This window comes from Mesocricetus auratus, unplaced genomic scaffold (genome assembly GCF_017639785.1).
Source record: "Mesocricetus auratus isolate SY011 unplaced genomic scaffold, BCM_Maur_2.0 Super-Scaffold_100023, whole genome shotgun sequence".
NCBI lineage: Eukaryota > Metazoa > Chordata > Mammalia > Rodentia > Cricetidae > Mesocricetus > Mesocricetus auratus.
This window is the reverse complement of record NW_024429204.1, coordinates 5,751,909-6,025,853: the sequence shown is the minus strand read 5'-3', so window position 1 is coordinate 6,025,853 and position 273,945 is coordinate 5,751,909. Positions and strand designations below refer to the sequence as shown.

General features: G+C 41.5%; 5 long non-coding RNA genes across 10 annotated transcripts in view; 2 read left to right on the top strand and 3 right to left on the bottom strand.

The window, feature by feature from the left end:
* Positions 1 to 76,679: 76,679 nt before the first annotated feature.
* LOC110341355 lies at positions 76,680 to 196,801 on the bottom strand. The gene is made up of 3 exons (XR_002383260.2): positions 196,417 to 196,801; positions 78,639 to 78,690; positions 76,680 to 76,984 (listed from the first exon to the last, which is right to left on the bottom strand). It is a non-coding gene; the product is annotated as an uncharacterized LOC110341355 (long non-coding RNA).
* LOC121133646 lies at positions 123,207 to 124,815 on the top strand. The gene is made up of 2 exons (XR_005870573.1): positions 123,207 to 123,325; positions 124,138 to 124,815. It is a non-coding gene; the product is annotated as an uncharacterized LOC121133646 (long non-coding RNA).
* Positions 196,802 to 219,128: 22,327 nt separating the features above from the next.
* LOC121133690 lies at positions 219,129 to 243,925 on the bottom strand. The gene is made up of 3 exons (XR_005870652.1): positions 243,883 to 243,925; positions 225,991 to 226,081; positions 219,129 to 223,550 (listed from the first exon to the last, which is right to left on the bottom strand). It is a non-coding gene; the product is annotated as an uncharacterized LOC121133690 (long non-coding RNA).
* A 13,127-nt stretch (positions 243,926 to 257,052) lies between these two features.
* Positions 257,053 to 262,060, top strand: LOC121133668. 6 transcript variants are annotated; one of them, XR_005870621.1, is made up of 5 exons: positions 257,053 to 257,174; positions 257,514 to 257,588; positions 257,807 to 257,986; positions 259,999 to 260,152; positions 260,499 to 260,762. It is a non-coding gene; the product is annotated as an uncharacterized LOC121133668 (long non-coding RNA). The 6 variants fall into 6 exon arrangements; XR_005870623.1 differs by having other exon boundaries at positions 257,053 to 257,230; XR_005870620.1 differs by lacking the exon at positions 257,807 to 257,986 and having other exon boundaries at positions 257,060 to 257,174.
* LOC110341339 overlaps positions 260,025 to 273,945 on the bottom strand; it is a 58,089-nt gene continuing 44,168 nt past the window's right edge. Inside the window, exon 4 of the long non-coding RNA XR_002383242.2 lies at positions 260,025 to 260,137. This is a non-coding gene — a long non-coding RNA (uncharacterized LOC110341339). The remainder of the gene's footprint in view (positions 260,138 to 273,945) is intronic.

Below are 273,945 nucleotides of genomic sequence, written 5' to 3'. Positions count from 1 at the left end.
ATATGAAGTTGTATATTTCTTGCAAAATTGCAAAAGGTTCTGTGATTGAAACTGTATAAATCTGCTGCAAGTGACTCAGGTCCTAGGAATGAATTTCCTCAGTTTACCAGAAGAACTGAGGATCTTTTCAATTATTACCCAGAGCATTGGTTCTATAGGTAATATTTACATTGGGTGATATGGGAATTTTTAACCCTGACTGAACAGTAGAAATATTAGTGGGTCTTTCAAAATAATTCATGCCCAAGCTCAATCCTAGACAAAACTCCAGAAAATGTTATGTATCCTATATGTTCCTACAAAATGCAACTGGGGATATGTGGGTCATGCAGAGATAGCTCAATTAGTTTAATTTATGGAGGTACAAAAGTATGTATATATGTACAGAGAGAATAGATAGATGATAGATGATAGGTAGGTAGAAAAATGAACAGATATATGATAGATGATATAGAAAATGGATAGATGATAGATTGATATAGACAGATAATAGATAGATAATAGATAGATGATAGACAGACAGATGATATAGGTAGATATAGATGGCTGCATAGTTGACAGATAGCTGATAGACAGAGACACAGACAGACAGACAGACATATAGACAGACATGAGATGGAGGAAGAAGAGGAAGAGATGAGTCTTGCGTGCTCTAGCTAATTCCTACGAAGACCTAGACCTGAGGACTGGTCTGTCTAAGCTTATTCATTGAAACCCTAATAAATGGAGTTGAAACCTGCTTAAGGTTCCAATCTCCTCAGGATTATGGAAGTCATTACTGTTATCCAGACTGTGGAGCTGGGACCATACCCGTGATCTACTAGATGCCCCAATATCCGATACACAGACACCTGGTACAGAAGACATCTGAAAACATTTTCTTTGTCTTAAAGGGTAGAGTGAACAGAAGCTATGAAGATAGAGGACTTTGTGCCCACCTGTAACCACAGCCATGTTCCCTGCCACATTCTGTCACCTAAATCTTAACAGTGTTTAAGCTTTCCAAAGGGTTTCCCAAAACCTGAGCTCCACATGCTATAGACACTGCATACCTTAGAAATCTTTTATTGCTTCCTGAAAACATGTCTTTTCAAAAGAGAACAGAGATAATAGAATTCTCAGTAACTGTAAGTGGATTTGTAATCTACCCGTGATTAAAATTATTTTAATCATGAAGTAGAATTCTCGTTAGTGTTGCAATTTTAATATTATCAACCCCAAAGTGCCTTGGTGATTGATAATATAGAGAGCGAAACCCTATATTATAGTAATTGAATTTAAAATGAATTCACCATCCTTTTACTTCTCAGTATGGTACCTGGTTATTAGAAAACAATTATTTTTGCATGTCTCCTAATGCCAAATACACTTGGCCCAGGTCATTCTGGGTCAAGTTGCTGTTGAGCCAGTGGCACAGATAGCTGCAAATCTTGATGACTGTTTCTCTATTAAAATATATGATTGCCACAAAAGTGAGCTATAGCCAAGGAAGGCCCAGGGCCTGAATTTTGGGAACATTTGGCTACAGTTTCCATGCTGAAAACTGTGCCCTAGTCCTTTGGATCTCCATGACTTCCTTGAGGAACCATCCAACAGCCCAAGAACAGCCATGTGACTTGGAGGATACGGTTTCTGTCTTCCCACCAGAGCCTGGATGCCCTATGTGGAACTTCCTTCACTGCATTGTAAGTCCTTTGAGGGGAGTGTGCCCCTTCCTAAATTCAACAAGTTGAGCCAGCCCCGCATGTCCAACTGGTGTCCTTTGTTATCCCTACTTAAGCTCTTACAGGGCCATGTATTGCACAACCATAGAAGGATTTTATTCTTCTCTTCAGCTCCCATTCCGTCCGCCCCCCCCCAAGTCCTCTTGTTGATAAGACCTCCCTTCCACGGGCCCCTCATCCCACACCCTCCCCACACACACTTTGGGAGGGAAAAAATATAGTACAAAAAAATTCTTCCATACTTGACTCATTTGCAGATTTCAGCACGCTTGCAAAGAGCACACCTGTTGTGCTGTCTGGATTTCCTTTTCTGATCATAGGCTTCTGGCAGAGTGGGGGGGGGGGGGGGGGGAAGAGATCCTTATCGGACACTCTTCACCGGACAATGCATTTTCTTCGCCATTTGAATGTATCTGTGGAATGCTTGAGTGATTCATTACAGGAGATTCTGAAGTATGACAATGGGCCACAGAAATGACTGATGCTATCTTCTTCCTGATTTCATTTCCCTGATCCTCTTCATCCCTTGGCCTGTGTACCTCGATTAATTAGAAACCAGGGATTTTCACTCATCAGCTGATGGGTTTCATGCTCCACTCTGTCACAAATCTTCTGCCTTCACTATCTCTCTTACAGCCGCTGGCTGCTTTCAAAACTTCCCCCCCTTCCCACCCACCCACCAACCCCCCTTTTTTATTCCTTTTTGAACACAGTGCTTTGTCACTACAGGTTTAGATCTTTCAGAGATGCAGACTTTTTTATATTATTATTAAAAATATGAGATTAAAATTAAAGTTAAAAAAGATTCAAAATCTCCGATGGAGTTAATCCCCATCCAAATGGCACTTGCCCCAAAATGAACTTGTGGAGGAGACAAAACATGAATGTTTCACAGCTCTCCACTTTCCAAGTTCTCTTGTCTTTTTTTTTTTCCAACCTATCGTCATTGAAGCAGTTAAGAAAGACTGGAAAAGTATCACAAATATGATCTGTGTGCCTGAATAGTTTTGCTTTGTTTTTTTTTCCCCCAACAATAGAAGATAAGGCATTAGGAACTTCTTACTACATCTCAGGTTTCTTTGCATTTTGGAAGCTAAGAATATGAAGGACAAAGAAGAGTCATTAACATTTGGGGATCCGTGTTCTTTTGCTGCCCTTGCCAAGAAAACTGTGCCCATGATTGCTAGGAGGCTTCAAGAGAGCCCTGGGGAGACCTGAGGGCAGCTTCCTGTATCAAGACCATTCTAAAGAAATCCAGTGTCCAAGTTACTGATTCTTTCTTTTTTGGTCAAAGGCACAACCGTCAGGAAAACTACTATGTACATGACCTAGAGGTACATGAAGTGACACACCCAACCACACTGTCAAGACCCCGTAGTGTCTTCATTTCCATGTACTACTGGCCACAACTCTGGTCAACAAACTGTCACAGACTTTCCAGAAAGTTATTTTTTTTCTTGTCATCAAGCTAATCTCCAAAAAAAAAAAAGAGTTAAAAAAGATTTAAAATTTAAATGGATTTCATATGCTCCAGATAAATTTCTTCTTTTTTTATATGTTTTAAAAAGCCTCAGTAAATACAGAACGTAGGATCAGGAAGAGGCCAGGAAAACACCACATCAGTTTCCATAGACATAAAGAGAAATCTGCGACTTCTTTGAAATCACTAAAAATTCTACACCAGGAGAACACAGCCCATGGAATCAACTAAGTGTATGGTGCACAGGCTCTCACAGAGACTGAAGTGGCGAGCGCTGGGCCCGTGAGGGTCTGCACCAGGTCCTCTGCATACCTGCTGTGGCTGAGGGAGCAGGGTCCTCCATGCATGTGCTAACAATGGGAGCCCAGCTGTCTCTCACCCTCTTGCCTGCTCTTGGGACTCTTTTCCACCTTCTGGGTTGCCTTATCCAGACCCAATATGAGAGCTTTTGCCTTGTGTTATTGTATCTTGTTTTCGTTGTTTGGGGCTGTTGTCTCTTGGAAGTCTGCTCTTTTCTGAAAGCGAATTTGGGGGAGAAGTAAGGTGTGGCAGGATCTGGGAGGAGTGGAGACAGGGAAAACGTTTGTCAGCATGTATTGTTATGAGAGAAGAACATATTTTCAATAATAAAAAAATATAAACTTCGCCGGGTGTTGGTGGTGCACGCCTTTAATCCCAGCACTTGGGAGGCAGAGGCAGGCGGATCTCTGTGAGTTCGAGGCCAGCCTGGTCTACAGAGCCAATTCCAGGACAGCCTCCAAAACAATACAGAGAAACCCTGTCTCGAAAAACCAAAACCAAAAACAAAACAAAAAAAATATAAACTTCTACTAAATCATACTTGGCATCAAGAGTGCTCGAGGGTGAACAATCCTACTCTATTTCAAGTAGCCTCCATTAGAAATGAGGAAATGGGGAAACAAAAATTATTGTATAGATTAATACCGTTAGTAGGTGGCCACCTGTGATTTCTACCTTTAAAATGGGTAAAACACTGCCATTCCATAACTGCATTTCTAGTGGACCCTCCAAAACACACTTTTCTTTAGCAGTGAAATGGTGGGAGAACAGTTGGAAAGTATTTTATTTAACAACAACACCGTGTGCTGATAATCTGGAATATCATGCCCATCTGTAAGTTTCCCTAATTTGTCACGTCTTTCCCTCACTGTATCAATATTGTGGTAGAGCCACATGCTCCAGAAATACCTCCTGGTGCCAGGCACAGGCACTGAGCTTCAGGATGAGGGAAGACAAGGTAGCCTCACATTCTCAATCTGGGGACCAGGGTGTTATTTCTAAGTTGGCCTTAATTTTGACATCTCACCAGTGTTTCCTTGTGACAATCCACGGGAATGTCCCTTTTAGATGATGCATGCTGGTCACCTGTTTGATTAGTAAGAATCTAGTTCATCATTATCCCAGGAAAGTTCTTCAAGACAATTTTCATCGTGTATAATTTGATGTCTAACTGGCCTGAGAACCTGGAAGGTGTTCCTTTCCTTTAATATAACAAGTTAGAGGTGAGGAAGCTGAAGCATTCCCAGAGTAATTACAAAGAGTGACTCCAACAATCTTTTTTTTTTTTTTTTGCCTAACAAGCAGATATAAATTGAAACAAGAGACTGCATCAAGTGATAATTTCTGGTGGAAATATGAGGACTTTGCTTTATTCTTTCCACACCTGTTAAAGTAACTGACTGGCAACACAAGGGACTTGGAACTTCCCTTTGCTAACAGAGCCTGCATTTTCAGCTTGAAATCTCAATCACTTTCTTAGGATGAGTAGTTAACATAGGAAGCAGGCTCGTTGCTAGTCCAACACCCCAACCTTAGTGTCTGAGACAAGAAACATGATGGTCGTTGTTTCTGTTTTGGTTTTTGTTTTAATTACGTACAGTAGGGGAAAGGTCTTAACACTCTTAAAGATGACAAAAGTAGCTCCCTAATTTATCCTATCATTAGATTGCCTCACAAATATTTTCATAATCTGTCATCCAGTTTCTGTCTCATGGAAACTTTACAGGGTTGAATAAACCACCTTATAGGACTCTGAAGTTCTTGAATTGGATTTCGAAGTTTCCTTAATTTGGATTCTCCATGCCTTTTAAGCCTTGTTTTTCATGGCAGGTGTGTCTTGAACATCTAAGTTGGGGTTCCTGTGTCTCTTTGTATACTAAGCGCTAAGCCCATCTGACCCATGCTTGCTGTGTTATGAAAACCAATCAACTGCATCCAAATCTCTTTGCTCTCTACCTCTGAGTCCTTGTGTGTTCATCTGGATCATGTGCTGGGTCTAGACTTCTCTGATGCTGCTGCTTGCTTACTCTTCCTTTCCAAGGCTTCCTCTGCGGCTTTTACTCATTCCCTAGTCCATGCTCTTTCTAACTCTTTCGTAACTGATTCTTCTAAGCGTGTATTTACTAAACATTTATCCAGGGCCACTCCAAGTCCCGTCAGACAAACTGTGAGTCTAAGACTTGAGAAGCTTGCTGACTGCACCCAATTCCTGGCTTCCATTACCTCGTATTATACTGGATACTACCTCTCATCATGCACTCAATTTCATTCCAAGGAGAGCACATGAAGCCGGAATTGAAGAAACAGGGCTTTCTTCTTATTTGTCATCTCTGGCATTTAGCTCACAACAGGATGCAGCAATGTCCACTGAGCTTGACTATCCAGTCTATCGGCTGCATTCTCTTCTCAATTCTAGGGACATATTTAGAAGTTTAGTGTGCTTCAAAAATAAATTCAAAAGTGGACACCGAAGGCGACCCTTCTATTAATTATCATATTCACCCCCATGTTTCTCTGCTGTGTGTTCACTGTATCTTGGAATGTGGGAATGCTGCCAGCATCTGGATTTTCCACCTTTGGTAACCCTAATTAATCTTTGTGATTATGGTCACCATTTACTAGAAGTTTCTGAAAGCACACCACAATTATCAGGAATATTAATTGGAAACCAGGTTTTGGGTACTGTGTACTTTCTATCCCTTTGTTTGTTGGAAAGCTTTTGTAGTAACAGGATTACTTTCTAGGGCCATTTCATTTTCTCAGAAAAGAACCAAAAAAATGAGGAGCAAATATATGTGTGTACTTAATCAAAGAGAAATGTTTATATTTACATTCTTTTAAAAAACTCTCTGTGCTTACATTCATAGCTTTGACAAAGCTCTGAGCCATAGGGAAGAAAAGATGAGAAATATGCAACCATTTAAATATGTGGTACCCATTCTTGAGGTTTCCTAAAGAGCATCATATGCTGACTCACACAACCCAAGGATGTAGAGATCTAAGAAGAGGGCGTGGCATGTAATAGTCAGCTGTGATGAAAGGACAGGAACACACGTTTTTTTCATTTCCTCAACCCCAGGCAGGGGCAAGACACTCTTGAGGCTTTTTCTTTACTTTCTCTTGGGCCTGGTGAGGACATTATGTCCTCAAGACCTTTCTGAAGGCTGTTCAAAGACAGAAAATACTAGTGAGTAGTGATAAGGATTATAATGACAAAATATTTACCTTTATTTTTTGTATTTCTCGGGAACGTTCTTGAGAGATATGAAAGAGAAGGAAAATACACACTTTCCCTCAGAATAGAACTGTGGACCACTGTTGTGTTTGTTTACATATTTCTGAAACTTCTACATTCTTGACCAAAACATGAGAGAAAATACATCCTTTAAAATTGTTTTTAAATGAAAGCATATGCTAAACTTGGCTCCGGGTTCCTGGTAGAGATGAGAGAAAACATCAGCTCTGGAAGTGTGAGCTGTCTGTGCATCTCTGCTTGTATGTAAGCCATCTCTAATGAGAGGCATGAAAAGGTCTTCGCTCTTGAGGTCATATTGCATCCCTCTGAACTGCCCCGGTCAGTTCTGAACGCTGAATGTTAGGAGTGAACCAGGAAAGGGTGATCTAGTGTAGCGCCGTCTTAAGGTCAATGTGGAGAGAGGCAGAATTAAATTAAGACATAGGAGAGTGGTTTCGTGAACTAAAGCTGAGTCTGGAAAGAAACACATAAGATGTAGGGCCAGCATGATATACTAAAGAGACTAAATTAAGGATGAACAGGCTGGACTCACAACCAGATATGAATGTAACTTTCATTGTAGTTCTTTAAGATGTATTTGAAATAAATAGATTTTTTTTTTGCATGAGAGAGGGGAAGATGTAAGAAGAACACCTAGTTACTCACTAACTATAGGACAATTTTCTTGGGAACAGGCTGGTTAGATGCATTGTCATAGTACCTGGTACACTCTGGATGTTCCATACATACTTAGTTGTAGTGGGTAAATAAGTAAGTAAATGAGTATATATCATTGCCTAGTTGGTAACAGGTGACCTAGGACTATGCATTAGCTGTCTTAGTGGAAAGTGGAGCGCTACTGTTGATTAAGGGATACACAAGAGAAGCTGGGTGTTGGTGGCACACGCCTTTAATCCCAGCACTCGGGAGGCAGAGGCAGGCAGATCTCTGTGAGTTCGAGGCCAGCCTGGTCTACAGAGCGAGTTCCAGGACAGCCTCCAAAACAATACAGAGAAACCCTGTCTCGAAAAACAAAAAGGATACACGGAAGTAGAAAGACCACGATAGGAAAATTAGTTGTCAGAGGGTCTAGGCACTGGGCAAGCAGCTCAAAGAAACCGGGAAGAGAAGAACAGGGTACATGCTTGGAGGATGCTGGGATGAATACAAGGGTATATAAATAAAATAATAACCAAAGAAGGTTTCAAGTGTTGTGCTTGTCAACAAGGGAAGGAGGCTGCTTCTGTAGGTAACATGGGCTCTCAGGACTCATGGACTGATGTCTGTCTATCCTCAGGTGACCATAATGATACTTACAACCCTAGCAAAGAATGAAACTCTACTGTGAGCTTCTATGCTATTTTATCTTCTTTATTTACTTGGAAATATCATGTTTTGTAGGCAAACTTTTCTGCCCCACCAGGCAGTTCTCCAATAGCCACGCAGAAGCTTATAATAAATTATAAACATTCTGCCAATAGCTTAGGCTTGTTCTTAGGTAGCTCTTATACCTTAAATCAACCCATTTCTGTTAAATTATGTGTTGCCTCAAGGCTCGTTTGACTCATCCATGAACTTCCCATGTTGCTTCTTCCAAATCTGGCTCGAGACTTTTGTGACCCCTTGACTTCATCTTTTTCTTCTTCTCCATGTTCTCTCTGTCCCCCAAAATCCTGCCTAGCTATTGGCCAACTGGCTTTTTATTAACAATGAGAGCAACACATCTTCACGGTGTACAGAAAGGTTATTCCACAGAACCTTTTACCTTTACAAAAGGATTAATGTGGCTTGAGCTCAGTGTGAAAGCTCTGGCTACTCTTCCAGGGGGCCTGGATTCAATTTCCACTGCCCACATGGTGTCTTATAGCCATCTGTAACTGCAGGTTCAGGGACATCATGGGCACTCTGCACACATGTGGTGTCAAAAAGTACACAAGCAAACATCAATGCATGCAAAATAAAATTTTAAAAAATGTTTTAAGGTTTAAATGGGGGGGGTCACCGTGGGTAAGTAAGATAGTTCTTCCAGAGGGAAGAGGGAAAAATGCTGAGCATTTTGAGAAACATCTCAAGTTGTAAATATTCAAGACCACTGATGCGATAGCCATCACATAGCACCTCTCTCTTTTCCCATGTAGCATCACTGGGAAAAATAAATTGACTCATCCAACAACTGGCATGATCACAGGAAACACAGCATCTCTCACCTGAGGGATGTGAAGTATGAAGACTATGTCCTAGCGCCTAATGCAGAATTTACGGAGATTAAGGTTATTATGCTTTCATCTAATTACTACTATTACTACTACTACTACAAGAATATACTTGTTTGTGATGCAATATTTAGACAGTGTAAAAATGAAAGTAAAAATGTGGTCTACCTTATTTGTCTAGTGAAATGTGCCTTATGTATTATTTTAGAAATAAACCACACATGTGATACATGACTGTTGATCGTTTGGACACGAGTAGAATCATGACGTAACGGATGTTTGAAAAATGTGCTTCCTATGGCTGGTATTCTTTAAACTTCACTGTGCAAAGACACAGAATGATGCATAATGTCCCCTAAGTTAGTTGTTGGGCGCTGTGTAACATTCCTTTTAACATGTTACCTGTATTTACGTATGCTATTGTGACTAAGGGTAAGATTCTAAAGAGACATAAAAGGATATAGAGACTGTTGAATGCTATAATAAATACATGATATTTGTTTATATTTAACTTTCCTATTTAAATTAGCAAAATATTTCCTTATGCAACATTTACTGATATGCTAATACCTTTCAATTATAAACTTAAAACATTAATCAGGCAGCAATGCCTAATTAAGGAACATGACCTCCTTACCAGATACCAACCAATAAAATATTTTGAACTCCATCTTACAACTGCAGAAAAGAACTCGGTGTGTGTGTGGGGGGGGACAAGACAACAAAAAATAATTAAATAAATTAATAAAAATAAAAAGCTACATCTTCTCTTGAGAATTCAAATTACTTGTACCTGAAAACCGTACTCAGCTTTGAAGGCTAATGCTTTTCCTAAGTTAAAGGAAAACAATGGCCTTCACCTACATCTTAGTCTTTCTCTTTCATTGTGTTTGGATACTGGGGCAAATCAAAGATACTGCATGATATGAGAGACGTCTTATTGCGAAATGGACAGGGAACAAAATGAGTCAAAGAGAGCTTGAGTTATGATCTCTGTTTCATTTGCCACGAGGAGGTGTAGAAACACCCAGGCTTAGCTTCTGCCAAATGAGACAAAGTGCCCCCTCTTGTGCCACAAAGAACCCTGCCATTCTGTGAGCCTTGCTTAATTCCCATTCCGTTTCTGACTGGAGGTGAGAGCAAGAGTTTGTTTGTACAGCAGCAGAGATCTTGGCTGTGAGGGCAATATCTTGAAGTAGCAATGACTTTAAACTAGGAGACACAAAGATTCCGTGCCTGGACATGTAGGTTTGTGGTTCTAGACTGGGCTCATGGCCATCAGGTCATAGTTTTGACAAGTGTATGAAGGAAGCAGGTAAGTTTCTATCCCTTGTCATGAACAAAGTGCTCCAAGAGACTGGCGGTAGATCTGTGGTAAAAAGGCAACCTAGAATTCTACTGCTCGGAATAGCAGAGACAGAGTTGGTTTGGTTGGTACTAGTTAGTTGTGCAGTTCATCTGCCTTACCAACTTCAGCGGATTTGGAACCCGAGAAACTACGTCTCTAGGCCTGCCAGACTGGATTAACTGAGGGGCAAAATTCACCCTGAATATGGATGTAACCGTCCTATGGGCTGAGAGCCTAGGTTGTAACAATGACAATAGAAAGAGGGGAAAAAAAGACAGCCAGGGGAGGGCCATCATTCCTCAATCCCTGCTTCCTGGTCTGCTAAGATGGTAGGAAGCGGATCGTGTTCTACCAACCATAGATATAAGCTGTTACTCTTCCCATCCTACCCCCAGCACACGTGGCCTGGGAGAGACTGCATCCTTGATCTGTAAGCCAACATGTCCTCCTCTAAGTTTCTTCTCATCAGATACTCAGTAACAGCAAGAATAAAAGTAATTGATGTTGAAATTAATACTGAGAAGTAAGATCACTACCATTAAAGGCGAACCTTGTTACCCTAGGCCTTCTGAGGTGGCTTGTGGGAGGAATATGAAATAATGTGACGTTTCTGGCTTAGAATCTTACTAGGCTGCTCTAGTGGGAGTGATGGAGAGCAGAGTTGGGGCAGACCCATGGACAGAGAAGGTCAACTCATGAGATTTCATCAGAATCAGGCTACAAGCCACTCATGTTTCCCGGGGAATCAGGCAATAATCTGCATGGAGTCTAAACACTTCAAAGAGTGAGACTGTGTTGAAATAATTTTATTTGTGCTTGAAGTTTCAAGACATTACAACATTCAGGCTTTTGTGGTTATTGATCTCCTCACTTACTCAAATTTACAGAGAGACAGAGAAGAAACTAGAGCAAAAATATATGAGTAAACATGGTTTGGTAAGTAAAGAAGTATTAACCATTAAAAGTTGCATACGTGAGTATGACATATGACAAGAAAATGAATATGAATTCTATTAAAGTTGAGGGCCCCAGGAAGCTGAAAACAAAATAGCAGTATTGACTAAAAAGATAGGTTCCTACAGGAGATGCTTGAGTTTCCACTCCATCCAGAAAAAAGAGGAAAAAATATAACAATACAAACTTCCGTGAGACTGGCTGAATTAGAATATATAATATTTTTATAAGGTTTCACTGTTGAGAGACTGCACTGTCCAGGTGGCCCTGGTGTTTCAGAGATGAACGATGATAGATGAGATCATGGAGTATGGTTCCATGGTTTCAGCTGAAGCTGGGCTTCCTGACCAGAAGACCCCTTACAGGTTACTATGGGATACTGTAAAAGTCAAGGTCTAAGTTGCTGCAAGGGAGACTCAAGGATGGCAGAGATGCCAGAACCTCCTCTGGGAAAATCTAGATGCAGAGCTGAGCCAATAGAAAAGCTATGTGTCCTGCACTCCTGCACACAGACCATTAGGACACCTGGTGATCCCATCTGTAGTCAAAGATGCCTGACATGGAATTGTAGGGTTTGGTATCTTCCCTGCTATGTTTTGGCCTTGCTTTGTCCTGGTCTTTCCTTAGTATGACCCTCTCACCCTCTGGAACAGGAAGTTTACTTTATGCCATTGGAGACATATATGGGATCACAATTAAACCATTGTCCTGTGTCTCCAAAGAAACTCTGGACATTTAAATAGTGTTGAAAATGTTAAAAACCATTGAAGACTTTTGAAGTTGAACTACATATATTTTACCTTATGAGTTGACCATGAGCTCACGGGCACAAGAGGTAGAGTGTATGACTTTAAAGATACATATGTAGGCGTTCATTGGATAGGAGGTGGAGCTCTGGGAGTTAAATCGATAGTTAACTTCACAATATATAAATTCACAAAGGGGACAAACCCCTAGGTATGTCTGTGAGGGGTTGTCTAATTAGATTACATCGGCCTCCACTAGTGTTTATAGGGGTTTGCCTTCATTAGGGTAACTGAGTCAAGGAGAACCACCCTAAATATGGGTGGCACCATCCCATGAGCTGCAGTCCCCAAATTAAAAGCAAATGAGAAAGATAGTTGACCACGAGTATTCATCATTTTGCTTTGCTCACTAGTTTCCTCAATCTCTAGCTGCCATGCCTTCCCCCAATGTGGTGGACCATTCCCTTGACCTGTGAGCCAGTAACAACTCTTTATCCTTTAAATTGCTTGTATGATATTATTTAATCACAGTGATAGGAAAAATAACTAAGATGCTCATGTTCCTGCGAGCAACCCCGGTAAAGTCATTGGTTCACCAAGCTAGACCCGGATGAACTTGCTTCTCTGGTCTATCATTGGTACCCTATCCGAGGTACCCTATCTGCAGATATATTTCTTCAAATCTCCCCTGGAAAAGTCACGCAAGACTAAAAACACAGGCTCTTGTGCATCTAACAAGATACTCTGCCAGTAAGCGCCACGGCCAGCCTTTGTATACCTGTTCTTAACTAAGGCAACACAATAACATTGGTCCTCATTTCTATCCCAGAAGCAGCATCCGGGTATAGGAGTTAAAACAGAATCTGTTTCAATGGTCAGAACCCTAGATACAGACAAATGTGTCACTGGAAACTGTATTCACCAATGAAGGACATTGTTGATGCTGTTGGAAGGGAAGGGCAACGAGGAGGTCAAAGTGACTGAGTATTACCCAAAGTAAAAGTCATCATTAAGAGACAACTTACCACCAGTGAAAACTATCAGGCTGGCTCAGACAACTGATTGATTAGTGATCATCTATTACATCCCTGTAGAAGGTTTGCACGAATGTGTGTGCCCACATGCATTCCCAGCAGTGTTTAGCTTTTCCTTGTGTCACCTGACTCCATTTCTCAGGGCTTAACTTTTATTTGTTTTATGGCTTTGAGAAGAAGCCAGAATCTTGATGAGACTACGGTCTCCTGCCCTTTTATACCCTAACCTACCCTTTCCATTCTGCCCTGAGTTTCCCAATCTGAGTAGATTCAGACAACCCTCTAATCAAGCAGTACCAAATTCAAATACAATTACGACAAATGCAGGGTCTGGAAACCCTGCCTGGTAATTGACATTGAAAGAGACTTCAAGCTCCTCACAGAATCAAGCCTATTGTAATGGGGGCATATATCGTAATACCAACTCCATAATTGTCCACTTCGGTTCAGAACTGAAAGGTGCATTGCCCACATTGCATTTGCTTTTGGTAAAAATGTGTCTTAACTCACTCTACAAAAACTTACATAAAACTAAGCTCTTCAGCTTGCCCAATATTGTGAAAAACATCCTATGTTACACTACAGAGTTTTTAACTTGTTGAGAAAAACTCATAACTTTCAGTTATGCAAAAAAGCCATACCCTTCCATGTACCAGTGTGATATTGTTCAAGTATTCTGTGCCCAAACAGAACTTATTGTTATTTTCTGCGAGCAAACAAAGCTCCTACATATTGGTTAAACTCTTAAAAGCATGGAAACTTGATCCCTATTTAAATACAAGCCCTCATTTTAATAGCATACCAAATCTAAAATGATAGAAATATCATTCCTAGTTATTCAAATGGTTCCTTTATTGTTAGTTTCTCTTTGCTCAGAAACTAATAAGCACTTTTATTGTATAGATAGTCTTTTAAATGTCCACATAATAATCCTTATTTTGACTCCCAAATTAGCCCCGTGTGGGACATTTTAAGAATCTCGGCAATCTCCTAAACTCTCTGCTGACCTTTTTATTTAAAGGATAGAGAGGAGATTGCTGGGGTGGGGAGGGGGGCTTGCGAAGATGGGACAAGGCTTAAAGACAAAGAAGTATCCCATATCTCATCAGATAGAGGAAGGGTATCAAATGCAGAAATGGGTTTTATACCTAACAAGATAATCAATTCCAACTTTTAGACTCTCAGTCTTCAGGGGCTTATTCGCAGGAAAGTAAACACCTCAAATCCTCGCCATAAAAGTATGTCCTGCTTGAAGATTGTCTTAGAAGGTATGCTGCCAACAGCAGATCAAGGATCTTGTTACACTGCAAGGGCTTTTGTAATACATCACCACACTGCTTCACTGGATGTGCAGACATCATACTGTTAGCAGTCTCCCTGCAGATGGGAGGCAGCTGCCGTTTCCTACGGCAACACACTAGAGAAGCCCGACATTTTCTTTGCTAGTACTGAGTAGAAACCATTAGCTTGTTTTCTTTAACTGTTACCCTACTTATTTCACAGTCAGTCTCGGGGAAAACAGACTGACTTCCTTACTACTCCCACATTATATACAAGCTGGTTTCCAAAGAGCAGAGAAAATTGACTAAGATCCACGAGTGGATGACAGATGGACTCTGTCCCATTGCCAGAGACATGAAATTGCAGGTGACACCTGATATACGATAATAAAGAGCACCCATCCAGTAATCAGCCCCTGGCCTTTATTTTTGTGATGTCATCAGCATGCAGGTGGCTTACCTGAGATTCTGAATCAAAGGCTGTGCATTGTCAAGGGGCTCACGTGGGGTGACTTTTATCTCCCCATCTGTGTGATCTCCAGGGTGATGAGTTTGGACTGCGGCCATTTCCAACTCAATTCTGGTTTACAAAAAGTTATCAGAAGGTTGTCTGTAGTCCATTTCTTTTTTTTTCCTGCTTTGTTCTTTGTCTTAAAAGAATAATATGAAGCCACTCAGATAGGTGCTTCATAGAACCGCGATACCAAAATTATAAGAATGAATTTATATTGCTTACAACAAAAGTCAACAAGAGAGGTGAGAAAATAAATGGCATCAGCCTGGAATTAGATTACATGTGATGTTGAGGTTATCGACTACTGACTCCACCCATAGTTTTAGACAAAACACACATTTCACCTGAAATATTTTCGTATTTTAAAATACCCGAGAAAGTGGCATTTTTGTAGCCATATTTGGGGAGGGTGTCAACCTATTATATGCTTCTACACAGTTCAAGTACCTCTCCTTAAAAGCTGTAAGAAATTCATTTAATTTGGAGACTTCACAGTAAAACTACTACCACCCAAATGGAAAACAGAAAGAATTAAGGAATAAAATTGACCTCAAGACATAGAATATGTTCTGAATTATAACCAGCTTGGCTGAACTGCTTGCTTTTCTTGTAAAATGACTATTATACTGGGAGCAGTTGAAGCACCAGGCTCAGATGCTATGGGACCAGAAGATGATGCATTATCTTAAGCTCCTGAGTCCTATCTGGGTGGTCTATTTCATTATTGTCACTTCAACAAAAAAGGAACATATCCCCAAAATGCTAAGTACTTAAGTTTAAACAACCATAAATAGGAGGAACAAAATTAAATTCAGGGCTCATGGATTTCAAACCTGTGTTCTTAAGAAATATTGTATACTGCCCATAGACAATAGCCAAGTAAAACAGGGCTGGTGTTTTTGTTGTTGTTGTTTTGTTTTTATTTTTGGTGGATTATAACTCATCTTTTATTTTTCTCTAGGTTTTTATTTAAATGAGAAACAATCTTATTTTATATATCAATCCCAGTTCCCTCTCCCTCACATCCTCCCATGTCCCCTACCATCCCCCCATCCCATCTCCCTTCTGCTCCCCAGGGAGGGTGAGGCCTTCCATGGGGGATCATCAAAGTCTGTTACATCATTTGGAGCAGGGCCTAGGCCCTCCCCCATGTGTCTGGGCTGAGAGAGCATTCCTCTATGGGGAATGAGCTCCCAAAGTCCATTTGTACTATACTGTTCCACTACCAGAGGCCTCACAGACTTCCCAGGCCTCCTAACTGACACTCACATTCAAGGGGCCTGGATAGCTCCTAGGATGGTTTCCCAGCTGTCAGTCTGGGGTCCATGAGCTCCCCCTTGTTCAGGTCAGCTGTTTCTGTGGGTTTCTCCAGCCTGGTCTTGTCTTGACCCCTTTGCTCATCACTCTACCCTCTCTATAGCTGGATTCCAGGAGTTCGGCTCAGTGTTTAGCTGTGGGTATCTGCTTCTGATTCCAGCTGTTACTGGATGAAGGCTCTAGGATGGTATTTAAGGTGGTCATCAATCTCATTATCAGAGAAGAGCATTTAAGGTAGCCTCTCCACTGTTGCTTAGATTGTTAGTTGGGGTCATCCTTGTAGCTCTCTGGATATTTCCCTAATGCCGGATTCTCTTTAAACCTATAATGGCTCCCTCTTTTAAGGTATCTTTTTTTACTCTCCTCTACTCTTCCCCCTACTCAATCTTCCTCCTCCCTCATGTCCTCCTCCACCCACCTCTTCTTTCCTTCTCTTTCTCCTAACTCCCTCTTCCCTCCCCCATGTTCCCAATTTGCTCAGGAGACCTTGCCCTTTTCCCTTCTCCAGGGGACCCTGCATGTCTCTCTTAGTGTCCTCCTTGTTTCCTAGCTTCTCTGAAGGTGTGGATTGTAGGCTGGTAATCCTTTGCTCTATGTCTAAAATCCACATATGAGAGAGTGCATAACATGTTTGTCTTTTTGTGACTGGGTTTCCTCACTCAGCATGGTTTCTTCTAGTTCCATCCATTTGCCTGCGAACTTCAAGATTCCATTGTTTTTTCTCCCACCGAGTAGTACTCCATTGTGTAAATGTACCCCATTTTCTCTATCCACTCTTCATAACTCATCTTCCTAACATAAGGCTGAATCTTCCAAGAGACTAGACAGTGATGACAATGTTGGCCACAGTCTTACAGTGTCATCAGTCTCCTGTCCCTGCACACCTGGGATCAGTAACTACCAATATATATTTTGGCTTGCCCTTTCGGAGGTTCAAGTCCAGGACTGGGTGATTTCACTCTTTTGGTATATGGTGAGATGGCGCATCATGCAGTGAGCACACGGTGAACTGTAAACATGCCTGGAAAACAAAACAGAAAGAGAATGGGCTAGAATCCTACAGCCCTACAGGGCACATCTTCAATAACTTAAAGACCCTCTCAGCCCTAATACCAACCTGGAGACAAAGCCTCGATCTAAGACTTGCACCTCGGAGGAGCATGCAGCATCTAAGCTGGCACGCTCCAATTTTTATCACTTGTGGCTTTTGTTTGCTTCCTCATGAAAACTCATAACCTGCGGTGATCTAGTCAGACCCTTTACTGGTGCTGATTGCCACTAAACAAAAAGATAGCTTGTGTGGAATTGTAAAGAACTCTCATTAATTAAATATGTTTATGCAGTACCAATTATACTGTTTGCTATTGTGTCTACTGTTTTACTCTCATTTGGGGGCATGTTACCAAACATACTTGTGAAACACTTGTACGAGTCACACACTATCAGCTGTGGCCTCTGAGAACTACTCGCTCACAATGTACAGGTTATAGCAGAAATTCCTGTGCCTGACAAGAAAAGAGTCAACTTCTATGCTAATATTTAACCAAAAAAAAAGATGTGGAATTTAAAAATTCTCACTGTCACAGCACTCCCGGGTCATATTGCTAAGCATCTTACACTTAAATGTATTATAATACATAGCACAATGCTAATGCTATGCAAAAATACTCATATACTATAGTGAGAATGTTTTTAATTACTGTTTACATGCATAAATATATTAGAATATTTAACATAGTATAAATGCTCTAGAAACAAATCTTATGTACAAATATGTTATAATATCAACTACAATTACACAAGGTCTGAAAAACTAATGACAAGAAAACGCACCGTTCATTTCAGACACAGTCCCCTCTTGGCAGTCCTCCATTAGCCTGCATATGTTTCTCCTGCTGTATACACCTACCCCCAATAACTCCCCCTTCCCCTTTTCATCTCTCATGCTCTGCTGGCCTTTCAACCTTCACGTCTTAAAGCCTCTTTTCCTCCCGTCTTATGAACCCCATGATTACTTTCTAGCATCTTCCTTCATTTATTCCTACTGAATTACAACGGAATCAAACTACAGCTCCTTTGAGATCCATCTCCCCTCTAGTCGAAAATGAGCACTGGCAACAAAGCAACGGACATAAATTCCTGGAGAGGAGGCAAAGAAATGGAATCTTCACACACCAATGATGGGAGTGTAAATTGGTGTAGCCACTGTGGAGATCACTGTGAGGGGCTTCTCAAAAATGTAAAATAGATTCTACTTACTATATGATACAGCTAAAGCACTCATGTTCTATTTCTAAAAGTCATTTTTTTTTTGTTTTTACGAGACAGGGTTTCTCTGTAAGACTAACCTAGTTTTGTTGTTGCCACTTTTGAAACAGGGTCTGACTATACAGTCTATACTTTCTTGAAATTCACTTGCTATGTAACCCAGACTGGCCTCGATCTAGCAATCTACCTTGGCTCCTAAGTACTGTGACTACATTACTAGCTGCCAGGCAAAACTTTAAACTAATAGTTTAAAATTACATGTTTTTCATGTGTGTGTTTGTGTGTGTGTGTGTGTGTGTGTGTGTGTGTGTGTGTGAGAGAGAGAGAGAGAGAGAGAGAGAGAGAGAGAGAGGGAGGGAGAGAGAGAGAGAGAGATGCATGTGCACTTACCCATTGTACATTCATAGAGGTAAGTTTGTGGGAACTGCTCCTCTCCTTCCAGTTCTTGGAGACTGAACTCAGATCATCAACTTGGCAGCCAGTGTATTTGGCTGTGGAGCTAACTCATTAGACCAAGATGATTTAACCATTATTTCATAACGTTATTAGAAGCAAGATGCCACTGTATTTTATTTTTATATTTGAGTTTTTTGTGTTTAATAAATCTTGCAAAACTTTAAGATATTGAATGTTTTGGAAATATTGTAGGATTCCAGTATTATCCTGTGATTAATTTTAGAATATATAATATATACATATATATATTATAGACTTACTGTGGTCATTACTGGAAATTAAATATTTTGAAGATTGATGAGGTTTTTGCCCTAGAGTCTACCTGAAGGCCATAAAATGAACATGTATAAATACAGAAATGATGCATAAAATGTCTTATGGTATATAATTCACAGGTGAACCACACTGCCTATTTTAAAGAAACCAAATTTATGAAAACCCAGTTAAATGACTAGCATTCCACTAGTAATTACTAGCAAAATTCTATTGTGCTGGTGTTTGTTTACTTGGGCAATGAAACTTTCAAGAATTTCGAAGATTTAAGAACATTAAGAAAGTCAAAATGTGAGAGTCTTGCATGTAGAAGTTTTTCCATCTACAAATACACAGGTAGTCTTTTCCAGCTCAGAGCAATGTGATAAATACTTCTGCAAATATGACAACTTCAATCTTATCAGAGACACAGAAAATACTCTATAATAATGCCTGTAAAAACGAGGCATGGAGTAATGTTAGCAAGCTTAAGATCTGACTTCCTATCTGTGTCACTTTCTTCCCAGGTGGATTCTTAAGAACTTCCTAATGAGTCTACTTATCAACTGGGTAAGTCACAGAATTGTCCCTAAATTAAAATTTTACAAGCTTCATGCATATTACCTTGGCTCTCACTTTGTACAGTCCACAATATGAGTAGAATAGGCTCGAGGGTGTGAGATTGTGTTGGTTTAAGTTTGAACATATCCCTTGCTCTAATTCCTATCACGTATATCTTGTAGGAAGTATCACTACCATTTCCTAAAGTGAATTTTCAGAACTGAAGATTTTTCCAATACCTTATGTCCTCAGACAGTATATATCAGCTCTATGTAACAAAGCTCTATCAATTTATTTGCAAGACAAAAATCCCTACTGTATATTAGAAACTGACAAAGCTATTGAGAGTACGAAACTTAGTGATGCACCCTGACTGCCCTTATAGTGATGATTTTAACGATGCTGAGGTACACTATGTAGCCAACTGTGTACAAACTTTCATTAGGTCAGTTAAAGTTACAAACATCCCTGACGGTTACTATCCAGCTTTATTTAGCACATTAAATATAGATCTGGTGACTATGCATCCACCACGGCTTCACACTACATATATTTTCATTCAAGGATTAAGATAAAAAAGAAGCTTCTGGGCTGGAAGTGGCATTTTTATATGAAAGGATACAAATATCTCCCAAGGTTTCTCTGTCATATATGTCACTGTAGGCAGCCCCCACTCAAACTGCATTAACCAAAGCAGGCATGCGGCCAACCTGGATGTCAGCAAAGCAAGGAGTTACAGTGGCCCCATAGCAATGGGCCGTAAGTTATTGAGCAATAGTAGAAAGAATTCTCTTGTAGGCTTAATTTTAAAAGTGAAAATGGGGACTGAGGAGATGATTCAGCTAATGACTCAAGCATTTGCCTTGCAAGCCCAAGAACAAGAGTTTGATCTCTAGAAACAACGTAAAAATGTCAAGCATGGATGTATGTGCTTGTAATCCCAATACCAGGTGATGGGGATGACATCTTTGGGGTTCCTGGCTGGCAAGATTGGCCCGACTGGCAATCCCAGTGCCAAGGAGAGACATTGTCTCAAAGGAGGTAGAGATTGTTCCTGAGGGTGAGCTCAAAGTTGTCCCCCAGAACCCACACCCACACATACACACCTGTGCATAAGACACATCAGCATGCATACACACACATGCACATGCTAGGCATAAAATTAGAAATAAAACCACAGTTTATAATTATGTAAAAAGGAAGCATAAGCATATATGGCATTTGTTCTGGAACACAGGAATGGGACGGTCTTATGACACTTGGCAGTAATAAGAAAACTGTGGAAAAAATGAGTAGTTGAACTGATCTTGCATGTTGGAATGAATATGTGCCAGTGTGATGAAATAGAAACTGCACTCCCATGTTCTAGACACAATGTAAAAATGCCCATTCCCATTTGACAAGAAATGAATGAAGACACCAATAAACAATCTAGAAATAAAAAACAAACAAAAAACAAAAACAGAGTGTTGAGGCTGGAGAAATGGCTCATTGGGTAAGAAACAGAGCATTATTCTACACAGACGTGTGAGAGTTGATTACAGCAATAATATTCTGAAGGTAAATTCCGCAAGGCATTGGTCACATGTTTCAAGAGGTGAGTACCCATTAAGGTCAATTCTTAGCAGAAACAAGCCCCAACATAACTAATAACTGATGTCTCACATTTTCAAAGTATAAAACTGAATTTGAGCCAAATCATGTGCCTGTTTTTCCCTAGACTGTAAGTTCTATGATTATATAGTCTTCAGTTAGTCAATTAAGATAAAGTTCATATGCAAACAAAACCTTCAAGATTTAATTTCAAGATTTGCATTTCCCATAATCTCAAATTTAAACAAACATGTTATCTTTTCCCAGTCAAAGGATCCATAATAATAATTCAACTATTTCTCTTGTAATCAACTCTAGAAAACAAGAAGTGAAATATTTCTAGAAAATACTAGAATAAGTTACAGCATTTTATTTTTCCTTAATTTTAAGTAAAATATAATAATTATTAAAAGTGTTTCCATGCTCTATTGTGTGGTTAGTAACTTAAAAGGAAAAATACATATTTTAAAATAATACTATTTTAAACTGCACAAATTTTAAAACAAAATGTATCAGAGAAAAATATTTATTCAGAAGTAGTTTTCTTAGACTGCTGATCCAAATTGTTCAGTGTTTTCTTTTTACATGATATAAATGTAAGTAGTGGCTATATTTACTATGTATTTTACTTATACAAAAGCAATATTAGCATAAAATTGAATATAGCAATGGAATTCAAAATTGACTAAGGTATACTGATGCAACAAATAATTCTCAAGTGTCAGTGGGTTACAATAGCAACAATTTGTCTTGAGTCACTGTTATGTCACAGTCTCCTCTGAAGTTGAAATACTCCATCCTGAAAGGAAGCTTCCTTAATCAGGAAGATAAACAACTTAAAACAGCTCAGGAAGTCCCTGAAACTGACCAGATTCACTAGATCCTCCCTATCAGGGTAAACAACAAAAGCTGAGAGTTTCACTTAGAAAAGACTCTCAGAAAAGAAAACTTGCTTAAGAAAAAAAAAGATTCTGAGACAAGGCCACCTTCTCCAAAGAAGCAAAAACTGGCGAAGCTGCATGGAAGAGTTTTAGGCAAACTGAGGAACCTGAAAAGGACACTCTCTGACCTGTTGAACCTCCAGCAGGTGGGCAGTGGTCTTCAGGATCCCAGCTTTATGAGCTGTCATCACCCTGGGGTGGACTTTGGCAATGCAGCTTTCTTTGAGTCTGCCTACTCCTACTTACAAGTCAGTACTTAAGTCCTATAAGTACCCCTCACCTGTATTCCTGTAAGTAAGTGTAAAACGCATTGGTTCACCAAGTTGGACTTTGATAGTATCTGTACTTCTATCTGGGATCCCTATCTGGAGTGAGTTGACATGTGTGCCACATCTTCCCAGAAAACAGTTTTGTCACGCAAAAGTCACCCAATCTGAACCTCAGGTATTTCTCCAGAATACACATGCCCAAGATTTGGTTCAGCATTTTCAGGGGCTTTAGCCTTATAAACCCTCTTATCTACACAAATTTTACTATCACCCATGCAAGATGAAGTATAAACTGGAGCCTGGATGATCAGGAATAAGTGATTTTACCCAGATGTGAGTAACACAGAGTAACTCAATGTACCTTTTGGTATGGCCATCTGGTAGACCATCTGATACACATCAGTCTTGTACTTTGTTACAGTACCTCCATTTTGCAAAAGCAAAGAAACAGGCAGCAAAATGTGGATAAGACATCTTAAACCCTCCACCAAAGGAGGAGCTTAACCTGTGCATCTTTATTATATAACCTGTGCTTTTTCTGAAGTCTCATGTTATATCTGAATGTTTTCATAAGCTTATAAATGCCATGTAATAACAATGATTATGCTTGACACTAAGGAAATCAAATGGAAACTCTTGTAGTTATAATTTGCTTTTTCCTGGAAAACAAAGTTTAGGAAAACATTTTATTAAACTAGTTAAATATCATGGGGTGTTTTACTCACATGCAACTGAGGAAATCTCTACACTTTGTTCTAACTTTTTTGAATGTCTGAATCTGCTCTTTCAGTAATTATAAACACCAGACTTACTGGCTAAAAATTCACTCCATTTCGTGTCTCTTCTATCAATGGTCATAGGAATTAAAAATGGAGCCCAGTTCAGCATAAAATGTGAATTTAGTTACATGAGCCTTTTTAAAAGCTCAGTGATAAGTAAAGAGCATTCATACCCATTGAATATCTTATCTCAGTGTTTCAATAAGGTAGAATGATGGTCTTGCAAGAGAGATTATTCAACATGCTCTATAGATTTTATTTTTAAGTTGAAAAAGTAACCTGCAATATGGCAAGGATAATGCTTTCTATATACCCTTGGAGCCAGTCAATAGTTCTATCAAAAAAGGTAGGGAATGCATTGCCCCTTTCTTGCCAAAATGACTATTATGATTTTTAAACCCTTGAATTGACAATAGATTTAGTTTGCATATTTTAATATTCACCCAAATTGTCTATTTTGGATATTAAAAGTAAGGATAGGATTTGTGCATAAGAAATAAGTTCTTTCTGTGTTGCAAGAACTCTTAAATAAGCTCCAAAGATGGTAACTGTCTTTCTTTGCATCAGAATATCTAAGAGATACAGAGCGGGAAAGATATGGAGCATGAAAATTTTCTTACAAATGAAAATAATATTTTTTAATTTTAAAATCATAGAAGACAGAATTACTAAAAATAAAAATTACTAATATTAAGGATTTTAATTGGTATTGTTTTATAAGCATTGATCTTGAATATTCTTGACAGATGTTTTGTAAGATAAAAGTATTCATATTAGTATATTAGTAGATAACCAAAGCAAAGAAAGTAAAACATAGTAAAGAAAATTTAACAAATGTTTGGAGTGATATTTAGAAAATTTTGGCAATTAATAGCAGATACATAGAAGTTTATCTAAACAAAATGTTTGATACAACATACAGGATACACACTGAGATAGACAATGAAATTTGTGATATTAAATTTCTTACCACAGGTTGATGGCTGATTTAATTAACTAACATGACACAACATGAAAACACTAAAACACCAAGTCTGATATTTTAATAAAAACATACTGAAAACGACTGCCATAGACCAAGAAATTCATTAACTGTCCTCTTTGAATTACTGAGCTGTCTGCACTCAATCATTTGCTGCATGTTAAACAGTCGTTAGCCATGATTTCTGATCTTTCTGACAATTTTGGAAGGTACCTTGTCCATCCTCAATCATGACTAGCATTAACGGAGGCTAAGAAATATGAACTACCTTTCCCAGCCAGGCTTCTGAGTGAGTCTAGTATCACTGAACTTTTGAAATATCATACTCTGTGGCAGATGATGTTATTCTAAGAGTCAGATCACTAGGATGAGTCATCTCAAGAATACTATGGAGTACATCTCATTCATTCCACTCCCCTCTGTAGAAATCTTAGGCATAAATCATACCCTTGCTTTTCTATCAGTTCTGTTTTTCAACCTAACTTAGACCCTCTCTCTATTTTTTCCTATTTTAATTTAATCAATACTCTGTTTTTATCAATATTCTCCACGTTACATGCTGAAAATTGAAAGACATTAAGATGGCTAAAATTACATTTCTTAAAAATTTGCTATGTCATAGGGGGATGCCCTATGCTTTTCTATCCTTTTTTATTAGTTCTTTGAGAATTTCTTACAAAGTATTTTGATCATAGAACCCTTCCAACCCCACCTCTTTAGACCCGCCCATTTTCCTACCCACACACATTTGTGTCCTCCTTTTTCTAAAAAGCCTATGAAGTTCTATTTGTACTTCCCATACACTCTTGGATATGTGGCTGTGTCTTCCAAGATATGTTCACTAGTGGAATAGTGGCACCAATACCATAGAAGTAAACAAGCACTCTCTGACTAGATTTAATTCTGCCCCCACCCCAAGATGAATCTCATACCTGGCACCGTTATTAGGTTGAGACCCTATCGCGAGACAAGCTATAGTTCTTTAGGGAGAACCTACTACTATCTATTACCCTGCTAAATGAATATAGTATTAAACCTCCTCCTAATGACTTATTGTTACAACCGCAAGTCAGTGCAGTGCGCCTCTTCTTCCTTGCCTGAGACGTTGCATACGTGGAGCAGATGGTGAATTAATACCGCGACCCACAAGTAGGTAAGGTGAAGAGTTAGCAGACTGGAGAATGTGTGGCTCATTAGGAAACACTTATTCCACATTCTTTCTCAAGGCTTAGAGATTGTTTTAGAAGAGGGGGCAGAACAAGCCTAAGAGCCTGAGGCGGTAGACGGCTGCAGGGAAACATTACTCTTCTGGAGTCAGCAAGGAAGCTGCACATGTAACTCACAGTGATTATAATATCATGTGCAAACCCTAGCCAGACTGAAACCCAGCGTGCAAAGAGGAGTTGAACCCAACTCCTGTCTGAATGTGTGGCACTGTTGGCAATAGTTTCACCGGGAGAGGGATGTGCAATGTAACTCTGAGTAAACAGACCATGTTACGGGGTAGAGCACACATCCAACAATATATGCATATTTACATATGCATTTGTATTTGTATAGATGCAAATATATGTGAACAAAGTGTGCTGAGTCTATTTGTGCATGTGTGAGTGTGTGTAACTTCATGGCTGATACTTTTTGTTGGATAAGTAATCAAGTGTGTGTGTGTGGGTGGCTTGTCTTTGGGAAAACTCTAAATTTGAGAGGGAGATGGGTAACCTGTGAGGAATTGGAGGAAGGGGACATGGAAGGGGTTAGAGAGAGGAAAGGGGAGTGGGAAATGATGTCATTGTGTTTTAATTTAAAACTGACATAAAGTTGGGTGGGAAGGAGAGGAGTTGCCAGAGATGGGAGGTGATCATCATCAAAACTCATTGCATGAAACTCAAAGAGCTAATGAAGAATTGAGTGGAATCTATGTCCTCTCTCCTTGACCTGAGACTCTCTAATGGTTGACCAACAGTCTATGGAAGAAATGAACACGATAGGGATTAAGAAACTTCCAGACCTTACTTTCCTTCTGATGTGACAAAGTTCAGGTCACTTGGAGAGGCCATGAAAGTCTTAGATGAGATTGAAAGTCAATAATTGGACACATTACTCAGAAAATCTCTGAAACGACTCCAGCACAAGGGTCCAGGCAAGAGCCACACAGCTGAACACAGGCAACTCCCAAAGTTTGTGGGATGCTAAGATGATGACTACTTTACAGATTGATGCTGCTCTGTTACAAAGGAATAGATCATGGAAGGAGGGACTAAAATTCAACAGTCTTGGCAACACTACTCAGCCTCAGGAGAAACTATGGGAGAAGCTTACTACTCAGATGGTGGGTGGGCACTGCAGGTGGGCGTGTTTCACGAGGAATCACGTTTTAAGCGTGCTGTTAGAGGTAGGATGGTCTGCATGATTTATTAGATTGGTTAGAGTAATCCAGAGGCCTCTGTTAATTTTTAGTTTTTGGAGAAACACAATAAAGGTCCCAGGTACACCTAGGGATGTATGTTAAATAAAGTTTCCTGAAGCAAGCTTGCTTCTAAATTAAATTAAAAAATTAAGTTTCCTTTTCTTTCTTTTCTATTTTTCTCTCTCCATCCCTCCCTCATTTCTTCCTTCCTTCCCTCCCCACCCCTCCCTTCCTCCTTCTCATTGCCTTCCCTTCTTTTCTTCCTTCCTCCCTCTTTCCCTCTCTTCCTCTCTCGCTTCCTCCCTCCCTCCCTCTCTCCCTGTCTTCCTCCCTCCTTTCTCCCTCCCTCCCTCCTTCCTTGGAGCTGAGGATGGACTTGGGACAGCGAACATGCCAAGCAGGTGCTCCAGTCGCTGCCAGCACACCCCTCCCTCTGGAACTCCCAGTTCAGAGAAGGCTTTAAAATGTCTCTTTTTCCCTAAGCATTTTAATTCCTTCTAAGCTAGTGATAAGATGGACTGAAGAAGGTGGAGAATTTGAGGAATGAAACCAGGTGCCGCAGAGGGAAAGGCCCACACCAGTGGAATTTCTTAAGGCTGAATTGTGTCTTGTCACCGCGTGTTTTCAAACTATCCCAATGCTGGTTTCAAAAGAACTGGGCTCAGAAAAGCATCTGATCATGTGAATATCGCAGTATTCTTTCCAGGAAAAAAAAAGGGGAGATGTGGACCACTGTAAAACATGAAGATGTATATCGTGTTGGTGCTGACTTAGATAAATCCTGAATGAAAAGTAGTGGTTTTGTTTCAGTCCAATTGTCCTGCATCGTATGACGACTTTGCTGACTGGGAAGAGAAAGGATGAGGAAGCAGAGGCCTTATAAACATCACAGCAACCAACCCAGTTCCAGCATGTCGGGTACCAAAGATGTGTTTTCTTCCTGAGAGCTAACACCTCGTAAATGATTGGTTATTATCGTTTCTGACGTAGTTCACTGCCTACGTACGTATATTTTGGGCATGGCGAGTGACGTAGTTCACCGCCTATGCACGTATACGTCTTTACATCCAGCCATATACGTCTTTAGTCATGCCTAAAGTGGGTGTGGTTAGCGGTGTGGTAAACTGCCCTTTTATTACCTCATCTGTATGTGCCTCTAGTAAGTCACATGTTTAATGGTGGCATACAGACTTCCTCCTACACGTTTCGAAAGAGAAAATGCCCAAATTACATTAAAAACCAAATATTTAGTCATAGACTAAATCAAACATGAATCTTGGAAACATAAACCAATTGGTAACTACAATTCATTTTGCATTTCAACTGCTCAGTTAAATCTACCCAGTTCCATACCAGATTCCAGTGTTTTGAAGAAAGACACACGGGCTGAAATAATAAACAGTGTAAAAACAAACTCAAAGTCAGAGTTTATGCAATTATATTGAATCAGAGGGGTCCTGTTGCTCTGTCCGCGGCTGGGGGAAAGACCCAACTTAGCCCTGAAATGAAGCATTATCAGTGTCTCACTGACTCATTCTTGGATCTGGTCTAGTGATTATGTCAACGTCGGCACCAGGGAAAACCATTTGACATCTGGCCTGGGAAATCAGACTGTAGACCACAGAGACTTTGATTAAAAAACTTGGTGTAATTTTCTCCAATCAGTAGGTTGGTCTGTTCTTTTATCAGAGTGAAGGTTGCTCTCATCACCTGCAAATTTATACCAAGGTTTTAAACAAACAAGCACAAAATTTCTACATGGAAACGCTACCCCCTGCCCCCCCCAAGGAGCACCTGCTGAGGAACTTGGTGATTAGCTGAGTTGATGACTTCATTTGTTCCCTGTGAAATAAGGCTGGGACCTTTGTGGAGACAAGCCTGCTGCCTCTTCTTTTTAAGGGCAATTTATATGATGAAATTTGATAATTAACTTATGTCCAACAAACTAAATCCAGTGTATCTATTTTTCAGGTCAGGGGCTGTGACTGTCATCTCCTGGAATAGGCTACCCCGTCTCCTAGTTCCTTGACAAGGACACCGTCCACGCTAATGCAATGTCACAGTAAATTTGCTTATCTCCTGAGAACAAAGAGGCATGCTATAAAATATGTATGGAGTATCAAAACATTCATAATAAAATCCCAATAAAATTAGCAAGTTAGAATAAAAGGAAGTCATTGTCTTCAATTGGTGTCTTGAAATTGCCTTCAATAATGGCTGATGCATTGTTTATATGAGCGCACACGTGTGTGTGTGTGTGTGTGTGTGTGTGTGTGTGTGTGTGTGTGTGTGTGTCCTCAGCTCATAAACACTTACTTCATTTCCCGGGTTCAGTTTTCAGGAAGAAGGTACTATGATGAAGTAAAAAAAAAGAAAAAAAAAAAAAGAACAAACAAAGACAAAAAATGCCTAACTCTTGTCCATTTTACAACTTTATCTTACATGGTTTATCAACTGTCATTGAACTGTTATAATCTACTCAATGACTAGATATCCCCCCCCAAAAAAGGCATTTTCTCTTTGATACTACCTGAAATAGCCAAGTTAAAAAAAAAAGAACCATACAAGGTGAAAAAAGGAAACACTTGGATCATTTTTCAAAATGTCAATGTTTTATTTAAACCTGCCTGGGGCTGATCTTTGCACTCAATCGTGCACTTGGTGTAATGCTGGAATTACTACTCTCAGACAGGAAGAAGGAAGTACAGAGCAGATTTTGCATCACAAGTTGTGACCATTTCTTGATACATACTTACAACAGTCATTTATTGGTCCACTGGCCTACGTCCTCATGAAATCAGATTGCATTTTTGGAAATCAAGCAGAGAAATAAAAAAAATAAATATAAAAGTCCAGCTCTGGGCGATGGGTATCTGTTGAGAAGCACTTTCATGATGTGATTGCCACCAGAAGAATTCTTCTGGAAAAATGTGATTTGTTCCATGAAAAAAATGTATCGTGAGGAAATTGATATTTAGTTACTCATATCAACCATGCTTATAAAAATGAGGTTATGCATTTTTATCATTTAAAAACATTATTTATTAGCCTTTTTTGATGTGCCCACTGTATGTTTAAACTGCTTTCACAAGGTTTTCTGTTAAGTACAAAATTTATTGCTGATAAATTATTTAACCCCTCCCCCTTTTCAATTTTACAATTTCGGGTTAACCCATTAACCTAGAGGTAGACAATCTATTTCTAAGGTGTCAAAACTTTATATAATTTTCTTAAAGTTATTACTTTTTAAATTACAGTTATGATTAGTTTATAAGAATATTAAAGTGTTTTATGACATTTTGGAGGAGCAGTTATGCTGTGTTTCCAGAGGTGAATAGCTATTGAAGCAATCTAGAAGTTTTAAAATGTCCTCATTCATGGGGCTTTGGTAAGCAACCAATGGATACATACCAGTGTCAGAAAAAGACAGTCTAAAATGAGAAGTGATCGTATTATATACTGTACTCTTGTCTGTATGGAAATGAAGCTGCTTATAAACATTTGCTAGCTTACAATGTGGGCCAATAGGAACCAACAAGACTTCCCATTTTACATCATATGCTTTTCATGATCTCTGCAAACAACCGCATAATTTACGAAGCTGTGGTGTGTAAATATACTGAAATCTATTCTTCCTCAAAATTGCTCAAACACCAAGGTATTTTTTAACAAACCAGTGGGAATATAACATGGTATATGTGCATGAAATAAATTCTATGAGATCTTTACTTTGTTCTCAAATGCATCCTAAGTCTTACAACAGAGTCTGTCCTTAAATCCGCTCAACGAGATAATGAATTATTAAAAAGACGACACAGCTACATAAAATCAGATGTCTGGAATGCTACTGACATGTCTTTCAATTGAAGGTGCCCATGTAATGTCTCCTGCAGAACAATCTTTAATTTAAGCTTGACTCCTTGGAGGCAAGGTAGCCCATGATTGCTCACTATTTATTTCTGAGGACTCCAGACTACACAAACAAACAACAAAACTTTTGAAAAGCCTAACAATTATGGAAATAACCAAATGCTACATTGTGGGAGAGACAGTGAGAGTTTAGAGAAAGGTAATTTCGATGCACCTGGAGACACCATGCACATAAGAGCTCATGAGTATCTAGGATCTGACAAGGATTGCATGATCTCTCTCTCTCTCTCTCTCTCTCTCTCACACACACACACACACACACGAGCGTGTGTGTGCGCACACAAATACATACACATACATGCACATGTATGCGTTACTCTAAGTTCAATCTTGCCCCAAATGCTGCCTGAAGAACCAAAGAAGACCTTGCTGAGAAGTTGACATTCAATATGAGCCAAACAGTCAGGGTAATTGGTAGGACATATCACCATCTTGGTGATTGGCCTCATGCTTGTTGCTTGGAAGGGATTATGTTGATGGTGTTACGTGATTTATAAACATCCACCTTAAGGGTGAGTAGCCCTGTTCTATTGGTAAGAGTCCTGGACTTCATAAAAAGAAAAAAAGCTAGAGATCAGCAAGTTAGGTTCAACTGTCTCTGTGCCCTGATGGATGAGGAGGGACTAGCTGCTTCAAGACCCTGATGCCTTGGCATCCCCAGCATAGACTGTACCTCGAACTGTGAGCTGAAATAAACATTGTGTCTGTTAACTTGCTTTTGCCAGAATATTTACCACAGCAATGGGAAGGAGATGGGTGGTGGCTAAAAGAGACTCTGGGATTAAACAAATCAGCAGCTCTTTGAACTAGGATCCGATATTTGGTGTATCAATAAGCCTCTGGGGGTAGTTTTAACTAAAGTTTGCAAGCTAAAGAATTATACTCTACTTCCTTCCTAACAGGGACATATCTAACGTTCATAAATGAGTCATATTCATAAACCGCCGTAACGATTTAACTAGTGGGTTGAGGGCTAAGGAAATTCAATACATAACATCAGTGGCTTACATCCCCGTGATATTGGAAGGCGAGAACCCATCAGAATCCAAATACAGCTTATCCTTTCATGTATCGTTTTATTCTCTTATTTCATAGGTCTCAAAGCGGTTTTCTAAGAGCAAACAAATTCGTCACCTGTAACATCTGGGAAAGCAAAGTGCACATTACCTGATTGATTCGCCTTTGCCGGTCAGGTCACAATGAAAACCTTAACACGAATGAGGAGTGTGCAGAAAATAACTTCTCAATTGGCTCGGCGGCTTAGATCCCTAAGATTTCACTAATTCTGTATGGCCGTAGATGGTAGGGAGGGACACAATAACTTAATGAGTTTTAACTATCAGAGAAACTGCCAAGATGGGGTGGGAGATGACTTCTTTGGGTGCAAAATTAAAATTCCAGTTTCCCCGTTGGGCATGCATGTTGCTGCCCATCAATCAAAGTCACAGTCTGGCAAGTGCACTGAACAGAACCTACAGGGCACGGAAAAGAGCCTATACTAACGTCGGGAATTTCATGCTGCAAAAAGTGGCTTCGGAGCAGCCCACCGTGGTGTTTCAGAAAATATGAGAGAGGAAGCAAGCATAGTTTCAGTGGGAACTTTGAACTGTCTATTAGGATTGTGCTTACTGGTGTGAAAGGCCTGGAAAATCTATGCGAGATATCACATTAAAACAGGAAACAGATGGTGCTGAACTGGGAACGCACGTGAGGACGGGACGGCGGCTTCCTCATTTGGCTGAGAGACGCTCCACGCCAACAGCAGCCACCAGCTCGTTATTTAGTCCAAGTCTGAGGAAACAGGTCAGGAGATTGCTGCCTGATAGGTACTAACTCACTTACGCCGGGTCTAGCATCCCAACACGATTGTAACCTGTGCAACCTGCCTGAGTTCGGTGACTGTGCTGTACACCTGTTGTTTTGGTTACTCCCGATTATAATTATTAAGACTCTTGTTTCTGGTGGTAATAAAGAGCACACTGGCCTTCAGAGCATGAAAGACAGGACACGTTTTAACCATTTTCAAGCCAGGCTAATGTGAGAACAAACTAAAATAATTTACAGAATGTACTAAGATTGCGTTGCAAGGAAATTTATGGAGGGTAAGTCACACAATGATAAGAAGGCAAAGATTAATTAACATAAAAATTCTAGCTGTCATATTTCTCTAAGTAGAAATAATTGTGGTGCAATTTTATTTCACTGACTGAACCTCCAACTAGTTCTAGAAGAAACTGAAAGGCTACGAAAGGCACCTGTAGTCTACCAGGAAGACAGGAAGCGGCAATACCAGATTTAGAATTAGAACCATTGAGTTACCTGTTACACAAGTGAACATTCGTGCACATGAACTTAGATCCATCCTTAATAACAATTTACGTTGTTTCAAGGAATCAAAAATTTGAAAGAAAAGTAAAGGCTAAAAGAAAACTCTATCCAAGCTACCTTTGGAAATTATCAAACAGACAATACCTGAGATTCATTTTTAAAAACTAAAAACAAAAACTTCATTCACTAATTCTCAAAATATCAAAGTGTTTGCGGTAAAACAAAAGTCTTTTTAGAAACTATAACTAAAAGGTTATAGTTATATCACTAAAACAAGATCAACCATTTGTAACATTTTCTATATCCCATATAAGGAAATCTACACTATTAGAAAACATTTGGATACTAAATTTTTTCCATTTTTAAAGTACAAGACTTAAGCCGGGTCTTGGTGGTGGCACACCTTTAATCCCAACACTCGGGAAGCAGAAGCAGGTATATCTCAGTGAGTTCAAGACCACCCTGGTCTACAGAGCAAGTGCCAAGGTAGGCTCCAAAGCTACAAAGATAAACCCTGTCTCAAAAAAAAACAAAACCAAAAACCAACAAACAAACAAAGTACAAGACTTGGTGGTACAGTGCAGACAGTGTTACCTTCCGGTTTTATCTTTCTGTCCTTGGAACATAATTTCTCCTGCATGACTTGTGCTCAGTCGGTGTTGTTGGAATGACGTGGGGGAGTTCTGTAGTGAGAACTGACTTGCCTGGTTGACTAAAGAACAGAATGTTTGGAAGAAAGAAAGAGACTGTCTTGGTAATATGGGCATTCCCTGAGGCTCCTAATGGTTCCAGCAGGAAGAGACATCCTTCCTTTTCCACTATCAATGCTGAAGCCCAGCTTTTCTAGATCGCTAACACGTGGAGAGAACAAAGACATTTTCTGCAGTTATGACTGTTGAAGGTCTGTGTGGCATGACGGTGCTGTGCTTGTGTCTTGGCTAACCTGACACAAGTGACCTCTGAGGTGACCTGAAAGAAATGACCCAGAATCTTAGGAATAAACAGCTGTTCTGTTTGACGGTTATGTCAGCCTTTAACATACCAGTCACCATTTTAGCAATGTACTGTTCTGCTAGTCATCACGTTACACATTTCTAAAAAATAGCATTGTATGCAATGCTCAATTTTGAGGAAATGCCATAAAAGAATAAAAAATGAAATTTGCTCTTGTAAAATAGCTGCAATAAACACACTTAATGATCACTAAAACGAATTAAAAAAATCAGCTTATATGTAGGTCAAATTTTATTTGGGCCACCAACGAGCTCCAAAATATAGACATGAGGACTTATTATTAATTGCGACTGCTCAGCCTTAGCTTGTAAGCTTGTCCCACTAGATCTTCTAACTTAATTTAACCTCTTCCTATTTGTCTATGTTTCTGCCTTGGGCTTTTTACCTTTCTTTCATTCTGTGTGCCCATTTCCCTGCTTCCTCTGTGTCTACTGACAAGTCCTTGGTCTCCCTGCCATCTCTTTTTCTTTCTTTCTTTTTGGGCCTAAATTTCTTCTCCCACTTACTTGCCCTGCCCCAAAGTTCCACCTCTAACTCCTCCCTCACTACTGGCCATTCAGCTTTTTATTAGACCACTAGGTGCCTTAAGTGGGCAAGGGAAAACAGCAACCCATCTTTATATAAGTAAGTGCAACATAGCTTTACATAGTTAAACAAATATTCTGCAACATAAACAAATGAAATACACCTTTACATAGTCAAACAAACTCAGCACTTCTTTTCAGCGTTAAATATTCTGCAACACTAATATTCTTATCCGAGATTGTAAGATGTATGCCTTAATACAATTGTTTTCTTATGGAGTACTAGTAAAAACTGTAACAATTAGTATTTAATGATATTTATTTATGATGATATTATATATACGAAGCTAGTCAAATACCAGCATCTTCCATAAAGTGTTAAAACATTTTGAAGATAAGACATTGAACTCTGAATTATCCAGGACATCTGAGAAAGAAAGTTCGATGTTACAACACTTCCTAGCCACACAAAAACAATGACTTTTTGAACTTTTGACTTTTTGGAGTCCTGAAATAAATCAATTTATTCTCCTGTTCTGTCTAAAGGAATTTTAAGATTGAGGGAGTCCTCTACCTCCTTAACAGAAAGTGGAGCTGCAGACAGCATGAGTCACAGGGGGAGGCTGAGGAGATCGCTCAGTGGGTAAGGGTGCATGAGACTTAGAGTCCTTGGAATCTCAGCACTGGAGGTGGAGAATGAGCTCTTTGGGGTTCACTGTCTAGCCAGCCTAGTCTAATCCAGGAACCCTGCGTAGGAGTCTCTGTTCCCAACAAAACACAGTAGATGACATGGTTCCTGAGGAATAACTCTTGGCGTTTACCTGCAGCCTCTAGTGCTGATTGCACACTCGTTCACGCACACACAAACCTAAGCCCCGCCCCCATGCACACACTGTACAAAAAAATTTGCAGTTAAGTTCCCTGGGTGTGGATCCAGAAATTGTAGGCTTTGTACCATTTTGCCCCAGGTGATTTGGGGATGTGATGGCAGGAGCATCTATTTTTAATCATGGACCATGAGTAGGAATAAGACATTGGAATTTAGTTCTCATTTATATTTTGCATAAAATTCTTTGGACAAACACCCAAATGAAACAATCTCTCATAAAAGAATTAACAATATCACTTGATTGTGCCATTTTCATGAACATGTTTTCTAGATGTAAGTCATGGATCTTGCCTCTCTCAGGGGAATATGTTTTTCTGATTTTTCTAGGTATTTTAGGATGAGATAGCCTCATAAACAACCCACTCATGTTAAGCTCTTGGTATTAATCATAGCCATCGTGTTATAAATGGCACTTGCAGAGCCAAACTGTGGCAGGGAGTCTAGAGACCCATGCTTCCAATCAGTCAGCCCTGAGCTGAACTAACTCCCTACTCCTTCCCACGAGAATGCAACATTCTTCTCATCTTCAACTCTTAACAATGTTCTTTGATGCTTAGCTGAGTCACACACATACTAAAAAGTCTTTCATGATCTCTATAGGTAAAATACGTCCACAGCCCTTCCTTTCCTTTGTAAAACACACTGCATACTACATACTGGATTTTATTGCTTCTCTCTACACTCTAAGCTTTAATGGCTCCAAGACCAGTGTACCCTTTTTTTTTTGTCAAAGGATCTGTCAACCAGCTGGTCAAAGATTAACATATGTGGTATTCTTAAACAACTGGTCCACATTTTCTACTCAGAATAAAAACAGGAGCATGACGATCACTGCGTGGTTTCTAAGATGTGTGAAACAAGGACGTGAAAAGTACATTTGTCTGTTCACTTGGGATGACCCTAAGACTCCTTAAGAAATGTAGCTGTATTAAATAGCACACTCGAAGTCACAAAGCTGACTTGTTCTTCAGTCCGGATGCCAGCATCAGGCTGTGACATTAAATAAATAACCTACTACCAGCACAGCTATGGCTCTTTTTTTTTTTTAAGAATTAGTACCTCATCTCCCTCCCGAATGATTCATAAGTTATCATTAAGGATGATCATCCATGCTTTTTAAAAAGCACTCCACAAACGCTTTGATCCACAAATGAATAAATTCAAGATTGCTTTCCATAGCTGACCCACTTTCGGTTTCCTGCCAGCTCTTGAATGGATCACAGAAGTACCTATTTCTAACATTAGAAAACCATGCAGAAATTAGACATTCGATAAGATACAACTGTTATATGAGTGTGATAATCAGACTTAGCAACGTGATATTTTGCATTTGCTACCACGTTTGCTTTCTTAGAAATCTTCCTTATGCTTTTTTTTTTACAAAATTTGATTGCAAAAAAAAGATGTACTGAAGAAATTCAATTAGACCATCTCTCAAATATACTAGGCTTGCATATTATATAATCTAATTAGCAGGGATTTCAATGTTTGAAAAGCACTGCTGAATGAATGAATGTTAATGTGCTACATTACAAATTTGTAAATAAATAAGTAGATTTAAGATATCCAAATAAATCTGCCTGGTTGTGGCATTCAAGCACAGTAAATTGCAGAAAACAACTGCACATTAAAATAATAACACAGATTCCACATTTGTTCACAAATATGCCACAAAATTAATATAAATACAAAATACTAGACCTAGCAAGTCCCTTTTGTCAAAACACACAGTATTTCGAAATCTAAGTACTCAGCAATGATGAATGCCATCCAGAGTCAGCCACGAGAATGACCCTCATGCCGATGCTTCAGAATCCTGCCACAGAATGTATTCTGCAAATTGTCATAGACAATCTATTTGGCTTCATTGTCGATGATAAACATTTCCCATCAGTTCTTTTGAGGCACACATTATCAACGCATTCCCAGGTAGTAAAATACAACCTAAAAGAACATCTCCTAACCTCTTCCTCAAGGTCTTCCTTCACAATAAAAACGTAACTTTTTAAATTCTTGTCGAACCATCACATCACTGGAAATTTTAATTCGGATAGAAGCTTCTGATTTAAAAAAAACAATATATATTAAGCAAATTCATTTTTTTCAAATATTTTCAGCATTTGCCATTCCATTCATTTTGTTCTGCAATGAAAATTCACTGAGCAAATTAGTAATTCCATCTAACAGCCAGTTCAAAAAGAGTACTTTATGAAGTGGCATTTTTTTTAATTATCTTAATTCTAAAAGATCATATTCCAACGCCACAAGTTGTTATCAGCAAACAACCAGTCTATGAATTCATAGAGCCTCAGCATCCAGCCTCCATCAGGCAATCAATTTACCTACTTTGTATTAACCACAAGCTTTGTGGCCAATGTTTACTATGTGAGAGTATTTACTGAATTAAACAAAGTTGTCAATGTGGTAACAACCTATGTCATCAATATTGACTTACCATACCTCCAAAATGTATTTTAATACATTATCTTTACTGAAAACAAAACATAATATAAAGTTAATGTAATATAAAATCAAGAAAAGCCCTCATTCTGTTCATTATAGGAAAACACCAGTGAGCTGAACAATAGAGCCATTCTGCTAGTATAAAAACCACCCTGTACTATGATAGAAAATTGGGGGATATTCAGGGAAAAAGGGAAGGCATGAATGTGCACAATTTTCTCTGCTGCGGAGGGCAGCTGTCAGCTGGACCTGTGGTTCCTTGCTCATCACTGAATGACAAGCAGAGAAACCTAACTCTTTAGTTACCATCATGTGCAGCAGGCTGACATTGTGACCATGGTTGTAAATGTGGATGTGGCCATTCCGTAGAGTCCTCAATGAGAAATGCAATTCCCCGGCTCAGTATGGAATAGAACAAACCGGCCCATGGGGAATGGAAACTCTTCTGTCGTCAGGGTTAGCAGTGAAATCAAGTTCTCTCTAGACCAACATCTGCATGAACCTCCGATAGGACTGTTGGAAGCTTTGCCTACTTTGGCCAAGCATGGTACCAACAAAACCTTGGGATTCCTGTTATGTGTATCTCCAGGTACGTTAAACTCAGAGAGTCTCATGTTCCCTGTTCCTCAAAGCGGTGACAGCCCAGTGGCTACGGCTATGCAGCTGGAGGCCCGGCAGATCTTTGTGAGTACGGGTGGAAAGGGTGGATGCGTGTATGTGCTAACACGCATGCGTCCGCATTGACATGCGTGTGGAGGTCAGATGTTGCCAGATGCATTATTCTAGCTATGTACACATTGTTTCCTGAAGCAGAGTTTCTATTGAACCCAGAGTTCGCCAAATTGCTAGCCTGGCGGGCCAAAAAGCTCCAGGGACCTCTCTGTCCCTGCCTCCCAAGTGCTAGGATTAAAAACCTGTTGACCTATGTTTTTAGTTAGCCAGAGAGTAGATCCTGATACGGTTGCAGGGCAAGCGCTTTATCAGAAGAGCCAACACTCGGCTCCCGGGAGATCTCTCTCTTTTTTTTTTAACTTTCTTTTTACGTATTCTTTGTGTCTTTTTCATCAGGCGTCTCCATCCTATTCATCTCCCATCCCTTCGTGTCCACCCTCTAACTTTGCAAGCTCCCCCTCCAAAATAAAATAAAATTTAAGACAAAGAAAAAAAGAGAAAAAAAATCTCATCCTGGAAGCTGTAGTGTGACAGTGAGTTGTGCAGTAAATCACTTTTTTTTTGTGAAAGAGTGCATTGCAAAGAGTCGCTGGTCTGTCTCGTTCGAGGCCTCTAGTTTCTGCTACACCATCAATGTTGGCCCTTCACCAGGACTCCTCTTGGGTATCCGGTTGTCGCCCTGTGCCATGGAGATCCAGCGGCTTTGAACCTGCAGGACCGGCCCCTTCAGGTGCTCCAGCAGATCACAGATGGGGTGGATGTTGGGGTGAGCTAACCCAGAACCCTGTTTTGGGGCCTGGGTATTTGCAGGGTTGGTCGCCCGCCAGCTCTACCCTGTCCTGGCCACCAGGGTGAGCTCTCCAGCACTGGCCTGGCTAGTTCACCCCTTGTGGAGATGAGCAATGGGCAGGGCCAGTTCCCCTGCGGACATCCTCAGGGTTAGCCCTCCCATACCCACACCGCCATATGACATACAAGTACTGGGGACAGCCTTCACACTCGCCCAGCTTTGGGGCTGACTCATCCACACCTCTGCCAACAGAGTTGGCTCTATTGTGCTGCCCAGGCAAGGTGGTGCAGGCCCTGGTTTCCTCAGTGCTGCAGCTGGTTGCGGCACGGGCAGTTTTCCCTGCTCTTATGACCTCAGAGCATGCTCTCCCAACCCAGGTGTTGAGGGGCAGAGGGAGGAGGGCATCTCTCCCCACCACGATGCCTTAAGGCAGATGAGGGGCGGGGCCAAGACTCCCTCGCATTCTTGTTTTCAGGGCCAGCTTACCTGTGCCCCCTCAACAGGATCAGCTCTGCTATGCTCCCTAGATGAGGGGTGAGGGGCCTGCTTTCTTGAGTGTTGCAGCTGGAGATGGTAGGGGCAAAGGGTGGGGGAGATCTTAATGTAGATACTAATTCCACTTGCTAGATAAGCAATCCGGAGCATTTTCCTAACATACTGGTACTTTGTTTCCACAATTGAAAACATGGGGGTAAGGTGACACCTGTGGAGAATCACTATAACTCTGATCTTGAAGCCTAGGAGCCCCTCAAGGTTTTATTACCATGTTGCAATTCAGCGTTCTATCAGCCTGTTTATTTGTGGTTTCCTTGCGTCCTAAGACGCAACCCAGAAGTCAGGGTGGCAGGTCGCTATCATGACCACTCAGCAGAGACTGAGATCATAGGGGTGAAAGACATATTCAACTTGTTCTAAACCTCCAGTTCCACTGAGAGGAACAGAAGCAAAATCAATTTCAGTACTAGGCGCTGGGGTTAAGCACTATGACCTGGAGTCACATATAGAGGGACCGGATAGATAACCCCAGGGGGCTCGGGGGTTAATGTGGATGGAATGGAAGGGTTACTAAGGAGGTGATATGAAGATAAGTAAGACCAGAAAAATGAGAAGATGACAGACAGATACACATTTGAGGTCCGGGCTGGGAGAGACAGCAAAAGACACATTGCTTAGGAGCGAGTATAGGAAGAGAAGAGTCAGTCTAGGGTTGTAACCTTAGGGATTCATTTTTTCATTAATTTTTGGATAAAGTATAATAAGTGCTGACTTTGGCTGAAGACTGTCTAGGTACCTACAACATCGAGCCAGTATTTATATTAAAACTAAATCCATGTCAATCTTTCAAAAATAATGAAAATGGCGCCTATGATAGTACTTTCATTAACTCAAAGGAAATGGATTTGTGATGTCACCTAACCCTTTTGGGCCACCGCTGTCAGGGTATAAGCAACCGTTCATGGTCACAGAACCTCCAAAGTATGAGTTTTAGTAATGAATCCCTTGGACAGAGTGGACAACCAGTAACCCAGTCAGGGTGATGCCTAAGCTTTTAAAACCAATTATGGCTGAATCCGGTGCACAGGTTCTCATTGATATGTCAAAATGCCTCTTTTGGGAATAAAATGCCAACACTTTCAAAACGACTTTGATAGATGACAACAACCTCATCATTAGCATATGGAGTATAGTTACTCTGTATCACAACACATTCAAGGGAACCAACAGAAAGAAAGGCAGAGTTTAACATTGGCTCCATTTTCATTTAAATATTACTCTTTAACCCTTTGTGTCACTCCCTCAGAATATATGACTGATGGAGGTGTCCTTCTGTGTATACCTTTCTCTTATTGGTTGGCGAATAAGACACCGATTGGTCAATATCCAGGCAGGAACTTAGGCTGGGCTACCAGACAAGGAGAATGCTGGGTAGATGAAGGCAGAGGGGGTCTCAAAGAGATGCCATGCTGTTGAAGGAGTAACATGCCGGGCTACAGGTAAGCCACAGCCTCGTGGCAATGCATAGATGAATAGAAATGGGTCAATAATTAAGACAGAGCTAACAAACAAGAAGCCCTAGGCATCAGCCAACAGTTTATAAATCAATATTAGTCTTTGTGTGTTTATTTGGGGCAAAGAGGCTGTGGGACTAGGCGGGACAGAAACCTCCGTCTACATGTCCCCGTGAACAAAGCTACAGGAATCATCTACTCTTAGCCACAGTTGATAGCCTGCAACATTTCTGTGAAAGATGCCCCACTTTGGTTGGTAGGGGAAGGTTCCTCCAAATTTATTTCTCTCGGATCCCCACTACACTGTAGTTTTTCTTATGAATATTTGTTTCTGTGAATAGTAATGGACCCCTTTTTTCATATAAGTTATCTCCCCGCTCCTATCTATGAGCCTTATTTGATTTGAAGCAGTTGGAGGTAAGGTTCATCTTCCTCCTAGAAAAAAAAAATAAAGAAACTATTTTTACTATACTTTATATTCACTTTTATTTTTCCTAGGAATGAGAAGGGAGCCCTTGAGCTGTCATGGCAACACTCCCAGCCTTTATTACCAGCCTTCAATCACCCATGTACCTCAGCGTTCTCAACCCTATATCCAGATACTGCAGACTCTTGACTGCCCTTCAGAGAGTTGAAAATAAAGATGCTGTCATTCTGTAGAAAGCCGTGGGGTTTTTTTTTCCCCACATCTGTGGCCTGTGCCTTCATGGAGGTAACGATAAACTCAAAAGCAATACCCAATCAAATTATTGGTGAGCCCGAATAAACTCTGCATCAATAGACTGTGTCTAACTGTGTCAATTAGACATTTCTAATATGCTAATAGCCTGGGTAACCATCCACACAAAAATACAACAAGTACATTCTGTAGGGTTTCTGCAAGAGAAGGAAGACATGTTTTAACACTTACTTCTGATGTTTGAATAAAACTCACTGGAAAGGAACTGTGACACAAATATGGTAGATTTGCTTATCAATCAAGAAATAACAACCCAAGACTTGTGCACAGAACAAAAGCTCCAGGACCCACTGCTCAAAACCTGCAAGCAAGTAAATCCACTGAGAAAGAAAGGCAAAACTATCAGAGGGAAGCTGGCAATATCTCCCAGGCATCTACAAGGTGTCTAGAAGTGAATGTCATTTTCTCACCAATAATCTGCACTTTAATCTTACATGAAACAATTTTTCACAAAAAAAAGTCTCTGTTCTCTTGCATTTGATAGAGAAAGAGAATTAGAAATGGGCCCAATTTCTTTAGAAAAGTAGGTTGTTTCAGCTTTCATTTGGCCTTTCTCATAACCCCCCATACAAGAAGACAGATAATAAATATAATGATTTATACAGGGGAAAAAAAAGAGCACCGAGGATAATGGCCCAAACAGTGCTGCCTTTTATTATGTTACCATAGTAAATAATAGCAGTACCATTCACACCGTCACACTTAAGGTGGTAGCAGTGACTCCATTATAATTCCTGTTTTTCAGAAGTTTATAACTTGGTCTCGACAATATACTCCAGGCTGCAACTAGCTTTTTATTTTTATTTGTTTATTTTTCGTGAAAGCCTGGCTCTCCCTGATTGCCACACTATTAGTAGATAATCAAACAGGGGTTAAAGAGCATTTCAACTCTATTTTTCTGTCTGTACTTTGCATATGAATTTTTACATAGGCACACACATGCATGCACACACATGGTTTGCATACAAATTCAGTTAGTATTTAAAAACACTGGAGACTATTCAGTTCATTTGGTGCTGATTGATTGGAGGACCATCTAAATGGCAAGGAAACTTATATTGATAAGGTTTTGGAGTCATTTCTTTTAGTTCTGTGCTAGATATTTACTTGATTAAGGTACTATCTCACATGAAAATATTTATTGATAAAGGTACCATCTCATTTGAAAATCGAAACAAGAGTCAGTGGAAGGTAGGCCAATCAAAGTCAAGAAAATACATTATGGAGCATACTATTAAATATCTTGGTATGGCAGGAAAGGAAGCCAGCAGTTTCCTAGGTGTGTTTCTTTGTACCTTAATATGAAAAATGGAATTTTCTCTAGAATCCAGTTAACTTGTCTTATTTTTTTACTGTCTGTGTAATCTACCTAGTGTACTCTTTTGCTTCAGAAAGAAGTCTTCTACTCAATAATAAAAGAAAAATAACTGAAGATTGCAATTAAAAGTTACAAACAGCAAATAGTCTGTTTCAGTATACTATGACAGCCACTAGTACTGTGAAATTAATCCATAGCGAGGAAACTTCCAGGACAGTACCAAATTGATTTCTCCATTTCCTGTGACGCAAGTGTCTGGTGTCTTTGGCAACAGGGTTTTATCAAGTTCTGGTGAGCAACCAAGAGCATTGGTAATAGCCTGTTTTGTTGTGATTGGCCCCACTGGCATCTTGAAGGGAGGTATCCCACATCTGGCTCTGAGGTTTTTGTTTGATGATCTAAGGGTCATAAGCCGGGTTGTGTTCTTTATAGTCTAGCTTTGATTTTCATGTTCTAAATTAATTGCCTATGGGTATTTTGCCTATGTGTATGTCTGTGCACTGTGTGTGTGTGTGTGTGTGTGTGTGTGTGTGTGTGTGTGTGTTGACTGTGAGGGCCAGAAGAGGGCACCAGATCCCAGAGATGGGGTTTCAAATGGTTTCAGCTGTTGCATGGGTGTTGGGAATTAAACCTAGATCCTCTGGGAAAGCAGCCACTGCTCTTAACTACTGAACCATCTCTGCAGCCTATCTCTTGATTTTGTTAAGCAGGGCAAAGAAAAAGAAGACAGCCAGACTGTCTTTTATATACAAGTGCAGGTTATTAAAATATGACAGTGAAATGACACTGCATTATTAAATAATAATATATGCATCCTTCTGACTTAACTGGTATATTTTGTATTTCACAAAGGTACCTTTTCCTTTGTAACTGGAAATTTCCAGGGTGACCAGTACCTTGGTGAATCATCATTTCTTTGCCTGCCTTCGTGGCACCTACATCAAATCCTGGTGAGGCTCCTGGATAAATGAGTGGGCATGATGGCAACGCCCAGCCTCATTCCAGGTGAGGCTTCAAATTCACGGGTAGCGATGGGGCTAAGCAAACAGAGTGGCAAAGGCCCAGATAGACAGTGGTCAGAGAGAGACAGACAGACAGACAGTGGTCAGAGAGAGACAGACAGACAGTGGTCAGAGACAGACAGACAGTGGTCAGAGAGAGACAGACAGTGGTCAGAGACAGACAGACAGTGGTCAGAGAGAGACAGACAGTGGTCAGAGAGAGACAGACAATGGTCAGAGAGAGACAGACAGACAGTGGTCAGAGAGAGAGAGACAATGGTCAGAGACAGACAATGGTCAGAGAGAGACAGACAGTGGTCAGAGAGAGAGAGACAATGGTCAGATAGACAATGGTCAGAGAGAGACAGGTCTTTAAAACCATCAAAGAGCAATGTCTCACGAGTGAGGTGGGATGGAGTAGCATTTCAGCAGGAAGGGCAGCTTCAGGGCAGAAGGAGAATTCACTTTACATCTTGCCACCCCCCTGTCTCAGTTTCAAATGGGGAAACCTGCAGAGATAGCTGACCCCAGCCTGTGGGAGCTCAAGGACTCTGGAGTCACAGCTGGGGAGCCTGAATGGGACCGACTTAGGTCCTCTACATGTGGGAGACAGTTGTTTTGTGGCTTAGTCTGTTTGTGGGATCCCTTGGCAGTAGGACCAGGGTCTATCCCAGGTACCAGAGGATGGCTTTTTGGAGCACATTCCCTATGGTGGGATGCCTTGCTTAGCCTTGATGCAGGAGGGAGGGGCTTGGTCCTGCCTCAATCTGGTATGCCAGAGTTTGTTGACTCACCATGGGAGGCCTTACCCTGTCTGAGGAGTGGATGAGGGGTTTCTGCAGGGGTGGGGGAGGGAGGTGGGGAAAGGGGCTGGAGGAGGGGCAGGAGGGGGAACTGTGGTTGGTATGTAAAATGAATAAATAAAAATTTAGCCCCCTCAAAAAAATTAGGGTGTTCACCAACAACTTTGTCAAAAGCATTCACCATTTGTACTATTTTTGGGTTACGTAGATCAAAATAATGATCAAGAATTGTTTTGGGGATCCTTCCGGATCACTACGGCAAAATATCACAGATCAGGAAGTTTATGAACAACAAAGACAACAACAAAGATGTTTTTAGTTTCTTCTGAAGTTTAGAAGATTCGAGATGAAGGTGCAGGCAGATCCCGCGCTTCTGAGAACCTTCCTCCCCACAGACAGCCTTTGTTCCAGTGAGCTCTCAAGCGGGAAGAGCCAGGCGGTCCTGATGAACTCTGAGTTACTAATTTCATCCACAAGGGCTTTGCTCACAGGCCTCTGCTTTCTCAAAGCCCCGCTGCTCAAGGCCTTCACATTCAAGGTTAGAAATTCAGCTGACACATTTTAATGGCGTCCAAACATGCAGACCATCCAAGGAGAGAAAGGCTTTTGCTTAAAACTGTACAACTGAAAGAGCAGAGGAGGCATGGAGAGCTTGCAGCTCCAACAGACCAAAGACCAGCATCTTCCTGCTCCTCTATGCCGTCTCTTTCATTTTTTTCCCTTTCTATCATAAGACCCCAGGATAAACAGAACTGATCCTTGAACTTCAATGTATTCAAAGGGTTGGGGATAAAAGGAGAAAAAATGCCATAAGGCGAGATATCCTAGGACCTAGAGGCCCAAAAAGATCAAACATGAGGTCATTCTGAAAGCCAGGCCTGTGGGAATCAGGGCTCAGCGGTAGGCAATTGCTGGCAATAAAGAAGCAAAAACTGCCCATTACAGAAAAAAAAGCAAAAACAAAACATAAACTCACTAAATAACCTATCTCTTAAAACAGGTGATTATTCCTGACTTTGTGGCTGTAAGATTTTTACCTTCATTAGTCACAGAATACTAGTAAACACCTTTCCCCTAATATTTTAGGCAGAATACTTTATGATTTGATTAGAAAATACATTCCTCCAGAATGACCAAGGGTGGTTATGAATTATTTCTGCCACTGTTTTGATTGTGTCGTGTGGTATTATGATTCTTTGGGCATTACTACAAAAATGCACTGTGTTTTCAAGATGATCATTAAGATGGCATAATTACCACCAATTGTTCAAAGAAATGAACTATTTATTATATGACATGCAGGCACATGAATGTACTTTTTTTGGTTCAATTTGTGTTGATTAAGTCCGTATTATATGGCTAGGAGACTTTTGCAAATGCCTTCAAAACAGAGAGAGAATTCCTGTTTTTAACTCTTTTACTACGACGAATTTCAATAAGAAATATTTTGCCAGTGCTCTGTGAACACCGGTCATATAACATGAACGGTGGAAATTTTCCAGGCTGTGTTGACATATTTTATGAGCACCATGTGATGCCAGATCGGAGGTGTTCATCTGCGGGGGTTGGCCAGTCATCCTTGCGCCGTCTGTATATCTGTATGCTTAAATGAGTTAGCCGACATAAAAGAGCATAAACAAGTTTAATGCCGTAGAATTTCCTTCATAGCCTACAGAACATTCAAACCTGAGGGAAGAGGCAGAGACTTAGGCACAACTGCTAATTCCTTGGGATAGAGGGATGTGTAGAACGGAAGAGGCTGAGCATCGGAATGCTCAAGCTTGGCGCCTGGCTGTTCTAACTTCTCATCGCTTTGTGATGTATTGGAACGGTGTGCAAGGCTCTTTTACAGGACCAGAGAAAGCACCCCAGTGTCTGAAGGTCTCTCAGTGACTCTTCAACCACTAGCTCTTTGAGGGAGAACCGAGCCAAAAGGATTCACTCCTCAACTCTAGATTCTCATCTCTGAGTTGTTTTTGTATAGCAAACACTGCAATCACTTGTCAAAAGAACCTCCCTCCCCCTCTGGTTGCTCATCTAACAAAAGAATGTTAACAATGTAACATTCTTGTCCTAGCCTTGACATCCACGTGCCTCCATCCATAGCATTTCAAGTCAACAGCCTTAATAGTGATGTCTCCTCTAGACAACATTTGCATTACATTTAATTCCTTTATGCTTCTACTTACTGGGTAAATCTTAAAAGGTTTTCTGAGGTATTCATTGACTTTAACTTTCACTACTCTTTTTTCTTAATTCTTAAATATTATTTTTCTTGATGCATTATTTCTGTCTGGATTCATCTGCTAACGTGTGTCTATGAGTTTAGGGTGTGTGTGTGTGTGTGTGTGTGTGTGTGTGTGTGTGTGTGTGTGTGTGTGCATGTGTGACCATCTATAAGAATGAGTAAAAGACCTCTAGAGAGAAACTACAAATACGATATACAGTACATATAATTAGTGTTAATTTCAATGGTGGGATTTTCAAGTTGGACAAGAAACAATAAAACTTTTATTTTTAGCTAACAGTTTGTGAGCTAATTTAGTCCTTGATTTCCTTCCAGGCATGATAGTTTAAATTTGCCCCAGATGGACTTTCTCTTCTGTTCAAATTGCTGGACAGCAACATAACAGCCATTCGTAACAAAGTCGGCCCAAGTGGGCTGGCGCTCCTACCCCTCCCGAATACATTGGTTTGTTTGTAAGGAGCATGCCCCCATAAATCACCACGAAATTAAAGAGGTATACACCCGTCCCTATCCGAACATCAGGAAGAAACCACCGCCCAGTAGATAAGAGCACAAACAAATGCAGAGCATCGCCTGGGTTTTTCTAGAAGACCCTTATTTTTGGAATGCAACCGGCGCTGTTTCACATGCTGTACTCTCTCTAATCTGACTGACTCACCGCCTTGTGATGGCGAGATAAGCTAGGCAGGCAAATTTTTATAGAGTTGCAATTACTGAAATTGTCATTACGCTGCTCACTGTAAAATAAATATAGATAGAAGTGAAATTATGCACAGGCTAGAAGTAGAAAGTGTTTTGCTTCTGTTTGCTAAATTAATCTCTTCCTAAATGGCTGCAGGCCAGGTAGGTTAGCATTTGTGGTTTCAAAGGTTTTCAGCGCTTGCAATGAGCCATGAAATTACTGCATGCTGCCGAGAATGGCAGCTGATGAAAGAGAAGAGAGTGAATCCCAAAGGCAGAAAAGACAGGAGGAAGCGAAATTACAGGCAGAAAGTCTGATTTTTGATGTTGCTCATTGTGAAATGTACACCCAAACTTTTAATAAAACATAAAACATTAATAAACCTGCTAACAATTCCTTACAATTGCTTTTGAAGTCTGAGTGTAATTTCTGAATACTTATTAATACGGGCAGCGAGCGGTTCAGAGGGCGCTGAGCGGGCTCCTGTCTACGGGACGGGCTCTGTGGGAAGGCACTGCCTAGGACTTTTGAAATACGGTTTTCTTTTTTTATTAACGATTTTAATTGAATCACACAAAGGATTGATTTTCAGTTAAGGAAAGTAACTAGGTCCCTTTAGTTTCCATTAGGATTAGCTACTCTCGGTTTTGATCCAGTCCCTGGCATACACACAGGCAAAGCTACTATCTTGTTTTGAAACATTTGAACATCCACAGAATAAGGTGATAACTATGTACATCTTCATTCACGGTTTAGAACGCTCTCTAGGCCCGAGGGCTGTGTCCTAGGGGCCCTTAGCTTTTTCTCAGGAAGAACGTGAACCTGTTTGAGTTTGAAAAACCACAAACAGCACACCTTGCCACAGACAGGCAGGCTATTCATCTCAAAAGAAAGCACTCTCTGGCTCCCTAGGCTTTGCCTCTTGAGGATCCATTTCAAATTGAAGGTTGTAACAGTTCTTAAATATATTTATAAAGGTGTTTCCCGTCTTGTAATGAAAACCAGTCTTCAAAGCCTTTGGACACTTCATAGCCAAGAGAGATTCCTGAGAAATTCAGGGGATCGTCTTTAGAATTCCATAGTTCTGGATATTAGACAAACTGTGTGTGCAGCTGGGGTTCATTCACACTAAAATAATCTTGCTACCACTAAGGAATGCAAATAAAAAGACACACCTTCTTAGATATTCTAAGCACTCACGGTTGCATACCTTTATAGATTAATTACTAGGAAGGCAGCATTGTAGAGATTTTTGGATTAAATTCAGTTATAGGAGGCATAAATAATCTAATGATTACTATGCATGCCTGGTCAAATAGTTACTGTCACTAAGTTATTAGAGAGCTGTTTTCACTTCTAGCGAGGAAATGATCTGAACTGAAAAGTCAGTGCAGCTGTCCATAAAGAATTCTTCAATCTGAGCCAGGCATGAACTCTGCAATAATGAGGGGCCAGCAAAGCTGGGTAATTACTCACAGTTAAAAACAAAACCTTATGCAGGAGACACTTAGTGAAGTACTTCAATCCTTCCAGAGTTCATTTGTCACCACCCATAAGAGGTTCTATTTTTGTTTTTTTTTTAGTGTACTCATGATTTTTCCTCTTTTAAAAAAGCAGTCAAATTGTGATTTCAGGTTAATGTGGTTTACTGGAAAATGCATTTGATTTGGAATTGGGTAAATGCAACTTTGCCTCCCTGCCATTAGTCACGTGGTAGAGAGTCCTGCTCCACCAGGTCTCAATGGTTTTGAGTTGGCTTTGCTCCGCCCACCCCGTGTGTGTGTGTGTGTGTGTGTGTGTCTGTCTGTCTGTCTGTGTGTCTGTCTGTCTGTCTGTGTGTCGTTTCTTTGTGTGTCTGTGTGTTCCAAATAATGAAAGAGACACTGAAGTCCTGGTTTAAGGTAAGTGCACGCACACAGACAAATGTCTGATACTGTAAACTAGAAACTTGACGTAATTGTGAGAGATATCATTCGTTTTCAAGTAATGCTGTGGGAGGCAACCAGGAAACCTATAAAATTAAAAGAGCCGAGGACACAGACGAAAGTGGCCAAGTGTAGCAAGGCTTTGTGCAAAGAAAGTCAACTACTTCGTCTCAGACCTGAACTGGTTTCTGCTTTCTAGGAGAAATTGTTCTCTTCTCTTGTGCATTCCTATTTCCACTGTAGCAAACTGTGAACTGAGCTGTAGTTTTCGAGTAATTCAGATCAAGTTGCTGGAATTGCCGATTTGCTCTGATCTATGCTGATACCAAAGCTTCGGTAAAAGGAAGATGGTGAGGGGATAAATAAAATATTAAAACCAAGTAAAATAAAATCATACCTTTTGCTCCTTGCTGAAGCCACCACAAAATCACATTTCTCCATAATCACTCACATATGGATCAGGAAGGATGTTGATTTGAGAAAAATTTATAGGTTTTACCGTCTGGTTTAACTTGTTCACATAAATTTATACCCATTTTCAAATTTGACCTAAAGTCAAACTGTAAATTCAAGACCTTTGGAGCTAAAGGATGCTAACTCTACTCATGATGGTGGGATTGTCTGAAAGCATAAATGTTTTTTGTGCATTGTCCCATGGGTTCCACAAGAACAAGAATTCAACTAAAAATTTTAAAAATGCATCCAAAGAATCTTTGATCTCTGCATATCATAAAAATTGAAATTCCTTAATAATTTCAAACCTAAGAAAATGCTCAAAGGAAAAGGGTGTCCACAGATACTTTATTAAAATGGTGTTGTGAACATGATGGTCATTTGCATCTGTCTTGAAAAGAATTCTTGAAAAGAATTCTGTCTAAATTTATTGTTTTTCTATCCATTAACAACTCAATATTCATTGAGTACCTATAATGTTCCAATCGATGACATTGCTCACCAAATTCATAATCCAATATGTTTGACCATATGACAAAGACTGCAAATTGATATCTTTTTGGTTACTGCTGTCTATCAGTTAAAGAAGAATGAAAGAACTAGAGAAAAAGAGCCATGAGAGTTGTGTATACATTCAAGAGTAGAGACCACTATGGTTATTAGTATGGGCTGGAGAGATGGCTCGGCCGTGAAGGGCTAGGCTCACAGCCAAAATGGTTGATTAGTGATGTCTGCTATAGAGCAAAACAGAGAAGTACTGAAATGCATGCCACACTTTTGCTTCTCCTCATTTTAAAGAAATCACCATAGGTTTATGGCCATTAGATTCAGAATTATTGTCTTTGGAAAATATCAAGGCTAATTACATATAGTACCATCACCTACTTTGGGGGCATCCTTTGCAAGTTGAAATAGAGGAAAAAAAGCTTTCTACTTATTTCAGATAAATAATTTTAAAAAACAAAACAACAACAACAAAGAAATAAAATTTGAAGCTGATAGTGCATTTATAGGTAATTGTCAATTAATAGCAAATACACAGGACAGAAGCATATCCTAAAACAGACATTGGTGACTCAACCAGTAAGACCCAGCCTGTGGGATACTAGCAAACCAATCAGCTGATTCCTTCTACAAATAGATTGAGATACTAGGAGAGAGGAGAATTCCCAAGTCAGAGAAATACTGAGAACACAGAAGTTCCGTTGACATGTTTGGACTTTATGTGGACTCTCCTTTTAACAAACTGTTAAGAAAGAATAAGAAAAACCTATGAGACAATCAGGAAACTGAATGCTGACCAGGAGGAATTTCATAGTAGTCACCAAGAGTCTTTTTTTGTTTTAGTTTTTTCCAGACAGGGTTTCTCTGTATTGTTTTGGAGGCTATCCTGGAACTCGCTCTGTAGACCAGGCTGGCCTAGAACTCACAGAGATCCGCCTACCTCTGCCTCCCGAGTGCTGGGATTAAAGGTGTGTGCCACCAATGCCTGGCTTTACTATGAGTCTTAGTTGATCACAACATTAGCCATAATGTGGAAGTATTTTTCAAAGGGCTGTTTCTATTTAGGAGTGCAGAATAATATCATTGTGTATAGTGTTATATGATAGCTAGAGTTTACTTAAAGTAATTCGGGGATGAAGAGCATAACAAAGGTACAAATGAAATGAAACAGGATTTCAGTTGGCAGTTGTTCAACTGAGAATGGGAAAACACTGGGGTTTGTGGTTTTGTTCCACAGGATCCTGAAAGGTTTGCATCGTTCACTCCACAAAACATCATAATAGTGATGTAAAGAATTTGAATGATATAACTGACACAGTCATATGTAAATATTCCCGAATTTTGTTCCTTAAGAAAGAATTATTTATTGAATCTGTGAAACATTTACAAAATTTCATCATTTCAAGACCACAAAAGAACCTTAATAAATTCAAAGTGAGGAACCATTTAATTAACAATATTCATGGGAAATATTATAAGAAATTAACAGCATTGGGAAGAATGCCAAGTTTCTTAAGTAATTTGCATATTTGATGAGTCAGTGTGATTGTGACTGAAAGCAGCCTTTGGAAAATTCCTCTATATTTCATATTGAATTCAAATCCAAAATAATAACTAAAGCGATTGTGAAAATGGAAAGAAACAGAAGATTGCCTCCAACAAAAATGTAACAGAAATAAGAATTAATTAAAATGTGTAATAAGAATTAGCAGATCAATGGATCCCAGTATATAACCTCAAAATGGGCCTTACTGAATACTATAATTTAATATTTTACAAAAGATTCTTTAAAAAACAGTTGGGAAATATATTCATTTAAGATATTGAGGAAGTTAAGTATTTATAAATAAAAGCAAATCTAATCTGATATAAAGCTTGATATGTTTCATGCACATGCATATTTGTGCAGGTATGTGGGTGTGTGCATGTGCACAGGTGAGTATACATGCTTGTGTCTTGCTGTGTAGAGTCCCAGAGGTCAACCTCTTGCGCAACAGTCAAGCTGCTACCCACCTTGTGTTTTGAGACAATGTCTCTCATGGGCCTAGAACTCCCCAAGTATGTTAGGATGGCTAGCCAATGAAATCCAAAGGTCTTCATCCTACTGCATCGGCACTGTGATTACAAGAACATCTGATCCCTTCAGCTTTGTACATGGGTTCTAGAAACTGGACTGAAGTCCTCATGCTTTCAAGGCCATCACTTTATGACTAAGCTATTGTTAGCCCTAGACATGTTGATGGTGTCTGTACACCCGCAATGTAGCTTCATGTATAAAGAGATATGCTATCCTGAGTTCTATGTGACCACAGTCCCTCAATCAAGTACACACTTTAGAAGACACATGTTCTCCTGTAGCCTAGAATGCATCATTACATTTCAAAGACATGAACTTAACTACCAGATCATGTTCTCAGACCTAGGGCACTGAAAAACTGAATGGTTCTAGCAATTAGAAGCCAAGGCATAAGGGATTATTAGCAAGATACAATCCAGTATTTCTATCATACAAAAGTATCAGGGACTGATTAATCTCTAAAAATTTTCTTCAGGTTTAATAAATAAAAGTTAAACCTCTACTAAATGCTAGGGAAAAATGATAAATACATCATAGAAAGCAATACAATTTATATCTGCCTTGAAAAAATGATTAAAATTTTCTAACAAGTATAAAAATACAGACAAAACAGTTACTAGTCTTGCTATCAATTTGTAATATATATTACATATTTATTATATATATGTATATATACTATAACATTACCTTTGGATGCTATCATGGTTGAAGTGAGGCAGGTTCCTGATTTTTCCACCACTAATGTGAATATAAATTACTAAAAGTAACCAATGCACTCATTTTCCGGAGAGTAATTTGGACAAAATCTGTTAAAACCTTATAATGGCAGATTTCATTTCTCGGTTTATAGTCTAGAGAAATAAAACCATATACCAAGCTTCCTGCACGAAGCAATTTTCTGAATCCCCCTTTTGATTTGTGAGATCTGGGAAACAGAGAATGTTAAAATAGTTATGTTTGCAGTAAAAGAAAAATGTCAGTCACTACAATGCGAGGGTAGGGACTGTGTCTAAATTCTTTCTGTGCATCCTGGTTTGACATCACAGGAACACAGAACGTGGGTTCTATTAAATCTTCTGAGTCATGAACAAGGAATGAGAGACAGCTACTACGTTGCTGAGCTGGAACAGGAAGTGGGCACCCTGCTCCCTCCCACAAATAGCAACTTTCCCTACTGCACTACGACAGCATTTGCTGAGTCTTTAAATACTCCAAAGGCAGTGCTAACATTTTCCCACTGCACTGTTTAACGCAAAGGGGGAACGTCTGCCTTATAGAACATCAGAAAGCCAGAGAACGTGGGCAGTCATTCAACATGCTTACAGGTCCAACAGAGACAAAATTTCCAAAGTCATGCAGTATACATGAAAATTGTTAAGTGTGGGGTTGTTGGCAAGATGGCTCAGTGGGTAGAGACACTTGCCCGCAGAACTGATGACCTGCGTTCTACCCCTGGATCCCACAAGATGGCAGAAGAGAACCAACACCCAAGTTTTGTCCTCTGACCTCCACGTGTGTGCTGTGGCATGTGTGCACCCGAATTTACACACACACACACATACACATACACGTGCTTGCACGCGCACACACGAAATGGAGTATTTTCAATTGTTAATTTCACTACTAAACTGGATGGTTTAGAGGAAATTAATTCTGTTCGCAAGGCAGTAAAAGCACTTCAAAGACCTTTTTTTTTTTCTTTTTGGTTTTACGAGACAGGGTTTCTCTGTATTGTTTTGACGGCTGTCAGTCCAGCCTGGCCTCAAACTCACAGAGATCTGCCTGCCTCTGCCTCCTGAGTGCTGGGATTAAAGGCATCCGCCACCACCGCCCGGGGCACTTCAAAGATCTTGAAGTTTGATAATCTCTCTCAAAACGATGAATGTACAGGGCTGTCAATGAGCAAACCCAATTTTAGGATTTGATGGTATGGATTTGACCTAGTCTGAGTTATCAAAAATATGTGCACAACTGACATCAACTTGGGTACTGATTATATGCAAGTCAGAGGAAATATTCAAATATGCACGAGCAGGAGATGAATAAACCATGATATTGGAATACGACTCACACCGTATAGCTGCAAACGTGAATGCAGACGGTGGCAGTGGGCTAGCTGATGGTGGCAGTGGGCTAACCGAGAGTAAAACCTACCTTGTTCTAACAAAAAAGGGAAGTAAATACATTCACATGCGCATACTTGCTAATGTGTGTATGAAAACACTCCCTACCATATGTGTCTTCTACACATAACCATTTCATATGTGCTATAATTTTACACAAGCACTCATGCTCCACACATAATGGGTACTGAGGTGACAAAGGAGAGGTAGAAAGAGGTGACATCATTACCGTTTACTCAGCGCTGTTTCCAAAAGCCAAGAGAAAATGGACAGGAAGGCTTTTTTTTTTTGCCTTTTTACTGATTTATTTGAATTCTCTAAATTCATCTTATAAAATGGTGTTTTAATCTTATATGAAAACAAAAACTTGAGATGTTACCTGGAGAGTGTCTACCCAGTTTTTCAAAACAAAATAAAAATACATGAAATAGAAAAAAAATGATGCAGGTAAAAGAAAAACATGCTAAAATGTCTATCCTTCCTTGTGTGTCCAAGCCTTTAAGGGGGGCTCCTTGGATCAGAAAAACATGCATTTAAACCTGAGGTGAGGAGCAAGTAGCACATGCCATTCTATAATTAACCTAAATCCTACTTTGGTGAAATCCAGACCCTAGAATCCATCCATTCAGGAAGCAAGCATGGCAACAGATACAACTGACTTGTGGTTTTACAGCCCTTAGCCATCTGCTTCCAACCTGTGTTATTCTAAGGGAAATAGAATGTAAAACTCTTCATTGTGGTTAATATAGATATTATCAAAGAGTTCACACTGCATTTCTTTCACAACTGACGAGGAAAGAAATTTGGAATAGGTATCATTATACTGGATATCATTGGGCTTCTGAAAAAATGCTTTGGGTCCCAGGACGCTCACTTTGAGCAACAGTGCTGAGTACAAGTCAATAATCTATATAAACTTTGAGCTGGTCTGTTTCCCTAATTGATTTGTTGGTTTGTTCAGTCTATACACCTTTGAGTCTTCTTTATCCGTTGATTACCACCATGTGTAATGTGTGAGCACGGGCAAGCATGTGAGCATGCGCATGGGGAGAGGTGGGAGGACTCATCTGTGGAGTCCATCCTCTCTTTCTGCCTTTACTGGGGGCTGGGGAAACGGACAAAGGCGTCAAACTCAAGCCTTACTGAGTCATTACGTTGGCAACAAGTCTGTTCTTTTGTTGCTGAAATTCTTTTCTGAAATGGGTATCAAGCAGGAAACGAAACTTAAGATGTCTCCTGGGAAGGGGGGCGAGGTGAGGTGACACAGAAGTTAAGGGTGCCTGTCACCAAGCCTCACCCCTAAGTTCAACCCCCAGGACTCTCAAAATGGAATAAGAGATCCAACGCTCAGACACTGTCTTCTGACCTCCTTATGCATGCTCTGTAAAGTCAGTGTGAGTGTGTGTGTGTGTGTGTACATGAGTGTGTGTATTAGTGTAAATGAGAGTATGTGCATGAGTGTGTGACAGTGTGCATGTGTGTGCATGAGTGTAAGTATGTGTATGAGTGTGAGTGTGTGTAAGCACAAAGGACATAAATTAAAATTTCTTAGAGCCAAAATGGAGCCACCCCTTTACTCCCCTCCACTTCCATCCTCGTCTTTTTATTTCTTTTCTTCAATTCATTTTACATCACTGTTTTGAACCAGGGATGTTGCAACGCAGAGGAAAAGATGATGGAAATAAGAGCAACTATGGTGAGGGCAACATCAACATTAGTCAAAAACCCTCTTCTGGTGAACTGTCCTCATCGCTTTCTTTGTGAGAATCGTATTTTGAAATGTAGGTACAGCTTCAGTAGGATTCCACTGTTAAGAGAAGCTTTTTCCTTGAGAAGGAGCCGTTCCGCCCGCCTGGTTCCAGATCCACATCAGTCCCAAATAAACACACAGGAGGCTATATTCATTATGAAGCTGTTGGCCTTGTTTGTTTCTTACTGGCTAGCTCTGACTTAAGTAATTACCCCATAATTGTTAATCTAAGTATGCTTCTTACCGGAGAAAATTCCGGGCCTCCTACCCGATGGCGTTACATCTCAAACTCTCTGTGTTTCTCCTTCCCAGAATCCTCCTGGACTCCTAGCCCCACCTATCTAGATTCCTATTGGCCAGCAGTAATTTATTAACATATACACAGGACTTCCCCAACATTCCACTATTTAGGTGTCGCCACTTTAGTGACTCTTTAAACACTGAATATCCATCAGTTTTAAAAGAAAACCTGCAACATGGTTGAATGTCTTTGATTTTGATTATCTTACAACACGTGTAAGTACAATGGACTTCCTTTCTTGGCTTGGCATATACTATGGCATTTCCTTTCGAAAATAAACATATTTAAACAAAGTCACTTATGTAACTCATAGAAAGGGGGAACTGTTCTCTCGCAAAGAATGCGGAAGCTGTAGTGTGACTATCCTCCATCAGAGGGCATCAAGTATAAGCCATGAAAAGCTTTAGCATTGTGGAGCACATGCTCCCTGTGCTAGCTCCTCACTGAAGCCAGGAGGCCACACAAGACTGGTTTGAATGAGACGACTTAATAATTAGGTCAGCTGTATCATTCTTACATATGATAGAAGTATCCTCATAAACTCAATGGCGGAGGGATTTTGAGTTTGAATTAGTCTTCCAAGATTCCCCATCTTCCTACTGCTGTGTAAGTTTCCTGTTACTCTGGAACATTCCAGATTATAGGTAAACTCCTTAACTAAGAAGGTAAGCAACTCAAAATAGAAGATGTCTATGTTTCCATTCAGGTAGAACTCAGACACTGGTAGTTTCCTTAACTAAAATTTAGTTTCCTCCTCACAGCAAAGCTTTTCTAGTATGTAGGCCCAGAAGGTGCTATCCCTATTTCCCTACAAATAATAACCCACTCCATCACTTTATGGAAATTTGGTTTTTGTTCTAATGACTTGTAGGTATCTAAGCCAAATGATCATCGAGCTCCTGTCTTTAATTGCCTTAAGACAATGTTTGGATACACTCAGCCCTTCTTCATGAGCTTTTCTTCCATGGCTTCTGTTGTTATTTGATACAATCAGTCTGTCTTCATCATCTTCCTAAGCTTTTCTTCCATGGTTTCTGTCGTTTCTGGTTTTCTTTGGGTTCCACTAGCCATCCCTCTATATTCTTAGTTGACATCGTTTCTCTCCACCCGTCCAAAATAATTCAGGTGCTCATATTCTAACCTCACAGCCTCGTTTACGTATACTTCAGTTAAGTAACTCATTGATTAGTATGAAGGCATAGGATAGCATCCAGATCTAATAGGACTTTCATCCTTTTCAGAAGAGACAACAAAGAGGACCTATGAATGACCTACTGAGAAGGACTCTGCATGGAAGCCAGAAGCTGAAACTACTCTGTCCTTATCCTTGGACTTTCCATACTTCTAAACAAAGAGAAAAATGAATATTTCTTAATCCACCCAATCGTGGTATTTTTTTAATATACAACCTGAGTGACAATTACATCCTCCCCCAAAAAAGTCTCTCTTGATTTCTTTTTCCACCAATTATCTCTCTCCTGGGCTTCCCTTCTCAATTGATTACTACATTATCTACTCTTGATCAAGATGCAATTCTTAATTTTCTACTGTCACTTACATTTTACTTTCGAAATGTCACATCTTGTTGATTCTACACTCAATGACATTTTGGATTTGTGTGGGCATACCCTCTGAGCATTCACCATTTAGCCCATCATTTTCTCTCACTGAGTAACTGTACAAACTTTCCAGAAGCTTACCTGCCTTCACTCCAGGCATCTGATATACTATTCTACATAGAGAATCCAGAGACTTTTCCATACGATATGAGCCAACTGATGCCATGTCCTTGCTTAGATGAGCATCCCACTAATAATAAGCGCTGGTGATTGAGACTGGTTTAAGAGTCACTGTGTAAGATCTCATCCCTGTTTTTCATTTCTAGCTCAGCCAGTGCCATCTTTCCTCATTCCCTTGTCATCCAGTGCACAGTGGATTTCTTTGTTCCCTACACACTCACGCTGTCATGAATTTAATACCAGCACGGCAGCAGCACCACTTCAGAATCGTCAGCTAAATCTTTAGTTCCCCAGTGTCTAGATCATTCACTGCTCCACTTGTCCATCCGTCCCTCTGCTCCGTGTCTAGCTGTCATGCTCACAGCACAGTTCTGTCTCTATGCACATTACGCTTCACTGGTATGTCTCATTTGCTTTATTCACTTGATGATTTTGGTGGACCTTTCTAGAATATCAGCCCCAAGGGAGAAGGAATTTGTCTACCATCTTACCTTCTATATCTTAATCCCTTTTCCTCCATCCATTGAAATGCTAAGGTTGATCTAATATAATAGGTCTTAGAAAATTTTTATGACAATTTTATCAATATATCATCTAGATAAGGTATATTTTCAAAAGGATGTAATGTTTCTTTCACTTACAGGAAATTATCTCTCAATGGAGTAACTCTAGGAAATAAATAACAGTTGAGAGGGTATGTAATTTTAGAGGCAGTGATATGATATGCTGTCATAATGTATGAACTTTACCACTAACAATGATAGTTACCTTGAAAAGACTGTACTGCAGACTATTCGTCAGACTCTTTCCCAGTTTGATTTCTTGACTAAAGTATTTCATTGCAAATTACGAACAGACATCATGGAAAGAAGGAATAACCAATGAAGCTTCTAAAAATACAAAAGAAAAACTGACTTCTATGTTTCTATAAACTTACGAAGTTGGCTCACCAACTTATCGTAAAATTCACTTGCAGATACTCAGTGTTCAGCTGTGAAGAACCATCCTGCAAGCTAACTTTGTTTTCATTGAACACTTGTGATGTGCAGGTGTTAATATAAGTATGTACTGAGCTGGTGATAGGTTTCTTCAGCTCTGTGTTTTAAGTATTTTATTGGCAGAGAAAGGAAATCGTTTTATGCCATATTCAATGTTCTAATGTATGGAGTGTCTGATTCAAATTGTGTCTGCGAGAACAACAGTGGCAGGATCTTACCTTGTAACCTACATTGACCTTAAGCTGTCTATGCAGTGTGTGCTGGTCTGAGCTCAGGGCCTTTCTACCTCAACATGATAAGCGCTGAGATTGCTGGCATGCAACATCACACCTTGACTGAATTATGCTCTTGATGCCAGTGACCAAATCCAATCAGTAAATATTTTCTTCAGGTTTTTTCCTTGAACATATATAAAATATCTTGTGTGATAAAATACTAAAATAGTAACTTTTCTTCAATAGCTATCATTATAAATTTTACACTTGTCTCTAAATTATATCCTATAGAGAACGCAAAGAAAAGAAAAAAATTGACTCAGCGTTGTGCTAACAGGTCAAATCTAAGTTACAGTCAAAATATCAGCCACTCGTTTAAGTAGTAAAAGGTAAAAGGGAAATGGTTAGGATCATAATGCCCAAATAATTATTTTGTACCCATAATGAATAGGAACAATTGCGTTTGTACTTTATTATTTATTAGAAGCTTAATAACTCTTAGGTATGATGATTGCTTCATCTTTCAAAGATAAAGAAACGAGAGATAAGTCAGGAATGTGATAACATGAAGCCAATAAATGGATTCGACATTCATATCTCACTGGTCACATTTTTAGGATTCCCAAGGCATGAGAATATAGTTCAGTGGGAGAACATTTGCCTAGCATACATACGGCCCTGGGTGAAGCACCCACCATGGTAAAACAGAAACTCTGCCCCAATCTGCCTTCTAAACTGACTGTGTTCTCAGGTCGCGCCCATCACGCCATCACAGTCGCAAACTTACTTAAATTCCCCCAATCAAAAATTTTACATCACAGCCACACAAAGCTGAATGTCTGTGTTCACTGAACTGTGGGAGGGGATTCTACAAAAGATTAAACACCAACCATGGTTTAGAGACCAACAAGTGCGGTGTGTATTCTCGCCTTAGAATTCAAAGGTGAGTGTACAATTGTACAAGTTAAATAAACATATTGATATTAACGAACTTGAGTTTTGATGAGAAAATATCCATGACTGCTCCTTCAAAAAAGTCAGAGCACTGAGACAAATTTGAAAACTGAGAGGAGAAAAACTGAACAGCAGTATCTGTCTCTAGGAGCAAGCTCTGTGGTGATCAGTCTGAAAAAATTCAATACATTCAAGCAGACTATGAAGATGTTTTGTGAAAATGGCATGCGCGCGCGCGCGCGCGCACACACACACACACACACACCTTCTGACGAGCAGACAAGAAGCCCAACTTGGAATTTCAAATGGACTTTTTGTATGATGCATTATTTAATAAATGTTAGCATTAATTTTTAAAAGGCTTAATTAGCATACCATTACTGGGCCAAATGGTTGATGAGGATCACAATTAAAGGAGATGCAACATTCATTTACTAAGAAGGAAAAATCCAACACAGTCAAATCTTCATCATTAAGCCCATAACTGCCCAAAAGGTAGAACTTTCTGACAGATGCAATTTAACTCATGATTATTTAAATCAACTTCCTTTATGTATGACCCTAAGCAAAAGCTCAGTGTCTTCTCAAGGATTAGGTTGTTTCTTTTTTCTTAATGCTTTGGACTTTAGCATGGGAAAAAGAATTAAGAAAGGAAATCAAACAGGCGATTTGGGGTTAGAGATATAAACATAATTTGGGAGAATTTCTTGTCTCTTAATGCTACATTGTTTACATGGTGCATTCTTGCAAAATGGAGGACACTTCTCTTATACATTAACTAGCATTGGTTCTAACATGACTCAAGCTGTGCTCATTTCAAAGAAGTTACACATATGAGAGGAAGAGGCGGGGTAGCCCATGAAGCCCCTTGTCAGGGAGGTCACCATCTGCTATATTGCATCATGTAAGTTCTGATTTGAATTTTTGCAGTATTTTTTATTTTATACTTTTTTGTGAGAAGACAGAGGATGTAAATAGAGAGGGTGTGTGTTTGTGTGTGTGTGTGTGTGTGTGTGAGAGAGAGAGAGAGAGAGAGAGAGAGAGAGAGAGAGAGAGAGAGAGAGAGAGAGAGAGAGAGAGAGGTACATAGAAGTCAGAGGATGATTTTCTGCATCAGGTATCTCCTTCTATCCCCAAATAAATGTTAGTCCACTTTCAGTGTCCATTATAGTCCACTGTATTATTCTTAAGCAAAATAAATAAATAAAAGCAATGTTGTGATTTTGTAATCTGAATGAAATCAAAGTTTTTTCAATAACAGTATATTCAGAAAATGTGTATGTTTTGAACTCACTTTTGTACTTGAAAGATACAGGCTAAAGTATCCATTTAAATTGAAGAGCTGAATCTTATCTACTGGCAATCAATTTTCCAACAGTGGGTAAGTAGATACATGGTTGTAAAAAATGAAATAATGTTTGGGGCACTTTGCATCGTACACATAAAGATGTTATTCTTCAAAAGGAAATTGTTTTCCACAAGAACTATGTCCCTCATGTGGACTAATAAAAGGACAACATTCCCATGTCTACAAGAGCAGCATCCCTCCCAATGACTCTCAGAACAAGTCACCCATGTAACAAATGACCCATGTAACAAGTAACTGACAGGCAAGCAAATTTTGAAACTATTCTTTCCAACTTGCTGGTAGGGAACTCTCTAGCTAGTTGGGGTTTAAAATTGTCCCCATCAAATTAAAGTAGCACAGCAGTGTATTTGTATGGAAACTCCTATGCAAGCCAAATGGCTGGCCCTATAGTTGGCAGAGCACTGAATATGAAACCAACACCACCAACAAGGAAAGTAGAACCGTCACCAGCTTTATTTATCTCCATCAAGTCATTCTCCACCCTTTCTTAAACTTCCTGGATTGCTATTATGGCAGCAACGTCATGATCAGAGCAACTAACACATTGCAGCACGTTTTATAGCTGGAATGGGACTATTTTAGATTTAATCTGGTGTCACTCAATAGGTTACTTTTATAGACGCTATCTGTTGGAAGAAGGCTCTCGCTATATCATTCAAACTGGTGTGGAATTGTGTAGCCAATCCTGGCTTCCATCATATGATTAGCATCCTACCTCAGCATCCTCCTGAGTGCTGGGAACACACATGGGCCATTAATTCTTGTTAGATGAGTGACTTCAGAGGTATCTAATATCACAGAGGATATGTGTGTGTATGGGGGGTGTATACATACATCTATGGCAAATACTAAGTAAATTACTTTTATCTTACTAAAGGGGTCGGCACAAGACAGTTCTTTTCTTTAAAAAATAAAAACAAAAATGCATGTATAGCAAAATGGAAAAGTTTATGCATCCTGAAGTAGTAAAGCTATTGTCCCATAAAGTGAGGAGAAATATGCATTCAACCAAAAGAGTGATTCTATGTTTTCTTTATAATTCTATAATAACTTGATAATAATCTGAATATATATATAATAACTTTTAAAGTAAAGTAATAGAACCTCAAAAGAAGAAACAGAGAAAAAGAATAACACTCATTTTGGTATCTAGGACCTATGTGACTTTGATAAATTTCACAGCTCTGAATTTTTCTTTATCTATATAACTAAACTTTAATCTGAGATTCCTTCTTGCTTTAATACGTTATGATTTTAACAGATCGTATACACATTCCAGAAAGGAAACATAAATGGTGACTTCTGTGATCCATGAATGATAGAGTTCATGAATATTTATGTGGAACTCAAATATCACAAACTATCCTTATTTCTGAAAATTATCTATAATATTAGCTGTTTCAACAATAATACAATGAGGGCAACTGTGCTGGCGGACAGCTCGTAGCTAGTAGAACTTGGCACTCGCACGAGAAAAACATGAAGGTATTTTGGCTGCATAAATGAAGGTGTGAAGGGTTTCACTTCAAGTCTCTGGGGGAGGGAAGAGCAGAAGCAGGTCTCGAACCTGTGCATCTCAGAGTCAAACCTTAATACGACAGCCAGTCTGGTGAGATGTTCCCAGCACTCACATCTTATTCAACCGGACTTCGTACAAAATGTATCAGGGTTCTGAAAGTCACTTTACATTCTGCTGTTAAATATTCTAGGAAAAATATTTAAAGGAAAACTAAGTTTTGAAGGTGTCACGTGGGCGAAGTAAACTATGCCAGTTTTACAGTATTAGAATACGGGGCAGTGTTTTAATTGAAAATGACTTCACAAGCAGTAGCCGCTATCGGCACACAGTACAGCTCAACTTAAATATCTGACTACACGGCATCTCCACACACAACCAGCGCTGAGATGCCAACTTGAGCACTGAGCATCTGTGGGATATTGAATGAGCCATGTGTCCTCTGGTGCTTGATTTCTGTTCGCATAAAATGCAGACTTTAGACGTGTAATTCAAGGAGGATTTTGAGGACATTTGAAAGCCTTCTGCAGAAGTTAGAACTCTTCCACGTGTTGCTAATGGAGAGAAACACCATATAGAATTTGTGGTCCTCTTGACATTTCATTACAGAAGCTTCTGACAGAGAAGTGAATAGGTTAAATATTAAAAATGTTGATAAAACCAGAATTAATGTGAGAAAATTAGCGTCCTCCTAGGCTGTGACTGGGATATTAATTGATATAAAAATTTGGCAATGTCTTTTGAAATTGTGAGCTGTGTCTAGCCTTTGATCTATCACTTCTCCTGTAGAAATCTTCCCTGAGGGAGTATTTACAAAGTTTTCAAAGGACAGAAGCTGGTTCATTTTTAAATAGCAAAGTATAAAGGAAACAGAAAAATCGCATATTAAAAACTACAAAACATCCACATAATAGAAAACTACGTCACGTACAAAAGGGGTATTTAATAGATGCCGCAACATGAAAATTGCCCAAGGACTGTTGTGTATTGTTTAAATGAACAGGGTAGTCGCAAACTCGTTTGCACACCATAAAGCAGTTTCTGACAATTGAGCATGCACCGTGGAAGGGTTAGAAGAATGTGACCACGAAGCCAGACGTTAATGGTGACTAGCTTCGGCCAGACACTAATGGTGACTAGCTTTGGTCAGATGCTAATGGTGACTAGCTTCGGTCAGATGCTAATGGTGACTAGCTTCAAGAATGCAATTTGTGGTGCCGAACAGGACGATGTTGGAAGAACGGTTGCTTTTCTTGTGTGTTCTGTTTTTACTTATTTATCTCTAATTAGGTGCACATAATGCAGGAATATTAAGCTACACACAAAAAAATGGATGTCCTAGGATATCTTATTGAGGGAGAAACTACTTACATGAGAAGCCAAGAAAGCCCAGGGTCAAAGATCCCCACGCTGCTCTCCAGGACACAACCGGAACCCAAAGACAGAGTGTCTCTTTCCTCCCAGCTCTATTATCCCCCATAAGTTTTACGTACCTGTGACCACGCTTATTTGGGCATGGTCAGCACTATGGGTACATAAGATCTCTCCCTACCAGCATATATTTTTTTTAGAAATACAGTATTATTAAGAATTAATGTTAATTAAGTGCACACACAAACAACAAATAAAAATTAATGCTGGGGTAAAAGCAATAATCCATTTATATTGTAGAGCAAGTCACATTTTCTTTTCTTAACATTCTATTTTTAAGATTTATTTACAATCGTGTGTATGCGAGTGTTTTTGTGACTTTATGCCATGTGTATGGGAGTTTCTATGGAGACCAGAAGATCAGCTAAAGCTGCAGTTACAGGGTCATTGTGCACCTCCTAACCTGGGTGATGGGAACAGAGCTTGGGTCCTCTAGAAGAATAATACATGCTCTTAACCAGTAAGCCATCTCTCAAGGCCCACATGTCACACTTTCTATATGCTCAGAGGTAAAGTAGTGCAAGTTAATATTCATAAAGTAAATATCAGAGGACATCTGAAATCACCTAGGATGCTTTTTGAGGTGTGTGTCTTTTAAACGAAGGGATAAATTTCCTACTATCATACCGACACTTTTCTAAACTGTGCTTAGGGTTCAAAGGTGAACTATGATAGAGGCATCATTTTATTTCTTAGTGATCTTTATCCTCTTGTTTTCAATCCCAGGCATTCACACAGCAGTTCCTACAAGTCATCATGCATCCAGAAACCCGTCACCATGCCAATCACCAGGTCTATGCTAACGTAGAGGTTTTTGTTGTTGTTGATGGAAATTACTATCTCATTAATTCCATTCAGTCACCACTAAAGCAAAATTATTTGCTGACCAATTCTATTTACTGAGTAGTCAGGTACACATACCTTAATAAGTATTTTGTATCTTCCAGCAGCTCAAAATTTCTCAAACTATTGAGTCATATTAGAAACCATTAACCCCTTTATCACTTCCTTGTTAACTTTTTTGTGTGTTATACTTGCTCTTGGCCGTAATCACAGCAAAAACTTAAAAAGCACACATTGAAATGAATGCATCGATCAAAGGAATATTGAAGCCAGCAATATCTTTTTTGTTGTTGTTGTTGTTTTACAAGACAGGGTTTCTCTGTATTGTTTTGGAGGCTGTCGGTCCAGCCCGGCCTCAAACTCACAGAGATCCGCCTGCCTCTGCCTCCCGAGTGCTGGGATTAAAGGTGTGCGCCACCACTGCCCGGCAACAATATCTTTATATTAGTTGCTCATTCTAGTCCCAACAGTAGTCATGTTTGCTTGTCCTGAACACTTCTGTCACTGTAATCCCCAGCACATAGGATGGTTCCTTGGTGCACTGTCTTAGATCATCAGTCTAATAGAATAGTTGATTAGACAAAGCATGGACTACATACAGTCCATGCAATGAGTCTGATGATAGGGATGAATCCCAACCGACCTGACAGATGAAAAGTTTCTATTGCTGGTTTTGAGTGCTTGTAAAGAGTCAGAAAGAATCCAATGAGACTGATTCTGCACTTGAAAGACAAGTTCTAGGAAAGAAACGGATGTGTCTTCTTCAGCGATCTGTGTCTCTAGGGTCTGGCATGCTGCCCAGCATAGAGTGGACAGTAAGTGAACATGCATTAGCGTAGAAATTGGGATTCACATCTGAGGATGACAGCGTTCAAAGTGACATGTATGCATGCTGTATCTATCACTTCTATTACTTCAGATGATAGCTTATTTTATGGTGTAAACGTAAGAATCAATGTATGTAGATGGATTTTTTATTTGGGCTCCCAGCTCACCAAAAATGGTGCAGAGATTTATTATTATGAAAGCTTGGCCTATAGCTTAGGCTTGTCCCGCTAGCTCTTGTGACTTAACCCAATTATATGAATCTAGGTTTTGCCTCATGGCTCTTTACCTCTCTTCCATCCTGCACCCCTTTTTATTCTCTCCATGTCCTCTGGCGTCTCTTCCCCGCCTAGGCTCATCTCCCCTTCTTCTTCTCTTTCTGCCCCACCTAATCTTTTTCTCCCTAGATACTGGCCATCCAGCTCTGCATTAAACCAATCAGAAAGCTCCTTGGCAAAGACACATCTTCACAGTGGACAAAAAGATTATTCCACAACCAACTCATTACAAGCACATGTTGAGTAAGAAGTAACAGATATGACAACAATAATCATGGACCATAAGAAATGGCAATATTTGAAGGAAACTGATACATTTAACATCCATACTCTAAGTGTAAACAAGAAAAAGCAATCAGAAAAGAGCGTACTTGGTGACATACTATCAGAGTTAGAATGAAATCGGGGGCCGTCTAGACAAACTCAGATGACAGGAAAAGAGAGGAAATAGAAGCAAATACAAGGAGAGAAAGAATACCATTCATCGCGATCGAATAAACCTTCCATCTGCTAAATGATCCAATGGGAAGACAGACGTTTCAATTTGGTCTTTTACAAACATGGCAGGGTATGGTTGTGTATGCAAAATTCTCTTGAACACCTCTGTATCTTTCAAGGAAAATGAAGTTTGTCTTAAGAACCTTTCCAACTGAAACAGAATTCAGGCCTGAGTATCTCTATTCCTCCAGCAATAAAATAAATAAATAAATAAATAAAAATAAATCCGTCATGAAGCAAGTGCTCTGCTGTCAAAACCAAGGCCATTACAAGAAGGAGCTTTAGACCAACTTATGTTATCAACAATAGGATTCAGCAAGCCATAAAGAGACTATGCATAATAAAGCGCAAAAGAATATCCATCACAGTCATGGGCAGGGTGGTACAGTAGGAGAAGTTGTCACCCTTGGTGACTTTACACTTAAAAACTGTGAATTTCATACCAACATTGGCCGTCATTTAGAAAGATAAACTTGTCATTTTTTAGTTTACAGCTTTGTTTTCTGGTGTGACAGCATTGACCAGCATCTAGCTCTAGAATTGCATAAGCAGCTAAGCAGCAGTGGAATTAGAAAGAACTTGGATTTTTCCTGGTTTCACTACACACACACACACACACACACACACACACACACACACACACACATCCATTGCTTCATATTAAATAAAAGAAAGCAAGGCTATTAGTTTGAAATGAAATGTCTTTACTGTATATAACATTTAAAAATGTGTGCATATGTGTGTGCACATACCCCTTGGGAGGCAGAGTCAGGTGGATCTCCGTGAGTTCGAGGCCAGCCTGGTCTACAGAGCTGTTCCAGAACAGGCTCCAAAACAATACAGAGAAACCCTGTCTCAAAAAACAAACTAACAAAAACAAACAAAAAACAACAACAACAAAACAAACAAACCAAAAACATTCCTCTGTACTTAACATTCCTACCCCATGCATTTTGTGTTTGCTGACACCTACCTACATGATCATGTAGATATTTTTATTTTATTCTTTGGACATATCGAATTATACCAATAGATTTGTAATGCTAAACCCTCCATGCAAGACTAATACGAATTAAGCTTGTTTATGTATTATTTGTAGGTTGCGAGTTTTTGTTTTGACTTTCAGAAGTGAGAGTGTTCTCTTGTTTTGCCTTTGCTATATCTTTATAGCATTCACTTCTTGATGTTATAGTCAGATTAGGGCTGGAGAAATGGCTCAGCTGTTTAAGGCTAGGCTCACAACCAAAAATGTAAGGAATTATAGTTAGCTTATAAATGACTCTAAGATTTCCTTCCTAGTGTGTGCATGAAAGCTTTGGGTATTTCTTGTGTACCTGGCTTTGAAAGCCATGTCATGCATCTTCTTCTGCATACTTGACAGCTTTCTCTAGTTCTTCTAGATTACTGAGTTAATTTTGCTCATCTGTATTATCTATAAAGAATACTTTGATTTTCCTAAGATGTTCTGCTTTATAAAATTTGAATTAAGCATATTTGAACATTATAGTTGAATTTTAAATATACTGTGCATTATTTGTTATATTGCTTCTGTTTTCTCATTTATATAAAATTAATCTTTTGTGATTGCCTCCATTTTATTGGCTTTTCCCTATCAGAGGCATCTATTAGGCTTATTTCTCAATTGCATGTTTTCTGTAGTTTATCCTTGTATTTTAGATTATCTCACTGTTCTTTTTTATGGCTTTTGGTTCTTAGTTCTTAACCTTGGTACATTTGGATTTATTTTTTATTATATGGAAAGACATTTAAAAATTATGACCACCTCCCAGACAGCTTTGTCTGCCTTCCACATGTTTTAAAAGTTGTCTGTGTGTTTATTACAGTTTTTGTTTCTTTAAGAACTGATTTTGCATTATGTCTCAGACAGTGAGAAGCTAGAAAAGGTTTTGACCAGGGAAATGATACAATCAGATCTATATGGAAATACCTGACAGCATTGTAGAGAATGAATTGCAATAAAGTGACACTTTGGATGCGGTTTAAGTCTGTCACAAGTGTGTACGTAAGTGGTGATGGCCCTGATAGGAACGGAAGTCACACAGCTGAACACCAAGGAGCTCCAGAAAAGGGAGAGGAGGAAGCAACAGTGTCTGCTCATAAACACAGGCAGATGTGAGGCCAGAGTTATCTGAGATGATAGCTTCAGACAAAGAAACGATAATCCAGAGGGGTGGAAGTCTTCAAACGGGGCACAAGAGACAGCTTTGCAGGTCTCCAGGCATCAGGAGCTCGTAGCCACAGCGCTTTACAGAAGACACATTAGGGTTCGGCTAGTGCCGAACCAGCCAGAATGGGGATCTTAAATCCCACTGTGTGGCAGGTTCTACAGAGAAAGGGAGAGGTTGAACCTGGATGAGCTATCTATGGTTAGCCCTGGCATGCTAGCGATGGGGAAGGAAAGGGTGTGAGAGACCATTCTTCTTAGAATCAGATAACCAGATCCTATCACCAGTTCCTCAAGTCTGGACCTTCCCCAGAAGTAGCCTCTTCCTTTTTAGACTTTTGTATATTGTCATCTACACCTCGCATTTCCTTTGGTGAATTGCCCCTATCATTCTCTTTTTCCGGAAGTGTTCAGCCCTGCCCTCTGAGGCTCCTGGCCTACGGATAACCCTCCTGCATCTTGCAACCTTGTCTCCCCTACAATATTCTTTTTTGGACACATTTTCAATTAAAGACTACCTACTCTCCAGGCCCGAGGCTGTGAATTAATCATGCCATACAGACCAGTAAGGAAAGCTGGCTAACATGATTTAAATATTGGCTTGAAAATGAGATAAATGAAGGCTGTCTGTTCTTGAGGGTCTTGAATCCCAGAGGGAAAGAAAGCCAATTGAGATAAGCCATTATCCCACCGAAAGCATTTGATGACTCCCAGCCGGGAGAAGCCAAAGAGATAGTGGTCTCCGAGGGACGGGGTGTACTAAGAGCATATTGAGAATCTCCATGGGGTTTTAGAGGACCAAAAAATTAAAACTCAGCATGTGGCTTGAGATGCCAACATTCCAAAAGGAAAGTGCACTGAGGTGGTTTTCCTTTCAGAGATCTGTCCATTTGTGAGTTCTGTGGAGCCGTACAAGTGCTAAAAAGGTTGAGCGCACGGGCGCCATGACTGAAGACCGGGAAGCCATTCACACATCTCCGGTGTCTCCTGATGCCCATGAAGGAGTCAAGACACCGACTCACATTCCTGGACTCATGATGATGTACAAATAAGAGCATCCAGGCCACTGCTCCTGGAGGTTCTAAAACCCACATCCCGATCAGATCAATTCAAGACTGGGTTCAGCTCTTTCTTCAGTTTAATTTAAGAAACAAATGGTGTCACTCCTGGGACAAAGTCATATACCCATATGCATTTCCCAGGATTCAATAGAAAATTATGGAGCACACTTGGCAACCTGTTAGAGAAAATGAAAAGGTAAGAAGTACACGGTAGAATTAAATCCACTTGTTCTGTAGCTGCCAAGCAATGTTATGCTTAGCACATTCTAGAAAAATGACATCAAAAGAAGCATTTGCCAGGAAAACAATACCTATGGTAAAATCATATCAATAAGAATCAAACAAAAATTCAAAATTCAAAGGGTTGGCACTTAAATGAAGAAAGAAAGCAAACATTCAAAAGGGTAAGAGTTTAACAGTAGATTTGGAAACACTGAAGTGACTTGGAAGATCATCCTATCGGATAATAGAAGTTATCTAGCCTGAGTCAGGAAAGTGGTGATGTCTGGGAAAACATAGGGAAGAACAAAGATACTTAGAACATGGAAAGAAAATCATCTTAACGGACACATAGTTGCAGTCCAGGAGAATTAAGGAAACAATAATTTAGGAAACAATGCAGTGGAGTTTTCAAAACTAATTGAAGAATCCGAGCCAAAGATTTAAGAAAGGCTATAAAACCCAGAGTAAATGAATTAATATGAATAGCAATAGACAAACCAACAAAAGATTAATTTATACACAGTTTACAACAACACTGCTGAAACCAAAGATGTTCTCAAAATATTCTCAAAACTCACCTGGCCAAATGACACATCGCCTGCAAGGAATAGTTGACTTTTCAACAAAAAAGCACCATAGACATAAAACAACAAGAACTCATCTATTGGTCATGAGAGACTTCCTGCTTTCAGCAAGAACATTTAAAAATAAAGCAGCAGTAGAGATCTTTTCAGATAAAACATAAATCACAAATAGATTACTACAAGAAAAATAACAAAAGTTGTACTTTATGACCAGGGGAAAAGTGTTTACACCAGATTAATTCTTCCCCTAACCATTGCTACCAATGTTCCCTCAAGTTTAAGGTGACTTTTCACTGTAGGCTTCTGTCGCTTGGTTAAACTCTGTTACGATCATCCTCATCACCATTACCAACTGAGTATTTTCTCTTAGATTTCCTTTTGAAAAAAAAAATCCTCTGGAGTTGTTATCTCAATTCTAGGTTTCACCTCCCCCCCCTTCCCCCGCGATCTAGGTCCCCGCCTCTTCTACATGCTTTCACCATGATCAGCCAAACTCTGTGCGTAGGAAATATGACCATTACGTATTTGGGTTCTCCATCAGCTGTACTCTGACCATGCAGAATCCTGTACTACCTTCTGCTCTGGCTGAACGCTGTTGAGCACGTCACTCTTTGGCAACCATGCAAGATCGACAGCTGTCTAGACTAACTCTCCACTCTGCTGCATCTGCACCTGTGCCCGAGCCTGTGCCGCCAGGGCCAGCTATCCAGCACTTCCCTGGGGGCTACCTCACCCAAAGTGACAGCGCCATACCTCGGGTGGGTGCGGAGCCATGTCACAACCATCAAGGGGTGGGATCGGCTCTCCTCCAACAGGGTTCCCACTCCACCAGGCTGAGCTCTACTGGGCTGCCCAGGTGAGGTGCGGACCAGCTCAACAACTCTCGGGCATTCGGGCCAGTTCTACCACACTGCACCTAGCACAGGGGGTGAAGCCAGCACAAGGAGGAGTACTTTTAAAAGACCTACATTTAGTCACGTGATGGGGGTGTTCTTCCGTACATATGTTTCTCTTATTGGTTAACGAATAAAACATTGATTGTCCAGTAGTCAGGCAGGAAGTATACGCGGGCTGTCAGACTAGGAGAATTCTGGGACGAGGAAGACCTAGAGGAGCCCTGGAGAGGGATGCCATGTAGCAGATAAAGGAATAAAAGGTTCAGGCATTCTTTGATAAGCCAAGACTACATGGAGATACATGGGTTTGATAGAAATGGGTTAACAAATAGGAGAGCTAGTCAATAAGAAGTCTGAGCCATTGGTCAAAGAGTTTACAATTAATATAAGTCTCTGTGTGTTTATTTGGGGCTAAAGGGCTGCAGGACCAGGACGAACAAGAAGCAATGGGCCAACACGTCATGGACTAAAACAACCAATACAGTGACCAAAAATAAACCTCCTTTCATAAATTATTTTTCCCGGATCTTTCATTCTAAGAATGGAGAGATGTCTACTATACAACTGAATTTTTATTGAGGACCATTTTGTTCATTTAATCAATTTCCATAACATTTTGCCTGTTAATTGAATCAAGCACTTAAAAAAACTACATCAATGAATTTTCAATGTGCAGATTGGCAGGATGGACTTTATTGCTCCTTGATATGTTTTTATATTATTAATATAAATGTGTCATATTATGTTTTAATTAGTTTGGTGCAATATGCATTCTGTGGTTAAAATGAAAATTTATTGTATGAATAGAAAGACTCATGCACAACTATTATTACACAGTAAAGAATATTTTAACACGCTAACTCATTCTAGTTTATATACATAAAAATAAACCAAGTCATCTAAAACATCTATTACACTGCAACAATCTTGAAAACTCTATGGGGCGTGTCCTTCCCAAGTTCCCCTCTGCTTTGAAAAGGGGCTCTCTCTTTGTTCACTTACTGCATGTGTGTTTTCTCACTGCTAATTAAAAACACCTCTTTCCTGACTGGAAAAAAATACATTTATTATACTTATTAACACTATTGTTCTTACCTTTTACTCCTAAGTGACACTAAATTAAATATGAATGCATTAAATTAGGTTCAGATTAGATAGTATTTCAAATCCATGCTTAACACTGCTGTCACCCTTGGTAGCTTTTTGGGAGAGCTGGTTTCCTCAGAGACAACTAGAGAGAAAAACCTACACTTGTTTTTTGTTTTTCTTGTTTGTATTTTTCTTTTCACCTAGGAACTGATTATTTTAAATCTCAACACCATCATCCAGCGAAATGTACTTGGCAAATTAAAAGAGTAACAACAGTGACTTCCCATGAGAATGAGAGCGTTGCTTCTACCATGGCCAGAGGCAGTATTCCCGAGTAACACATAGCTTGGAGGCTTCCCTCAGCTGTTGCTATGGTTACGAATGCATGAGCACTTGCTGGCAGGACCTCCTTACCCTCTAAGGTTCCTATACAAACTGATGTGAGCCATCATCACGAAGTTCTTTCTCAGAAATGGTGTTACTGGTATTACTGCCAGAATGTTTGCCAAAGTCACAGAGACAGACAATAAAAACGTATTTCTGTCTCCCCCTCCCTTATTTCCTATTTAAATGATTCTCCAGACCTCTCCTAAATACATTGCCTCTATGGACCTAATCTTATTATTCTCATTCCTATCGAAGTAGAAACCTTGGGCAAACAATGAACGCAGAAGTCTGAAAACACAAACTTCCTATAGCTTGGTTTCGTCCTGTTCTCTTTTTTATCATTGTTGTATGATTTGGTGTAACTGACTGTTAAGTCTTGGAAAGCAGTGTCTTTTACAGTCAGGTTGCTTAGGAAGAAAACAGTGAAGAATACAAGAAAATCTCTCTTCTCTCTCTCTCTCCTTCCCTCTCTCTCTCTCTCTCTCTCTCTCTCTCTCTCTGTGTGTGTGTGTGTGTGTGTGTGTGTGTTTAAAATAACACAACAAACCATCAGGAATCTCCTGAAATCTCTTCTGTGTCCACATTATTTCTCATGCTCTGTAATTATCTTTATTGGTATCCTCCCGCTTTTTGCAAAACAAACACTGGTGGAGCTATATGTCAGGTTGTGAGTTTATGTAACTGTGGAGGAAAAAATCCCTTCTAACATAAAGTAGTAGCAGAGAGCTGTAGGAACATGGAATTAGAAGTATTCTGTTTAGTGGGATGGGTTCAGAGGGTGCTAGGTTAAGCCGGGGGTTCATGCCAGTGGCTGGATGGAAAAATATTCTTGTGAGAACAAACAATATGAAATATCCCAGAGACAGAATCCAAGGTAGCTGTAGAATCCAATCATACTACAGTGCTTCAAAATGAAGTATGTGTGGAAAATGGCTACATTTCTCAAATGACTTCAGTGACTTGTCAGAAGAAAAGGACAAGTTGTTGGATTACGGTGTTTCCTCCAGGGCCATATAAAGAGTTGGCTCCTTGAAATATAGACTCAATACATATTTTGGATATTTAATTTTCCAGAACCCAAGATGACTGAGAGTCTACCTCAAGATAGGTATCAGATAAAATACCTACATGTCATTGTCCAGGTATTTATTCAGTCATGAGTGGCTGACTGATAAGATGGCTTTATGCTCAGAACTGAGTACTGGCTCTGAACCTAAGAGGCGTTGGATGGCCAGCTGTGAAATCTGAGAAACCTTTAATTCAACTGTGGACACAGACAATTGAGGGCTGAGTGTCTAAGACATCAGAAGCTTCCTAGAAGATGCCAGTCCTCTGAAGTCCTCTGCCTTCCTGTGACATTAAAAAAAATTCTTTCTAGAACTTGGCATCTCTACATTCCCCGTTCAGCCACTTACAGCCTATGAGTTGGATGGCAATCAAATCCCAGCCCACCATACTTAACATGGCAGTATGCAGTTGGGCTGAAGATGCTAGATATGACTTTCACATGCAGTTGTAAATTTTGTCACAACTATTCGTCTCAACATGTAAGCATCAAAGATTAAATTACATTCACATGTGTCTGCCACCTGGACATGATTATGCCTAACACATAGCGGGATGCGTAGATATCTAGTTATAATTTGATTCCATAAAGTTACTGTCTTTTCTCTCATGTGCTTCCTGCTATTTTGCTAAGGATAAATATGCTTCATTTTGTTGCTTTCCTTTTTATGAGAGAGATTCATGTAGACGGGTAGGCTGGCTTCAAACTTGCAATGCTGTAAATGCTGGTCCTGAGTCCCTGGTCCTCCTGCCCTTAGCACCTGAGGGATTGAATTATGAGTTTCTGTCTTCACACATCATCACTTTCAGTGCTGCAAACGATTCCATGAAATGGCTCTTAAATTATTAATTAACGAACATCCATTGAACTATAACTGGTAAGTTTTCACCATCAAGAATTTTGATATGTGTAAAACTTTTATTTTAGAAAAATTATTTGCAATTCCACAAGCAATGTGAAGGTGACATCTACCTATTTCCCTACCAAAACTAGTTTTTAAGTGCCAATCCATAGATATGAAGTCTCTATTGTTGACACTGTATTTTCTTGATATTCTTTATTATAGAGTATCAGTCATGTTTCTGTCAAATAGAGACAAGATTTTATTTGTATGACTGGTTCTTGGTGGGGTTTTGAGAGTTTTTTTTTGAGGGGAGAGTTTCAGGGGTAGAGGGCAGATAAGGAGGGATGGGGAGATGAATGGGATTGGGGTACATGATGTGAAATTCACAAAGAATCGATTACAAACTTTAAAAAGTTCCTCCTCTATGAAAACTACCTGCACAAACCTCAGGGGCATCGAAGACAGAAACACGAAGACGCACAGTTTTGAGTGACAATTTTATTCCTACGATAATCTGGAAAAGTGGAGCCATCTGAAGAAAGCAAGAATTAGGGAGGAGAGAGAGAAAAACAGTAGAGAGAAATCAACTTACTAACACCTTGTGCGGGGGGGGGGGGGAAGCAGATTAAGATAAAGACAAGGAGCTCCAGCCAAGCAAAGCTGCAATCAACTGCGAAATGTCAACAGGAAAAGGTCCCAGATAAAAAATGTGCTGCTGCGAAAGCCAGGAGTAAGTCCTCAGAAGAAAGTATCGGCGAAGAAGACATCATGGAGCTCACTGCTCTGTGCTGCCAGGGAGAGGGAAGTCATCAGTAGTCTTGCCCAGCCGGCCTGGAGTGGCACAAATGTTATGTGACCGAGCACTTTCTGACTGAACATAAAGCCTACTCTACTGATTGGAACTCATGCCTCATACTGTTAACGGGCCCCAAACCCTATGGCTTGTTAGGTCAAAGGCCCTAGGAAGACCCTAATCCTATTTTCCGCTGACTGGATTAAATTCCCCCCCCCACTTCATAGCCATAGATGAACTCATCTCCCACCCCTTGTCAGAATAACTTCTTTTGCAGTAGACGATGAGCAAGACAGATATAGATACCCACGATGGGTCAACAAGCTGAGAATAAGACAGTATGAAATCCGCAGTTGTAAACGAGGCATCTGTACCACACCCCTCTCCACAAAGGCGTGGTGCCATCACAGAAGAGGGGACAGACAGATTCTGAGAGCCGGAGGGAGTGGACAGCTACAGTGAAACAGTATTGGCTGGAGTTGATACGGCTATGGCACGTCTGTGGCTGCGTAAATCAGACCAGCGCCAAGGTTAGGCCGACCAAAATTCACAGCAAGACTGGGAAGGGGCTCACAGAGTCCTGCCTCCAGCTGACGAACCACTGGATGCTGGGAACGGAGAGTCAGTCGTCTTCAAGGAAGTGGTCCCTGATAGGGCTATGCCTGCTCTCAGTGACGTCCCTCCCACCCACGCACATAAAGGCAACACTAGGTGGACTCAGTGGACTGGGAAAAAAATAATACTTGAAGTTATGAAATAATAGAGAGACAGAAGAGGAACCAGAAAGTCTAAAGGGGAGAGTAATTAAGCTGAAAACATGTGATATGCATGCAGGACATTTTTTCAAACAGTTAAAAAGAACAATTGACTCCTCATTTTTGGAAACTGGTGTGTTAACATCACTTAGTCACTTTAACAGCATCCATATATTAAAACCCTGTGGGCCAGGCATTGGTGGCTCACGCCTTTAATCCCAGCACTCGGGAGGCAGAGGCAGGAGGATCTCTGTGAGTTCGAGACCAGCCTGGTCTCCAAGAGCAAGTTCTGGGACAGCCTTCAATGCAATACAGAGAAACCCTGTCTCGAAAAACAAAACAAAACCCCTGTGGAGTGATACTTGAGCAAATTCTTGTCTGTGGTGTTACTGAAGGTTTTTTGTCCTGCCTGGTTCCACTGCCCTTCTCAGCCCCAAATAATACACAGATGCTATAGTAATCATTAAATTGTTGGCCAATGACTAGGGCTTCTTAGTGGCTAGCTCTGTCCTAATTATTAACCCATTTCTATTAATCTAAGTATTTCCACATGGTCTTATCATACTGGAGAGGGGTCCGGACCTCTTACTCCTTTGTGGTCTACATGGTCCCAGAATTCTCCTTGTCTCCCAGTCAGCCTGTCTTCCTGCCTCATTGCCCAGCAGTGTTTTATTCATCAACCAACAAGAGAAGCATATATACAAAAGGACATCCCCTATAACTGTAGTGTCAGCTCTTCTCTGAAATACAAAATATTCTCGGTATTCAGAAGTCACCTATGTGCACTGTCGCACTGCCCCTGTGTTCCCAGAATAAGTCAGAGCTTACACTGCATCTCACATGCCTAAATCACCGTGTTTACTGCATCCCCGGAGAAAATAATACACTGCTCACCTAGGAAGAACACATCCTCTTGATATAGGAGATGAATGCAAGCCGTGCAGCCCTATAAGAAACAAAAAGGCATCTCTGTTCTAACTGGGAAATTGTACCTGAAGCCAAATATAAGAAATCAGTTTTTCAGTGTGTTTTTTTTCCTCTCAAAAGAATTTTCCAAAATAATATTTCATTATACCTTATTACTTCTGGAAATCTTATATAAATTAAATCTCAGGTTATAAGTGAAATATCAATTAACATAAGAATCAATTTAATGGTAATTTAAATAGCTAACTGTTATAATTTTTGCATAATGATGTGGCCTCTGGGCTTGAAGCCCTAATCATGTCTAATTAATTTAAAGGATGTTACTTTTTATTATCATTGAAATTTCTGACAGGTGATAAAACATTTAGGGTTGCCATCACAAACTTTTTACATCAGCTATACTGTAAGTTGACAAGCCATTGATCATCCCTTTGAAAATGGACATTTAGCAGGGGAAGGGGAAAAGAAGAAAAACCTTAAGTACATTTTTAAAGTATTACATAGAACTGCCATTTCACCACCAAAATGAAAGTCATTCCATTCACTAAAATAATAAAAGAGTTGATGCTTTTCAACCTTCACAGGGAATAATCGATTTCAATTTCGGGAAAATAATCTTTACAAACTCTCAAGTTTCTATAGTATCTATACTGCCAGAAACATTACCACACTTCCCACTGCTGATATTTGAAAAAGCTTGATCTTTGGGGTGCAGATAGCAAATAAATCTAACTGCAAGAGGATTAACTGGAGGGCCTGCCATTTCTTTAAAATAGAACATTAAAGCATCTACTATTTAAAGCATTTGCAGAAATGTAAAATAATATGAGGGAAATTATTCTTTGGCGATTATAGATTCCATGCCTGTACGGAAACCACACTGACGGCACGGGAAGTTAAAAGAGATAAAGAGAGAGCAGACGCAGGGTAACATGCAATCCTAGCGAGGACGGGAGAGTGGAAGACTCCAGCCGGCATGACCCCGGGATCTGCACCAGAGTTCTGTTCTTTTAAAGGGAAAGAAAAGAATTATTTTTACAAATCCCCGGGAGGGATTTTATGTAAGATAAGTACAGTCGGGAAACAGAGTGAGCAAGGCGTAGCTATAATCTGAAGGTCAGCCTGCCAGGCAGCGTTCTAAGGATGAGAATACAACCCGGAAGGGAGGAGAGATGAAGGCAGCTTTACAAAGAGGCTGCGCCATGAAAGTAGTTAGGAGTCTGGGTTGCGCTCTGGCTGCGGGGCTTCGGGCGTGTTCTTCAACCTCGTTTTATTCCAGCTACCAGCTCTGCAAGACGTGAATGGTAGCAACACCTACCCGGGCGGCCTGGGAGAATTAAATGACTTGTTATTCATGAAGTACTTCAGTACTGCACTGGGTACATGATAAGATGTAAATATTTAATAACATAATGATGTTTTAACAGTAGTGTAATACAAAAGACTTTCTGTATTTATGTGTCAGGCTAGTTCATTTAGTATAGCCCCAAAACTTCTTGAGTTTTCATTTGAAATCTGTAGTAAAGCGATCCTTGAACATCCATCCAGAACATTCTTATCCAAACTCCTGGTTAAACAAGATCTATGTGGAGTGCGGGGGTTAAGTCTGTTGCGATGCTTGAAAGAAGCAGAAAACTAATTTACAGTGGTGACAAATCAAAAATCCTCAACAGATAGCAGAAGTCCATAGGACTTCTACCTCTAATGATTGCAAATTCTGAATTTTCAGAGACACCAAAACACACACACACACACACACACACACACACACACACACACACACACACACACACATACTCCCTCCCTCCCTGCCTTCAGGGAGAGTCAAGCAAACTTGTAATAACACATTCATCACTTCCAGCTGTATGCTTTGGGACAAGCTACTTCACCTGTCAACATTTAGTTTCTCCATTTATCAAACAGGGATGATGTCCTAGTCCATTTGTGATATTATAAGGAAATATCACAGAGTGAGTAATATATAAAGAGCAGCAATTGATTTCCCCTCAGCGCTGGGGGCTTTAAAATCATAATCAAAGTTGTAGTACCTTTGATTGCGGGTGATTGCTGGGTCTCTCCTGAAATGTTAGTGCCCCCACTATGGTGTCTTTGTGTGGTAAAGGAAATGGAAATGTGCAAGGGTTTGACCCCTGAACTTTCACAAGGTGTTAACTCGTTCAAGAGCAGGACCGCTCATGAGTAAATGCCTCATCTCTTCATTCCATCACACTGGGAGTAAGTTTTGATGCATGAATTGTGGGGGCATTCAGATGATAGTCATGATACCACCGAATTCATGTAGCTTTCATTTACTTTGTGAAGATCAGGGTCAATGAATGTCTGTCTAGGGTTTTTACCATTGAGATATATAGCCTTCATATGACTTTTATAAACAAGTGAATGAAAATATTAATCACAAAAAATTCCAAACTTATCCATCATGGCACAATGATTCCACGCCTTTTATATGTTCTGAACCTCAATATTGCTTTGCACAAAATGGAAACATTAAAACCCAATTGTTATTTGTACTGATTATTTTTCTAATTTGTTCATCGACTTTGTCAGACTTTAATTATAACCATTATGCATTTAACTCGCATTGTAATTTTGAAGCAACACAAACCAGAGGCTAAGCGTGACCATCCTAGGGTTAGAAAGTTCCAGAAAACTACCTTGAATTAGTTTTCACATTTTTGTGACAAAATCCTAGCAAACATAGCGTAAAGAAGGAATAATGTAATTCACCTCACTGTGTGATGATATGATCCATAATAGTTGGAAGCACAGAAATGTGAGGCTGAGAATCACATCATTACTACAACCACAAAGAGGAAAATATCAAATGCGGGTGCTCAACTCCTTTCTTCCCATAATTTACCATCAGGTCCTGTCCCAAGGACTGGTTACACTCAGGGTGGTCTTCTCGCCTCAATTTAATCTCTCTGGAAATGCCCTCCCAGACATACCCAGAATGTGCCACCTACCTTATTCTAAACTGATGGGGATGTCTTTCTGTATGTAGTTAATATATGTTTCTCTTATTGGTTGATGAATAAAACACTGACTGGCCAGTAGCCACGCAGGAAGTATAGGCAGGGCCACCTGACTAGGAGAATTCTGGGAAGAGGGAGGCAGAGAGGGGCTGCCACAGAGACATCAAGTAGCTGCCAAAGGAGTAACAGGTCAGGGCATTTTCCGGTAAGCCAAGAGCATATGGAAATACCTAGATTAGTAGAAATGGGTTAACTAATTAAGAGAGAGCTAGCCAATAAGAAGCCTGAGCCATTGGCCAAACAGTTTATAATTAATATAAGCCTCTACATGTTTATTTGGGACTAAATGGCTGTGGGACCAGGCAGAACAGAAACTCCTTCTACACTAAATCATGTTGAAGTTGGCAATCAACATTACCTATTCCAAGTACACCCCTTGTCAACTTGACAAGCAAACACATCCCTTTAAGTCAGGAAATTTACATGCCCAGTTCTCAAAGGCTCGTGGCGGTTTCATAATGTTAAGAAAATGCATCTTGTTCAATCTTTTTAAAGTCGGCAGAATCTAGCATCTCCAAAACTGATCAGCACTGTGAGTGCTGTATTCTCTGATGCTCAAGCCATCTCCTCCGAGCTGTGAGCACTGTAAAGCCAGGGCAGTTATGGGGATGGAGGAGTAGCATCTTCTGCTCTTATGGAATATGTGGCTTCAATTCCCAGCACCCAGTGATGGTTCAAAAATGCCTATAACTGCAGTTCCAGAAAATCTGAATCCAGGGACTCCAGGATCTGATGCCTCCCTGGATACTAAGCATACATACAGTAAACAGATGGACATGCAAGAAAAACACTCACAGACACAATATTTCATTTCAAAAATAAAAATTAATAATATAAGCTATGAATTTCCAATATACAGTATCACAGGGTCAACATTTCTATTCCAAAATGGAGCAGTTGGGGCACAGTATGGAAATATTGGGCCAAAACAAGGGAAGAGGAAACACCAAGTTCCACAATTCCACGTACAGAATCTGGGGTGATGACAGAATCCTGGTCCACTGCCCTTTCCCTCATCATTGCTCCCTGCAACTAACATAGCCTCTCTTATAAGTCCAGCTCTACTCTATGACTGCAACTTTCCTCAGCAAATGCCTCACAGTCCTGACATCTCCATCATCATGAGGTCTTTGCTGTAATTTGGGGTCCCCTCCTCAGCTACATGCAATGGCCCACATATTGCCTGGCCTCAGCGACTTTTCTAGAACTTTAGTTCAACTCATCATGACCAACACTCTTGAATCTGTTGAGCTGCTCAAGCAGTATAACTTGAATGGCTCTGCTGCCAGATTGAAATATTAACTGCCCCACCTAAGCCCTATGATTGGATCACATTTATGTCACATTATGATCTTTGAGGCCAACACTGGGGAGCTATTTCTTTAGGTGGCTAATTTGGAGTATGACCGTCTGTGTTGGCATCTTCCATCTAAGCCCTCTCTTTTCCATTTTTTTACAAGTTGCAGCCTTCCTGATACGGCTTTATTGTCGGGGCGCCTTGCCTATTATCCCAGAGAAGAGCACAAGATTATTCTTTGGTAATGTTTATCTTTTTTAAAAATGACAGCTTTGCCTGCATCCTTCTTGGTAACCACCTTAAAGGCATATACGCTGTTTCCTGTGGTGATATATTGTCTATGATTTATTAAAGCCACTGGAGATGAAAATAGCAAAGCAGCCATACTAGCCAGACATAGAACCCAGGAGGTGGTGGTGCACACCTTTAGTCCCAGGATTCAGGATTAAGAGGTAGGTGAATCTCTGTGAGTTCAAGGCCACACTGACTACATAAACTTGACCCAGGTCTGAAAGAAACAGCTTGAACCCCAATATCTGTCTTCAGGTCTGATTTATCGTGCTACAGTTTCCCTCATCACACTAGAAGTTCTTCATATTGCTACCCACTTGCTGTTCTCTCTCACTGTAGACACGGATAAGAACAGTTCCACAGACCCTACTGTACCCTATCTTGAAATTTGCTCCCCACTCTCCCCTCCCCCGCCAAAAATTTGTCCATCACTTTTGAATTCAGCCCCATTTAAATTATCAGAATATAGGTGAATAAAGCCAAATCTTTACCAGAACAGAACACAAAAGGCTTCAACTCCAGCTCCTGCTAGTCTTCGGTTCCTTCCAAAACCCCATGAGCAAGGCCTCCAGTATTTGCATTCACCTCAGCATTCTGAGCTTCCACACCCCAACTAGGATTAAGCACACTCAGCCCATCACATTCTAAGGACTTCACAGTCCGTAGCTCCAAGCTCTCCAATGCTCTTCCTAATACCTAGCTCCAAGCGCCTACTCATCATATAGGCAAGTTGCTCACATCGCCACCCCACTCCTGGTACTGCTTTCCTAGATATGTCCTTCCTAGGTGATGTGACAGAATACCTGATAAAAGCAGCTTAAGGTAGGAAGAGTTTACCATGGCTCACAGTTGAGGTTATCATCCATCATGGCAGGTGTTGGAAGAAACCAGGTCACACTGTGTCCCTTCACGGACCTTTGCTGTGACTCTAGCACATCTCCATTAAACCTCTCTGTAGATCACCTCGCCTGAAGATTTGTCACCTAGATGACTCAAAATCCCACCAAACTGGCAGTCATGGTAAACCGTCAAATACCTCCAATGAAAGACAGTTGCAATCACGAAGGAAAACAATAGGCAATGCTTCTTCTTGGAAGAATGAAAGCCTTTATCAGTCTCTCAGATACAACAGGACAGGCAACCGAGGAAGAGCAGCACATCAAGGAACACTTACGGAGCATGCCCACTGCAATTACTATAAAATGAGGATCAGTATACAGCAAGTTAAAGAGTAATTAGGTGCAGGATGATGAGGCCTATGAGGTCAAGAGATGGGCCATCCTGGAGTCTGCCTGGCATTGTCAGAGATCCTGATTGTGCCTAGCCAATCATGCAATGTTTCTGGATCAGAAAGGATCAGGAGGATATATGAGGTTCTCCCCATTGCTAAACACACGAATCTGCTGTTTTTACTTCCATCTGACTCCTGGTTTCTGTATCACTCATGCCATGCCTTATCACCCCCTTCCTGGGGAAGCTATGAGGACCCAACAACAATTAGGGAAGGATAAAAAATTGTTTGGAAACCTGTTTTTTTGTAAGCTTATTAAAAATTATAATGAGAAAAGAAAAATTTGAAATACAGCACCACATATGGATGGATAATGTTGTTCCTCAAATCATGGGTTAATAAATGAAAAGTCCAGTGCTGTGTGTGGGGTATGTCCTTGTGAGTTGTTAGTCAGAGAGGCCGTAGAGTCCCCCAAAATAACTCAGGCCATTGTCATTCCTTTTGATTGTCACTGGATTGGATGACAAGTTCCTACTGCTGAAGATATGACACACTTGAGTTGAGGTTATGGAAAAGTAAGTTGAAACTCAGCAGTATTTTCTCCCTACTGGCTGATATCTGTAGTGCTAGAGGGGACCCCGTAAGTTGTTGGAGAAGAAAGTTGCAAATGGTCTTATCGAGCTGTGAAGCCTTTAGGTTAATAACAACCTTCTAGGCAAGATGTGGCCTCTGGTGAAACAGGTATGACCGTTTTCGGGTAACCAGCTCCAACTGTGTTCTGGTTGGACTGGAGGCATGTGCCACTGAAAATCATACCTAGAACTGTAAGACTCATAGAAAGCTAATGTTTGGGGAAGTCATGGGCCCTTGTGAGGAACATTAGATGATGTTTTCTAAATGGGCAAGCTATGAAACTGATTTCTAAATATTTGTGTTTTTGCCTGTAGGTTAGTGTAGTGGTCAGCCATGGTTGGGGAAGCTTGTTCTAGCAGTGGGCAATACCAATGCCAGAACTCACAACTCTCTCTCTCTCTCTCTCTCTCTCTCTCTCTCTCTCTCTGTGTGTGTGTGTGTGTGTGTGTGTGTGTGTGTGTGTAGGTAGGTAGGCGTTTTTGGACAAACATATGATTTTAGTTATGCACAGGCTAACAAAATGCATAGAAACTCAAGGGATGACATATCTCACATGTGGATGATGCAGAGACTGGTGCCATATAAATCCATTCATTAGCTCTGGTTTTAACATGGGTATTCAATAATCATTTATGAATTAGTATAAAATATAAAGAAAACATGGATTAGAATAAGAAAACTAAAATGCATATCTTTTTGGTTTGATGTGCATATTTAAAATATTTTAAAGAAAAGTGCACACACATAGAAACACATATGACAGAATTCTCTTTAAGAAAGACATAGGCTGGATCAAAAAGATGCTATGACGGTGTTTCAGAGTATTAATTTATTTTCATGTATGGATGATTCATTTCAGAATGCCAAGTAACTTGAAGATGGATAATGTAACTCAGTATACCAGATTTTATATGCTATTACTGGATTGCTCTGCGAGTAATGAGCATGACTTATATGTTGTGAAAATCTTTCTCCAAGTTCACCGAGACTCTTAACTACAGAAACCTTAACAGAGTAAGTGACTATTGAGTGTTTATCCTTAAATGGGACATCCATATTAGTCCCTTCGACTCTCAAGGAAGACGGGGTGGACAGCATGTGAGAGCCTGAGGTTGGAGAAGAAGACTGTGAAGCTGAGTCTTCTGTATACACCATGGTTACTGCAAACTCAAAAGAAACAGTGGTTAGTTGCGTAAGACATGTTCAAGACTGGGTCTGTCACTGTTCCATCATGGGGAAGGGACTGATAAAAAGCCACCTCTCCCTGAGTTTCCATAGGCTGTTAATGGCTGCTGGGGGATAAGTGGCCACATTCCTGCGTGTTATAGCTACTGCTGTGCTGTCCTTGCTTATTAACCCCCGGCATATAAGCAACCCTAATTGCATGGCTCACACACATACAAAGATATGAATGTAGGAGGGTATTGGAAGGCTTACTTGTGAAGTAGAAGGAGTTCACTAGGGGTGAGGAGTCATGAAAGGGAATGAGGGAAAATATTATAATGTAAAACATATTTGTGTGTGTGCTTATAATTATGAAATAATAAATAAATTTAGAAGAGTAATAAAAAGCCAAAAGAAAAAATCACAATACTACTATACTAGAAATGTGCCTTTGGGCGGTGTGAGATGGTCGAGTTAAAGAATAGCTACCTTGAATTGGAGTTAAAGTAGGACCAGTTGCAGATAAGCAATGACTAGACTGAGCATATTTCACTCAGGATAGTGAATGCTTGACCAGAGAGTTCCTATAACCCTCTTCAGGGACTTTGGCAGGAAGTTTAATGAGCCTTGTTTCAAAATAATTCTAAGTATAGCCTCCCTGATGACCACTATAATTCAACTACTTGTCAACCTAACAGGGTACAACCAGACCTGAAGGAAATGGAGGTAGACATCGGTAAGACTGAGACAACCCTCCAGGGAAGCACCCCACCCCCACTGCAGCTTCACTGGAATCTCTACCTCTACCACAACATCTGGATCACACCTTACGACTGCTTGACGGAGAGGGAAAACTGATTTAAAACCAACCCCAGGCCTATGGTATATGGCAACTATGAACAATGCAGAGAAAAACGGAACCCACTTTCCAATTGTCCCAGATATGACATCAATGGACAGCATAACTGGTCTGGAAATAACTTAGGACTTCAAATATGTGTGTTACAATAATCTCCAAAATTGGTTTTCAAAGGTTGATGCTTATAAAATTTATACTGCAAACTTATAAACACTCCGATGCTTGCATTGTACCTTAGACGGTTCAAATGTTGAATGAGGAATCCTAGCATCTGGTTTTTCTTCTGATCTTCAGGTGACTTTTACATGCATACAAGTTTCTCATGAGTCCTAAGTGGTTCCTTGCTTCTGATTTAGCTTCCCCATGATCTGTGTTCCTCTGTGCCCAAAAAGATAGCTCATTTTCCAAATATTCTGCAGAAGGCCACGTCAATCCCATGCACTGAAGATTCTAGAACCCACAAAACAGGAAGTTGATGGGGGAAGTCTTCTGTACATATGCCTCTCTTATTGGTTGATGGATAAAACACTGTTGGCCAATAGGGAAGCAAGATAGGTGGGACTAGGAGACAAGGAGGATTCTGAGAAGTATAGTAAGAGAAGTTGCCATGTGATTCCTGGAGAGGACGCATGAGTCTGTGGCTGTCAGTAAGATAAGACCATGTAGAGATACATGTATTAGTAGTTATGGGTTAATACGTAAGACAGAGCTAGCCTGTAAGAAATCCTAGTCACCAGCCAAGAGCTTATAATTAATATAGTGTCTCATGTGTTACTTGGGGGCTCTGAGGAGGCTGCAGAACCAGGTGGGAATCCTGTAATCGGAAGTGGTGTTGGAAGCCTCATATTCTTAAGTGATATCAATGAGTCTTAACTTTGAGAAATGCTGATGTCCAAGATAAAATTCAAATACCTTTGTAGAGCTTAGCAGCTAAAATCTGCAAAGGTGGGGAAGAGTCAGTTTTCTTTGGGAGATGGTTCTTGGTAGGTTCTGATGACACAGTTAATGACCATACATCCAAGCCTACACAAACAACCTTGACTGGATTCAGTGGGCTATGGAAAGAGCATATGACCACATGGGAGGGTCTGGGTTGAGCTGTATGGGAATAGGGGGGTTGACATCATCAAAATGCATTGTACATATGAAAGACATACTCAAAGAATAAAATGTTTGTGTGTTCTGTTGCTACCCATCCTATCTCATCTGATATATTTTTGCTGCATCTCCTATACTTGGCTCTCTTTCTAGAACCCAATGGTCCACCAATTCTAAATTTACTGGTTCATGGGTTGCCCCCTCCACCCAGAGTATCTTTAGGCAACTCACTGAACTTCTCTCCATCTTTTCTCCTCCTCTGTAAAATGGGGATATAATATGCACCCCCAAGATTGTTTCACAATTAATTGAAGTCATACATCAGCTAAGGTCTAGCTCTGGGTTTGTCCAAGGGAAACATGCATTCATTAATTGTATATCCTGAAAAGGTACAGAAGCTGGGCAGAGCTAGCTATCCAAAACTAAATAAATACTGATGGCAGAGCCACTGCCTGAAGCCAGGAATGACAATCCTATGACACTAGAGTGAGCATATTTGCAATATGAAAAAATGTGTTGGGGGCGGGAAATTGCCATACTCTTAGGATTTCACAGGCCACCCATCAAATGCACTAAAGAAAAAAAAATAATCCTTCCAAAAAATAGGATGCCTGATCTCCTTAGCTCCAAGGCAGCTTATTCAAGAGTGAAGTTTTAAGACTGAATAAATAAATTCCCATATTAAACACTAGGTTAAATACAATCTCTGGCCTAAAGGTCCTTGCAATCTAAAGGAAACAGCATACACAGATGGACACTGGGGAAAGGAGGAATTTATAAGGCTATTTTTAAAGCTTTTTTATTTCCTCACTGTGTCCAATATTAGTCACTGATAAACGGGGGAAAACGGCCAGGGGAAGTTTGTTTTCATCCCCAAGGATCTCAAATGTGTATTTAATTTCACCAGACACTTACTATCACTAACTTGTTACCGTGTCTACTATTTATCTTAATAAATCAGGGCTCCTTGTTAATAAGAGTGGTGGTGATACTGATGCTGCTGATGGTGGTGGTGTGATGATGATGATGATGATGGTGATGGAGATGACGATGATAATGGATGGGTGCTCGTAGAGAACTGACAACTTTTGAACACATAGTAAGCGCTCTATATGACTATGCTAGCTAATACCCCAAGGCTCAGTTGGGAATGTACATTAGCTTTGATTTCTCAGATGAGAAATGGAAAACAAAGGTAGCTTGCCTATTTCCTTCTGTTGTTCTTGAGGGCCTGCCTCCTGAGTACTGTTTTCGGGTGCGTGGCTAGGTAGCCTCTAGTGATTAAGGCTTCCCCACACATTGCTTTGGGAAAAGGCAGCTTCTAATCACCAGAGGAAAGCTCTTCACTGAAACATGGAGAACTGATATTAGCCAAAAGCACATGTCTGTCCACTCGCCTAATGTGGCCTAGTTCCCTCCGTAGTCCAGATAGACTTCTCTTCCCAGTGCCTTCCAGTGCTCCTAACACAGTCTGTGCGGAACAAAGGCCGATCCGTGGCTCCTTGGGATATAATTTTAAGTTGGACTGAGGTGTAGTTTTGAAGCTGATCAAGAGAAGGAGTAAGTTAAAACCAGTAATAACACATCTTTCCTCTTAATAACTGACAAAGAATGACGTGCAAAAGTGTAGCAATTCCGTGGAGTTATTATAAGAAAACTGTGATGTCTTGCTTGCTTGTTTTGTCATGGGTTTTATGCTGCTCTTGTCTGAGAAATCTGCCATTGTGAAAATAGCCATAAAAATAGGATAATTTTTTCAAATGAATTAACTGCAAGAGTAGTTTGTTCATATTCTTCATTCAAGATACTGTGCAGGTGACCACAATGTTTCATATAAGTAGCATATAACTTGGTAAAGGAATATGCTATAGCCAATCTGGTAACTTCTTCTATCATGGTTAGGACAATGACCATAACATACATGGAGGAGAATATTTTTAAGTAGAAAAGAATCTTTCAGGTTATTAATAACAACATAGGATCATTTATAGAAGAGAAGATGTCTTATCTGTAAAATATCAGCATGACTGTGTCCTACAAACTAGGAAAAATACATTGTAGGGGCAGCAGGGAAAAAACATTTCATTTGTTTTGAAGATTCAAAGCACAAAACTGAAAACAATGGACATGTGCTGTAAGGCAACAAGAAATCGAAAAGAATTGGCAACACAACTTACTAATATTCTGGCAGATGTTAATATCTTAACAATTGTTAGGAATTCAATAGAGAAAACAAACATGGACAGTACTTAGATTGTAATACAAATTTATATGAGCAAACCTGTCCTTTATCCAAAGGATATGTGGAATCATGGCCACTGTGGGGATGCCCATTTTATAACTTCAGAACACAGTGTTCCATAGCGAACTCTCTGCTTCCTGTTTTGTGAAGATAGCATAATGCCAACTTTCCTTTATTATCTGGAAGCTGGTATCATTTAGAAGAATCTCCATGGCTTCTAACAGTATTCATGGCTGATCATCATAATGAGGTCTGCATCTTCTCAACAAGAGAAAGGATCTTAAAGCCACAGTTTACGATCTGGCTGACACTGGGGGATCCTTACAGGAAAGGAGTCTTAGCCAGCATCTCTTCCAGCCTCTACTAGGACAATGGCTTGTGACTCCAGGGTTGTAATTAGGATTGTGTGTTCATCTAGAAGCCCTATAAAACTGCACACCTATAAGGTCTACCAGTTATTCTTGTCTATCATTTATTGGCTTTACTCTTAGTCTTGTGCTTATTTCTGTCTGTTTATCCAAACAGGAATGATTACACAGACATGAAAACTTGCCCATCTATAAACCTGTTAATATGCTCCAAGTCAACAAGGGTAAAGCATGCTGTTATATTTATCTCAGTGTGAACTATAACTCTTTGATTCTTGGACCTGTGATTCCAGACATTTGTTCACTTCATCTCTCTCTTTTATGAGTGACATTAGATCCAGGATTTCTCCCTGATACAAAGCATTTTGACCAGCCATAATAATCTTTATACTTACATATAATACGTTCTGATCTGCTGTCATTTAACTACTATGTACATGCACAGATTAGCAACAATTTAGCCCTGGCACAGCATTTAAAATCTATTCTTGCTGTTGTCCCATCTACTCCTTCATTGACCCCTCCATTTTGTTGTTGTCTAAAGGGACAAAGGGAACAAGAAGAAATGAATTGGAGAAATGATGAGAGAGAAGTACAAAGTGATGGGTTGCAGGGCAGATAAACTCTTTTCACAGAGAAGCTAAGTCTGCGTGTGTGAAGTAAGGAGGGGATGGGAGATGATGAAATAAGCCTACTGAAGTTTAGAAAACACAGGACTTGGAGACACAGTATGTTCCACGAAGGTATATACTAGTTGAAAACTTGCAATTAAAGCAAGTAGATCCTGGATACTTACTCCACTCAAAAGAGTAGGGTCACGAAACACCGCGTAGAGGAGATAGATGGGTGGAGATTGGCCCCTTTGTGGCTGAAGGAGTTTGTGTGGAAATACCAGAGCTGAGGAACTTACCAGGAAAAGAAAGTAGCTAGGCAAGCACTTACATGCTAACGTGCAGGAACACTAGCCTCCTTGCTTTTTTGTCCTGCATCCACAACCACAGTAAATTGGGCCTGGGCGAGAGTTTTAAGATGAAAGGCTGCGGCGAGCACTTTTCTCAACCAGCATGGACATATGAACAAAGTGCATGCAGAGGGAACGAACCACACCGTGAAACTTCAGAGCAGTGAGGCTAGAAAGAACTGGCAAAGCTTATAACAGGAACAAAACTAACATTAGTTTCCTACACAAAAATCGTTAAGAACTAGATTGGAGGGCTGGAGAGATAGTTGAGTGGTGAAGAGCTTCAGGGGTTAAGAAGTCAGTTCCCTGCCGGGCGTTGGTGGCACACGCCTTCAATCCCAGCACTGGGGAGGCAGAGGCAGATGGATCTCTGTGAGTTCGAAGCCAGCCTGGTCTACAGAGCGAGTTCTAGGACAGCCTCCAAAACAATACAGAGAAACCCTGTCTCGAAAAACCAAAAAACAAACAAACAAACAAACAAACAAGTCAGTTCCCAGCACCAAAGCATCCATATCGGGCAGTTCACAACTTCCTAGAACTCCAGGTCCAAGGAATCCGACACCCTTTTTTGGCCTCCAGTGGCACCCACACATATGCAGCAGATGTTTGCACAGACACATATGTACACATAGGCAGAAATACAATTTTAAAAGAATTATAATGTAGTCCTACATTTATCAACATGGGAAACAGGAAGACATTGAAAGATGCTTTCCCGCCTGCAGTGGTTAAGAGCACTTGTTCTCGAAGACCTGGGTTCAGTTCCCACATGTAACTCCAATTCCTGGTGATCTGACACCCTCTTCTGACCTCTGTGTGTACCAGGTGTACATGTAGTACACACACACACAGGAAAAAAATACTCATACACATTAAGTAAATATTTAAAAGAAAATTAAAAATACATAATTGTAAGATAAAATGTTTTTATTTCAGAATTCTTTTCCCAGCCACATTCACAATCAAATGTAAGAGTAGAAATAAGCGTATTTTACAAAAATATAAAACACAAACTATTTTTCATAGCATTCATTCAAAAAATACCAGTAGAGCACATGCCCCAGAGAACGCAAGGGCAAAAGGACCCAGAGCGGCCATGAGGAAGGAAATGCACACCATGCCATGTGCTGTGATTTAATTGTGAAATCTGTCTGTGTGTCTCTCTCAATGCATCGTATGAGAGGCACACTTAGTATGATAATGACCAAAAATCTGATGTAAACATTATAAGAAAGCAGGTAAAATATGAATGAAGTAGCTTGTAAGAACCAAAGCCAAATATGAACCTTCCTACCAAGATGTGTAAAAATCATGCTTAAGTCTAAAAGAAATAGGCATTATTCAAGATTACAAGATGAATTCTAAAAGGAAGGGTACAACATTGTAACGGATATGCTTCAAAATAAGAGTCAATGTTGAGAAGGATGGCATATCTTTTTTTTATTAATAGTCCTGAAGGAAAAGAATTCACTACTTACCGCGAGCCACAGCCACAAGTAATCTCATTCAATAGTGAGATCATAGGGCAAAAAAATGCCCTTAATCTCATGTGGCATTTTTAATTAAGATATTTTAATATTTGATATACGATTATTGTTATCAAGGTCAAGAAACTATGCTGTCTATTTTGTTTTTCCTTAAGACTGTCTTCAAGTTTTTAGTGAGTCCAATGAAGAAGAAGATTGCAAAGACTGATGAAAATCATAATCTTTGACTGCTTTTTTTAGATGACAGTTCTATCTAGTGTGGAAATTCTTCACAAACTAATTAATTTGGTAAATAAGGTAGATAATCAAAATTTATGGATTAAATGCCAGGACATGGAACATTTACTCTATCTCAGGGCTTAAAGGCTTGCGACTTCTTCTGCCGGGCTGGAACGTCTCTCGAGATACCTAGATTAACTGTTTTCATCACCATAGCAGAGTTGACCCTGTAGACAGGGGCATGGGTGAGCCAGCCCTGAGGGCATGAGAAAGGTACCTCACCACTCACCTGCAGTTTGCTGGTGGGCACGAAGGACAGATACCCTCCCCCCGTTGCCTCTAGGGCATCCAACTGGCAAAGCAGCTGACCCTCCCCCTTTCCCTGAACCTGGTCTGGGAAACTCAGCAAAGCTCACCCTGTTGATGGGGGTGGGGGGGGAGGGTGGGGCCAGAGATGAGCCAGCCCCAAGAATTTGGGAGATCTGGTCCTCCTGCCATATGACTGGCATGGGTGGGAGAGAGATGCCCTCCCCTCCCCATCCCTCTACGCCTCAGGTAGGTGGGAGGGTTGTCCTTGTGGTCATTAGAAAGAGAAAACTGTCCCTGAGCCCCACCACCAGCTGCAACACTGGCGAGAGGAGACCCCGCACCTTGCCTGGGCAAAAACGAAGGAGCCAACCCCGATGGAGGAGATGAGGGTGAGCCAGCCCCAAAGCTGTGACCATGGGAGAGTGTCCCCACTACTTGTCTGTTGCGGGGTGATGGACAGGGGAGAGATGAGCGCCCTTAGCCCTCACACCTCTCCACCTCTGCTGGATGAGGAAGCTGACTCTCTCCCATAGCAACTGTAGCACTCGGGAAAGAGGGCCCCGCTCCTCACCTGGGCAGCTCAGTAGACCTATTGACAGGGGTACGGGTGAAGCGCCCCAGCAGTGTGGGCATGGAAGATCTAGCTCCACTCCACTCCTCATCTTTCATGCGGCGGTGTGGGTAGGGAGAGATGCCCCCTGCCACCCGGTACTCGAAGCCCATGGTGAGTGGGAGAGCTGGCCCGGGGTCATAAGCGCAGGAACGCTCTCCCTGCCAGTCACCGGCTACGCACTCGGGAGAGTGGTCCCTACACCTCACCTGGGCAGCACAACAGAGCTGGCCCTAAAGGTATAGATGTCGGAGAGCCCACCCTGAGGGTGTAAAAGCAGGAGAACCGGCTCTCCGACAAACTAATATTACCAGTCAAACTAGAGGGTGTGCAGCCAGACATATTGGATGAACAACCGAAGTGCTTACCATGCTAGTTATCAAGAAAACTTAGTATTAAAAACAAGCCATTGTTCCAACATGTTCCACTGACACACATCTTTAATTGTAGCAGCATTTATATGTTAATAAGGTTGTACGAAAAGAGGGACCCATGAGCTTACGAGAGAGAATAATACAGTGTGCCCTGTTTGGAGAACACATTGGCTTCTCTAATAAGGATAAATGTATAGCGTACGTCAATCTATTTATCTATCTATCTATCTATCTATCTATCTATCTATCCATCCATCCATCCATCCATCCATCCATCCATCCATCCATCCATCCATCCATCTACCTACCTACCTACCTACCTGTCCTACCATCTGTCTATATACCTGCTGCTAAAATTATGCACTCATACACAGAAATGTTTGAGTTAATAGGCATAAGAGGATTTGTCCTTTCATCTATTTGTGATAAAACAATTCCTGTAATACTCTTGTGTTAAATATTATTTTAATGCTAAAATAAGTGGCATTAATCAAGAGACTCCAAAAAACCCTGATGCTGATATTTTAGAAAGAACAGTCATATACGATGACACACACTCACAATCCCAATGGAGGCCTGAGCTCCGTAGCACAGGGAGACTGTATCTGAAAGTGTAACGCAAACAGCAGTGTTATCATGGCCGGGCGTTGGTGGTGCACGCCTTTAATCCCAGTACTCGGGAGGCAGAGGCACACAGATCACTGTGAGTTCGAGGCCAGCCTGGTCTACCGAGCGAGTTCCAGGACAGCTTCCAAAACAATACAGAGAAACCCTGTCTCGAAAAACCAAACAAACAAACAAAAAAAAACAAAAAATAAAAAACAAAGAAACAAAAAACAAAACAAAACAAAACAAAAAACCCAGCAGTTATCTAGCTTCAAAATTGGTACCAACCATACCCAAAGCATAGACGTTGACATCAGGAAGAAACATGGCAAAGAAGATAAAATCCAGAGGAGATCCCCAGTAAGCGACCAGTACCTAAGACCTACCTGAGACAATGGCTGCTGCGTCTATAACTCCCTTGACATTTGCATGGTTGCGTCACCTGTCTATCAATCTTGATTCGCCATGGCATGGAAACACGTTTGTGAATGGTTCGTTTTTCAGGACACGACCCTGAAGTTCTGGACACAGAACAGACTACGGCAATCAAATGCAATTATAAACTCTGAGTATTTTTAACTTTTATTTGTATTTATTATTCTGTGTATGTGTGTGCGAAAGAGAATGTGTGTGTGTGTGTGTGTGTGTGTGTGTGTGTGTGTGATTGTCTGGTAGAGGACAACTTTTGGAGTTGGTCCTCTCCTTCACACAGGTTCTCAGTATTTAGCTCGGGTCACCAAGGCAGGCACATCCACCTGCTAGGCCGTCACGCCAGCCTGCAAATGTAGACCCGAGAGGTTAGAAGTACGAGTTTTGCAGTCTTAGAATCCCCAGGATGTATCCAGCTCTTCATGGTTGAGCAAGCTTGAGATGACTTTCGCCCTTCCAAAGATTCTTTTCATCGTGTAGTAACGCTGGCATAATATTGTTGTTGTAGGGGATAATAACATATCCATCTTACAGTAGTGTGCAGTTTAATTTTGGCTATGCTTTAAGGCTTATCCCATGGTGCCTTGCCCGACGCTGACAATCCCACGGTGGCTCTTGTTATTTTACCACAGTTCCTGGAAGCATTGCCCTTACCTTTGCTATCATGGTTATGTTTGGTTTCCACGTAAGGTGAAACGCTGAGCAGGAAGTTTCTAGAAACTTTTTTTAAATGTTTGCTTTCACATACACTGTTTATTTGAGTTTATTCACTTGTGCATGTGCATGAGTGGTGGTTTAGATGGCCTAAAGAGACCTAGAAATGAGTTCTAGTCGTGTGGTCTCAAAATCAAAACTGTGTGGTCAATTTGCAAGATTGGAAGCAAAGGAGCTGCCGTATAACAATGAGGTGACACCACTGTGTCTACGGATGGATGGCAAATTAAAAGCAGAATAAATCAGAGGACAGGGGAAGCAAAGAATGAGGCGGGCACTCAGGAAACACAGAGATGTGCCAACCTGGCTGAACTTTGTGTTTCTGAGCTCAATTCATTCCTCGCTTCAGCTCCGTTCTTATATTTGAGTTTTTTGTCATTCCCTAAGTTCCCTGCATTAATTCATGTTTGCTTACACTATTTTAAGCTGCATTTCCATTCCATATCACCTAAAGAATTCTGGTTAATATAAAGTGGATGCAGTAAAGACAGTTGCGGAGCTACGCTCCCATTTGCCCATGGCTTACAAGTAATAAAGAGACTCGGCTTACTGCTCAGGAAACTAGATTGGATGATTAAAAATCATATAATTCATTTGCAAAGATATATTATATGCACATCTTATGAGTCGGAAAGTAATCGCCACACATCTCATTAAGTGGGAGCTTTAAGAGAAGAATCAGAAAACAACCAAGTGAGTGGACTCTTTGATTGGGTTCATCACCCCCTCCCCCTGCTTATTTATTTGGACAACATAAAAACACTTATAAAATAAGACAGAGTTCTCTAGATCGAAGGAAAAAATGTAACATAAAAATGACATGACTTGGCCTAAATACAGTTAAATAATACAGGGAGACAGAATGCAAATGAATATATTTTGTGTGAGGAATAGATACGCTGCTAATTGCGTTCACTTATTATCATAGAAATGACATGTTTTCAGCTTAGTTATATGCCGCCACAGTTAATAATTGAAGCACAAACACATGAAACAGTAATTTAGTGGCAGACTTCGTAATTACAAAAGTATAGTAAGGGTTTGTTTTGTAAACATATGTGGAACTCCTTTGTACAGGGTGTAATTAGCATGAATGTAAAAATGTAAGAGAAGCCTACAGAAGGAATTCTGCCATGTTCTTAGCAAAGCACTGTTTATGATCCTTGGTGTCTTTATTTATAAAGCAAAATGGGCAGCTAGAAGGATTCATTTGGACAAGGCAAAAGCCCCTTTGGGGGGTATGGGTTTACTTTGGTCTCCATAAATACATTAAGTACTCAGTAAACTATGGTAATTACAACACATAGATTTTTCTTCCAGTAACCTATATTTCTCGACTAGACAGGTTATTTTTGCATAACTAATTTGTAAAGTTGCAATGCATGCTACATCCAAATAGGGCTGATTTTTCCTGTCCCTATAAACCTAAACGGTCAGGGGCATATGCCATTAAGTTTCCCTAATTAGGCTCTGTGTCAAGTTCTTCATCAGCTTGAATGTTGCTGAATTTTCATAACAATGCAGAGCATGTTTTATTTTCCTATCTTTTACACAGGAAGCGGGTAAGATTTGGGAAGACTAGATGACAAGTCAAACGCAGTAACTGTTCTAACTCGAATTTGAAACCAAGTAATCACAAACCCAAACCATTATCCATTTCAGTGTACTTCGTGGAGGGCATGTCCACCTGCTCGATCACTGAGAACCAGGTTTATTTTCACATAAAATGTTATCATCTGGGATAGTGATATTTGATCAGAAAAATAACAAAATGGAGGTGAAGGAAAGGAGAAGGCAGCTTTACACAATTTCGTATATGTGACTACCTGCATGCAGCGTCTATGACCCAAACACTGTCTAGTCTACCCTCAAGCCCAGTCCCTTAGTCCTATGGTGTTGCCTCTTTGCAGCTACGAATGTAGCGGACAGGGGAGAAGTCAGGCCAGTGACTCCTGGGTCTTCCCTTGATACAGAATAGTCAAAGCGGTACTCTTTGCTGACCCTGGTTTGCCCCATGACCCCCTAAACACAAGCCTGATAAACAGCAGGAATGTCAAAGTCCCAGCTGCCCCTGACCCATAGTGTAGGCTATCTCAGTAGGAGAGTAGAGAGAAAGGAAAACCATCGGGGGAAGCAGATGAATGTTCAGCTAATCCAAGCAAAGCACATTATTATTTTTTTGACAGAGATGAATATTAGCAAAGGAATATTTGGGGGAACTCGAAAACTCTTCATTTTCTTTGGTGGGCACATGCCCTCATCTGAATGCAAAGAGCACAGAAATCCCTATCTCCCAGCTCCCTGCTGCTGAACACGCTCAACAAAAGACGCAGTCAGATGAAACATCAGTTAGCATTCTCTTTCACTGGGAATGCGCTTCTGAACTGTTGTTCAAATAGTTTGTAGACATAACAGTCCTGGGAGTGAACGTGGCTTTGTATTTACAAGGTAGTCATTTGTTGTTATTTATAGTTTCTTTTAATTTTCACCTTTTTGCATTTAAATTTCCTTCCACGGTTATGATTGGAATAGGCACTACTTAAGAGAGGGGAAAACTCCCTTTAATGTGCATTTTGTTCCACAAAGGTTTTCAAGCTTCAGAACAAACCCAGGGGCGTTCAATTTGCTCCTTTGTCAATCCTATGAACACCTGCAATTTGTTTCCAAAATGGGGGAAAAAATCATGGTATCTTTTTGTAAAACTCAGACAGGAACCTCTTTTAGCAAGAGGCCATCATTTTAACTATACGTGGAGATGGTGTTCCTTTCATCTGATGACTAGATTCTCAAAATAAGAGAAGAAAGGGAAATCAACATTTATTGAAAGTGTTCACAGCACAGGACTCTCCTCTGTTCATTTTCTTATGCTGGTCTTACACTAGCGATGTCAGAATTATCAATTACTATGAACTACTGCATAACACAGGGGTTAACATCTAAACTACCAATTATCAGCTGCATAATCCTAAATACATTACTTAAATTCATTGTGCTTCCATTTCCTGATTTTTCAATATAAAGCATTTTTTAAGATTTTATATAACATTGAATGAAGTGTCTACTTGTTCATAGTTAGCGCTTTTCCTTTCTCCCCAGAAACTCAAGCCCCAAATCCACCACTACCCTGAAACACCTCTGACTGGCAACATTATATTTTACACCAGGGACTTTTAATAATAATTTTATAAAAGACTCTTCACACTATAGAGCAATAGCATAGTCGTGATCAATTGGTGAAACAGGATGAAGAATAAGACACAGGAGTGCGTGTGCATGCGTGTGCACGCACACACATACTTGCGCGCACACACACACACTCACCAGCAAATTCTATTACTCAACCAAGTTTTCATTTGAGACCTTCAAAAGATTTGTGATTTTAAAAATGTCTTTTCATCCCCAGTGTTGGTAGACAATCGAGGGGGTTGTTCTGAGTAGACCTATGGTAGAGACACAATTACCATGACAACTGAAGAGACTCATCAAGTTGTTGTTACCAATAATAATAGCTTACTCCAATAATTGTGCTCCCCAACGTTCTGGAGTGTGGGTTAACAGGACCCGAATCAGTTCTGGGGGTATTTTCTGTCCTTTCCTGTGCCCCCCCAACACGCATCCCATTCTATTTTACCAAATCAGGATAAGTCAAGGAAAGATCTGGCAGCTGTCAATGCTCTGGTAATTTACCACCGTGCCAAAAGGGAACTGACACCATCGATGTCAGAAATATTTTCATAGCATCTGCTCCTGCTCCTTTCGTCTTGATTTGGATGCCCCCCCAAAAAATCACGTATTGATTTAAAACAAAAAGCGCCTCAGACAGGTCATTGAGAATTAACAGTAATTTAAGGAAAGTATGATGTTGCTTACTTATTCTCTAAATTTTTTGAGAAATTACACATGGTTTTAGCAAACAATTTGATGAAAATATAAATCACTCGGCTATCTTTCAAGATAAGAACCCATGCTTGCCATCTTTACCTTCAAAGTTCATTGCAAGGCCATGCGCCCCAACGGCACCTTCTCCTGCTTAGCGTTCTTGAAGCTACAAATCATGTTGGCTTCAAACGAAAACATCAAGGAAACATAATGCACTTAAGTGTTAGATGTAAGTGTTTATAACAAACAGGGTGAAGCAAAGTCGCAGTATCAACAGTCTCTGCCGAAAAGGGGGTTTGTCCAAGAGTAGTTGAGGTAGCCAAACTCTAGGAGGTCTCCAAGGATCCTCCTGTTAGTCTTTCCTCATTCTCCTCCCACATAACACCTGTGCCCATCAGGGATCAACCAAGCAGTGTGGAACTCAGGAGCTTCTGTCAGAACAGATAATGCGGCTGCCATCTTCTAAGAGGACAACCGCATGACCCACCACATGCCCACAGAAACAAGGGGTTTCTGTCTCAGCATTTGAGCTGAGGAAAGCCGGGTGGGAAGCAACACTACCAAAAAGTCCAAAGATGGTGGACCCAGATTGATCTCTTGACCTCCGCACTGCCCTACTCGGGTTCAGACCTGGCCCTGCCTCATAGACTCTTAACTCTTAGAAATAAGGACTGATGTTTTAAATTATTAAGTTTTAGAACAATGTATCACACAACAACAGATCACTAATACAAGAAAGGGAGAGAAAACCACGACAACAGAGGAAAGAGTCACTGACTTGTCTTTTCCTTCTCTTGAAAGTTTCTGACGTCGAGTCCCACCCAATACATATTCTGGCCTCCTCCATCGTATTTGCCCCGGTGGTTTTCTGACACAGCGTTTGGTTACACTTGGCTAACAACTGTCAAGAATGATGTTATGCCTCTTCCTTAGTAAGCAGAAGAGGAAATTCAAGAAATGTCTGTTTCCATATGTATGTGTATAATATAATATATATAATACACTTATACAAACATGTCCTTTCTCAGCTCTAGAAATGGATTTCTCAAAGCAACACGATTACTGGTTGTTTGTCAATTCCTTTGCAAAACTCCAGCTGATGTGACTTTAGGTCAATTAGAAATCTTCATTTGGGGCACACGTTTTTATCTCAGGAATGTAAATTCCTTGAAAGATATTAATAAAGAAAAAATAAGAGATGGTACCAAGGAAGCGTGAGTACAGATATAGACAGTAAAGAAGAAAGTCATCAGTCATCACACTTCAGTGAGAAGGATAAGGAGGCCCAACGATCTAGGCTCAAGCATCCAAAGTTCAGGGTAGCAGATACATTACTATCACCGCAGACTTGAGTCTAGAAAGGTCTTCACAATTTAAGCGTGAAAGTTAAATAAAATGATGGTAAAGTGCTCCTTCTCTGTGCCTTTGTATGAAGGAAGGAAGCAAGGTCACAATGTAGAGAATTAACAGCCAAAAAAATAAATAGATATCCCTCAGTAGCTGAGATGAAATTTATTATCTATTAAGGAAAGAAATGTATCCCCATCTTTAATGGGTTTTGTTTGGTATAAGGGAAAAAAAGGCCATTACTCTTTTCATCTCATTATGCTAATTAGTTTAGCTAGCTTTTCTCTGAGCTCAGCCACACAGGGTCCTACAGGGGTAAGTTAAGAAGGGGGACTCTAGTTCCTCATACTCCAGGAAGTCTTGATTTCACTGGGAAGCTACATCCCCAAGAAGCAGAGACTATTAGCATGCCTTCATACAACACAAAAGGAGGCCATGGTTGGAAAGGATCAGGGGTGTGGCACCATAGGCGCCTCATTACAGGTGAAGGAGAGACAAGGACAGCACATCTAACACCCTGCAAACCAAGGGCAAGTGAATGGGGTAGCCTTGCATAATTGGGATTTCCTCGAAAAATGAAACATTTTTTTTCACTATTAAACACTATCTTTAAAATCCCAGGGCAATGTTCCATGGACTTTGATCCACCCAGAAATGATTTGCTTCCCCGAATGTTTCAATTTCTGGATTTAGCAACTCTGAGCTGTGGTGCAGAGAAAAAATAATATATTTTGAAAAAAAAATAAAAATCCTCGAAGCTAAGGACTCAGAGGAGCCAGCTAGCAATTGCTGCGTATTTCTCTTCATTTTTGTGTTCTGGCGTGAGGATTGCTGTATGGCCGGATATCCAAATAGAAACAGGGCAGATGATAACCTCACGCAAATTCGATATCAGGTTTCAACCTTTTCCATCTATATAGCGTTCAGCAGTAGATGACGGTGCTAGCATTGGATCATGATGAACCCTGGAAGGAGCTATAGGGTGGGCATTGTTCCTTTCACCACGGCCTGTGCAAGGTAGGACTCGGCACATGTCACTTGCACGTTAAATGTTGGACATTTCTTTTTACTACTAAGATAAAAATATACTTTTACTATCTTTTTGCAGCAAAGAAGAAACCACGTGGATTCTGACAAATAATGAGGGATGCTTCTCCTCACTTGTGGGTCAGCTCTCAATTCTGTAGCTTGACAGTGACTGGACCTCACTCACTGGTTCACCTTTCTCTCCATCGCCTCCAGTCTGTTACCATTATGAAGTTGCCTTGACCAGTAACGAATCAGTTTTTCTGTTGTCTTCGGTTTTGCTCTGTTTCATTTGCAAAGCGTCAAAAGCGTGTAATGTTTGCAATATCCAATCTGTGGCTCAGTCATAGGGCACGGGTATTAGAAAGCGGCCCTTGTCGGGAAGTAGCAGTGCACACCATTCATCCCAAGCACTCGGGAGGCAGAGGAAGATGGATCTATAAGCCTGAGGCCAACCTGGTCTACAGAGCGAGTTCTGGGACTGGCTCCATAGCCACTGAGAAACCCTGTCTTGGAAACCCAAAACAAAAAAGGAAAATAAAAAGCAACTCTGTGAACATCCCTCCTGGTTCACTCATAGCCTGACCCCTGATAATCAGCATCTAATTAGAATGGGTGGTATATCAGTCACGCTTTAATTCACTTCCCAGTCAACCCTCTTCTTCCTGCTTCCCGGACACTAGTTCAACTCTAACAATTGCTGTGCCTGCCGGGCTGGTCCAGTCTCTGTCCTGACCAGTGCAGACAAGCATTGCTACCAACCATTTTCCAAAGGGTTGACTAAATGTCAGTCCCTTGCTAGAAATCTGCCAATCGGTCTTCTAAAACATATTCCTTGATGAACCCATTATTTCATGGCGCCTTACTGCACGTTTAGATTTGGGTCTCAATCTATATCTTTTTTTTGTTACTTTGAAGAAATGGCCCCAGGCAGTTTACTGTTAAGTGGTTTTGTTTGCTCAGTACAGGGAAGCTGCCTCACGATCCACCCCCTCCCCCTTTGCACCCTTAAATGTATGCTATGTTAGTTTCAACTCTAGCTTTCTCTCTCCAGCTTTCCCAGATCATTCCCATGAAAACCCCACTACTCTTTTATAATTGCTCTCTTCTCTCATCTCATTTACGATTACAGTGTCGACTTCACGTTGGTAATCATTTCAATTACGTGGAGAAGAGCAGACCACACTGCAATGCCCCGAAATGGGAGCACTAGCACACATCCCTTCTACAGCAGTCGGTACGTAAATTCTTGCTTGTGTGCTAGCTTGGCTCCTTGGTTTTTTGTTTTTGTTTTTTGTTTTTTGTTTTTTTACGAGACAGGGTTTCTCTGTATTGTTCCGGAGGCTGTCGGTCCAGCCCGGCCTCGAACTCACAGAGATCCGCCTGCCTCTGCCTCCCGAGTGCTGGGATTAAAGGCGTGCGCCACCACCGCCCGGCTAGCTTGGCTCCTTTTGTCTGTTTGTTTTCTGACACAGGAGTCTCTCTTTAGCATCTACACTGACCTTAAACCCACAACTGTCTTCCTCTGGCTTCGCAAGGGCTAGAATTCCAGGCATTCCACTAAGCCTGCTTTCATAAATGGAAATAACCTTGTGTCATTGTAAGGGAAAGTCACAGTAAAAAGGTCATCAATGCAGAATTCCCAAAAGATGTTTAATACAACCTGCTTGTCATCTTCATTACCTCTAGTCCTAGAAGCAAGTACATCATCTGCCAAATAAAAAGCACCAAGTACTAGAATGAGTAGTTCAGTGAATGAATAAGTCAAATTTAAACAAAGTAAGATGTTACGATGAGTCCCAGGGTAATTTTGAAATACTAAGCTGTCCCAGTTTTAAATTTTATGACCTGTCTAAACCAGAAAGTTCTAGTTAGGAAAATAATGCTAAGTGGAGTATTCAGATGAGTTTTTGTTGTCCAAAACTTTATTTGCTCCACTAGGAAATCCCAAGCATCTATTGGTGGTTCAACAAAGCAGGTCTATTTTGGGACTTTCTAGGTAGTAGAAACTGGGGTCTCTCAGGAAACAAAGGCATGCATCAGGGGCCCAGTTTCAAAAACCAACACTTGGCATCACTTTGCCTAAGAAAGAGGCAGCCTGTCCAGCTGCTCTCGTGAGAAAGAAGACCTCTGAGAATAAGTCGGGAGCAAGAATAGAGTGTGCAGCCGTATCAAAGAACCGTGTACACACCTTCTGGCAAGCTTCCCCAACGCACCTAGCATAGTGCTCCGCACGGGGAGAGATAAAAATGCTGTTGATTATTTGCCTAGTCCCGTTCTATGAGTCCAAGAAAGGTGGGCAGCCATTGGCCAGGATTCAGAACTGTCTTTCACTGCCTGAAACTATAGGGTTTGCTCCCTGGAGGATCGCAGATATCCTCTCTCCACAACTGCCCAAATTGTACTATGGAGAAGGCACGACTCGTTTCCTACATTCCTTTCATTTTCTTTCTTCCCGTTTCCCGAAGCCATTTCAGTTTGAATAAATGTTGATGATGCAGAAGATTAGTGGCTATTTCAAAAAGCCCCTCCCTCGGTGAACAGGGTGGCATTCACTTTGGACACAGCTTTGACGTGAACATTTGAACACAGAGAAACGTTAAGAAAAGAGTCACAAAATGATACCAGGATGGAGTAGATGAAAAGGTAAAGACTGAATGACGGTTAAGAAGCAGAGGCATCACTTAGACTTTTGCACACGTATTTCCAATACAAGACAAAACTAGCTCTGAAAGTCAACGTTTTATATCCTCTTCTTCAACTTTTTAAAACTATTCCAGGCACAAACTGGCAATGATTCCAAGATCAACAAAAGGTCTTTTTCTAAATCTTCTTCATACTCTGCTCCAAACAAAGGAGCTGTTTTCATTTACTCAAAAAGTGGAGTGTATTTTGCTGCCCCCCACTTTTCCTTGTGCCCTTGGCACAGACCTGAGGATGCAGTCGGAGCACGACCACAACATTCCTGATGAGCAGGGTTCGACATTCCTGATGAGCAGGGTTCGTGCGGTCAGGCCACGGCAGCATATCCTCACCCTCAGTGTTTACTGGGAGAGCAATGGATGGTGCACAGAACCCATGAGCTGGGCTGTACCTCATCTCCCCACGCATTAGCCCTGTGGCAGACTCTGAGAATGGCTACCTCCACTCCTCTCCATGGTGCTTACCTAGTTAGGTTTCTCTTTTCCTTCTTTCAGAAAACAAATACTGAACAGGCCAGGAAATATCTTAATTGCAATCTGCCCGATTTTTAGACCAGAAGAGACCTCAAACTCAGAACAAGAAAGCTCTTAACCTCTGCAAATGAGACGTTAGTGTAAATTGCATCACCTGGGATTTTCATTTTTATGCGCTAATATTATGCATTCCTGCAAAGCCCGGGCACTTAATGTCGTGTGAGTGTTAACGCAGGTTAAATTATCACTTTTGTCAAAAGCAATCTCCATGCACACCAAGTAATGAAGGTGTTCGGGAGCCCTGGAAAGGAAAGGACACAGTAGCTAGCGTGGGGAGGTTCCGTAGGTGTCTTCCCGATGAAAGTGATCGGAGACTTCAATAAAGAACACTTGATATTTGATGAGACCGCTTGCTGCCAACACCCAGCATGGATTGAGCAGACTACAAATCAGAACCAAAAATAAGCCATGCGTCTAAGCAGAGCCCTAGAAAATACTATACAACTGGGACTTCGCAAAAATACCCATAGAGGCATATCTATCTGATAATGCCACTGATAGTTTTGATACGACATATCTGTAAGGTATTTTCTAGCTGCCTATGCTGTTTTGGGGAGAAGCAGGGACAGGCCCCCTAGTAGTTCAGATACTATGTAATACCAATGCATAAGACAGCTTGATTCATAATACAAGATAGAAGACTATTAAGAAGCCAAATGCGAGCTGCAGGCTAGAGACAAGGAAGGATGTAATGTACTGTCCGCCTTAGAACCCTCTGTGACTGCTCCATATCACACAACAACCCTTTGTACAGTACAGAGATGGGTGACAATTGCAAGATGGGAGACCAAGACAACGGGCATATCTGGGCGTGTCCAAAAATAACCAAAATGGTGACTCTGGTGACAAGGCCATAGCATCACACAAGAAAGGTCAATGTGGTCCAGGGCAATCTGAGAAAACCTCACGTTACATGAAGTGGGGGAGATCTGGGCTGTATCTGAAGGACAAATAAAATTGTAAAAGCAAGATCCAGCAACTCGAGGGAGACTACGGGGAGCTGGGCTTCCAAGTGTGGCTGTAGCTGGAGAGAGACAGCAGGACCCCAGACTGACCAGGCAGCAGCAGCACGAATATCAATTATCTGTGCTGGAGACAGTCAAATGAGGTATACCTTGTATGTCAACTCAACTCATTTCAAATTACTGCTAAGAGCCAATATCTGTTGTCAACAAACACTTGGCAATGTTGGTCATGGGCATCGGAGAGGAATACAGCAACACGTCACCGCCATTTAAAGCAGATGTTATCTTTTATTTAGGTACAATTTTGGGTAGTGTCAGGCTTTATTATAAAACCTTGGTAAGGATGACCTAAAAATTCTTAAACTTTATTTCCTGGCACCTAATTGTTGGCTTTTCTCTGGTTTTTAAGAGCAACATTCAGTCACAGGCATACTTTAGTGGTTAGGAAGGGAACTATTATAAAAAGTCCATTCAAAATGACGCCTATTACATCAGAAAAGTTTAACTCAATACTAGAACTTTCTTAAGGAGACAAAAAGTTGTTGGGAGAAAGGGCACAGGCTGGCATATGATGTTAAAATATTAATACTGGTAAACATTCATTTGTTTAGATTTAATATAAAGCATAGAAAATAGATTGTAGAAACAGGCAGGAAACTGTGCCCCTAAGGTAAAATGCAGTTTTACAGTTATGAAAATTTAATTTGACTGCTTTCTCAATAATTGCTCATATTTGTAGCAGCAGCATGCTGGCAAGATAACGGTCAATCAAACGGACATCACCCTGTAAATGCTCTTAAGAATCCTGCGCTCGTTCTCCTGGTGGGAGAAATGGCATTGCTTCCAATTGTCAAAAGATGCCCAACTGAAAAGCAGAATAAGAAACTTGACAGTAGGACATCTTTATAGGCTGCCATTTGCCTCCCTTTCTCAAATTAAATTCCTGTTGGGAGCCGGAACTATTTCCTTCCCCCCTCGTGAAAATGGAAAATCTGTCACATCGTAAACCCAACTGAAAACGGAATTATGAGAGATTCTCTTTTGAAAATTCTGTTTGTGGCCAGGAAAAATTAGGGTATGCTGTGACTGCGGGCTTGGCAAACACTTCTTCCACAGGTGAGGGAAGGACAGAAATAGGTCCCTCAACGTGTGACAAATCTCCCATCTCCTAAGTGAAGGAGAGCATCAAAAGTTCCTCTCTCGGTCTCTGTCTTGCTCTGAGCCTACTGCAATTCCTCTCTTTCCCTTTTGCTCCTCATCTCCCACCCTCTTCATGACCGTTGAGGAAAATGCCATTAATAATGGGTACAAAGAATAGTGCTCGCTGTGTGGAGATAAACCAGGAATGACAAAATATCAACTTCCTGCTGCTCAATTGAAAAACCCTATCTGTGTAACTAGTAATTACTTTTCATTTAATTAGCACTCGTGGTATTGTTTCTATCTCATAGATTACATTATAACATGTAATGTGTTAAAAACAACAAGACAAATTGAGGCCGGAAAAAGCAGAAAATATTACCTTTTTTCTATAAATAATACCACACTTCAACTCTTCCAAAAGCCCTACCCGTAGCTTTCCTATGGGATGATTATGATTTTCCATACCCCTATAGCCAGAGTAAGCAGGAATCTTACACAATCTAATGAAAAACTACATCTCATAGACTTTTTTTAAAGAGTGTAGTTTAACTCTACACTTCTTCTCTTTCCCTCTCTCAAGCAGAACAAATAAATGATTTTTGCCTTTGCACACTAAAACAAACCCCATATAACTAGAAAGAACAATTGTAAGAGCCACAGAGAGAATATGACCCTGATGCTTGACTGTGAAAGTATAAAAGTGGCTAGCACAGGCAGCACTTTAGGCAGAAAAACCCACAGTGCTCTGTGAAACAAGGCAAATCCTATGTAAGATATTTGCTGACTCAAGGGGGATATGGGTGATCTATCCCTTTGTGAAAGACTTAATTTGTAGGAGACATTTAATTTGAGTTTCCATGTGAAATTCACAAATGCATTGTGAACTAAATAAATTATATAGTGTAGGAAGAACTGAATGCAAGGTCCTTGAGGATTTATCTTCAAACACAGGTAAGTTATAGAAGAGATAGTAGAACCAGGGAGAGAGAGAGCAAAAGCGCATGCACGACAGAGAGAGAGAGACAGAGAAAGAGAGAGAGACAGAGACAGAGTCAGACAGAGAGACAGAAAGAGAGAGATTCATGAGTTCAAAGTTCCCAACTGAGCTTAAAATTGCTGTCCACATATAAAGTTGGAATAAATGCCAGGTTAAATAACCAGAAATAAGAGGTAATCTTTTACTCTAGTAAGTTAGAATGGTGAATTTGTACAGATTAACAAAATTTATTCTGAAAAGTTTATAGGCAAAAGTAAGATCACATTGAAAAAAAAATTCCTTTTCTTAGATAGAAACTCCATGATCACAGGTCAATTTCTTTTATCTTCTGGAGCCCATTCCACATAGAGGGATACTCTCTCAGCCTAGATACAAGGATGGTCTAGGCCCCACCTCAAATGATGTGACAGACTTTGAAGATCCCTCCTGGAAAGCCTCATCCTCCCTGGGGAGTGGATGGGGGATGGGATGGGGGGGTTTGTGGGGGGCATGGGAGGATGGGAGGGAGAGGGAACTGGGATTGATATGTAAAATAAGATTGTTTCTAATTTAAATAAAATTTATAAAAAAAAGAACATAGATATTTTTTAAACCATCGATCCTGATTAGTTTCTCTCCTTCAGTTCCTTCCCAAGTCCTTTTCGTCCACATCCACACTCTTTCTGTCTCTCATTAGAAAACGGAACAATAATAAAATAAAATGAGATAAATTTAAAAACAAATCAGAAGTAACAAAACAACCAAACAAAAAAAAAAGGAACAACAAAAAAAAAAAGCATAAGAAACACAGACTGATGCAGAGACACACACAGACATCCCACTGGAAATACACACACACACACACACATATACACACACACACACACACACACACACAGACTGATGCAGAGACACACACACATTCACACACAGACAATCCACAAAAACGCCAAACTGGAAATACACACACACAGACACACACACACACACACACAGGACCAGGAAGGTAGAAACAAAGATCCTCCAAAGACGCCACTGGGTTCACTTTCCCATCTACTGCTGGGCACACGGCTACTCTTAAGAGTGGTCTATTTCCCCAGCGGCACTCCTTTGGAGAAAACCACGTTTCCATTTGCAAGTCGCTATAAGTTGGAGATGGGTTAGGGATGGGGGCTCGTGTCCACTTCTCCCTACAGTCCTGGGATCCCATGTGGTGCAGACGGCACAGGCCCTGTGCATACTTCCATCGTCTTTGGGAGTCCGTGTGTGTGTGTGTGTGTGCGTGCGTGCGTGTGTGTGTGTGTGTGTGTGTGTGTGTGTGTCAGTCCCATTTCTTGGTTTCCTCCAACTCCTTTGACCCTTACACTCTTCCCACCTTCTCGTCTTCAGAGTTCCCTGAGACATCCCTTTTAGGACTGAATATTTCATGGCTTTTTCACTCCCTGCATGCTGTCTGACTGTGGGTTTCCGTATTTGTTCCCATCTGTAGCAGGAGGAAGTTTCTCTGATGATGGATGAGAAGGACACAAATAAGTCATTAGGAGTCATGTCATTGATACATTCCTTCAGCAGAAAGGTAGTATTTGTTTATCCCCTAGGTCCCTGGCCTATAAAGTCTCAAGTTCTTGGCCTTAACTCAAATCAGATATTGGCTTGTTCTTACACAAGCTTTGTGCCAACATAGGACCAGCATATCTTCCAAGCAGGCCGTTCCTGTAAATGTGAGCATTTGTAGCTAGGTTTGTGTTTCTCCTCTGGCAGCCTGCAGAGCACCTTCCTGTACCAAAGACATCGAATGTAGTAGGGAAGGTACTATGTCACTTCCACCTTGACTTCCCTATGTTCAATGGGTTGTATGGCGTTGCCTTCAGCCATATAGTCTTGCCATCAGTGTGTGGAAAGCCACCAACAACCTTGGCAACAACCTGGGTTGTTTGGGGGTTCCCACAGAACCCACCCATTTGTCCAAAAACTCAATTAGTTACAACCCAATCTTGATACTGTAGCATCCATTTGAGACTGTTTCCCCCATTATTTGGCGATTTCATTTAGATAGCCTTCATATATATTTTAGGATGTTTCTACTTTATTAGGCTCCCATACTAGCCCTCAAATGGCCCTCAAGTTTAGCCCTCTCTCCGTGAATTCCCTCCTTCATTCCACTCTTCCTTCCCTATCCCCAGCTGATCCTCCAGTTTCAGACCACCCCCTCCCCCAGGCAACCATAACTATCTCCTCTCTATCCCTTTCCTAGGGAAATCAATGTCTTTACCCTAGTCCTTTGTTTTATACCTAGCCTCTGTGATTTTACAGATTGTAGCTTGGTTACCATTGACTTAGCAGCTAATATCTACATAAAAACAGATACATACCATGTTTATCTTTCTGGGTCTGGGTTACCTCACTCAGGATTTCTTTTCCTTGTTCCATCCATTTACCTATGCATTTCATGATATTTTGATAGCTATGTAATACTCCATTGTGTAAATGCACTGCCTTTTCTTCATACTTTCATCTGTTGAAGGACATCTAGGTTATTTACAATTTCTGGCTATTATGAAGAAAGCAGTAATGAACATGCTTGAGCAAGTGTCTCTGTGGTGGAGTAAAGTACCCTTTTGGTACATGCACAACAGTAGAATAGCGAGGAAGATGGACTCCCATCTTTCAGAGGAACTGACACACTGATTTTCATAGTGGCTCTATAAGTTTTCACTCCCACCAGCAATGGATGAGTGTTCCCCTTACTCCACATCCTCTCCTGTAAGAGCTGTCATTTGTTTTATTGGTGTTGGTCATTCTAATTGAGATCACAAGTAATTTTAGCATTCAAAGACCTTAAATATCATCCTGTAAAATGGCCTCATTTTTATCCACAATTAAAACCAAAATCTGACAAAAAAGAAATTAGAATATATAAATCTGCAAGACAGAGGAAAAGCCAAATCACTGGTATCCTCTTTAACTTCAGGGTAATTTTCCCTATATAGCATAGCTACTATCCATAACACTAACAGGAATTCCAACAAGAGAACTCTCAAGACTTAGTAAAACCTTCATAAAATTAAATAATATCTAGTTTTGATTTTATATTTTGAGGGATAAGGAGTTGGAGATTTTAAAAACCATTTTAAGTTACCTGGATGCCCCAGTTGATCACCATAATTTCTCTGTTTCTAGAATAATGAATGCCTCTTTGGCAAACTCATACCATCAGTCTGGTACAGCAAGGACAGCTGTTGCCCTATTTGAAGCCTAAGAAATCAGCACTGCAAGCCAGTCCCTGCAAGACGGAAGACTTCTGGCAGAAACGCCAATGTTCTCTTACAAAAATAGCAAGCCATCATCTGTGTGAAGCGAGGAAGGCTGAGACTGGTGCCAATGCGAGATTTTACAGTGCCAATGGAGAGTCAACACTAAACGGGACAGAAATCTCAATAAGGGATAATTTAGATTTAGGAAAGATGTAGAACATGCTGGATTCTAAATATTTAAAACAATTGCTTAGGCAAGCTGTGATACTTCCTTCAGAAACATCCAAACATTTTTTTTGTTAAATATACAACTGCAAAATGTTGTATGTTAAAATAAAATCCTATTTTATAACAAGGCTATGTGACTACGTACATTCTTTTGGGTAGCTGCATTTTTTTTTTTACCAAGAATTAAAACTGAAGAGGAACCAACGCTGGGCAGGAATAGTAAGAGTAAAGGTAGATCACATTTATTTTCAACAATATAACATGGTGATTTTAAAGCCCTACTGATCTGGAGCTTAAAAAATAAATTACATATTCTTCTTGAGAAAACATTCAGGCTGTAAAGGTAAATAAATAAGGAGGGAAATACGATTATCAATTTTAAAAGTTGGTGTCATAACTAAGAAAAAAGAACTTCCAAGAATGTTATTCTAATAAAATCCCACAACACTTTATGAAACAAACAAGAAAACGTTGAAATATGCCCAAATTTCTTCATGCAACTGTGTGTACAAGTCAAACCAAGTATAAAAATGAAAGTATCATTATATTTCTTATTACTGCTTGAGAATTCTGGGAGGTTTTCACTTCCCAGGTATTCAGCAAAGGAAATAAGATCCCCCCACTGAGAAATCAAGTGACATAGGACTTCAATAAAGCAAAGAAGAGACCTACAAATTCACCCAGCAGAGAAAATATGACTCCCCAAGTCAACAAGGCTGGACTGCCATAGTTGAATAAACAAACATATCTGAGAAAGAAAATATCAGCTAATAGAGAGTCAGTCTACAAGGAAAGCATACAAAAGAAGATTCGTAGTGACAAACATTGGCAGAGCCTGCTCAAGCACTGTCCAAGAGAAGAGAAGATTTTGGACGTTAGTCTATACCCTCCAGATGGAACAGAAAGCCATCTCTTCCATGGGGATGAATGTGAGGAATGAAAAAAATTGAAGAATCTGGCAACATCACTGGTCCATCACCAGTTACAGCCCATATCCTAAAATGGATACCACTAGATTCTTATCTTGATGTATTTAAATTTCAGATTCTATGACTTATTCTGCTTTGTCATCACATAACCTTACGACACACATTAAATGTCTGTTAAGGGATAGGATATATGATATACTGAGTCGAGTTTCCTCCTGAATAACTATAATTTTATCCAATTTACCCTTGTTATTTAATGGATCTGAATTCTCTATAAAGGTGAGCACTGTGGGATAACAGTGTCTATAGTGTAAAACTATGGAAGCCAGTGAAGGTTTGAGGGTGGTCAAAATTGTGCCAATAGGTGTACCCAAACTTTTCAGTACACTTTCATGACAATTTGCTACTCAAGAAGCTATCAGCATTCTCTATTATCCAATATAGCTTAAACTCAAGAGTGCTAAAAGACATTTGTAGTCATCTAGTGTGACTTGGTCTCTCCATGAAGAAAGAAACAGATACTTCTGATGAGTTCTACTCAGACTAGACCACTTAGATTTGTCCAGGGCCCTTTCCCAAACTAATGCATCTGTTTTCAAAGTACACGTGCTAGAGAAGGCACACACAAAACACTGTTTTATAGACATAGTTAAAAATAAGCCAGAATTTTCACAGAGCTATAGAAAAATTATGAAGTAGGCTACTGGAAACCCTGGTGGGTCAGAACTCTCTCATCGTTCCCAAAAGACTTGTTCACTACCTTGAAATCTTTCCTAAAGCTAATAAAATACTTCCTGAAAAGCCTAGGATGAGACCACGAGTGGACCTGTTGAGCCGTATAGGCAGGGGACCTCAGTGTTGTGAGTAAGAGCCTCTCTAGAGGGTGACTTCCCTTGTCACGGTGTCTTTACAGAATGAGGACAAAAGCAGTCAGCAAATCAGTGTCTTGCCTAGGTCAAACGCTTGGGTTATATGGGAAAGTTTCACAGCGGAGAATTCATCGAGAGAGAGATGCACTGAAATTCGAGAGGGCAGATGGGACATCGAGATTGCCTTGGCTCCAGTTTGCGACTCAGTGGCTCCAATGACCAGGACAGATTCTAGTCCTGCTGTGGAAAATGTCAAATTCAGTTTCTAGGTCTGTGGCAACTGCTCTGCTACAATGTTTACAAAGAAAGGCACCTTAAGCACCTTTGGAAGCCCAGATGAACACAGGACCAAGGTAGGTGCCGGACAAATTACAGGGTGATCAGTTTGTTGGAAGCTCCTCATACTCAACTGCAGGAGTTAAGGATGTTCTAAAGACAGTGATGGGGTTGATCTTGTACGTAACTATGTCTACTTTCTATTCATGCACTTACATCTAATACGACGACTGGTTTGAAAAATTAAGTCCTTGCTACTGCTCATGACTTTTCTAATGGCTCTGCTGGCCTGCACTTTGGTTAGCTGATCACACTTGAGTCCTCAGACAGCTGACAGAGACTAGCTGGAGATGGACAGTCACAATGATGACATTTTTCGTGTTGCCAAGATGCTGGTGAGAGCAGTGAAAGTTACTGGCTCCCAGGACTTTGATCATCTAAAAGGTTTACTCAAAGCCTCTTTATTTCTTTCTGGGGCGCTGAGCTAGGCTCCGAGAGTACCAGCAGAAGCACTGAGACCTCCATTCAATAATGGCACACTGGGGTCCCTCCATCATTCTACTGCCCAAAGCCACCAGCGCGGTTCAGATTTGAGCCAAGGGAACAAAACTGCATTGAGGAGGGCATGGTTTACAGAAGAGGGCAGAACTGTGCAACCATTTGGCAGTCTGCCACATTCGGCACAGCAGACTCGCTTGATAAAAGGATGGACGCGTGGAGTCTGGGGCATTAAGTGGGGCCAGGTGGGATGAAGAGCATCCCCACTGTCAGCTCGGAAATTCGTCTTTCCCTTTGGAAGCTGGTCTCAGCTGTGGATAAGAGACAGGGGTGCTGCTGTGAAAACCTCCTTAGGGTGTGAGTGACCGGCAGCCGGTTCGGCAGTCTAGTCCCCTGCAGGCGCTTTTCAATCGCGGCATCTATATGCAGTTTCTTCTCTGTACGCTGGGGGAGAAGCTTAGTACCTTCCTCACGAGGCTCCTGTGAGTGGTGGAGTTCAAAACAGAATGGGAGCTTGAAAACGGGTCACCAGTTTCCAGTGGCTGATTCTGGTGATTTACTATCATTTGTTTCATGACAGTTATTTATCATTTGCCTTTGTGCATCTAAATGGTACGTGACTGAATGTGATGACAACACTGAAATGTCCAGGGATAGTTAGACCTGCATATTCTCTCTCTCTCTCTCTCTCTCTCTCTCTCTCTCTCTCTCTCTCTCTCTCTCTCTCTCTCTCTCTCTCTCTCTCTCTCTCTCTGTGTGTGTGTGTGTGTAATAAATTTATCAATGTACTACTTCTCTTCTTTCTCCCTCTAATCCTCCTCCTCCTCTTCTTCCTCTTCCTTCCCACCTTCCTCCTCCTCCTCCTCCTCCTCCTCCTCCTCCTCCTCCGAGATCCTTACCCATGTAGCTTTCTATCGCCATTCTTGGTCTTATCCCATTGAATATCAGAAATTGTATAATTAGGCTCAAGAAAGTTGGCTCAGGGTAAACAAATAGCATCTGTAGCACCCAGAAGGAAGCACACGGTTGAGGAATAGCCTACTGACCAACCCTCCTCAGCTCCTTGGCAGCTCTGTCTAATTTTTCTCTGCATGTGTATAAAACAACACTTTCTGTATGTCTTATCTTCAGCAACAGTTCGCAGATGAAATTAACCAGTGTCATCTGCCTTTATGAAGAACATACTTTTCCCTAGAGAATAGTTCCTAATATTTGTTTCCTTTGTAATATGAAAGCGAACAAACAAAAACCCAATTCCATATGGTCAACTATGAAAAAAAACCCTACAATATCTTAGAGTTTTTGACAATGATAGTTTCTATTCTCACTTATATGTGGAATTTTTAAAGTCCAAGTCAGATTAGGTGGAGTTCAGGAATCCTTCGGAGCAGGACGAGAAAGGAGTGTAGGAAGCAGAGGGTGATTGGGGACCGATAGGAAGCTTCACATAGTCGACTAACCTGGGCTCATAGAGGCTTGCAGAGACTGAACAGGCAACAGGGAGCCTGTATAAGACGGATTAGGTACTCTGCATATGTTACACTTGTGTGGTTTGGTCCTCTTCTGGGACCCTTAACAGTGGGAACAGGGGCTGTCTCTGACTCTTTTACTGGCTTTTGGGACCCCATGCCTCATACTGGGTATGCTTGCCCAGTCTTAATGCATGGGGAGATGCTTAGTCTTACCACAACTTCATATGCCTTGCTTTATTGATACTCATGGGAAGCATGCCCCTTCCTGAATGGAGATGGAAGAGGAGGGGGCAGGGGAGTAGGAATGGGAAATGGGGGAGAGGGACTGGAAGGGGAGGATGGGGGGAGAGGTTGTGGCCAGGATGTAAAATAAATAGATTTATAGTTTTAAAAATGTCCAAGGCTTAGAAACAGAGAGTGCATAGGTTACTTGGAGCTGTGGGAGAGGCAAAGGGGGGTATTAAATAAGGTTCTCTGGAGACACAGACTGGAATGAGTAGACAGATACATGGGATTTGTATGACTGATGAGATGGCTCAGCAGAAAAAAATCACTTGCTGCCAAGCCTGACGATCTGAGTTCAGTCCCTGGACAAACACGACGGACAAACCAAGTCCTGTGAGTTATCCTCTGACCTCCTCCGCATGTGCATCTTAAAATTCTGGCATTTGCAAACCTCTCTCCTCACACACATACAATAAATAAAAACGTAATCAGCATCGTAAAGCACTTTCTTATGTAGCAGGGGTTGACGCTTCAGCAATGGGTGTCTGCATATTGGAGAGGCTGGAACCCAGGAGCTGCTCAGTCTGGATTCCGAAGTCAGTGTGTGTAGCACAAATAATAAAAACCCAGAGACAGATGTTGGTGTTAAACCTGAAGATCAGAAAAGCAAAGCAGTCAGGCACTAGAGACTTCTCACCTCTACCAATTCTCAGACCCATGGGACAATGATCACGGAACCTCAGACTCACTGAGACTGCAATGTCTCCTCCTGTCTCATATTCCTCTCTTTGTCCGGCCATATGTCTCCTGTCTCCACCTCCCTGTTGCTGGGATCAAAGGCGTGAGCTCTGTTTCTCTTTTAGACTGATTTACTCTAATGTATCCCTTGGTGGCCTTGAACTCACAAAGATCCCTCTGCCTCTGTCTCCTGAGTGCTGGGATTAAAAGAGTGGCCACCACTGCCTGTCCTCTATGGCTAAAGAGTGGCCTAGCTTTCAACTAGGTGTGTTGTTAGCTAGTGGCTTAGCTCTGAGTTCTGACCCTCAGGCAAGCTTTGTTTGTTAGATTACAAACAATGTCTGATCTGGAGAAGAAAGCCTGAAGCTCCCTGGAGTGTCAGCAGTAGGGATACATGTATTGGAGACTGAAGAAGCTTGAGTCATGGCAGCAGGGGCGATGGGCGCAATCCCTCACTCAGAAGAAGTGGAACAGGCCCCTGCCACTGGTCTTACCTTGAGCTCTTTCAACAGGGCAAGCCTGTTGGTAGGCATGCCTTCCTCCTTTAGTTAATTATATCTGAAAGGCCCCACAGACTATCCCAACAACTCACCTGCCCAGCTTGCTTCTTTTGAGTGTGGGGTGTGTGTGTGTGTGTGTGTGTGTGCGTGTGTGTGTGTGTGTGTACAAAAGCCAGACTTTTATGCTGGTGTCTTCTGTCACCTAAGACCTTTTCTAAGACAAGAGCTCATTGCATCATGGCTCTGCTTCCAGCTGGACTGACTGGCCACGGAGCCACTGAAGCCAGCCTGATCCAACTACTCCTACCCCAGGGTTGTAGGTGTCTACTGGTGTTACAGACCTTCCCTGTCATGTTCTACTTTTATGAAAATAATGGACTTCAAACTCAGGTCCAATGCTTGTGAGCCAAGGACTTTACCCATTATGTCATCTTCCCAACCCTTGCCTGAGCGGGTCCACATCCTGTGAATACTGGCAATCAAGAAAAATCATTACACACAGAGGGGAGCAGATTTCAGTAAAAAGATCCAAAAAGAACACTCAAATTCACAGGCAAATGGATGGAACGGGAAACAACCATTCTAAGGGAGGTCAACCAGACCCAGAAATAAAGAAAGGTTCCACACTAGCTTGGGATATTTGGGTGTGCTGTCAAATCAGAGTGTCTATATAAGTGGAGGATCCCATAAGAGATTAGAGAGGGGATCTGGAGGAGGGAATAAAGGTGGTATGGAGGAGGAAAGGGGAAATAATAGAACAGGAAGCGTTAAGTGGTGTGGAAGATGGAAATGTGAGGATGGAGAACTAACTGTAGAGACCTTTAAAAGACCACATGGAACCGGGCGTTGGTGGCACATGCCTTTAATCCCAGCACGCAGCAGTCAGAGGCAGGCAGATCTCTGTGAGTTCGAGACCAGCCTGGTCTACAAGAGCAAGTTCCAGGACAGCCTCCAAAGCAATACAGAGAAACCCTGTCTTCAAAAAAAAAAAAAAAAAACCAAAACAAAACATATGGAAAGTTGCTACTGTAGAAGCTTCCTGATATATATATATATATGTATATATATGTATACACACACACACACACACACACACACACACACACACAAGGGTATTAAGTGGAATTACTCTCTGATGAAGGTACATTCATCTACTAAACACCAGTCTAGCAAATAAAAATCCCAGTGTTAGCTATGTGTTTACCTCTTTTGAGATGTTGCCCATTGATCTCCCCACCAATGTCACTGGTTGTTGCTAATGCTCTGTTTTTGGTTACCCTCCAGAACTATAAAAGTAAAACTTTATTAGTGAAGACGCAATATACTTGAGTCACAAGACATGAAGAAACGAAGCCAGTGCCAACCCGGAAGTGAGCCATCACAGCGCTGGAAAGTTCATGCTCTCGAATCAATAGTAAACTTAGCCAGCTGTGAGCTCTGAGAACTACAATAAAACCTGTCCTGGCAAGATATACTCTCGGATGCAACCATGGCATGAAGGTTACAGGAATAACCAACCAATTTTATTGGCTTTAAAGCCTGTTCTACAAGAGGAAACTGATGTTTTGTACTGTTAACTGAGCCCTAACTCATCTGCTGGATAGGTCACAGGCCCAAGAGGGGAACCTAATAGTCTGCTAAATTGACATAACATTGAATTGTCCCTAAGTTCTTTTCTTCATACTCGTAGATCAGTGTATCTCTCGGCTTTGCAGCAGATGGTGACTAATACAGGATTCTACAACTAGCCAAACACACACAGAATAAGAGGCTGTGGTCCAGGCAATTCCAGATGTTAATGCCTGTGCCCTTCCCCTCAAGGCTCGGGTGTCATTACAGAAGAGGGAATTAGAAATACGGCAAGAGCTAGACCAGAGGCAGTGCATGTCTGCAGTACTCGTCAGGCATAACGTGCCTGTTGCACAAACTCACAGTATCTGTGACTGCTAGCCCAAGGTCCAGCAGGGATGGAGAGGGACTCAAGTCCCATCCTTGGCAGAAGAGCTATTGATGGTTGATGGCTACTGGGGGAGGCAGAGTCAGTTTTCTTCAAAGACAAGCCCACGGAGAGGCTGCCCGTGCTTCAGCTGATGATAGTACACCCTTGCGTGTATACGCAGCACTCGGTTGTCTTAAAGAAGACAGAACACATGGAGTGGGGAGGGAAAATCAGAGGAGATAAAACCGGAGACAACAAGATGGGAGTGGATTTGATCAAGACACATCATAAGAATGTATAAGATTCTCAAACAGAGTTTTTACCTTAAAAAGTTTGTTTTTAATGTTTGGTTAGAAAGAAATAATAAGCGAGAGATCTACTGTACAACAACGTGAGTATAGTTAAGAATAATGAACACTTGGAAATTACTCTGCAAATGGATCTTCAGAGCATTCACAAAAATAAGATAATGTGAAGTGGTGCCTATATTAATTTCTTGATTCCACTGTTCCATCGTGTATATTATACATACAATTTTTGTTATCACAAAACATCGCATGTAGTTCATATGCAATTTTATTTAGCAACTATAAAATAAATATCTCAGAATGATTTGATAGTTTGTTTTTAAGGGTAAATACAGTCAAATGAAGGAAGGACCTCCAAGTCGTTTGCTAAACAACACATTTTTCTTGTATTGTTTCACTTTAAAGATGACCAGGACATTATTCCTGCCCTTCTGAAATTCGTAATCTACCAGTATAGGGGGATTAAAAAGAACCATAAAATTAAATATTTTGTAGCGCAATCAAGCAGTCTGTCCAGTGAACTAGGAATGATGAGGGCTATTGTATGGAGTAGTTACCAACAATGGGAAGAAATTGCATATTTGAAAAAAAAAAGAAGCCATGTCCCTGCTGTTTTCCCTGCTTTCCCATACCTTGGCAGAGATGTTAGAGTAGGTTTAAATGTGTCTGTGTTGCTCACTTACCAGGAGAATATAACCAAGAAATAGGTGTGTTCCCAAGCATACCTCAGAAAGTTAACTTGGAACCTTCCCTAAATGAGTTTTCTTTCTTTGCTTATGTTAGCTTTTGCTAGTCATGGACTAGTCATGAAATTAGAAGTGCAATTCCTTGTCACATTTCTCTGGAACAGGTCTCTGAAATAAGGACACGTACTTCTTGGATAATTCTACAACCTCACACTTCTATAAGTACGTTTGAAAAAGTTAATTAGGAACAATATATACAGTTTGGCAGGTAGTTACTGAAATAGCTCTATAGTTTTATGAAATATATTAGATTTTGGTACACAAATAATGTAATCATTTAATGGGTCAATTTCAATTATGCTTTTCTATTTGGCACCTTGAAAATCATTTTCTCTAACATGGAGACATTAGTCTTTTTCATATTCATATATGTATTTCAGGTTCAGGAGGAGAACTGAAACTAAATTTAATAAATCTTTTCTTCATTCTCAGCCAAATGTCCTCTACTTGATATTAATGGCAAAACAATGTGTTGCTATCACAAATATTAAAAATGGAACAAAATAGTTTGTATCATGATCACAATATTTAGAAAGGATTTTCTGTTCCTTCAGAATGCAGTCTGGGACAGAGACAGTTGCCATTTCGTTGTTGTTACTATTATTAAAGAATCTGAGATAACATATCTGGAAGGTAAAGTCAAATAAGACCTCAGTCGTATCTTAATATCAACTTCTAAAGTGAGATCCATGAGAGTCAGAGCTGATAAACCTCACCCTAATCCAAGGTTCATGCATCGGTGTGGATGTTCCATAGCACTCACGATGGGTGAGTTTATCAGGAAATCGTGTCTGATGTAATACAGAGCAATGACAGCTATGAAGAGAGAGTGGGGTCTTGTTTGTCCCATTTAATTTTCATCTTTTAAACATCAATTCTAACCTTTCCTGCATGCTGTGGTGTATCTTAAAGACAGGGGTGCCGATGAGTGTAGACTACTTCCGGCTCTGAGCACGGACACAGAGTGTGAGTTCTGTGTGAGGACTCTACTGCCCGTTTGTCTTTTTCAGGGCACCTGCAGTCCACAAGGTTCCAAACACAACAGAAGAAAAGGGATAAAGGCATTTCCTCCCGCCTTCCCCACTCTGTGTGTGTGTGTGTGTGTGTGTGTGTGTGTGTGTGTGTGAAGCCACTTTGGGAGTGATTACTGCTTGGCACCAAAGCAGTGTTTGACATACTTGCCTCGTTCTACTGAGAGATGCAAGAGTCAAACACGGCTCTCACGGAACTCCAAAGTAGGCTTTCCTTATCTACATACTTTTCCATGGTGACGTACATCCGAGGTGATAGTCCAGGAGGCATAAATGGAGCTGTCGTGGCTTACCAAGGTAGGGCATGTTAATTTAATGGTAACTCTTGAAGTAGTTGGTTTATTGCCAACAGCAAGGGAATGCCTGGCTTCTCTGAAGGGACCTAAGGACAAATTTGGAAGTAAGAAAAGCAACATGTATCAGTATGTGGTGTATATCTATGTGTGCGTGTAAGAGAGAGACAGACAGACAGACAGACAGATCCTTCATTTCTCCCACAAATACATTTCCTAATGTGAGCCTTTGCACATTTAGACAAGTATTTTTCCGCCCAACTTTCTGGTCGTGAGTTTAGCCCTGGGGAACAGAATCAAGGTGAGGTCAGAGCAAGGAATGGGAAGAGGAACCCTGACATAAAACAGACAAAAGGAGCATACTCAAACGGCAAGACGAATGAGGAAGTCAGTGGGGACTGTACAGAAGTCTGTCGAACCGGAAGGGAGGGGCATGTTGAGAAGAGAGCCAGGGAAGGTTACACGTATTTTTCAAGTAGAAGCAACACTCCAAGGAAATACCAAGGCTGTGTGTGTCAACACGAAGTCAGACGCTGAAGCCGAGACGCCAAAGTATTCAAAATCCATTGTATTTTAACTGGAACAAGAGTCTTTTGCTTTATATTTACTAGGGATATATTTATATTTCGCTGCCGAAAACCATAAGCAATGTGCAGAGAGGGGAGATATGCGCACGCGCAGGCTCACACTGTGCCTGGGAGGAAATCCTCACATCCCTGAGGTTTCCTCCTTAGCCTCCGCAGCCCCACCCCCTTCCCACCCCCATCCAGACAGGAGCTTTTTCCCTTTTCCTGTCCTCTGGAAGATGGTGTCTGAGCAACCTAGCCGGTGAGCAAGCATTAATGGGTTAAGAGGGTTGGAAACTCATTTGATTTCATAGTTGACTGTTTGCATGACTACAGGTTAAGCTGTGATTAGATTTCCATTTACGGCTCCCTCATTTTCAGGCATTTAAAAATAACTCAGCCCTAAAAGTTCTTTCTAAATTGATTGAACTGGAGCTTGCCATTGAGTCACAGATAACCCTCAACCTCAGAATACACAAACAAAAAAGAAAAAAAAACAATATCAAAGTTGGGGGAGGGCAGCCCACTGGTAAATTTTTTTTTATTATATACAGCTTTTTTATTCTGGGGGAAAAAAAAGGAAGAAAAGAAAACCTAGTCCTTTGGGGAATGCAAGCCCACAAATTCATGTCTGCTGTGTTTAATCATTTTTAAATCATTCTGCAAAGGCCTAAAATAAGCTAAAACAATTCAACTTCTACACTGGCAAGCATGCACATATACACACACATCACACATTCCTCTGCTTATAAACAGATAAGAATTCAATGGCCTTATGGGTGTTATATGAGACATTTTCAAAGCGGGGGGACCACAGGTGTTTTATGACGATCTCATCTCTGAGAAAAATCCAAATGACTTTAGGAGACTTGATAAAATATCCTTATTCCAGCCTTAGATTCAAGACTATTCAGGCTTCTCCCCAATTTGCCAATTCACTGCTATACAGTCACCTACACCTGCAAGGTTTCCGGCAGCATTCAGCCGGTAGCCTAAGAGTTCAGCAGGGATTCCCTGGTGGAGGCATCTCATTAGACCTCCTGCACAATGCTGGTATTTTTTCTTCCTGCCCAGGCTCCTCAGAAGAGGAACTGTTCTCTTGACCCATCCTGTGACTCCAAGATTCCAATTTCCTAAAGCACTACAGCCTTTTATTATTGCATGGGGAAGATTTAAAGTATTGCTTGTCCTTGTGCTCAGAAACACAATGATGCCTCCAATGAAGTTGAGATCAATGTGCACCATTACTGCTACAGGCACACCCTTTCATGTGTCTGTATTCTGTCATTTGGAAGGCTCCGGCGATTTTCCATTGGAACAGAGGTGTGAATACTCACCAAAATCACAACTAGTGAATTGGGGCAGAAGGCAAAAGCAAAGACAGGAAGTCGGCAGAGTCAAACTTTACGCATTCGAGTTCCGCTAGTAAAGACCGGAAGTCGGCAACAGAGTCTGCTTTCTGTTCTTTCCACCTCAACAAAATACCGTCTCCGTCATCCCTGCACATCTTGCCTTCCTAATGTAAGGACGACAGATTGGCCTTGCCAACCATTCTTCTCTGTCATCTCTGCGCTGTCCAAGATCCATTTTTGTAATTGCTGAATTGTTAATGCTTCTAATTGATCTTTCTGTCTTGTGGTATTAATTTTTTATTTATGTCATGGTTTATGAGTAAGTTCTCAGAAGCCCAAAATGCTGAAGATCGAAAGGTTGCAATAAATGCATATTCTTACTCAAAATGATAAATTCCAACTAACTGAAGTCTGGATTCTTGCTCTGACTTAATCCTTCAAAGGGGTTGTCATTGCCTTCTGTGTTCAGTGCTTCTTTCATTTAGTGTGTGCACACATATGAGCACGTGCAAACCCACATGCTATGTGCTGGACTCGATGAAGGCCTTTACAAACACAGTCCACTTAATCTTTATAAAAAGGAACTGTGGCTGGCCTCTTTTGAAGGTGAGAAAACTCAGACTCAAAAGAGAACGGGTTTGTCCAACCTTACTCTGATGCCAGTGCTGGAATCTACATGGACACACCCAACACTCAGAGTCAAGCTATGCCTTACCCGAGGCACATAAGTGTGGTCTGGCAATTTATTGACATCCTCTTTTCAGTGATCTATGGGACCTAGCACTTCATGCTGATAGTAATGGCATTGTTACTGTCAGGTTCGAGTGCTATGCTTACCTCTCCTGTGGGATATGTGCACTGTGTAAATTGTGCTCTGATTGGTTTCATAAAGAAAGCTGACTGACCAACAGCCAGGCAGGATAAGGTTAAGTGGAAAAACCAACTAAAGAGGGTAATAAGAAGAGAAGCAGGAGAGACGCCAGGAGGATAGGTAAGACATGAGCCACGTGGCAATACATTGATTAACAGAGATGAGCTAATTTAAATGTAAGAGCTAACTGGTAGTAAATCTGAGCTATTGGCCAAGCATTTACAATTAATAGAAGCCTCAGAGTAGTTATTTGGGAACTGGAGGGTTTACATACCTCCAGTGTAGTGTTTTCAAGGAATTAGGAGGTACACTGAAGAGGGTCTTGCTTGTGCGTGGTCTTGCCTTTTTCGTGGTATTCTAAATAAAGGGACAGGGAAGCTCCCTACCACCAGCATCATCACATTTTTCTGACTTTTGCTGTCCCCCACTGAGCCTATGAAAATTTAGGCTTCAAGCAACTTTACTAGGCAGACACTTTGCCTAATTCATCTTTTTATTTCTAGTGCTTAGGATAGCTCTTGACTCATACTGGAAGCTCAATAAATATTGATTTGAAATTTTGAATAAAATTAGGTCATGATCAAATAAAGGTTTATCATCCTTAAGCGTACTCTTCCAGTTTTTCATGAGAAATAAATTAATAGGTCTCATCTGTTCACCAGTTTTGATTAAATTCTGGAATGTATCATGTCTTGCCAAACCCCTATACCATTTTTCCCTGTCTTTGTAATTTTCCTGGTTATTTCTGACATTTTACATATTATGACATCCCCATCCAAGAAGACAGAGGAGACGATCTGTTGCTAATAGCTTTTGAAGTGAATTCAATGTATTGTTATAGTAACCAAAATTTACAAAACAGATCAATTAGGGAAAGATTTAAATTCAAGCTCAGAAGAGAATGTTTCTAGAGGGGGGGGATAAATTATTCTACGTTTCAGAAAACTGACAAAAGAGATTCTTTCTGTATCACATGAATTTCACAGTGTAAAAAAAAAATGCAGCCTTCCCAGATCCCAAACGATATACAAGAGCAAAAGACAGGGTAATGGCATCTACACACCTGATTCCCTGTGCTGTCCCTAGTCTGTAGGACTACTTCTTCATCTACAGAATCCTTCCAATTCCAGAAACTTCCTCCTAGGCTGAGAAGAGCCCCACGTCAAGGCACACATGGCATTGGGCATGGCTGTTCTTCATAATGACTGTTGATATATAATAATAGTCTGCTTGTTTCTCCATCAATGCAGAGGCCAGATCTGATATAAATCCTTACATATACTCAGGGATCATCACATCATAGCTAGCATCTGCTCTGGAAACACACCCTTTACTCAAAATGTTTTTGTTGGAAATATGGCAGGCAGTATCTTCAGTTACATTACGTGTTTTGACCATTTGTCATTTCTTTTCATGTGTCTTTTACAAGAAAGAAGCACTGAAGGGAACATATTGGAACGTGGTATACATTAGAATGTATGTCAATGGACGCGATTTTTATGGCAAACTCAAATACTACAGTCCAATTGTGTGGTGTCAGGACTACAAAGATTCATCACAAGATAGAATTCAGGTTACTACAAGTAGTCTTGCTCGAGTGTTACGGCTTTTTTAGCAAAAGCCGATGACTTCTTTACACTGTTAAAAAGCAGCCAGAGTAGGCCAGGTATTGCAGTGCAGCACCCGGGGGGTGCGGGGAGGCAGAGGAAGGAATGTTCGAGGCCTTCGTCCCTTACGATGTTAAAGGCATCCTTGGCTGAGACACTATCTGGACGCATCTCCAACCCTCCACCAGCCTGCACCAAACTGTGAACATGGTCAGTGATTACCAGTTTCTCCCGACCTTCCTTTCCAACTTGAGAAAAGCGATTTGCGACGAATTTGGAGCGCAAATAATTTTTATCATAAAAGACCCCTGGGATCTGATCTAATTCACAAGAAGCCGAGAGTGCTGTGTAGAAACCAAGCACTCAGATAGCACAGTGCCATCAATGATGGCGCACAAGCGTGTCCGGATGATTTAGTGAGAATGGCATCCCCAAGGTGGGGTCCCAGAGCGCTCACACAAGAGGTCTGTTTTTTTTTTTTCCAAAAAGGATCTCGAAATCTGTTTTCATTCCTCACATGTTTAAAAACCAAATCGTGGCTAAATGTCTTCTTCTGGCAGAGGGTCACTTCCTTAGAAGGGCTGAATAATCAAGGCAGCGGAACCATGTTCAGAAGAGTCAGGTCTGTGACGGCCCTCTCGTCCAGCCCAGAAACGAAGTGAAGTTGCCCTTACGATGGTCTCACCCATTCTTGCATCCTACTCTGCTGACACTGAAAGTTCATGATGGGGTCCATCAGCAGTGTGGGCCACTTGCCCACACTCGTCAGTGGAAGGTAAGCGGGTCCGACATACAGCCCCACCAAGGACACGCAGCAAAGACAACGACGACACTTCCAGCTGGAGTCTAACTGATTGGGAATGCTGCTGGTCCTCACTGGAAAGTGTAAACCCAGGCTCTGGCCAAAGCACAACAGAACTGTGCTGTATCATTGGCCCATCACTAAGGCCTTTTATGGAAGCAGAATCTCAGATAGTCCAGACCGGCTTCAAATTTGCTATGCCAATAAGGAGGATCTAACTTCTGACTCCTTCTGGTTGCTGGGATGACAGGCATGTACCACCAGGACCCCCGCTTTCAAGAGGTGCTGGCGGTCAAACTCGGGCTCCATGCATCCTAGACAAACTCTCTACCAACTGAGCTACATCTCATCCCCTACACCTGCTTCTTTCTTCTGTCTTACTTCTGTCTTTATTCCTATATTCTGTATTCTGTCTTTATTCCTGTAGGCTATCACAGCTCCTTAGGTGCTGGAAAAATTTCATTGCATTTTTCTCTGCCTATCCATTTCCTTCTACCTTCCTTCCCATGGAATATATTCCTTAGAATCATGACCTGGAACTCCCTCTAGGATCCTGGGTATTTACACACCCCCTCAGTCAAGGAGATCCCGGAACCAACTGCAGTGAGATGTCAAATCTCACTGCATGTCCTTACCTCTCCTTGAGACAATGGTACCTAACAGCTAGTGACTTACAACCTCAACATTTTACAAAGTAGGCCCTGTCTAAAAAGAGCTTCCTTCATCATTTCTTGTGACTTAATAAAAATATTGGAAGATAACCGCACTAAGGACAATCTGGAGATGTTATGGTAGGATTTCTAAGTCATCATCCATTTTACCCCTAAACGCTCACAAACCGGACATTGGATAACCAATCTGCTATTTCCCAAGGCTTTGGATCAAGCGTTCTCCATGCAAATATTTCTCTTTTAAGATATAGAATCTAGTTTCCTACCTGTTAGAAACTTAAAACATCTTCTACCACTTTTTCCATGTCTTTCCATTATTCTCCTGGGTTCAAGCACAGTATTTCTCGAACCTCTTAGAATAAAAGTTACTATTCCTGGAGACTTGTATTTTGTAGCCTCTTGGCTCATTTTTATCATCTTGTTAATCTTCTCTACTCCAGGATTCCTCTATTACTTTTAAGAATATTTCCATGGACAGAAAAACGTATGGCAGCCCATTCTCTCTGTCAAATCAGGAATAAGACAGACTGTCCTGCGTGGGAAACTGGCTCCCTTTCACTATTTTTTGTCTGAGCATACAGCAGAAACTCCATACTGTCACCCAGCTAAGATGGTGGCAGACGGCAGGTGTATATTTTCCATTGAACTGTCCCCACACATGCTGCTTCTTGTTCTAGAAAGAAAGGCTTTTCTCGGGTTGAGGGTTCCATTTGGTGTGGTGCACACTGTCTTGTGTACTGCACAGCTGCGTCTCTCTTCCTCAGGGGCAAGACAAGGACAAGGTGACCTTGCTTTTATCACCCCCGCCCCCCATACCTTTGTTTTATAGTGTGGCACTGACAGAAGAATGGAGCTTGCCAGTTAAGCCACAGGAAAATTCTACAATCCTTAAGGCCAACCAGGGCAACCAGAGACCCTATCTCAAGAAACGAAAAGAAAAGAAAAAGAAGCCAACAAATGATGGAGGATGTATTCTGTATGTACGGTTCTCTTGTTGATTGATGAATTAAGACACTGAGAGAGAGAGAAAGAGAGAGAGAGAGAGAGAGGGAGGGAGGGAGGGAGGGAGAACGCAGCACCATAACATACACACACACACACACACACACACACACACACACACACACACACTAAAGTAGTCAACAAAATAAAGATTTCTGATTCTTAGCTGTTTCCATAAGACTCAACATTTTAAATTTTTGTTCTAAAATAGAATAGAATATTCACAGGGATGTTCTACCGTGATGTTTCTGGTTTAAACACAGAGGGTTTCCTTGAAGTGCCTTTGCATTGTGTCATACAATTTACACTATGAGGTAATTTAACCCTTCAACTATACCCCGATTAATTGCCAGCTGACAATACACAAGGCCCTTGGACTCACTCCTGTGGGCAGCTTCCTTTCTGGTATTACTTAGATTATGGGACTGCTTAGCTCTCTTTTGGTTTGGTTTTGTAATTTTCCATCCTTAAAATTATACACTTCTGCCCATTCTCTTCATGCTTTTTTTCTAACCATTTTGGTAAAGAATCTTTTGGTCTCTTACAATTCTAACTGGCTAAGACCAAAAAAAAAAAAAAAAGGTTTGTGTGTCTGTCTGTACGCCCCCCTTCTTGCCCTCTGTGTGTGTGTGTGTGTGTGTGTGTGTGTGTGTGTGTGTGTGCAGCCAATACTCCAGAAGGAAAATTCTCAATGGGGATTTGAACCAGGTTTCTGCAGTGCCTTTGGTCTCTGGCTCCGCCTCCCTGAAGCACCTCAGCTCTGACCTCAGACCCTTAGGACAGCTTTGCCCCTGACACTGCCTTCCTCCTGCACCTGACCTGGTAAGCTCCCCTGAGGCAAGCTAAGTCCCATGGTTCACCCTGGTTTGTTTATGCCTCCCTATACTGAATATCGGACATGGCCTCTTGACAGTCCAATTTTGAAGGTATGAATGAGTTCTTGTCATAAGCCGTGTCCTAGACTGAGTGCGCCGTGGGTATCTCCTAAAAATGCATAGCTAAATTAGGACTGCAACAGTGAGGGCTTTCACAGTCCCATTTTTTCAACGGCTTTGAATTAAACTGATTCTTTCCATAAGCCTCCAACCTGTAGGCTGACAGGACTTTCTGAATTCTTGACGCACCTCTTGCCCCTCTAGTTTGCACGGTGAAACATCCGCCAGACATCTGTGTGGGAAGTGGACCTTTGTACCCATGTCTGCTACAATTCCTGGGTGTCCTGGCCCACGGTAAACAACCTAGCACTTGCCAAGGCTGCTGGTCTCGGCCACCACCATTCACTCCTGCTGTACCCTAATAGACACCCACCCTAGCTGCTGATTCAAAAGCTCACACTCATTCTCCATCTGAGACAATTCATGCCACTGAGCCTTGTCGTACTGCCCCAGCTAAGGAAACATCGACCGTCCCCATTCAAGGTACTCCTAACATCTCCTTAGGAAACCGTAATTCCCTTGACAGGTGTGTTCCTTAGATAAATATGAACAAAGATGCTAGCACTCTTTCCAAAATTACTGGCTTATCCTTTTATTTCATTAGCCTGTGTTTAAAAAAAAACTGTTCCTCAAAATTAGGGCAAAGGGAAACTGGACCATTCTGGCCCTTACTCCTTAAGCTCATGGCTGGCTTTGTGTATTGTGTCCATCTGCCTCCTACGTGTCCTCCATTTTCTGGGTCAGCACAAAATGTGATGTGGTCTTTGCTCCCATTTATTTCTCGTTGTATGTTCTCTCTGCCCTTACCAGAGGGGGCAATATTAAGTACATCCAGTCAATTAGCTTGCAAGAAAAACTTTGTGAATCGATCTCTTTGCTCAGTAGGTCCAACAGCAGTAATGGGCTTCTCTCATCTAACCAGGCAGCAGAACTTTGACTGGCAGACTGTCTGACAGGTGTTATTTTTTTTTCCTCCCAGTCTAGGAGCTGTTACAAGCTATCATAAGTTTCATTCTAACCCTCTGATGATGTACAGATGTCCCACAATATTGAGACACAGACAAGAAAAGAATCTTGCCTGTCCTATTATAATATTCTATCAAAAATATCAAATCTTTAGCATAATCTTTGTCACAAGACAATGGTGACTAAAGCCATTAAAAAAATCTATCGTGTATACCTTTAAGTCAAGCCATGTTGTGTGTGAAGCTAGTGCCTAACAGCACTGAATGGATTTTAAACAATAAACACCTAATTATTTAAAACAATAATCAAAGACTCAGTTGTTGACTTTTAAAGTTTTCTTTACAATTCTGTAGAGACCATCGAGAGTAGGGAGTGATCTGGTCAACCAAGGCCAGTGAGAATTTTCTAACCATGTGTCCAAGACACCTACTCTCTAGAAATGAGCTGACTGGTCTGTGCAAGCTCGGGTTCAGTCAGGTGTTCCACTGGCTGCAACAAAAAATAAGAGGAAAAATTCGTGTTGCTTAGGTTGACAAAGGAGGCGGGATACTTTCAGACATCATCTGAGACGTAACTAATGCCCTGCCTCCCTTCCCATTATTCTAGAAGAGTTCTCTGAGGAGCTTCTTGGTACTACTCTGGAACTCAGAGCATGGGCTGAGGTTGGAAGGAATTCAAAGAAAGGATAGAACTTCTAAGTTCAATGGAAAGTTAGCAATTTCAGTTCAGCTTTATTTAATGCAGAAGGGACATCTGGTCTCCCTGTTCTTCATTATAACATCAGCTCAACTTATGTGTTCTCTAGCATGTTCTTATTTTTCAACACACAGAAATTCTTTGAGATGAACACAAGTGACTGCAGTAATACAGTGTACTCGAAGCTTCTATTAAAGTTTTGGCTAGCACCTTTTGGAAAGAAAGAGGCTCTGGGAGCTGCTGTGAAGATTTAAGTCCTCCAAGATAAGATGACCTCCTTCGTTAGCTCATTCCTTCCATCTCCTAGCTTTAGAAAAGTATGAATAGTCTTTAGCCTCACTCTAAAATCCAGTCAAAATTACCTTGCATACAGTAAGGCAACTAAATTTGAAGTTTAAAATAAGACAATCCTTGCAGGGAAAATCAGCCACTTATCAGTAGTGTTCCATGCAGCTCATTGGAAATTCAGAATTTGGAACACAAATTTAGAGTATTGAACATGGCATTATTCATTGCCTGGCACCGAGTCACACAAGGCAGTTAGCCAAACAAGCTATCTCTCTACTTACAGGTGAAACAACGGCTTGGAGAATCTTAAAAATTTGAAAACATTCATAAATCAAAATAGGAGGCTTTCTAAGGGGGGGGGATGGAACCCTCTGCCAAGTTAAACAAACTAAAGAAGAAAACAAGCCCGCTGTTAAAATGGTTTTCATGACAGACACTTACACTTCTTCAAACAGTATCAATTAGTGTCTTTAGAACAGACTTCCCAGAGATGATATTTCAATCAGCATATTTCCTGGATGGAAAGAGCTTCCGTTCGTTGTTTCCGGCTGCAGAAAATAAGACAATGGCTCTCAGTAGCTTTGCAGACTGGCAGAGCCCATCCCTTAGATGCGAACTATTTAAACGCATGAAAACTAGAGTGCCCCTGCCGCCCTTCAAGGGAAAATGTCCCCACCTGTCAAGGCAGGACTTGTAGTACATGGATGTTCAGATTTGTGCACTTTGTCTTCATTCAAAGAAGTTGTGGCTTCTTCAGAATAGCCACTGTTGTCCTTGTCTTCTAAGGGATATTATTTCTTGTCATCTGGCTAAGAGGCCATATCACAAAGATTCATAAAGAGCTAAGGAATCCCAAAGGAAACAAAAAGCAGAAGCCAGACTCCCCCCTTCCCCCTTGAGTCAGCTTTCAGGCTTTGCTCTATTACCAAAAGCCTATCTGGGAAAGTTAGCCAAGACAACATGGTTAACCTTCAACACAAGAAGTTTTGAAGACCAAAGAAGGCTCCTAGGCTTTGGGAAGAAATTTAAATTGGATTTATGGGAAGTTCTAGAGCTGCTGGTTAGAAGTTACAGTTGAGATGTGTGATGGCGTGTGTAGGGTCAGATTCTGAGTCAATCCCACAGCTACCCCAAAGTTGTGAATAAAAAATAAATTAGTCTGTGAGTCAGCTGTTTTCTTGAATATTCCATTATGTAAAGTCTGAGTTACGTACAGTCCTGGGTTTCATTCAGGTTTATGTCTACACTAGGAAATTAAATCATCCATGTCCAAAAGCAAAGTTCTAACTCTGGGTCCTCAACAAACTGTCTGTGAAATGAAATCACTAGGGCCCCTCTTAACTCATTCAAGTTGAGAAAGAAAGTGAACCTTCTGTAAATCTTCAGGTCAGCACTCCACATGTTCCCGGCAACAACAAAGCAAATCACGCCTAGGAAAAGAGCCACTGACCGTGAACATAATGCTTTTTTACATTCAAGAAATGACAGATTAACCCCTAGCTCAGCTTGTCCTAGTCACGGCCTCTGTGGGAGACCCTTCTCTTTCCAATGTGAATCCCATTTGCTCTTCGGCCATGATGGCTACAAAATGGCTTCCTTGCAATGCTTTACCTGCCCTGCTGGCTGGTTGACCTTGAACCATCTCCAGCTTGATGCAGCTTAAAATCCTTGGGGACATCTGCAGTACTGGCTACATGACTTCCTTTGCTTCCTTTGTCTTTCTGAAGTGCTTCCAAAGAGCAATGCCAAGAACTAGGTTCTTAGTTCAACACTTCCCTTGGCTGGGCTTTCTCACGGTGGAGGATTGACAGCTTTGGTGGAGGATGACTTTCTAGAGTGAGAGTCCTTAATCCCTGGGATTTGGAAGGTGTCATCTCATTGTCATGGATCTTGTGGGTTGATGACTAAAAGACGGAAGTCATTTCTACACCTCCTCATGTCTCACTTTGTAACCATATGATCTACTCATTTGTGTATTTCTCTCCAGCATCTTCTTAGGATTCTTCCCTGTCATGTTTTCTCTTGAGTGGCTCCTTTGCTTGGAGAAAAACTCCTTGTTCTCTTGTCTGAAAAAGAGCTGCTGCTTGTACTGTGGGAGGTGAATTTGGAGAAAGGGGTCGGAAGTTTCTTTTGCAGCCTGAAGCCCTCACTTAATCCCCTGTGTTTATGTGACACCTACCCTCCCTCTACTCTGCCTAATGGCACAGATTCTACATCCTCTGGGGCATCATTCCCAGAAACTAAATCTCTAGTCTTAAGCTTGGATGAAGGAGGAAATAGAAAGAATGTTATCATTTGATTTAAAGCTGTAGGCAAGCCAGCACTGAACTCATCATGTCTCTAGTCTTACCTTCAAAAATGTAGACGACCTTCCATGCCTGACTCCAAGAAAGACATAAAGTGACTTACACATTGTCTGCCCCTTGTTGGCTTCTTCTATACCTCTTCTACAAAAAAAATTAATTGTCCACCTTTTCAACTCAGTCTGGTCTAGCCTCTTGCCATTGACTTGGCTTCTTCGCGATTCTTTCTGGACATGCCTTACCTTCTGCTGGCTCCTCTCACAGTCTCTTGTGTTCTGCATTGTCATCCATCCTGCCATTTACTGAAGTTCATACAGAAAGTAGAAATAAACACAGGTGGCCAACTTGCCAATTTAAACGAGAAATTTGGGGTTGTTTGTCAATAAGTCTAACAAGGTCCCAACCACAGAGTTAAGAGTTTCATCTCTCATCATGCTCCCGTGAGACCACCCAGTATATATGAGAATTCCGTTGTGCCTAGGTTCCTGTATCCAGCCCCACTAGTTGCTGACAATATTGTTACTGCAATTGATAACTGCTTTTGTGAGTGCGGAAGACATGCCAACAAGACCATGCTTGTGCAGATGCTGCATTAACTACAATGCTTGTTAAATATTATGGCCATATCACCCTCAAAGGGTAAACTAAACTTATATCTGCTCTCTGGAAATTCTAAATGGAGACTTGCCCTGGATTTTCCATCAGGCATCACACCACCCCGTAGCTGATATAATAGCATTAAGTTGCTCAAGAAAAGAAATGATAAACTACAGGTTGTCACAATGTGTATCCAAGATACCTAAATGCAGTAATGTACTAGATGCGGTCACTTATTTCCATAATCCAGCACTGAGACGAGGGCTGAGGCAGGAGGATCTATACTAGCTATACCCTGCTTTTCACTGTGAGGTCTAGTTCAGTCTGGTCTAACAGAGACCCTAAATCAACATAAAATCATACAACACGAAGTCAATGTCATCATGCTTTCCTTTACTGTCCATCATGCCTTCAACAATGTGCTTCTTTCTTTCAGAACCCTCTTGTTGTCTCTCTTTATTTTGCTTGATTAACTCATTACCTGTTACTTTGTCCCAACCTATTAATAATCAGGATCAGGACACTCACAATAACTGTTTACTGAGTGCCTACAGCAACCGTGTGGATTATGCCTTTACATATCCTATCATGTGTCACTCAAGCTTTATTCCATGATGTGTGCTATGCTGTGCATGATGCGTGATCTCATGTACTATTTAAAACCCTATAATGAAGAAACCCCAATTTCCTTCACTCTACAGATGAAAAAATGCTGAGGAATACTTTATATAACACCCTGTCATGGAGCTTCCCAATATCTCGGGTCTACTTGAGTCGCCTCTCGGATAACACAGGGTAAGAATATACCCAGTGCCAAAGGGCTTTGAATTCTTTCAGGGAAGAGCCCACAACGACAGCAGTTATCACACAGGATTCCTGAGAGTATCAACTAAGTTAGTATCCTTGAAGTGTTTTGATAGAACAGGCATGCATTAACTGTATAAGCTATATAAATATATGTTATTTTTATTATGTTATTATTATGATCGCAGAATGGCTGGCTAACTTCTTGTATGAACAGGACCATCAATCTGAATCTGAGTGGTGTGTGCTTTTCAAAATACATTGGCTTTGTAGGATAAACACACACACACACACACACACACACACACACACACACATGCACACCACCTCCACCACCACAACCATATCACCACCATCATCATCATCATCATTCCTAATGTTCAAAAACTTTGAAACAAACTACTTAAGACTTGAAATGAGGGATGGAGAGATGACTCAGAGGTTAAGAACACTGGCTGTTCTTCCAGAGGTCCCGAGTTCAATTCCCAGCACCCACATGGTGGCTCACAACCATCTGTAATGAGATCTGGCGCCCTCTCTTGGCCTGCTGGGATACATGCAGATAGAACAATATATATATAATAGACAAATAAATCTTTTTTTAAAAAAAGAGCTGAAATGACAGTAATACAGTTTCTAGGTCTTGTCCATCGTCACGAAGTCCTTGTTGGAGACTTCCTTTGCAATAGGTGTAAGTGAAATGACTGCTGCTGTCCTACCTCATAAATGCAGAATCTGGATTTTCGTTTTCCGAACCCCGCCTCCTCCCTTCCGTGGGACGGTGAGCCCAAAGGGGACAAGGATCATGGCTGTCCTGCTTAGGCTTGTGCCCTGCCGCTGAAGAGCGGTGCCTAGAGTATGAAATGTGCTTCACAAATGTTTAATAAAGATGTGAGCCACTGGATGAAGCCTTGCAGTCACTGAACTACTGTGCCACGAGTTTCGTCCCATGCAGGAAACGGGTGCTGGAGGAATGGTCACTTAGCTCGGGGCAGGATCATAATCACAGTTTACAGTAAAGACAAATACAATGGGCTAACTCAGCGCGGCTGACTGCAAGACGGTGTCCATGATTTTTCTGACCCTAGACGAGCTGATAAATTCCTAAGTAAGTTCCATCATCCAATAGATTAGTAAGAAGGCCAAGTGAGATCATGGGCATGCAAAAACCACTCTGGAAGCTAGAAGCTGCTCCCTGTGGGGGCTACCAGGAAAGCGCTCTCTCAGGCCATATCACTCTGAAAGTACAGTTGAGGCATTAGTTTAATAAACCTGTCATTCTCCGGGGTGTTTCATGAACGGCTGCCATCCCCACAATCCTAAGTGACTGCTAGATTCCTTGAGGATGACGAATAAATGCAGATTGCGTGAGTCATGAAGCAGAGGGGGAGGGAGAGGGAAACTGTCCCCAGGTCCCTAGAAGACAAAGAGAAGTGGAATGGTCAGAGAAGTTTCAGAACTTCCCAACGCACACACGTCAGCATCATAAACTAATGAAGCAAAGAGATCCCTCTGTCTGTCCAGCATGGGACAAAGGGACAATTTCAAGTCACTTAATGAGACAGGAAAAGAAAGACAAGTTTTATCCTATCTAGAGACAAGTGACCACTTCCTCTACCAACGAGTTTGGATGGCTTATTAATTCATCTGTTTGTTTGTTCAACAAATAGAGACGATGCATACACTCTTCCATGTGCCAGACTCTTGGTACTTGGCAGAAAGAAGTGCAATGGACCCACTCTGAGCTTGTGGTGGAAGAGAATAATCAGTGGGCACTTTGTGCCTTTGGTTCCAGGTTGGACCAGTCTGACTTTCTTAACCCATTATCCTTTCTTTCATTAAAGAAACTATGGTAGCCAACAAAGGAGCAGTGTGTGTGTGTGTGTGTGTGTGTGTGTGTGTGTGTGTGTGTGCTCTAGTGCATGCCACACACACACACACACACACACACACACACATGCTTACATCACAACACATACGTGGAAACCAGACAACAGCTTCCATCAGTTGGGTTCCAAGGACTGAACTCTAGTTTCCAGGTTTGGCAGTAAGCATTTTTACCCACCGAGCTACCTCACTTGTTAACTTACAAGACACAATATTTTCTAGCCCCTCTGTTGTCTGGCTGGTTTCCACAGTGGATGGAATGGAAACAATGGGGGGGCTGGGAGGGGTCTCCGCATAAAGATGCAGGAAGGGCCTCCCAAACTTCCCTTTCTTCCTGCCGACCAGGATACCTAAACGATTTTCTACCTATAAAGAAAACAGAAACTTTTATCCTGCTGGCATTTTGAAATGCATTTGTTAAGGCCACTAACGCTCCAGTCATATTAAAAGTATTCTAGGTAAAAGAGTAGAAAATAAGGAAACCCAGAGAAGCATGGCAGGCGCAAGGAGAGTGAATAATCCCTGTTCTTCGGAGCATGGGGTGGGAGCGAAGGACATCAGCCGGAAAGGTAATTTGGAACTATGAATGAATGACAGGCACAAGTTTTAACTCTCGAGTTAAACAGAGCTCTAGAGGAAAATCAGATGTGGGATATACATCTCATTTAAAGGCAACAGAATTCTTGTACTTCTCATATGATCAGTGGTCAGGAAACATTGTGGGTCGTGGATAACAAGTTGTTCATGACTATTAAACAATAAAAAAAACCCTCACATTCAAATGCACTTGGAACATCTGGCCATCCATATTCATATGTATGCGCACACGCACACACAGATGTACATGTGTGTGCACATTCACACAAACAGCCACAAAGAACGGACTGCAGATGTATAGGCACACCACACACACAGAAGCACATCTGTATGTACACATGAAACACTGGTGTGCACATGTGTGAAGTTGGATGCATAAATGCATGCTATACATTGAGCTTGGCATTAAGCAGTATCAGAGACTGTGGTCTTCTTTATAGACAATTACATGGTTATGTATTCATTTCTCAAACTGAGTCTGCTTTGATCCTGACTTACATGTGCCATTAGGAGACGGAGAGAGGTGGATCCTTTAAACTATAGCACTGTGTTTTAATGCCATTGTGACTCTAACTCCTCTTGTTTCCTTTGAGAAGAGAATGAGTAGTAGAAAGGGAAATCAGAAAGGAGTTTTTTTTAATTTCCTTTTCCTTTCATCATGCTCTAAAAACATGTTCCCCAACAGTGTCCACAAAGCCTCCTCAGGTAGGTTCAGAAGGTCCCCAGAGCTGCCAGCAGATCTCCTCCAGCAAAAAAACTTATGCGAAAGGCCGGCTGCTACCCAGAGGGGGGCGACAGATGGCAGGGTCACTGTGCCGAGCTCAGATGGCTCACCCAGGTGGAGCAGTATCAGGGAGCTGGAAGCAGAACTCTGGAAATTATTCCTGGCCCACTTCACCTTCGCACACTGACAATTCCACACCCTTCTGATCTGTGAATTTTGGAGGCTGGAGAGACTACATGCATGTTATGATTTCTCCTAGAAAGAGAAACTTGGTTGGAGCTCCTGAGGTACCGTTTCAAAGAGGGACATGACAGCCACACTACCATACATCGTTTGCTAGTAACCACTGATGCGTACCTTGGTTTAATTTTCTTACCTTAGAGTGATGCTGACTTTCAAATGGTTACTCAGAGCCATCTCTAATTGGCATAGGAAAGCCAACATCAGTACCACATAGTGAAAGCCCATATGCAACTGGCCTGGAGGAGGAGTCGCAAGGGATGATGGGATTCAATCCAACTTTAGCTGGAGATAATCAGCATCTCCCCTACAAAATAATCTACTTGTGGTACTTCTCTCCTCCTAAGAGCCACAAGAGAATGAGAAAGGTAATCAGGGCAACTCAGACTGGGAAAGTCTTCCTGGGCACACCTATACCTGTCCTTCGTCTTCAAAAGACAGAAAGAGTAGCAAATCCCAAAGCACTAGCTTCACGCTTACTTAGGTTAATGTTGGTAAACATTCATGTTACAACACTGAAGATGTTTACTGCCAGAAAGGAAATAATTCTGTTTATTCCTTTTTTTTCCCCTAGTGACAGACTGTCTTGTGTCCCACGGTGGTATCTTGTCTCAGAAGTCATAGCGTCATTAAAAATAAATAAGTAACCAATTTCCAGGGTTCTAACATGAAGAATGCTTGCAATAAATTGGCATTTGAAGAAGCTACTCAGTGGCCTTGTCATGGATTTTCTTTCTCAAAGTTGAGTTGAACTTGAACCTGAGCAATGTTCAGTAGACAAGGATGAGGCAAAGTTGGCAATGCTTGTCTAACAGACTTGGTATGACTGGAACCAAATTCTTGGACTTGGAAAACTTTGTGACTACTTTTATAATCGCTTATATTTTTATGCTCAGTTCAATAGCCTTCAAACAAATCAAACACACAACTTTGCCATCATTGTGACCATATTTCAGGCCAAGTGTTTCAAATTCCATGCACAGGGAAGCATAAGAAGTCACAATATGCAAACATCAGAGTCCCACTGCCTAGGATCTGCAAATATGAAGTGGTCTCATAAGTCTCAGTTTCAACAAACCTCTTCGGTAACTCTTGAAACCCAACCAGAAACCAGTAAGTGAGCCAAAAGCTAATTTTAATGTCAATGTTTGAAATTTCCTTTTAGGTTATAGTCAGGATTGTTCTAGGACTGTATTTGGCTGAAGGTAAATATTATTTGTCATGATGAGAAACGGAACAAAGGATGACTAAAAGGACATTATTTAAATGGAAAGACTAAGTACAGTATGCCAAACTCCCTAGGGACAGATGTGCAGAAGGAAATACCCATGCAAGTGAATTTTGAAGAAGTCATTTCATGGGAGAGGGAGAGAGAGAGATGGAGAAGGAAAGACAAGGAGCTAGACAGTCACATGATCTCTACACTCCAGCAGATTCAGCCTCAGTCCAGAGAGGGTTTTATATAAGATGAACCACTGTGTGTTGCTGGCTCCACTTTGAGGCCAAGGGCAAGGTTTTTGTATCTCACATGAGTCAGTCATTTGGTTATAGGCTACCTCTGAAAGTTCAGGCTTATGCTCTCAGACAGCTGTTCCAGAGGGTTTCCTTCAGCTGAGAACAGTTGTACAGAAGCATCAGCAATTGTCAACTTGCAGAATCAATACTCCCAGCAAGTATGGGAAGGCTGGAATCGTTCAAACAATGTCATTTGGAAGACCACCTCCTACAACATCAGCTATGGGGGGGGGCTGCAGTAGGGGAGAAGTCAATAAACACTTCCCAGCAAAGAGGGACAGAAACAATTAATGTTCTGCTCTCTGCTGTCCTGATTAACAACATGGAGCAGCACTGAATGCCGGTGGCTTGCTCCCTGTGGTATATACTTCTGACACATCCCACACGGCTGAATTCTTGGACATCTACAACGTTAACAGGAGAACCTGATCTGCTCCCTTCACAACAGTGTGCTCATGAGAACCAAGGGGGTAAGGCACAAAGAAAGACAATATGGGCACAGCAGACCCTAGATCCAAGATTGAGCAGCTGAGGGTTCATCTCTACCTAGGGCAAAGATCAAGACACTATGGTGCTATCTGTAGTTCCAGAGAACATAAATGTTCCTGTTTCTTAAACTTAAATGAAGTACCAGACTACTGTGAATTAAAAAAAATTTAAACCATTAGTGTGGGATAAAAGCATGTCTTGGAAAAATTAATGCAACTTGAATTCTCGATCTTAGGCAAGATTACTTCAATGATTCTGTCCAGTAAATCTCTTCTGAAAGCAAAAGATATAGTTCAATTTCAGTATTCTTGCCATCACTTCGGTGGCCGCCCTTGGGAGAGGAATGAGTTACAAGCAATAATGAGTCAGAGTTGGCTCACTGTCCTTACATTGGCACTCATAAACCCCATGGTCATTGTTCCCTAAAAGCCAATGGCCATTTGACAATATTTTTACTAAACAGTACAAGTTTAGGCGTCCTACCGTTTCCCCGTCTGAAAAATCAGGTCAAATACCTGTCTGCATTTTGTAAGCCTCTCATCATGGCAATTTCCAAAGAAATCCTAGCACTGTGACACTCTGGTCTTCCAGGTCTTTCTATGGAATACCTTTGAGTCTTTACTGCAATAAAAACTAATGGACTTCTTTTCTTTATGCTTGGTTAGCTCGCCTAACTTGGGGCTCTAAACCATCCTTGTTATAAGCCATGTCTGTCTTGGAGATATTCATCCTTGCTGTTAAATATGCTGTGAAAAATTTTATGTGAAGTATTTTGTTGTTAGGTATGGATATGTATCTATGGAAGCATTTGTGGATCCAGTTACATGGCTTTTCTTCCTGCTTTCCAGAGAGCTCTGAGCGCTTGGGATTTGCACCACTGTTCTGAAATGTACATTGCGCTCAGTCATTCTAGAACTTTTCCACATACTCTGTGAGCCCAGGCTTTACCCCTGTTCGTTTCTATAGATGCCCGACATCTAGATGCCTCCGCTAGAGCGATTATCTGTGGTTGAACTGTTAAGAGCAAATACTATCCTTTCTGCGTCTCTAGCGTGCTCATTTGTGATTAAATTGTCAGGATCTCTACTTTTCAAATATTTTCTGTTGAGCCGCATGAACTTTCGCCTTTGCTCACCATGGAATGTGACTTGCCCTTGCTGTAAACTCCAGGCAATCTATTTCCTAAAGCCTCAGATAGCATGCTGCATGTCTCCTACAATCTCTCTCTCTCTCTCTCTCTCTCTCTCTCTCTCTCTCTCTCTCTCTCTCTCTCTCTCTCTCTCTCTCTCCCTTCCGCCCTCCCGCCCTCCCTCCCTCCCTGATTAATACTAATAATTTGGCTGATTAATACAAAGCTTCCTATTGTATCCATTTCACAAAACAGCTCTTTCATAATTTGGTCCAGGACATTGTTCTCTATATTATTTTCTTTCCTTGCCTTTTCATCTTCTGAGTTGTCAGCAAGTCTAAAATCTATCAGATGCCCTGTGTGCGTGCCTCGTTTCCTTTCTCTCTTTCTTTCCTTCCTTTCTTCCTTCTTTCTTTCTTTCATGCAATAAAACAACCACAGACATTACAACGGGTACATTTTCCCCTTTCTTCAAGGCCACTTTTGTAATCTGCCTTTATCCACACCCTCTGTCTGGTGTGCTGGTCTGCAGACTACCTTAAGAATATCACTTCTAATTCTCTTTATCTTATCCTCTCTGGGAGGAGAATTTGCAAGGTTCATTCTTTGTGCAGAAGCAAAAACTCTCCAAGTGCAGCTGGCACCTGGGTTTCCAAAGATTCGTGTGCCCGGAGAGTTTGAATGCTCTGAAGGAAAGGAGCTCGATGGCCAACAAAAAACAAAATCAAAAACAAAAAAATGCATCCTCTGACAAAGAACCAGAAGGATCACATCGTTTTCTCTAGAAACTTCCCTGTACCCAGTGATACCCTGTCTGCTCATGGCTGAATGAAAACACACGCTTATCTAATGAAAACAGAATTATATGAAGAATTCTGCAGTGAAACAGAGGGTTATTAAGACCAACTAATAACAGGGTTCTGACAGCCAAGCCGATATGACATTGTCTCAGCTCCAAGGCTTACTAGCTGTGGGCTTTGTAAGTCCTCCAGGGACAGACATTTGTACCTGTGAAATGGGATCATCACTAGTACCTAGCTTATAGTAATTGTGAAAACATTTTCCAGAAGTTATGATACCTGTATTTTTTTTTTTTTTTTGGTTTTTACGAGACAGGGTTTCTCTGTATTGTTTTGGAGGCTGTCGGTCCTGCCTGGCCTCGAACTCACAGAGATCCGCCTGCCTCTGCCTCCCGAGTGCTGGGATTAAAGGCATGCGCCACCAACACCCGGCAGCACTGAGGTTTTGTTGTTGTTGATACCTGTATTTTAATGAATTAATTCACTTAATAACAAGTGCTTAATAACTGTTTACCCCATCCTGAGAAACATTCTAGGCATTTTCAATGCAACGGTGAGAAAAAAAAATATAATAAAATCGTTCCTTTCTACAGAAGGGCATCAGATGCAAACTATAATGTCATGCATGCATAAAACATGTACAAGCCTAGACACAACATTTTAAACCCGGGGACCAAGGCGCTGACTGTGCACATGGGAGGTAGCAACGTGAGTCTAGACGGTAAGAAAAAGCTTCTCCAAAGGGTCAGACTCTTACTTGAGTCAGAACGCTGTGGCGGCACCAGCAATCCAAACTGTGGTAGGAGTGCTGGAGGCCAGTGTAAGGAAGATTACATTAGTAGTAAATGACTTCTCAATGCTAACGTTTCCTATGGGGAGGCTCTGGTCAAGTGTTTGATCTGTGACTCTATCTTCTATTTGGGCCTTATTGATTTTCATTTAAAAAACAAAAGATTGCACTTGATCACGCCCCCCTCCACCCCCGCAACGCCATCCAATCAACCGTGGGTTCTTACAAGCTTTCTCAAAGTGCAAGCTGATGTTTTCCACATCCGTGTTTTATCGCCGGGCATCTGGGGCTGAATGCCATGCGGATGAATTTGACTCTGCAAAGCAAGCCCCTTCAATTATCTGTCTGATGCCTCTTTACACCCAACCTGCTGACAAAAAAAAAAAAAAAAAGAACGAGAAAGCAAGTAGATGAGAGTTGCTGCAGCGAGGACACAGGAAGCCGGGAGAGAGAGGAGCATCTAATTGGAGGATCATGGGAGAGTTGTTTAAAGTAAGTTTCAGAGCCGCGATAAGGAAGAAGATGATGCTATCTCTTGGATAGAAGAAGCTATTAAAATGCACGAGTGTCTTCAATCACTTAATCAGAAAGCCCTTTTCCTGAGAACTGTCTTCTGTCTTCGTGCCATGAACAAACATAAATATTTTGAACTTCCTGTATCCTTCACCCTGATAATGGGCCGTGAACTATAAGCTCTCCCCACCTCAAAGAAAGCTAAAAACAATGATAAACATGAAAGACAGACACCAAGTCCTTCCCAGATGAATGATTGCATCCCGCAAATAGATTTTAGTGCTACTCCTTTTTTCTAGGCTCTTCATTTTTTTAAAAAGAGGTATTTTTTACATTGTGCACCCGTAACTAAAAACATGAGCATGTAAGAGTTGAACTCAGCTAAAAACAACCCTTCCAAAGAGATTTCTTTCAATGTGCCACAAAATTCTTACCATCTTTCCACATGTGAAGTTTTATTTCATATTTACTATTTTTAAAAGTCTTGAAAAGGCAATTCTGTAAGATGCTGCAAAGTGTTTAAATTTTGACTTGCCTTTCTGAAAGGCAATAAAGGCAACTGTGTGCAGACAATTTTTAAGAAAATAATTTATGTCAAAAAGAAAATGTTTAAAATGTCTATGTTAGCAGCTCTTTTCAAAGAAAGGCAAAAGGCTATAAAGTCTTAAAGATTACAGTTAAAACAATAACGATTAAAACATAAGCTTGTCTTACTGTTATAAGAATAAAGTTTCACAAAATGTTTGCACCTTTATATGATTTTAAATAACATTTTCTGAATCCAAACACAGATGTGTCAATCATTTGAATCACAATAAGCCAGACATTCTCTTTTGTGTTAAATAAATAAACTGAAGAAAAATTCTTCTTGGGCAAAGGTGAAATGAAGTTTAAGTGACCATATTCATGAATAAAATTACTAGGAAACACAATTAAATGCATTTTTTGCCATACTATAATGACAATTTTTCCATTATACCTATATTTTAATTTATAATTGGAAATTGAAATCCTGGCACTCAGATTGATCCCATCCGGAGACTTCCTTTGAAGTTTGACCTCAGAATTTGTGCAATAATATCAAGTAGATGATAAAATTACAGAGGAAATTGTGTAATAATAACACTGCTATGGAGATCTTGACTGGCATGGCCATGATTCTTGTATCTCAATCTGTCCTTGCTTTACATAAGAAAATAATACTCCTATCTGTGTGAACCTCGTGCGATCAGAGTGCTCAAATACAGATCTTGCTTAATTAAATGGCAAGACCCAACAGGAAAGCTCCAATCGACACACCACACACACTAAAAAAATACTCTTGTTTCTCTTTCCCAAATCACATGGACTGCAAGTAACTTAGGTTCAGCCCCAGAAAGCCGGTGAATAATGGATGTCTTGTGAGATGCTAACTCAGGGGTTTAGAAGGACTTGACTGCCGTTCACATCTGAGGGAAATGGCTGCTCTTGCTCTTCCTGGCCTAATGTGTACTGAGATGCATCATTGCTTTTAATAACATGAGAAATGGGTTTACCTGGATAAAACCTTGTCACATTAGAAAGGTGGCCATCTACAGAGCCCCCTGACTAAGGGCATTGCCTCTCATCAACTGTGCTCCTACACAACTACAACAGGATTGGGCACAACATCTCAAGACAGTGGTGCTCCACTAAGACTTGGTTTATTCCAGGCCTTGGTTTCACCGTCCTCATTGATCCCTGCAAAACAAAAATGGCTGTGCCTGCTACAGAATTTGGAATAATTGAATCTGGGGTGTTTGCGTTTTATTTCACTTGTGTAGAAGTTGGGGGGGTGGTTAAGTGGAGAGAAGAAGACAGCAGGCAAAGGGAGACATGTCCTTTGAACAAGCAGCCTTTACAAGAAAATCTCTGGTTTCAAAAAAAAAAAAAAAGAAAGAAAGAAAGAAAAAAAAGGCAAAATAACTGCTGCCTCCAGTGTTTGTCTGAAATAAAGAAACAAACAAATTCTGCATCGGGTGAATCACATCAAAATCTCAAGACAATTCCAAGGCGAACCAACTGGGAGAGAAAATGACCTCTTCATCCGGGTGATAAAGTTCCACCAAAATATTCTCTGGGCCCGAGACGTGATTCATTAGAAATATGTGCATGGTGTGACGCTCCCCTCTCTATCTGGCAGAGTCCAGTCTGCGCACTGATAAGAAGCAAATGCAAATGTCCTGATAAGAACTGAATGCAAATATTTATGATATGATATTCCCTGGGAATTATGTGCAGATAAAACAAAGTGTATTATTTTCCTGCTTCTCTTTCAGGTTTGCCAAAATGCCCTTTTTCGCTTTTGGAATTTGCATTTCTTCAAAATTGATTCGGCTTGCGTATTATGTTAAGCTATTTGTTTGCTAAGGATGGTAATTAGTTACTGTAATTACAGCAATGACAGTTGCTAAATTGTTTTTAAAGCATTACAGTGAGCCTGTGCCAGAAGATTGCAGTATTTTTTTGGATTTAAGCAGAGGCTGGAAAAACTCCCACTCTAGGGCCAGCATGGGATTTTCAACTACAAAGCTGCTTTTCCTGATTGAAATTTTTTTAAAAAGAAATCATTAATTTGCATTGATTGCTGGTGCTAACTTTACGTTTAGGTTTAGTCACATGTCACAGAAATATTAGTGATAGCGGACCCGTGTATAAAGCAGACACCAGGGGACACACATCGTAAATAAAACTGAAGGCTGATAGCACAGGAAAAATGGTGTAACTATTACTTGGAGCCTGTTAATTAAACTTTTTAGCTTGTTTTTAGATAAATTAAAAACAATTAAAAATGTTTCTCTGAAAGTCATTCCCAAACTTTTCTTAGCACTCCTAGCTGGAATGAGCAATCTAAAGAGGAATGCTTCTGCCATACTCTATTTTTGACACACAGACAAAAGTAATGAGAGAGAAGGAGACAGATTGTTTACCCAATACTTTGCTCAGATTTAATTTAAAAGAAAATAATGAATGATAGATGGGGGGGTAATAGGATGTGTCTGAGATGGTTCATATGGTTTATGTTTTATCAATTGTACCTCGGATGCTAAAGGTGGGTGGGTACACAGTTCTCTGTATCATCATTGGTCCTAAAAATGTCTTCTATTCATACTTTCTAAAGTCAATGGGGATCTGAGTGAGCTCAAGTTTGTCCCTGATCATTTAAAATAAGAAATAATCCCAAGCGCGGATGCATACTTTAAGGTTACAGACTTTTATATTCATATATTCACATTTGTAAATGCCTCATAAATAAATTTGAAAACAAAAAAAAAAATGTTCCCCTCTTTTAAATGTTGACCTTCATCTGCTGGGAGAAAGCTTACTACTCTAGCAGAAATCAAGCCCAGAGTAGATAACACTGAGGCCTTCCTAAATTCCAGGCTCACTATGTTAAGTGTGTGGCATGCATACATTAAGCAACTCTCTAGGCATTATTGTTGTCTCTGTCTCAGAGGAGGAAATACTGAGACTCAGATATACTAGAACACTACCCAACCCCAACTGCTAAGAGGGTGAGTACAGACATTTAAATATAAGTTCCTTTGATTTGACCCACCGTTCACTGTCTAAAGCAAGTCAAGTGCCAAGCCTCATACAAAATGATGAGAAGTGGCTAGAGAAGCAAACATTTTTTGGGCAAATAATGCTAACTACCATATTTACTACTGAAACATATAAGATATAACCAAGTACCATCTCTCCTATGCAAAAGCATCTGAAATGCTGAATTTAAAAAGAGAACAAAATCACCTCAATATCAAGATCCCAGAAAGCACTTCATAATTTCCATTGATGTTTTTAGTCAGATAAACTCAAAGGATATGCATTTTCTTTGCCGCTTCACACAAGAGGCTATAGTTTGACATTTTTCTCTTATGTATGTCTGGAGAAGTACTAACTCACTTTTCGCATACTTGGAGGCCATTACTCAATTGCTACTCTGTTTCCTGTTTCCGGCCAACACTTCTCACATCTTCCCTCCTACGTTTAGCTTGTCAAATTGTATCCAACTTTGTGGCTTTTCCTTGAGTCTCTTCCCCAAAGCCTGTAAAGACAATAGCTGTATTGGAATTGCTTCTTACCATCAATCAATCAAAACAGGCAAGGAAAACGTATTTCCTCAGAGGACAAACACTGGCAAGTCTCCAGAGGAAGAGAAACACATGGGTTCACACCCCGCCCGCACGTTTCTCTAACCCCCACTCCAATCTGCAAACATATCAGAGTCAATTTAACTAAACTGTTTGAGATGAAAGAAGAGCTCTGCAGAGTGTGAAGTCAGGCTTCAAATATCAGCTAAGCACAGTTTGGTTACAGAAAGAAAAGCATGCCTCCTGGAGTGAGACATCTTTCTTGTCCAGACATTCAAAGAGTGTTATTCATTCCTAAGTTTACGGTACCCACACTGGGAGCACAGTTCACGACTTCAGAATGTCTGCCCAGTTTAAAGGGAAGTTCTCCAGTCGGTACTTTTTCACAACAGGTTTGGTCTTGGTGAATATAAATTGGCTCCATAGCCAATCTGGAGTTAGGGCTGGTTACAGGATGACTGTGAACTCTTACCGTGCACCCTCCCCCCCCCCCCCCCCCCGATACTTTGGAAATTCTCACTTAAGTTTCACCATTAGGAAGACGATCTATTTTCAGCTCTACTGTAAAACTCATTCACAATTAGTTTATTTGTCTTGCCTGTTTAACCAAATTCCAGAGGCAGAGAAAGCCCCCGGTATATTAATATCAAAGCATGCAAGAAAGATCCAACATGGGAAGGTAGTTTGGTATAATGCAAAGTGATGTGAGAAGAAACAAAAAGATACCCAACACCTTCACATGTATTAATAACTCTTGTGCCAACGTTCCGGATCACAAACTGGGGGGTCCAGCAACATGGCTCAGCCAGCACAGACACCTATCATCAGCCTGAAGATCTGAGCTCAGTCCTTTGAGAGCCACACAATGGAAGGAGAGACCTCCACATACATGCCATGGTGCGCACACACACATATGCACACTCATACACAAACACACATACACACACACACAGCTAAGTGTAGAAATATATAAATAAATAGAACTTTAATTTAAAAATGGGAATAAGCTGATATAAAGTTCTGTTCATCCTACCATGGATCAATGGACGGGCACTGAAGACAGGTTTGGCACAAGCCAGAATTCCCAAGAAAGCTTTGAAACTGATTATTTTGCACTGTTACACTCTTTGACTTACTCTCAGAAGCACATCAAGAAGTAAAGAGAAGCAAGGTGTATCGTGGAACCCTTTGACAGGCCAGAAATGCAGGAGGCAGACACAGAAAGGAAAAGGAAACAGATGTAATCAAATGAAAGTTTCGTCTCTCTTAAACCTAAAAGTAACTAGCATAAATAACAGACATGCAAATGTGCCAGATGCTATAAATATAAAAGAGATTGAGTTCTGATCAAGTAAAAAATTTTAACATATTTCATGTTCTGTCACCTTGCAGTCACTGGAGTAGAAACAAGAGAAATTCATTCATCTAGTAAGATACAAACCAGCAGTCTGTGAATAAAAATGATTTTTGAATCATACTGTTTTATGAGGCTACTTAAACCAAACCATTGTGCACCTTCCTAACTCAAATGAAATGTCTCTTGCTTCAGATTACAGCCTATGAAGCACTTCCCTGAATCTGGGAATCTCAGACTGATCTATGCTGACTCTCACTAACATTAATGAAAATATCCAAGGTAGCGTTAAGGCCAATGAAAGCATATTTATATTTCTAAGTCAAGGCCAAACACAAGTTCCTTGTGACTGAAAGTGAGATGTTCATTAGAAGAGACAGAATCCTTAGCTTCTCACGAGGGCAACTTCCTAGACCACCAAGGCATCTCACTTCTCGGTGATAACCACCCTGGAAAACTGACCCGGCAGCCTCCAGCAAGCATGGCACATTTATTTACAAAATAAACTTGGATTTCTAGAGAAAAAAATATATATTTCTGGCCACTTAATTAAACAGATACCTGCATGTTGGGATTTTAATACTCAAGTTCAAAGCGCCATGCCCCAGTAGGATTGCATTCAAATCCTAACACATGTTCCTTCCAGATCTGCCTAGAGCTGCTTCTCCATCACTGCATACTCTGCTCCACAACACTCGGCCGCCGTGGGGCTTTCTGTACCTGTAAGGAGGCCACAGTCACCAAAGTACGTGTGATGACTTGTGTCTCTGGAGAGAGTGCCCTGCCCCTCTAGCACGCTGCTCAGGGGCTACTCACTCAATCCAGTAACAAAAACACTCTAGAGCTGTGGAGGCAGGCGGGTTGGTAATGAAGTCACTGGACCGGAGATAAACGATAAATGGGTGTTTGTTGGGGAACAGCCTACACAGATAATAATAAAGAACCACCGCAGCGTTTCTCTGCCCTTCAGATCGGGTATGTGACCAGAGAGACAGACAGAGACAGACAGACAGACAGACACAGACCATGTCTTACACTAGCTCTTTGTGCTTCTGCCCACACCTGAAGCCACGCCCAAAGGGGGGGTGTGACCACTGTTCCAGGTTCACAGACAAAATGCCACTATAGAGTTATATTCAAGTCATCTGATTTCCTATCATGGTTTTCAGATTTCTTTTTCTATTTTATCTCTACATATGCACATGGGTGTGTGTGTGTGTGTGTGTGTGTGTGTGTGTGTGTGTGTGTGTGTATTCAACAAAAAAAAATTACTGATGGGCTCCACGATTGGGATAGTTTTAGACTCTGGCAATCTGGAAGTGAATCCCAAATCATGTTTGTTGATCGGGGATGGAGCATCATGGCTGGGTACGTGCCTAACAGGAGTGAGGCCCTATGTTCTACCCCTAGAGCTGTAAAAACGGTTTTTAAAAAAGGTACTTTTGTTTCTGAGACTGTACATTCTAAGGAAAGAGCTAGGTGGCAACATTTCTATTCTGAGCTCTGACAGAGCTTATGGAGAAAGAGATGAATGCCTAGAACAGCAGCCAAAAACATGTCTAGCAAACACAGTCAGAGCAGAACTCAGGAGATGGAGGCTGGACCATCATGGGTTTGAGTCTAGCCTGGGGGTACATTTGAAGGGAACTGTTTGAAAAGAGAAGGCATGCAAAGTGACGTATCGATTCTGTCCTGAGACTGCAAGAGTAACTGCACCATAAGGAGGAATCAGGAGGGGAGTACACTCGAGGCAGTGGGGGATAATACATAACAAATACACGGGAGAACCTCATCTACCTTGACTACCCTCAAAGGAAATGGGTTCAGATTCAGTGCAGGGTGCTAAGCAGGTGAGTGGCACAGCAATGACCACACTGGGAATCAGCTATGGCAGCTGCTGTGTTCACGGTGAGTGAAGGGAGCAAAAGCAGACAGTAGGCAGTTGGGAGGCTCTCACAGGGATGCAGAAGGAGGGGGGAAAAGTCAGTAGAACAGACCTAGGAAAGAATAACGGGGTGGGTGTGAACGGGGTGGGTGTAAACGGGGTGGGTGTGAACGGGGTGGGTGTGAACGGGGTGGGTGTGAACGGGGTGGGTGTGAACGGGGTGGGTGTGAACGGGGTAGGTGTGAACGGGGTAGGTGTGAACTCTAATTTTGCTACTTCAGTTCTCCAAGTCTGTGTTATTTTCAAATGGAAATAAAGGCTTTAGGACAGTAGGGGAAACAAGAAATGGAGACCATCAAGGAAAGACAAAAAAGAAAACGTGATGACGTACTGTTCATTTCAGCTCCCATGTGCTAGAGTTTGGAAGCTGTCATTTTATGAAAAGATGTTGACTCCTGGTTTTAGAAGTTTCAGTTGTTTCTGTAACATTTCACAAAGCCACACATGATGGCAGAGCATGAAGCAAAGCAAACTTTCTACCTATTTGCCAGAAAAGAGAGAGAAAGAAGAAAGAACCAACGTCCCTCAAAATGTCAATACTTAAAGCTATGTTCCCCCATCTCTCTCTCTCCAATTTCCCTCTCGGTTACATCAACAGATAGAAAAAAATGGAGTAGCTTGCTATCACATGGGGTTGGGTTCATCTTGAGGTTGTGACCTTTCACAAGGTCATGGTTTTTGGAAAGAGGAAAAGTACCAGTTGGACATGTGGATGATGCTAATGTTTGGAATTTGTTCTCAGCCCACATCTTACAGTCTGGGAACAACGTGTTCTTGGCAATGGACTCGTTGCCTCTGATGAAGAGGGGGAGCTCAGCAGCTCAGCTGCCAAGCTGACAAGGATGATCTTGATCAAAAGCAGAGGAGGAAAGTCCTCCCATTACACACGAAAATTAGCATCACGCAGATCAAGACTTTGTTACAGGAACTACAATTTTAGAAGTCCCACAAATTCATTTTTGAAGGGATGATGCAGAGGATGAAATCAATATTTCTATCTCATATATCGCATAGCAACTTTACAAATAATGAGGTATGCTACAGGCTTAATACATTTTTAAAAAACCATAGCAAGCATGTTCTCTGACCACAGTAGTGTTAAATAGCAATCAACATCAGAGGAAAATTTGGCAATGCATAAATATTCAGAAATTAAACAACAGATTTTGAACTAACCCATGGGTCAAAGAAGAAGCTAAATGAGAAATTAGAAAGTATTTTGATTTCTCTGGAAATAAATTTACACAGAACAAATAGTAAAGCAAACTTGAAATATTTACAAATTAGCATCGCAAACAATAGCTAACACGTTTGGAGTGTTTACTGTGTGCCTAGTGTTCTGCACATACTCTCTTCTTGGGCACTCGTTGCATATTTAAAGATTAGGCCATCAATTTGTACCAGTGGAAATTTATAAACAATGGAACACAGGCCACACCCCAAGGAAGTGATGGAGAAAGGCTTCGGGACAGGTTGCCTGACACCAAACTCTTATTTTCAGTCAATAAAACATGCTGCCAAGGTAGAACACTTAGGCTTATGACTTAATTTTGCTCAATACCCAGTAAACAACTGAAAACATACCACCAAAATAGGAGTGGGACTTGGTTTCAAGAGGGTACCCTTTAATTTTTTAATTTCATTTTCCTAACACACAGAAACACAGACACATAAACACATACTCACGCCCACACCCACACACAGAGACACAGATACACACATGCTCACACCCTCATTCACATACATATAAATACACAGGTACACACACTACAAATTGTTCAGTTTAAGGGAAAACATTTTTCTGAGATTGATTTCAAAATACCTTAGAAAAGTATTTATTGGAAGGCCACCATCTAACACATAGAGATAAATAAGATACCCTGTGCCCTCAGGAAAAACCTACTAGGATAGGATGGCAAACACAGAATTACAAGCTTAGAACAGATTTTGAACAACAGATTGTTTTTGGGCAGGATAGTTTGATGTCAACTTGACCCAAGCTAAATTCATCTGAGAGGAGGAAGCCTCTATTAAGAAAATACTTTGAGAATATCAGGCTGAAGGCAAGCTGTAGGGAAATTTCTTAATTAGTGATTGATATGGAGTGCCCAGTCCATTGTGGGTGGTTCCATCCCTGGTCTGGTGGTCCTGGGTTCTATAGGAAAGCAGGCTGGGCAAGCCGTGAGGAGCAAGCCAATCAGCAGCTCCCCTCCATGGTCTCTGCATCAGCTCCTGCCTCCAGGTTCCTGCCCTGTTTCAGTTGCTGTCCTGACTTCCTTTGATGGTGAACTGTGGTGTGAAAGTGTAAGATGAATAAACCGTTTCCTCCCCAAGTTGCTTTTGGGTCATCATGTTTCACAGAAGCAATACAAGCCCTAAGACAATTTAGTATAGAAAGTTTTGGAGAAAGAGCCACTAGGAGGACTGCATCCAAGAGAATAAAGGACTTTCTCAGTCCTGATGAGAAAGTTTTTTACAGAGAAACCTTAGGCTCAAAAATATCACAGAAAGAAATATCTGCTTCTACATGATAAAAGACAGTAAACCAATGTCGGAAGTTGACTTTGGACATAAGCGAGAAGGACGTGATCCCATTCGTGAAAGGTTACCATGACACCCATAACAAATTGTCTACAGGCCACGATATGCTAAAGATGCTTTAATCCAATCTACTTTTCCATCTTTGGAGCTCTTCTGCATGAAGAGTATTCTTAGAGAAGAAGTTTTTATAAAGCTCATTTTCAACAGCATTGACAAAGGAAATGAATTTGTTATGACAAACATGGGCTGTGGAAGGAACGAAGGCAGTGACAGGTCTATAAATTCAGTCTTCAATTGAATTTTCATAAAATTTACATTACAATTTGAGATTGGATTTATGCAACAGTAAATGAAAAGAAAATCCTCAAATCGTACATGATATTTCAACTTCTTTGCTGACGGATGCAGGTCGACCAGTTGTCTCTTCTCAGCATCTTCCCTGAGTTTCAGATTTGTGTGTCAGGCTGTCTATCACCGATTCCAGTCTGATGCTCCATAAGCATCCATGCATGGCTCAATGAGTTCAGTGGGGTAGTTATAATACCTTCACAAGCAAGCATGCTTTTCTTCTAGGTTTCCCATGTCTACCAACAATGCTGCCATATGCTGAGCCCAAAGTGCTTCTCACCTCTACAGGTTGAATCTGTTATGTCTTATTCTCTTGGTCATCACTGATATTGTGTGGTTTACAGCATTATGCTCCTATTTTTTGGTCACACTGTATTTCTTCAGGAGTCATAATGTTACCTAGATAGAGGCAGTTGAGGTCTTTCCCATACACATGTAGAATTAAGACTGAATTTTTGAACTGTAGCATCTGATCTGTTGTAGGACAGCACTGCTTTTGACCACAGACAAGAGAGGAGGGAAGAGGAGGAAAGAAAAGAGATAATGGAGAGAAGAGGAGAGGAGAGGAGAGGAGAGGGAGAGAGCAAGATGCCTTAGTATTACAGCTTTCATTTTCATTTCAGTTAATGCCTGTACTTTTCAACGACCCTAGCATCTCTATATCTATTGCATCTCTACCTTTTGTTTACTTCTGCTACTGCAACCAAAAGACGACCAATGGGGAAACATTTGATTAGATTATGTTTCTAGATACCCACTGTTGAATCGAATGGCACACCCTTCTCTTCCACAGGCTTCACATGGAAAACATACAGACAAGGACACCAAAGCCCTTGGAATCATGTCTGAATCTCAATCTCCATCCCTTACCTACTGGGACAGCAGTATCACCAACACCAGGCAAGGATCCTAGTGAGACCAGGTACATAAAGGAACTCTCGTGAAGTGTGATGCTATTCTCCATCCATTAAGATGAAATGTTGGCAATCTGGACTTTGGTCGTTTTTCTAATCTCCAGGGTCATAGTACTTCAGCCTGAATTTCATCTCCTCAACCTGGTCTGATTATAGCATGTGTTTATTCCCAAGTCAGCTGGCTCCAGGTTGTGAAAACACTTCACTGTAAATCCAAGTTATCCCTCAGATGAGGGGCAAGATCAAAGCAACATTCAGAAGATGCCAAGTCATCCGTTTCAACAGCAGCCCCGCTTGGGTCTTTCTCTCTGGTTTTGCGCAAGGCTTTCTTTTCCCTGGATGTCTCCACAGGCTGAGATTTTTCTCACTCAGTTGCTTTTACTTCCTGCCTGATTAACACATCTGTGCCACACATGTCTGTGTGTCTATGTGTGTGTTTAGCTTACTGTGGCATGTATATATATGTTTATCTTTAGACCGATATGCTCCTGTCATCAGTAATACAGCAGATAACACTTCCCTAATTCTTAGATTCTCCCCCATATTTGGATCCAGCCGGGAATAAGATTGTTGCACAATTGTTCTTAGCACCTTAGAAATTTGGCCCCTCAGACACTAATATCTTCCCTAACTTTTTTTCCTTGCTGTTTCATGGCCAGTGGGTCTTGTGTTTTCTCCTTGTTGTTGATTTTGCTTTTGTTTTGATACGTGTTATAGCACCATTAATTCATCAGTACAAAATTCCCTTATGTAATCAGTGAAAAGAAGTCTTGGGGTCTATGTATGGTAGCAATCTACAATTAAGAATAGTCAAGGTTGTGATCTACTTTCATAATTTCATTACATTCTTGGCTTAGAAAGAATCCAAGTGCTCCCTGAGTCACGTTATTTAAGATGTTTTTGGAGATGACCGACTAATAGCATTGTATGTGTCTACAAATCTGAAAAATATAACTGACCCATACTTGTACAATATCATCGCCAATATATTCTCTATCCCACAAGTCAGCTTTCCTATTATCATTCTATAAATTGGTGTCAATCCAAAAGCTAATCATGTGTTTACTAAGCAATCAGGCAATACACTAACTTAATAGACTCATTCTTCCCTAAGAAGGTGATTGGGTTTTTTTTTTTTTTGGTTTTTTTTTGTTTGCTTTTCTTTCAAGTCTTACGACTTTTATCTATGGGATATGTTTTATCCACAGCATTCACACAAAGAAAAATATTGGCGACTCATACAGATTTCAGATTACAAATCAAAACACATAATTCATCACTAAGTACAAACTTAGCTTGTCTTCTTAATGTGCAGCTTACTTAGAACAAGAGCAATCACGGTATACATTAACTCCAAAGGGTTTCTGCAGCACTAGAGCAGAGTGGCTGTACACAATTTATTAATAGTAGGTTGCTGGTTCCCAAATGGTGTGTTACTGATTGTAAAACAATTTGACTGCAATCATGCTGCTGCAGTACTTAAAGCTACACACATTAAGAAGATGATGGAATTTTCCAGTATGGTTAAGCAGTACAAAGGTAAACATTGGGAAGGTCCCTGGTCTGAGACAAGCAAGTATCACACGGATTCTCTATAGGAAATGGTGATGTGCAGGGAAACCCTAAGGGCCACCACGTAACATTTAAGCTTGGTTTCTGGAGTGCATATCCAAAGGCAAAGGAAGGTATGCTGTGAAATTCTGTTTCCCCTCCGAGACCTCACGGGAGTCGTGTGATGGTTCAGAGAGATCTTTGAAATCAAGGGAGCTGCAAGCTGCTCCCAAATGAAAATCACTGTCCATTTTCCATTTATATGAATTTTTGTTCTCCAGAAGCCTGGGTTACTATACTTGGGTTGCGGTTATGCAACTCGGAAGTTTGCCTCCAGTCAGAGCTGCCTTCTCCCCATGCGGCTCCTACTGAATTGCAATAGCAGCCAGTCTGTCCTTAGAGCAGTGGCAGCTGCCTACCAAAGGACAGCTCAAGAACGACCGGCAAGATGACAGCTTGCTCACGCAGGAGTCTGCTTCTACCTCCACAACCATACATTGTAGGGACTTGCAGGTGGTGGCTTTTGTTTTGTGAAATAATTTCTGTTTTGTGTTATTTTATAAGAATGAATCTTCTGACATCCAGGTTTGGAAGTCAGTGCTCTAAATTGATCCGGGAAGTTTTCCTGCATCTATGTTTCTCTTATTGGCTGATGAATAAAACACTGTTGGCCAATGAGGCAGGAAGACAGGCAGGACTAGGAGACAAGGAAAATTCTGGGAGAGGTAGGCACAGGGAGCCCGCCAGAACAGTTGCCATGAAGACCACAAAGGAGTGGCAGGTCAGACCCTTCTCCAGTAAGATAAGACCATGTGGAAATACCTAGATTAATAGAAACGGGTTAATAATTAAGACAGGGCTAGCCAATAAGAAGCCCAAGTCAACGGCCAACAGCTTTGTGACTAATATAGCGTCCATGTGTTTATTTGGTGCTGAGAAGGGTGGCGGGACCAGGCTGGAAAAGAGAACAACCACAACCCTAAATAGAACACCTGATTGGTCCAAAATATCCATATGACCCCCATTTGTACAAGACCCCTGGGGAGGCAGTGAGGAAAGAAAGCTCTGTTAGCTTCAAGCCACATGCCACCACATCATCTATCGATTCATCTCTGCAATTTCAGCTCCACATCTGTAGTGCTTTGATCTTGTTAAATACATCACTTTTACAATGTCTTAGAGACTAGAGCCATATTTTCATATGTGGCGAACATAGCGAAAGGCATTTTAATATAGCATTTCCCACTTTATACTAATATCTTCTTTCAGAACTACTCTACAGCAGAACAGAATCAAAACTTCAGCAAGGAGCTTACAAATTTCAAACCCCCTGAAAACATAAAACAGGAGGTGATAAAAGATGTCTATGAAAACTGTAAGGAACCCATGGGGATTGCTTGATTATGAAGCAAGTGATTCATACTGGGTATGAATGAGTGGTTTCCTAAGTTGTACTTTTTTCCGTGAAAATTAGAAACCAAGTTGCGTGATTTGAGGCAATATCTAAGCTATGTTAAAAAAAAAAAAAGGAAAAGAAGCTTAAGGGAAAGCAGGCAGCTACTTCAACCATCCAGGCTATGAAGTTCCACATTTTAATTATGAGTTTTAGATCACTTCTTGTAGCACAGAGTTTACTGTGGTTCTTTCTTTTCTGACTGAACTGACTCTGTCTCACTGTTTTGCCCTGGTATACAAAGCTACCCCTCCCCAACCTGTTCAAAGTACTGTCTTCTCAGAGCGGGTCATATTTGACGTGAGCCTCATCTTGTGGACAAGCATGATGCTTCTGGGAAAGGAAACTAAGGATGCTGGCAGGAGACTGAGGATACACTGTCCTCAATATTCTCCTGTGAGAAGATGGGCACCCATTGGTCCTGGTTAACTAGCCCTGCCAAGATGCATACACATAGACTTAAGCTCCCAATTTTCTTGCCTCCATGCCCAAGGCTCTGTCCATGGTAAGACACAACCAAGACTTCAACTGCCCTCACCTGGAGGCTATTCTCACTGCACTTTTCTGGAGAGACCAAAATTATATGAGAACTCTTGGTAGACACCAGCATTTTCCTTGGCATCCAATTGCAAGGCAGTAGTCAAATGCCCTAGATATTTAGAATGCTTTCTGTCCTGGGGAGAGGCTGCCTGTATTTCTTGCCTTCTTTTCAAGTGTATAATCATACCAGTTCTGCTAAACGTCTCTCTGTGGAACTCCATAAAGCATGTAAAACAGAGATTTCTGTCCTACCAAAACCCCATCCACAGAGTTGGAGTGTCTGTAATGATTTCTACCTGTCACAAAGGGAAGGACGTTCATCACTGGGCAAAGGGTGAGCCTCCACCTTCCGCTCATTCGGTCGCTCCACACTTTCTTTTCTTTCTCTGCTCTTCCTAAACTCAGGGTCTAATGGTTTGGTGCTCAGGGAGGAAGAGGATAAACGATGTAAATGATTATAACTATTCTATCCTCACACTTTCTTAGACTCTGTCTCACCTTTAACTCTATTGTTTTGCATATTTGTCTGGACTCCCCCAGAGACACAGGGCTGTGCTTATATGATGACACTCCAAGGGTCTGGCTCACACAGTTATGGGTTTAAGGTAAGCGTACAAAGTCTTGTGGAAAAGAGGAAAACTGTAGGGACTTAAGGAAACGCTGGTCATTGAATCTGGAGGATGCCTGTTGCAAAAGCAAAAGGAGTTGACGTTTCAGAAGTCTAAAAGCACGCTGCTGAAGAATCCCCTCCTGCCCCACGAAGGCCTCAATGATCAGCCAGCCCTATGGTATGAATAATGAAAACCCAGAGACAGACATTGGGGTTCAAACTGAAGATCAGAAAAAGCAAAGGACCACTAGAGAGTTCTCATCTCTACCAAAGCTGGAGCGATCCTGACCCTCAGTGTGGCAGGAGACTGGATGCTGCATGGGACCCTGAGTTCCTGTCTTAAATACCCCTCTAGTGCTGGGATTAAAGGTGTGCACCACCACTGCCCAGCCTCTATAGCTAACTAATGTGGTTGCTGGGATTAAAGGTGTGTACCACCACTACCTAGCCTCGAAGGCTGCATTCTGATCTTCAGGAAAGTTTTATTAGAATATAAACAATATATCACCACACAGCCCATCCCCATAATAGGCTGTAACCCACTTTACCCAGCTCTACCAGCCTAACTAAAGAAAATCTCATTAAAAAACAATAAAAACTTAACAGAAAGATCCAGAATATTCGACCAAATGGCCATGCACTACAGCCCAGATAAACCAACACTTAAAATTAGCCATCTCATCTTTGAACTAAGAACAAACAACGATTTATCCTTTTTCAAGTTTCAAGTCTAATAGCTGTCTCCTGGGACTAATAATAAAACCTGTATCTCAAAGAAGAATAAAGTCAAAGTCATGATCAGAGATGGGGAAAGAGGGAATAGCTTCATTAGTGCTCACTGAGCAGGTAGTTCCTGCCTACTCTATGCCACGTCTCATTCTAGGCACTGTTTTAAGTGATTCTTCTGCCACATCAGTAGATGTGAAAAAAAAATTCTTCTTAAATTGTACTGCCTTCAAATCTAGAATTAACTCAAAGACAAATTTTTAACCTAGCATTTACCATCTCTCAATATATTTGTAGAATGAATCCATTCACAATCTATATGTTGAGACCATTATATACCCAGTATTTGTTTAACTTTACTCCAAATTGTAATTTCCAGCTACACAGTATTTTTAGCAGTTCAAAATTCTGCCCTAATGTAATTGGAAAAATTAAAAAGATGGCAGACTCTCTAGACCTGAAGTGATTCAACTGGAGAAGTAAATCCCAGGACATAATCCTGATTCCTGTTTTGCTTTGTCACAAACATTTGCAGTCTGTGCTAATTTCCCCCAGGAAACATTGCTCGTCTTTAGCCTCAACTGCTTGCACAGAAAATAGTCCCCAAATATCTGGAGAGTCATAGTAGAGATCCCTCTTGCTCACTTTCCAAGCAACTTCTTGAAATTGCCATCTTTACGGGAGAGAGAATGTTCTCCATCCAGGACAGATTTCACTTATAGGTCTCCAAAGCACATCTCACACTTTGGAAAAGTTTTAGCCCTCTCTTCCATCAATAAGGAGACATTGTCTTTTCAGGGCTGATGGAAGAACGTAATTGTTTTCTATTTCCTGGAAAGCCACTCAGACAGGATGAAGTAGCACAATCCAATGGCTGTAACAGAGAGAGATGGGAACATCAGAGACGATGGATAAACTGGCTTATTGCTTGGAGAGACCATGGCTATCACAGGTGATAGAGAATGCTTGCCTAGTCTCAAAAGAGAACTAAAGAAACCTGACCATCCCCTAAATCAAGAAAGCTTCAGGGCACTTGCTGTTAGGCAGGTGTGCCAAGACAATGTTCGACTAGAATTCCTCAAAATCTTTCAGTGGTAAGGCTTAGATCCACTCACAAAATTCAAATAACTGTTTCAATGATTTGGACGGATTATCAATTTTCAAACACTTCCATTCATGACTTGTAAAAGCTCACTAATAATGCCATTAAATGTAAATCGTAAACTATCCAAATTGTGTTTCGGAGAAATGGGAGAGTTTTCAGCATTCATTGCTGACTTATTGTACTACCAGATTTTGCTCACCACTATGACCAAATACCCAACTAAAGCAATTTAAGGGGAGAAGGATTTATTTGTGCTCAAAGTTCAAAGTAGAAAGTCCACCCTGGTGGCAAAGGCATGGCAGTGTGAGGAGCATACAGTCAAAACAGTTGGGAAACACACAGCTCATTATACGCAGCAACAGACCTTAAAGCCTGAGAGCTGGTCAGGCAGAAACAGAGGAACAGAGGTGGGCGGGGTCCTCAGAGGCTCAACCCTAGCAGCCCACATCCCAAAGGTTCCACTGACTTTCCAAAACAGTGCCTCTAGCGGGGAAGCAAAGGTTTGACTACTAAGGATAACACTCCTGATTCCACACGTTCCATCCACCTGTTCTAATGGCTATCCCATAATGGCTTTGGGATTATCCACTAAATTATTCTAAAACCCCTCCCCCAACTTTTCTGTTTCTGCCATGTTAATGGCTGTCGTTCATTGACAATTTAACTCCTTAATTTTTTTTTATTCCTTCACAGCTCAAAGTCAAGAGGTTTCATTCAAGTTCTTGGAGTTCCAGGCAGTCAGACTATGACCCACATGGTTAGAGACACCTTCTCAAGAGGGGACATGCAGCAGCCTCCTTAAGTGTGGCTTTGGGGTGCTCTGTCATCTGCAGGCAAGGATAAGCAAAAACTAGGCACCAAATGCCTCATACTCAGGTCATGAAATACATTGACGTTATGCTTCTTTTTTTTTTTTTATTTGGTTTTTACGAGACAGGGTTTCTCTGTATTGTTTCAGAGGCTATCAGTCCAGCCCGGCCTCGAACTCACAGAGATCCGCCTGCCTCTGCCTCCTGAGTGCTGGGATTAAAAGCGTGCGCCACCACCGCCTGGCGATGTTATGCTTCTTTTAAAGCAGCTTTCTTGGAATAAATTTAAACAACATGACAAAAGAATTTCTCAGTTCTTTTGAAGGAACTTGACTTTAGAAGTTGGATGAGTCATTTAAATAACACAATCTAACAAAAGCTCTGACTTCTTCCTCCAAGAAGCAGAGAACATTTCCATGGGTAATGTTTCTGTCTTCAAGGGTATCTTTAAATGAATAAAATCTACTTGTTTAGAAAATTAGCTATGAATGCAAAGCATAAAGTGAGTTGTTAAGCATTTAGGAGTGCTGTATAACACTGAGAAACATTTAAATAACAAATTTATAAAATGTTTTAAATTGATGCTCTCAGTATTGACCTGACGGCTGGAATAATTCACACTGAACTACCTCAATGTGATTATTAAGGAGATAGATAGACAGGCAGACAGACAGACAGATATTCATAAATATAGATGATACATAGATGATAGACAGATGATAGATAGAGAGATAGACACAAAGATAGTTTATTGATAGATAGATGACTGATAGGCAGATGACAGATAGATGATACATAGATTGATGACAGACAGATGATAGACAGATGTGTGTTTGTGTGTGTGTGTGTGTGTCTGTGTTTAGTAGGTGCTCCTCCAGCTCTCGTGTCCTAAATAAAACCATGCCTCTGCCCTCAGTAATTCAGCTTTCTAGAGTAGAAGAAACAGGAAGAGATAATCACATGACTAACCCCAAGATATGATTGCATCTGATGTACAAAACAGAGATCTAATGAAGTGTTGCTACTGCTAAAACGAAGAGCTGGAAAGTTTTAAAGGAGAAACAAAATTTGAAAAGGTTTCTTGGATTAAAAGATAGTCAAGCTGCATTCTGACAAGACAGTGTCTAGCATTTAACAGAAGCTTAACTCTGATAATTAATTAATTAGTTAATTAATTAAGCATAGGATTCTGATGGCAGAAAGACAGGGATGAGTACTTCCAGGTAAAGAGAACAAGACTAGCAAGGGCTAGGAGTCAGGAAATGACAAAATACATCAAACCTATAGAAGACACTGAACAGGTACCATGGTGAATGTGTAGGAGAGCATATAGATAATGCATAGGATAGCCCATATAAATCCAAAATGGTTTGTTTGTGGGAGCAGTATACTATAGTGATCATAGCAACCTCTTGAGTGGATTTTACTTAATTTGAGGAGTCATAAATATAAGAATATGAAAATGGAAAGGCTCAAATGGCACTTCTAGATTTGGTAATGTTTTATTTCTAAATGGCAATACATGTCAGTAAATATGATGGAGTAGAAACTGAGCATTCATAGATTACAGTGCCATAAGTTATCTGTGTTTCCCAGACAAGAAGTCTCATTGTTCCCCTAAAATACTTGTTCATGTGTTGAAATCCATGTCAGAAATCTTCAGTGCAGGAGTTAATATTTTATAATTGATCAAATAGCTTGGGAGAGAGATTCCAAATATGTTGCTTCATGGAAACAATTTAAAGACTTATGCTCAATTTAACACACTTGGCTAAACTCATGGGATTTCACAAATAGATAAGAAAGCAAGAGTCAATGTAGGTTAAAGCTTGGTTATCTCCTGGTTAACTTACATAGCTTAGTGATCAAAGAGAATGAAAGAGGAAGTTTTAATAAAAAACCAAGCTGCTTTTTAAAATCCATAAAATGCTTGCATTTCTGTGAAAGGATAGAGTAACGTGGGAATAGACAACTTCTAAACAGACATTTCCCTTTGCCTTCATTTCTCATTGACAGCCAAGAAACAAAATTTTAAGCTCTTGCTATTCAATGATGCTAGTAAAAAAGAACCAAGAGTAGAAGGTCTTTATCATCACACAAATGAAAACTCAGAGTAGAAGGTCTTTATCATCTCATGATTGAAAATCTAGAGTAGAAGGTCTTTATCATCACATAAATGAAAACTCAGAGTAGAAGGTCTTTATCATCACATGAATGAAAACTCAGAGTAGAAGGTCTTTATCATCTCATGATTGAAAATCTAGAGTAGAAGGTCTTTATCATCACATAAATGAAAACTCAGAGTAGAAGGTCTTTATCATCTCATGATTGAAAATCTAGAGTAGAAGGTCTTTATCATCACATAAATGAAAACTCAGAGTAGAAGGTCTTTATCATCTCATGAATGAAAACTCAGAGCCTCTCTTTTCCCCCATTCCTTCCTCTTCATCACAGTATGAGCAAGTCAGGGAAATCAAGCCAATGAGCAATGTTCCTTCATGGCCTCTGTTTCAGTTTCTGCCTCTAGATTTCTGCCCTGACCGAGTTCCTGTCCTGACTGCAGAGAGGCACTGTGATGTGGAAGTGTAAGCTGAGATAAGTCCTGTCTTCCACAAGTGACTTTCAACCATAGTGTTCTATCACAGCCATAGAAACCCTGACTAAGACATAATGTCATGGATGAATGGAAACGTGGGGTTGGGATGAGGGGAAATGATGAAGTCATAACTGTTGACTATTTATATGCTGATATATTAGTTATGATTTGTTAAAGCTTACCCAAGCGTACAGAAAGCAAAGCTAGCCATAAGCCATAACATCCACGCAGTGGTGACACACACCTTTAATCTTAGGGCTGAAGAGACGAGCAGATGGTTCACTGTTATTTCAAGACCACGCTGAACTATGCAAAATTGATCCGGTCCTATAGAGAAACAGCTCACACAAAGGTGATCTCAGCACTTGGGATCACATACCTTCATATACTTGACAGGTATTAAAAAAAAGAAGCAAAATCAGTCATAGAAAATTAGTCTCTAGTCACACTGAGGAGAGAATAGGAGTCTGAGTGAATCTGAGTAGCAGTAAAACTAGGAGCAGTCTGAGGATTGACCCTGTTTTTGTCTGAGCATAGGCAGAGGTAAGGGCTAGTGGCCAGTTGCTTGAAGCTTGAACACTAATAGCAGTCTCTGGGTTTTTATTATTCATGCTACATATTTAAGCAGCAATTTTTTGAATTGGGAAGAAAACAATGATGGTCAAGAACAACAAATATGGATCTGAGAGGAATGTCCTGCAGAGTTCCACCTCAGTTCACAGAAACAGAAATCACAACGGTGGCTGCCTTCAGTAGGAGGGGGTAGCATAGGGAAGACTACACAGGAGTTCAAAGTAACCGTCTGGAATGTGGAGTAGAGAGGGCAGACACAAATATATTTCCAATACCCTCCAGCCTGTACGTTTTTAAAGTGTACATTTTATTATATGTAAATTATTCCATAATAATGCTGACATAATTTTTAAATGTTTGGCAAAAATAAAACAATTATTACATACGGACACCTTTGAGTTAGGTTAGCCCTCGATGATCTTTCTCCCCACTTACCACTATTACTGCATAAGAAAGTACCGTGAACTCAATGGTTTAAAGCAGAACGTACATAGTATCCCATAGTCCCTTTGGGCCGGGGTGTGGGCACAGGGGAGCTGCTTCCTTCATTCGGCATCTCACAATTCTGAGATGGTGGTGTTGCCAGGCTGTGTTTGCATCTGAAGGCTGACTGAGGTTGCCAAGATCCATTCAATCCTATCTACAGTACTCAGGGCCCAACTTCTCATTGGCCATGTGCTCCAGACCCTACAGTCTGCCTACAACCTGCTACCTGCTCTTCTCTCTATGGGTAGCTTACAAAATAGCACTTTGGAAGTGTTACGAGAGCCTCTCTGTCTCCCGTACAGAAATATAGCAATGCGTATGAAGGACTCAACTGGGGAAAGCATGATACCATATTCAATAGATAATAGCAAAGTGGGTCCCCACCCATGCTCCAGGAACTACCATACACAGGTATAACTTGCAGGAATTATCTGCAGAGTGTATCTGCCTCAGTATACCTGTGGCTATTTCTTTTCTTCCAAATGTGAACGTGTTTTAGAACGCAAGGCTTTGGTGGTAGTAAATGAGGCCATTTCCACAGTATGGTTTGAAAAATAAAATCCTTGTACTGTGCAAAGTGAGCTATAGGCTGTTGATTCGGCTGCTTCTGTGTCTCCAAGTGATGAATGCCCTCTCGTTCTTAATTGATCTAATTCCTTCTGCAGGCTGACAATATTTTCACTGCCAATTTTCAATTAAACGGTTTCTCCCGGGGCCTCCCTGGCCTTTGGGTGCTCAGCTCTGAGGAGTCATCTGGGAGCCCTCATCCAAGTCACGATGATGTCTGTCCTCGTGTAGCATGCACAGGCAAAGCAAGCCAGGCTGGGCCAGTATATTCAAAAATGTAAAGTCGGCCACCCTGCTCTCAGGTTATCTCCCTACAGTGAGGAAAACAATCTTGAGACGGGGTTCTCAAGGTGTCGAGACACCAACAGCTCATAAAATCCTGATGACACAGACTGAAGAGACGTGGGGATCGAAGATTCCACCTTCTGCTAAAGTGCTACTTATATTCTGCCATCCAGGAATTTCAAAATAAATCAGAAAGGGACGAGTTAAATTAAAATGCCCAAACTCACGCCTACGTCATGTCCCACCTGGTGGAGAGACGGTAGTAAGATGAATTTCCCTTTTGTGACTATTTTCTCTGTCATCATCAGCACCTTGTTCAACAGAGAACACAATATTCCACCATCCACTCTTGGTCAACTACAGCAAAACATTAGCTAAGGAATAGCCTTTTTATTTGCTATCTAGATACATAAAGACTTAAATTTAGACATGATAAATATTGGCCTAACTACATATTTTGGTTACCACTGATATATAACAAATTAATCACACCTTGCATTTCATAATCATATTTTAAATGTACTCATTTTGACCATGTTCATTACAAGGCAGATCTCTACAGAAGCTCCTTTTCCATTATTGAAACTCCCATGGTACTCTGCTTCAAGGATCTCAGTCTGGTGACATGCTCTTAAGGCTTAGTTCTGGATTGAGCCATGAAAAGTAAAGGCACAAAGTTTAACACTATGATGATACAAACTCCATCTGATGACTCTGGAGCATTATGTATGTGAGGCCATGTTTTCCTTTGGCTCTTATTTTCTCAGTATTTACTAACTTGCTGGATGGCTGCTATCTGCCAACATGTACTGAACACCTGAACTTAGAACCCAACAAGAACTTGAGTGAGACGTGCGTGATTATTGTTCTGCAATAATTCCATTTTAAATACTGGGAAACTGAGACTCGGAAATTGAGACGTTGGTGAAAAGTCACACAAGGGACAAAATGAGGACCCAGACTTCATTCATGTTGTCTTACTCTTGGCCTCTGCAGCCTATTGTATCACCGTGTCTGTGTCGAGATTCACTGTTAAGAATCAAGCACATACCCATCATAGGAAACCCTATGCATCTCCAATACCCGTGTGCTGCTAACTTTCTATGCTCCATGAATAGCCACCACAATATTTTCATGTTTCATGCCACAAGCATGGCAACTTTTTTTAAAACAATGTACCAGACTAAAGAAATTATAGCTTCAACAGCTGTCCATGAAATATGACCTTGTTTTTACATGTTAATGGAACATATGTATCTCTATTTGGGTATCAGCATCATTGTCAGTATCTTTTTAAATTACACTTTTTAAAATGGACCAATGGATGCTACATAGTAACAGTACAATGTTCTTTGCTAAAGTTGCTGTGACAAAATGTCACTGCCTGGGTGGCTTAAGAAGTAGACATTTCTTTTCTCAAAATTCTAGAGAACTGAAATCCAACCTCAAGGTAGCAGTGATTTCCTTTCTCCTGAGGCCAGCACACTCACTGGCAACTCAGTGATCATCTTTACTTTCTATCTTCACATGTCTTTCTATGTCTGCTTCTACCCTCTACTCTCATTATAAAGCACCAGTGCTTATGGACCAAGGACCACACACGTTACCTCAATCACCTAATGACCTCCCTAATGATCCTTTCTCCAAAAACAGTCTCATTCTGGGGCACTAGGAATTAGGAATTTAGTGTGTAAACGATGGACACACAACTCAGCCCACAACAGAGTCACAGCTCCCAAGGCTATCCTTCAAGTAATAAAAAGACTCCACTGATTTGGCACCAAGTAATCCATGCCATTGCTTGGGGGTAACTTCTTAAACACAAAAGTCAGTAAGTTGTGATAGAAAACTAAACAGTGAAAGTGTTCACAGAGGAAAAAAATAGCCTTTTAACCTCACAGAAGAAAATCAATCAAATAACAGTTAACAGTTGATACTGGACAAAAGAAAGGGTACTTTAAAAATGAAAATAATTCTGCTAAATTTAAGTACTATAATGTCCAAGTTAGCTATAGAGTGAACAAGCTTTTTTTTCTATTGATACCATAATGAAGTAGAGACCATCTCTTGAGCATTAAGGCCAACTTCACTAACTTTTATCTTCTGAAAGATTCCAGGATGAGTCATCACTTAAACTGTTGCATTTGGATCAGCCCCAACTACCAAACCTTCAGATAAGCAAGTGATAAGTAGCTGTGACCCCCACCCTCATGCCAACAGGGCTACTGACATATTTATTTTTTCAGTTAGTGTGTAATATACTAATTTTCTTCCTGAAATGTGTGTTTGCTGCTCCGTGAACCTAATAATTTGTTTCTCACTTTTAGTAGAATATGGCAAAGAGCTGGCATTAATTCAAGATCATGGCACTTGACAGAAAAAGGTGATGATGAAAAAGATGGTATAGTGAGTATCAGTGAATTCCCAAACCCCAGGTTGTTGATTATTTTTTTTTATACATGGGCCTCTTTGAGGAATCTCTGAATGTTACATAATTTCATTTCCCCCAAACTTCACACAGTTTCACACCATGTTTCAAAGGGTTTTAGAATGTCTCGAAAGCCCATGAACACCAGTTTAGAACTGTTTGTTAAAGAGAAACTGAGGCAGAGACGGAAGTGGAGGGTGGCATCAGCTTCAGCTTAGAAACATTAGCGATCTAGAGGGAGACCAATTTCCTCATTATATTAATACGAACCACTACATGTAATGACCAGCACACCATAAAGAATATTTGAACGCATAAAAAAGTATTCATCTTAGTCTTTACTACTACATATGACAACTGGTTTCTACCAGAAAAGGAAAGAGCTAAAACATAGGGGTGAAACTCACAATCGTCTGCACCAGATTACACATGAGAAAGATACTAGAATGGCCCGAAAGGTCATTAACAATGACTATGATTACTGCGTTTAAAACATATTATTAAAGGTGAGCAACATGCAGAGTCAGATGGATAGCTTCAGCGGGGTGATAAAGCGCAGGGAAGGAATCTACTGGAAGAATAAGCAACACGGAGCAACAGCAAAGTTGGAGAACGTCTCCAAAAAGCTGGTATACTGACTCAACAGAGCCAAGGAAACAACATGTAAGCTAGATCTAGAGACAGAACTTAAACACTTAAACTGGACATTAGAGAAGAAACAAATGGCAGGGAGGATGGGTGGGGAGGAAGGATGCATCATCTAGATCCAAAAGTATTTATGCCTTCTACCAAGCCTGATGAAGTGCCTTCAATCTCTGCCACCTGTAACTACTCCGGCCAATGTCCTCCTGACCGCCACATATAATACTCTGTGGCATTAAGGTATGTATACATACACACACACACACTGAAATTTTAAAGGTGTACTGAAGAGCTGTTTTCTAAGTGTTCCATGTCTTCTGCATTTCAATTGAAGACATGTTTTAACTAGATATTTTCTCTTTTATACATGATCTATGAAGAATTACATGCTTTGAATATATCTATTTATTCTTTGGGGTGTGTGTGTGTGTGTGTGTGTGTGTGTGTGTGTGTGTGTGTGTGTGTGTGTGTGTGTGTGCCTACACATGTGCATATGCACACATAGATTCCGTGGTGCACATGTGGACATCAGGGAAAAACAAGCCCGATTGGGTCCTTCCTTGCATACTCAGGGTTAGCGGCCAGTGCCTCCATCTACTCTACCATCTCATCAACCCACTTTGATTTCCAACCCTTTGGATATTTTCAAACAACTGCACGAGCCGTCCAGTTTAGTTCAAGTAGATCTAAGAACATACGCCTATGGGTTTCCTGTTTTCAGTGTAAGAGTACCCGTGGCATGGAATATCCTCTACCTTGTTGAACTGTCCATGTGCACAGGAGACTGATCATTCTCCTGCTTTTGGATGAGTGTTCTAGAAATGAATAAGTACAGACACAAGTTGACAGTGATGTGTAAGCCACCTGTAGTTCTCCTTACTTTCTCATTTCTCAGTTACTGAGAAGTTCGCTGGGATGGCGAGCTGTGATTGTCAACTTGACGCAATCCAGAATCACCTGAGAGACGGGTTTCTGGTCCCACCTGGACAGGATTATCTTGATTGATGGAGGAAGAACTATCTCAACCACAGGTGGCATTATGCACTGGACAGGGGGCGCTGGACTTTATAAAAGGAGAATGTGGGCTAAGAACTAGCAGGAACACATTCATTCCTCTGCAGACTGCACACACAATGGGACCAGCTGCTTCAAGCTCCTGGTGCCTTGACATCTTTAGACTATCTAATGGCCCCCAGCACTTACTAACACAGGGAAACTAAACTCATCACTATTTCCCAAGAAGAGTATCAATTTTAAAAACGTTTATACCATTGCTACAGCATTTTTTTTCTAGTGGGGTATCCTTTTGCTGTCCATTCACAGAAATCCAGCCTTTTAAAAAGTTGAGATTATAATATAACCATATTACTTCCCTCACTCCTATGGCCCTTTCAAACTCTCGCATTATCCACCCGACTCGCTCATTCAAAGGCTTGTCTTTCGTTTCTTTAATTATTTGTGTGTGTGTGTGTTTCCTAAAAACATAAATACAACCTGCTCAGTGTATATAATGGCAGAAAGTTTTGATACTGGATAACCAATTAGTGTGAAGGAGACTATTCCCCTGACCCCTACTCTCAGCATCCTTAGCTGCCTGTGGTTCCTTGTCTAGGGGTTGAGCTTCCCCTTATTCTGCAGTAGAATGTCTGTTGGCATCATTCTTACTTATATCAAGTTTAGGTGAGACTTCTCGGGCATAATTTCAGCTTTCCTAAGAGACACAACCTCACAGTAAACACCCTGAGAAACCCAGCCTTTTAAGCAAACATTCCATATTAATATTCTATTTTCCATAAAGATTTGCTTGATTCCTAGGAGACAAGATGTAAACTTTTCTTTCATCCAAACTGTTACACCATTTATATGAACCTTTTTCATAAATTCCATTGCATTGTAAGATATTTAAACATTAAGTTCCTTTCTCTTACAATATTGTATGAAGAATGAGATGGAGATTATGTGACTCATTTTTATTCTTTAATGTTCTTATGGCCTATAGCTATAAGAAAAACTGTTTTTCAGATGAATAAATCAAGGAATATCAATATATGTATGAGGAAATGTCGACTGAATTGTCATAGAAGTGGTAAAGTTTCAACTAAAATTCTATTTTAAAGAACAGGTTGTTTCATATATTCATTGCCACACTGTTCAAAATGGATACATTATAGGCTCACCCATCAACTTGCACATTGACAAAATTAAAACTAGTGTAAAAACATCTTTGCATAAGATAAATTATACAGCACAGAGGAACACTGGGAAATTTAATTCTGATAATTGTGACCTCAGTTAAAAATAGGCTTCTGAACCCAACAATACACATAAACCTACACTCTAATCCTTCAAATGATATTCTTCGTGGGGCTGGACAGATGGCTAACTGTTTAAGGGCACTTAGTGCTCTTCCAGAGGACCAAGGTTCTCATCCCATCACTCACGCGACATCTCACAGACTAACTCCAGTTCCAGGGGACCTGACTCCCTCTTCTGGTCTCCTCGGGTACCAGGTACACTGGTGGTGTACAGACAAGATAAATTTTAAAAACCTATCCACATTAAGAATTTTAAAACTTAAACATCACAGTAAACGTTCTAAACCTAAACAAAGAAAATGTGAACTGATTTTTTTCATTTAAAAATACATCTTTCTCATTGCCAGTTTACTGCTGTGAGATATTACACATACTTACAGAAAATTACCAGAAATCTTTTCACTTAAATAGACAGATCTTGCCTAAAGTCATTCAAAGAAAATTTTAAGCTACTCTTGCTGCATCTGCCACTCTATTCTTGGAACATATTGATGAGTCTGGCCAAACTGACCCTATTCATATGGTAGCTAACATTAAGAAGCTAGGACAGGAAGAATATAATAAAATATATTGCATAAAATGCTCAAAAAATAAAAATATACAACTAAGCCAGTTGTTATTAAAATATAAAATTTAAAAAAGAATCTAATGTAGGCATTTATCTCAGAATTATTAAGTTTGGCTTTTAAAATATTCAGTTAGCATATCCATGCCTGCCTCTTTCATTTTTGCTTACACAAAACACAAAATTAGAATTTAGAAAACATACTGAATATGGTATATATAGTTACATATTCTAAAGACAGAAAAATTCTTATTCTAAAATTGTTATGTGGCATTATTTCAGTATCCCCTTTTCCATAACTTTGGACACACAGCAAGAACATACCCCTGTCCCTGAATTATAATCCTTTGCCTATGTTGCCCGGACTTTTATTTATTTTTTATTTATTAATTTTTTTTTTAGTTAGCTCATCACTTTCTGCCCTTGAAGATCTTACTAGATGGCCATGCTCCCTAGTTCCTTCCCTTACCCTTACTTCCTCTCAAATTGCTAGCATCTTTTTCTTTATTGTTGTTAGATAGATAGATAGATAGATAGATAGATAGATAGATAGATAGATAGATGCATAAATCCATAAGTCCTTTCAGTGTGGCTTAGGTGCATATGACCTCAGGGCTCACTAATGCTTCTCCCTCTCTCAACAGTCAATTGCTGTTAGTAGTTCTTTAGCTAGTGATGGGACTCCATGAGACGGCCCCTCTCCATGTCAAGATGTCTATTGGCACTGTCTTTGTTTGGGGTTTGTTTAGACAGCCATATTTCTGAGGCATCGTGGGTACAGTTTTCCTGTCATTTCTCAGAGATACAAACTCACAGCAGACTTCCTGATCCTCTTGCCCTTACCATCTTTCAACTCCCTCTTCCACTTTCCTGAGCCACAGGTTCAGTTGTTGTAGACACAGCTGTTAGGGATGGACCTCCATCCACACTGTGGGTCTCTGTATAATGAATCGCCTATGGCGATTTTCTGTGATGGTCTCTATTTGCTGTAAAGAGACACTTCTTTGGTTAATTATTTCTTTGGTTAAGAGGTAAAAGCTACACTTATTTTTGGGCATAAGCGCATGCTTCAGAATACATCTAGAAATTATGCTGGTCTAGCAAAGTCAAGGTAGCATGTTCTGTTCTAAGATCCCTCATCTTCTAGCCAGGCAGAGTTGGCTGGGTTTCTACTAACAGGTGTGATTTCCCCACTGAGTGGGTATTGTATGATATCGATCCTTTTAGCCAATGGCTTTTGGGGGTTATGAGTCCTCGTGGTGGTCTTGTCTGTGTATATGACCACTTAAAAGCCGAGGGGAGGGCTCTCTCCCCCTTGCTGTGGTCAGAGAGCAAGCAGCCGAGAGGTGGCGCAGTTGGTGATTTGACCCCTGGGCAAGAACATCTGGATGAAGGCAGCTGGAATAGCTGAAGTGTTTGCTTCACTCTATGTCTGTGAGTTCTCATGTCAAGTGGGTCTTAAGTTCAATTAGACAGTTGTAAATTATGCCAAGATATGGGTACCGCGATTGAACTTTTAGGGATAGCTAGCTGTGCTGCTCATGGTTTTTGATCATAGAACCATTGATTGCATCCTGCCCTCGACAGCTTAACAGTACTTTAAATAGACCATCGCAATGAGGCTTTCAGGATAGATCCAGCTCAAAGCTTCCAAGTCAACATCCAAAGGATGTGGCGTTTTCAGCAATGGAAACCCATCTTCAGTCTCTGTGCACCAACCAAGGGCAACAGCAACAGCCAAAAATATTTTGGGAGTCACTTGGCCACCATGACCAACTACTCAAATGGGGGTTTCTCAAGCCTAGCACTGAGGTTTTGTTGTTGTTGAATAATCTGTGCCTCTTGTGGGGAACATTGTTCTTCCAAGTGGTGTAACTTCACTTAATGCACACACACATACATATACGCACAATATACACTGATATTTATTGTGTATAATTTTAGAAAAATATAAAATGATAAGATCTATTGCAACTTAATCAAGCATCCTTGATGTAATTTGTCTATCCTCCTCCTGTGTTTTTCTGTATTTACTTCCTTTCCTCTCCTCAATTAGACTTCCCCTCCCCATTTTCCCCATTTCCATCTTCATGTCACCTGCCATTCCCCTCTCCAGCCCCACTCCATGGTTCCTTCTTATTCCTGGGTTCTGTGGTCACTGCATGCTATATGCTCACATCTGAATATTTAGAGCTAGAAACACACATGAGAGAGAAAATGCATTGTTTTCCTTCAGCCTAGTCCTTTAAATAAATATCTGTCTTGCATCTTTCCCCAAACTCATTTCTACATTAAATCACTGAATTCTATATGCATATCCTCAAAGGGATACAATGTATTTTACTGATAAACCTGAAAATAACCATGTTCACAGTAGTTTTGGATTAATTTACATTAAATGCATAATAATCTTGAAGACCTGATTTTTAAAACTGCTTAGTCTTCAGTTTATGAAAAACTAGATTTTTTTTAAGGGAAGAGTTTTAAAGGAAGTCTTCAGTGAATCCTCTTGCCAAGTAAGTAATCACATGTTAACTTATCTATTTTGTAAGTTGGGAAACAAGATTCTGGTTTCTGTGTCTCTGGCAGAAGAGATGAGCGTGAGGTCAAAGGGCATCTCTTGATGGCCCAAGAGGAAAGGGCGAGATGAGCTGTGAGAGCGAGCAGCCCACATTCTTTCCTGGAAAGTTAAATGTCAGCAGGGTTAGGCCTTGCCAATATAAATACAATCACAATGATGGTATAAAGAGACATGTATTTTCACCTCTATTGACTTTTCACGTTCATGGGATAATTATTGTAACATTTTCTTAAAGGGCAAAAAGCTTTTGATGATGAATACATCTCATTACATGGAATTTTACGTGTAATCCGTACACGAATCTCATTGTAATTCAATGGATGAATTACGTGTTAATGCTAGCATAACAAGCCTTTAACCTATTTGACTTAATTACAGGCATATCATCAGATTTACTGGGGAAAGGCATCTTTCCTTGCTCTAAAAACTCTTCCCATTTTTTAACCCTTTGGTTAAACCCTTGAAAGGCACGGTCAAATCCCAGTACAATCTCCTACTACCAAACTTCACCCACCAGGGATAGACAAGGACACCATTTGGGGGTTTGATAATCCTAGGTCAAGGGTTCCAATATCCTGGGATCTCTTATGGGCAGGGCATTTTAAAAATGAAATATTTGGAGAAATAGAATTTTGCCTCTGGGACAGGAAACTGTAAAGTTCTGCTACTCATTAAAGGATAAGTTTAGAAAAGTTCGTCAACACACAGGAGCCCTGGCTTTCTTTTCTGTTAACGGGAGAGACCTGCCTGTACGCAGGTTATGCGCTCAGAACAGAGTGTGCGCACAGTACAAAGATTCTGATCACGTAAACGTTAAAGTACAAGACAACTAGAGGTGCCGATGATGATGGAGTAGTGGGCATATTAGTGGTGGAGAGGAAAAGGGCATGAAAGGGACAGGAGGGTTCGGGGAAGAAACGGAGGAGCAAAACAAGGAGAGGAGAAAGAGCGCATGCGGGAGGCTTCTCTCTGGAAGAGTGTGGGAAGGAGCTCTGCGCGGGCTGGTGCGAGCAGTCCCCATAAAAGGCTTCTCCAGAGCCCCCCTCCCCGAAAGTGCCAACATTACAGACAGACTGTGTCCTCCCCCCACCGAAGATTCGTGTCGGAGTCCTGATTGTTAACAATCACAGCGGACCTCCCCAGGAACTAGCATCACTAATACAGGTTTGTAAGGCCATACTGAGTAGATTAAGCCCCTAATCTGATATGAGTGGTAGGTAGGGCGGAGAGTGAGAGACTGGGATGGAGAAAGGTCACGTGAGGGAAGAGAAAACTACAGTTCAAATATTCATGTGGTACTCTGGGAGCCAATGAGGAGCCAGCTGGCTCTAGCACCATCTCTAGAGTTTGTTGGTGAGACTCATCGAACTGACCAGCTTGGGCTCAACGCTTTATGCCAAAGCTAGGGAGAACTGTCTGCGGGCACCGTGTCTCTGTGACCCTGCGATGTATATGCTGTTGAGATTTTATACTTGGACAAAGTAGCCAGGCTCTTGGTGAGCGGGGTAATGCCAGGAAAGGCTTTTTGAGTTCCTACTCCTTAAAGGAACCCATCTAGAGACCCAAGAAAGTCCGGCGCGGGTTGCGCTAAAAATGGAGGGAGCAGGAGTTTGGGTTTGCTGCTGCGCTAAACACAGATCACTTTATGGCAGGTGCTCCAGCAGGATTAAACTGTTTGCTCTCCAATCAGCAGGCTAGTTAATCCTCTACAACCTTTGCCAGGAATATGCACCCAGTAAACAATCTGTTCCGTAACCACGGACCCAACTAAAACCAGAGACGGCGTCTGCCCCCCTTGTAGATCTGAACCTCTCTTGGAGTACTGTTTCCCTATAATCTCTAGAGGTGATAACGGGTCTCCAACAAAATCACGCTGCGTTTCACAGGCCTTATAACCCCTCCCCTTTTATTACTCAAGTGCGAGTATATGTTCTATGTACGTTTGGCTGAGGGAGGCCATTCCACTCGGGAGAGTTGTTTAAGGTCACCCTGAATGAGTGGTACAGTGTGAATTAGAAAAGCCTGTGGCCTGTCTCCCACCTCCCCTTTCTTCCCTAACCGAGAACAAGTTGCCATATGAGCAAGGCACAGAAAGCACTAACCTCTGATAAGTCACACTTATTTCCTTGTGCTCTTGACATTTATTTTGGTTGTTTCAATTTGTGTGGCTCGGGATATAGGGTTCTGCATGGTGTCCTCTGGTTTCTGGATTTTTTTTTATTTCTGCTGGAATTTTCCTTTTTCTTTAGTTAAACGTATTGTTTTCTGTTACAAGTGGAGCTGTCTCAAAATCTGTCCATTTGGGTTGCCACTGACATGTGGAATATAGCAATAGTGAGCCAGCCGGTCATCTCCTCAATCTTAGTGTTTCTGGGTCAACTAATTTGAATGTGTCCTAGGAGAATACAATTATTTTAACAATGATTTCACAAATTCTCTCCGGCCATTTTTCACTCTAATGAAGCCTCCAGTCTTTAGGACTGCTCTAACATTTTCTAACCATCACAGTGTCGTCTACGTCTAAACCCCTGATGTGTCTAATGTTTATGAATGTCCCCGAATACTTTTCTTTAAAATCACAACTGTTGACTTCATTGTGGCAATACCATAAGCTGGACAGGGTGGCTCTGGAGCCATAAGGGAGCCACTTTCTGAAAACAACAGACTCAACCCTCGGAAAACAAAGGGCTTTACATGATACAATCTTAGCAGCCCATACATCTCGGCTTTGCACTGACTGCCAAGCGTATGTGTTGAGATTCACAGCTGGCCCCGATTACAAACCAACATAAAAATGAGCTCCGTGCCCTTTGCCACAAAAGGCTGAAACTCACTTGAAAAAAAAATATGAACACTTCCCTGTTTCTAAAGGTTGCTACATTAATGATCACGCATCCAGCTAGGCAAGATGAGCAACAGCATAGCAGCTTCTAATAACGTGGATTTTTCACGTAGCAACCGAGCTTCTCAATTGGCAAGCCACCAAGACACGTGACTGTGATGGCATGGCCACTACTGTGCATCCTGGTGGTCCACATGGAAGGACACGCTGGCCTGTTATGTTTGAAGAGTCGGAGAAGCACTGCGTGTGAAATGACATCTCAGTAGTCAGGGATATACACCTTAAGACAACACTTTAAAAATAAGCATTATGGAAAGATTCACAGTAAACAAAACGTCAAACGGTCGACTGGAGTGGACTGGTCTTAAAGACATTGTCAATCATCAGGCAGAGAGGGACGGGGATTCTACTTGAAATGTAGAGTATGAGATAACATTTTATATGTTTCAATTAACTATGAACACACAGAAACAAGTCTATACTTACTCAATGTTATATTCAACCTCTTTAGGTCTAAGAGACCTAGAAATGGTTAAAAAAATGAAATCTATGGGAAAAGGGCAGGGTAGGGGGGAAGACGCAAAGGCTACTAAAGGCTGCCTCAGTCCTGTTGTAGGGCACTGGCCTGGGGACCCTACCAGGAGGAGCACACAGCATTCTCTGGTCCAATCCTGCTATACCACAGGTCCTGTTCTTCCATCATTCAGCCTCCTGCCCCGGGAACTATTTGCCTGTTCATGACCCAACTCATCAAGAGCCTAGTGGCCCAGATCAAGCAGACTTGGGATATACAATAACACAGGTGATACCCAGAATGCCTGTCATAGTTGTTCTGTAAACACTCTCTTAGGTAACACTGGGCATTATGCCTGCAGTTAGAGACAGCGGAGGCAGGAATGTTGGCTATGAAAGGACAGAACATTACAAAGAGTGTTATGAACTAGCCAAATGCACACACAGTCCTTAGAATGGCGAAGGTACACACACTGAATCACTACTTGAACACCTTGAGTCCCAGAGCAGAGGACAAGCTTGCGTACTCATACGACAAGATGAGCCCTCTACCTGTGTAACAGCTGGTGCATTATTATTTCATGGCTAGGAACTCCACAACTTTTCCTTATTAGTGTGTTACCTCAATTTGTGCACTTGGGCTTCTCAAGTATTTGGCATATTTTTTTAAATTAAGTATTGTATCATCAAACACTGATAAGAATGTGTTTGTGGAGGTGGGGGGGATTGATTGGGGATGTCCTTCTATATATATGTTTCTCTTACTGATTGATGAATAATACACTGTTTGGCCAATGAGGCAGGAAGATAGGTAGGACTAGGAGACAAGGAGAATTCTGGGGAAGGTAGGCAGAGAGAGACCGAAAAGAGATGCCATACAGAGGAGGAAGGAGTAACAGGATTAGTAGAAATGGGCTAATAATTAAGACAGAACTAGCCAGTGAGAAGCACTAGTCATCGGCCAACAGTTTTATAATTAATAGAGTGTCTGTGTGTTCATTTGGGGCTGAAGCAGTGGGAGCTGGCAGAAGAGTAACTCCAGTAACAGAGGATTCTGAGGTTACTACACAAACCTGAAAGACTGTCATGAGCTAGAGGGAAAACACATCTTTGAGAAAGGGAGTCCCTGAATCAAAATGTTAAACCAGAAGACACAGTCCACAGTAAATTACTATGACTGCTCTTGTGCCTAGCTACACAGGCTCAGTAGTGACTGAAAGTCATCAGGTCATTCAGTCATTCACTCAACCAACATTTCTAAAGAGTCTGCTGTACACCAAGAACTGAACTGGAACAAAACAGACTCAGTCCCTGTCTCTTGGGTGTATAGTCCAGTAAAAAACACACCACTGAAGAGAAGCATACCCTAAGTAGATGTGGGAGCAGACCTCCAGAATTCAAGGGAGAATACTCTGGGACAGTGAGCTGTACTGTCACCCCCTGATGACCATGTGACAGCCAACTCCATGAGAGGATGTAAGAAAACCTACACCCATCGTCATAAAGAATAGCACTGTTGCAGAGGCTCTTTTCCCCAGCTGATCCCACCATCCTTCTCAGTCCCAAAAGAACACAAAAAACACACAGACACCATATTAGATATAAAGCTGTTAGCCGATGACTAGGGATTCTCATTGGCTAGCTCTGTCTTAATTATTAACCCATTTCTATTAATCTAGGTATTTCCACATGATCTTATCTTACCAGAGAAGGGTCCAGACCTGTTTCTCCTTTGGTGGCCTACATGGCAACTGTTTTGGCAGGCCTTCTCCTGCCTAATTTTCCCAGAATTCTCCTCATCCTAGTCCCACCAATCTTCCTACCTCATTGGCCAGACAGTGTTTTATTCATCAACCAGTAAGAGAAACATATATACAGAAGGGCATATACCCCCATCTTAGTACATTTCAACATAATGAGTCAGATAGCTAACAGGCAAAATATGTAGATATGGTCTCATATAGAAAGTAGAGCTAACAGGGAAGGAAGACAGGCTGGGGAAGAAAATCCTAGAAGGATGTAAGAGGGACATGTAAATTCCTCATGGCTTAAGTCTTAAGCCCTGCAGTGTGAATGGTGCAAGGGGGTTGCAGGAAGGTTGCAGAGCTCTCCTTAGGCACAAAGAAAGGGTTTCCAGAAATGTCTGTGAAGATGCTGTGTGTGACAAAGCCGCACGTCAGAATCCCACAGCCTCCGATGAACAGCATATTCCACTTCATTCTTGGATTTCAAATCTCTCATCCGTCCCCCTTCTTAATACTCTCTCATCCAGACCTTTGAAGGCAATGGGCACTTGGGAATTCTTGTCTCCAGCCTGAGCAGAGGAGTGAGCTAGGAAATTTGGAGTGGGAGCTGCATATTTACAGTTTGTCATCTGCCATTGGATGCAAGTTTTAATCTTCAAAGAAATATGGGGGCCATTCTACAGAAGAGCATCGTTAGACATCTACAGAAGACACCATTAGATGTCTACAGAAGACACCGTTAGACGTCTACAGAAGACACTGTTAGATGTCTACAGACGACACCGTTAGATGTCTACAGAAGAGCATCATTAGACATCTACAGAAGACATTATTAGATGTCTACAGAAGACACCGTTAGACATTTACAGAAGACACCATTAGACGTCTACAGAAGACACTGTTAGACATCTACAAAAGACACCGTTAGACGTCTACAGAAGACACTGTTAGACGTCTACAGAAGACACCGTTAGATGTCTACAGAAGAGCATCATTAGACATCTACAGAAGAGCATCATTAGACATCTACATCTAACATTTTACTCTGGCTACGTGGCGCAGATGAAGAGCAGCCACTCGGGCTGAGAGCTACTGATAATTAGGACAAGGGGCTGAGAAAGTAGGACAACAATATGTAAGTGGTAGGAAAGGCTAAGAGAGGAAAGCACGCAAGCTAGATTCGGAGACAGCCGGGATGGCAGGGAGGGCAGGCTAACTTCTCTTACTCCTCCTCTAATGCTGACCAACTACTGCCATCACTCAGCATTACATTACTTTCTCAAATGGAGCATGCTAAGAGGGAGTTAAAGGGACATAGGTAGGATAGGAAAGCAGTCTCCCTGGGCTGGCGACTTTTTATTCTCAGGAGACACGGAATGGAGAGGCATAAGGAAAGCTCAGGGTGGTTATCTAAAAAGGACAAGGAGAGGGGAGGGGAAGAAGGATCCAGGAGCCCTATCCAACAGTCAACCCAGAACCCATTTTGTAGACCCCCAGCTTCATGACCACTAGCCCCCAAAAGATAGAGCAGTTCCTCTCATTTTCCACATGGCTTGACTGTCTTCCCAGACATTCAATTCTTTGTCCATCTCAAGGAGGGGCCCCAAAAGTTTCACCAGCATGCTTATTAAAATAATGAGTATTTCAGATTTCTTGAAATCCATTTCTTGGTATGAAAATGTGTTTGTCATTTGAACCCTGGGGAGCAGAGTGCAAAGATTCTTACTCACTGGCTGTCTCAAGGGCAGCAGAATCCCACACTCAGCTGAGAAAAGGCAGGTGCAACTTCTCTAGAGCTACGTCTGAATCAGTCATCAAAGGATCGAGTGTAGAGGTGGCTAAGAGGGGCACTGAAAGGGGACTTGTAGGTGACGAGAAGGAAGTCCATCTCTGTGTGGATGGAGATACTGCAGGCACTAAAGCCAGCCCTCCTCACCATTCTCCACCATCTGTCCCGAGAGCTCGGGGGCCAACAGAAGCTGCCTCACTTGGAAGGGGCACCGAGATAAGATATGTGCTTGTACTTGATAGCGTTTGTTTAAGAAGACTGGCTCTCAGGCATCCAGCCATACGGCTATTGTAAACGTGAAACTCTGATACTGCTTATTCTGAGTTAATTCTGTGGCAAGCGTTCCAATTTATTGGACATATAAAATTATTCAGAAGCTCCTTTCTTCCAGAAATATTGGACTTGAGGTTCTGTGAGTTGTGCACAAGATGCTGAGGCTTGCAGGCAGAGTGGCCTGTTTCAGCCTAGGGTAGGTTTAGAGAGGAGAAAGCTAGGCTCATTGGTAGATGGTGAAATCAGAAAATAGGAAGCTAGATTTTTGCTGGTTTAAGCATGAAAAAGGATTTTTTAAGGAATGAAAGAAGAGATTCCCATCATTGAGAAGAAATGGTACCCTCAGGGAAGTGTCTTAGGGAAAAAGAAAGGTTCTGCCTTGAATCTTTCCCAATTCTGTACCCTCTGGTATGATGCCAGACCATGAAACCCCATAGAGCTAGGATAAGCAACATCTTGCTTTGACCCTGTCTACCCCAAATGACTTCAAATCTCATCATCGGTGAGGCCTCCTCTTGAGGAATTTCCTTTTATTTTAAACATTTTCTGTTCATTCATCTTGTGTTCCTGTGTGTATGTGGGGGGGGGCACAGTGAGCATGTGCAACTGTAGACAACAACTTGGAGTCAGCTCTCTCCTTCTGCCCCATGTGAGTCCAAGTACTGAAGTCAGGGCTTCTGGCTGGGTGGCAAGTGCCTCTATGTACCCATCTATCTTGCCAGACCAGGGCCGGTGAGGGCAGGCAGGGTGAGGGGGCTTTACTTTTAGTTATATGAAAAAAAAAAGTAAGTCAGGAATAGCATGTGTTTTCAAGAAACTTTTATTGTAAGACCTGTAATGGTGTCTTTTTTTTTAAGCATCGTATAGGCATGTCATAGGAGATTCCTGTCACTCATATAAAAGTCTACATAATCATCACTGCAGGAGAATTATAAAGCCATTATTTCAGTTTTAGAATAAACATTTAATGACACACACTTACAGTGATTGATTCTCCACCACTGTTATTCAGATCCACTCTACTCTTCTCTATAGTTCTTTAATATATGGCTCTCAGCCAACGAAGCATGGCGCATTCAGTGAAATGACTTTCAAGTATTAAAATAACGGTGTATTTTGAAATTTTAATTTATTTTCTTTACTGAAAGCAAATTCTCAAATGTTGAGATGTGTTATGCAAATTCAGAAGGACTGATACTGAAGTCCTCAGAGAAAGGGCAGAATCTCAAATGGCAGTTTTAGTTCATGAATGACGCAAAGCCAATTTGGAGGGACCTGTTTGTATCCTGACTAAGATCATTTCTTTTACTTTAAAGCTATAGAATGGAAACAAAGAACACAATGCCCAAAATATAGCATGGATGTGAACCTCACCAGGGTATTTGGATAAGAGACACTGCAAATTTGACTCGTGGCTGGTTTACAATTTTACCTACTCAAATTACTTTGTTTCAATGAATCTGCTATAAACTATTGGCACAAAATAGTATCCATGACATAGAATGGTAATGTTTTAACACATCAAAGTGGTCTGAGAATGTAAACTTCCCATACACTTCTTAACAAGACTATTGTTAAAAAAAAGGACATCGCCTCCCCCTGCTTGTCTATGGTTGTACCTTACAGAAAATAGCAGGATGGTAACAAACTCAGACATTTTTGCACAGATTAAATGAGATAAAGCCTGAAGAGCACTCAACACAATGCCTAACATAAAGGGAGTGCTCTGTAAAGAATTATTCTTGCATCTAACCTTCCTACCAAACAGAGAAACTCCATTAACTGGAACATAACCATGATTTTTTCTACTGGGGCTTGAGATGATTTCAATAATTTATCCCTTGTCATCTTCATCTGATGACTATAAAAGGGAGTCAACTCCAGATCATCTAGTCATACTCTGTGGGTGAGTTTCAGGGGGACAGAAGTCACACACATGTCTCAAAGCTGAAGAGATTTAATACAATGCCTCCAGGTCTTACAACTTCAAATAAGTTCTTAGAAGTCCAGTGTGATCTGTGCTCTCTGCGTGAGTTGCGCTTTAAATCAAAAGACACCATGCCTAGTTTTAATTTACATAGCAATTCATTTGGGACCATGGGAACGACCAGCAGACTCACAGATGCAGATATGAGTTAATCTTTAAAAATCAGGACAGGAATAAGCAGCCCTGAAGAAAATCCCACAGAGGGCTGTGGGGTTCAAAGTCCAAGAGTACCACCCACTTCTCTCCTCTTCGCTTCCGTAGCTTTATTTATTTACTGATTATTGAGACAGGATCTCCCTGAACAACTCAGGCTTGGTTCAAACATTCAGTCCTCCTGCCTTGGCCTCTCAAATGCTGCAATATTACAGTTGTGCATCATGGCAATGTAGCATGTCCCAGGAGTCGCCACAACTGAGCAGCCAAAATAAGCAATACTTATGTCTATCAATAACAAAGACAAACTAAAATGTCAACCCAAGTATGAAATACAATGAAAGGGTATGTGTGTGATACGAAAAATCAGACAACAGTGGGGAGCAGATAAGGGTTTTGATATTTTTTAAATGAGTTTCAACAGTTGTACCTTGAATAGGCGAACCATACAGTTCCAATAAGACAAGAAATATTAAATGAAGATCTCAGTGCCAGGCATAAGGTGGCGCTTTATGAGTTATTGAGGAAAAAAGACATCAGTAGTCTTTCCTAACTCTGGACCCTATATTCTGTGATGGGAGAAGTAATTCTGTAAATCTGTCTCTTATTGGTTGTTGAATAAAGCACTGTTGGCCAATAGGGAAGCAAGATTGGTGAGACTAGGAGTCGAGGAGGATTCTGGGAAAGAGAAACACAGGGAGTCACAATGCAGCCTCCAAAGGAGTAAAAGGTCCAGACCCTTTCTCCGGTAAGATAAATACTTAGATTAACAATTATAGCCAGTAAAAAACAAGCAAGGCCAACAACTTCATAATTAATATAGCATCCTGTGTGTTCATTTGGGATTGATGCGGCTCTGGAACCAAGCTGGCGGGAAGACTTCACTCTACAATTCTGCAATGCTGACCCACAAACAAGATGCTTTCACTCTTTGCAGGGGGGATGAGGGTTGGGACAGGGTTTCTCTGTGTAGCTTTGGAGTCTGTCCTGGAACTCCCTCTCTGTAGACCAGGCTGGCCTCGAAGTCACAGAGATCCGCCTGCCTCTGCCTCCCAAGTGCTGGGATTAAAGGTGTTCGCCACCACTGCCTAGCTAAAACTTCTTTATTAATACATTCAACAATAAAATCTAAAGGGCGCCAATAACAGCGGTATACTTAGGTATGCTTAATTATTTCTTTTATTCTTGAGGGGAGGAGTCCACTTAACTGCAGGTATAAGGACAAGTGTTTAGAATGTATTTAGTAACTGTGCTGGTTTAATGATGTGGTAGTTGTATGTTCCCCTTCATGATCCCTGATATCCCTAGTCCCGGGTAGTTAGTTGGCCAGGTTTCCAGTACCAGCCATAATTTGGACTTAAGACCTACTCAACGAGGTCTGTGTGTCACTAATGCATTATTTGTACCATGCTGGTCTTTCTTGTGGTTCATAGGTGTCATGGCTGCATTGTCTCTTTCCTTTGGAAGCATTCATGGTCCTTTATGGTACCATGAATATTAGTCCACTGGTCGGAGGCTTTCAGATCAGTACCTGCTCAGGGACCTCTGAGTCCTGTATCTGAAGTAAGTGGTGTCTTCAGCAATAAGGGCTTAACCTCCACCTCTGGGAACAACCAAGGGCATCAGAAATAGCCTGTAATGTTTTGGGAGTCTTTTCGACAACCCTGACCAACAACTCATAAGCAGATTCCTCATTCCTAATGTCCTGGTTCTGTTAGGTGGTCTTTGGAAAGTATGTTGCCCCATGTGAGGACCAAACTCTTCTCAGCCTCCATATTGTGAAACTGAGGCACTCCCACTGAGCTAATGAGGAAACTTATACCTTTGAGTAAACTAACACCATACTTAATGACATTTTGGAGTACCTCAGACATTACCACGTAATATCAAAAATACCAGTGATATTGACAAGGAAGTATGGGTAATTCTGGTACCACAGAACTAGGTTGCCAGGACTGAGGATATGGCATTGTCAAATATAGGAAGCCTTCCCAAACTTACCGCCCTTCTGCCTAAAACAGACTTATACTCAGTTTATCCTCAGACCTTTAACTTTTCAGGGAAACTAACTTTTGGGGAGCCTGGGTAGCTGACAGATACAGTTCAGCAGTATTTTATTTGTGGTTTGTTTGTTTTTTAGCCATCAAATATACAAAAATGATGTAGCCATAACTGTGCCTTGGTAACTACCATCATTACTGGCTCAAGCATATCTGCTTGCTTTAAGGAACTAAGTAATTTAAATGTAATAATGAATATTCACAATTCTGCCAGCACATACAATACAATCCTTGTCTTCAGGTAATCACACATTGGTTGTTCTTTTATACAAGCATGCATGTGTCTATGGGCATTCTCTCTCTCTCTCTCTCTCAATCACAACATAAAATAATAAAATAGATATTCATAGATTGCTTTGCTTAGTTTTGAACTTGGTCATGAGGGTAGATGCTCTCCCACAGCTTATTTGTTTTACCCAGTATCCTATTGCTGAGATGGCTTATATTGTTAAATATACCGGCCAATCAACCTTTTTTCGGGGGGAGCCCCACAAAGACCAACTCTGTGATGTTTCTAGGCAATGGCTTGAACTCCAGTCTTCTATGTAAAAGTCCAGCCCCTGACCTCCCACCCGGTTACAGTCTCTCTTTCCCTCCATACAGGCATCCGTTTATCCTCTGGGTATCATTTTGTTAAGAAAGAAACTCTTCCCCTGAGCACTGAATGACAACCAGGCGTGGCTGCCAAGCAAGTCTCATACAAGGCTGGCCCATAATTCTGAAGCATGTAAATAAATTGGCACTGAACACCTCTGGCCATGGGCAAAGGAAAGAAAGATCAAGTGTACAGAGGGACGTTCGGGCTGTGGAGACGGTCCACCTGGGGAAGACGGGGAGCTCGCAGTCACAGCCGACTGGGCAGTGGGAGGCAGAAGGTGAGAACAACTCCCACGCGACTTTGCCAGGACCAAAAGCCAAGCATTGTGGAGACCTTGGTAGGCAGAACTCATTGCCCTGTTGCTATGGCAATTCCTTCCTCCAGCTCGGAGGCTTCCTTTCTCTCCAACAAAGCTCACTTTCCAAAACCAGAGGGGTGAGAGAGGTGCAGGAAAAGTTAGAGCTGCTGAAGCCCAGTCCAAAAGAATTCTACTGAGAGAAGACCCCCTTCTGGTGTGTGTGTGTGTGTGTGTGTGTGTGTGTGTGTGTGTGTGTGTGTTCATTCACTTTGGGGAAGGAGGAATAAAGTACATTTTCTCTACTCTGTGCTACAACAAGACTATAGCTTTAACTAATTCCCTCTAAACTTCCACTTCTGACCAGATAATATTGATTCAGGGGTCTCTCAATTGAAGAAATCTCATTTGCAGTGGAATGTGAACATGCTTAATGTGAGTACCCCCCTCTGCACTCATGCAAACACACACACACACACACACACACACACACACACACACACACACACCCCTTCTGTTATATTCTCTAAACAAACAACAGATTGCATTGCTGCTGTTCCGAATTTTATGCCAGAAAAAGCAGGGATAAATGAAAAAACCTTCATCAAGATTCTAACCAAATGCATGCTTCTACAACGTTGTGTACTGCACATTTATGAACAATTCATGAGCTTCCCATTGAAGATGACGCCTGCGAAGATTCAGGAAAATTCGTGGCTCAGCCCAACTTTCCGGGGAAGGGCCAGATTTACCATCTGCAAGGCGCATCCCTAAATGCCCGGCCAGCATTCTCTCCGAAGTTACTCATGGTCCCCATCCTAAAGATGGACAGCTAGAGAGAAGAAAAGAGGTGATACAATGCTCCTCCCACTGCTCTTTACAGGACCCACAGGAGAAGCAGTAAGCTCCCTCATCATTCATTGCAAACGACCTTTCAAAGAAAATCAGCAGATCCAGGCACAGCAGCACTCACCTGCTACCCCAGCATTAGGCTGGCATCACTTGGAAAGGAGATGGGGTCTTGGAGTGAATCACTTAAATTAGCACTCGGGAGGCAGAGGCAGGAGGTTCGCCACAAAGTTTCAGGTCAGCCTGTGGTATGTAGAACATTCCAGACCAGCAAGGCTATAAGGGAATAAATACCCATCTCAAGCAGTTGAACAACAAACAAACAAATGAGCCCGTTAACCTCTGCAAGGTCACAGAAACAGAATTCAAGATATGAGAAGTTTATACCAGAGAGTCTGCAGCTTCCGTGACCACCGCCAGATCCAGAATCACGGCATACTTCCCTTCCCTTCCTTGAGCAAGTCAACTTGAAATGTATGATGTCAGACACTTAAACATCACCCTCTTAACCAGCAGCCATTCTAAGCATAGGACTGACAGGAGCTAAGTCTCTGCTGCATCATAGCATCATCTTGATGATCTATTGAAAGTAAAATGAGATGAAGGTGCTCAAAGTCCATTTTTTTTCTCAAAATGAAAAAGTACAGCCATCCCATAGAATTAAAAATGAAAGCCTGCCCATTCATCAGCTCTAACGGCATTACTGGAACGTGTAATTATTCTATACGTGACCCCAGGCAAGTGATGTTAATCTACTTATGCCTCATTTTTCTCATCTTTAAAATGGGGGTGTAATTAGTAGTGTCTCAATCCAAGTGATTCCGATGACTGATTCCCTTGGCCCAGCACCAAGACCTCAGTTAATATTACACATTCTCGTCCCATGCCAAACTCAGATACCCTCTCTCCAAGGCAGTGTGAGGAGATCTCTGCTTCACGCATGGAATCACACGCAGACGCTCTCAAAATACTGGCGCTTGATAAATGCACCCTCGTAATACTGCTAAGCATCCATTTTTCATAATTTACATGAAAATAGCTCCACTGTAAAATGTCTAAAATAATGACAATGCACTGTGCCCAGAGGTGACTGTGCTGTGGTGGCTGGGTGAACTGAACTGGAGAAACCATATGCAGGGAAGAGTCTAGGTTGCACTAGGGCATAGATTCTAACACTGGGGCATAGATTGGGCAGCTGGGCAGGTGGCATCAGCCTGGCAGCAGCTATGCCTGAAGCAGGACCCCTGAATAAAGATTTCTAGCTGATTGCACATGTAAGCGGCAGGGTCATGAATGGCCTCGGGGTGTGAGAGGTAAGAATGTGTCTAAAATCTAAGAGGAGCCTTGCTCCAGAAATGAAGAGGAATGAGGCACGCCCCGCCTGTCCCCAGATACACAGACACAGATTCTAGCGAAGATCATCTCCCCCTCCGAAGCCGTCATCTTTGAAGAACAGAGGATGGTTGCTCATTATAAAGAATTTCATAATTCAATTAATGTATTCATTGGCAAGGCTCATGGCATAACATGATTTCGCCCTGTAATTATTCCCAAGAGGGAAAAAAAATCAAAATTCATCTCCATGAGCAACTGACGAATATGATGTAATCAAATCACCTCTGACAAGTGTCATCATGAAGTTCTAGGGGAAAAAAGAATCAGAAGAAAACTGAGATATCATCTAATCCGCCATTCCATTGTACGAAGACAATAAGATCAAGGGAGATTTGTTCACTGGTCCAACAGTGTCACAACTTGTCCCACTATCTAGGAATGTAACAACTTAGTACTGTTGTATAATTACATTGCAAAGCTACATGCCACCACTTTTAGGCTCATAATCCAAGGATTCTCTCAAGGCTGGACCCATGGGGCAGTGGTTAGGAGCACTGGTTCTCTTCTGGGAGACCTAGGTTTAGTTCCCAGCACCCACATAGTGGCTCCCTACTGTCTATAACTGTAGTTAAAAGGGATTCAAATGTTCTCTCCTGGCCTCCTTGGCTGCTACATACACACAGTGCACAGGCACATATACAGACAAAACACATATGTATACAAAATGAAGTATTTTACCAGTAAACATCAATAACATCAATAATCTTGATCCCACTGTTCATAAGCCATCAGATGCCTTTTTCTATCTATACATCTTCTCAAACTTTCACTCTTCTCTACGGAAACCAAACAAAGACGGCCACATATGCCAAAGGCTCCCCACCCACCTTCTAAAAATTTCATGCCAACACAATACACCCTTTTAGCCTATGAAATCCACCCACCTTTCAAATCTTTGACTCCCTGTACAAGCAAAAGTAACAGTAGTTGGTCTCCTTGCTATATGAAGAATACGCATAAACAACCTTTGGTGGGATGTAAATATGAATGTGCTATTTAAAACTCTTATTCACTGAACAGCATTTTAAAAAATAGATTTTAGGGGCTAGCAACTACAAAACAACTTGACAGCTATCTCTATGTGAGCTGTTTGAGCTGAAGCAGTACAGAGGTCATACATGATTCAAACTCTACCTTCCTGTTATGGCTACCAGCAATATTCAAAATACCGGGAACTCTCTCTCGTCCTGTGTCCTAGAGACACACCCTGTACAGAAATCCATACTAACCCATTTCATGCATAGATAATGAATGAGGTATAAACGTGTGTGCCAGCGCTGGAAATCTGGAGGGAGCTGTTAATACAGCTCTGTGCCTTTTGATGTCCTGACCAATGCTCCTAATGCTAGCACTTGCTCTCAGTAAGCACACAGAGATATTGCCAATGTAAATTCTCTGGAAGCAGTTGATTTAACACTTGATTTTTTTTTTCCAATATAAGTTTCACTAACTTGGGGTGTTTTATCTCATTGCTGGAGACTAAAGTAGGCACAGAGACATACACACAGATAATTGTTGATTAAAAAAATCCCATGTTAAATGCTATGATAGAAAGAGAATGGAAAGCTCACAGAGCACAGAGTGGGGCTGGATTAACTCTGCTTAGGGGATGTAAGAGGACTCAGGGAGGGTGTATCACTAAATCTATGCCCCCAAGAACTTCTGCCATGGGTAGAGACAAGAAGCCAGGAAGAGAGAAAAACACGAACAAAGGCCTACTCGGAAGTCCTGTTGGATTACAGAGCTAAAGTAATAATTAGAGAAGAGTCTACAATAGTGCCATGTGGTTTGCCACCTGATAAAATCAAGCGATCATTTTCTACCTACTAAACTTTCCCGCCGAAAATCTGCATGAGAAAGATCACAGTGGATGTCAGTAGATATTAAAGTATTCTGAAGCTATTGGATCCTAAAAGTCTGTATTTTTAAAGTATTTCTTAGTGAGCACATGTTAAGAGAAGCTTTTTCTTGCCAGCCGCTTTGGTTTGTCCCCCACCAGCCGCCTGGGCTCTGCCGCATTGTAGTCCCCAAATAAACACACAAGACGCTGTATTAATTATGAAGCTGTTGGCCTTGCTTGTTTCTTACTGGCTAGCTCTGACTTAAGTAATTACCCCATAATTGTTAATCTAAGTATGTCTCTTACCGGAGAGGTTTCCGGGCTTCCTACCCCAATGGCGTTACATCTCGACTCTCTTGTGTTTCTCCTTCCCAGAATCCTCCTCGACTCCTAGTCCCTCCTATCTAGGTTTCCTATTGGCTCAACAGTACTTTATTGACAAATGCACAAGACTTCCCCCAACAAGCACATATTTATATAACAGCTCCTTATTCAAGCCCTACTAAGACAAAACCAAAATTAGTGAAGGCTACCTACTTACATATCTGCTGTAGCAAAGATACATCTCTTGTCTGTCAATTACATTTTGTGAATACCACCACTCCTACACTGTTTTATTGCAGCTCTTCCCAAGGGCTCCAACCAAGAGACATCCTCTCTTAATATAGTAAGCCATGAGCTGGGCACTGGCTTGATGGGGAATTGTCCTTCTGTATATACGTATCTCTTAATGGTTGATGAGTAAAACACTGTTTGAGAGACAGGAAGATAGACAGGATGAGGAGATGAGAATTTGGGGAAAGGTGGGCAGAGAAAGAACACGAAGAGACACCATGTAGCTGCAAAAGGAATAACAGGTCCGGGCATTCTCCAGTAAGCCAAGGCCACATGGAAATACATAGCTTAATAGAAACGGGTTAATAATTAAGATAGAACTAGCCAATAAGAAGCCCTAGATATCGACCAACAGTTTTATAATTAATACATAGCGTCTGTGTGTTCACTTGGGGCTGACGCTGTGGAACACGGTGGAACAGGAACTTCCATCTACACTGGCCTGTGAAGATTTTGTTTTGGCGACATTTTGAAGAGCCAGCATTCAACAATGGCCACCTCTTAGTCTCCTCAGTCAGTTGAGTCAACCACTACCTGTAACCTGATCACTAACCCAAAGTGACTCCTATTTGTTCTTTTTATTCTGTATCAGTTTTTTAAAGGGACCAATTTCCAAATTAGTCATATAAACTTACTTGATTTTTGTTACATTTCAGCGTGTGTGTGTGTGTGTGTGTGTGTGTGTTTGTGTGTGTTTCCACAACAAGAGTGGAAGTCAGAAGACAACTTGTCAAAGTCCTCTACTTCTTCTGGATGGGTTTCAAGGATCAAGCTTAAGTTGTCTGGGTTGGCTGTAAGTCCCCTTACCTGTTGACTCTTGACAAACTAATTTTACTACGGTAGTGAATAACTCTAGAACCTCAGCAATTTAACAGTAAAAGTACCCTTCCTTTTGAAGCAACACACCCAATGTGATTTGAAATAGGGAAACACATTAGTTACTCACGAACAGTGACTGACAGGTGTATCACCATCTGGGATGTTGTAATAGTCCAAAACATACTGGAGAGAACCCCAGGATGGTTCATGAGATTATCACAGTCTAGCTTAGTACAACAGGCATGGTGTTCTTTGGTCTACCGGGCTTCATGTGGACCAGGGAACATCAGATGAGAATTGCTGCCCCTTGACCCAACAAGCTTGTGTAAGAATTGAAGAATCAGAGTACTAGAGATATGGTCAGCAAGGGCTTTCAAATTTGATGAAGAAAAATTCTACAATAGCATAAGGAACACGACAGTTAACTTCAGATAGACTGAGTCTAACTCCTCAGGCTGTGAACCAAGCTATGAAAGTAAGAATCCAAGTCATTTGGGGTGTGTACTAGCCATTGTTTCATTAGCTGGCCTAGAGATCCCTTAATCAGGTTTGAACTTGGAAGATATGAAAAGTTTACACATCTGCTGGTTTAAGTGTGGTGGTTTTTACATGTGTAATCCCAGCACTGGGCCAGTAGAAGCAGGAGGGGAGTGGATTTAAGACTTGGGTTATATAGTCTCAAAACACTAAGAACTGGGAATATAGCTTGGTGACAGCACCCTTGTCTAACATGTGCTAAACCCTGCTGGGTTGGAGCCCCATCACTGATAATTAATCAATCAAATAATTAACCAACTTCAGGAAACCAATGGAGTTCAAGAAAATGATGCGACCAAATTTTGCTTAGCTCAGAATTAACGGGAATAAAGAGCCCAGGAAAACCATAAACTCATCCCAGACGCTGGTGCAAACACTTTTAGATTTGTATCGGTGTCCTGCTCAGTTGACTCCTGGAGGCCGTTTGTCTTGGTCTGGGTTTCTATTGCTGCAACAAAACCCCATGGCCAGGGACAACTCGGAGAGGAAAGGGTTTGTCTCGTTTGCACTTCCTCATCACTGTTCATCACTGAAGGAAGTCGGGACAGGATCTCACACAGGGAAGGATCCTAGAATCAGGAGCTGCTGCAGAGGCCATGGAGGGTGCTGTTTACTAGCTTGCTCCCCATGGCTTGCACAGCCTGTTTTCTTTATAGAGCACAGGACCAACAGCCCAGGGATGGCCCCACCCACAATGGGCTGGGCACACCCCATCAACCACTAATTAAGAAGATGCCGGATCTCATGGAGGCATTTCGTCAGCTGAGGCTCCTTCCTTTGATTGACTCTAGTTCATGTCAAATTGACACCCAGAACCAGCGAGTACAATGTGGTTTGCTTGATTTCAAGAAATAGACTTTTCTGTGGAGTTCTACCCATGGGTAGAGTGCTTTATATGTCTACCACCATTCATTTAGATGGTGAGGTACCTGACGGAATTACCGTAATCCTCAGACTTTGGGTGTCAAAGCCTCAATAAAATGAGACAGAACCACCCGAAAAAGCAACAGAGTGGCAGCCCTCCTCTAGGAAGTGCTTTCTGAGTGACAGTGATGCTGTGGCGACCCCAGTAGGCTCTCCCAATCATGTCTGTTGCAAAAACTAATAACAGACACAAGCAAAAGGCAAAAGGAAAGCACCAGAACCTAAACATCTTCCTCTCTGCCAGGAGGACAGACTGCAGATTTGCAGGCACTTGGGGGAAATCAAGGAGCACCTCTCCAGACAGGGTCAGACCTCGAACAGCAATCACGTTTGCACTTCCGAAGAATAAACATTTAAAGTGCGGGATTTTCCCCACCCTGCTGACTTTGGAATCCCCTTTATCTTCTTGGCTCCATCTCCTGGAAGGAAAGCCATGCCAGCAGGTCTCACGACCACTTCAACCACCTAAAAAGTCAAAAATGTGTGCAATGTCCTTTAACTAAACCATACAGATGAAGTCAGGCAGAGGCACACTGTTTTTGGAAACTCCCCTTATATCACACAAGATGACCCTGAAGGTGAATGACAACACTCCAGTTAAAAAAAAATTACTGAAACAGCGCAAGGCAAGGGTAAAAGAATCCAAAATCCACATCCTAAAATAATCCAGTTTTAGAAGCGAGTCATTTGCTCCATCGTTAATTTTGTAAATAAGGGAATTGAGACTCACGGTGGAGATGGGCATGGTGCAAAGCTAAAGACAAAGAGATCCTGGAGGGGCTGCTTTGCCAGGGGGTAAATTCCCATAAAATTTCCTTTTCAAAAATTAAAAATTGAAAGAGCATGTTGTTTGTATCACAGCCGACGTCCCCTGCAAGTGGACTCTCTGACAAGCATTTGGGAGTCCGGGAAGATGCTGACAGCCGAAAAATAAGCGTGTAGGAGGCGCCGAGCAACACCAACAAAACCAATTCAAACATGTTTTTCGTTTGGATTATCCACCACTCAGCTAGGTTTCTGTCCACTTTAAAGCGTGGATAAGCAGTGAGTAGAGAACTCGCAACCCTCTGGTCGGTTGTTTCCCACCGTTTTTTGTAGGAGCAATGAGGCAACATGAACAAACGCTCCCCCAGTAGCCCAGGCTTGCCCTCGTTCGCCTTTGCTGACTCCACGCTGGATATGAACATAAAGCACTTTACAGCCCAAAAGTACCTCCTACTTATGAATTTGTTATCATGCTGTCCAAAACTAATTTACGTTGATGTGGATTTTTGGTTTGTTGCGGGTCTAAAACAAAGACAGACTAGAAGAAAAACAGGAAGCGTGTTGGACGAGAACACACATAGCAAGTGTGTCGGACCTCAGTGTAGTAGATGTTCCTACCTAATGCCCCAGGGGTACCAGACAGACACAAAGGAAAAGACGGAAAAGACGGAGGACCCCGCGCTCACCTTCGCGAGGACCAAGGACATGAAACACACAGGGGCCAACTCACCGGACAAGTCCCCGGAGAGGGGGCGCAGGAACGTGCTGTGAGCGTGAAGAGGAGTCCAAAAGGGTGCAGATAGTGAAAGCCAAATTGCACCAATGTAGGATCCCACGATGCACTGCCAGCAACAAAAGGTAAGGATCAGGGCCCAAACACAAAGCAGCTGTGGCGATGGAAAAAAATTCTACCCTGATTCAAGCGGGCTGAGACCCATGCCAGCACGAGATCCCCAAGTCCCATGTCTAGAGACCAGATGTTGCGGGTGCTCTGCTCGGACACCCCTTGGGGTAGGCGGTGAGAAGATGTAGCACCAACGACTCAGGCACCGAGAGTCAGTGAGCAGCAGAGCAGGCTGCAGACTCGTTTATTAAGGAAGTTAGACCTGACTTTATACCCCCTCCCTGGGTCCCATTGGCTCAGGCGCTGACTCTGCTATATGTCCTTTCCTCATTGGTGTTTCTGGTCAGGTGTCTCTGTGTCAGCATCTCTGGGCATAGAGGCAGGCTTGGCTCAGGGAGGAAGTGCCTGCTGCACATGCGCATGCGGGCTGACCTGGGCACAACTGTAGCTTGGGTAGGTTGGCCGCAGTTTCTCTTACAAGGGTTCACTTCAAAATCAGATACAGATGCATTCCAAATGTCTGAATATGATAGTGTTGTAAATTAATGAGTCATAATAAGGATGAACTGAAACCTATAGCACAGGTCTCAGAACTGGAAAGTAGGAAAAAATCTTCCGTGGTTTTTGTTAACATATCAAGGAGATCTACAAGAGCGTTATCACATCATTCTTACAAATGAGGAAGCATATGTGCCCGAGAAAGAAATCTGTGTCTCAAATAAAGCCCCATACATTCTATAGATATTAGCTTGAAAATGCTGCTTCAGAAGTTGATTTCTAGAGAAGCCAAATTTGAAGTCATTTTAAACTACGAATCTCTGACAAGAACTTGGAGTGCAACCTATCACCCCAGAAAGAAAAAAAAAGAAAAAAAGAAATAAATAAAGTAAGTGCGGATTTTAAAAGGACTTGGATTTCTTTAAAGCCCTGAAAAACGTTACCATTTAGTAATGACATTCTCCATCCATCTGACCTCAGCCTGACACACTGAATTGCTCTCAACAGCTGAGGCCAGACACATGCGTTCTACATCTTAACTCTCGCTTCTCTAATTTGTTTTTTAAAAAATGCACATTCAAAGAATGCCAAAGATGGAGCCAGAAATAACAACAACAATAGAAAAAAAAGCAGAGCCGTAAGTAATTATAAAATCCACACCTACCAGGCAAAGCAGTTGCCAACACTTGGTCACAAGCTTTGATGACATTCCTGGTGGAGATATCTCAGTCATAGGCATATGCCACTCTCCTTAGCTGACTCCATGACTGGTACCTGACCTGCTCTCAAACTCTAAATTCTAATGACTATATTTTTATTTATTCTGTTATTTTGCATGTATGGCTGTTCTGCCTGCGTGTATGTCCATGTACTGAATGTGTACAGTGTCCGTGGAGACCAGAAGAGGACATCAGACCCTAACTGGAATTACAAAGGGTTGTGAGCACATGAGGGTGTCTGGAATCAGACCTGGGTCCCTCTGGAAGAGGGTCCAGTGCTTTTAAACATCAAGCCGGCTCTCGACAGGCCCCTCCAGCTAGTTTCTTATGAGAACAGAATATTCCTACTTTGGAGACTCTCCTACTCTTGGGCGTTACTGTCCTCAGTATTCCTTAATAAACCTATCCTACCTCTGCTTTTAAAAATTAAGGGCAGGAAGGGGTACTTTGACATTGTCCGCCTACTAACTACATTGTAATATGATTAATTATAAGAAATACAAGGTATAGAGAAGAGGTGTTATTTTAAGGAGGCTAAGAAAGTTTATTTTAAGGAGGCTAAGAAAGCCTAGATATAACTAATTTTCATGCGTGTGTTATCATTGACACTATACTTTGACACTTGGGTGACTCAGCTCCACAAAAGTGGAAGACTTTGCAATCACACAGTTTTTAGTGATTCTTTCTGGTTTTCAACCTTAGCCACGTATTAGAATTACCTGGGGAGCTATTAGAAAAAACAGTCCCAAGACCTCACCTGGCAGCTCTGAGAGTAAACCACAAAATGACATGATTTTAGTATCCCTCCAGAGGTAAGAATTAGCACATGTTTTTCTTAGGAGAGAAACAATAGGGTACTGTTAGTAGAAATGATTTACCATTAGTGATAGAAATAGAAGCACTATTAGTAACTTCCTGATAAGCCATGTTCTGAATAAGCATTTTATTGTGCCAGTAGATAATATACTGACTTAAACATTAATCAACAAGCAATCATTGGGTACCTACTATGTGCCAAACATGATGATTAGTATTATGTGTGTAAAAATTAATAAGGCATAGTCATTTTGACCCCATGTGCCAGAGGGAAGAAATACATTTGTTTAATTGGATAATTAGTAGGGACTGCCATAAATATTTTAAGAGGTTAAGATGCAGATGAAACACAAATGGGAAGTCAGAGGAACTTCACAGGGAAAGTAAAAAATCAATTAGAAATTGAAGCTTAGTTTGTGAAAACCATGTAAAGAGGAACTATTATAATTTTTTAAAACAAAGTCTTCTATGAGCAAAGGAATTGAAGAGACTCATCCCTAAAGAGGATATACAAAAGACTAGTAGCTCCACAGAAGTATTTCCAACATTATTACTAATTGGGAAAAGGCAAATCCAAACTATAATGAATTATCACTTTGAAACCTTGGTAGTGGTTTCTATAAAAACTAAATCAATAGAATGACCATTGTTGAAGGGAATGTAGTGCATTCATGAACATGTGCAATCGGAATGGTACATGTAGCCACTATGGAAAACAGTCCAGTGATTTCTCAATCAATTAAAAAGAGAACCACCATAAGATCCAGTACATGTGCACTTCCAATTTGTCTATTTACCCCAAAGTTAACGTGAATGGACAAATTATTCTCATGAAAATAAAGTGATAATAAAGAAATGGGAGATCCAAAGTCACTGTGATCCAGTAATATGCCACAAACCACACAATGAGGGATAAGAAGTAATTAGGTAATTTCTTTGCATTGCAAAAGAATGCTCAGTTGTTTGTTTTCATTTAGTGTCTCATAGCAAAATTCAAACTTCTGAAGCTCAAAACTCTTGAAGATTGGGCATAGTGACACAAACCTGAGTCCTAGCAATCAAGCTGAGGTGGGAGACCTCAAGTTCAAACCCCGAACCTGTGTTTCATAAGGAGACAGTCTCAAAAGCAAAAATATACCCCAAGAAAGCAACAGTCAGGAAATTAGAATATTTGCAGATAAGTGTGTGTGTGTGTTACCAGTGTGTACTGTGTGTGTGTATTATCACAGTGTGTACTCTGTGTGTGTGTGTGTGTTACCACAGTGTGTACTTTGGTATCAGTAAAACTAGTGCTTTTGTGAAAAAAAGAGTAGGTTGGAGTAATAAAGTGAATTTCCACTGAATTCTCTAAGACTTTCTAGTCTTTTTGATGATAGTTCTAGAGCACATGTATTTGGTTGGAAAACGCACTCAGCAGACTGCTATACATTAGAGAAGTAAACAAAACTACGCTATATTTCAGAAACCTTCTGACCTTAGCTCTTCAACGGGACAGGATGACATTCAGGGGGTGGAGGGTGCCGACTCAAGACTCAGGAGGCCTGGGTTGTGGTTATCCCACAGCAGGTCCCGGATGTGAGTCAAGAGCAGAATCCTAAAAAAGCTACAAACTGAGAAGGAAGCATGACTGAAGGAGGCTCAAGGGCAAATGGGAGGCGTTGGTTAAAAAGTAACAAAATCGGAAAGCAGTGGGTGGAAGGTAACGAAAAGACACTCCTTAAAGAGCCCAGGAAAGATGGCGCCTAGCACCAAGTCCTAAACAATTAGTAACTAAGAGGTGCTGGGAAGTTAATGAAGGGCTTCCCTAGAGCATAAAAACGTAAACAGATTATTGGGGAGATGTGAGGTGTGGGGAGCTGACTAGGAAAACCCCATATAATAAACCTTTTGAAGAAGTTTGGTGCGAAAAGAATAGGGCAATGTTTCTGAAGTAAAACTGTTGACTTTCAAGAGCAAAGCCATAAACTGAGAGTGACCTGTATCTAGGCATGCATCTCTTTGTTGCAGTGACACTTAATGACACTTAATCCTGGATAGGCCGTTTTTATTTTTTAGCAGATTGTTTCAAATTTCTTAGATTCCAAACCCCTTACTCATTTCCCAGTGTGTGTGAGTCTTCTTGGCTCTTTCTTCACAATCCCCAGGACCTTAATGTCTATTAGACTTTTGTAAGGATGATCAAATTATCTCGTCCCCTGTCCCAGTTATCCAATGTGACATTTTTCAACATCTACTAATCGTCAGTACCTTCATTTCAACGTCTTTTGGGTTTGTCTCACTAGGTAATCCTTGGGAGTGTGACCCTGGCCAAGAAACTCTTCTGTCTGCCACACCCTTCCACAAACAGCCTTTTGAGTTATGTTTATATGGCATCTGCCTTGCAGGATGAAATGTCTTAAGGATATAGGAAGAAATTTAATTAACAGAGGCAAATTTCTTACAAACAAAACCGCTAAGTGCTATAAAAGCTCCATGCTTCTTGTATATGAATTTTCATTTTATTCTGAAACCAGAGAGAAAAGATTTGGGGAATGGGTTGTATGGTGGTCTTTCCTGTCGCCCACATCCATTCTAAACCAAGTCTTCTGGACGATCGACTTCATGTCCACAGACAAACTCTTGTCGCAGCTACAACACAGAACTTACAGAGGAATCTATTAGCACATTTGTACAGAGAGCTAACTATCTGCTCTCAACAGGGATAGGGTTTGGTGACTCAGTCACCTGTTTAAAACAACACACACAATCTATTGGACTTCCCGTTCTAGAATGAGAAATGAGCATGCTTCCAAAAGTTTCTTATCCAGTTTTCTCCCACTGAGGACTGGCAAGTATATGATCTAGCAAGGACCCCCCCCAAACACTCCCCTCATCAGTAACATTGCTAAGTCATTCATGGAGAGTCTGGACTCAAATCTTCAGAGATGTATACATTCCCAGTGGTACCTACCCCCAAGCATAGAATGTTTATTTTTTAAAGGTGACATATAAACTATATAAATATACTGACAAAACCTTAAAGTCTAGACACTGTGATTATATGAAACGTCATTCTGGGTAACCAGTTAAGCGCATGAGAAGCCCATAAAAGTATTTCATTTTTTAATATTAAGTGTGTGTTTTGCCTACACACACACACACACACACACACACACGTACATATGTATCACATGTATGCAGTGTCTGAGGAGGCTGGAACAGGGCATTGACTAGCTGGGAAATGAGATGACAGTCATTGTGAGTTGCCATAGAGGAAGTTTAGTGGTCCTTACTGGAAAGTACTGTTAACTGCTGAGCTGTCTCTCTAGACCTCCACACATAGCTCTCAATGACATATATAGAATTGTAGGTTGACCCACCCATGACAGAAAGTAGGCCAAGAAACTGCCTAGGCAATCCAAGGCAACACTCCTCTCTGAATGTGCTCCCAATACATGAGTCTATATCTCTGGTCTTTTTCCCCATTATTGGGAGAGCATCCTAAAAGCTGAGCTACATTGGGATTTCTGGATTTTTCAGCATATACCCTCCTTACCACTGCCTACCCCCATCCATATAACCGTACTTCACAGTCCTGCTTTAGATAACATCACGGAAAGCCATTCACATCCATGCCCACCTAGCAAATGGATTTTGAAGCATAAAAGTTCCTCCACCAACATACTACCCAACTGAAACATAATTGCCCACCAGCTCTTCCCAGAGTATGTTTCTGTTGGCACCTACCTACCCCCAGACTGAATTCCATTTTTTTTAATCAACAAAGCTCATCTAATAGAAGTTTCCAGGCACTGATTACCCCAACTCAGCTCATGGAGTGGTGTGCAGGTGTCCTGACATCAGACACTGGGAGAGCAAAACTGAGTCTTCAGAGGATGCTGCTATGAGGAAGTCTCAGTGGGCTCCCGCTAAGAAGCTGAGCATGACTTACTGGGGGCTGTCCCTTTAGATGACCAGTTTATCCTCACAAGAGAACTTTACAATACCCTTGGAAGCTGTGCTGGTCGGGACTTCCTCTAGACCCGTCTCCCACGTTGGCCTTCCTATTCCTCGTCTCTCACTTCCTTCTGTTGCTGGCTTAGCTCGCTAACACTCTCTCCTCTATGACATTCGCTCTCTGTATGTGCTCCCTCTATTTGGGTGATTAGCTTTTCTCTTGTTTCTTTTTGCGCTCTGATGTCTTTTGGGACATCCAGCTCTCCATCCTCCTGTCTCCTGCTCGGGCTGCAGGTTCCCTACCAGAGAGAAGAGAAGACAAGCAGGGCCACGCCCCATGACTCCAAGCGTAAGAGATGCACCAAGGAAAACATCCCTCTACTTCTCCCCAGGACTAATCAATCATCTCTGATACCCTGCGCTTTAGGAGGTAACTGTCACCCCCCCACCACACTCCTCACCCCACCAGGTGATCAAACTGAAAAGTAGACCAGCCACAAACAACACTCCTAAATTTCTTGGTTTTCCCACTTACTGACTTTATGAAACCTTGTGCCCTTCCTGCCATCAATCACTCCAACAAAATGGACAACGATAATCTTTGTGTCTGATGCACACGCCATTGAGAAGATTAAATACTCAAAAATTCACCCAGATAGCAATTGTTGAATAAACCATTAGCTTTGTTACTATTTCAGACCATAGACTCTTCTGCCCAAATAGGAAATAAAAGCCAGGATTTTAATGACTGCATCTCATAATTACTGGAAGAATTAACATAATTTAAGAAAACACAAAGCAAGAAACAATTGGATTCTTCTGCAACTAGCCCATCAATCTCATTGTGTTTCCCCAAAATAAGCCATTTCATTCCTAGGGCAACTGTTCCAAGTTTTTATCTATTTGTATTGTTTCATGGGGTATTAAACTCTCTGGCTTCCCACATCTTGCCCAACCTCTGCCCCTCTTTCTGGAATGTTGTATGTTTCTAATGACCCCAGAGACATCCCATTAAGTTAATAATTTGGAGTCCCACATGTCTTTTCATCATCTTTGCTTTCCAGCAGTTTGACAAAGTGCCTTATATAAGTTGGCTTGTCCCTAAGGTACTGGGTGTCAGATGTCTTTTCTGAGCAAGAAAATGGCACACGTGGTACTTTTTCCTCCACTATACATAAATTGCAGAGACTACCATGGGAGAATTATGAAATAAAAATGAATGCCTCTAAAAGCATTTATGGAGACTGGGGAATAAATGATAGAATTTTCTTATATTTCTTGTATATGCAGATAACAGATACATTTAATGCAAGAAGGAAATAGAATTTTAATAGAATTTTTAACTAAAGATCTTGAAACAAAACTAGACATACATTTTAATTGAATTTCTGGCTCAAATTACAGCAAACCATTATAAATCATTAGGAATCAGTTTTAAAACTGCTTTCACTTTTCTCCGTATTACAAACACAGAGGTAAGCTTTTACAGTGTCAGATAAGTGCTAATAAATTACCCGAATTTCAAAATTAATGGCTGCCCGGCTGCTTTGGGGAGATATCATTGTGTTTCATGAATATTTTGATTTTGTGATTAGATCAAAATGCACTGAATTCCTAAACAGTCATAACCAAGGTCCGCTGATCATAAACTGCTCTTTTTTAATAAATTATATTCCTCACAAATCTGCTGATATGGAATAATTAGAAATCGGTTGCCCGCATTTACTGTAATATTTGCATGACTTTAGATCTCCACCTACTGATCTGGAGGCTGGCAGGAAATGTACATTTTGTACATTTCTAAATATACCTTGCCTGCAGAGATAATGGTTTATATTGTGATGGTAAGGAGGTTTTTATTTGCAAAAAAACCAAAGAGGTGTCACTTGCCAGTTCTGGAAGACATTGATTAGGCAGTTTGTGTCATTTCTATTCAGAACTTATTATTTGAGGTTTCCTTCTTCCCTTTCCTTTGTAAGAGATAATGATCTGCATCTTGTAAACTGCTTAGAGACCGTCTATTTTGTCTTCCTAGAGATGTTGGAAATACAGTTTATAGAACCCAAGCATTTTAAAAGCAAACATAAACCGAGTAAAATACAGTCGCTCATCTGTTATCGTGTCTCCAAGTATAATTTTTAAATTAGTGATGAAGTAGTTTGTAGTCGGTTACTCTGAACAAGCAAAACCATCAGTCCCCGGTATAACCCACCCTTTACCACACAGAACACTCGAACCTGCCGTCCTGTGTTATGTAATTTGACAATTAAGTATAGCTGGAAGGAAGAGACCATGGACTACAGACTTAGGATTATTTGCTTCATTCTTCCAAACTAATTATCTCTTACACACTAAGTGTGAGGGCTACAACTCCGTGTTTCAAGGTATGGTAATATATTGATGGACACGGCTACAGAGCTTTAAGGGAAATTCTTCAACAAAGGGGAAATACTTCTTGACAAAATAGATTGATTCACTTAAAGGGCACTTGCTACTCTACCAGAGGACCTGGGTTCGGTTCCCAGCACCCACCGTAGATAGCTGACAACTGCATATAACTACAGCTCTGGGTCCTCCAATACCCTTCCTCTTTTCTTCCATGCACAGGCACACTCACACACTCATGCACACACACACACACACACACACACACATACCCATGTATAATAATATAAATCCTTTTAAGAGAGTATTAGTATTGTCCCTCACTATTTGATGTCTCATATTGAAGAAGGAGACGCTGGAGACACTCCGTCCCCACAATGTTGAGTCCAGACCTCCCTACACTACACAGTGTGCCTTCCAAGCCGAGAGTGGACTCAGATGGTTGTTCTTGTAGTAGTTCACAGCAAATGACTCTTCCTCCGACTTAGAGGGTTGGCCGATCACAATTGCTCACTTTCCAGAATCCTTGCACTTCACGTCCCCACTAACCACCAAAAAAAAAAAAAAAAAAAAAAAAAGCTTCAGTACTGATGGCAAGATTTTCAATAAATAACATCTAACCTTACCAAAGTCGCGCCAGTCTGTCATGGTGAATACACAAATGTTCACTTGTTTACCGGAGAAACGGAAAGTGAAGAGCATTTGTATCTGGGCTTACTCTTGCTTAGCGTGTTAGCAAATAAAACTAAGAATCACAACCAAATCTTAATTAGAGGCTAAGAATGTGGGTAAGGAGCTCAGAGAATTAACCATGAAAATACCTTCTACAGCTGTTACGCGAATTAAATGAGACAAATCAGGTGAGATGCTACAGAGCTTAGAATACGGTAAACAATAAACGTTACACGGAAACACATCAAACAGAAGCCATGAGAGAAGCTTGCAGCGTAGGTTTGGGGTGTTGTTTTCGTATGACATCTTCTCCATGTACAGTTTTATGAATGCTTATATTTGCATTGAAAGCATCCAGGTGAGGCTGACTGTAGGCTCTGTTTGGAAAGAGGGCATCTGCATTCATCATACGTGTCAGCATTTGCATACACAAACGGCATCTCTGGGAGTGGGGAGGGGGATGTTACCCCACACTCCTTATAACATGGTAGAATTTGCAAACCAGAACTCTCTTCCCCAAAAATCAACTATGTAATTAGGAAGCTCTATCCACTTAGAGAAAAAAAACAATTAGAGATTCCACTCCAAGGTCCTGTATGCCTTTTGCGCTTGTCCTGGGGCAAGGCATTATGGGGGAGAACATGGTGGAGCAGACTACTGACCTCATTACTGGGAGGCCAAAGAGACGAAGAGGAAAAGCCCGGAGTCCTGGTGCTTCCCACTAGGCCTCGTCTTTTAAGTCTCCGCGACCTACCAAATGTTTCAAGCTGAGGACCACCCTTCAGCATATGCATATTTGTAGTCATTTAAACCCCATGATGTAGCAATTATTCACAGTCACACATACCTGTGCATACATATTCTACACACATGTGCCCACGTGCATGTGAACACATTCACACGTACAACACACACACGCGCGCGTGCACACACACACACACACACACACACTCAAGACAAATTGTCCAGTGAAGGGAACATTACATCATTTGTAATACACAAATTACGCAAAGGCATCCTTTTCTTATAGAAGTACAAAACATTGCGACTTTCGAAAGACATTGTTACTTTGTGGCTTCTTACTAAATGCTCTACCTGCTCTGGTCCCCTTGCTACATCATCTGGCGCTCCTCCTCCATCACAAATTCAAGTAGATTTATCACAGTGGCATAAAGCAAGGAAAGTTGTAGAAGTTGTTGTCTCCCTCCATCGTGAGGGTCCTGGGGATCAAACTCGGGCTGGAGTCCTCGGTGCCATGCAACTTTGCCCACAGGTCTTTTCCATTTGTGCCTCTAAGCAAATCGTTTTCTGCCAGGATCCTGATCTTTGCCAGTAGGAGTGTCACCACGGCAAACTGCACTTGCCAGGAGGCTAAGAACCTCCAGTTTCGCTTCTCTGGAGCTACGAGACAATATCGCCGCTGAATTTATGGCATTATTTTCATATTTACTCCCGTCTAAGGCAAGCAATTTTGGCATTTATTCTAAATGATCACATTTTTATTTAAATTTTGTTTTACTTTAAGCATGCATGCATGCATACATGTATGTATGTATGTATGTATGTATGTATGTGTACCACATGCATCCCTCATGCCTTCTGGGGTCAGAGAGGATGTCCGATCCCCTGAGACTGGAATTATAGATGCTTGTGAGCTGCCACGTGGTGCTAGAAAGTAAATCTGAGTCCTCAACAACACCCATAAGTGCTCGAAACCCCCGAGCCACCTCTCCAGGCCCCCAAGCTGACCTTACTAATGCCAGTGTTTTACAGCACGGTGTGTACTGCTCATTTAGCAGCGTGTGTTCTGAAATGGGATTGCACCGCTCTGAGTCCTGGTTCTCAGCTTAGCTAACGTCTCACCTCGGGCAAGTTACTTAGGCTGTATGTATGACGTTCTGTTCCTTATAAAAAATGGGGATAGAAAAAGTCACGCATTTTAGGATGATGAAATAAATAAATGCTAAAAGTACCTGACATTTTGTTGACTCCCTGTGGGAGGCCTCACCCTCACTGAGGAGCGGATCGGGGGGGGAGGGTTGGGGAAAGGTGGGGAGAGAAGGAGAAGGGGAGGTAACTGGTATGTAAAATTAAAAAAAAAAGATTGTTTTAATTTTTAAAAAAACATTTATCATATGCCTAAACACACAAATAAGTACCTAATAATGTGTACCTAGTGACTGAGAAGTTAAAGTTCCCATGTATCTGCAGTTATAAACCTGGTTCAGACCCAGGTTTCTTCTTTCTGGTGCAATATATTCTGATGTTAGCATGGTGTTAGGTGGTGGCATAATACTCTGAAGAGTGTCAAGTGACCAAGGAGACTTGGTCTAGAGCCCTGGAGAGTTTACCTCCTACTTACATATTGCTGGTCTACTAGAGTTGTACTTAAAGTTACTATAAACACAACTTTTAGAAATCCCTCCCTTACTGCCTGTTGCATATGTTAATTTTCTGCCTTTCATAACTCCTCATAGCAAATAACAGTTTTCCCTTCTTAGAAACGGCTGGTCTCAGGTGACCGTCGAATCAGAAGAAGACAGTGTTGGGATGTCCCCCAGGAGGTTTCATGATGTTATAAACTTAGTAGATTATTCCAACTGAGATGTGTTCATTGTTGCTGGATGCGATGAAATTTTTAAAAGAAAGCTGCTCATAGCCAGGGTGCCATGACTTTAATTTATCAAATGGCATACCCAGAAGCAGGAAACATTAAGGTTTATTTAGCATTTTTGAACACCTCAAAATAAAACAACAAGGTAAATACATTTGAAACAGAAAGACAAAACTTCTCTCTGAGGCGTATTTCCCAAAGGGGACAATACATGTTGGACAATATTGATATACTTATAGGTAAATATCTCATAAATTATCTTTTCCCAGTGGGAATCAAATAGTTATGCTTACAAGAACTAAGTGAATATCCACTACCTGCAGACACACATGAACACAAGGGGAAGTTATTAGAGGAACAAAACAGATCTTTGTAATTGCACAGTTTTCCCGTCGCCTCAACAGAAGAGAACAAATTTAAACAACATACTTGCCAAATTAAATAACTGAAGCCAAAGGGAAAAAATCTACTCAATGTTATTTTCCAGGAAGGAAATGTTAGAAAAGTAACCTAGCTGCCCTACCTGGAGCCGAAGGCTGAAGTTATTAGCATTTGTGCAGAGTGAAAAGGATTGAGTGAATGACAATCCTGTCCGTAGCAGCAGGCATGCAGAGACTAGTATGTTGGGACTCAACTCAAAAAAATGCCTTTATCAAAAAATATGGATATTTTAGGATTTATTGTAAGGTCGCCATCAAAGGGTAGAAACTTCAGATTCGGTTTTCAGATTGGGGACCCACACACACACCTACCATCAGGAAGATTGAAAATATAACAAACCATAATATTATTTTTGGCCTCTGTGATTGTTAGCATCTGAGAAGAAAACAAGGCAGCAAAACTCAGGCCTTGGCTTTGCGGCCACACTTGAGTGAATCTAGGAAAATAGGGCTCCGATGGCCATGATACGATATAATGCATTTCATCCCACTCTGTTGATAAAGCTCTCCTCTTTTACATTTTCAAAAGTTATCGTCCACTCTTTACAGAAGGGACCAAGAGCTCACAATGGCTCCATTTCCCTGTCATTTAACAGGAAATCGGGGACATTTCCTGAATCATAAGAAGTTAGGCTAATATTTTATTAAGATAAATTTAAACTTCATTCTAAACTTGGGAAGCTGACTTTTGACATCTCATGTATACTTTTAATATTTTTAATCTCAGCCTTTAACTTTCACATTAGCTTCCACTGGACTGTACACTTGAAGATAGTAATCCTGCCTTATATTTTAAAATAATGCGGTATTAACAAGCAGCTAGGTGACATGTTATCTTTGAGAAGGAAGGTTAATACCACAATATTACATTATTTCTCTTATGAAAAAGATCAAATTACAACTGGACAATATACATAAATTCTTCAGCCATTAACAGAGTCTCTATGTATGAAAAACATGAAGTAGCCTGATTGGTTTGATATCAGGGTATTGGCTGCCAGCTGTGTCCACAGGTTGAAGGCTTAGCACTCAGTTTTAGCCTCATGGTGCTGATTCAAATTCATTTGATCAGCGAGTCATTTGTATTTTGCTCAAAGTACATATTCAAAATTAAAGTTCACTTTAGAAACACACATACAAAGGGAGAGAGAGAGGGAGAGAGAGAGAACTAAATGATTTATGTTGGGAGGTCACTTACTATTGGAGAGAACATTATTGTTATTAAACTAATAAAGGTGCTAAGAAATGATGTATGTACCAATAAGCCAGCATGTTTCTTACGTTTTTCTCTTCCTTTCTTCCCTGCCTATGGTTCCTCTTCTCAACCTAGTCCATAAGCATCTAACTGAGCTAACGTGCAAGCTCATTTTTCTGCATTATCTAACTTCATTCTCCATCAGGGAATTGATGCCATGAGTAAAGCTCGCATTTGACCTTCTCTTCTCCTTACTTCCCACCAGTCCTGCTCCTCCTGGACCATGGAAGCTTTATTTGAAAGGTGAGGGTTAATGATTAACACAGATGCTACGTTGCTACACAAAACATCCGCAGTAACTTTTTTCATTTACTTCTTCACAAATATTTTCCACCTAATTGCATACAATAGAAAACCCAGAAGTGTGTGTGTGTGTGTGTGTGTGTGTGTGTGTGTGTGTGTGCCCCAAAGCTCAACTAATAGACACTGGCAGACTGACAGCTTAGGTGACCAGAATTTACTCAGCATCAGCCACTTTCATGACCAAGTGTTACTCTGATTAAGGAAGCTTGCTACCCGAAAGCACATTACTTTTTTAAATCTGCATGTTTCGCCGCCATCCAACCTTTTATTCAAGCTAAGTCACTCTTCATTCATGCTCCTCTCTCCCTAATCTCTAACGTCACTTAGCATCAGCGAACAGAAGGTGGGGTGCTACCAACACTAGCCACTAAGTGGGCACTTGTTTTCCTCCTTTTAACTCTCGTCCCCAGCAGAGTTAATATCTCCAACCTATTGCCTTTGGCTGTGGTGTTTTCGCCCTCAAAACAACAGTTCTATCTGATAAAACACAAGGCTGGCAGTGTCCGTTCTTGGCTAAAATGTATCTGTGATTTGTAGCATCAGTCAGGCACATTTGAAAGTTTTAGGTGGGCAGGGCAGTTCCTCCATCTGCTGCTTCCTGAACTCATAGGACATGCAACTCCTAGTGGTTTTTACCAAGCTCCCTTTTTAGCCAACCCACAAACGTTCTAGCTGTGGAACCTAGAAAGGGTATCTTTAGCAGCTCCCAGCTCCTGTCCAGACCCCAGATCCTTAAATTACGGGTTGTAACCAAGAGAGGGAGCTGCAAGGTGGGATTCAGGGAACATGAAAATTCTGTCAATGGTGTGCATACACATCCACAACTCTAGCCCTACAGAAAGTGCTGGAAGGAAAACTCCAACCCAAGGAAGTTAACCACACGCACAAAAACAGGTAATAGCTAACCCCACGTTACCTAAAGCCAAAAAGAAAAGGAGGGAGGGGGATGTACATGAAATCTTCCTGAATGAGCAACAACTAATAATTAACTCAAAACTCAGACAAATAATTGGTCTGGGATGCTTCTACCAGCATTGTCAACAGTCAGCAGCTTCCCTGTCGCCCTGGTCCTGACACACGTCACAAGCGTTTTCCAACGCGTCCCCATCACATCACACAACGTCAAACACACTGTCTGAACAGCCTTGCCTCACACTCCAGGCTGTTGTAAGGAGAGCTTCCTGCTCTGTGGAAACATAATGGTTACTTTCGTTACAACAAAGCAGACTTTTACACCATAACTCCTCAGTATGCAAGTACTGGACTAATACATCTTTGTTGTTTGATTTTATAAATTGCCGGTGTAAGTTTGTTGTTTGTTTTAATGTTAAGTGGATTTTGTCTTAATGCAGAATTTCCAAGAATTTCTGAACCAGCCGCTTCATACTGTGTATTTATGCAGAGTAGCCTTCCCAGTATTGATAATTTAAAAATCAAGATATTGATAAACCTTGAAAAACACTGAGGATGCTCTATGCCCTGGGATATCAAATATTTATCCAGTATTAACTTTATGTAAAATAAGTAAGTATATCTATCCAATTAATATGCAAATTTGTTTCTTCTTTAATAAATGGTGGAATCCTATGCACACCAAATAGTTTTCTTATAGTAAATTCATTTATAATATATATAATATAATATATAATATATTGATTAGTCTACCTATTTTATACACAAAGAGACCTTGGGTCATGTGAAAGAAAGTCTTTGGTGGAAATGGGGTGTGAGCTGGAGAAGTTCCGGAATCTATAATCTTATTCTTCTTCATCCTTGAAGATTTAACATAGTTAGCACTATCCTCCAAAAATACGATTCATGCTTAGCTCTCACATAAGGCTGGATTATAGATACCTGCGTCTGCTCCAATATTTGTTTGATCTTATTATTTTATTGACTATTTCCCCTAGACCATGAGACACTATGTGTCTATGAATGCTTTTGATTTTTGTTTTAGGAGGGGAAGGGAGGAAAGGGAAGAAGAGGGAGGGAGGGAGGAAGAGAATGGGAAAAGGAAAGAAGGAAGGAAGGGAGGGAGGGAGGAAGAGAATGGGAAAAGAAGGAAGGAGTGAGGGAAGGAAGGAAGGAAGGAAGGAAGGGAGGGAGGGAGGAAGGGAAAGAGGATTTAAGTAGAATTTAGGATATCATTTTTTAACCCATAAATGTATAATAGAAGGGAATTAGAAGGAAAAAGGACCTCCATGAGCAAAGTCATGAAATGCAGAACTCAAGGAAATGAACAGAGTAAAATAGAAGAAGAGGAATCAGAACAAAGTTGGTCAAGTTGTCAAGGACCAGAATACCAAATTAAAGGGCTTTAAAGTCACTCATAAAGTGGACTTTGTAAATGTTGATAGTGGTGATTGTATGGCCATTATAAAGCAGCATTAATAATAATCTGCCTTGGTGCCATGGCATACACCTGTAGTCCTAGCTACTTTAAAGGTTGATGATCTCTTGAGTCCAGGAACATAAAGCCAAGCTGGGCTGCATATACAGATCCTATCTCTAAAAAAAGGAAAAACAGAATCTATAGATAAGATATATTAGGCTAGCCGGGCGTTGGTGGCGCACGCCTTTAATCCCAGCACTTGGGAGGCAGAGGCAGGCGGATCTCTGTGAGTTCGAGGCCAGCCTGGTCTACAGAGCGAGTTCCAGGACAGCCTCCAAAGCCACAGAGAAACCCTGTCTCAAAAAACCAAAAAAAAAAAAAAGATATATTAGGCTAGAGAAAAGTCTAGGGAAAGCAGACAGAAATTCAGTACATTATATAGCATAAGGCACGATGAGGAATTGGATTGGGAAAATTGATTTGGCAATGTAAAAAAGAAATAGTTCTCAGAGAAATTTCTGGAGAAAGAATTGCCAGGAATTTATAATGAGTTAGTAATAGGGATCTTGGATGACATTAAGACGGTGGCTGTGCTAATGGCCAGTGAAACTCGCAGGTGGGGCAGGCATAAGCACACTGGGGATGAATATAAATCGAGGTGTGTTCAGCTTGAAGGTTCATGAGGAGATGTGCTTGAGGACAACCCAGAGTTGTAACTCTGGAGAGTGACTCTGACTTCAGAAACAGGATAGAGCTCATTTGTATGGCCAAGGGAATTGAGAAACAACTGTGGTTAACTGTCTGGAGAAGCAATGAGTTCATATTTTATCCTGCACTGTATTTTATCGCAGTATCTGAACCGTGCTCGCACAAAGTCCTCGCAAGTCAACACGGGGACTCCGCCTTCCTCATTTACTTTCATGCACTTTGTCGTGTGTGTCTAGGAACGCAGCACATCGGGGGACATACAACTAGACATGCTTGCGTCTACCGTCCTGTGAACTCCCTTGCCGAAGGATTCTTCATACAGCACCTGTGTTGACTGTAGCAAATGGCCCACAGTGTCTGTCTCCATATGATTCTGAAGAAGCTGAGTTATAAATGGTCTAAATGGGGCTGGAGATACAGCCTACTACCTAAGAGCAGTTGCTTCTCTTCCAGGGGACCTGTTCTTCCAAGCCTGAGTGGATGTTCACAACTATCTGTAACTCCAATCCGTGAGATTCATGATCTCCATGTGCACTGTACATACATGGTACATACATGCAAATAAAACCCTCAAACATGAATAAAAATAAATATTTTTTAAAGAATGATATAAATGGATTCTAAGAGAGTGCCTGTTAAACAGCCGAAAGTTACCGTATGGGACAATTTGGGTTTCTGTCTCCCCTTTCCTCCTTTCTGTCTGTCTGTCTCTATCTTTCTGTCTCCCTCCCTTCCTACTCCCTCCTTCTCTGTCTCTGTCTGTCTCTGTCTCTGTCTCTGTCTCTCTCTGTCTCTGTCTCTCTCTGTCTCTCTCTCTCTCTCTCTCTCACACACACACACACACACACACACACACACACACACACACAGAGTCTTCTTAAAGCCAAGATAGGGAAAAGGAAGCTACTGTAATTTCCAACACCTGAGATTTTATGGCACGAAAAACAGTCTTCTGTATTTTTGACACAAATACTAGGTACTCATCGCACATTTAGAAGTTAATACATGTTTACCTAGTGGCTGGCTAGGAGCCATACTATACTTGCAATTCAGTGCAAAGCAAAAGAACCTCTTGTTTCTAAATCTCCAAAACCAGGATATGAAATACAAGATAAAAGGCATCGGAAAGAATTGTGTCGCCAATTATTAATTGAAAACTCCCCAGGAAAGTGTGTTGGTCTTGTGTGCTTCAAATAATAATTTGTAAGCCTGATCTGAGGAAACCTTGCTTGGGAGCATGGCGGCTGAGGTGCATTTCCTGTAGGGCTACAGGTATCCTTAGAAGTTTGGGTCGCACGGCTTATCAGACGAGGTGCATCTCCCCGAGTCCCAGTGTTGTTAATCAAGATAGATGGCAGGCCAGTTAACGCTGCTGCTACGGAGACTGCGGCAAAGATTAGAAGGTTATCGCCCAGATATAAACAGGAGTTCTGGGATTCCTATCTAACGTATGAAATTAACAACTAATAGGTATCTCTCTTTGATAGTTGACTTGATGGAGTGTGTGTGGATAAAAGTCAGCACGCGAACAACTTGATTGTCTGCTGAATTAATAGAACGGGAGGACTTTAAGTGGTTCTGAAAGCTAATTTGATTCAGAAGCTTCGGGGAGGTCCCAGCTCTTTGGTGTGACTGGTGAATAAAATGCAGGCGATTCATTGCCGTTGAAATCGGAAGCATTAACGGCTGCTGTTCACGGAATCAAAACAATCTTATGTAAATATGGTCTTTGCAAGGAGGCACCACTAAACTTATGGGTTTGTTCATATTATCCTCTAAATAAACGCTGGAAATTAAAATAGAGAGAAACTGCCCTTTGGGTTGGCCTTAAATCCAGTCATCTCTATTTCCATCCCTATTTTACATTTGTCTTGACAAACATTCCATTTATTTGAATTTACTTCCCTAACATTTTTTTTCCTTTTCTAGGCCCACTTAAATTTCAATTGCCAGTCATACTTGAATATTTTAGGAGCCAACACATTTTCTTCCTTATGCCTGTCAGTTTTCTTCTCACATGAACTTCTCCTGGACAGACCTCAGGCATCTATCCCTCAGACCACAGGAAAGAAAAAACCATCTTCCTCAGGAGAGGTTTTTCCAGCTGTGGGTCGCCCGCCATCTCCTGTCCCAAGACTGGCACGGCAGCCTCTGCTCGTCTTCTGCAGAGTGTCCCGCCATCATCCGTACTCATCCAGGCCGGAAGCGGGGCTCCCTGGGTTTCTCCCCTTTTGGATTATAAATGATGGAAGCAATGGGCTGAGCAAGTGTCACTCACTGTGCCTGGCAAGGTGTCTAGTACAGACGTCTTGGTAACCACTGTTGACCAAATGACAGTGGAGGACAAGGAAAGGGCATTGCAGGCCAAACTCAAGATGAACCTCCACATTGTAGTCTACCAGGGTCCACCAAAAGAGGTCAAAACGGTGGGAAGTAAGAGATCTGCTCAGTTGGACTCTTTTTTCCATATTAGGGCCCAGGTGTCTCTGGGAGGTCTCCCTCAAGAGAACAACCTTCTCGTTCAGCTCATGTAGGTAGGCTTTATGGGTATAGTTCCCTATGTTACCAAAACACGTGCACAACCGACCTTACATGTACTCAATAGATTATATTGGGGATTTCTGTATGTACAAACACATATGTGCATATACTAACGATGAAAAAGAGGCTATGAATTCAAAGGAGAGCAGGGAAGGGTATATGGGAAGGTTTGGAGGGAGGAAGGGGAAGGGAGAATATAATTAAAACACAGTCTCAAAAACAAGCAAACAAAAGTCAATTAAAACATTTATTAAGAGAGAGAGAACTACCACAAATGGACCTGCGTATCTGAGAACTAGTTGCTTTTAATTCCCAAAACTTCCTGCTCCGTTTCCTTTTTTCTCTCTAGAAACCCATCATCATCTAGCTTATCCGCGCACCTTTAATTAACTAAGCCTTGTTTCTCAGTGAAGTTAAAAGAAAAAAACCTCAAATCATAATTTCTAAAGTTTCAGTATCTATTTAAATTCTAGAACAAACAATACAGGTAGGTCATATCAAATGGTAAAAACAGAATTCCTAACAGTTTGCCTGGTCTGAACCCTCTCCAGCCACTGCTGATGCCAATCTGTTAATTATATAAAGGTGAGGGACAAAGACATCCACATGTCAACTGTGATCACTTCTAATCTGCCCATCACTGCCCCGTCTTCTTCCCTGTGTGTTTAAGTATTTTCCAAGCTCTTAAGAATAATAATTTGCAGCTGAGATTGTAGCTCAGGGAGTGGTTGCCTAGCATGTATGAAGCTTGGGTTCTCATCCCCAAAACCAAACACATGAAAAACAAGATGACTGCCACGTACTACTTCTACAAACAGAGCAATGTTACTTGAATTTCTAAATAGTCCCTGACATGTAGTACATAATAAAAAGCTCCTCGTTCCCTCTTTGGATCACAGAGGTCCTAACAATTTCGTCTTACCATAAAAGAAACTTGAGTCTTGGCAACATCCTGTAATGATGAAAACTCTGTATTTTTCATTCCCTAATTTGATGATTTTGGTTGCTTCATGTAAAGGAAAAAGAAAGACAATTCCATCCACTCCAACTCAAACAAATATTTTGTATTTCTCCACAAGTACCAGAAACATTATCAGTTCCTTTTTGGTTTGTTAATGTCCTGGAGAGAATCTTGGTAGAGGCAAGGAAGGGAAGAGTGTTGGAATTTAAGAAAAGCAGCAGCAAGCGAGAGAGAAAGAACCCAAGTGACAGAGTTCAAGCAGAGGGGTTTTTACTAGAGGACAGGAATCCTAAAAAAAGGGAAATATGAGGATATGGGAACAGCAGGAGAGAAGAAAGAGGGGCAGGGGGAGAGGGGGGGGAGAAGAAGAAGAAGAAGAAGAAGAAGGAGAAGAAGGAGAAGAAGGAGAAGAAGGAGAAGAAGGAGAAGAAGGAGAAGAAGGAGAAGAAGGAGAAGAAGGAGAAGAAGGAGAAGAAGGAGAAGAAGGAGAAGAAGGAGAAGAAGAAGAAGAAGAAGAAGAAGAAGAAGAAGAAGAAGAAGGAGAAGAAGGAGAAGAAGGAGAAGAAGGAGAAGAAGGAGAAGAAGAAGAAGAAGAAGAAGAAGAAGAAGAAGAAGAAGAAGAAGAAGAAGAAGAAGAAGAAGAAGAAGAAGAAGAAGAAGAAGAAGAAGAAGAAAAAGAAGTTAGTGGCAGGGTCCTTTTAAAAGGAAATACAGTGCACAGGTGGCCCTTAGTGGCTGCAGCTGAGGGCGTGTCCTATCAGGACCCCAAAGACAGGCCGATACAGATGCCTGAATACTAACAAAGAGTCCTAGTCTTGGGCAGAAATAACTAATGCTGCCTAAGGGGGCAGGGGAGGGGAAGGTGTGAGTTGGCTTGAACAAGTAGAGAAGGAATTGCTAGTGACTGCACAGAAAACACCTTCCATGTAATTTTCACAGACTGGTTTCACACTCCTCCTTTGATTTTTTTCCCTCATCAACCCTTAAATTCTTCAACTGAAGCTCAGCTAATCACGGAAGTTCCAATAATTTTCATCTCTGTGGAAGATGACCTCAGAATCTCTAATTCCGTAGACAATCAGATAAGGGAATGTTGTTATCACACACTCCAAGGTTATACCCACCACACAATCACTACACTCTCAAAGATGACACTCAGACATCCTGATTAAGCTTGGCCATCTGTCTCTCAACTAGAATGAAGCCTTGTCAGGCAAGAAAGGGATTTAGGAACACCTACAAACTCATGGAATTATAAGCCTCTTGACTGATAAGAGGTTTTTAGAAACTTTTATCGGAATCCTAGAATCATTGAGCAAAAACAAAAACTAAGAAAAAATCCATCTTAACACACAAATCATACAAAGAAGCCATGTAAAAGTCAGGCAAAAACCCTAGGTGCATGTTTGTACAGCTCTTAGCATAAAATATGGTCTTTCATTATAAGTCAGAGTTTGTTAAATTTACACACAGTTCAAATATTCCAAGGAATTTGCTGCTCAATGACTCCTATCCTAAATCTTTCTGTGTGTGAGGAATCTTTTTGGCAAAGCCAAATGCCCATGATTTATAGCTTAAATATTTTCAAAATATTCAACTCAGTTACAGCAAAAGAAAGCCAACTTTCATTTTTTTTCTCCTAATGAAAGATATTACAGTAAAATACAATGGTATAATTATTATGAATTATTATTGACTAGTGTGTAACTTTTTCTTATTTAATGTAAAATGTTTATTATAAAGCACATGGTTATAGATTAAATCTAAACAACACTGTCATCGTTAGCCCCAATTCAGCTGACTTGCTCTACCAAGAAGAGTACATTGAAACACACGATATCAATGTTATTAAATAGCATTTAAAACAAGGGACTGTTAATGCTCCAGAAGACATGGGAGTCTCCACAAAACGCCTCAGCTGGTAAAGACGCTTGCAGCCATGCTTGATAACTACCTATATCCAATGGTCTGAGTGAGAATGGCCCCAATAGGCTCATATGTTTGAATGTTTGGTCTGACCTTAGGTTCACTTCCAAGGACATAAATGGCGGAAATAGAGAAACCATTCCTAAAAGTTGTTCTCTGCCTCCACCCCACAGTCACGGCACAAGAACCACATCCCTCACACACAAACACCCCGGGTAAACAGAGGCTAAATTTTAAAAAAACTTTTCAAAGAAAAAAAATATTTTCCATTAGTTTTTGCTGTCTCCCTCTCACAATGATGCTTTGCAGAACTGTTGTGACTTAATAGACACTATGAAACAAACAAGCATGAATCTAAACTGTTTTACGGGACAGGGTTTCTCTGTATTGTTTTGGAGGCTGTCCGTCCAGCCCGGCCTCGAACTCACAGAGATCTGCCTGCCTCTGCCTCCCGCATGCTGGGATTAAAGGCGTGCGCCACCACCACCCGGCTTGGCCTCCTTCTTCTTGTCCCCTTTCTTTCCTGTTTCTTCTCATATAAGATAAGAGATATGTTTCTAAACCTCTGAAGCAACGGGACAAAGAAAATCTCCAAATGCCCTGAGAAAAAAATAGGAAATGGTCACTTCTCGTGTTAACTAATAAGAACAACAGTCATGTACCCCATGAGGGTGGCTGTGAGAATTAAATAAGTCCCATACACAAAACCACCAGAAAGGCACAGATCTCATCGCAAACCCTCAACTCTACAATTATTAGCTAGCTCCATGGTCTTTTTTGAAAAATCATAATTTTGTTCCTGGAGTACAATTACTCTTAGACTATGATCTGATCATTGGAATAGCACATAACAACTGATAATAATTTCAGTCACCACTTCACTACCTTATTTCTTACTCAGGCACTAATGAAGAAAATCTACACTCTGATGTCTCGGTACTCAACACTCTGATCATGTCTTAATTCTCTGATGGCAAATACTATTTTATGAATATGTCACAGACTTGCAACCCAACCCAACGAATCATCTGTATTGTACCACTAACTAGTCTCCATTAAAATGTCTTGTGCTACTATCCTGGACATTTTGTGGTATGTACTCTCCAATCATGTTGGCTACACTCCAAAGTGTCATTATTGCCACCACACTCAAAGGAACCAAGAGGTACAGAGAAACTAAATTACTCTCTCAAAGCACAAAGTATTACGGCTAAAATATGAAGTGGCCTCCATGGGCTTCATGTGTTTGAACAGATGGCCCAGTTCTAGGGACCTATGAGACCTCTAGGAGTTGGCTCTTAGCTGCTGGGTTCCTGGAGGGATGGTGAGAGACCTATGATCTTAAACCACCCAAGGTTTTGGAAGATCTCACTGCTTCCAGATTCAAGAAAACTCTGACCACATACATCCATGGCCACACCTTCCCCACCATTATGGACTCTGACCTTTTAAACAATGAGTCAAAATAAATCTTCCCCCTATAAAAAGCATTTTACCACAGCAAGGAAAGGAGTAGCTAAAACAATATGGACCAAGTTCCAGAAGCCTCACTGCTAACCTACTAGCAAGGTAAAAGCCCAGGAAGAAACAAGACTGTCTCCTCTATGGGCTCTCAGAACGTTATAGAAGCAGGAACAATAAGGACAAATCAAGTATCTGCCAGGAAGTTCCTTATCCCCCGCGGTTCCCAGATGCTGACTTCCAAAGTGAAATAAGAAGTCACACTTGGGATTTTCATCCTTCCGAAGGATACAGAACCTGACGATTTCTAGTGATCATTAGTGATGCGGTGAAGGTGAGGAGAGTCACCCAACAAATGATACCACTGATAGGAAAGCAAATGTTATGAAACGCCGTGAGGGTGACACAGAAATTTAGAAAAAGTCAAATGTGCACACATCATCTCCTTTCCCAAGTGACACGTTTTATGCTTTTTTTCCCTGGAACTGTTATTTTCAGGTGTTGTACGATATTTTGATCGCATTCTAACACTGCAAAGATGGCCAATAAAGTTTACCTTGAATCGGAGGGTGGAGCCACCTATGAGCTGATGAAAATTAGCCATGGAGGTTTTTTGGAGGACCCAGAACATATAGAGAGACAGGGGAAGCAGTAGGGAGGGGTTTAGAAAGATGCTCGGGCTTTCATTGGTCGCTTCTCTTCCGCTTCTCTGATCACTCAGGCTCTTAGCCCAACGTCTGACTTCCGAGTTTTTGTGGATAAAGAATTAGACAAATGCATCTTCTGGAGCCCGACCTTGGGTGCCAAACGTAGTGAGTCTTTTCAGGTCCGGACCGCCAGCCCACAAATCACGACACAGAGACTCACTATTAATTATAAAAGCTTTGGTCTTTAGCTAGGTTTGTTTTTCACTAGCTCTTGTGACTTAAATTGACCCATTATTTTTTTTTCAACTCCGTTCTGCCACGTGGCTTGTTACCTCTGCACCCTGTACCCTGCTCTCCTCCACATCTGGCTGATGACTCCCCATGTGCCTAGATTCCTTCTCTTCCTCTCTCTCCCCAGAAGTTCTGCCTAGCTTCTACTGCCCAGCTGTTGGTCATTCCACATTTCATTGCACCAATAACAGCAACCTGTCTTCACACAAGGTACAAATATATTCTACAACATGTAGGTAATCAGGAGGCTAGCAATATAGACCATGATCAGAGAACATGTTCAGTAGACTCTAGGGCCAATCTCTAGCACCAACCAGCAAACAATAAAAAAATTGTGCAATTTCTACTCACATCTTTAAATTGGATATTTTTTAATAACAGTGTTCTTACTGAGTGCTTACCCTGCATTTCCAGTTGAGCTAAATGCTTTGCATTCAGTTTTTTTTAATTGCTGATATTCTGCAACCACTCAGTAAAGAACATATCCCTGCCCCTGTTTAACATGAGGAACAGAGGTGTATCTATACAGGCTTGGTGATGTATACATGTAAGCCCAGCACACAAGAGAAGAAGCCCAGGATCCTGAATTGGTGACAAGCCTGTCCTGGGCAGAGAGACCCTGGCTCAAAATTTAAAAAGCCATGTAAGATGCTGGGTCCTTCTACAGCTCAAGGAACTTGGCCTAACTAAAGGGCAATGAATAAATGAAGAAATGATAGACACCTTCACAATTAGAAAGCTGAGGTTCATGAACTGGGCTCTCAGATTGGAAAAAAATCACAGCACAGCACGCTAGTTACACAGAGTTGAATAGACAGGCAGGGTTACAGACGGAACAAAGAGGCAGACTTATTTCATACAGAAAAATAAGGAGGGGTTTAGAAGATTGGCCGGCTCAAGGAGACAGGTTTAGCTAATCTCGGTAGGTGCAGTCTCTGTAGGGGACTCATATCTTCAGGCTACAAATATCTGCGGGGAGAAAGCTATGGTGGCCATTTTCCGCACACCCTGTCAGTGTTTAAACTTGGACCAGGGGACGGCTTTGCTATGCCTCCCGAGCCCCAGCGTGGGCAGGGTGGGGGAGGGGTGCTGTTTTCCACAGATCTGAGCCTATGATCCCTGACATAGCCGTGGCAGGCTCCCCACAGTAAGAACCTTATGTAAGTTCACATATTGAATACATGGATTCGATTCGGGACAATTTGACCACTAGACTTTACTGAAAACAAACTATTGTCCATCCCTTTTCTTATCACTTATCAATGAAATCAACATGTAAGCCTTGAACAAGGTCTTCTCCTTCCTCCCTTCCTTCCTTCCTTCCTGCTGAAGGGTCACTGAGGACATTAAAAAAAAAAGAGTTCTGTGTACAAAGAAACAACAGCCGCCACATGTTTCTGACAGGCTGGAGGCCCAGTTGGAAGGCACTGCTTGGCATTCTAGCTTTGAAAGGGCCAAGTTTCCCAAAGTAAAACCTCCACTTTGTGTGTGTGGGGGGAAGTGATTAGTCATTTAATACTGGAAGCCCTACCTGGAACACATTTCTTAATACATTTTTTTCCCATGCATGATGTCTTTCCACAATTTATTGCCACATTTTATTAAACTCTTGTTACCTAGCGTGTAATTGGAATCATCACTGATACATGAAACATGAGTATACAAATCTGAAACAGAGTGGAGGCAGGTCAAAAAAAGTCACAGCAAAGCTAATTTCGAAAGTGGAGAGAAGACGGAGGCTGGAATGTAATGAATTGCTGTACCCTTCCAGCCCAGGGCACCTTCTCCCAGAAAATCACCTTTTTCTCCCCCAACACCCACAAAAGCCTGATTCTCTGTGAACAAGAATTGATTAACTAAAACACTAAAAAGGCAACACAAAGAAATAGGTGACGTCCCACAATAGACGCTTTCCCATGGAGGATCGTCAGAAACAGGTATTCTGCTAGAGTTGAATCATAAATGTTTAACTTTAGCTTTCATTTTCTGGGGTCCCTCTGATGAGGAGGCAGCCTGGTTTGGATTTTTCTTCACTAGTTCTGGACTAGTTTGGACATTTTGTCCTAAAATGCTAACCATTTCTTGCCCTGTGTCCTCTCTTAGATGCTAGGTGTAATGCTTGGCACAGCATAGAAACAAAGTGTTTCTATGAACTAAATGATAGTAAATCTAACTGTTAGTGAATTAAATGATAGTAAATGTTCGTGAATTAAATGGTAGTAAATCTCAAAATGAAGCTTTAACAAAAGCTACTAAGTAAAGCACTGTGGATCTTGTTAGGAACCTTTCACGGCAAACCAGATCCTGGGCTGTTTTTGTGAAGGGAAGAAATTGTCTCTTTTCTAGTTTCAGGCTTTTAGAATATTTTTTCTGAGTTCACGGTCACTTCTTTCATCTTCAGATTACAGCCTTATTTTCACCCCAGTACATTACATCTACTTCCAGGAACATTCAGAGACCACATTAGAACTCTCACAGTGAAGGTATTGTCGCATGGGCACCGAAAACACTGCACCTGTTTTACAGAAAAACAGACAAACATCAGCAATAAAAGAAATAAATCGGAGACAATGAAGGAGTGTTTTGTGTCATCAGGCACAAACATTTGTGTTTTCTAATTATCATATTTATTATTGTCATTAAGACAATAAATATGAATTGTTATTCATTGCTTAAGCATGGCTAGCTGATATAAACTATCATATAATTTATTACTAATTGTCATCTAGATATAGATGAAAATACATCATCAAGCTTGTGTCTTGTCAAGGTGTTATGGTATCTTAAAATATACATTTTAAAATGAACACATTTATAGGAGAAAATATGCAAAATGTGGAATTAGTAAACAAAAATATCTAAGGTACAATTTCCTGTTATAAGTATTCATCACGATTGCCTTATTCTATATTATAAAACTATAATAACCAGAGACAGGTTAAGAAAAAGCTGAGAAACACTCTCTTTGCACGAGATGCGGATTCTGTACACCAGGAATTGTTAGAATTACTTAGTCCATAGTGATGAACTTAAGATTTAGAGACAGTATGCTCTAGTTCAAGAAATATACACTAAGAAAACTGAAAAGTAAGTGTTGGGAAGACATAGTCAGGGAGAGAGGGAGAACGAGTCTCTGGAATCACCGACCATGAGATGGTCTCAGGGTCTCTTTAAGGAAATGAGTTTAAACGTAGGCAAAAGGAAGCCTCAAACGGATGCTCTGAGGTGGGCCAAGCTTGGAGCATTTGAGGAGCAGAAAGGCCAGTGTTCCTGACACAAACCGAATTGGAGTTGGGAGAGAGACAAAGTTGAAAAGTTGCAGGAGATGTGGGTCAAAGAGAGCTTTGGAAGGTCCGGGTTCCAATGCAGCCCAATACTCTGTGTAGATTAATGATCCCCGGCAAACACTTCTACAGACTGGAGGAGACACACGCAAGTGAGAGCTATGGGAATTATCTGCAAGAAGGCGATTCCTGTCCTGAAGCCAAATGATGAAGAGACGCAATTCAAGAGGACCGGACCTGAGTGAATTCCAAAGTCTATGTGGCACGGACGGGACATCAAATGTAGAATGTAAGGGACATGCACACAAAAGATAAGGGCCTCTAGATCATTCCGTTCATTCTTCGCTCCGCTTACAAATGCGCCATGTGCTATGAACTAACACTCCAAAAAAGAAAATGTGTTGCACTCCACACTAATTCTACCATGCACCCGGTAAGACAAACTGAGGTCCATAATCAAACAGCCCCAGGAAACGTTACATTTCATAGTCCGTCCCCCTTGGGCAGACTTTCACAGTGAGCAACGCCGCCGCTAAAGCCTAGAGAAATCCTAGTGCAAAGACGGTTGCAGATCTCAGTGTACAATTTCCCACAACTTGCCTTTACTGCCTATTCACGTCCTACCACAGCTCTGGGAAAGATGCTGGGAAGAGCCGCGGCTGGGTGTGCCGGACGCACAGAGGGACAGTGAAGGCTTTGGCCCGGGGAAGAGACATTGACGAGATTTACACCGCTGGAGATGTACACGAATGCTGTGGAAGAAGCCCGCGGAGGCACAGCTGGCAAACAGAACGCCAGCGGTTTTGCCTGCCTCGTCCAAAGCTGAAACGTAGTAACGATGGACAATGTAGAAAAATCTGCCGTGCACCAGCATCGCTGCTGCGGAACCTTAGCAAGTGGGAAGCAGGAGGGACAAAACTGGCATTTGAGGTTTAGGGAGCACAACAAAAGAGACCGCCCTGCCTGCTTTCCCTCATTTGTGCCCAGGTAATATATAGAGCCCATTTGCAGGAGAACTGCGGTCAGAACTTCAACCTTCAATTTCGTCCCTTCAAATTTCTTCCAGCATCTTGAGAATCTCAGAACCCCCCACGGTTGTTTCTCGGGCCTCAAATTGGATAAAGGGCAATTTTGTCCTTTGTGTTTCCCCTGCCATTTCCAACTACATTTATTCCTGAATTGTGCCTCCCATTTTTCTTTTAGAGAGTTACCTTATTTTTTTTTCTTCCTTAAGAGTTTGGTGTTTTCTTTAAGAGAGAACAGTCCTGTGGCTTAAATAGCCCAGGTTACAGAGATGTCAAAGCCCATTTTATTTTTCCAGTCGGCTCCGCCAAGCCTTTTCAATATTGCGCCGGCTCCAGTTGATTTACCTTTAGCCTTCATACTAAAAACTGGAATATTTCCTACATAAAATTGATTTCCTTACCACTCCCCTCCAGCCATTCATTCAGAAAAATAATCAATACATACTAATAAAGGGTTAAGGAGAGTCACTGGACCATTGCTGTCTTATTAATTCCATTTCACTATTTTCATAAATCCAAGGTCTCCTTTGTCTGTTGTTTTCTAATAGTAAATAAATCCCTTAACAAAATATACTATAAGCTATAAGGAAATGAATTGGGTAATTCCATTTAGGGCAAAGTTATCATTATAATTTTTTATACTGACCTGAATATCCTTACAAGAATTTTCGGCAGGAATTAGAGTAAAACATCACTTATTTTAAATGGGAACTTCTTTTATCCTGACCAGTCTCTGTCTGAAAGAAAAAAAATACGTAATCTACTTTCTAAGAGAGTATGATATTTGTGAAATGTATTATAGGAGTTCGTCAGCCTCAAGAGGCCTCTGATCACTGGGTAGTCAACACAAATACCCCCTTTCCTTTCCTTTACATAAAATAACCATCAGGCTTTATCTTTTAAAAACTGTGAGGCCTTGACCAGTTCCCTTCCTTGATCGCACATTGTCTCTCCTTCTAAATGAAAATAACTCTCCTGCCTGTGCTGGAGGTAGATGTTGTTTTAGATTGGACGGCCAGGGGAACACACAGTTTTGAGAAGATAACACTCGTGCGAGGACGAACTGTAAGCTGGGAAGCTGTCTTAGGGAAGGGCACAAGAGAAGGAACAAAACATACAAAGATAGCAAACCTGAGGGACAACCAGAAGGGGGGGCTCTCGTGAGACCAGAGCTCGTGCGAGTGGAAGGGGATGGAATACTCAAGGAGAGGAGAGAACAAGACACTAGAGTAAACTCTTCAACAGCAAAGGGAAACAACTCCATCAGGGAAAGGTTTCTGGCTCCGTTAACCTTTACGAAGCCATCCGTCAACGGTTAAAGATGGCCATCAGAAGGAGTTGGTAGCAAATTCTAGAGAGTCATGGGGTCATGGAAATTTCAGAAACATCTAGAAAACCATCAACACAGAGGCTGATGATTTCAAGAAAAATTGACAGAGACCCCTATAAAATCTTGATCTTGGTGTTATTCTGGATCTTCTGTGATAGGGATTCCAAGCTATGTAGGTCTGAGGGGAATCTAGCTTCTAGCTACAGATAGGGTGCGATGGTGCTAACGTGTGTGAAATACAGTCGGGCTCCTGTTGAAAGTGTTGCTCCAGGTTCAATGTTAAGAACAGTCCATAGACTTGCCAGAGTGAAGGCAGAATAATAGGTACAAGGCTGTAGTAAGCCATGTAAGGGAAAACAAGAGCAAACACCACAATGATGGCTGATATGGGGCTGGTGATAGCTTAGTGATAAGGGGTGAGCCAAGCTTTGGGATTCTTTAATATCTTAAATACAGAGAGCACAGGAAGCGGGAATTCTGGACTGACCTACGTTGAGTGACATGTAGAACTGACACGTAGGAAGAGATGGAGGGAGGGATACAGTCAAGCTGGAATAAAACCAGGGGTTCTCAGCCTGAGCTGAGCATCTTGTTCACTGAGGGGTCTTGTTAAAACATGAATTGATGTGTGTGGTCTCACTCTAGGTTTCTAGTGTAGTGATCTGGAGTAGGGTCGGGCAACTCGCATTTCTAGGAAGATCCGAGATCATCTTGATACTGCTGGTCAGGTAGTACACTTGAGATGAGTTTTAAGCAACAGAGGAGCACAAGAACTTCCTATAGGCTACCCTTTTTAAAGGCATATATGGGGGGGGGGGAACTACTGAAACTTATTTTAGTGTCCTTTTGGTGGACTGGAAATATAACCGTTGTAATGCTGCTCTTGAATATGTGAAAGTCACTAGTATGTGCCATGACACTCTGGAATTGTGAGCCAAAATCCACCCTTTCATCCTCACGTTCCTTGTGTCAGGGCATTTAGTCATGGTAGCGAGACATGGAGCCTACACCATGAACACTGAATATGTATAAAAATTTATTTTGGAAGATGCTAACACTTTCCCCGTATAGTGACTTTCAAAGAGGTGTCTGAGTTTAACACCTGGAAATACTTAGACCTCGATTTCACATGCAGGTCAGGCCAGCTTCAGTGTGGGGTGTGTGTGTGTGTGTGTGTGTGTGTGTGTGTGTGTGTGTGTGTGCTTCAGTTCCCCCAAGTTTACTTGATAATCCAACCACCTGTACTTGCAGCACAAATAAAAACCCAGAGACAGATACTGGGGTTAAAACAGAAGATCAGAGAAGCAAAGCGGCCAGTCAGTAGCTCTTACCTCTATCTCAGACTAAAAGGACTATCCTGTCTCCACCAAACCTCAGACTGCCTTGTGTTCCTGTCTCCTCCTACCTTACGGTCCTCTCTCTGCCCAGCCATATCACTCCCGTCTCTGCCTGTCATCCCAAGTGCTAGGATCAAAGGTGTGAGCTCTGTTTCTCTTTTAGACTAACTCACTGTCATGTAGCCCAGGGTGGCCTTGAACTCACAGAGATCCATCTGCCTCTATCTCCAGAGTGCTGGGATTAAACGTGTGTGCCACCACTACCAAGCTGCTTGACTGTCTAGTGTGGCTAGCTTTGTATTCTGATCTCCAGGCGAGCTTTATTAGTTATATCATAAAGGACGTGTCACTGCATGTACTGCTTAGTAAGGATGCAGAATGTAAATTTAAAGACATAGTGTCCAAGGGAAGGCCCCTGGAATCTATAACATTTAATAAATAATACAGATGATTCTTGGCTGCACAAGTCTGAGAACACTACAATACTTCCTGCCCAAAATACCCAAGATACATGAGGGCAAACATGCAGGATACAAGATATAGAGACACACAAATTTTATTCTATTCTTGAGACATTAATTTTTTAGAGAGTAATTAATATGATGTGTTTATTAGTTATGACTCTAAAACTTCTATTGCCTTTCAACAGCTCTTCAGTGATGGTAGGCATTTTTGTTATCAGAATAACTCTCAATTTTATTTAAGCTATTTTTATATTTTTATTGCATCGCTCAAGAAGTATAAATGTTATGGCACCAGACAAGTGCCTATCACAAATCCATCAGATGGGCTTAAAATTCAAAGAACGTTTTGCTGTTAAGAAAAAAATGTCAATAGAAGAAACTATATCTTTTTATGCAACTCATGTAATTTCTATATAAATGTTGAACAAACATTACACTGCAGAAAATATAACGCAAAAGGGAACATGGTTCTCCACGTTGGAAGACTAAGCTGATGATCTATAGAGGAAAACAAAATTCCCATTTCCAAATTTACTTCCTTCTTCTCTGCAAAAGAGAGGATGGGGAGTGAAGCAAAATCATAGAGATGTTCCAAAACTGGAAAGTTAAAGTCCATTGTTCTAAATAAACAGTATTCTAGAGACAGGAGGGGATGAATGAGGAGGATGTACTAGCAGGGATAAACATTTCTAGGAAAGGTCTCTAACATTTAAGACAGGAACACACCACTTTTATTTTATTGCATGGGTCTATGTGTACGGTGTGTATATGTAAAGTGTATATGTGTGTCTATATGTAACATGTGTGTTTATTATATATGAATGTGTATGCCCATGCATATAAAGACCAGAGACCAAAGCTGGGTTTCGTTAACTATCACTTTATATCTTACTTTGTGAGGCAATCACTCACTGAACCCTTTGCTCCCTAATTAAGTAATTCCAGGGACCCTCAGGTTTGCACCCCTCCTCAGCAATGGAGTTACAGACATTTGCCACTGGAGCACGGTTTTACATGAGCACTGGGGATCCAAATTAGGGTGCTTATACTTGTAGGACAAGGATACCTGTTGGACAAGTATCCTACTGACTGTGTCATTTTTCCAGCCCAACCATTTTAATTTCTGAATACAGAGTAGAAAATGAGAGTATGAACCATAGATCCATCTACTAGGAAATCAGATGGTAATCACAGTTCAAGATGTACCTATAAATGGTAAAATACTAAACAACAGATTATCAAATGAATCACTAGGGCACAGGGTTGGTTTTCGGTCATGCTAAAGTAACATTTTTTAATGTCACAGACAGAATTAGTCATCTATGAAGTCATAAAAATATGATAAATAAAGCTTATCTGGCCATGATCAAAATTGTTGATATATTCCCTCATTAGCCTTTGTGAGGGAAAAGAAAGAAGTGTCATCCAATGATTGATAATTACAGTGATGGGACTAAACAAAACAGTGCTAATGGTTCTAACAGCATAGCATGTGACATGGATGAACCTACAGATCACACACTGACCATGTAAGAAGAGAACGTAAGACTCAAAACACTAAGAAGTATACTGGTGCTGAAAACCACATAAGAAACAAAGAACTAGTCAAATTCACTTTAAGGGCTGAGAGTGGAAAATGTGAAATATAAACGTTATGGCCACTGAGTTCTTCACCTGGGCAAGGAAGTACCTCTTCAAGAGCTAGAGCCTGGGAACAAACACGGAGAGTGGCTTTGTGATAACAGCTGGGCCTTATACTACATGGAACAGAAAAGAAGTCTGGTCCAGGCTTCTACTGTGGGTCAGTAGAACTTATAGCTAGAAAGAAAGTTCCCAGGGCTCAGTGAAGGCAAGTTGAAGCCTGCGCCTGTGGGCTGCCCTCAACCTTGATGGCGTGCATAGGTGATCGGCAAAGGAACTTGGTCTTTGATTGGCAGTATCTCCTCCTGGCACAGAACCAGAAGATGCCGAATACGGAGGCTTCGTTATGGACATGAACTGAGTCTGCATTGTAGCCAGCACGATGCTGAGTTGCAGCGCTGACCAGCACCCTCGGTGAACTTCAGGACAGGACTGTGAATGCTTCATCTACCCTCCTCATCTTACAACATGTTGCTAAATAGGAAACACATAGTTGGGAGAATTCGGTGCTCCTCCAACTCAACTTCACAGCACATGTCTCACCACACAATCGCAGCTCCATCTTAAAAAAAAAAAAACCCTACACTCATACACATTTCTTTAACCTTGTATAGCTTCTATAGAAAGCAAAAACCCGGGGCACATGGGGAAGGGGACAGTTAAGGGCATGTGCTATTGTGATTCTTGCAGAGAACCCTCGTTTCCATTCCCAGCATCTACACTGGGTGGCTTATGTCTGCTTTGTCATGCACACAGAGATACACACTCATATACACCGAATTAAAGTAAAGTAGATCTTTTTTAAAAAGCAAACACATGCTTCTAGTTAGCATAATAGACCTATATCTCCTTCATAAAAATGAAATTATGCAAACTCTCTCACCAAAAAAAATCAACAGCAAGACGTTTCTTTTTACCCATCTTTGGGCAGCTATTGCATAGTCCTTTGGTCTTCTGGCTGAATGCCCCTTTAAATATTCTATAAATTACTTTGATGCAATTTTGATCAATGCTAATACAATTTTGTTACATGGTAGAGGAGCAGAGGGGAGAAAAGAATTGGTCAATAAATAATAGATTTGTCTCTATAGGAGTAAATAATAAAACTATATTAATGAATACGGATGTTCCCAATTATATTCCAACTATTAAAAACTGTGGTGTGCTCCATATTGAAATATTTGAGATATAATTATAATTATTTGTTTATAAATCTATTTTTTCCACTGGATTGTGAGCTTCTCCTTTGTGATGGAGACTATACATTGTCCACTGCTGTCTCCATAGCAACGAGCACAATGTCTGTCATGTGTTCAATAAATAGCTGATGAGCCCTGGATTCCTATAATTTTGCCATTAGTTAGGTATAACATCGCTATGATGTTTCTCAAGGAATGAAATACTCCTGACAGAGAGCTTCTAGATGTTTGATGACCAGCATGAGACAGAAAACACTGGGACCGTGGACATCTGGGATAGAAACGTTGAGATGCTCATATTCTATGATATGGGATCCCTATGTACTAGCCCTCAAAAAGCATCTGCCTCCAAGAAACAAAGGAGGAAATGGAGGGAAGAAAAGAGGGATAGATAGAAGCCCAACAAACACTGGCAATCAGTCCCAGTGTCCAGGTTCTCTCACTGAGTGACTTTGGAAACGTTACCTAACTGCTCTGAGCTTCAGTTTTATCTACTTAAACGAGAAGCAGATTCAGAGGATCCCTTGGCTCTGTTCCCACTACAATGCTGGATATAGTCTGCATTCCTACTTTTGGAGTCACCTTCAGATTGGGCCAGAGTCTGACACCCGGAAGTCACTAACCCTTCCTTGGGTTAGAATGAATTCCTCGGTTAGATTATCATCAGACTCTGTCAATTCTAGGGCAAATAAAGAATGACTGGATTGAATCTACATCCATTCCAATGTACCACATGCCACTACAGGATAGAGTTTTATGATATCCATAAGCACTGAAGAAGGAGAGGGTCTATGTGCATGGTGGATATGCAGACACAGGATAGCCAGGGCACAACAAAGGTCTAGCCCACGGGAATCTGGAAGCAAGACAGACTTTCCCATCAAGCTGCAAGACTTTATTTTCCTTAGGTGCGTTATATAGGTTAGGGTGGGAAACTAGATAGGGAGGAGTAATCAAAGGAGAAGGTTGTTGCCTGGTAACCAGGCCACTGAAGGTGAGCAGATAGCAGGTATTGTCAATGTGAAAGGGTCACAGAAGGAGGAGTTCAGTGATATAATTGTGGGATGTTTCCTTTTTGCCATCGGCTATTTTTGTGAGCCCAAGTTCTATTCATGAGGAAGCTGGGGAGGGGATGGACTGTTCTTAAAAAAGACTGGCAGTATTTACAAGAGGTTCTAAATAACAATGATCGTTCCCGACAACCATTCTAACTCTGGCTCTAGATTGCCTGGAGTAAGTGCTGAGAAGAGCAGAAGCAGAGCCAACGATAAACCAGTTGGTGAATGCCTACTGAAGACGGGTCTGAGAAGAGCCACTGACGTACAGGTCCCGTTGTGTACGAACTTCATGTGTGGGATTTTCAGAGATCATATCCCCTATGCCTCCTAAGAATTCAGTTAAGTCAGAACTGTAATCCCCTTTAAAGATGAGGGACCGGACTGACTTTCTCAGTACTGTGACTATAATTTTTTACCAAGCATTGCTAGAGAAGCAAACAATTTTTCAGTCCATTTAAAATCCTTCAGGATGAACGAACATAACAAGAGATTCTGTGGGGCATTTACTTCATCCATGACCCTAGCCTCTTCCTAGAAACAGTCTCCTAAGCCTAAAATCTTCTCCTGTTGTCCATCAGCCCACCTCCTAAACTAACTGTAGTCCCTACATGTTATTTTCAAATTTAGATGATGCAGTTTCATAATACATGAGCGTGGTTTTGGCTTTCGGGGTTTTCTTTAAGTGAGAGATGTAATCATCACCTTGCATAGTTTCTCAAAATAAATAGGTTGTCATGCCTGAGTATGGGATGATGACTAACTCTTAAGTATTTGAACTTCAATTTTTAAGGACATTGGTGACCCAACTCACCTTTAACCCCAGTCAATTTTGAAATAATTAGACTTCCAGTCCTTTTGCTCACTTGGCATGACAATGAAATAAAGATAAGGTAGGACTGTATCTGTGTGTTTTCCATAATTGTAACCAAACACATGAGATTTCTTGAAAAGCACAAAGGCCTATTTTGGTTCACAGTTAGAGGTTTCAGTCCCTGGCCTGTCACCCCTAATATGCTTAGGCCTGTGACAAAGCAGAGCATAATGACAAAGGAATGTAGATTAAGTTTCTCACTTTATGGTGACCAGGAAATACAAAGAAAAATAAGAGGCCAGTCTCCCACAACCCCCAAAGAACACATCCTCAATGCCCAGAATCCTCCCAATAGGCCCCCTTTTCAAAGGCACCAAGCTCCCCAACACATGGAACTTTGGGAAATGCTCCAGCTATATGACTGCCCATGAATGTCTAGGGCACCCACAGCTATGAACACCAGATTTACTTTAGAAAGTAATGTTTAGTTAAATGTCAGTCACAGCTTATTAAATTTTGTCTTTATATGAATGTTTCATGTCTGGAAAGGACTCTCCATCTCTCTAAAGCTAGAATATTCTGTTAGCTACAAAGAACGTTAGGGCCATAATAGAAGTCTACATAAAAACCATGTTCAATTCTTAAGCACTCTTTGCTTTTCAAGTTTTTAGAAGCTCATCTGTTATATAAACAGGGTATGTAGAAGGCACTAAAAATGCGTTATGTCGGGAAAGGACAAAGCGTTTTCTCAACAGATGGAGAGAAGAAGACCTAAGTGGAGTCAGAGAACGGTATAAAAGGAACAAGAAAGAAGGAAAGGGAAAGCCTCACATGTACCAAAGCAGACACCATACATGGAACAGAAAAGGAAATGGTCAGGTAGCATTCTGGAATGCACGGGAATCAAATAAGGTCTCGAGTTTCTTCCAGGTCTCCAATTCGATAGTTTTTAAATGTGTCTCTCTAAAGTGTTTGCTTAATGAGTGTGTTTTCCAGGAAGAAAGAAAGGCTGCAAGTGTTCCCTGCATCTTCCCAAGCTCCAGCTGAGAAAGACAAAACTCCCTTTCTGGACCCCACCTGAGCTGGAGTCCATGGTCCCTTTCTTCATGACAAGTTGACAGATAGGGTATGCACGGCCACCCACAAAAGGATACCCTGACACACTTCAAAGCCTGTTGAAGTCCTGGTCCTCTGAGACCAATGTAGAAATGCAAAGCATCCCAGGCTCCTACGCTCCACATCTCTCCCAGTGAGAAAATGGCATAAAATATTACACACTTCAAACCTTCAGCGTTGTCAACTTCTGCCTCACAAAAACTGTTCAGAAATGCGCCCTTCAACGGGGAGCGCTCGCCATGAGTCTTTCTTGAAGGCAGTGCACATTTTAATGAATGCTAACATGTTTGCAAACATAATGAAAATAGTGTTTCCCACAGAGCCCTGCGTGGTTATTTGAATAAAATATGTGCCTTTGGACATGAGTCTCTGCCCATGATCACGGTCAGATCTGCGCTTTATTTGCGGATTAGAGGCAGCAGTGCGGTGCGGACATGTACTTTAGGAGAACTGGCTATGGAAAGCCCTCACCCGCTGACATCTGTCCGGATTGCCACTGGTTCTAAATCTCTGCATCTGAATTTGAGAAGCTGAAACTTTGGCAGAGCAAAAAAGAGTCGTGTCTCTAAACTGGAAAGTCTCATGGGGTGATGAAATCCAATACCAGAATTTCAAATATTTTATCATGGTTGACCAGAAATTGACACATTAAAAAACAAAAAGCCTAAAATGAAAATGGCTGGATCACGGGACCCCAACACGCTGAAATTAAAAACAAAAACAAAAACGGTGGCATTTCTATTACAACGGAGCTACTGACCCTCAGGGAGGATTAGCAATATCTCCTAGCCATTCCTCGTGATTGGAAGAGAACTTCATCACTCTCAGAAAGCAAGTTCTGGATTCCAAGTCTCACTGATGCTGTACCAGGCTGTGTGTTTGCTAAACGCACAGAGAAATATGGGTGCACGTTCCTTACAAAAGCTGCTTCAAATCAGGGTCCACGCTTCTCTCCAAAGGCCCCCTGTTTCAGCAGCCTCCATCTGGTTCACTATGCCGTTGGTGGCCCAGATCCTCTTTATATAATTGTTTAAGTTCCTCTCTAACACGGCGCTGACCTACGCACACCTACAAGCGGAAATTACACAGTAAGGAGAGAAGAGAGCTGCTGAAGCTTCCAAACAGCGGATCAACTCAGAAATCCTAATAACTTAACGCTGTAGAACCTTATCTGCCAAATGAAGTCCAGTTGGCCAGAGTGTTGCCACAGATGGCCAATGGGCTCCACCCAGTTATCTTCCATTCTTAGTTCCAAAGTCACTCTGCGGGTCAGCATCCAGCCAGCAGGCGAGGTACGGGTCACAGGAGAGGTGTTGTGAGACAGGGTTCCCAGAGAGTACATTTCTCCTGCCCACATCTCGCTGGCCAATACTTAGTGGCACAGTCAAAACTAAAGAAGACACTGGGAATTAGTGTGTTAGAAGGTTGGTACCCACGTGGGTTGATTACCACTATCAACCCACACGGCTGGCCGGCTGTGGCATTCTACGACCCAGAGACAACCACCAGCCTCCCTGCATCCATTCGGTCAGATGGGCCAGTCCTGCCTCTACTTTATAAGGGGTCCACGTCTGGACACCTGAAGCCACGCCCATAGGGTGTGGCCACCACAGCAAGCTCACTAGCAAAACAAGATGCCACTACGTTAATGGATCTCAACATGGACCTTGCTATACCTGCAGCATGCGGTACAAAGTATTTGGGGCAAGATGGATTTGATCTGTGGTATCTGCAAACCAGTGATTATGATGAATATTAAATTCTGAACGCTTTCAACTAAGCTTTTGGTTATGCAAGGTAGAATAAATCGGAATACAGTGATGACACAAAATTCAACTCACACACCGGCGGTGGTGGCGCACGCTTTAATCCCAGCACTCGGGAGGCAGAGGCAGGCGGATCTCTGTGAGTTCAAGGCCAGCCTGGTCTATAGAGCGAGTTCCAGGACAGCCTCCAAAAAAAATACAGAGAAACCCTGTCTCAAACAAACAAACAAACAAAAAAACCAAAAGAATGCGTAGTGTTCTTGCAGAATATTCAAGTTTGGTTCAACCCCATAACTGCCTGTGACCCCAGTTCTGAGGGGATCTGATGCCTCTAGCTTCTGAGGGTACCTGTACCGATGCGCGCATGCCTACATACAGAAACACACTCATACACACATGATTAAGCATAAAATTATAAAATATTTTTAAAAATATTACAAAAGCCATCAAAAGTGAAATAATAAAACTAAATCACTTTCCAAACTTGGAATAATGTGTTTTATATGTACGGCTGTTTTGCTTGCATGTGTATATCTACAATGTACATGCCTGGTGACTGAGGAGGTCAGAAAAAAGGCATTAACTCCAAAGTTAACAAATGGCTGTGAGCCCCTGTATAACTGCTGGGAATGGAACTGGGTTCTCCGTCAGAGCAGCAAGTATTCCAAACTGCTCAACCATTTCTCCAGCCCACCCCCAATAAATTAAAGAAACATCCACTTCAGGCTCAAATGTAGAGAGCTTGAGTTTTGCTTCCTTCTTTACAGGTCAAGGAAGCTTTGTTCCTGTTGAGCAAGTCTACCTCTTTGTCCCTGGGGAGAAACACACCAGAGACAAGAGACAAACTCCAGGCTCAGTGGGTACAGGAAGGTCACCAGCCCAACACCTTCTGCAAGGACAGGCATCCTGAGATCCAAGTCTGGAGTCAGGGTTCACGTGTGACCGAGACTTTGCCAATAGCTACCAAGTTCCAAGCAACATAGTCTGACTTTCTTTGTGACTCAGTTTCCCAGGCTGAAAATTTGAGATAACAGCCCTCTTCTCACTCCTTTGATAGATGTAGCAAAAGAATTCGTGTAAGTAAAAGCAAGGAGACAGAGAAAAAAAGTCCAATAGAGAGCGCTTGGTAATTGTTAGCTACCATGAGGACATGCACGTCCATTCCCAAAAGGCAAATCGTGGTTGGAGTTGCCACAGCTGCAGGTCTAGTACTCACTGATATCTTTGGCTTGCTTCCCATCCTGTTAGAATTACCACTGCCACTGAAGCTAAGCACTCTCCCTTACTCATTGGTATCCGACCCTGTAAAATGAAAACTGTGTTTTATAGACAACTTTCTGTTACCCACACAATTTGCATCCATTTATCCATTGATGTGAAGGGAAGTTAAAATGTTTTCTAGAAGAATCTTGTTAGATATTAGAGATAACATTTGGAGAAAGGACCTGGCATTAGAACCTATGCAGTTTTCAATGGACAGGCATCGTAATTTTCTACACTTTGAGGAACTAACAAGTATTTTTGCATCCTTGTAGATACATATCTATCTAAATATCTCCAGTGTTATTGGATGGCCGGATGCACAGAGAGAGGTAGTAATCTTATGGATAAACTATAGTACTACATTTGCCTTCCCAAACTGAGGCAGCAGTAAGTTTCATACCAACAGATTCCATTTTTAAAACCCTAAATTCAAGAACCAGACAGAGTGAGTAGAATTAGCAGGAGGAAGCGAATCCAAAATAATGTCAATATTTTTCTTTCTTTCTTATTTTTACTTCCTTTGACTCCCTGATGGGGAAGCAGGCACTTGGTCACTCAGCGGTACCTATCTGTTGAATATTCACATTGATGGTGGGGGGGTGGTGATGCAGAAAATATACAACATCAGATAATCCAAAGTCATTTATATTTGGCTCAGGGATGCTTTGCATAATAATTTTGCAGCTGATTGATCCCCCTGGGTTTGTTTGTGCTGACACTAAAGCAATTTTCATTTTTGAGAAAATACTAACAGAAAATAATGGCGCGCTATGGCTGGATGTATACCTATGCGGGTCACTCATTTGTTCCTCCTGGGCATCCTTAGCCACAGCTTACCTGGAGACAAGGACTGTGAGGGACACCAAGAATGGGAGAAAAATGAGCTGTCCATTGTCCTGATCCCAGAGAGACTCATAAAGATGGGTAATTAAGACTCAGCTAAATGTCATTTCATTCTTCTGAATAGTGTCCACTATCCAAAATAGTTCCACTAAAGTCTAGATTGGTTTATATGTATATAGACATGTATATATACATACATACATATCTACATATGTATATATAAATTAATTCAGACTTGACCAAATAGGAAACTATAAACAATAACATTCCTCTCTCTCTCTCTCTCTCTCTCTCTCTCTCTCTCTCTCTCTCTCTCTCTCTCTCTCTCTCTCTCTCTCTCTCTCTCTCTCTCTCTCTCTCTCTCTGTTTCTCTGGTTTTACAAGACAGGGTTTCTCTATTGTTTTAGAGGCTGTAGGACCAGCCCGGACTCAAACTCAGAGATCCGCCTGCCTCTGCCTCCCAAGTGCTGGGATTAAAGGCATGCACCACCACCACCTGGCTCTTCTCTTTCTCTTATGGGTGAGTGGTTCACCTAAAGTAATAAAGTTTGTGATGGGACATATCTGGGATTTTAACACAGGCAGTCTAGCCCTTGGATCTGTGTTGTTAAACAACACAGTCTGCTGCTCTCTTTAATCAAAATACCAAATTACATGAAATCTAAGGAATATCAGTAACTTTGAGAGGAAAAAATAGATTTCTATGTCATACATACAAAATTAGATTTCATTTATTAGAAAAATGACAAACAGAAGGTATTTCTAAGGATGCCCTAATGAACTTTAAAGTAATAAGCAAAAGAAAGAAGACAATTACAAAATACATGTCTGAGAAGTAATAAGTAGGCCTTAACAGGACAGTGAACCAATGATTCAAAGAAATTCAGATGATTACAACTTTGAAAGAATGTTCAGCTTCGCTAGCAAATGAAAACACTCCAAATTCATGAGAGTAATCGAAATTATGCAGCAGCCTAGAGGAAGAAAGTAGAAATTAGATGAGATATTAGAGAAAACTTAAACTTTGAAATATGCATATAGGTATACATGTATATACGTGTGTATATATGCATACACAAAAATATATAATGTATCTCACAAGGTTACACCAAGGAAAGTTGCGGTCAATTTCAATCTGTTTAGAGAGACAGAAATCTGGTGTTTTGAATATTAATCCAAGGCTTCTGGATGGACAGCTTCTATAAACTTGACCGTGAGCTAGCCTTCATCCGCCAGACAGTTTGTGTGACTACTCCTTTCACTATGGTGGTAGCAACATCTCACCGGCTGTTTTACCCTGGGCTCTTGGGAAGCAGGATTCGGTTCTGGCTCAGCCTTGAAACTCACAGTTTGCACACATGTGCACACACATTTGCACACACATTCCACGCTCACACACATGCTCACACATATCACCTTTGCACTTGATATGTATTGTGGAACACAGAGTACCACATCTGGGAAGAATACGAAACCCCTTCTTCTCCGGGTTCGGCCCAGAGAGTACTCGGGTTACCACCCGCTTGCTTACGGTTGAAAGTAAGATATCACGTGAAGCAGATGATGTGACGGAGTACCACAGGACTGCTTAGCCACCTATCGAAACAGGCTTTACAAAGCCAAGTGGTTGAAAGTACAGCTTGTTGGAACTGTTTAATTACTCCTTGTTTATTAAAAGTATACTATGTACAAGGTGCCAGCGGTACCAGAAGCCACTAAAAACCCCCAATAATGCAGCATGTGAGACACAGCTGCATCTAGGTGAAAATAACATCGCATCCTAAGGCACATTTAGCAAGAGGCTCCTGCAGGAAATGCTGGGACCCTGCTGTGTCTTTTGCTGCTGTGTGCATTAACTTAGGCTCTCGCTCAGCCCCATCCTGTCTCTCCTTTGAAACCAATTGTGTCCTTGACATGAAAAATGCACTTTAGGAACCCTAATGGCTAATTACATCAAAGGGAAGAGAGTCCAAACCTCAAACAAGGGATGATTAACTACACAAGGTTTAACAGAAACAATCACACCCTTGGAACGGCTCTTCTTTAATAAAAATGTTTCTGGTAATTTATTTTCTGCCAAAGTTTGTGTTCTCTGCCCAGGAATGACTCCTGTTTTGTTCACTTCAGGATTTTTGTCCTATCGGAGGCTGGTCCTGACCACGAGCAAACCAGGCAGCCACCTACATAATACGATTAATGCAAATTCAGGACACTGAAGGAATAAACCTGAAGACCCGTGGGAGAGGAAACCCTGTTTGCTCAGTGATGCCTTCCAGACTCCGTTCCATTGCATCCTGGCGTGGTTTTCCACAGAAAACTGGAACCCAGAGCAAGGTCCCACGGTCACACACCAAGGAGAGGTGTGCATGGAAGAGAAGTGTTGGGTTAAAGGAAACAATGTGTTTAGTTATCAACAGAGATTGTAGTTTAACTGTTAAAGAGCCCACGTCCCACAGGCTGGGAATCCAGGAGTCAGGCAGCTTGAAAGACGGGAGGAGCAAAGAATAAACAAAATGTTGGAGGATCAACTCTACTGCTCACTATGTCAAGGGTCAAGTGGCAGGCGGCAGGCCATGTGTTTGCTGATGGCGCCATGGGGCATGCCATCCTCTCACCAGCCCTGTGAAGTGCCTGCCTGCTACAGGTGAGGAAACATCACTGCCAAGACTAAACCACTCAGCCAAAGGTACACCACACCACACAGGGAAACTGATAAGAACACTAGAACACCCTGTCTTCCAATGCTTAGCCTGAGTTTAATTTACCTACTCCTTGCTAATAGGATATCATAAAATCAGTACTGGAAACTGAACCACCGTTAAGTGAACAAAACAGCCAACTCTAAAGCATCATTGGCATTTTAAAAACTTGCTCTTTATTTGTTTATTACTCTTTATCATTCAAATTCAGGATAATGGGAACAAACGGATGGGTGACTTTGAAAAGATGGAATTTGGGAAGAGACGTGACTGAGAAATCCATCCCAGGCATTTCTTAACTGTGTAAATCTAGATGGAATCAAATGACCTGACCGCAGAATGTAGAGACGGTGTTTGAAATGAACCATGTAGTAAAAGGAAAACAATATCAGAAATACATAGAGCGCTTTCTATTTGCTGGACTGTTCTGGTTTTCGGAGATTATCTAAATTTAACATTGATAACCATTTGAGCCATAATCTATTTTGTAATACTCTTTTTATATACAGACAAATAAACCCGAACAGGCAGGTGTAAAGTAACTTAGCTATAATGGCACTAGAAAAATAATCGTGATGCCTCTTTTCACAGTTAATTAGCACCTAATATCAGACAGCAGTGATACTATACTCTCCTCGGTTCTTGGCATCAGCAGCATAGGGGAAGCAGGTCAGGTCTAAAGCTCCAAGACACTGTGTTCACAGAAGACTATGACTGGGATTTGGGGAGACTTTGGAGCAGGGTAGCTAGACCCTAAATTAAGGTAGATTAGGAGGGCTGGCAAACCCTTGCCAAACACTCAGGAAAGCAATGCCACATGCTCGCCTTTTCAACATAGCATGTGTTAGGGCAAGAAAGATGCACTCTGCCTAACAAGTGCTGCCTGAACAAGCATCGCCTAATAGCTGGAATACTCGAGATTTCTTCTCATCTCTGTGACAAAATGCCCTGCAAAGACAACTTAAGGAACGCCTTGTGTTGGCTCGTGGTTTGAGGGTACAGGCTCTCCCAGTGTGAGAGGCGTTGTATCAGGAGCTCACAGGGAGTCCACAGCTGGAAAGTGGAGAGAGATAATGGCTGGTGCTGGACTCGGAGTCTCCTTCTTATTTAGTACAAGACTCCAGCCATGGAATGGCGATGCTCACATTCGGGGTGGGTCTCCCCATCACAATTAATCCTCCCTGGGAGCACTCTCATAGACATATTCAGAGGCTTATTCCCTACGCGATTCCAAATCCTGTCAGGCTGACACCAAGATCAACAATCACAACCATCACTTTTTCTTCTCTCAGAAGACATTCTTGTATCCGGGAAAGACTTGCAATGGATTGAAGAGCTGCAGAGAAAGAGTGTGTGAGCGCATGTGTGCGTGCGTGCGTGTGTGCGCGTGTCTGTCTGTCTGTCTGTACACACACCCACACACACACATGCACACATGCACACATATGAACCATCACTGCCTTGGAGGATTGCGTTATGAATGACACAGCACAGAGGAAGCCCGAAAGAACAAATTTTGAGATGCAGGGTCTGAGTGTTGATTGACACGCTCTGTACGATAGGAAAATCTGGCAGGTGCATTAGCTGGCATCCTCTGATCTGTATGTACACATTCACACTTGTCTTCTTAGGTACTTGGTAATAAGCCGCTTTGAAGACCCCTGAGTAAGCACTGAGATAATATCTGGAGTATGTAGCACTCAGTCCTCTTAGAATGGCTTTTTCCTGCTCCTTTCGTTTCCTTAAGAAAATGTCAGTTTAATCATTTCCTAATGCTTTGATAGCATGTTTCTTTACATAGCCGTAGAACACTCGCTCACGAGTGTCTTAAAAGCACAGATGCAGATGTAAAAGTGCCGGGTAAATGAGGTTACTCTTGGCTAACGAAACAGTCAAAGGGGTTTGAAGGTTTTCTAAACTCAAACGACACCTCTTCCGAGCAAATGACAAAGGTCAAGACAGCTGGGGTGTCTTTGTCTGAGGAAACAGCTGACCGGTAGCCTGATGGACACAGTGATTTAAGAGAAGAAGGGCTTCGGCTGTGCGAGTGTGTTAACCGTTAGGAGGGTTAGCCTGTAGGCAAGAGGGGCTTGAGCAACGGAGGATGAGGAGGAAAAAGATGCTGGGACCAGGGAGAAGGGAAGCCATAGCTGATTCTGATGCCCCACTCCTTAGTGATGGTAACGAAGGTTTAGACAACTCATTAGAATGTGAAGGGGCAGGTGACACCATAAAACATTTTACCCAGCAAGTGAGGACTAAATACAAGAGACCAGCTCTCAGGAGTGATGCCTCTGCTTCTGCTCAGTCTCATTGCAAATTGACTCCATTGGGAGCCAGAATATCTCAGCTTGGAGACAGAAGCCCGGGGCATGAGAGGGGACAACACGGAAGCCATGTGCCCAAGGCTAAGAGACCACAAAAGGCTCAGCAGTTGAATCCCAGAAGAGCAGCAAAAAACCAACCAAACAAACAAACAAAAGGACAGCACAAGTAGTGACCAGTCCCCGAACAGAAGGGAGAGGCCTCTAGGGATGCCTGAAGACAGGGCCGATTTCTCCTGCAAACAAATTAAAGGCCAAAGCAGTTCCAAAGCGCTGAAGCCTGCCTTCAGTTCCAAACTTGACTTGTCACTTGCAGTGGGGGTCCCCTAACTGGGTCAGGACAAGCTCAGGGTTCATCCCAGACCTTCAGGCTCAGCAACAGCAGCAGGTGAATTTAGTCTCACTTCCAACTACTCGTAAAGCAAATGGATAGAACTAGAAAATCAAATCACCCCGAGGGAGGTGACCCAGACCCACAAAGGCAAACATGGGCATGCAGTTACTCCCACGTGGATATTAGCTGTAAAGACTATCCCTGCTGCAATCCACAGACCCAGAGAGACTAGGTAACAAGGAGGGCTCAGTCGGGGACACCTGGATCTCCCGGGAAGGTGAAGCATGATGCTGTAACGATGAACGGCACACTTACTGAAAGTAAAACTAAGTATTATTGTAGAAATTACTCACAAGATACCAAACAAGTAACCCAGATGAGCCGAGTAGTTTTCCGCCGCCAAACTGGAAGCCGAAACCCGGAAAAAGTGACCAAGACTTCCGTTGTTCAGTCTTTTATACCTTCCCCCATAACGCCCCTAGCCATGCCCAAAAGTGGGCCTGGCTAGTGACATAGTTCACCGCCTACATCCGTATACGTCTTTACGTCTGTCCGTATACGTCTTTAGTCATACCTAAAGTGGGCGTGGTTAGCAGTGTGGTAAACTGCTCTTTTATTACCTCGTCTGTGTGCGCCTCTAGTAAGTGGTTAATGGCGGCATTGTTTTCCTCCTACAGAAGCAGAAGAGATTTCCTAAGCAGGCTGTAGGCAGGTGGGGGATGGGAACATGAACAGTCATGTTTGGAGTGGGTGGAGGGGGAGGGTACTGAAAAATACTATTAGAAGCCGGGGCACATTTCAGAGCCGGGTAAAAACGTGATGCGAGGGAATCTCCCAGGAATCTACAGGGATGACCCCAGCTAAGACTCCTAGCAACAGCAGGTACATAGCCTGGACTCACCATCTCCTGTGACCAGGCAAGACTCCGAGTTGAGGGAATGGGACACCAACCCAGCCACATAAACTTCAACCTACAGTCTTCCCTGCCTGGATGAGCTGGAGTTAAGGGGGGTCTAGAGATTGAGGGAGTGGCCAACCAATGACTGGTCTAGCCTAAAACCCATTCCAGCAGAGTAAGCCCACCCCTAACACTGCCTGGAGCACCAGAAGCCAATGGGGTCAAGGATGCCACAAGAAAACCCACAGAATCGACTAACCTGGGCTCATGGGGGCTCACAGTGAAACTGAACTGACAACCAAGGAGTCTACATATATGTTAGAGTTGCACAGCTTGGGTCTCTTCTGGGCTCCTAATAGTGGAAATGGGAGCCGTCTTTGACTCTTTTACTGGCTTTGGGGACCCTATTTCTTATACTGGGTCTCCTTGCCCACGCTTAATACATTGGGGGGGGAGGTGCTTAGTTTTACTGCAACTTGATAAGCCATGTTTTGTTGAGACCTTTGCGAGGTCTGCCCTAAATAGAAACAGAAGAAGAGTGGATGGCAGGGGGGAGGGAGGCTGGGAAGAGAGGAGGGAGGCAGAACTGTGGCTGGAATGTAAAATAATTAATAATTAATTAAAGCAGAATGGAAACATTACCAGTGTTTTCAGGAGTGTTGAGACTAGGACATAGGCCTATCATGAAATGCAGTCAGGAGTTAGGCAAAGACCTGCTCATGATACGCACTTGGTGAGAGTCCTATCAGTGCCCAGAACACTTGGCCATGACAGGGGGTGTCTTGGAGATATATGAACATAGAATATTTTATAAACATGGAACAGCTAAGCCCCAGCCTCTGAGGGACTTCTGGAACAGTAAGAAAAGCTTGTTCTCTATTTCTTATAACTAACGACCGGGGTGGCCTTGTCTTCCGAACCACTGAAATGTAGAACTGGGCTTGACTTTCGGGAACAGAAACGGAAGTTTGTCTTCAAACTCCCCTTCTGCATGTGGGTACTCATCAAGGACCCCAACACACACATCCCAAGACATCCTGCTGATAAAGGACAACGTGATCACAGCCAGGGATTTGTACTACCAACATTTAAATAACCGAGTGAGTGCTAATATTCCTCCCATGATCTTTCCCCATCTGAAGGTGAAGGCAATTTCCCAAGTATTAAATATCACAAACAACTGTTTCCTAGAAAGATGCTGATTTTCTTTACTTTTTTATTGCAAGAGTATCTCAAACAAAGCTTGTCTTCTAGGGCGCGTGGGCTTGCTTCGGAATGTAGGAGCTGGTAACAGTAATGGGTGGTCGGGCCGTCACATGCCTCCTCCTTTCCAAGCTAGGTTTTTTTTTTGTCCTCCCTGTTCTTTCCCCTACCCTCTTTGTTCCGTCTGCACATCAGGACCCTGGCAAGACAACATCAGCAAACTGTCTTTTCTCTTTGCCTTCCGGATGGCTCTTCCATCGAGAGACCCAATGGAAGATCAGGGTGGTACCTGGTCTGGCTTTCACCATGAGGAACTGTGGGTAACCAGGGGCTACTATGCAACTGGGAAGACCCCAGCTCCCAAGAACACCAGGTCTTGCTTGGTTCTACTCATCACTTTCTAAAGATTGTCCAGAGGATTAGAACCAAGAGCATGCATACATATTATAAAAGGAGATTTATCAGATCAGATCATACGATGGGGACAAGGAGTACTAACAATGGCCAACTGAGTGCTGTATGGGAGGGAAGCCAATAGCTACTTGATCCAGGGAGCTGGGTGTCCGGAGCCCCTTGAAGGGTCACTGCTTTTCAGTCTGTGCTGCTAAAGAGGCCGGAGGTCAGCATCAATGAAGATGACAGCATCGATAGGCACACTCTGGAAAGTATAGAAGCAGACAGACACACAAAATGATTTTTCATGGGGCCTCTCTGTGTCTGGATCACCCATTGAAAAGCTCTACACAGCAAGTGTTCCCTTCTTCAGCTAATCTGCCCTGGAGACTCTGCAGATACCGTCAGAGATGTGTTTCCCAGGTGATTCGAAAACCCCCAGGTTGACATCAGGACATCACACTCCTGACCTGCTCACTGCCAACCCCCTGGTACTACCCCGTCTTTTCAGCCCCCCACTCATACTTTTAAAAACGGTATTTTCGTTGCATAATTCCCAACTGTCCTCACAGTATGCTATTTGCTTCCTGCCGGGACCCTGAAGAATACAGACTTTTGTCTATTAATTTCCTGGTGTATCAGTCAGTTTGAGGAAAACTGATGAACCAACATCGTGGAGAGGAGAGGCCACTCTTCTCTGGTCTCCTGAAAGGGTTGTGAGGAAGTCAGCTACGATCAAGGGCTAAAATGGAACCTGGGGATTATCTGAGGGTTTCAATTATCCTTGCTCCCCCTCATCCTATCTTGCAGAGGGTTGGAGAATTGGCTGTGTCAAGACAGAGTTGACACACATCACGGAGGCTGTACGACAGTCTACCTCCTCATTAAGAGTTCTTTACTTTGTCCCACTGATCTTCCTCTTCTTGCAATGCTTTTGATGTGCATTTAATTCTAAGTTCTGACAGAGAAAGGGTCTCACATCTGCTGTTCCCAATGCAATCTTCACAGGACTGTCAAAAAATGCAGCCATTTGTCCCCAGGGCTTAAACCGCCAGCTCTGAAAGGGGTCAAAGGCTCTCCCTGGGAACATCTACAACAGGCAAGCATATATTTAAGATCTTCATTTTATCTCTAAGTTTCCTTCAGTCTGATGTTAATTTGGCTATATCATAGTTGCATAAGCCTCATCTATACTTAGGATGTCCCCCCAAAAAAGAGTAATAACTCAATTCTCATTTCCTAAAACCACAAGTCTACCTGCTGTGCATAGAAATGGTACTAGAGCAGATTTAGACACGTGAAATGTAATGAACCATTTCCATAAGTGAAAATCACTTTTCTTTGGGTAATTTCTGCGTAGAACTCTTAGACGTGTTATATATTTCTACCCTTGATGGTCTGTGGCTCAAAGAGGAATATGAAAATCTAGTTTTTAACAAGCATTAAAAACCAAGTCTTGGCTCATTACCTGTCAAGAAAAGAAAGCGTCTCTCTATATACAGCATAGTTTTGCTTCAGTTTATTATTCCTTGGATAAATATATATATATATATATTTAAACATTGTTAATATATGTAAATATAGAATGTTAATACAGTAAAACATTATATACAATGTTTTTCATATGTATTGTCCTATAAGCAATGAAAGTCTCTATCTTCAGAGGCTGGAGATACTCTTCCATGAGTAAGAGTGCTTGCTGTACAACAAGAGGACCTGGGTTCAAATCCTAAACACCCACTTAGAACCTTTGGCACAAGTGCTCATACCTGAAGCACTAGCATTAGAGGGTAGAAACAAGTGACTCCCAGAAACTCTCTGGCCAGCAAAACTGCTACCCAAAACAGCAAACTCCAGTTTCAATGAGAGACTCTATCCAAAAATACATATTGAAGTGCCACAAATGAAGATATCCAGTAGCCTACTCTGTCCTCCATGTGTGCATGCATGCATGAACACACATGGACATATCACACACACACACCGTAAAACCTTGACCTTGTTTTATGAATTCTTTCTGAATTGGGACCTCCTTGGAATCCAGTGTCTCTTTAAAGTTAGCTGTCAGAGATGGTGACAGCAGCACTAATTAATCTTCACTTCTGTGAAATGGATGAGTACTTTTCATGATTCATAGATAGCTGGTAATTTGGAAAATGGCGTCTGGATATTTCACCAGGAGATCTTTGGTTTTGAGTGTCATGCTTGCGTAAAATTCCTAATTCATTTTCCTCTTCCTCACTTCTTAAACTGCTACATTTGGAATTGAAGCAATGACGTCACTTATTGGACCTGGAATGAGCTCGAGCTGCTCAAGTGTGAGTTCTGAAGTCACCAAACACGGCTCATTTTTCCTCATGAAGCCAGTATTGCTAGTTAACTCTGCAAGGCAACGAGGAGGAGAAGCACACTCATCTGGCTAACGACTATGTGTAATACGTACAAATGTGCTCTAAGCAAGACTGCAGCTATGGTGGGTATTACTACGAGTTTTTCAGGAAGCCAGTGAACAATCAACTAACTGCTTCCAAGCAAGGTAGTGCTCTTAACACACACTGCCAGGTGGTGAGATTTTTTGCCCCGATATTTGAAAGAAAAGAACCTTCACAGTTGTTTCTATGAAAAAATAACTTATTTGAGCAATTTTGGAAAAGATTTTAATATATATGTATATATTAAATAAATATATATTTAATAAATGTATATTAAGTATATATAAACTTAAGCAGCTATGGCTTAATGTTGGTCAGTAGTCAGAGAACTTGATTATAGTACCCAGATTTGTTAATAAGTGAACTTTCTATCCTGAGCCAACAAACAAAAAGGTCTTTGGGGGCTCAGTTTCCTCCTGTGTTAAAAGCAGTGAGACCTGGAGCTGGAGAGAGAGCTCAGCAGTTAAGAGCTCTTGCTCCTCTTGCTGACGATCCTAATTCGGTTCCCAGAGCCCACACAGGGCAGCTCACAACCCCCTGTAAGCCCAGTTCCTGGGAATCCAGAGCCTTCCTCAGGCCAGGGTGGGCATTGGCATGGCATGCGGCGCACGGACAAGTATGCAGGCAAAACACCCTCCATATAAAATAAAAATAAATTTTAAAAGAGAAGTTAGATGCCAATGTGCTCTCGCTTCACGATGTCTCTTTAATATTTCAGAGCAAATATTGGTTTCCACAGCCTACCAATTAAACACAAAGGCCTCGGAGCTCTGATAAAAATTCTCACCCTGCCATTTGCTTTCTCTGAATTTGCCAACTCGGTGACTTAACTTTTCCAAGGCCGGGCTCGTCACAAATAAAATGTGGACTGAGCGGCATACTTTTTCATAGGGTCTTGGGAGAGGATTGTGTTTCTCTCATCAGCTTCATGTGCAATGACATTACTCTTATAATTAGAAACCTAGCATGATGGAAAAAAATTGTATCCTGGGAGGAGTGCAGAAACCACCAGCAGACATTCCCTGCCTGGGAAGCCAGGTGTCTAGAGCCCAAAAGTATAACATCAGAGGTAGAAATAGCACTTGGTTTCACAAGAGCTGTCTTTTTAGGGCTAAAAGAAACATATGCAAATAATAGATCACTTGGCCTAGTTCTGACTCACACTATACTTTGCATAACAGTGATTTTTTTTTCATATGACTCTAGGTTACAGGAAACTGTGAGACATTCCTACCAATCACGCAGACTCAAAACCAAGCCTGAGATCAACTAAAATGATCTCGAACTTGTTTTGAGCAGCTACCGAGTTAAGCATGAACGTGTCTCTCCCTTAGTTCTGCACTGATGGAACTTCCGGCAGACGCTATGCCCTTAGAGAGTTGCCCTCTTTGTAACGAATAAGGATTTCTTCTCTTAGATAGAGGAGTCTGCATAAGCCCAGTAGCTGCCCAATGTTATAGTTATTCTTAATGTAGGAAAGATAATTGTTTTTTTTTGGTAAGACCTCATCTTGTTCTCATCTCATATTTCTGGTCTCTGTCTACCTTAATGTCCTGGAAAAGAAACTCAGGAGACCTCCTGTTCCCGGAACTTTTGTCCCACAAGGCAGTTGCCTTCCTTTCTGCTGTCTCTCTCCAACCTTTGTTTATTTCTCTGTCGCTGCTCCTCTTCTAGACTGATGATCGTTATTTGAGACAATGTCTTCAGAGCACCCTCCCCTGCCTGCCAAGCCCTCTGTTCTTCCTAGCCTGTCCATGAGTACACTCGCCGCTCCCAGAATGCAAGTGTGGCTTCCCCTGCCCGACTCAGGCAGGCCTCTGGACAGCCCCAGCCTCCCCGACTCCAGTCTCGCACGGACAGCTGTGGTCTAGCTACGCTGACACCTCTACCTTGCTGGACCTCTTTTTGCTTTATCTTCCAACCCTCACCCCCCAATTAGCCTTGCTTTCCCAAGAAATCCCCTTCTCTGACCCAAACTCTCCTTACTTGCACTTACCAATCACAAGTTACCCTGTTCTTAGTGTCCCAATGGCAGAATTCTTGCTCAGCTTACATGAAGTTCTACCCCCCAGGAAAAGGAGGGATCCAATTATTCAGGGCACACGTCCTCTTGCAATTTTACCAACTTCCCTTCTGTTACTTATTTAATGTTTTTTTTTTACAATGGATTGTATTTTCTATAGGCTACTAATGCGGAAATATTAAGGTACACAGAATAGGGGTGTCCTATGATATTTTATCGAGGAAGAAATCACCTACGTGGGAAGCCAAGAAAGCAAAGAACCAAAGGTCCAAACGCTGCTCTCCAGGCTGAAACCGGAACCCAAACAGAAAGAGTCTCCTCCCCCTAGCTCTTCTTACGTACGTTCTATGTACCTGTGAACATACCCAAATAGGCATGGCCATTGCTACGGGTATGTAGACCTCTCCCTACAGGCTACACTTAATTTATTAATTGTTTCTTCAGAGATGAAATGAACTGGCAGTATTTGGTTGAAGAGAAAAAAAGCTGATTAAACTCTGATAGGTACTGACTATAGGATACTTACTCAGCACTAAAAAGAAATGAGCTGTGAAGTCACAAGGAGATGTAAGGAACTTTAAATGCATATTGCAACCCGAAGGAAGGTTGCCTGCCAAAGCTAAGTGTTATGACTCCACCTGTGTGTTACTCTGGAAACAACCCTTAAGAAGGAGCACTGAGATCAGCCGTTGTCCAACAAGAAAAGGGTAAATAGCATAGGTCTACAAAACTACTCGGTATGATGCATGATGTGAGACATCCATGATGACCTATTTGTTCAAATCCACAAACCATGAAACAGACCGGGTGATAACATTGCACTGGTGCCGGGAGCTACTATGACCAAGGCCACTCTGGTGGGGGACACAGATAGCAGGGAAGCTGGTGGAAAGGGCTGCGTGAACCTCCTGTCTTCAAGACGGGCGTTTGCAGCTCACAAACCAGGCTGGTGAGCACATGTGACCAAAATGGTCTTTTACATAAGTGGTGGCCATGACACATCTACTGTGGGAATTGACTAGTGGATGCTAACAGCAAAGGGGAAGGTCGGACCCTGTCGGGCTAACTACCGACGGTAGGGGAAAAAATGTTTCTCATACTTCTTCCTGCCATTTTGTGTTTATATCCAGATCCTGGTGTAAAAGCATCCAAAACTCAACGCACAATGAGACTGGTAATTTTCTCGTACCGTGTGCATTCCCCTCTTCCGTTGTCCCTTTATGAGATAATGAAACGATCTCTTCAGAGCTTGCTTTATGGCTGTGGAAGAGGAATTATGACAGTGAGGAATATTTGTCAACTCTCCCGCAGGACCCAGGTTTGGTTCCCAGCTCCTATGTCTGGTGGCCCATAATGGTCTGTAACTCCAGCTACAGGGAATCCAGCTCTTCTTGGGGCCCCAGGATGCAGCTGCACACAGGTAACCAGACACACACACACACACACACACACACACACACACACACTTTTTTACACACGTGCTTAAGGAATTGCTCTTCTTTTCAACTGGAACACTTTAAACAGGAGCACCTTGAGAGCATGAGGGATAAGCAAAGGCTAACAGCAAGACAGTCTTCACCTTCCAGAAGAAATGTCTTAGGAGTTGCTTATTGAGATCCAATCACTATTTTTTCTTATTCCTATATTGCTGATAAACTTTTGTAAGAATGCGTTCACCTAACCACCCATTCAACTGTTGCCCAATTCTTGGGCACTTGCCATCAACGAAAGCACGAGAGCTGAGTCAGCATAAAATTTTAGACTGCAAACTAGTATATCTGGTGGTCATAAATAGGTAAACCAAAAAAGAATAAGGTGAGATTTTCATTTAAACAGGCCTTTAGGAAAACACTCACCTAAAGACTTGAGCCCTTGAGGGACCTAACATGCGACATAATGAAATGCAAATAACTTCATTAATGCAAATGCCAAGGCTACAAATTCAAACATAAAAAAGTCAAGAAATGCAAAAGTTAAGGTTTGCTAGAAACATTAGCTCACTCCAATTGTCCATGTAGAATATTTTCAATTACAGGGAAGACAGCAAAATGTGGCCCCTTAATGTACTGTACATGCCACATGGGTAAGTTAATGCTGTTAGGAGAACGTTAAATTTTACAATCCCTGACTTTGTTTGCAAAGTTATGGCCTGAATAGTGTATTGTTCCTATCCCCATAATGATATTTTCTTAAAATAGAAAGAACAAAAAAAGAAAAGAAACGTCAGTATGTTTTCCATTACATAAGATTCTAAGTTTATACATCTTCTGGTTAAAGACCAAAATGCCTACATTTAGTGATGGCTTGAAAGTTCTGCTTGTATTAAGTAAAACATACAAGATAATCCAGTTTATGTGTTTGTAGAAATTAATAAGCATGTGTGAAGATGTAATTGGTATTACTTTTGTACCCCATGTAAATTGTGCAAAAGAACAAACTCTCTATGTATATAGGACAAATTTTTATAAAATAAGGATTTGGGAAGGAAGACAAATACAAATGGTTAAAGTTACAATTCTGTGATATTTTTAATTATCTGGAACCAGCCAGCTTATCTTATTTTATTATTGTTATTGTATGAGGCATGGGTGCATGCCTGTGCATTTGGTGCACAGATGTGTATTTTGTGTATGCCTGTGTATTTGGTGCACACATATGTATTTGGAGCATGCCTGTGTACTTGGTGTACACATGTATATTTGGTGCACACATGTGTATTAGGTGCACACATGTGTATTTGGTGCACACATTTGTATTTGGTACATGCCTGTGTATTTGGTGCATGCCTGTGTATTTGGTGCACACATGTATATTTGGTGCATACAAGTATATTAGGTGTACACATGTGTATTTGGTGCACAAATGTGTATTAGGTGCACATATGTGTATTTTGTATATGCCTGTGTATTTGGTGCACACATATGTATATTTGGTGCATGCCTGTGTATTTGGTGCACACACGTGTATTTGGTACATGCCTGTATATTTGGTGCACACATATGTATTTGGTGCACACATGCAGAGACCACAGGAGGACCTCTGGTGTGTCTCTTTGGCACTGTCTGTCTTATTCTTTTAATGTCCCAGTCTTTCACAGAAGTGGAAGCTTGCTGTTTTGGCTAAGTTGGCTGCTCAGGGAGACTGGGGATCTGCCAAGCTCCATCCACCCACCCCACTGCACATGCAGTGTTGGGTTTGCTGGTAGGACAACAATTCCTGACCTTTTCGTGGGGTTTATGGATTTGAACTCAGTCAAGCATTCTCTTACCCTGTTGGAGGAAAGCATGGTGTTTCATTTAAATATTTCTGAAAGATTGGTGTGTGTGTGTGTGTTTATCTATTTCAACATTTAGCTTGCATTTCTTTTATAAACATTGTTACAACCAAGTGTTTCATTAATTGTGTAAGGTTGAGCAGCAAACGCACAAACCAGAACACTGCAGTGATGCTGTTGAGGGTGACCACTGTCCCTGAGGACAGACAGGGCCCTGTGCTTAATGCAGGGGCACCGGAACTCCAGTCCTCTGACGTAGAAGTGCTCAGAGCACTTTAAACTTGGAAGGAGGAAGAGGCAGAGAAGAACAAAGCCCCCAAGGAGAGGCGTGCCCACTACACACAGTGTTCTAGACTGGTTACCTATTCCTGTTCATTACCGAGGGCCCTCGATTACTGCAGCTTTTAACAGTGTTCCAATTCCATTTAGCAGGTTCTCTTTTTTTAAAAAAAATGTCAAGCTTTTGAACTCCCAGTATTAACCTGTATTTTCTTGTCTTCTGATGACAATTATTCAATCGGCCTTCTTTGTAAAGACTTCGAGATAAATACCTCCGCAGCCTGAAAACTGTAGTGTCATGCTTGAACAGCCTGATCTCAGACTGCATGCTACACAAAAATTGGTATGTTCTTAAATAATTACCGAGCAGTTTGTCTGCTACCTCGCCTGGCTGTTGAAATGCCTCACATTATCTCCAGCAGAGAGGCCAGTCCCACCCACCTCTGTTCTTCCCACAGTGAAGAGCTGGTCCAGCACCGCAGGTCTGCTGTTAGAACGGAGTAGGGGGCGGAGTATGAACTCTGAGCAATCCAACTGGCCTCTTTGTCCTTTGTCCATAAAATTAGCATTAAGATAATAACAATTTAAAAAAGCAAAGAGATAAATCAGTGTTACCCTATGGATTTATATGGAGACTAGCTGAAAAGTACGTGTTAATCTAGGTTATGTGTTTGTAAAAATGAATAGTAAGTATTGTGAAGCTATGGTGGGTATTGTTTTGTGTCCTATGCAAATTATAAATTGACTATATTCACAAAATCAGGAATCCTAGTTTGAGGCATACATTCATTGCTTACCTGTTCATTTGTTCCCTGGGTTGTTTTCAATGTTTGTGACAGTGTTTTGACCAAATGCTTTATATTATAGAACCAAAGAACCAAAGCCATACTGTCTGGGAAGGTTCCAGGCTCGCCACCATGCTAAAGGCATAAATAAATGTTAAAAGGTATTTCACAAAAGAGACAGAAATAAAAATAAATCAAAGACAAAGGGGTTAAACAAAGAGGTGGGGCCCTTTTCTTGCATTTCTAGGTGGAATTATTTTCCACAGTTAGCTGAAATATTCCAGCCTTCGAAAACCATCAAAACAGCTAGAATTCACAAGTCTGAGAAGGAAAAGAAAGCACTTTGCTAAGGGGAAGTGAATTCAGCATTTGCAATGTAATTCAAATTGCACTTGTAATTCAGGTCCTGGAATTAGCCCACTCAACCAAAGCTTGAAAAGGTTTAGATTTGCTCAGACCAGCAACAATACAATACCGCCTGACAATTGCAGAACCACCCTGTCTTTTGGTGATACATCCAATACACTCTAAATTATAATTCTAAAACTCAGTTTGGCGTTCGAAAAAAAAAATCTGTGCATCATATCGGAGTCTGTCTTGTTGTAATTTAAAAGAGGGAGGGAGACTCACAGCCAGTTTTAACCAGGCTAGAGTAACACCTGACCCCTCCCTATAAATGATTTTTTTTGAAACGTGGCTTTGACAGTTTTTAACAGTAGAGAAGTTAATCTGGGATAGCATCCCTGTGTTTTCAGCCCATCGACTACAATGAAAAGGGTAACTTTCGAGGCATTGTGAGGCGCAGGGTACAGTTTAGTCCATCTAACCCCCCATTGTATTTTCCCAGAGTTCATTTCTGCTGGGGATTCATCTCATCTAAGGTGGAAGGCAGAACAGGCCCAGGGGACAGATTCGTGGCAAAGCATGTTTAGACTACTTACCCATGAAAGTTATTTCAAGGGTTCCCACACAAGCAATTAGGGAAAACTCAGCCACTTATACCTTTAGTTAGTTTGAAAATGCCTCATGGCACCAGGAAGCCTCTTTATTGTTTTTTTTTTCTTTACAAAAAAAGATAAATAAATAAAATATCTCCTAAACATATATAATTTCTTAATTTTCAATTATAGACATTTGCTTACAGATTTGCTTACAGTCATAAACAGTATCTAGGTTGACATAATCTCTTGTGATTTAAAGCAAACTTTGTGAATGTTTGGAGGTGAGCTTTGAAGATAGATTTTATTTATTTATTTAGGGAATGGAGGAAATATGACAGTATTGGTGAATATGAGCACCAGAAAGCAACTTAGTTACCTATGCAGTCGATGTACTGAAATACATGTTGCAGTTTTGTTTTGCTTTATAGACATACAGCAAGGCAGCATTTTCATGATATTCTAGAAGACTGATCTTGATAGTGTAAAATCCCTTCACCTTATTAATCAATTCTTTGGCAGAGAGAAAGACCTCCAATTTCACTTTTTTAATCCTATGCAAAGCAGCATAGTTTCATATTTATTTAGCTTAGCACTTTCTATTTAAAACATTTATTAACCAGAAAGACCTCTGTGACATGTAAATTTCATTTGCCATGCCCTGTAGATTAAAATACATCTGTTTCAGCCATCATTCAGGAAAGAAATAATTTTAATAGTTCACTTTATTAAAAGGAAAGAATTATGTTAGCATTCTGCTCTGACAAGAGAAGGCAAGTGGCTCGCACATAATCCTGGGAGTTGCCCCCCTTTCCTTCCAGAATGCCATTCCAAATTGAACAGAATACAGCCCTAAAATGTATAAGGGAAACGGTTCCTTTGCCTCTTGGCATGTGCCAGCTGATAGACACTAAAACATGTTTGTCCAGCTCTATCCATGATGGCCAGTGTGTGCAGTTTAACTCCTTACCATACGGAAATGGGTAACTAAAACAAGATAGCTTTTCTTCTTTAGCAACTCATCTTTTTGAGCCTGGTGTTTAATGAACATTTAGTTGTCGCTGCAACTGCTGCTGTTCCCAGTTGGGTGTGGTATAGCTTAACAGCAAAGAGCATTTGCGCAAATTTTCTAGCATAAGCAAATTTAAAAAATGTTTTCCATTTATACGTGTGCCAGTGCGCATTTACATACACCGTGTGTGTGTGTGTGTGTGTGTGTGTGTGTGTGTGTGTGCAAGAGCCCACAGAGGCCAGAGGAGGGTGTCAAAGACCCCGGAACTGGGAATTACAGGCAGTTTGTGAGCCACCATTGGCATGCTGGGAACGGAAGTGAGGTCCTCCGAATGAGCAGTAGACACTCTCAACCACTGAGCCTTCTTCCCTCCAGCCCAAGGATAGGCAAGAGAGAAGAAGCAGACTGGTGAGTGATTGCCAGGTGTTAAGGCAGAGACGAAGGTGCATAGAAGAAAGTGACAGGTAATGGATTTCCGTTGAGGGTACTGGAAGCATTCTAAATTCACATAAGGCGATGCTCTCCCAATTCAATCGCCATGCTCGCTACCACTGAGATGTTTACCTTTCCGTGGGTGAACTGGCTGGAATGGCATCTTAATAGAACTGTCCGTAACCACGGGAAACCTGATCCTAAGGCCAAATCCCCGAGGAAATCTCCGTCGTGCTGGGTTGGGAAGGTCTGTGTACAAAATACCTAGGAATCATGTTAGGCTACTGAGCAGATCTTAATGTTTTTAACTCCAAGTGTAAAGGATTCGGAATGATAGCCGAGGGAGGAATGAAGACTGTCAAGAGATTTTCTCAGTTTAAAGTCGCAGAGGTAAGCAAGGAAAGAAAATGAATCCCCGTTTGCCATCATGGAGGGCAATCCATAAAGGCATCCAAATCTTGCTCTGATCACATGGTCTATATAGGGGGGCCTGCAGACTTGATATCTGCTTGTACTTAGTTATCTTACTACAGTTATACTTTTTCAAATAGACTATTAATAGTTAAGATGGGAAAGTCTACTCAAGCGTTTCTCCCTCTTCCTCTTAGAGGTTGTACCCCCACAGTGGAAAGGCCCCTTAAGCCATGAGACCACACAGTCTCCTTCACAAAGGTTGGACAACAACGCATGCAGCTGAGTACACAATGACCTCAAAATTCAGCCTGTTACATGATGGCAGATGCCATGTGAGCCCTTTAAAGTCAACTCAAAAGAAGAAACAGATTTTGGTAAGGAAGGTCTTCTGCAGCATCAGGACTAAATCGACTATGCCAACATGCCCAGTACTTTAATGCCCACCTTAGAGAGGGTTCATTGTATGTCAATCACTTCATTGTTAAGATGACACACACTCAACCTCTGAGATCCTGGGGACACAGATTACCAGTGCCGCTAAAACATTCCTACTCACTAGCCTACATCCTTCTGGAAGGTAAGCACCCTTCCTTCTCCTTTGCTACTTTCTCCTGTTCTGTTACTCAACACTAGGGAGCAAAGAAAAGACACAGAAAGAAATACAATGTAACTCAAGGGTTGTTCAACGCTAGGGAAACAAAGAAAAGACACACAAAGAGATACAATGTAACTCAACTCAAGAAAAGACACACAAAGAGATACAATGTAACTCAACAGTTGCTCAACATTATGGAAGCAAAGAAAAGGCACACAAAGAAATACAAAGTAACTTACCACCAAGGGCTGCTTATGAACCAGCCCTCAGCTAAGTGCATAATGGGCACCTTCCCTCTACCGGTAATGAGCCATCCTACAGTGTCTTTCTCATTTAGGGCTCATATCAGACATCTTCTCATTAATCCCTCAGCAGCCTGACAAGATGGGAATAATTATTATCAGTCCAAATATACAAATGGGGAAAATGAGGCTGAGTTACGATAAGTGGGATCAGATATACCAAGGTGGCTGTCCTGGACGGATGCCCAGACCTGTATGATGCCCACACTCAACCACTCACTCCTAGGCTCATTCCCCACAAAGCCAAGCTTCATGTTGACACAGGCAGAGGGCAACCAGAAGAAAGAGGCCCCCGAGGAACTGAAAAGCAATGGAGCTAGAAAAGCAGCAGCCACAGGATTTCTGAAGAGGGATCAGACAGCTAAGCAACACTCCCGCCTGGCTCCTACTTGGCACAATTGTTCCCACCCACCTTGGAGCTTTCATGACTGGAAAAAATGATATATCCTTCCCTGGTGGGCTGGCGAAATGGCTCATCTCTCCATTTCCATGTCCCTTCCTTTCTGAATATATTCTTAATTTTATTCATTTTTTTCCCAGTCAATGCCATCATTCCAGGAAGACTAGGAAGCCCCCGCTATGTACCAAACTCACTGGCCGATGCTAAGTACATCACACTGAAAAGAACAAGCCCATTTGTCTTGCATTTTGGTGGAGTCAGACAGGTCAGACAAATATGTACATATCAGTCCCCTACCTTCTGGACTCACAAGTCTCCTTCTGAAAATGTCATGGATTCTTAGAAGGTTTGAAATCCAAAGTCAGTTTAGAAAATTAGTCTCTGACCACCTCCATAACAGAGCTGTGGGGTGAGGATCACTTTAAGTCCATCCCACACATTTGTTTGCTTTGGAAAACTGACAATTTAGCTCTCGTGAATTGCCAAGAGAAGCCATTTCTCATTCATTCACACAGCCTGCAAGAGCCACTGGCTTTGACAGGATCAAACACAGCAAGATCTCATCTGTATTTTTTTTTAAATAATGTATTTGTTCTTATTTTATGGACATTGGCATTTTGCCTGCATGTATGTCTGTGTGAGGACGTCAGATCTTGGAGTTACAGACAATTGTTAGCTGCCATGTGGGTGCTGGGAATCGAACTGAGGTCCTCTGGAATGGCAGTCAGTGCCCTTAACCACTGAGCCATCTCTCCAGCCCCTCATCTGTACTTTGTGTGTTTATGTCAGTCTCTCTAATGAAAGACAAGCGAGCTGCAGAGCTTGTCTTCATTAAAGTACTTAAATACACCAGTTCCTAATGATGGGGAAATAAGCAGACATAACTTCAGGAAATTATTTTTGTTTTGCTTTGCCTTTACCATTGTATTGCCTCCTGGCATTAGTAGTCACTGAGCCCAGAGTGTTGCACGTGCTTGGAGAGTGCTACACCACTTGAGATTTAGCAGAGTCCTGTCTTTACGATTTTGTCTTCTTTGACTTTTTTAATGCTGTTGACCTTTGCTGTTGGATTCTTGTTTTGTTTTTTAGATGGAGTCCTACTAATGTATTTCAACTGGCCTTGAAATTCACTCGAGCAGGGCAGACATTGAACTAGCAATGGCTACATCAACCTCTTGAGCAGCGAAGGTAGAAGACCTCACAGACCAGACTTCAAGAGACAACCATCCTAAGATTTAAAAAGGTGGTGTGTATAATATACATTATAATAACATATAATTAACATATGATATGTCATACATATTTTATATATCCTGTGTTATATTGAATAATTTATTATATAAGTAATGTATATTGTGTAGGTCATATAAAATATATAATATATAGGGAAGTTGAAGAAGTTTTCATAAGTAAACAATAAGCACAAAATATCCAATGTTCCTCATTAAAACCTGAAGGCAAAAATCTACTTACTATAGGGACAACACCATTTATGTTCTTTTCTAGACAATGATCATAAAAGAATAGTTTTCAGAATGTGTACAGAAAGATAAATCTGATGATCTCTGTGACTATATCATTTTTTTCAGGAAAGAGTAAAGAAAACTCAAGTCTACTTCCTTCCCCAAAGTTGCTCAAATGCCTAAGGAAGCCTCTTTCCTGTTCCCCTCCATCTACACTGACTTTAAGGGTATGTCCCTCTGAGAAGCTTCAAACTGGAGGGAAGATGCTAGAATTTCATCTATTCTATACAGCAAAACTGGCATTTCAAAAAAGTAAGAACATATTTTTAAACATACAAAGACTGTCTCAATTATCTGGGCTTCTACAATAAAAGAAGAAATTCAATGTAATATAGTTATCTGTTAATAGTTTGGTGAAAAATTAAAGAGTGGCATTTGAAGTTGGGCATGATGACCCACATATTTAATCCCAGCACTCGGGAGGCAGAGGCAGGTGGATCTCTGAGTTCAAGGCCAGCCTGGTCCACAGAGCAAGTTCCAGGACTGCCAGAGCTAAACAGAGAAACCCTGCCACAAAGAAAACAGAAAGTTGCTTTTGAAATTTTACAAATAATCCTTTTCAATTACAGTTTAAGTGTGGCTTCACAGTCAAAAATCAAGGCTTACCTTCTTTATAGACCAAGATCAAAATCCAACTTCCCATGTTTGGAACCAATTAATGACATTTTTAAAGCACAAGAGACATCCTTGCTTTTTCTTATTTTTGTTTTTACTTTTGGTCGTGAGCCTAGCCTTTGACGGGTGAGCCGTCTCTCCAGCCCAGCGCTTGCTTTTTTTTAATGCGAAGATGCCTCATTAAATGACGCTTAGGCAGCATGGCCTGTTTTCAATGTGTTGCTGATACTGGTAGTGAGGGGACACCTGTGTCAAATGTGCATCTCAACAGAAAGGTCCCCTGCTGAACATGAACAGTTCCAGCTAGACCCACGTCCCAAGCCCCTGGTCCTAGGACTACAAATGTCTCCACACTAAGTTCTTGATGGGGGTTTGGTTAGATGAATACACGGTTAAATTTGAGCAAATAAGCTGAAAGCACATAGATAAATAAAGCCTGTCCTCACCCCGAAGCATTTTGTCATGGAGACAAAAACGTGAGGGTAGCTGGTGCTGTCCCTTTCAGCAGCAGGGTCCACTGGTGTCTTCGAATCTGGAAGAAATCAGTTAGCTCCAAAAGGGAGTGACTAGCTGATGGCCAGACCACTTTGTGTTTCCCCAGGCCAAACTCTTTAACATTTATATCCTCGGTTTCTAGAAGAAGCAGCCTGTGGAGAATGGCGGTTTGCAGGCTGTCTCACACCCCTCCCCCCAACACTCAGTGCAGGTCACATGATCTCAAACCTCTCCCCCATCACAGGGTGAGGACATAACAATTGCCCAATGCAAACCAAAGTTTCCTCCACTTTCCAGGACTTCTGCTAACCGGTGACCTGCACTGTGGTATGAATAAATGGGATGTCTGAGTATCATCATGACTGTCAAGACATATCAAATATGAGCCATCTGTTTACCAGAAAGCTTACCACTCGCATTCTTACGGTTTGCAAAGAGTGTTTAAAATTATGACAAGCCCCCAGCCAGAGCAACTGACAAAAATGCAAGGCGGGGACATTTAGAGAGACTTTGTCGCTTACAAAGAAAAACAGTAAAGAACAAAGGCTAATAATTTAAAGAGTGGGGCGATTTTTTTTTAAAGCAAACGACAATTATCACAACTTAATTTCCCTTTTTCCTAGCTTTGGGCGAACACAATTTATGGTGGTGATATTTGGGGCCTGCACTTCAGAAAATTTCCATGGACACATTAGCTTAGATGGTTTCTTTCCTCATTAAGTAGCATTCAATTACCGAGTGTTGCAATGCCAAAGAGCATAAAAAAGAGGCGGGATCTTGGTAAGATCTAAGGGGAAAATGGCATTTTTATATTGCCATAAAGATTACTTAACTTGAGTGCGGTACTAATGATCATTTCTGTGACTAAAATCATCCCCTCATGATTAATTATGTAAACGCTCATCATCTCAAGCCCAACAAAGACTTGAAAACATTTTCATGCGTCTTCTAATCCCGGTATTTTTTTTTCCATTAAAACTCCAAACTCTTAAGGGTTCACGTAACTTCTTTCCATTACTTTAGAATGATGTACTACATGGGATGTTTATGCTTGTGTGTGTGCAGGACATCTTCTCATGGAAGGAGAGGGAGGCATCTTCTTTTCTCGCCACATGCTTATTTCTGCCCCTCCTCGCATGCGCACATGCACGCAGCACACACACACACACACACACACACACACACACTACTGTGAAACACGCATGATTCTCAGCAGAAGGAATATCCACACGGCCCGCTGTCAAAATTGGATTTATTGGCATATGGACTAGGAATCTCTGAGTGTCGTTGTCAGTGTTGTTTATGTCATCAATGAAGCCGGGGCATTGAGGGCACTCTTAAAAAAAAAACAAACAAACAAAAAACAAGTGATTGTCTGGAGTGGAATACAAGGCAGCCGTCAACCGAGATGCTGTAACTTTTAAAAGCCCACAGAAATGGCGATCAAGAAGACACCCTCGCGGCTACAAAAGCCTTAAAGCCACCCTGTAAAAACGGGCGCTGTCCTTGAAACCCTTGACGCACATACCTACACACCCGTGGACCTCCGACCACAGAGTGTATATAGAGAGAGGCATTAGTTGAGTTTATATATAGGTGATAGGCTTCCAAACCGTATCTTACTTCCCCCACCCCAGGAAATGTCTGTTTACGAAAATTTCTCCATCTAACGAACATGGTTTACTGTTGCTTAAGGAAAAAGACATGCAAACATAAAAATAAATAAACAACTAAAAATAATCTTCTCGCTGAAAAGGGATCAAAGTCTGAAATCTGAGACATCTCTTGGATGATGTCCCGTACTTAGGAAAATGGTTTTTCACTGCGGTCCATGCAGAGCCGCCTCTCTCTTGCCTTGGCTGTGGCTGGCCCCTGGGACCTGCATCTCTAACTAGAGTGGGGGACAAGACCTCCATGAGCCATCAGGGCCACTCTGTGGCAGAGCCCCCGGGGTCACCCTGCGCCTAGGAACTGTGGCTAGGCCAGGTGAAGGCAGAAGGAAGTGAAGTCCTGAGCATTCTTCATTACCGGAGCTTCTAGAAGCTGCAAGGCCGTCCAAGGTACAGGAAAGCGGGGGACAGAGCTTTCAAGTTATGCGCTCCCAGATAGCTCTGCAGCTTGGAAGTGGGGTCTTAGGGACCACAGGACACTCAGTCTGGGTCACCAGAGGCATTTCCTCTGGCACGGTGCCTGGTGGTTTACAATTTCCTTTTCTTCCTTCCCGTGACTCCGTCGGAGCCGGTCTGGAAGTCCGGGAGCCTCTATCTGTGTGCAACAGGAATTTGGTTTTCAGAAAGGGAGGTCTGGGCCGCCTCTGAACGGAGGCTGGCACTGATCCCAGATGGCATGTTTTATTATGTGCGCTTTTATTTGTGTTTCACATAAAATGAGCCGAGACACTCAAACTCATTTCAGGCAGCAGCCAAAAACCAAATGGCCACATTGTCCCTAGGTAGCCGGTCAGCGCGTTACAGACGAGGCGGTCCAACTCCTGAGTTTGCTAGAAACGTCTAGGCGAGCAAGACGCTTGGGTTGCTTGCTGTCAGCACAGCGGAATTTTATTCCTCCATGGCATGGCCGCCTTCACCAACAGAAAAGGCCTTTGCCTCGGATTTTTTTTTCCTTTTTCGAGAGCTCTCTATGAGGCCCCCACCGTGGGTGGCGGAATCTAAAAGTCACTTTGGAATTTCGTTCCAAATGAGGAATAAGGAAAACGGAAGGCGCAGGCCCGTGTTTCCTAAGTGAAGACCTGGAGCCGGCTTATCCTATAGAGACAAGAGCGCCCGGCACAGAGGCTGCCCGCTGCCCAGCAAGGTCTAGCGTGGATTTCCGCTTTTAATCAGTTATAAGGTACAGTGACAGTCACTGCAACTAGCCACACCCTGTGGGGGAAGTGGGAATAAGCACTAGTAACTTCTGCCACAACTTAGCACAGGATTAATAGCATGCCACCGCACACGGGGGCCCTTCCACCCTCCTGAGACCCCAGATGAAAAATTAATTAAGCTCATACATTTAAAACTAAATGCACTTCACTCCAAATTACTGTCGCCCCCCCTCCCAGAAAAAGGTTCAGCAGCAACACCAAATGCCAAAATCGTAAGCTCGCATCATATGTAGTCAGACCCTAGTAAAAAAAAACACTCAAAAATCAAAAATAATAATAATAAAAATAAAATTAACAAAAAAAATTCTGAGAAAAGGAGACAGGGAGTGGGGCTGGTCAGTCATGATTGACTCAAGATCTCCATCTAGTGGCAGTATAATGAATAGCAGGTTGTTTGTGTTTCTGGAGCGTTTGTGAATCAAACCCCTAAGATGTTTGTTTAGTTCATTGTTCAGAAATGAGGTTCTTCCTGCCGCCTTACCCACATTTCAAGCAGCACTGCTAATATCCATGCTTAAAATCAGACACACAGAAAAGAATTTAAAGTGTCTCCAGGAATCGTTTACCCCCCTTTACACAATTGCCCTGAGTCACCAATGAACTGTTTACCCTATCTTTCACAGGCTGTTGCCCGGGTCCACTATTTATTGCTTAACGCCCGCGGTGTTGGTTGAAGAGGATGGGAACTTGACATGACTTTATTTTTTAAATTTATCTCTTTCTGTGCATTTACTCACAAGCCTCTGCCACCACGCATACGTGTGGAAGCCACCAGAGAGGTTTTTCTGGGGCAGGGGTATTTCTTGCTTCTCTCTGGAAGTCTTCCTTTTCCGCATCTCATGTCCTGGTGCTCACTGCTGTGCTCGGCTCTCAGTGGGTCCCAGGGATTGGCCCGTGAGGTCATTAGGATTGCACTGTTGTACATTTTAGCGTCTAACCATCTCTCTGGCTCTGAGTGTTGATCGTGTGACTAGAGCCTGGCATAGCTGTAGGCATTTCGGTCTGATGGGGATGGGATAGGTATTCTGGCACTCGGGAGCCACAGAATACTGAGTGTTACACAGCTCAGGTAGAAAGGTATCCTGGAGCTCGGGAGCCAAGGACTACCACAGGTTGCAGTAAGCTCAGCAGCTTACAGCCCAGCCTCAGGTAAAGGCTTCCCCAGTGTATCGGCTCTTCTCCAGAAAGAGAGGGTCTTCCAGCAGGGGATGTTTGCCCAGTGTAGTAGTTTTGCTCCAGCAGGAGGTTTCCAGGGTGAAGTTGCTACGGTTCAGCTCTGCTCCCAGAGAACAGAGAGCTGAGTGTAACAACTCCGCTCTGCCAGGGTCCGCCCAGGGTTGCCTCTGGTTTATTGGAAGGAAGCAGCTGGATGGCCAAGCTGAACATACATGAACAGAGACACAGGATTTATATAGGGATTCTTGGGGGCGGGAGGGGGGGGGAGTTTTTCCAGGGTAGGGGTTGGTCCAAATTCAGTGCTGAGCTCAGATTGGCTAGAGCTCCTACCCAAGGATTGGTTAGTTTTCTGCACAGGGTTAGGGTCAGATTTGGCTCTGGTTTCATGGCCAAAGTGTGTTTCTTTCTCTGGTCCTTTCTAGCCTTTTGCCTCCAATTTTAGGGCCAGGGTGCATTTCTTTCACCGACTCTGATTCCAGGGACAAAGTGTGTTCCTTTGGCACTGGTTTCAGGGTCAGGGTACATTTCTTTGGTTCTGGTTGCAGGGCCAAAGTGTGTTTCTTTGGCTCTGCTCAGGGTGTGTTTCTTTGACTGGTTCCTTTTCCCTACAATAGCGGGTTGGGACCTGAGGCTGCAGACGACAGACACTATGTATCAGCAACATCCTGGTGTCTATGCAGGTTAGCAAGGGGGTCCCAGTCAAGTGGAGAACAGCAGACATCTGGAGACAGATACAAGGTGCAGACAACTCCATTTAAATGAAACTTGAAAACAGACCAAGTAGTGATGGAAACCAAAACAGCTATGCTCTGGGGTAAGGGGGAAATATGGGTGTTGATGCAAGTTCTGGAATGTTCTATGCCCAGTGACAGTCCAGGTGATAGTGACATGCACGTGTCCTCCATGCCCTGCCTGTGTAGTGTGCACTGTGGCATAGTTCTTAAGAAATTTGTAAGTGAGGACTGTCTATAATTTATTTTTCCTCAGTCCTGAGAGAACAAATGTTGTGGCCCTAGTAAGTTCCACAAGAGTTTCTATGGATCCTTGGAAACTTGGACAGGAAACTGAGTATAAAACCTAATGGTTAAGAATCTGGTTCTCCACAGGCGTTTGTGGTGCATGCCTTTAAGTCCAGAACTCTAGAGGCAGAGGCAGGAGGATCTCTGTGAGTGTGAGGCCACGCTGATCTACAGAGAGAGTTCCAGGACAGCCTCCAAAACAATACAGAGAAACCCTGTCTCGAAAACAAAAAAGAATATGGGTCCCTGCATTTCCATGGTTGGACTGAAAATCCTAAAGGCACCTCCTTAACACAAGCTTCAAGTGAACAAAATGAATTGTTTCCTCGTGTCTTCCCAGGGTGAGTCCCATTATTTTCTGGGGAGTGCCATCTTCCAGTTGTGACCCTAGGGGTCAAAGGCTAAAACAAGGCAAGTGGAAAAATGAGTGGGTGACAGCCACCAAGAGTCGCACCTCTCCCAGTCCTGTGCGTTCATGCTGCCACTGAGGGAGAGGGGGAATGTCAGTGCTAAAGGGAACCCGTCTTCATCTCCAGCTTCGTCTCTGCAGAATTCAAGAGGCACCGCAGGGAGAGTGCTAGTCCAAGTCACATGACTATCTAAGAACCTAGCTAAACCTCCACCCAGTCCTCCTGACTTCCGGTCTTGCAAGACTTGGGGGAGGGGCACTGCAAGCTCCCAAACCCTGTGAGGAGTCTTTGGGCACAACTTCCAGAGTTCCTGAGCCACCTTCCTTTTTTTTCTTCCCTTCATTTCAATCTTTCATCTTTCTAGTCCTCAATTCCTTCTAGTTGATGGGGGGATGTTCTTCTGCATATATGCTTCTCTTATTGGCTGATGAGTAAAACGCAGATTGGCCAGTAGCCAGACAGGAAGTATAGGTGGGGCTACCAGACTAGGCAAATTCTGGGGAGAGGATGCAGAAGAAACAGAGAGCCATGCCGGATTTTGGGTAAGCCACAGCCTCGTGGCAATACACAGTTTAACAGAAATGGGTTAATAACTAAGAGAGAGCCAGCCTGTAAGAAGCCTGAGCCATTGCCCAAACAGTTTATATTTAATATAAGTCTATGTATGTTTATTTGAGGTCAAATGGTTGTAGAACCAGGTGGGACAGAAACTAGTCTTTAATCTTCATTTTCTGTTTACTCTTGTTTGATCTCCTTTTTTTCTTTTTTTTTTTTTTTTAGCATTTCTCCAGAGCATGTGTGGCCAAGGTTTTCTCCTGGATTTGCTTGACAAGAGTCACAGAGACTTGTATGGCTCCACACCGCCCTTCAGATCCTACTAAGTCAAGCTGATGCCAGCTCTGCCCTCCCTCCTACCTGACAAGAAAGGGGGTCAAGCAAAACCAGACAGACGTTCAAGACTCCATCTCAACGGCTTCCCCTGGAGCTGTGAAAGCAATTTCTCTGCCTCCTGCCAGGACAGAGGGAAGACAGTGAGCCTAACCACAGAGCCACCGGCCTGCCTTCATTTTGACAATGTTGCTGGCCCTCCTTCATTTCAACAAGGTTGCTCTACAGTGCTTCCTTCCCCACCTACAGCCTGGAAATTAGCCCCATACCAAGTCACTCCAGAAACCATGTCCCTTGGAGAAAAGCAGTCTAAATTCAAGGTGGCCTTTTTCCTTCCTTACACAAAGTACCTACACCAAATCAGTTTACAAAGAGTCCTTCGGATAGCTCTGCCTCCTCAAAAGTAGGTAAGCTCGATGTCAAACCAAAACATACTCATGGCAGTGCTTGGGTCCTGACCTCCACTTGTCTGGAACAAGCATGGTTGAGCTACCTGGGTGTTTGGAGAAAGCAGAAAGACAGCAGATGGGGGGAGCTTAGACTACAAGGATGGGAGGAGCCTTGCAAGTCAGATCATCCCACACCCTGGAGACAAAACCAATGCACACTCATTCCAATGTTACTTCTCAGGGTCACGCCTGAGGGCCTGAGTTTGAGCCTCAGGACACCCAAGGTGAAAGGAAAATCCTGGCTCCAGCAAGCTGTCCTCTAACTCCCCACATATGCACACACTTTTCAGAGGAAAGAATGCACCCTTGCCAGAGAACCTACAGCCAACAGAAAAGCAATCAGACAGCAAGAGGGTGTAGCTGCCAGATGTGCTGCCACAGGGGGCTCAGCATCTACCCACAACAAAACCTGCATACCGCATCCTGCCAATACACACACACACACACACACACACACAGAAAGAGAGAGAGACCCACAACAAAACCTGCATACTGCATACTGCCAATACACACACACACACACACACACACACACAGAAAGAGAGAGAGACCCACAACAAAACCTGCATACTGCATACTGCATACTGCCAACACACACACACACACACACACACAGAAAGAGAGAGAGACCCACAACAAAACCTGCATACTGCATACTGCCAATACACACACAGAGAGAGAGAGAGAGAGAGAGAGAGAGAGAGAGAGAGAGAGAGAGAGAAAAAGAGAGAGAGAGAGAGGAGAGGAGAGAGATAGAGAACAGAGAGAGAGGAGAGTGAGAGAGAAGAGAGGAGAGAGAGAGGAGAGGAGAGAGAGAGGGAGAACAGAGAGAGAGGAGAGAGGAGAGAGAGGAGAGAAAAAGAGAGAGAGGAGAGAGAGTAGAGGAGAGAGAGAGGAGAGAGGACAGAGAGGACAGAGGAGAGAGAGAAGAGAGGAGAGAGAGGAGAGGAGAGAGAGAGGAGAGAGAGTAGAGGAGAGAGGAGAGAGGAGAGAAAGAGAGAGGAGAGGAGAGAGAGGAGAGGAGAGAGGAGAGAGAGGAGAGGAGAGAGAGAGGAAAGAGGAGAGAGAGAGAAAAGAGGAGAGAGAGAGAGGAGAGAGAGAGGAGAGGAGAGAGAGAGGAGAGAGAGAGAGGAGAGGGAGGGAGAAATGTAATAAAAATTAATTGTAAAAAATTTATCGGATAACTCATTACAGTGAAAAAGACAAAGTAAAACCCAGTTTATCATTTTAATACCACCACGACTCTACACACCCACCATCTTTAATATTGGGTATTATGACCTCTAGAAATTTTATCAATTCACGTTTTTAGTTCATTAACACCAAATAAGTTATATCTGGACTACTTTTTAAGACTTAACGTGTCTTAAACATAATATACTAATAAACATGAATCTTCGCAGCGCCTACACGGAAAGCGCTCATTTGCATATAGATTGCTGATTGGTGCATAGATAGTCTATAATTTATTCCCTTCACTGTTTGTTACTGTTTGCAGTTTCAAATTTCTCATCACTATAAAAACAAAATTGCGATCAACTTCCTTGTGCATACATATTTTCATGTTTGTCTGATTGTTCCTTTAGAATAAATTCCTACAATTATTGACTCAAAGACAAGCAGTTTACATTTTGATCATGGAACCAAACTGTCTCCTAGAAAACTTTCAGCAGTTTATAAAGCCTCCCAGCTGGGAAACTAAAAATCTGCCACTTCTACAGGACTGACTGACTACATCTAGGACACAACTCCACACCCAGCTTCCTGAGGTGCGCACTCACCCCAGGCTTTAACATTTTGTTTGTTGAGACAATATTCCTTTTCTTTTCTCTTTATATTTACCTATTTATTTATTTGGTTTTTTGGGGCAGGGTTTCTCTGTGGCTTTGGAGGCTGTCCTGGAACTCGCTCTGTAGACCAGGCTGACCTTGAACTCACAGAGATCCGCCTGCCTCTGCCTCCCGAGCGCCGGGATTAAAGGCATGCGCCACCACCACCAGAGGGGCTTTAGCATCTTAAAGGCTGTGTATTTGGGTTTCTCTTCTGATCTGCATCTTTTGTGACCCTGGGAAATTCTACTTTCCATTTTCCACCTTGCTTCCCACATAGGTGTCTAAGTGTCTTATTTCCTCCCGGATCCAGGCTTTTGAAATAAACTCCAACTCATAGCTTTTGCTATTTGACCCAGCTGCCAAAATGGAGGGAAGGAAGGGAGTATGGAGTACGGGAAACCGGGAGGATGCAGTTATGGTTTGATTGGCAGAGAGGGGACGTCCCTGATGTGTGACACAGGAAGGGGCGAGAATGTGCCAGACGCAAAAGCCTGGCCTTGCTTGCTTCCACTGAGGTGTGGTAGAATCCAAGTCTGTGTCCGCAAGGTAAACCAGATCTGTAAAACACTCAGAACCCTGCAGAGAGCAGCATGTTGTACACTCAGTAAAACTTTCTAACATGAAAATTACAGTGAACTTCCTCACATGTGTGTGGCTTTTTTTTTTCTACTTAAAGGAAGGCAGAGCATGAGACTTAATAGAAAGTGGGCTGCAGACTCACACAGGCCTGGGTTCGAAGCAAGGGACCTCAGGTAAAGTGGTCTCATCAGCACAGTGGAAACAAAAGAGTCCTTTTCGTAAACTGAAATCCGTAAGTTCTATGGGAGCATGTGTGCGCGCGCGCGCGCGCACACACACACACACACACACACACACACACACACTTGGGCATTTTACATATGTATAAGTATAGCCATACACACAAATTAGCTCTAGTCACATGGTCCGCTGTTTCCCTAAGAGTTCTCACGCTGCAGTGTGGAGGAGAACAGAAACAGGAGAAGCCCTGGATCTGAGCCTGGAGTTCTGTAACAGCCACCACCCAGTTAGGCCTTATTCCAGTGGCAATCAACCTTCCTGATGCTGCAACCCTGTAACACAGTTCCTCCTGTGTGGCGATTCCCCAACCATAAAATTACCTTCATTGCTACTTCGTAACTGGAATTTTGCTACTGTTCCAAGTTGTAGTTATAATTAAGATAGGTGGCTGGAGAAAGGAAGGCACCATGTGACAGGGTTCAAGTAGAGGTTTGTTTCTTTTCTTTTTTTTTTTTAATTGGGGAAAAAGATCATAAAATGGGGAAAGGTGAATGGGGGAGACTGGTCTACAGGGACAGGAGCTGCAGAAGAGAGGAAGAGGGGCAGAGAAGGAGAGAGGGAAAGAGAGAAGGAGGTGGAGAGAGAGAGAGAGGGAGGAGGATGGGGAGGTGGGTGGAGCCATTTTAAAAGGGAACACAGTGAATGTGCACAGGTGGTGCTCTTAGCGGCTGCAGCTTAGGGCGTGTCCTGTCAGGACCCCAAGGGCAGGCCAGTGCAGACGCCTGAATGCTAACAGTAGTATAAGTATTTTTGGAGACAGAGGTTTGTCAAAGGGATCTCAACCCACGGATTGAGAACCACTTACTAGGGAGCTGATAATGATAAGAACAAAAAGGCAATAATAATAATAATAATAATAATAATAATAATAATAATAATAATAATAACTAGAAAAGGCCATCCTGAGTGAGGTAACCCAGACCCAGAAAGACAAATATGATATGATAAGTGGATATCAGACGTAAAGCAAAGGACAACAGCCTACAGGCCACACCCAGAGACCCTAGGTAACAAAGAGGACCCTAAGAGAGACACACATGGATCCACCTAGGAAGGGGAAAAAGACAACATCTCCTGAGTAAATTGGGAGCGTGCAGAGCAGGGGATGAAATGGGGAGAGGGGAGGAGGGAAGGAGAGTGCAGAGAAAAATGCAAAAAAAGAAAAAAGATAATAATAAAATCAGATTGGAAAAAAGATAATAGTGGTAATAAAAGCATAGAGACAGTAGTCACAGTAGCAGTAAAATGCACTGAACAGGTATGCTTGTGCCAAGTATAGTTGTCCTTGATAGCCATGGAGATTGGTTGCACCCCCCTGGTAACGCCAATATTCCCTGATGCTCAAGTTGCTTGGCTAAGAATGGCATCCTTTAGCTCAGAGTTCCAGGGCACAGCAGGGAGTTCAAGATGGCAGAAGTCATCAAATCACATTCAGTTAGGAGTGCAGAGACCTCCAACCTTCACACATGTGTCATGCTAAATAATGTCCCCTCTCACATCAGGCTCCTACACACACACACACACGCACACACACACACACACACACACACACAATAATAACATTAAATAAGTAATGGGTGACAGAAACAAAAGGAATTTACTTTTTCTAGCTCGTGTGTCTAGTAAGGGCTTGTTACTCTTTGCAACAGAAGGGCTAGCTAGCACTTATTAACCGTATGAGTGGCTTTATAAGCGCGATGCCCTCGGGATCTAGCCACCTCCCAAAGATCCTCCCTTCTAGAATACACCATTTGTGATTAGGTTTCAGTGTAGCACCACATTAAGACCATTTCACTAACCACAGGACAAGAAAATATTCACTTGTGGCGGGAAAAGAAATACACACACACACACACACACAAATTGATTCATTTAATAAGGTGTCGACACAGGGTAAGAGATGGACAAATGCTAGCTAGACTGTATGGAGATATCAGGGAACAATGACAAAAGTCCACAGAGCTTCCCCTGGTAACCAGGAGCGGAGATTTAATTGTTTTATTTCACTGTGAGCATATATAGCTGTGATGTTACTGATGCAGGTGGGAGGAGAAAGGACTTGTACATCATCTTAAACCTAACAGTGCTTGTCAGGGGTGGAACCCGATGAACAAACACCAACAACAATAAGACAGCCCTCTGAAATGCCAGGCCACGGGGAAGGCAGCAGTATCAATTTCAATTACAGAGAGCAGAACGTATTTCTCAAACTCCTGACAGTTGTCCGGAAGACACCCGACCGAGACGTAGACAAGGAGTAAATATACAAACACACAAGGAGCAAAACCACACGCAGTGTGGGACTGCTACAGAAAACTGAATGGCAATAGAAAAGATTAGCGAGACAGCTAAACAGTCCGCATGGGAAGCAGTGTGTTTGTCCGCAGTCTCTACACGCAAGCATTTTCAGGGCGAATCGGATTGACCCTTGTCGCAGGGCTTTGAGGCATGCTGTGTTCTCCTGGGGAAAATACGCTCTGGGTTCATACTTCCTCTGTCTGTGGACATCTTCTGGCCTCGAGCACATGTCTGACTACAGGTGACAGGGGCAAGCCAGAAATATGGGGTGTTCATCCCGGAAGTACAGGCTCTCCATCCCCGGAAGTACGGGGTGTCCATCCCCAGGAGCAGCCTTTGATCAATACAGAAGTGTTTGACGAACAGGTACCCAAGCATCCTTAACCCTCGAATGGATCGTCGCTCAGGCATATTCTCCACAGGCCTGGGTGAAAAGTCTCCAGCGGAGGGAGCCACGGTTGCTGCCAGCGACGGTCTTCCCATCATTAGCAGCCCTGCGCTGGTTTCCTTTTTCTCTCCGTGTTTTACTTTTCTATTGTCTTTGTGCTGCTTCAAATGTCTGTGTTTCCTCAAAAATCTATGTGTTAAAATTCTGCCACCCAGTGTGGTGGTACTTGCTGGTGGC